The 288,358-nt window shown below is 43.8% G+C and overlaps 1 protein-coding gene across 2 annotated transcripts; it reads right to left on the reverse strand.

Annotated features, from left to right (window-relative positions):
• Window positions 1-1,742: 1,742 nt before the first annotated feature.
• On the reverse strand, window positions 1,743-123,724 carry TP53I3 (tumor protein p53 inducible protein 3). Of its 2 annotated transcripts, XM_086926269.1 has the most exons (8): window positions 123,501-123,724; window positions 123,297-123,395; window positions 99,431-99,590; window positions 44,922-45,064; window positions 43,114-43,381; window positions 29,831-30,043; window positions 6,784-6,980; window positions 1,743-2,577 (listed from the first exon to the last, which is right to left on the reverse strand). In XM_086926269.1, exons 3-8 carry the CDS (start codon window positions 99,489-99,491, stop codon window positions 2,389-2,391), a joined length of 1,071 nt encoding a protein of 356 aa, XP_086782395.1. In that variant the 5' UTR covers window positions 99,492-99,590; window positions 123,297-123,395; window positions 123,501-123,724; the 3' UTR covers window positions 1,743-2,388. The 2 variants fall into 2 exon arrangements, with proteins under 2 accessions (XP_086782395.1, XP_086782396.1); XM_086926270.1 differs by lacking the exon at window positions 99,431-99,590 and having other exon boundaries at window positions 123,501-123,653.
• Window positions 123,725-288,358: the final 164,634 nt, after the last annotated feature.

Raw genomic sequence — 288,358 nt, forward strand, 5'->3', positions numbered from 1 at the left:
AAGGCAGTATTCAGATGGCACACATCCGAGCTACAACAAGCGCGGCCGCGAAAACGACTGTGCTTTGTTTACTTAGGAACATGAGCCAAGATCACGATAAGAGAGGTGTGCAGCTAGCACAATATGCGCCACTGCTCGCTCCCGAGACCCCTAGGCCAGGGGAGTTAACTTTAAAAGAAAAGGCGAGACTTGTTGTAAATATGTTGCTGTCTTTGGCCATTTGCATGCTTTCATTAATGAGAGCCACACGCAAAGGCCAAAAGAATATGTGGGAGTTAGTTAGGAGAAGTTTAGGAACAGTGTGGATTGCCCACAAGAAGCCTCCCATAGAGCAGCTCATTTGCGCTGCGCTAGGCTCGACCTAAAAACACCGAAACCTCCGAAGGCATAGGGATGCTTCCCAACTTGTGCAGATTTACTTACGAATTCACACATTCACAAAATCCCAAGACACACTGCATTGAGAGTTATGGCTGTTATTGCCTCGTTGGAGTAATCTTGTTTTTTCAAATCTGACATTTTTCATTGGCCACTTATTCTGTGAACACCTAGGGCCAGATGTAGGTAGCCCTTTACCGATCGGAATCGGCCGAAAATACCGATTTTCGGCCGTTTCCGATCGGTAAAGGGCTATTGAGATGTAGGGGCACATTTTCGGTAATTTTACCGAATCGGTATCATTACCGAATCGGTAAATTTACCGATTCGGTAATATGTACCGAATCGGTAAAATAATTACCGATTCGGTAATATTTACCGATTCGGTAAAATTACCGAAAATGCAATGTAGGTAGGCAATGTACCTTGTGCACATGGCTTACAGAATCGGTATTTTACCATGGAATACAAATCCATGGTAAAATACCGATTCCGGTGTGCATGCACATGTGTGCATGCACACCTATGTCATGTGACAGGCAGACCTGCCCTTAGGGCAGGTCTGCCTGCCACATGGCACCTGTGCCTGTTTAGGGGGTGCCAGGGGGTGTCAAAGTGACACCCCCTGCACCCTTGTGAAATTCGGTATTTACCGATTCGGTAAATACCGAATCGGTAAAGCCTATTGATTTCTATGGGCTTTGAAGCCCATAGGAATCAATAGGCTTTACCGATTCGGTATTTACCGAATCGGTAAATACCGAATTTTACCGATTCGGTAAAAGGGAACATCTGGATTCCCTACATACCAACCCCTCACATTTACCGAATCTTAATTACCGAATCGGTAAAATTCGGTAATTTTCGGTAATTAAGATTCGGTAAATGTTACTTACCTACATCTGGCCCCTAGTTCCCTAAAACTTAGTGTACCTTACAGCTAAATAAAAATCTGCATAACGTCTAGTAATAAATTACATGTGCATGTGGAACATTATTGAAAGTCAATCAAAGAAAGTACAGACAAAAGTCCCTGGGTACATATCAGTGCAAAGAGGAGTGTGGTTGTACAGTAAACAATTCAGAATTAATTTTCCAATTTAGGAAACAGCTCCCTGACTTGCAAAAAATGAGATATGGTCATTGGAGTTAAATCATTAATATCTGTTTTGGAAAGTCAATTTCACAGATTTCAAGTAGATGTATTTTTTGAAAATGTTCAATCATCACCTGGAAAATACAAGTGCTCCTTAACACCCTCCTAAAATTATAAAAAATATAGCTGTGCAATATGCTATAAAGTGACTCCCCACTTATCAATGAGGTAAATGCGTATTTGAAAATGAACAACAGTGCAATGCAAATGTTTGTTATGCTCGCTTGCTGCTTTAATTGAACATAGTTAATTAACAGCCATAAAAGCAACCAAGTGGCTCTTGGGTGCAATGAAATGGATGACATGTAAGAATGTCTCTATTTATAATGTAGCTAAAGTATGTTTAATAATTAGGATTTGGTTTTTTTTCTGTACTTTAGGATCCCAAAAGTATTTCCCCTTTCCATTTTCAGGGATTGCAGGGTATATTGTATCAAATATCAGTTGCTTGAATCATTGAAATATCCCAGATCAGATGCACATTAAAGCTCACAATGCTCCAATCAATCTGTTAAGTTCTCCCTTTAATTTCTGCTACTTTTTGACTTGGCTAAGAAGGCAGTGTGGTACAAATACGTGCATCAAGTATAAATTATAAGTCCAACAATGTGCACACTTTTTACACTCTTTGATGGCACTGCTCAAAAGCGACTGGCTCTTTAAAGCAGGGAAGGAGAAACTTGAGATATTGGAGTCAAATGGATGGTAAATTTTTTTAGGACTTGTCCAAGATCTGTGTTTTGTCACTGTACAAGCATTCTGAATGCAACCATTATTCTAAACAGCAGGCACTGACTGAAGCACAATATTAATTTGGAGTCCTCTTGTGTATTATTATTTCTCAATCACTGGTTTCATGCTGAAGAAGGCATTTCAATGATAATTTTCCCGGTGTTTTTATTTTCTTCCATACGATTGTGCGCATCCCCAATTTCGTGTAGAGGATACATGCTGTCCACGACTGTTTGAAGCTGCAGTTGACTGTTTGGGGAGAAGTAGGGCAGGGCTTCCTTCGTAAACGCCGCCACCAGTTCCTCTTTGTACTACAGCACATAGACACAAACATGGACAAGCACAGGTAACATTAGTAAATACATGTAGGACACATCACAGAAGTTTGCAATGACAGCTCTTTCTTTTTGCTCTTAAGAACAAACAGGTGCAAAGCCATCAGTTATTTCACTGCTTTCTGCCCTGAGTGAGTACTTACAGTCTCACCTCTCCCCATTTAAAGTCTGTGAACTATTTGTATTATGACTCCCCTCCCCCTTGTCCATAAAGTAATGCATCTACCTGTTGGTTCACCATTCTACGGAGCAGCCTTTTGCACTCCTTCACAGTATCATGCCTGTCATTCTGCCAACTCTTTTCATCTAACTTTGAACTCTATACTCTTAAATCAGATCTTATTCATCCATATAATTGACATTCTCTCCAAACAACCCACGCCACACTTTTAAAATTACCATCCTCATCGTTCTTAGGCAGTATTATTACATCTGCTCGCTTCTAAAGAGCTGCTCTCTGCCTTTTCTCTTTATTCTTCAGTCTACTGCCCTTACCCCTGCACAGCTATCTTTTTCTCCCTTGTGTTTTCTCACTTCCAGTTCTGTACCTACCGCTTTTATCTTTCCCTTCAATGTATACAATTTGTTAAATGGAGCATGTACAAATGGATGCCTGCCCGCATTAAGACATATAAAGAAGAATTCTATTTGGAGGGAAGAAACATAATTGTGTACAAAAAACTACTGGAAAAACAAAGGATGGACTGTCCGTGCATTTTCTTAAAGGGCACAGGGAGCAGGGAGGGCATTTAAAGAAGTGAGCTTTCATTTTCTTTCAAAACTGGAGGAGTGAGGTGTAGTGCCTTGTGGGTTAGCAATAATGGAACCCTTTTGGCTCCTGATGAACTCCGTAGAACTGTGACGAAAGTGTTAGAGCGGAATGCAATAAAGGCTCGGTTAGATTGTTGCAGAATAAAGTTGTGTAATACTAGACTCCGTGTGTGACGTAGTCATTGACAGGTACTGAGGCTGGGGAGGACGCTAAATAAAGGAGACCGTATTTTGGCTCCTTTATTGCTGCACAACTATGTTGAAGCCCTGATTTCCAAAGATAAGTTACACATGTTAAGTTTACACTTTGTGAATACAACTCCAAGTGTAAACTTACTATAAAAGTTCATGTGACATGTCTCCACCCCAAGAGTAATGCAGTTGGCTTACTCATGTGTGGGTGGGTGACATCCCTCTTTAAACTCCTCCGTGACCCTCCATAAACTCCTCCTTAATCCCATCCCCTTTAGTAGTAGGTCTGCTCCTTTTCCTACCCTCTCATCTGTATCCCTCATACAAATGTATAATTACATGTGCAGAGACTACCCAGTTGGGGGGAAGACCTCTGCACTCATAATATAAACAAAACATACACTTTATAGTATGTTTTGTAGTATTATAAAATGCACTACAACGAGCAGTTTGTGAATCAGGCACAATGTTTTCAGGACATTTTCTGAGGTAGGAAAGGTATTCTTTGCACTCCTCGCATCATCCTGACTTTTGCCCTAGATTGTGCCTGCAGGTCAATTAGATTTCAAACATCATCTCACCTTATTGTCCCATCCCTCACATGGTATCCTGTCTACTCTTTATTCGCCTGCCAAACTGCCACCTGCCTACAGTGCCATCTTGCCTTCTACCTGCCCAGAGCCTTCATCAGCATCCCCGTTGTTGCTCATGTCTGGCTTGCCACTACCTGCTCCTATTTAACAGCCTTGTCTGTCTTGTACCCTTTACACAACTCTCATCTTTATTTATTTAAACATTTGTAAAGCGCTACAAAGGCCTTGCTCATATCCTAAAACCTTTTCTTTCCTTTCATCACCAGCTACTATATACAAAATCTGCACAGACCAACCCCTAACAAATCCTCTATCCCTACATGCTTTTGATTTAGTTGATAGCGTTCACTATCTCCCCCTTCTGCAGCTGGTTCTCAGAAGTCTGATTTGCATATGGCTGGTTCCAAACTGGGATGGCGTGGTGAGCAAACAAATGATGGATTAAACCCAGATTAGTGACTGGGGAATGGATGTTTGCATTGTTCAGCATTCCGTCCATCATCTGCTCTTTTTGCATAACAGCTACTCCACTCTCTGCCCGAAAGCCATAGCACTCACACAGCTTTTCATTCTCTCTAATAAAAGACATATCCTCCTCTCATTCTCTCTCCTCTCGACCACTAACTAATAGCAGCGTATTGAGCCTCATATCCTGTTACTCCACTCATGTCTTCCTCTCTGTTCCCCGTCTCCATACAATATCCCTCCCCTAGCTTCCACCATTCATTCTTCTCTTTTCCTGCCTACACATGATCACCTCTACATGCTTCCCATACAGTAGTATTTCTATCGCTTTTCATTGTGGTACCATATACTTTGAAAAATTCGCCTACCTTATTGATGTTACTGGTATACAAGTTGAACGGAAATTATGTGCATCCTGAAGACATTAACAAGCCCCAGGCAGGGAAAATGTGTCCCATTTAACAGCATGAGTCATAGGCATTATTGATTTCAAAATGATAATGATTCTTTCCAAGTATACTTTTCCTCAATCATCACATCTGTCAGGAGGCGGGGCTGGAGTACTGGCAACTGCTTAGTGTGGCTCATGCATTTGGAGGCGGTACTCCAAGTCCACCTCCGCTAGGTACCTTTTAGTGAACGAAAGGCCTGCTGTGCCACCCCCTTTTGTACCGCTTTTGGCTGCCATAAGTGTGGCAGGGTATGCTCAGACGTGAGTCCCTTGCTCACTTTGCCACTGGATTCAAGCAAGCCTGGCTGTGGACGGCTGGAATGCCAGAAACCGGTCCTCGGAAGCTTTTTTCCGGTCCAGGGAAGGCATGGCTTGGCAGTTCGGGCTGGACTGTTCCCATGAGGCACAGGGTCAGACTGATTTGCATATAGCCATGTCTGAACTGGGGTGGCAGAGTGGGCTAAAGAACGGGGATGGATCAAACCCAGATTTTTTGACTGGTTGTGAGTGTTTGATTGATTTAGATGCTCCGTCCATTACCACCCCCTTTTGTACCCTGCTCATAGAGTGCCAGCATTGTCTAGACTGAGGCTGCACAAGCAGAGAGAACTCACTGAACAGCAGTATGCTAGTAATGAGTCAAGATTCTCAGCAAGTAATTCACTCCTGTTTGTTCTACAGAGATGATGGCCATGTTGGATTATCAGTATACCTACCCTTGTTGTTTACAGTGTGCCTTAAGAAAAGGCAATAGTGCTACAATGATGCTGCAGAAAGGGTCTATATGGATTCTGTATTTCCTTTCGAAGACTTATTGCTTCCCAAAGGAATATTTTGTTGGTCAACTGGATTACAGAGAAGTATCCTGAAGGGCATAATGCTGATGAAAATGGATGAGAACAGACCTTGGACTATTCTCTGGATCAATTATCTCAACTATTAAGACTGTGGTTGAATATCCTGCTACATTTTCTAGTAAGCACATACCAATTTTTAAGATTAGGTAACACAAGCGTGTAAACAGTAATGTTATTCTGCAGTTCTACTGAAGCGAAGTAGAGACTAGAATTCATTTTTCTCGAATAAGTGTGCAGTTCACAAAGCGTGACACATAGTGAGAAATACTAGTGCACATATATATTTCGTACATTTATTTCTTGTATGCTTAGGTTCTAGAAATGATCAGTTCCATGTCTAAGTAGAAGAGAGTTGGTTGCACAGATATAGTGTTCAGGTACATCCATTGACAATGATAGTGACACTTTGCACTCTAAATAAGGAGTTACTTAAGATGTGCATTTGTCTTGTAGAAGTCCACAACATCCAGTAGGTCTCACTGAACCGCTTAAGTTATGGGGCAGAGAGATGGAGTCCTGTATCTCTGTCTTGTCTCCTACCCAGTCCCTTTCCCAGCTTCTGCCACTGGCCCTCATTTCCCTATTTAGATGGTCACTGTTGGGGATGGTAAGAGATGGAAAAGGGCCCAGCTCCAGATGGATCCTGCGCATAGGTTAGTGCAACCTAGCAAGATCCTATTCTATGATGATTAAGCAGAGCAGTACAGCAGCATTCAACAGTCTTGCTTCCAAATACAACAATATTTTATTTTTGAATCAATCAGCTGGTCACATATTTTTCTCTGAATTCGGCCCGATAAAGAATGATCTGCAACCACTTTGCTGATATAAGGTATTACTGTCATGAACTTACCTTGTGCGAGCGAGACCTCAACAGACTGCACAGCAGGTTTCCTCGTTTGCGAAGCATTTTCGACAATAGATCCCCCTTGATCTCACCGGTGCTCATCAGGCCATACAAAATCCAGCGCCCATCTGTATTCAAGCAGTCAACATTCTTCTCCCAGTTGGATCCTCCTACACAGTCTAATATAATATCAGCCCCGGCACCTGAAACAGACCATATCGAACCAAGATGAGCTGTAAGAAGTATCATCATTCATCCGCTTCTGAAACACTTGACATTTTAACAGGCATCCCATTTCATATTGTCTAAATTTACTTTATTTAAAAAATATATATTTTAATTGAATAATTACTCGGTAAACCGCAACTATGGTGAATTAATCAACTGTACAGTGTATACGTTAATCAGAGCTGACCATATCATGTACGTGAAGGTAACAATTGTCATGAGCAGATTCAACAAAGGCAATTTTCCTTCTCTACTCAATTCTAGCTATTTAATAGACTTGGTAAGTGTGCCAACTACCCCACGCCTTATCCCATTTCTTAGGCCAACCCCTGCTTTGGTAGAGTACTTGCTCTACTCGCTGGCACCGGTCCATTTCATTTCCAGAGTCTTCAATAAAGGGGGGTGCATCCCAACTTCCCAGACACAAGCTTTGTTGCGTTTAGTTAGCCCTGCTGCCACAACCAGCCATCAGGAGGTGCCATTTAGCAACTAGGGGAACTGCTAGCCCAGTGACTTGGAACATTATCTGCACTACTCCTGTCCAGTAGCATTGAATTTCTGGGCATTCCCATATTATGTGAAAAAAGGAGCCCACCTGCCCACAGCCCCTCAGAGATAGGGCAGAATCACTCCTCTCAATTTGATGTAGAAGCACTCTAGAGTAGTAAAATCTACGTCGTATCCGTAATTGGACTAAGCGAAGGTGGGCTCATATTGCCAGTTTTCTAGTACTCTGCACTGCCTCAACCCAGCCATGGTCTTCAATTATCTCGATATTCCATTCCCATGCTTCTCTCAAAGCCGTCAATGGGTCCGGAGAATTATTCACTAGTTTCTTGTATATCATGGAGATAGCCTTGTCCATCAAGGCGTCTAGTAGGAAATGATCCTCCAGCATTGCCGCCTCTGGCAGCTGCTCTCCCTCTAAAATATGCCATTGGAGGGCGTGTCCAAGCTGTGGGTGTCTTAAAAGTTCAGACTCTGCCAACTTATGTTCATGCTGCAGGACCTCAAAGGTCACCAAGGCCTGTCCTCTCCATACGTCACCCAAGTGCTCTACTCCAATCAGTGCCCTTCTGGAGAAGCTCTCCTGGCTTCAGACTTCCCGCAGGAGAGCGTTATCGCACAAAGGGTTTCTGTCCATTAGCTTACCCTCCCATCTCAGATATCTAGTAGCCTCGTGCCACACTCTCACCACTTTTTGAGTATGTGTTGGCAGAGCGCACTCTCGCACCCGCCTGTAGAGACCCGGCGGATACCCCTTGCTCCCCATAGCCTCCCTGTCCACTTGATATGCTGGCTCAGTTTGGTCTGCGGACACCCAGTCATGGACCGCCACTAATTGTGCAGCCAAATAGTATTTGAGTATATCAGGGACTGCCAGATCTCTATCATAGACACCTTTCTAAAATGTTCAAAGTGCTATGCACGAGCTGCCCCATCCTATAACAATAGCCGTACCTCATGGTCAACCTTTTCTGGAAAAGTATGGGGGGAATCATGCAGGAAGTGTTTTATAGAACTTAGTGCAGACAGTCATAATTTTCAGAGGGCTTCTCTACCCATCAAGGATAATGGGAGTCTCTGCCAATGCGCAACATCTCTATGGAGTAGGTCTAACTGTGTGAGCAGGTTTTTATTTAGAAATTCTCCAGGGTCTTGGGTGACATAGATGACAAGATATTTAAAACCACCCGAGCTGCGCATCTCAAGGGGAGCTTCAGGATTGCCCCGCGAGTGGAAATATTAAGAACTTGGCCCACTTGATATGGTACCCGTAATTGTCCTCCAAATTTTTTTAGAAAATTCTGTTGACCAAGAAGACGAGCTGCATGGCGTGGATAGAATATCGTCAGTGTATAGGGAAATCCGCTCTACCCAATCACCATTGGTGTGAATCCATCGATAAGGGGGTCTTATTAAAATTAGGCTGCTGAGGGTTCGAGCACCAATGCAAATATCATAGGAGATAGGGGACACCCCTGCCTCGTGCCCTTTTGCAGAGCGAAGACTTGGGACAATGCATGCGCTAGTGGGAACTGGTAAAGTTGTTTGATCCAGCCACAAAACTTGGGCCGGAAGCCCAGTTTGTCAAGTGCTGGGAAGAGATAAATCCACTTAATGCTGTCAAAGACCATTCTGGTGTCGAACGATAGGAGCACAGCCCACTCAGTATGTGGTGCTTTGATCATGTGCAACACCCCACAGAGACGCTGCAGGTTTAGCAGGGTTTCTCGATGTGGCATAAAGCCTGATTGGTCTAGATGGATCACTTTGGTGATTCCTCCCCCTCCCGCAGCCTGTTCGCCAGACCTTTGCCAAAGCTTCACCAGACCTTCGCCAAAGCTCCTCTCCTCTCTTGCAGTTTGGAATATATTTAGCATATGCTCTGCCACCTTATTGGCCATGCATTTGAATGATTCCACTGGCAGGCCGTTGGGCCCCACAGCTTTCCATGACTGCAGGTCCTGTATTGCCCTAGCTATTAACTCTACAGTAAAATCTTGCGCTAGGTTGCCCCTTTGAGCGTTGGGAGGGTTAGGTCTTTCAGAAGTTCAGTGCTGTCCTCCACAGATATGGTAGTCATGCAGGTGCATATCCCCTCATAGTATGTACGTAGGATCTCCAGGACCCAATTTTGCCCCTTATCTCTTTTTTCCAACCACGCTAACAATTTGTTAGCTTTATCACCTACACCAGTGGTTCCAAATCTGTGCGCCGCGGCACCCCGGTGCGCCATCAAAACTTGTCTGGGGCGCTGCGAATAGATGTGCACCAGTTTGGGAACCGCTGCGTCTGACGGTTTTCTGTGGTCAGTACTCATGCACCAGTTGTTTGATGTGAACGGACTGCTTGACGGCTTTCCCCTGCGGCACTAGATTGGGTTTCCTGTTTGTTGTTTGGAATACAGAGGGCATTGTTTTCACGCGGTTGTTGCAACACTTGGGGAGGTCTGGAGGTGGCAAGAACAAAGACAGATAAGTGCTGATGTTCGTCAACGTCGCAGGCCCAGACCTCTCTCAGCAGGCGCGGACAACGCTCGCCTCACGTTCTTCATGAATGTTTCGTGCATTTGCATTTGTGATTGTGTGTTTTTGGTGCCACTGGACTCTCTTGGATTCTGTTTTCCAGGTTCGGCTGCTGGACACAGATTTCTACTGTGCGCCTGGGGCTCTTGCAGTCTCCTGCAAGGGAGACGAAGCGGCAGCGAGTTGGTGTGACATCTTTTACGGGTCTCTCATGGCTGTGTCTCCACCTGGCCTCGGGCCATCGACGACCCGTGGGTGGACACCTCCACTCCGTGACATGTGCACGGAGGGGGGGGGGGGGGGGGGGGATTTGGAGAGGGGGACAGCAGCCGCAATGGTGCATGCCTCCACCTCGCGGCGTGGAGCTGGCATGCTGAGGGGGCAGGCAGAGGTGGAGAGGGCAGAGATCCTGGGAATGGACTTCCACTCCGAGGCATGGAGCTGGCACACTGGGGGGCAGTAGATTCTGGATGCCGACACACTGGAGGGGTGGCTCGTGGAAGGGGCTGAATGGGTATGAGTTGTGCACCTTTGCTCGGGGCTGCGGTGGTAGCGAAGAGCAATGGGAGGCCCGGGGTGCGAACATTCACCTCCAGTGCAGTGTTGGAATGCTGAAGAGTTGGGGTAGAGAGGGACAGCGGGCACAGAGTGGGCCACTCCTGCTGCTGCATTGAGGGAGTGCTGCCGGCACTGTGTGAGGAATGAAGTGTGCATGGGGCGGCAGTTCCAGCATAGTCACCTCCTTCCCTGGATGGACTGATGGGCCTTGAGGAGAGACAGAGTGCTGGGCAAGAGGTGGGGTCCCTCCGCACTGTGATAAAGAGGTGGGCCCATGGTGACTGCTGCTCCACGTGCCCTGCAGATGTTCTGCAGTGAGGCCAAGGGTGGATGCCTCATCTGTGAGAGGCTGTGGGAGCGCTGCTAGTACACAGTGTTCAGTGGGAACTGGAGGGAAGGGCCTGGAGCCTGCATCCATGGATGTGCACACTGCAGGCGCTTTGGGGGGTGTGGGCGGAAGGGACGCTGTATGGTTGTGATACCTTCACCAGCTTCATCCCAGCTGTTTGCGGGGAGAGGGATGGAGGTGCTCCTGGGGCCGGGCTTGCATCTCCCCACCCGTCAAGGAAAAGTGACGTAGTGGGGAGCCACAGCCTATGGCCAGTGGGTCAGGAGAGCCACGGGTAAAAAAAGTTTGGGAACCACTGACCTACACCATACAGGCGGTGCTGGGTCACCAATGCGTAAGCATTTGCCCTATCTTACTCCAGGTCCCGCAGCTCATGCTGCTTGAGGCGTAGTTGGTGGTGGAGTTAGAGGTCGACCCTCTCCCCAGCTAGGAGACAGGTCTTCAAAGAGTCAATGTCTCACTGAAGCACCTCACATTTTTTTCCATGTTCTTTCTTTTTCCCCCCAATCAGGGTCTGTACATGACTGTGGATGACAGCCTTAAAGGCTTCCCATAATATAAAAGCAGGTTTAACAGTTCCCTTGTTTTCCTGGGAGTAGTGGTTTGCCCTTTCCCTTAATTTATCTTTCAGGGATCTGTTCTTTAAGTGCAAAGGACAGATTCTAGGAGGGGCCACAGAGACCACCTCCACTGGGGAATGGTCCTAAATGACCCGCGCTTTTAGCACTGCATCCCAAAAGTTGCCACATGTATCTGCTGGGTAAAGATATGGTCTAGGCGGAAAAAACTACCTCGACCTGCTGATAAGTAAGTGAACTGTCTTATATTAGGGTTATGTTCACACCATAAATCCACCAGGCCCTTTGCTTCCTTAAAGGCCTTTAAGGCAATGGTTGTAAACTTATTTTCTCTGTCCATACTAGGATCTGCTACAGGATTCATTTCCACCCCTAACTCGAGGGTGGGGAACGTCATTGTGTGTAGTTTTAGTGGTTTATATAAAGAGCAGATGTTCAGCGTCTTAGGATCCTGAAATCAATTAGGTGCTTGCTGTGTACGGTGTTGTAGCAAACAGGGCATCTGTATTCAATCCACTGTGGGTAGATCTACTCTTTCCTGACACAAAAAAAGGCAGATTTCTTAGTTTACCTCCCTTGAAGGGGGAGCACATGGATACACAATCTGTAGAGCTCTTCCAAGGCCATCATAAACGTAGGCATGTATAGCTCTAGTCCTTGTGTATCAACCTTGATGATTTGTTGCAGGCTGCATGGCAAACAATGCCACTTCACAAAAACCTGTCTGTCATTCGAAGGAACAAGTCAAACAAGGATACATTTACGAGAAAAGCCCCCTTTTAACCCTCTTATCAGATTCAAGAGGGTGTGTGAGGATGTCACTGCTGACAGAGATATAAAATATGAAGAATTCTATGAGCAACAATCATGCTTCCACAACACCTTCACTCGGCTATTTCCACTCAAAGTGAGCCAGAGGCCCTCTGAGGAGCCCTTCCCTTTCTGTACGGTACCAGGGCCACAGTTCAACCATGCAAGAGGTGCTAGGAATGCAAAAAAAGGCACAATGCAAATAGTTAAGGGCTTAAAAAAGCTACTAAAAAGACGAAGGCAGGGCAAAAAAAACAGGAGTTTATTCATGCGAAAAATCTATTTTAAAGGCCATGTGGTATACAGAAAATGTATAAAAAACAAGTTAGCTATAGGTATGAAAAATGCATCTGCAATGGCGTAAGGGATGACCTATCCAGTGTGTGCTAAGAGGGTAAGGTAGATCACTTAACATTTTCTTGGTCTTTTTGGCACCGTCCATTTTCGCAAGAGTCTTGCTTTACACTTATAGAGCTGGCACCTGTTTGTAGGAAAGCTCTTGGAAATTATAGGGGGCTTGTATGGGTTAGGGAACAAAGCTGTCACATGAAAGTTACTCTTCGTTAGTTCGTTTAGTCACCCTGGAAAGTGTTGCTGCAGTCAATGGTGCAGGTGGTGTCCACCCACTAAGGAGCTCTAAACATTGAACATTTTAGTTTTCTTCTGCAATTCATTTAATTTGATTTCTCCATGGACTGATTCAAAACACAGCATCAGTATTATTGTAGTTGTGATCAAGAACACGTTATTTGTTACCAAAAGATAAATAGGGTCATTCAGAACCAGCTTGCTAAGTCCACCCATAATATTGTGACATGCCCACCTCTCTGATGAGGATCTCACTGCCTTCAGAGCATCTCCAGATGCGGTGGATGCACTGAAGTCACATGAGTGGCTTGTCTTTTGGCCTCACTGTGCATACTTTTTTGTTTTAGTGAAACAACTTCCCAAAGTAGAAGTGTGTTGCACTTAAACAAAAAAAATCAGTGCCCATGGCACAAAGGGAGCTTTCTTGTGGGCTGTTTGAGTTTTCACTGCTTGGGGCTGCCATGTCTCACATGAAGAACACACGCAGGAAAAACAAGTGATGGCCACCCCACTTTATATAGGATGGGGTGACAACCACTGCGATCTCGCCACCCACTGGAAAGCAGGCTGTCAAGTAAGTCAATTGTTTCTAGCCGCGGACCCAGCTGAACCTCTGCAGTCAAAAGCCCTCGAGGTACCCCCACATCTAAATCAGGCATGGAAACTATGAGTTTGGTGGGGCCCACCATATCTACGTATAAAACAAAATACTGAATTAAAGTTGCCCAGGGCTAATGCACCACGTTGCCAACTTGTTGCCCCCATTTGTTTTAACCTACAGGAATGCGGCAAAGGGCTTCCTGGCCACAACACAGCAACCAAGCACTGGTTCTCCAGGTCTATCACAGAGTTGCAAGTGGGCAACGTCATGGTAGACTTGGCTAATTCTACTCATGCTGAGCTAGTCAGGGATTATGTCGGTCCATTTATGGAAGTCATATTAGAAGCACTCTTTAGCACAGATAGCAATTGATGGTCTAGAGGATTGTTAACCAGAGAAAGACCACAGTTTGTTGCTTGGTGTTGGTAAAGTACAGAATCTGGCCATTGAATTGGTTCTCCAAATAGCCTAGAGTCAAACACAATCAGCCACTGGAAGGCTGAATTAAGTGTGGACATGGGAACTAGTTTCATAAATAATCCCCCTATATACTGTTTTTGCCCTTAATGGTTTCCTGGAGTGGAAACTGCACTTTTTCTCGGTATCTTGGCAAAGTGTAGCTGTGTTGTTCCTGTTAATGAATCCCCTTGAAAACAGGTTGTACCTCTTTATAAGTCAAATGTAATCTATTCAATTTGAGAGGCAGGCTGCAGAGTCTCAGTATTTTGAACAACTCAGTTGTACCTTTCACCATACTGCCAGGAGATTATCCTCTGGTATTCAACTAAAACACAGTGAGGCTCATTTCCACTATCAGTATGTGTGCCTTTCTTTTGACTGACCTGAGGCCAAATGAGAGGTCCCTGAAAGAGAAAAGCTTAAGGATGTACCATAACTGGCATCGCCCTACTCCTTACGAAATACTACAGACACTGCCAAATAATGAATACAGGCCTGTACATTTCACAACCTGAGCCTTCCTCCCCCGCTGGAACTCCTCACTCCCACTGGGGCCTAGACATGTTGCCTGGCCATAGGTCATGGGCCACCCTCTTTTGCCAGCTAAGGCTGTGCACAAATTACAAACGTGCATCGTCTCTAAATAACCCGGGGGCCAAAGTGGCTAATTTGTGTTTCTTAAAGCTGAAAATCCTGGCAATTAGGCTATCTTTCCTTAAGTCCCAGTGGTCAATGACCTTGATCAATGGCCTTATTTAGACTCTGCTGGGTATTGTAGCGACATATATCTTCAAGCACCAGTAAACCTTCAGCATTGTCATCAGCTGGTGTCGAGCGAACCAACTCGCTTGTATACAGAACATTTCAGACATGAGTACATTACATACGTACAGAACCTACATTGGTTTTCAATTTGCAGCACTGTCTTTTCTAAGGTCATGATTATCATGCACCAAACAATCTACTAGAACATTACTGATTTCCGGGACATGAAATTCAACCCACACATTCCAGGATAGCTTTTATGATGTACCCATCAAACCCTTTTCTCTCTGCCGAAAGCTAGAGCCATAACATATGGCCATGCGGCTTTTCCCGTCATCCCTAACAGATTTTCAAGCTATATTTCTTCCTTTTCTTCCATGGGCAATCCAATGCAGAATGGCAAAAAGTAAGGTAATATCGGAACAACTTCTCTAATAGCCCAGGTAATCCTGATTTTCCTGGCAATTGTTATTGGGTTTGCTGTTGCTACTTGAAACCCAACCTTTTCAAACCTAGCACTCGGAAAGACATCCCCTCATAAAAAGGCATAACAGGGCCCTATTCCACACATCTAGCTCATGGAAAACATTACACGAAGTTAGCCTGAATTAGGCACTCGGTGGAAAGCATAGGTGCCAATTCAGCAGTGCAAGCAGGGAAAAGACCCTAATCCAGCGAGCACTCCAAATCTCATGTATCAGATACCAAAGAATGACTTACTCATGTCTTGAAGCACTGATGCATTGCTACTCTCAATTATTAATCATCAGGGCTAATTAATTGACTATTTCTGTTCTCCTCATTAGTTTAGCTTTTCTGTTGCTACATCATTCTCAGAAGGACCATGATGCTTCTTTCCTCCACACAGGAGGGTCTTAAACGTGCCAACAGATTAGTCACTGCCATTCATTCTAATGCAGACCATGGCACACTACCATCACATTCATTCTTAGGAAGCCACATAGTTAAAGCCTTACAAATTCCTAAAGGTTCTCATCTTTTGCTTTGGTTTACCTCAGTCATTGCGGTTTTTAGAATAGGCTTAGTAGTTGCTGTTTCAATATTTGTAGATCTGTGAGTTTCAATTACTTGCCACTAACAATTTGCTTCTACTGATTTTGTTCTACAGCCAAAGGGTCAGTGTGGTGACAGATTAAATTATGCTCCAATATTCTCTCTGCTCAAGCTCAAAGAATCAGCCTATTTCACTGCCTATTTCACTGCTCTACAACGTATTGGTTCACCCTCCATATATCAACAGGCTCATCAGCTTAAAAACCAGCTGGGACTTTGCCATCAGTGTTCAGAACAGAGTAGTGTGATCCCCTTTGCCTACTAGGTGGTCCATCCGAACCATCAATGATTCAGGCGCTTCTCTGCTATTGTGGATTAGGAGGGAAACATTCTTGTAGTATTCAGGGGCGGCTCCACAGTTGGGAGCGGAGGGGAGTCGCATCACTTAAATGACCCTCAAAAATGAAAAGGAAAATGCTACTTACCAGTATGCATCTGTTCTTGGCATGTAGAGCTGCAGAGTCGTACACTTAGCAATAGATCGCCACCTGGTGTTGGGCTCGGATGATTGCAGGTTGTTGTCTTCTTGGAAGAAGTCTTTGTAGTCACGAGATAGGTAACTCCTCCCTTGGACAATACTGCGCATGGTCATCGACTCTATCCTCAGATTGTTTTCCGCCATGATGGGAAATGATGGCGTTAGTAGAAGTGAAGAGAAAGGATGTCTAAGTAAGATGAGTACTGGAACGGATGTAAGTGCCGGGGAGACGTGAGGGCGTGTACGACTCTGCAGCTCTACATGGCAAGAACAGATGCATACTGGTAAGTACCATTTTCCGTTCGAGGCATATGAGCTGCAGATCGTACACTTAGCATCGATTGTGCAGCAGTGTCTCCCCTAGCGGTGGTCGCTTGTATCCGTTGCAGCATACTGAAATAGTGTTCTAAGGACAGCTTGGCCTACTGCAGCTTGTTGCTTGGCTTGCACATCAACACAATAGTGTTTAGAGAAGGTGTGTATTGTAGACCATGTTGCTGCCTTGCATATGTCCTGTAGTGGTATATTTCCTAAGAAAGCCATAGAGGCTCCTAGTTTGCGAGTGGAGTGCGCTCTAGGAGGAACCGTTAGTGTACGTTTAGCTTTTTGATAGCATATTAGTATACACTTTACAATCCATCTGGCAATTCCTCCTTTAGAGATGGGATTGCCCTTGTGTGGGGGAGAGGAAGATACAAATAGTTGTTTTGTCTTTCTGAAGGATTTAGTCCTGTCTGTGTAGTATAACAGAGCTCTTCTAACATCTAAGGTGTGTAAAGCCCTTTCTGCAACAGAGTCCGGTTTTTGAAAAAAACACTGGTAGCTCTACTGATTGGTTAAGGTGAAAAGGAGTAATAACTTTTGGCAGGAATTTAGGATTGGGCCTAAGAACCACTTTGTTAGGATGTATCTGAAAAAATGGTTCTTGTATTGTGAATGCTTGTATTTCACTAACTCTTCTGAGAGAGGTGATGGCAACAAGGAAAGCAGTTTTCCATGTTAGGAATTGCAATTCACACTTGTGTAAAGGCTCGAAAGGGGGTCCCATAAGTCTTGTAAGGACCACGTTTAGGTTCCATACTGAAGCAGGCGGTAACCTAGGTGGGATTATTCATTTTAATCCTTCCATAAATGCTTTGATTGCAGGTACTCTAAAGAGAGGTAGATGTTGCCTATTCTGTAAATAGGCCACAATTGCTGCCAGATGCAGGCGTATGGAAGAATAAGCCAAATTGGACCTTTGTAGGTGAAGAAGGTAGCAAATAATATTTTGGATGGAAACATCAAGTGGATCAATGTGATTATTGTTACAATATATTGCAAATCTTTTCCACTTAGCGGCATAACATGCTCTGGTAGTGGGTCTCCTAGCTTCTTTATTTATGTTCATTCAGTCTGGTGGTATGTTTAAGTAACCAAACTCTAAGACTTCAGGAGCCAGATCGCCAAATTCAGTTGGCTTGGTTCTGGGTACCTTATTTCTCCATGGTTCTGTGTTAACAGGGATGGTGTGAGCCGTAATTTTTGATGTGGAACCAGTGAGAGATCTAGTAGTGTGGTGAATCACGGCTGACGTGCCCATGTGGGAGCCACTAGTATTAGTTTGAGAGACTGTTGTCTGAGCTTGCGTACTACTAGTGGAATGAGTGGGAGAGGCGGAAAAGCGTACGCAAATCTGCCTGACCAGTTCATCCATATCGCATTCCCCTCCGACCGTGAGTGTGGAAACCTGGCGGCGAAGGTTGGGCATTTTGCATTTTCGTTGGTGGTAAACAGATCTATCTGTGGATGCCCCCACATTTGGAAGAATGGTTGAAGAACTTGTGGATGTATCTCCCATTCGTGAATCTGTTGTGACTGACGACCCAACAGATCTGCTATCTGATTGTGAATTCCTGGAAGGTGTTCTACTGTCAGGTGTATGTTTTGAGGAGTGGCCCATCTCCAAATGTTCTGTGCAAGCTGGGACAGTTGCAGAGAGTGTGTCCCCCCTGTTTTTGTATATCCTGGCTTGACTGGGATACGCTAGAGCTGTAGATGTGTCTATGGTAGCTCCTAGATATTGATGAACGTGCAAAGGCTCTAGGTGCGACTTGGTGTAGTTTATTGTAAACCCTAAGTCGTGCAATGTCTGAATTGTTTGTCTTGTGTGTTGAACACACTGGTTGAACGATTTTGCTTTTATGAGCCAATTGTCGAGGTAAGGGAAGACATGTATCTGTTGTCTTCTGAGATGTGCTGCTACTACTGCTAAGCACTTTGTAAACACTTGTGGTGCTGTTGTGACCCCGATGGAAGGTCTTTGAACTGCTAGTGCTGTCCTTATATGACAAACCTTAGATACTTCCTGTGCACAGGATGTATAGGAACATGAAAATAGGCGTCCTTTAGGTCTAGTGTTGAAAGAAAGCCTCCCTGTTGTAGTAGTGGGAGTACTAGTTGTAAAGTGATCATGTGAAAATGATCTGATTGTATGTAATGGTTGAGGGGCCTGAGGTCGAGAATTGGTCTTAATGTTCCGTCCTTCTTGGGAATTAGGAAGTACAGGGAGTAAACTCCTGTTCCCGTTCCTCTAAAGGAACTACTTGAATAGCATCTTTTTGTTGAAGTGCTAGAACTTCCTGCTGAAGCAGAGTTATATGTTCTGTGGACATTGGACGCTGCCTGGGTGGTATGTTTGGGGGGGTTGCTGTGAGTTCTAGACAGTAGCCATGTTGGATAATTTGTCTTACCCATCTGTCTGTTGTGATGGAATTCCAGACAGGTAGGAACTGTGATAATCTGCCCCCCACAGGAGTGGAATACTGTAGGGGAGGCAGAGGGAAGTCACTGTTTGGAAGTGGAAGAGGAGCGGTTGTTGTTATTACCTTTACCTCTTCCCTTATTATTGTTGCCTCTGTATCCTCCTCTAAAGTAGCCTTTGTTAGAGGAGGTCTGTGTGTGCGTCTTAAAAGATGATGTTGTATCTGTGCCGGTCTGCTTGGAGCCTCCTCTATAAAAGGAGCAGCAAAAAGAACTTCTAGTCTGTGTGGCTTGTAATGCACCCATAGACTTAGCTGTGTCCGTGTCTTTCTTCATCTTTTCTAGTGTGTGGTCTACTTCCGGCCCGAACAACTGGCTCTGATTTAAGGGCTGGTTCAAGATGGTAGTCTGTACCTCTGGTTTAAAACCTGAAATGCGTAACCACGCATGACGTCTGAGTATAACACTAGTATTGACTGCTCTGGATGCTGTATCAGCTACATCTAGTGCACATTTAATTGAGGCATTGGATATTAATTTGCCTTCTTGTAAGAGCTCTGCTGCCTGATCTTTGTATTGATCTGGGAGGTGCTCCATTAGTTTTTAGGTCTCCGGCGTTAACCGCGCAAAGCGCGGTCTCGCCAGAGACCTATTGTGACCGACTCTGCTTCCCAGGAGAGGGGACAGGAGCTGGCCACGCGCAGGGAATTGAGCGGGCCACGCGTATGCGAACGCGCTCTCTGTGGCCAGCTCCTGTCTCCTCTCCTGGAAAGCTCCAAGACCCACGCATGCGCACACACAGACACACACACACAAGCGCCCATGCACGCACACACATACATACAGAGACATACACGCCCCCCACGCATACACACATGCGGCACACACACACAAGTGCAACAAGCCCCCCCCCCGGTCGCACACACACACGAGTGCACCTAAACCCCCCAGCCTTTTTCAACTTACCGGGCCAATCTCGGGGGACTCCGCTCTCCGCAGGCGGCAGGCACCGGGCATGTGGAACACTTGCGCTACCTCCTTCTGGCGGCCCCGGGGCTCTCCACCGCTCACAGGAGCCGCGAGACGCTTTCACTCCGCCTGCCTCCTCTTCCGGTCCGGACGCGGCCACACCCCCGTCACAGGCGACCTTGCCTGACTTCCGGTGAGGCTGCGCATCGTTCGCGGCACTTCAACGCTCCACCCCCCCCACCACCACAGAACAGGACCCAGGAACAATTAACAAGCTAGTGGTGCCGAGCACAGCTCCTTGTCAAGCAGTCACTGTAACGGCCTCGCTGTGTAGCCTCGGAACAAGAGCCCACGTACAGCCGCATGGGTAGTGCTGGATTTACGCACATCCAGAGGCGGCCAGGCCGTGGAGACAGGCTCCGCCGGGCCTGCAGGGGCTTTCCTGGCTCGTGGTGACGCCGAGGCTCGGGTCATGTGAAGGGTCAAAGATGCGTTTCCTTGAAATGGGAAAAAGCAGCGGCTCTGAATAGCTGCGCCTGTGAAAAGAGCTGCATCAGCGCCTTCGGGAGCATTCAAAGATAACACGGAAAGCACGCGCAGCAGCAACCAGGGGTTATGTGCAGGACTGAAGAACGGGATGATTTTCCCAAACTATGTCCGAAGTTCCCTCCTTCAGCCCAGGTCCATTGCCTCTTCAGAAAGAATGGAGCCCGGTGTAGTTCGAACGCTGCACCCACACACTAAAGGATTCGTTTCTATGAGAACCTATTTATTTATTCCAAGATGTATTGCAAGAAACACTCCGAATGGAAGTAACGGCGTGCATACCATGTGAAGCAGTATAAAACCAAGAAAGGTCCGAGGTGGGGTAGGGTGGGCCAAACCAAGTTAAAACTAGGTCGACAAAGAGAATAAAGCATGGTGGGGAGGTAGTCACGCCCAGGTGCTAGGAAGTACTGGTTAGGCATCTGATTGACTGAATAAGGACAGGAAGTTTGTCAGTGCTTTAAATGGAAATACAAAAATGGAGGTATCACTTTGTAGAGTACATGTTTGCTCCAGAGAAGTGCCAGTACTCTCCCATTAAATGTACTGAGGAGTGCTGAGAAGTGCAGGTACTCTCCCTTTCAAATTAAGAAGTGCAGGTACTGAGTACCGGCCCATTTAAAGCACTGATGTTTGCGCAGTCAAAAGAAGCACAGAATTATCTGAGAGGCATGGCCAAAAGTTGGGACTCTAGGACTCTTCTGAATTTGGAGTGATGCATTTCCAGTATGAGGTGGTTAGGCAAGGAATTACGGGGGGAAGTATAGTGCATAAGCCCACAGCAAGACTAATGTTGGGTGTATCAACTACCAACTGTCATCTTATACATATTTGTAGTTTTATGCCAGCATGCATCATTGCTACTGTGTAGAAATGCTTAGGTTCAATGGAGTAACACACTACACACACACACACACACACACGACACGCACAACACACAACCACACACACAACCACCCACACACAACCACACCACAACAAACACAACCACACACACAACCATAAATACAACCACAGAAACACAACCACACACAACAACACACACACACACACACACACAACCACACACCACCACACCATCAGTGAACACTTTCACCAGACACAAACACCATCAGTCATCAGTATACGCTTTCACCGGGCACAAACACCACCAGTGCATGCTTCCACCAGGCACACACCACCAGACGTCAGTGCACACTTTCACCAGTCATCCACATACCATCAGCCGTCAGTGCACGCTTTCACCAAGCACACATACACCACCAGCCGTCAGTGCATACTTTCACCAGTCACACACACCACCAGCCAGCAGTGCACACACCACCAGCCATCAGTGCACAATTTCTACAGGCACACACACCACTAGCTATCACTGCACACATCAATTGTTAACGCATCCACAATTAACTATTGCAGTAATCGCAGTATGGCACACTTTACTTTTAAACATATTCATCTAAAGTGCAGCATGCCACCATTGCTACAAAAATAAATACACTTTTTAGTGGCCTACAATTTATTGACTTTTGTTGCAATTAGTGTTGCAATATTTAGCAATGCCAAAAGCTCAAACTTAATTACTGGGAGACCTATTGCATTGCAAATGCTTGTTCTAAATGGTAGTAGTGAGCCCTGTCATAGCTAGAGAGTAAGGCTTGTGTGTTTGCTATGCGCCATATGTTTGTTGCCTGCGCATAAATCCGTTTCCCTGACGCATCAATAACTTTAGATTCTTTGTCAGGCGGGGGCGTGTCACCAGAGGTCTGGGAATTGGCTCTTTTACGTGCATTAGACACTACCAAAGAGTCTAGTGGCAGATGTCCCTTAACCGCATCGCTGCTGCAGTGATTTTTGCGCTGTGCGGCATTTTTAAAAATACAGCGTTACATGACGAGCTCAGCTCGTCATCAGCACACGCCACCCGTGGCTGATGACGAGCTGAGCTCGTCATCAGCAGCGAAGGGGTTAATATAGACTGGATCAGATGGTGCTGGTCTGTACTTCTTTTCTATTCTCGGATTTAACATCCAACATCGTACCGGGTCTTTAGATATGTCTGGAGCATGTTTAATGACTCCTTTGATCATGGGTAGTATTTGCGTAGACCTTTGTGACTGCTCAAATGTGTTCAGTAAAAAATCCTCATCAATGGTATCAGAGTGCATTGGAACCCCATAGTAAAGGGCAGCTCTAACCCAATACTATCTTCTGGAGGGGAAGGTTTTGATGGGTAGTACTGAGGATCAGGAATGTCTGGCACATTGTGTGGTGGAAAACCATATATATCGTCATCATTAGGATATTCTGGATTGACATCTTCATCTAAAGGGTGTGCATGTGGCTCTGGTACGTCATTCCCCCCACCTAGTTCATACTCCTCGTCAGTGTGGTGTGATGATGCAGGAGATTGAACAGGAGAAGCTATAGGTTCAATATAAGGAAGGATAGGAGAGGAAGAAGGTGAAGGAGAGGAAGGGTGCATTGGAGAAGTTGAACAGGAACCACAGGTAGAAGTGGTGTGTCTGCTGGTCTCTTCTTGTAAGGAATTGCTTCCACATGTCCAGTTTTTGGATTGATCTAGAACTTTTTCTGTTTAGGATCTGGTCTGAACAGTTCCTCCTCCTCTACAATCTTCTTCGGCGTCGATTTTTTCAGTGCTGATAGGGGTTGTTTAGTGTTTTTTGCTTTCGGAGGAGTTATCGAGTCCTGTGGCAAATTTTTCGGTGCCGAAGGTGGTTTCGGCTCAGTAGGCTTGTTAGAGGGGTTAGGTATCTCTGTATCAGGCATTGGAGTCTTTGGTACCGATGTTGGAGATTTCGGCGTGGAGACAGGTCTTGTTGGCCCTGCAGCTTCGGACTCTGGCTTTCCATCTTTATTTTTGGAACTGGAATGTTTCGGAGTCGAAGCTTTCGGATCCGGTACAGTTTTTGGCTTCGGCACCGATGTGTCTTTTGGTTTGGGTGCCGAAGGATCTTTGTCTTTGGGCATTGAAGGGCGTCTTGGCTTCGGTGTCGAAGGATGTTTCGGTGCCAATGGAGGAGGTGGAATTGGCACATATGGTTTCTTCGGTACCAAGGCACCGGAAGGGGTAGTCTTTTTCCTCGCAGCCGAGCCCGAAGGCGGGGCATCTGAGGGTAGATTTCGGTCTCGACTGGGCCCCATGGGCGGAGTGCCGACCGCTGCCTTTGGCTTGGGTAGTGTATGTTGTGCAGGGGCAGGAGTACTCACGGGCTGCCGAGATGGAATCGAGTCGTCTGAGTCCTCTGCCCCCGATATGATCTGGAGATCAGACGAGTCTTCCTCAGCGACGAGTGGAGCCTCGTCCTCGGAGATATCTTCGAGTGAATCCTCGTCCCCGGAGACGTCCTCTCCGACGATCTCCTCCTGAAAGATGGCCTCCGGTGCTGGCGCTGATCTCCTCATCTCGTGTCGACGGGCCCTCCGATCCCGAATGGTCTTCTTCGATCGGAAGGAGGCAAAGGCTGTGCAGGTCGACTCGTCGTGTTCCGGTGATAGAGGTTGCAGACCTCGTGATGGTCGCTGTGAGGGAATTTTGCTCGACATACCGGGCATCTCTTGAATGGAGTTCTGTCCATGAGGCGTAGGCCGTACGGCGCCAATAGGCCCAACGGCCCGCGTCGACGCACCGGAATGTAGCTGGTGATGTTGCAAAAAAGTGATCTGAAGTGGATAATGACGAACTTTATGAGGATGGTTGAGCAAGAGCGGGAATATGTGGAAATGAATAAACCTCTTGTTAGATCTATTTATGTTTTAAAGACTACTCCACACCTAGAACCGTACCTCAGAATTGTATCTATACCATATCATCGACATCTCTTAATTAGATTCAGATTAAATATTGTTCAGTATACCCTGGGTATTTCATATGTGTGGGGGAAACCAGACTTTATACCCCCCTGTAGTTGTGATAACGTTTTTCCCCAAACCCTTCTCCATTTCATTATGTTTTGTCAGCACTATTCTGACATCAGGAAACAACACCTAGTGCCTCTGTTAAGAGAAGCAGGATTTACCCAAGTTAAACCAGCACTGATGTTTTTACAACTGTTAAGCACCCCGAAAGTGATGTTTGGGGTTGCTAGCTTCCTGGTGGCTGCTGTGCGTAACAAGAACAAGAGAGTGGCACTTAGAGTCTTGGAGAAGAGTTAATATCCCTCTGTCAATGAATTTTGGTATTTTTAACTTTCAGATATGCCCATTAACACTATTTTGCTTTTGTGTATTTTTTTATACGTTATATGTATAATAGTGTATATTAATGATAAATATTTTAATGCTTTTTAATATTTTTGTATAATGTACTTCTGTAACTGCTTTTATGATTTTAATTAATCGAAATAAAGTGCTATTGACTTGACTTGACTTGATGTCGAAAATGTTTATATAAAGTTTCACGCTTCGAAGTTGCTGAAAAAGTCTTTTCTAGCCGGAGCGGAAAACTTTCATCCGAACCGAGTGGCGGAAAAAAACAATCTGAGGATGGAGTCGATGACCATGCGCAGTATTGTCCAAGGGAGGAGTCCCCTATCACGTGACTACAAAGACTTCTTCCAAGAAGACAACAACCTGCAATCATCCGAGCCCATCACCAGGTGGCGATCTATTGCTAAGTGTACGATCTGCAGCTCATATGCCTTGAACATGAAATGGTAATTTTATTTTTCATCCTCTTGTCCTGAACCGAGTATCAGGACTGGGGCATGGCCATGGCTGAATGACAGCAGCAGGGAGGAGGGTAGGCTGTTTGTGCTCTTTTTAAAGTGCGCATGTCTCTTTGACCGGCCATCTTGCGATGGCCAGCCAGACATAACCAATTTGAAACCTCTAACTCAACTGTCTTAAGACAGCTAAGTTAGAGTAAGTGCAGGCCTCCAGGGCTGGGAAGCGCTGAGTGAGGCTACTCGCTCCAATCAGGGCACGGCTCACAGCCTGAGAGCAGCGCCAGGAATGGTGCCAACCCAGCAGGATGCAATTCATCGGAAGATATCCGGAGCTTAATAACCGGCACAGTAGATGCCAGCCACCACTTCTCTTGGGGCAACATAGAGCAAGAAGCTTAGGCTGAAGGTTGTTTGGCACACATCCATCCTTCTTATGGAATAGCTGTGTGCCATAGAGGTAGCTTCTGCCAGCCTTGCAGCAGATACTATGGTAACCCTATGAAAAATATCCCTCTTGCTCAAACTCACCCACAACCATACACATTCTAAGAATGCATGGAATAAGGGAAATGAAATCGGAGGAAACGGATGAGATGTAAAGCCCAGCACAATCAATTATTTGTCTGCATGCCAGACGACTGAAAACCCTCTTTCACGGATATGCCGGTCATTCACCTGGCTGACAGAAGATGATGCTTGAAAAGAAATATCAAAGTTGAGCGACAAAACATGCTTAGGCAGTTCAAGCAAGCATTAGGAATACTGAGCGGAATCACCTCTTTTCATATTTGCCTTTAAATGGTGTCCTTCCTTGAAGAAAAATGTATTATATGCTCTTCCCAATATTATTGTATATGTGAATACAAGCATTGCATTTAAAGTTAGTTTGTAGTTGTCCATGCATGTGAGAGTTGCACAAATAAATTACATTCAGGAACACTGGTTATATCATCGATTTAATGCATTTCATGAAGATGATTATTTTAACCAAGTTCACATTTTTTACAACTGTGATAGGCTAACCATTGTTTTAATGTTCTAGATTACGTGATTCCCAGGCTTTCATGAAAGGGTCTTCCTTGCCTTATTGTCTTGATATAAATAGAGGGGGGCATGTTACACTGCGCACACCCAACTCCCTTGGAAGTAGAGGGTCACAAGCCTCCACCTGCATCAAATGATGGCAAGCATCCAACAGGAAAGATTTAACATTACCCTGCATAAAAAAAGTGTGTTGAAAACAATATCTAACGCAGTTCTATTTGCACCAGTTTAAAAAAAGAAAAATCACCTTTGGCATCAAGTGTACCTGTACTTTTCTGATGTTGACATTTACATGTCAGCAGCCAGTTCTCTGGAGAACATTTTTCCTATGTATGCACAGACAGGAGGCCTGTGCAATTGCAGCATTACTGCTGCCCCAGACAAAGTGCATGTCAGATTAGCTGGCTGTCTACAGCCATCCTATCTGTCATGTACACTGTAGACGCAGCAATCTAAGGGCTGTAAAACAGCCGGAAGATTGCAGGCACAGGCCTCAGCCTCAAAATGAGAGCTTGGTTAGCCTGCTCCAACCAATCCTGGAGCTGCTCTCTTGCTGAAAACAACATGAAAGCAGCTCCAGGGTTGGTTGGATTCGCATTCCACGAGCAGGAAGGAAGTCTTTCCCTTTCCTGCTTGTGGACACAAGGATCGCCGGGAAAGAAGTGCTGCACCAAGCGGGAGTCGCCACGTTTAAGATAGGCTGTTTTATTTATTTATTTATTTAATGGCATTTGTAGAGCGCGTGCAATTACCCGTAGGCGTCTCGGCGCTAGTATGCAATGCTGTCTATCCCTGATCAGAAGGTTAGTGGCTGGGTTTACTGGTTGAATAACCACGTCTTCAGTTTCTTTCTGAACTGGAGGAGTGTGGAACTTATTTTAATGTGGTTCGGTAAGGCGTTCCAGATTTTGGGGGCTGCGATAGAAAAGCGGCGGTCACCCCATGAGACTGTTCTACTTCGTTGAACCACCAGTTGGTTAAGCGAGGAGGAACGAAGTGTTCTGGACGGATTATAAGGAATTAGTAGCTTTTTGAGGAAGCGCGGTCCTTGATCCTGCAGGGTCTTATAGACTATGCATAGTGCTTTGAATTTAGCCCTATTTTGGATGGTTAGCCAGTGGTAATCTTTCAGGGTGTCCGAGATGGGAGCAAACTTGGGTTTTTTGGATAGCACGCGTGCCGCTGCATTCTGCACAGTCTGAAGCTTTTTCGTGACTCTGCTTTGTGCATTGAGCAATAGACCGTTGCAGTAATCCAACGATGTCAGGACCAGGGAGGTGACTAACGTCTTGGCTGCTGAATCTGGTAAATAAGGGATGATCTTTTTTATTATTTTGAGCTTAAAATGGGCGTTAGCTGCCACCTTATTTGCATGGGCCATGAAACTGAGCTTGTCATCAAATGTCACTCCTAGGTTTCTGACCTTAGCGGTGGGGGTAGGAGGGACACCAAGAGCCGATGGCCACCAAGCTGCCGACCAGGCTGGCAGAAGGTTGCCAAAGATGACCACCTCAGTTTTATCGGAATTGAGCTTCAGGCAATTTCTTGCCATCCACTCACCGATAGCAATCATCCCCCTTTGGAATCTTTCTGCCACCTCCTGTCCATCGCCCTTTATGGCCAAAACCAGCTGGGTGTCGTCAGCGTATGAGGTGAGGCTCATCCCGTGTGCTTTGATGACACTAGCAAGGTCCGACACATAGATATTAAATAGTGTCGGACTGAGGGATGAGCCTTGGGGAACCCCACACGGCAACGACAGATCCGCTGATTGGAAAAGACCCATGGTGACCGCCTGGGTTCTGTTGGCCAGGAAAGAGGCAAGAAGATCCTTGGCAGTAAGCTGAATACCCATCCTTTCGACACGGTCGACCAAGATCTTGTGGTCGACCGTGTCGAAGGCCGCTGAGAGATCAAGAAGGACGAGCAGTGCTGTTCCTCCCTGATCACGGATGACTCTTATGTCATCAGCTGCCTTGATGAGAGCAGTTTCTGTTCAATGGTGTTTACGGAAACCGAACTGAGTATCATCCAGCAGGTTATGACTCTCAATGAATTCCGAGAGTTGCTGGTTCATGGCCTTTTCGGTGACTTTTGCTAGAAAAGGGAGGCTCGCGATAGGGCGATAGTTTTTTAATTCACCTTTATCTAGACCAGGCTTTTTTAGCAGGGGTTTAATCAGCGTGTTTTTTAATGAATCAGGGTAAATTCCAGATGTCAGTATAGTGTTACAGACATGTGTGATAATGGGAATGACTGTGTCTGGTACGGTTGCGATCACCGAGGTTGGGCAAGGATCCAGAGCTGACCCGGCTTTGATCGATTTTACTATGCCCTTAATTTGATCCGTGGTGAGGGGTTTAAAATTGGTCATGGTGTTTTTCGGTGTGATCATTGAGGACATAGCAGGACTGCTAGCAGGGTTAGAGTTAAACGCTTGGTAGATGTCATTGACCTTCGTGAAAAAGAACTTGGATAAGGCATCACATAGTGCTTGTGATGGGGGGGGGTTAAGGTCCGGGGTGTTTCCAGAAAGGGTTTTAGCAATGTTATATAGCTGTCTGCTAGAATTTTTCGCGGTCTCTATATTGGTGGTGAAATAGTGTTTTTTTGCTGCTACTATCATAGCTTTATAAGAAGCATGTGCTTGTTTATATTTTTCCTTATTTTCGCTGTCATAAGTTCTTCGCCAGTGCCGTTCTCTGTTCCTAGTTAGTTGTTTTTGAATTTTCAGTTATTTTGTATACCACTGAGCTTTAGGCAAATTTCTGTTCTTTGACAGAGATTTGGTAGGTGCCAACTGAGTGGTGGCTTCGGCCAACCATTTCTGAAATTGGTTGGTGGCGGTATTGGGGTCAGTGGATAGATCCGGGATGGTGTTGTTTAACAGCATCGTAAGGTCATTGGAATTGATGTCCTTCCATGCTTTAAAAGTGCCACTGTTCGTGTGAGCAGCCTTTTTTCTCGGCGAGCCTTTGATAGTGAGGCTGCTAAGAATGACTGAGTGGTCAGTCCATGTCATGGGGAGAACTGAGGCTATGCACAGACCTTCTACATTTGAAAAAATTCCATCTAGCGTATGACCTGCTTGATGGGTGGAGGTCGTGACCAGTTGACTGAGGCCCATTATTTCTAGGTCGGATATGAGGGAAATAGTGTCCTTATCGCTGCTTTGCTCCAGATAGAAGTTGAAGTCGCCCATAATTGTGGTAGATTCTTCTGTAACTATAGACTCAGTGATGTTACTAAGGTTATCAAGGAATGCAGATCTGTTCCCAGGGGGTCTATAGAGGAGCACTCCCTTGAAGTTGTAAGTAGGGGACAGCTTTATATTAAAATGCCATCGCATCCCACTACATTTTCTTACTGCTAGCCGCCACTGTCAGAAGGACAGCCACAGATTAATTTGAACTTCTAAGTCCCTCACAGGGCAATCCAGTTTACTAAGCAATGTTTTTCGTAGGGTACACACCAAAATGCCATGGGAAATAATACTTGGAGCCCTTGTTCCTTTCTTACTGTAATATTGTGATATGTATTTTAATCTTACCTTTGGTGAATTCCAGAACCTTTTTACTGAAGTCCTCCTCCTTGTAGTTGAAGCCTGCAGCCGCCCCAAGCTTTGCAGTCATCCCAAGTTTTTCCTTAGCGCCTGCTGTAACAATGGGGATCGCGCCTGCCAATCGGGTCAGCTGAATTGCCGCTGTCCCTACACCACTGGCTCCAGCATGGATCAGCACAGTCTCTCCCTTTTGTACTTTGCCTGCATCAAAAGGTATGAATAATATTACAAGCAGTTATCTACTATGTGATATCAGAGTGAATCCTAATGTAGTAGAGCAGTACAGTATAACAGCTAAACACTATTTGTTGAGTTGAAGTACTCACTGTGTCTAGAGACACCCAGCAGATGCCTCTATACACTCACTAGTGGAGGGCCAGATGTATCAATTAAATAGTGAGAAATTAACAATTCACTCAGCACCACAATACTTTGTATGCTGCAATCTACTCAAGCCCATCAGGCCACTGGCCTCTCTTGATTGCATTTGACATCAAACATTCTATCCAGCCTTTGGTTTTCCCTTATGGATTTTGTAGGCACTTCTAACCTACGACATAGTACATGATGTGTACTATACACCTAAGAATTTCTGCTCTAGAAAGCTGGGGGAGATGGGTGATGCCCAATGCTCCTCAGAAAGGTATGCACATTTAGTCCTTACCATGGAAGAGAAAATCATTTGCAATTTTAAAAGACCCGAGAGAGAATAACATAGGGTAAAATGAAGGCAGCAATGAAAAGACAAAAATATTTAATAGTGGAACCACAAAAAATAGAAAATAATATCAAAGGGGTACAAGGCCAGGACACCAGCTGAGCCTGGCATGGGGCATCATATGCAGGGTACAGGGTACCACTAGAATGGATAAGAGAATGATAGCTCATACTTTGACCACAGGATAGTACTAAATTAAAAAGGTGTGAGCACAGATGAAAGGAGATCAGCTTATGGAACTCTTGTACAATTAAGGAAAAAAGCATTGTAATGGCGGGGGTATTAGGCTGTACCGGGCAGACACTCACCAGACGATCAGAGAAGGTAGGTAGTGCTGTCACTGCATTATGAGGTATTATATGGTGGTATCAAGTATGACCTACAACAAGGTTTTTTAGTATGTCCTAACAAAAGGAGGCATTTAATGTAAAAAAGTGTAGTGCTGTGATGCATGATCAGTAGTTTTCAGTAGTGAGTAAGCCCCCTTGATAATCCAAGAAGCCAAGCAGAGCTATGATTTACTTTTTGATCTTTATCGATAAACTCCAAATATATAAGCATGATTGCCTAGATTTACTTAAGTCAATGCTACAGCTGTAAATGCTTACTTGCCAGCCTCAGAACAGAAACCCCCTACTATATGGTAGTCTTCATAGCCAGAAAGAGGTCATTGGGGTCACTGTTTCCTAACCCACACTTCCAGCTGCTCGCCAGTGCTCCATAGTATGCCTTCTAAAAATATGCAATCAACTAAAGAGAGCTGCATTGGATCTAAACTCTTCCTCTGCAATATGTAAGCAGGAGAAGGCGCACTCTGTTGTGGCAGGTCATCTTTGCTTTCAAGAGGCTCCCTAGATTCCTTACTCTACATGGCTGGCTGGTGAAACCTATTCAGAACAATGTTTAGACAGCTCTGGAAAGTGTGCCGCTCTATACCCAACTTGGGGTTCACCATCTATCCCTGTAAATCCCATCTGGTTTCATGCCACACACATGGGGGCAGCAAAACAGTTCATTTGTGACAAAGTCAGTGTCAGAATGGAGAGCGCAGGCCCCATCACCTATAGTATTCATGTTGTTCCTTTGGTAAGTTTGCAAATGAGAACTCTTCAGCAGCATCAAGCTCTAAACAACTTCCGTCCAGCTGTCAAGAGGAGTAGTCAGCCTTGTGTTGGAGTCTCTCCAGTCTTGGAGACCATCCAGGTTCTGTCCTTTTCTTACTCCGGTGTGTCAATTCACGACGTCTCAATTTATCTTGGTAAAACTAAGCTGAAATGCATATTAACTGAAGCATGTGATAGACCATTCTTGATTATTCAGGAAAAGCTCTTCACATCAGCCAACTAGAACTTAATTCCATTTTCCTGGGACTCACATCCTTGATTTCTCTACTCTGGGGAAAAGTATTTTCAAGTCCTTATGGAAAACTGAGCAGCAATAGTTTAGTTGAAAAAGAAGATCTATCTATCTAGAAGATACTTTGAGCAGATTCTATCATGCATCGCAGAAACGGGTGGTAAGTCACATTGCGTTCGTTTTTAGGAACAGTAGCTTTCCTTTGTGGTCACAGCTTGCCCGAAGTTTGCCATTTGTTTTCAAACAGAAGTGGAAAAGTCGTAATGCTTTTCAACAGATTCCTCTCATGCATCTAACCAGCTCGATATTGAAGAGCAGCAATTCAAAAATGACAGTGCTTGTCCCATTTGGGCCTTGCTAATTTTGGGTCACTCTTGCTCCTATTGCAGGACAACTTTCCAGATCTGCATCAGATTCAAGATCTCCCAATTCACTAAAGGGGTCTGACATTTCACTTCTCCATTCGGTTGTCAACCTGACAGCCTGTCCATGCCATTTCTGAATTTAAGATCCTGGTTACTAGTTTTCAGACTTTTAGGAGCTACAGAAGATAATACTGACATCATATGTTCTGCTAGATAAACATCAACTGAGATGCAGTCTTGAAGCAAGTGGATTAACGTCTGCTACTGGGCTTTGGATGAGACTTGAATCCTCCGTAAACTGCACGTCTAGCAACATAATCTTAGCATATTCTTGCAACAATTATCTGTAAGCTACTGTAGCCCTCTTAAGCACCCCAGATAATACATTATAAAATAAAAATGAGACAGCAATCCATTGGTTCAAAGGATTGTTGCATCTTCATAATCTTATTAAAGAGGCTGCTTCCTAGTCATTTCCATGCATAAATTGTTTGAGCCAACAGCTTCCAGCAACGCAAAATTACTAACATCGAAGACAACTTCTCTGGAGACAATATTCTCTGCCACCGCGATCACTGATCTTCATACTCAGTGCTATAAAAGCTTTTGTTGGATAAGGAAATTGTGATTATTCAGGTGACTGCATCTTTGATTCAAATAGTGCTAACAGAATTTAATTGAAATCTCCCTTCATTCCAGTCTAGACCCGATGAATCCTCTTTTGAGGAAACTGCACACATTTAGCATTTCAAAAGCACCGAAATGTTAACTAAAGAGAACAGATTCATTTATACATCTTTCATGTGACCATTATACAATCATACAACAGCTCGGCTATCTTAGGAGGCTTCATGCGAATTTCACTAAAACAAAGGTGGGTATGCTGGTCTTTAAAAGACCGGTACCTACTCTAGACAATTATAAGACAGCAACATGCATTGCTACTCAGGCTTTCAGTAATTATTTTTTCTGGACACATCTTCCAGGAAAAAGGCACCTCTCATCCAGAAAGTTCTGCACATCCGATCGGATTCAAGTGTGGTCGGACATATGTGCTCTTCTACCCCAGAACTGTTTGGGCATTAATTAAGATTCTCAACCAGTTCGAAAGAAAGGCAACAGAGTAAGCAAAAATGTTCAAAACGAAGATCGTAGTATTTTACAAGCTTGCGAGTTTGTAAAAAGAAAGTAGAATAGGGCAGTTGGTGCACAGGTGGGAGTAGGGTTCAGGCAAACCGAAAGACACTTACACCCTCTCAAAGAATGGTGACCGTGATCTCCGGAGATTTAATTTCTTGTAGTACTTGCCTTGTAAAACTGCCAACCTACTGTGAAAGATTCAAAACAAGAATTAAGAGTATCAGAATTATAATGGCTGTAATTTTCCTCAACTGTGGGCATCAAGGGTGTGCTTAACAGCACATGTAAGATGCTTGTATTCACACAATATGTTTGAAAGGGAATGTTGGGCTACAACAAATTAAAGCAAACAAGAGAGAGACATCAGTCAAGAAAGCAAGAATGAATGGCTCATTGACCTTTGGACCACAGACAGGAAGGCTGCCAAATGTATTTGGGAATAGGGAGGGGTCTTGGCTAATTACTGACAGGTTAGAGAGGCGTGCTGAGGGTACAGCAGCTGAACATGACAGAGCATTTTGGCAGCCAACCCAAATCCTTAAAGTTCAGGGTGAGCATATGTTTTGCATTTTGTGTATTTGGGTGCTACGTCTCTAATCTAAACCACTGTGACACGTTGAAGTACACTGAGCCTAATAAATAATGCATTGAAAGTAAACTACTAACAATACTATTTCATTTTTCTGATCAGGGATTTATGATCCGGTGCACATGGAAGAGAGATAGCTAATCCTAGTTTGAATTTACTGAGCCTGCACAAGTTAATAATGTACACTTCAAAAGTAAAGCACAACATGAAAGGGACAGCAACCCCATGACCCGGACAGCATAAAATATCCAGTGTGCCATGATCCGATAGGTGCAGAAAGGATGTGAATATGCTAAGCAAGGAGAGCATTCAATTACTATTTTACAAATACAAGTACTCAGTTGCCTCTGGAGCACTATAAGAAGGCAGCTCGGTGAAGGGGAAATAATGTTAGCCTAAGAACTATACAGATAAAGTGCAGGGGAAGAGCCATGCCCAGATAAGCTGTTTTTTTTTGCTCTTTCTTAATTTATTTGGATGTTTATTCAAAATGATCATTGAAACCAATGGGGTAAACCCAATCAATCAGTAGGACCTGGGTAAATGTATATATATAAAGAAAATGGTCCTAGACACAATTTTATAAAAGACAATACAAATGATATGAGTATTACTTATTCATAGTCAACAAAAAGTCAGACTTAATCTGCACAAACGAACAACCGGAGATGTATTCTTAGCTAATTCAGATGGAAAAGCAATGAACCCAACACAACAGTATCAAGACAAATTATACTGTAGTTTATTTACATATTCATAAAAATTGTTTCAACAAGAGGAAAAAAGGAAAGTTGGTGCTCAAGTGATGAGAAGAAAAAGGTTGTAAGCAAAGGTTTATAATAATTCAGTGCAACAAAGGAAATATTTTTACATCGCACATATAAAGCCTACCCATACACAGTATATATACACTATTATACAGGGGGACAGGGAAGGGGCTGGTGTAGGCTTTGAAAAATAAAATGGGGGATCGTCGACGTTTCGACCCTGGCGCAAAAAGGGAAGTTCACGACCTCTGCTGCGGGTCTTCTTCAGGACAGTGGGGGGACGGGGGACAGGAAAGCACCTGAAAGGGTAAGAATAAATACATTTTACAATTTAATTGGAAGGGATTCCAGTATTAAAGAATTAAAAAGGGAATGTTGGGTACATTACCGCGAAAGACTTGGAAGGTGTAGCAAGGCCACTTTTGGCATCCACCGCCGCCTTGTATATAACTATGCTCCATTAATGGCGGTAATTTCAAACTTTGGACCCTTACCTGGTCGTTTGTTTTAAACACAGGTCCACGTGAACCATAACTACGTCCTCCTCGCCTACAGCAACCGGTACATTGCTCACTGCTTTACCGGACTAGGGTGAGTTTTTTGAATTTATGAGAATTGCTTGCTGGTCACCACGTAGTACCATGGGACTGATTGAATCCTCTCTCCCTCCTGTAGCATTATTGATAACGTGAACCGTAACTACGTCCTCCTCGCCTACAGCAACCGGTACATTGCTCAGTGCTTTACCGGACTAGGGTGAGTTTTTTGAATTTATGAGAATTGCTTGCTGGTCACCACGTAGTACCATGGGACTGATTGAATCCTCTCTCCCTCCTGTAGCATTATTGATAACGTGAACCGTAACTACGTCCTCCTCGCCTACAGCAACCGGTACATTGCTCAGTGCTTTACCGGACTAGGGTGAGTTTTTTGTATTTATGAGAATTGCTTGCTGGTCACCACGTAGTACCATGGGACTGATTGAATCCTCTCTCCCTCCTGTAGCATTATTGATATTGACTACTCGTTGTATACCAACCGTTCATCAACTGAACTCGGAGTCAGAGGTGAGTCTTAACCGGGCTGCACACCTCTTGGTTGGTAATTTGGTTGTGGGATGACTGTGCCTTGGAGATGGGCTAACAGTCTCCCCCCGTTTGTTCTTACCCCTCATAGGTGTACTGCCCAACTGATCTGGCCTTGCTACAGCTTCCAAGTCTTTCGTGGTAATGTACCGAACATTCCCTTTTTAATTCTTTAATACTGGAATCCCTTCCAATTAAATTGTAAAATGTATTTATACTTACCCTTTCAGGTGCTTTCCTGTCCCCCGTCCCCCCACTGTCCTGAAGAAGACCCGCAGCAGAGGTCGTGAACTTCCCTTTTTGCGCCAGGGTCGAAACGTCGACGATCCCCCATTTTATTTTTCAAAGCCTACACCAGCCCCTTCCCTGTCCCCCTGTATAATAGTGTATATATACTGTGTATGGGTAGGCTTTATATGTGCGATGTAAAAATATTTCCTTTGTTGCACTGAATTATTATAAACCTTTGCTTACAACCTTTTTCTTCTCATCACTTGAGCACCAACTTTCCTTTTTTCCTCTTGTTGAAACAATTTTTATGAATATGTAAATAAACTACAGTATAATTTGTCTTGATACTGTTGTGTTGGGTTCATTGCTTTTCCAGCTGAATTAGCTAAGAATACATCTCCGGTTGTTCGTTTGTGCAGATTAAGTCTGACTTTTTGTTGACTATGAATAAGTAATACTCATATCATTTGTATTGTCTTTTATAAAATTGTGTCTAGGACCATTTTCTTTATATATATACATTTACCCAGGTCCTATTGATTGATTGGGTTTACCCCATTGGTTTCAATGATCTCTTGAGCAGGGATTCCTGCGAGGGTTGTCTTTGTCTATAATTGTTTGCATTTTTGTATGTTTGTATATCTGTCAGGATATGTCAGAGAACGAGACACTGACCTATAGTGAAGACTATATTAAAAACATAATAGACAAACAGGGAAGTGGTAGTTTCTTGGGTCGTATAACAACCCCAATCGACTCAACACTAAATGATAAGGTTAACAAATTAGAAAGACTCGAAAAAAAGCTCATCAGAACGAGATTACATGGACACTCCCTCACCCAATATCTACAAGCAAACGTCATACCAATAGGTTTGCAGGTTCGCAATGAGCCTGCGATCTTTGTAGACAACCCTAAATTTAAGGGTAAGTTCAGCTTCATCTCAAATAACTGTTCTAGACATTGGATGGTCTTGGGGGTGGAGACTGCTTTGGAGGAGGTTGAGTGTCTGATTAAAGAAATAGGAGATCTAAGAAAGGAGATTATAGAAGACTCAGCTTTGCTTAATGCCAAAGAAGCCCTAGAGCGACTGGAAGTCACATTGAAGGAGTTTGATATCTTTACGCAATCTACTAAATTGGACAAGCTGTCTAAGGATATCAAATTCTTTGATAAGAAAACTGTCTACCCGTATCTGGCAGAGGGTTATTATAATCAGGAGTCCCAGGGGAGATACAGCACTAGGGGCAGAGGGGGATTTAGGAGATATAATACTTTCTCCAATTCCTCTGTAAGTAGTGGATCAGACTCTGAGCAACCCACTGCCAGTACTTCTGAACAACAAGACCCCCAATCTGATTTTTTAGAGCAGGACCCATGGCAAGAACAGCGTGGCAGAGGCCGCCCCTGGGGCCGCCCCAAGGGACGGGGTCGAACCAACTGGAATCAGGGCAGAGGGCAAACGAATTGGAATCAGGGACGGACACGGTCCGGGAAACAGGTCCAATTCCGACAGGAATCACATGGCGAAATTCAAACTCGCAAACAACACTACAGGTGGTAGAGCCCCACGCCGTAGTCAACCAGACCAGCCCTCTGATCAACCTTTCCAATCATGTTTTGACTAATGATGAACAAAAAATCATTGAGAAAGGTTTATCTTTTGTTCCAACAAATTTGCCAAATAGTTTCAATTTAAAATTGGAACTTCACCAGTTCTTCCGTAAAGTCCGTTTGAAACATTTCTTCAACAAAATACCACACCAGCCAGTATTTAGTAATACTGGTCTGAGACCACCCTCAACCTTTACACCGCCCTCTCAGATGATGCCACATAAGGTGTTAGCATATGAGCAAATTGTAATGAGTGATATAAACAAACTACTGAGGGACAAGAAATATGTGAAGTATAATGTTTCTAAACAGGAAAGAACTGCTCTTCAAAATCTGAAACTAAATCAGGACATAGTGATCAAGCCCGCCGACAAAGGCGGGGCAATTGTAATTCAGAATAGGGATGATTATACAAAAGAAATTTGTAACCAGCTTTCGGTGGCTGAAAACTATATGAAACTATCAGCTAACCCCACCAAGGACATTGCCGTGGCCATTAAAAAGGTCACAGATAACGCTCTACTTGAGGGTTTTATCACTAAACACAAACACGAGTACCTTAATAATACTCACCCTCGCCTACCAACGATCTATACCTTACCGAAGGTACACAAAAGGCACCATAATCCACCAGGGAGACCTATTGTGTCTGGGTGCGGCTCAATTCTTGAACCACTCTGTAAATTTATTGACATCTTCATCAAACCCATCGCAGAGAATACAGCCTGTTACCTTAGGGATACCATGCAGGTGATCAAGTTGGTGGATGAGAAAGCATTCAATCCCACCGAAGAATTATTGGTTACTATGGATATCACCTCCCTGTATACCAACATCCCACAACATGCTGCCTTGGAGGTGATAAGAACTGTGTTGGAAGACAGAATTAGGCCACACCGAGTCCCTACCAAGTTTATCGTAGATCTGTTAGAGATCGCTATGAAACGTAATTTCTTTATCTTTGATGGAGATTACTTTATGCAGATAAATGGCGTAGCCATGGGGGCTAGTTTTGCCCCAAACTTGGCAGTGATCTACATGGATCATTTTGAACACAATTGGGTCCTCTGTGACAACAACCCACATAGAGGGAATATCACTCTATGGCGTCGTTATATCGACGACGTCCTGCTCATGTGGAAGGGCTCAAAGAATGATCTACTAATTTTTCACAATTGGCTAAACGGGAGAGATGCAAACATTCAGTTTACCATGGAGTGTAGCAACCAAGCTATAAATTTTCTAGACATCACAATTAAGGAGGAACAGGGTGTCCTACATACCACCTTGTTTCGAAAACCGACAGAGAGAAATACCCTGTTAAGATATTCCAGCCACCATCCCCGCAACCTCAGGGACAATCTCCCTTATGGACAGTTCCTGAGATTGCGGAGAAATTGCAGCTGCAAAGTGGACTACTTTACTGAGTCAACCATCTTGATGACCAGACTAGTGGAGAGGGGCTACCCAAGGAGCCTGGTGAAAAAGGCTTGTAAAAGAGCATGGTTTTGTCACAGAGAGGTATTGTTAGAACCCAAAATACGAAAGGAGACTGAGGATGAGAGGTTGATATGTGTCACTACGTTTAACACCAGGAGCACAGAGATCAAAAGGATTGTCAATAACCATTGGCACATGGTGGCAGAAGAGACAGGTCTGCCGGACCCCCCTATGCATGCCTTCCGTAAGGGAAGGAGCGTGAGAGACTATGTTGTGCATTCTTTGTTACATAAAAAAACTGTGGAGAATCAGACTACATTATGGAATCTACCTACTGTAGTAGGCCATTTTAAGTGTGGATCCTGTAAGGCCTGTGCTATGGCCATGGAAATCAAGGAATGCACTTATAATGACTATACCTACACCCTAAAAAATCACACCAATTGTAACACCATGGGGGTAATATATGCCATCTTTTGCCCCTGTGGCTTTATGTACATAGGGCAGACTATTCAGAAGGTGAAGACCCGCATCCTGCAACACTGCAGTAGGGTTCGGTGCAAAGTGCAGGGAGCCCCCCCTTGTCGACCATTTTGTCAAATTTAATCACACCCCCGAAAGCTTAAGATGGTGTGTAATTGAAAAAGTCAACCCCAACCCTAGGGGAGGCAACTTGGCACAGTCCATCAACATCCGTGAATGCAGATGGATGCATTTCTTCGATACTGTTAATAGGGGTCTGAATGAGCAAGAGGAGGTAATGAGGCAAATGGCATTATTACCAATTGGCTGACCTTTGTTTACATTGTGGTTTCCTCTGAAGGGGTTTCTGAGCTATGCTGTATTAGTCTAGTCCCTCACCTATTGTGTATGCAATCTATTGGCACTAGGTCTTTTCAGACAGTAATAGCCGCTTTTGCCCCATTTATTTGCTACCGACACATATTGTGGCTTGTGATTGTTTGTATTGTTGTACTATGTAAATTACTGTATTTCCGTTATTAAAATTGTCATTCACTCTTTTTTGTAATTTATGACATGTCTATGAAATCGTTGCTAAAATGTATTAGCGTTAACCCATGATACATGATAAATCAGAATATGTTCCTTTGCACCTTTGGGTTCTTATTTTGAATCAATAGGGAATTTGGTGCGATACTTGGCTCGGCACCATTCCCCTTGCACCAACATCGTTTTTAAAACGCACCTAGTCCTTCCTTTTTTTATTTCAACTTGAAGTCCCAATGAACCTAGTCCCTTGTTTACCTCCATTACCTTGGAGTCCTTCGTCGAGCTTCATGAGCTTTTAGATATTATCAACTGTGATTGGCGGTGTCCGATCACGTGGTTTATCCTGGATGTGCGAGACGGAAGCCGTCGGACGGAGCCCTTAGTTGTCTAACTCCAAACTTAAAATTTGCGGCCGTCTATTACGATTCATGGGGACGTACGAAGGAATATAAGGTAATTTCTGTAACCTTTATCCTGACATTAGTTGGTCAGTGATTAAAGGCGGATGCTCGTTTTATACATTCGATCACTTTTGGCATCCACCGCCGCCTTGCTTATTACTATGCTTCAGTGGTAATTTCGGTAACCTTTATCCTGACACTAGTTGGTCAGTGATTGTAGGCGGATGCTCGTTTTATACAATTGATCACTTTTGGCATCCACCGCCGCCTTGTATATAACTATGCTCCATTAATGGCGGTAATTTCAAACTTTGGACCCTTACCTGGTCGTTTGTTTTAAACACAGGTCCACGTGAACCATAACTACGTCCTCCTCGCCTACAGCAACCGGTACATTGCTCACTGCTTTACCGGACTAGGGTGAGTTTTTTGAATTTATGAGAATTGCTTGCTGGTCACCACGTAGTACCATGGGACTGATTGAATCCTCTCTCCCTCCTGTAGCATTATTGATAACGTGAACCATAACTACGTCCTCCTCGCCTACAGCAACCGGTACATTGCTCAGTGCTTTACCGGACTAGGGTGAGTTTTTTGTATTTATGAGAATTGCTTGCTGGTCACCACGTAGTACCATGGGACTGATTGAATCCTCTCTCCCTCCTGTAGCATTATTGATATTGACTACTCGTTGTATACCAACCGTTCATCAACTGAACTCGGAGTCAGAGGTGAGTCTTAACCGGGCTGCACACCTCTTGGTTGGTAATTTGGTTGTGGGATGACTGTGCCTTGGAGATGGGCTAACAGTCTCCCCGTTTGTTCTTACCCCTCATAGGTGTACTGCCCAACTGATCTGGCCTTGCTACACCTTCCAAGTCTTTCGTGGTAATGTACCCAACATTCCGTTTTTAATTCTTTAATACTGGAATCCCTTCCAATTAAATTGTAAAATATATTTATACTTACCCTTTCAGGTGCTTTCCTGTCCCCCGTCCCCCCACTGTCCTGAAGAAGACCCGCAGCAGAGGTCGTGAACTTCCCTTTTTGCGCCAGGGTCGAAACGTCGACGATCCCCCATTTTATTTTTCCAAGCCTACACCAGCCCCTTCCCTGTCCCCCTGTATAATAGTGTATATATACTGTGTATGGGTAGGCTTTATATGTGCGATGTAAAAATATTTCCTTTGTTGCACTGAATGATTATAAACCTTTGCTTACAACCTTTTTCTTCTCATCACTTGAGCACCAACTTTCCTTTTTTCCTCTTGTTGAAACAATTTTTATGAATATGTAAATAAACTACAGTATAATTTGTCTTGATACTGTTGTGTTGGGTTCATTGCTTTTCCAGCTGAATTAGCTAAGAATACATCTCCGGTTGTTTGTTTGTGCAGATTAAGTCTGACTTTTTGTTGACTATGAATAAGTAATACTCATATCATTTGTATTGTCTTTTATAAAATTGTGTCTAGGACCATTTTCTTTATATATGTTTATTCAAAATGAGCATAAACAAGGCTTCTCCAACGGAGTAGCTCGTGAGCCACTGGTAGCCTTCCTGCTACCTGCAAGTAGCTCTCATGTATGGAGCCCAGCTTACTAAATCAGAAGCTTTGGCTTGGTACAATCAATATACATATAACAACATCAAGAGGGTTTATTCAAGACGAAAATGTGTTTATTTTGAGAACTCATATGCTGATATTTGAAGAAAAATTGATGAATTTCCAAAATATATTTAAAGCTGATATTTGCGGGATTACTTTAGTGGCATTGGGAGACTTTTTTCAAATGTTATTACCTTGGTACCAGAGGCATTACAGCTTTGGCCTATATGTATTACTCATGTAGAGGCGTCCCATATTGACAAAGCCTTTTGAACATTAGTGCTGGAAACCATGCCTGATGCACTGAGTTTGATTGTTGGTAGTAACCTTGCAATTGATGGCCACTAATGTAATCTTATCTGACGTGGTCACTATTACAACACTAATAACATTAGTAGTTCTCGATGAGTTTCACTGAACATAAGTAGCTCTCATTACAGAAAAGAATGGAGACCCCTGGCCTATACCAAGGGGCACCAAAGCACTTTCCATAAGGGATCTTTGACTGTTATAAATATAAAATGAGGGAGGTACATGTTTACACTGAGTTATTCAATCACTGATAATTCAACTTAGGTGGATTGTGGTTTGAAACCAGAAGGGAGACTCCGTGTTGCTTAGGGTGAAGGAGGACTGGGGACTCAATGGAGAAATATATATGAAACCCTCCTACTGAATACTTTAAGACCTAAATATATCTGGAAACCAATGACTCAGTAGCTTGTAGATCAATAGCAGACCTCTGTGGACACTGGATATGTTTAACTACAACAGTTTGACAACTGGGTGAATATGCCAATTTAACTCTCTCGGAAGTATGGTACACATAACATGGGTATGTGTTGTGCTGATAGATAGATAGATAGATAGATAGATAGATAGATAGACAGACATACATACAAACAGTAAACAGGTGCAATTTCCTGGATGGTCTTGTATCTTACCTACAAAGTGCAGCAGTTGGTAGGCAGTAAGCCATCCTTCAGGGATGGAAGCAGCCTGAGCATAAGTGAGGCCTGCTGGGATAGGCATCACATACCCCTCTTGCACTGCAGCATACTCTGCATTGCCACCTCCGGCCATCAGTGCCATGACCCTATCTCCGCTCTTCCATCGCCCCTCACAGCCAGGCCCAGATCCAGCCACAGTGCCAGCAGCTTCGAGCCCCAAGAGTTCACTGGCTCCTACTGGTGGCGGATACTTCCCCTGCCTCTGTAAAGAATGCACATGTTTGGCACACATTTAGTTTTTGTAACTTAACCTTTCATATACAGTCACTCAAACAAAACATAATACACATTAATCCACTTACAACTGCTGGCTCCCCCCACCAAGTGCCTTGAAACTCTTACGGGCGAGTAGTCGCGCTTTTTAAGACTCTGATTGATTGGTTGCTTGATTGGCATGTTTCTACAGGCACATGTCCATTCCCCTTACAAATGTTTGTGCTGTCATGTAATAAAACCTCACTTTCAAAATCGCTTCATCCTTTCAATGCATCCACTAAAATCTTTGTAAAAGTGATTCGCCATTTGCCCTCACTGTACTTTGTATATATCTGGCTAAGCTTGAAACTGCACTTGTTTTGCACAAAGCAGAACGTTTCAATGAAACTATATATTTGTTATTTAATTTTGCCGCACATTCTTTCATAAGGCGTGTGCTCAGACCACAAAACCACATTTGAGGATTAAAGTAAAACCAACCGAACTGGAATGTTGGGTACCTGTGAGGCGACGTGGGCAGTTGAGAATGAGCTGGGCAGCAGGCAGGCTGCTCCTGGTGGGGCTGCTTCACAAGAACTTATCAACTTGCTGTACTAGAACTACTCTACATGTAACTTCATAAATCTACTTAATCTACATCCTACCTGCGTGGACTTCGTTACTAGAAAGTGGCCATAAGGAAGTACTTGATCCCATAAATGTGGGCAAATTACAAGGTAATGCCATCATTTCAGTTGGAGAATGGGTTAGTTGGGATGTGAAAAAAACCTTAAGATATAGGGTAGACATGCCAAACATGCTCTTGACTGTTGCAGTAATGGATTCATGGCATTAAAATGTTATCGTATTATGCTGAGTCACTATGTTGAGCTGTTGTAATCTTGTTTTATCAAATATGGAAAACTATATATAAGTATTTAAATAAAGATATAAAATGGCGTCACAAACCGAGCATGAGGCTGTCTCCTGCTACATCTTTGACAGGCCTCACAGCTATATCACTCGGTGGGGAAGGGTGGTGTGGGGCTGTAGAATAACGTTCTCATGACTATGGTGGTAAATTCTATACATTTTCTACTGGGGCGCAATAGTGTTGTATTGTATCGTGCATTAGCAAGAACAATTTGGAATGCAAGATGCATATTTATTCACAAGACTTCGAGTTCTTGCTCTAGCAGAAGGCATTTTATAAGAAAATCAATAGAGAGAGGTTGTTTCAGAGTGAAGACAGCTTAATGTATAACTTCTGATTCTCTCAGCCACGCCAATTCTAATAAGGTATTATTCCCTTTATTTGTAGGGAAACACAGTCCAAAACAAATATCTGATATTTGAACAGTACTCTTAAATTAAGGGAACTGTTTGCTTTCTAAAGCTAATATCACTTTTATCGGCCCAAAAAGAAAACAACTGGATTTTAGTAGGAGGTGAGGGAGCAGAGTAATTTACCAGTAAAAACACACAGTAGCATTACTAATTAACAGCCATATACAGAGCACAGTGTAGCTTTAGAATAATAACTCTACCTGGAGTAGGTCTGCTCTGTTGAGGGCACTGGCATGCACCTTGATCAGGATTTCACCTTCTTTAAGTTTGGGTTTGGGGACTTCTTTGACGTACAGATTTTCTGGGCCACCTGGAGTGTCAAAGAAAGCTGCCAACATTGTCTCTGCAGAAACACAAGGATACATTTCATCTCAAATGGTGGGCCTGTGTACCAAGTTTAAAACACACAAGGCGAGTATCTCAGTTGTTACTGACTGTAGATTAAAGTGTTGAGAGGAAGACAGAATTCTCAGCAATCAGATTTGGTAAACTATTTATTTATTAGTGATATCTGACACATTTGTTTTTGGTACATATCCTTAAAATATTTGTCCATGTGACGACAGATTGTATCGATCTCAGCAATTTCTAGCTGTTCATTCACCTGCATCAGCTGTGGCTTGCCCCATCTTCAGGTGCTAAAGCTATGCTTGACCTCCCATCAGATCCCACCGCTTCTCAGTTTACGACTGGTAATGCTGGCTTTGAAATGTTATTTTTAATAACTAATACAGCATGAATGTCTTACTGTACAGGTGTATACTTATGAATGGCCAATAAGATTCCCATGGCAGTACTTACCTTCTGGGAGGGAAGGTTCAATTCCCACCGTAAGACAAATCAGCCTAAACCTGTCTACAATGACACAGTTACCACTGGTACTGAAGGAATCCAGCAGGCATCACTCTGGAGGCTTCAGGTGCGTTGCAGGTTAGTGAAGAATCAGGCCAGTGTCTCCCCACTGGTCGACTCTGGCCTTGGTAAAGGCGTGGAGGGTCCCTTGGTCAGCCCATGTAGCTGGACTATGCGGCGGCCCCAGGTGCCACTCAAGGAGGGCTGAAAACTATCGGCCACCACAGATAACTCTGTGCGCAGGTTAGAAATGACCTGAAGTCAGATAAGGACTTGCGTTATCAAGAAGAAGACATAGCAGGAGGCCTTGCGTGGCTCCTTACAGGTGGCGACATGCCAATAAAATAATCAGGGGAAACACTTCATCGGTGGAAAGGAGCTCTCTGAGGATGACATTTAGCCTATAAGACAAAGAAACCAACTTTCCAAGGGGACTGGCGGCCACGGCTCCCATGCTACCCTAGGGGTGAGCAGAGCAGTTACAGCGCTGCAGCCAGGGTCTCCCTCTCTCTCTCTCTCTCTCTCTGTGTGTGTTCATGTACAATGAGGGACAGCAGGCTGTGTACTGCAGAGATATTCCCTTCCATTTCCCACTGTGAGTGTGGAAGCCAGAAGGGTGCCCGCACCGCACTGTAACGGAATGGGGTGGTGGCCACTGCACACCTTTCATTTGGGAAACCCCAAGTCTGCCTGTATTCTCATCCAGCACATGCTTCTTTGCATACTTTTGAGTTTGCTAGAAAGGAGGGAAATAAACCTGTGCTACCGATCACACAAATTTAAACACGTAAGTGTGTTCCAGGTATTATTTATGGGGCAGCCATTTAGGGCATTAGAGATAGCCCAAAACTACAGCAGAAAGAAAATCGCTTCTGTAGGCGACTGCTAGGACTCCCGCTATCAAGCACGCACTCCTACACACATGATGAGCAGGGACATGTTGAGGATCGCATCAAACTTGCTATGGGGAATTAAGCAGGCTCATGTCAATCATGAGGCCATTGATGGCTGTCTAGCATCTGATCGGGCCTTGCAATTCCATGGCTGACATATACTAAGGATATAACAGAAGTCCTGAGTAGACCCGACCTGTCTATTTTCCTCTCGGTCAATACGGTTTAGCTTCTATCTTAACCTGTCCTTGTGACGAGGTCTGTACCCAGACTCTGACGCACTTTTTCTTTTTCAGGAAATATTATATGCTTTTTATAAGCAAATTTCTATTGCCAGTTCTTAAATCGCACAGTTTGTATCAGTACAATCCTCCCCTTTGTTTTTTGCGCATGCTGCCTAGCCCCCTGGTGTGTTATTCTGTTGGGTGTGTCTTAAAAATGCAATACACTTGCGTAGTTTATAACATTTTTGAGATCTGTTATTGTTATAGGCTCTCTTTTAATCTTTTAATGTTTATGTGTCTACTGCCTTTTTTCTATGCATTTTTGCTTGTTTTTAAAATAATCTAATAAAACTAATTTATGGATTAGTTGATGAACTATAGAGTGCGTCCATCTTCTTATTTTTAAAAGTTAATATTAGTACTCATTTATTGGTAATTCCAATGCCGCACTACGTCACCAACATTTCATGGCACATGATTTTCGAGAAACGAGTACAGAAGGGTTGTCAGGCATTGAGGTGTTGTTCCTCTGGCATCCATTTTAGAGACTTGCTGCAGGCAATTGTAGCTCTTTGCCAAGATGCCAATGTTTCCACTGCACACAACCCACAGTACACAAAATACTATACAATACACCGAAAGGAACTTTGTGGCATTCCTCTTCTGCCACTGCCTTTTACTCGTTATTTCACAGATGGTTACATTTTCCAGCAGTTGCAGTTTAAAGCAGTGATGTGTTTTTTTGTTTGTAGAATTTTTATTTTAGTATATTTATTAAAGGCGATAGTATATTTATTAAAGTTTGAAGCATAGCTTACAATTCCTCACACAGCGAAGCACAGAACAAAACAAGTGATGGCAATGCCAATAGGCAAGGCTTTAAAGTGCTAACCCGTTCAAACAAAGCAAGTGTACATTTGTGAATACTTGTGCTGCTTGAGTTCACACGTTTTAGCCAAACCTATAGAACGCACTCTACGCTGGCATAAACAAATCCCTACTCCACAAACTCCAGACAATACAGAACACCGAAAGACTCGTCCTGGGCATACTCAGGCACGAACACATCAGCCAACATTTTCGAAGGCTCCACTGGCTCCCCGTGGAGAAAAGTCTCCTTTAAAATCCTCATCCACGCCTACAAATGCCTACACAACACCGGACCCAAAGACCTCAACAACAGAATAAACTTCCACGTACCCCAAAGAAACCTCCAATCCTCCAACCTCGCATTTGCCGAAACCCCGCGCATCCACAGAGACAGGGCAGGCGGAAGATCCTTCTCTCACATTGCGGCCAAGACCTGGAACGAGCTCCCGGCGGACATCAGACACCCTCCCTAAGCACCATCAGGAAGACCCTCAAGACCTAGCTCTTCGGCTAAAACAGATCTGCTGAACCCTCCCCCTCCCTGCGCCTTGAAACCCTCATGGGTGAGTAGTGAACTTACAATCCCCCTGATTGATTGATTGATAGATGTTGCCACTGCTTGTTACAAAAGTCAAGCCTCTGGTGATAAATGTCTGCATTGCTTGAGTAACCCACTGTTTTTGGGTGTTGAGCAGTGCTTGTGAAATATGAAGTCCCGGTGCTTAAATGTTTGTCAGAGGCCACACCCATGTTCCCAGGCTCCACCTACTTATTCCACTGGCTCCACCCACATGCTCAACTTGCAAGGCTGAAAGTCAGATGTATTACCTGATCTAATTTCAGCAAGTGAGCCTGCTGACTCTGAAGCAAACAAGTGAATAACATCTGAGCCTATACAATTATCTAAAAAATGCAAAAAGTACAATTGATGGACAGAATGCAGAACATTTAGCTATGTCTGAACTGGGGTGGCAAAGTGAGCTAAAGAATGATGATCGATTCAACCCAGATCAATGACTGGGGGTGAGTGTTTGAAAAGTTTCAGCAATCCGTCCATCATCTCCTTGTGTTTGCTTTGTTCGCCCTAAGTTGGAAGGGTATGCCCAGACGTGGGTCCCTTGCTCACTTTGCCACTGGATTCAAGCTAGCCTGGCTGATGAGGGCTGTTAGCCTGAAACCGGTCCCAGGATGCTTGATTCGGGTCCAGAGAAGACATGGCTTGGTAGTTCAGTCTGGACAGTCCCCATGAGGCGTAGGGTCAAGAAGGATTTGCATATAGCTATGCTGAACTGGGGTGGCAAAATGAGCTAAAGAATGACATCTCCTTGTGTTTTTTTATGCAATTATCTAGACAATAGTGTGATATTATATGACTGGTTTAAATATAAGAACCATAAAAGGTGATTACTTGTTTTTATAGTGCTTGCTAACTGTGGAATTTGTCTCTTTAAAGCACTCTAAATACTAGGTGTTACTATTCAGTGGATCTACTTCAAAAGGTTGAGCTATCTTCTCAAGGACGCAGTGTTGGTCAAAGTTCAAGGGTGTAACTTATGCTTGACTTGTTATACACAGAATCACACCTTGACATACTTTCTGTGAATGTGATGCTGTAGGAAAGAGAGGAGGCGGACCTCCCACAAGGGCGCAGGGGCCACCTGGTGCCTCACAATAACTGTAAGACAAGAGGTGTGTGCACTGAGCGCAGGATATCATAGACATTGATAGTGATAGATACTTAGAGTAGTAGCTCAGTGGTTTGAACTCTGTCTGTAGGACCACCTTTGAACCTCTGCTGATTCAGTCTTTCATCTTTCCAAGAGAAATAACAGGAGCGTCATTGCATTGAATAAATACAACACCTACTATGCAAGTGCCAAGAGGCGATTAATAATACGGTGTGAGCTGTACAAACAGACCGCAGCTCATTCAAACTTGCTTATTCCTCTTTTCACGTTGTAAGTCCTCCATGTGTGACTGGTACCGGAAAGTACATATTGAGAGATTTGCCATTTGTTTGTGTACTACATGTAATATTAAGTAAATTATGCATTTCTACAATTTTTCTGGTATCTCAGTTATTTAAATGGCCTCTATTGTCTCAGCTAAAGCCACACAATTATAACAACACATTCAAATCAACAGCAAAACACCAAATATACCATACCATACATTACTATACTATACTATACAATGACAGCCCATACCATAGAATGACAGGCTATGCCATACCATACCATACTATACAATGGCAGTCATACCATACCCTACAACAGAGGTCTTCAAACTTTTTGATGACGAGACCCCCTTGTAAAACCTTTTTAGGTGTAAGGACCCCCTTCCGACAAAAGTTTCTAGAAACTGGTACTCCTCATCATCAACTTTTGACAACCATAAATACGCCTGTTAGACCTCATCACATCCATCCATCATTCATCCACCCACACTTTCACACATCCATCCATCCTTTCATCCTTACATCCATCCTTACATCCATCCTTCCATTCATACAACCATCCATCCTTCAACCATCCACCCTTTCATCCTTCCATCCATACATCCATCCTTTACCCATCCACCCTTCCATCCATCCACCCATCATTCATCCACCCACCTTTTCACACATCCATCCATCATTCATCCATGCAACCTTTTATCCTGCCATACATCCATCCACCCTTTCATCCTCCCATCCATCCTTCATCCGTCCACCCTTTAATCCTTCCATCCATCCACCCTTTCATCCATTCATCCACCCTTTCATCCTTACATCCATACATCTATCCTTCATCCATCCACCCTTTCATCCTTCCATCCATACATTCATCCTTCATCCTTCCACCCTGTCATCTTTCCATCCTTCCATCCATACATCTATCCTTTACCCATCCACCCTTCCATCCATTCACCCATCATTAATCCACCCACCTTTTCACACATCCATCCATCATTCATCCATGCAACCTTTTATCCATCCATACATCCATCCACCCTTTCATCCTCCCATCCATACATCTATCCTTCATCCATCCACCCTTTCATCCATCCATCCATCCACCCACCCACCCTTTCATCCATCCATCCACCCATCATTCATCCCCCCACCTTTTCACACATCCATCCATGCATCCATCCTTCATCCACCCTTTCATCCTTCCTTCCATCCATCCATCCTTTAGCCGTCCACCCTTTCATCCATTCACCCATCATTAATCCACCCACCTTTTCACACATCCATCCATCATTCATCCATGCAACCTTTTATCCATCCATACATCCATCCACCCTTTCATCCTCCCATCCATACATCTATCCTTCATCCATCCACCCTTTCATCCATCCATCCATCCACCCACCCTTTCATCCATCCATCCACCTATCATTCATCCCCCCACCTTTTCACACATCCATCCATGCATCATTCATCCATGCAACCTTTTATCCATCCATACATCCATCCTTCATCCACCCATTCATCCTTCCATCCATCCATCCATCCTTTAGCCGTCCACCCTTTCATCCATCCAACCATCATTCATCCCCCCACCTTTTCACACATCCATCCATGCATCATTCATCCATACAACTTTTTATCCATCCATACATCCACCAACCCTTCCATCCATCCTTCATCCGTCCACCCTTTCATCCTTCCATCCATCCACCCTTTCATTCATTCATCCACCCTTCATCCATCCACCCTTTCATCCTTACATTTATCCTTCATCCATCTATCCTTCACCTATTCACCCTTTTATCCATACATCCATCCACCCTTTTATTCATCCATTCACCCATCATTCATCCACCCATCTTTTTACACATCCATCCATTCATCATTCATCCATGCAACCTTTTATCCATCCATACATCCTTCATCCATCTACCCTTCCATCCTTCCATCCTTTCATCCTTCCATCCATCCATCCTTTCATCCATCCATCCATCCTTTCATCCATCCATCCACCCTTTCATCCATCCATCCACCCTTTCATCCATCCATCCATCCTTTCATCCATCCACTCATCATTCATCCACCCACCTTTTCACATATCCATCCTTCATCCTTACATCCATCCATCCACCCATCATACATCCACCCACCTTTTCTGTGACTCTCTCATGGGGGGTAGGAGGGGGGGGTCAGTATCTCTGTGTCGTCTTCCTTCTTTCCCGCTCATGGGAGGGCATCTCTGAGGTGCGCAACATCCATTATACTCAAAGGGCTACACTACAGCCTGCTCCCCCAGACCCCACTCCCCACCCACTTTCCCCCCTCCCCCAGCTCGTGTGTGTGAGCCCGGCTGAAACCGTTTCAGGGACACACACACAGCCACACCCGAGTACTTGACAGGTCTTTAAAAGACCTTTTACTTGTTAATGAGCCTTTGATGTTTTTCACACCTCGGTGTGAATTAGGCCTCCACCATGAAGATCAGCCCAACGCCAGGAATTGCATGAGCCTGACAGAATCTGCGACCCCCTTTCAAGAACGCCACGACCCCCGTGGGGGTCGCGCCCCACAGATTGAAGACCTCTGCCCTACAATGACAGGCCATACCATACCATACTATACCATACCATAACAAACCATACCATGCCATGCCATACAACAGTCCATACCATAAGGCAAGCCACACCATGCCATAACATACTATGCTATACAATGATAGACCATACAATACTGTACAATGAATGACAAGCCATATCATACCATACAAAAAATAAAACACTAACAAAGCCAATTGATCTCGCATAGGCGAGACCTGCTGCTTTGCCAATGCTTGGTTTTTCACTAGTGCTCATGAGTCTCAGTCATCAGAACAGTGGGGCGAGCATGTGACCCAACAGGCTGCCAGCGTGAGAGCCCCTCACATTCAGACATACTTGCAGGGTGGCGCGGCCTGGTGTACCAGGACCACGGACGAGCTAATCTACACCAAAGACTGTGATTCAGTGATTGGCTGATGCCAGTGTTGCGTGCTCGTTATCACTTTAAATCACGACCTTTAACTTTAAATCATTGCCCTTAAGATGTACTCTGGAAAAGATGTAAAATACACAGTTGAGAAGGCCATTAACTGCAGCAACGCTCGTTGACTGCTACAGTTACAGTACCATAATTAGCTTGATTAGTCTTGGATAAAAAGTGCTGCTTGATTTCTGCTTCAATTATAACTTCGTGCTTTCATGTATAATTAGTCCTAAATAGCAGAATCCGGTTTTAGGGGAATGCCAACGCGATCTTCATTTTGTAGCTGATTCTTATGTAAAATTGCCATATATGACTTCAGGCGTTTCTTACTAGACACTGCACAAATGGTCCGAACATCAAATTAAACAAATGTGCTATTAAGAAAGATGCATTAGAATTTTATGTTATGTTATGCTTCCAGAATGTGTTTAGCGCTTTCCCATCACATTGGTGGGTCCTAACAGCCTGATTCGTGAAGCAAAATTGCGTTCGCAATAGCTGCGAAAATGCTAATGCGGGCGCCATTTCCCAAATCGGTATTCACCACGAAAATAGCGAAATCGCAAACACAGAATAGCGAAATCGCAAAAATAATCGCAGAATCCCTGCAGTAGACCATTAGCGAATCGGAATTAGCGAGAAATCACGGAATCTGCGAAAATAATAGCGATTTCACAATACAATCGCAATCGGTATTCATGAAAAATCGCAATTAGCGAAAAAAAACAAAATCACTGTTTGCGAGGCGCAATTTAAGGACAACCCAAAGTAGGTGGTAACCATCAAAGCCATTTAAAAAAAAAAAATCGAAAAAACCGTTGGCCAATCAGTAACTGGTGCAGGCCTGACCAAACACACTTAAGGAGAAGCAGCATCAGCATAAGGAGTGTCAGAATGCCAGGACTGTACATGGTGGTCAGGCGGCGAAGGCTACAGCGAGCAGCATGGAGGAGACGCAGAATCCAGGACAGGATATTCCGCCAGCGGGTCACCCTGCTGGGCCAAACCAGAGAGCAAATATACGCAAAGTACCGCCTGAATGGGGCAATGATCATCAAGCTAATTCATGACCTTGACCCCCTGATGCAGCACCCAACAAGGCGGACCAAAGCCGTGCCAACACATGTCCAGGTATTGTGTAGCCTGCCCCTCCTGGCCTCCGGGAGCTTCCAGGGGATAGTTGCGGCTGCTGGGGGGATATCCCAGCCCACCATGTCCCGCTGCCTAGGGAGTTTCCTTGACGCAATGCTGACCCAGCTACACCACCACATCAAATTTCCCACCAGCTAACAGGATTTGGATGAGACCAAGCATCAATTCTACAATGTTGCGCAATTTCCCACATGTGATAGGATGCATTGACTGTACCCACATCCACATCTGCCCACCAGCTGCAACGGAGTACATGTACCGCAATCGCAAGTCCTACCACTCCCTCAACATCCAGATGGTCTGCAATGCTAAGACATACATCACGGACATAGTGGCACAGTACCCGGGGAGTACACATGACACATTCATATTCTGGCACTGCGGCCTCCACACACGACTGGCCAGGGGAGACTTTGGGGAAGGACAACTACTTGGTAAGTACACTTTGCCCACAATGTCACACTGCGATGAAGTAGCTGCGCTGCACAGGCACTCACCCTCTGCTCCTCTCATTCAGGTGACAGTGGCTACGCCCTCCGTGAATACCTCCTCACCCCATACCTCAACCCTGCTACACCACAACAACGGCGTTACAATGTAGCACACATACGCACAAGGAATTGCATTGAGAGGACATTTGGGCTACTGAAGAGCAGATTCCGCATACTGCACAAGACTGGTGGGGCCATGTACTACAGTCCTGATGTGTGCTGCCGCATTGTGGCTGTGTGTGCAATACTACACAACATTGCTACCAAGCGCCGGATACCTGTAGACATCTCTGGCAGTGAGTCGGAAGGGGACGACCGGCCACCTGCACATGTGCGTCATGCACGCGGGGAGAACCCAGCTGAAGGCCACAGACGCCGCAACCACATCACAATGAACAGTTTCTAGTGCTCCCACTCCCCTCAGCCAACAATTCACAATTGCACGCAAATGGAAATAATGACAGGAGGCCGATGTATGATGCAAGAATAAATATTATTGTTGAATTCACAATAATAGTGTTAAGTTTCTATCCTTTCTATGCAAGCAGTATTGCCCCATACTGCTGCAAACATAAAACAGGACAGGCTTGTAACATCAGCATGTCCCAGCAAATGTACATGAAACTCAAGTGCGCCTCCGGCGCGCAGCACCCAATCGCCTCTCCGGCTCTTCCTCTGCCACGGCACGTGACCCTGCAGTGGGCCTGGTGCTGCAGCGTAACACGGCAACATGTGAGGCAGGCAGGCTGCTGACACTGGAGGTGCCCTCGCTGGTATCATCCCCCCCCCATTGTGCCTGGCCCAGTGGGATGGAGTGCCAGTACAGTGGTGACCTGCTCCAACACTCTGGCCACATCCTCACAGCATTGGATCAACTGCTGCTGCTGCGCCAGGGACCGTCGCGAGAGCTGGGAGGTGGCATTCCCTATAACATAGTTAGAGCGGGTGTAGGCTGACAGCCGCGGCAGTAGCTGTCGGTGGCGGCGGCGGGCGGTGTTGCGCTGCGATATGAGAGCAGCAGTGTTGGCCTCCATGGCTGCCGTCATGCGGTCCATCCTGTCGGCCACATTTGCCACATTGCGGCCAATGTTATCGAGCTGCATTTGGATCACCCCTTGCCGTCGTGCCTGCAGTTGGTGTATGCGTAGCATCCGGCGCTCAATGCTCAAGCCTGGCACGCGCACATCCATCCCCCTCCTGCCGCTGCAGGCCCTGCCATGCCTGCTCTGCTGGCTGGCCACAGTTGGTGTGCGCACTGTCGCCGCAGTCGCTGCACCAGATGTAGAGGGTCCAGCTGGTGGTGGAGTTGAGGTAGTCAGAGGTGCTGCGCCTGATGGTGCTAGCGCAGATGGTCTTGCCCTGGCTGCGGGGGTAGGTGCTCCGCCTGATGGTGGTGGCGCAGATGGTGTTGCCCTAGCTGCGGGGGTAGGTGGTGCACATGTTGGTGCAGGATGTGTCGCTGTTGGCACCTCCTCGGCATCCTCTGGTTGCTTGTCAATGAGCAGCCTGTCACTGTCGCTGCTGTGGTCAGCGCCACCTGTGAGGGGAAGTGGACGTTCATTAGTTGCATGTATCTGTCACACGTGCAGTTGCTACATGCATACTGGATGACTTTCCCTGACTGGCTGTGGCATTGCGTACTTTGGGACATGTCTGGCTGCATTGGGGTACTTGTACATTGTGGGCAGACTACATGTCCCACAATGCTTTTGGGCATTACCTAATGTGCATGGATGGGATGACTTAGGAAGATTATGGGAGGCTATAGGGTCATGGCCATTGATAGGGGACAGGGTCGCAGTCGCATGCCACTTACCTTGGCTTTCTTGGGTGGGGCGGGATGAGTCCAGTCTGATGACCCCAATGCACGCCTCTGGCTCTAAGGTATCCTCCAAGCGGTCCTCCATGGGGGTGTTGGGAGGGACTGTAGGTTCTCCCCCACCAGTCGCCAGGGTCTCGCCCAGCCTCTCTGCCAGCCTCTCCTTGGCACGACCTCGGAGGTCGTACCACCTCTTCTTCAGCTCCTCCAGCGACCTGTGTGCCACGCACACAGAGTTGACTTTAGCCGCTATCCCAGGCCAGATACGGCGTTTCTCCGGCTCAGGCACCCTCCTGGAGTCTTTCCCAAAAAGTTTTGGGTGGTTATCAACCAACCCATCAATGAGGTGCTCCAACTCCTGTTCGGAGAATTTGATCCTCCTCTTGCGCCCGGTGTCGCTGGGCCCTGGTACAGCCTCCTCTGCCATTGCTGCAGTAAGATTAGTTGAGGATTTGCAAGTTTGCAGGTATCCTGGTAGGAGCTCAGTAAGTTGCAGACTCGAGATCAGCCTCACTGTTCTGAATGGGGGTGGGACCTGGCTGCTTCCTGGTTGTGATGTCATCACTGTGCTCGAAATGAGACTTCCCTTTTTTCCGATCTCGCGATTTTGCGAGATCGCATTTAGCGATCTCGCAATTAGCGATATCGCAATTAGCGATATCGCAATTCCTACACGGATGTTGACGGAAATAGCGATTATTCTGTGATTTTAGTAAATCGCTAACGCTTTTTGCGGCCGCGTGCGAATCGCTTTTTTTTCCTCGGTAATTTTGATGAATGCCGATCTGCAATTTCTAAATTCGCTGTTAATCGCAATTTAAAAATCGCAGAATTCGGATTTCATGATTCTGGCTGTAAGTTTCGCCACTGACAGGCTTTTCCTGTTACAGCGACCAGAAGCGGATCCTGCTTCCGGGTTTTCTCAAGGAGGAGTCAAGGGTCATGTGTTGCAGGAGCCTTCTAAAGACCTGACTTTTCCCTGTTGCTTAACGATCGGTACTCAGTACTTGAAGCATGAGTCCATATTAGACCCGTTTTTAGCGGCAAGATACCCCATGGAGTGATAATTGAGCTCTACAATAAAACAAAACATAAACATAGACCACGTGCCTGACTCTCTGGTATCGCTCACAGCTTCCGCTTCTTGTCCGGATCAATCATGACTATCTCTCTCTTGTGCTATGAAGCCCGACGCAAGATTGAAAAAGGAGCTTTGCGGTTTGGTCACTGGTGTCGATGGAGCCACGGGGGGTCGTGAGGGAGCGCTTAGGGTAGTCACAGTAGGATGAAGTGTGGGCAGGCCCGAGCCTCAAACCTGCAGATTGTGCGACACTTTGCAGAACTGTGAGTCCCGCGCTTCAGGGCTCGGAAAGGACCTCGGACGCAGAACAAAGGGTTTACTATGTACCCTTGTAATTCCGATGAGTCAGGGCCCGCCGCCCGCCCCCTACCCCACCACTCTCCCAAAAAAACCCGGTGTTGGTTTTTTGGGCAACTAGGACTTAGGCAAAGCCAGGGCCCGGCAGGCAATGATTATGATGGCATATTGGAAATTTGGCATCACTAGTTGCAGTGTTTAGCAGCGATGCCCTAGGTAAGTTTATGTCTTACCGTTACCTGTGGTGGGCGGCCGGCAGGGTCTCGACGACGCACACACATCGCGCAATAATCAGGCCACACTGTTGTTAAGCGTAAAAGGCCATTTATTAGGACCAGGCTGCACAACATAAACCACAACAATAATCAACAACAACTAAATCTCCCCCCCCCCCCCACGCCAAAACTCCATCCTCATACTCTCCTTTCATTCCACCTTCCGTTCTTCAACCTTACCTCCAATCTCTCTTCGAATCCTGGTACTACTCTCCTGCCACCAGTCGCCCCTTTCATCATTCACTCCCCCCCCCCCCACGAGAGGTGGGTGCGCCCGCTAGTGACTCCCCCACCCCTCCCAAATACCGCCAACCCGCAGCCTGTCCTAAACTGGCACGCTTTGCCAACCCTACCCCCAAACCCCAAAAAACTGTAGGGTGGGTGGGTGGCCACAGAAAAACTATCCCACCCAGCAATGCCAGAATGCAGGAAGAGGAAGTCGCCTTCCTCCCCCTGCATTCTTATACCCACCCCCCAACCACGCACCCAACCCCAGCCCCGCGCGAAAGACCCCGGGGAAGACTAGACTGCGTCTTCGCTTCCCCCGGGGCCCTCCATCGCGCAATAATCAGGCCACACTGTTGTTAAGTGTAAAAGGCCATTTATTAGGACCAGGCTGCACAACATAAACCACAACTAAATCCCCCCCCCCCACGCCAAAAATCATCCTCATACTCTCCTTTCATTCCACCTTCCGTTCTTCAACCTTACCTCCAATCTCTCTTCGCATCCTGGCACTACTCTCCTGCTACCAGTCGCCCCTTCCATCATTCACTCCTCCCCCCCACGAGAGGTGGGTGCACCTGCTAGTGACTCCCCCACCCCTCCCAAATACTGCCAACCAGGGAACACCCTTTAGGGCGGTTACCTGCCCCCTACCCCAGGTGTCACTGTGCATCTTTCGCCTCCCCCTAATCACACATCCCTACGGCACCAGATCGCTTCATTCCACAACTTGCTCACTACGTCACGCACTTCCATCATATAATACGCATTCCCAAGCGTCGAAAGATGCACACCGTCGTCCCTAGAGAGCAACCTTTCTTCGAGTCGTAGTCCTGGATGGGAGATAACCTTAATGTCCTTTGCCTCACAGAAAACCCTCATCGCCCTGTTCAATTTCCTCCGAGCTTTTTCAACTGCCCCATGCTTATTGGCACCCCTCCAAACTCTCCGGGGGATGAATTCAGTCCAAGCAATGCAAGCCCCAGATAACCTTAGCTTCATAACTTCCAGATCACGCTGCATCAGCTGCAAGAGCGCCAAACCCGACAGCTGTATCAAGTCATTTTCCCCCAGGTGGATGATCAACAAGTCCGGGCATCCCCTCTGTGGGACCATCTTCGCGAGCCAGGGCAAAAGTGCCCCCCATTGCATCCCCCCTTTTCCCCACCAGTGCACCTCATGTTGGAGTCCATTAAGTCCCAGGTTACGGCCGTACACCTGCTGCTCCGCATATCTCGATGCCCAGTGCATGAAGGAATGCCCCACGATCCATGGGACCGCCTTGGCCCCCGGTCCACCCACACAACCTACGAAAGAAAAAGGTATTAATACACAGCCTGGTAATATTAATGCTCCCAACATCCTATCACTCCACCCCTAAATACAGCAAACTATTTCCTGACATACCGCTCTCAACAACGTGACCTCCACCTACCAATCCGGCGGATCCGATCCCAAGACCACCCCAAACGCGCTGCCGCAGTTGCCACCCCTGTTCTAAACGAGTGTGTCCCAAACCCCACTGGATTCAGCCCCAAACTGCACACTGCCTTCCGCAAGACCGCCAACAGCTGCCCCGCCGTGACCCTGGCTCCAGACTCATGGCAAAATATCTCACCGGCCGACAACCGCACCTGTTCCACAAACGACCTCCACTCAGTCACCGGGCACACCCCGTCCCAGTCACTCTCACACAGCCAAACCCATTTTCCTCTCCCTAACTGATCCGTCTTAGACTGGCTCAGCCAAATACCCAGCTGTCCCGTATCCACACGGACTTCCTCAAACCGCCGACCACCACCAGATCTCGTCCCCAACAACTCCGAAACCCTAAAGGCCCCAAAAAACATCCACACCATGCACAATCTGAACAGTCGAACCTCAAACCCATTGTAACAACATAATGGTAACACATCAACAATGCGAACCAGCAACTTAAATGTCACCGCCTCCCTCAACACCTCTCCCCCCTTTTTCTCTCTGCCCCAACCCCGCAGCATCCTACCAATGACTACATCTTTTATGGGGTTAAAGCCAAAAAACAAACTAGCATGAAAAGACAATCCCGCCTAGTTTCCTGAAATAGTTGCAGCCGACAAACCTTTTTCAATACAGTGCAAAACAAACTGCAAGACACCCTGCTCAATCACCGAGCGAACACCCCCAGCCGCCTCCAGATGTCACCCCATAAAAGAAACAAACTCATCCCATGCCAGCCTGTACGTCCTTCTTGTTGATTCCGCCACAGAGCAGTCTGGTCTTGTGCTGGTCCGCTCCAGGCACCAACCTCCGGAAACGCTGCCACTGCGAACGAGACGAAGCATCCGCAATCTCGTTATTCGCCCAGGGACATGCTTGGCTCGGAAGATCACATTCAACTTCAAGCAACGCAGCATAAACCCCCTCAACAGCCGCAACACTCTCAAATCTCTTGCCCTCTGTCGGTTGACCAACTCAACCACCGTCATGTTGTCCACATAAAACAACACTGACCTGTTCTGAAATTCCGCTCCCCACACCTCCAGTGCCACCAACAGAGGAAAAAACTCAAAGAAAGCAATTCTCCGCCCTTGCTGTAACCAGTGTGCCAGCCACTCTTCCGCGCACCATCTGCCATCCCAGAAAAGGCCAAAACCTGCCGCTCCCGCTGCATCTGAAAAGATCTGGATCTGCCACACCGTCCGCTTCACCACAAACTCCAGAGACACCCCATTGAAGTCAGAAAGAAAAGTCCACCAAGTCCGCAGGTCAGCCCACACCACCATGGAGTTCCGGACCCTGTGATGTGGCAACACTCCTCCCGACATGGCCATGCCGAGTCTCTTGCAAAATGTCCACCCTGCCCGCCCTACACGGCTTGCAAAGTTCAAGAACCCCAAGAGCTGTTGTACGGCGCGCAGCACAATCCTCTTTTCTCTAATGGCCCATAACAGACATGCCTGGATCTCAGAGACCTTTGCCCGGGGAAGGCAGGCCCTCCACAAAATGGAGTCAAGCTCAATCCCCAAGAACGTCAAGCAAGAGCTAGGCCCAGCAGTCTTCTCGGGCGCCAAAGTGACCCCAAAGCTCTGCGCCATGTCCTGGAAATGCGACAGGACCCTGCCACAATCCCCTGACTGCTCTCTCCCAAAGAAAAGGAAATCATCCAAGTAGTGTGTCACAGCCCGGTGCCCACTAATCTGAGTAAAAGCCCACTTCAAAAATGTACTGAATACTTAAAAAAGTGCACAGGATATGGCACACCCCATGGGCAACACCTTGTCCACGTAGATGGCCCCTGCAAACTGCATGCCCAACAAAGAAAAATCCGCCGGATGAATCGGCAAAAGGCGGAAGGCTGACTTGATATCACATTTAGCCATCTCCGCCCCCGCCCGTTCATTCACACCAGGCGAATAGCATCATCCACTGACGCATATAGGACTCGGGAGTCTACTTCCGCTATGAAATCGTTAACGGGCTGGCCTTCCGGCCAGGACAAGTGATGTATCATCCTAAACTCCCCTTCCTCCTTCTTGGGCACCACACCCAATGGTGAAACAATCAGGTGCTCCAAGGGCCATTCCGCAAAAAGGGCCCGCCACTCTGCCCTCTGACACTTCTTTCTGTAGTTTAGCCGCCACTACCTCCGACAATTCTTTCGCTGACTTAAGGTTGTCTGCCCATCTACGCACTCTCGGTCCTTGGTAGCCCACTCTAAAACCCTCCGTGAACCCCCACTGCAATTTCAAAACAGGGTAACACGCAAGCCAGTGGGCCATTGCCTCCACCCTAACCGGAGTAGGCGCCCTTAGCGCCAGGCTGTCCCCTACCTTTTGCACTGGAGTTTCGACACTGTTCCGAAGGCGTGTCCAGGGTGAGGCATTGAGTGGACCGCATGACGGCCGCCACACTTGGAGCACTCATGCTTGAACTTACAGGGGTATCGGGAGCAGTAACCCTTGTAACTCCAGCAGGCACCGGTCGTGGCAGTGCCTGGTTTAGCCCCTGAGGCTGTGTGTCCTGCCATGGTAACCACCCCTCCCGCCCTAGACTGGGCGGGCCGCGCTGGAAAAGACAGATAAGGTACCGGCAGACCACTCGCCGTGTGCGTCGAGGCGGACAAGTGCGTCGAGGCGGACAAGTGCGTCAACGCCATCCACTGCATCCAAAGCTCCTGGTCAATCTCCCTCCATGGCTTGTCAGGATTCACACTATCCCGCGCCCTTAATTCTTCGTCATAGCTCAGCCTTGCGAAACCTCCAAACTGTAACTGCCCCTTCCTGATAATGTCCATATACTTGAAAAGGGGGATAGCCCTATCCACATGCTTCTCGCAATAGGTGCTGGCGTATATTAAAAACGCCGACGTCCAATTTTCCATATTGACAGGGACCCGTGGCCTCCTGGTAAATTCCCACTCCTCCTCCTTGGAGCCCTCCTTGGCCTGCACCTCCCTGTGTAACAGCTTGAAAACATTGACATATTCGTGTTTCCAAATCCTACTCTTAATCTTCTCAGATAAGTGAGACCCCAAAGGCATGGCCAAGCCCATATAGGGCAGTTTCTTCTGGTGTTTATCCCCCCCCTTTTTCTTCCTTGTCCTCCTTCCCTTCTACCGGTCCTCCAAACCCGGCTTGTTCGTCTGCACCCCTGCCGTCACTACCTGCTTACCTGTCAATGCAAGCGCCCCCACCTGAGCCCCTTTCGTCCCCCTGTCCCGCACAGACCCTTCCCCCATGCCAACTGACCTGCACGCTTTCTTTCTGCCCCCTTTCTGGCCCTCCTCCCAAACAGCCCACCAAGCACCCTCACCTGTCAGTGTGGCTTGCGACGGTCCTGGCCGACTGTCCGTGCTGCTGTGCTTCACCACAGACCCTCTCGCCTTCCCGGTCTTCTTCTTAGGGGCCTGCAAGACACTAAAACCACTGTTGCCCTGCACCCCATCCGTCGTCCTGACCGCGTCATCACGCACTTCACCTTCCTCCAGCTCCTCACTCTCGTCACCATAATTCAATTCCAACTCCCACTCATCTTCCACGTGCTTCCACTCTACCTCACGCACCACACGTTTCACACCCTTCTGAACTGGCACACCACTCCCAGACCCCTGAACAACACCATACGCCGAGGCCCGATCCCGCGACGGAGGGAAAGCCGCCGCCGACTCCCTCACTCAGCTGGGATCCCCCCCTACCCCCTGGGCCTCTCCAACCCGGGCGGGCTCTGGCATTGCTAGGCCTCGCCGCCGTCCCTAACTGCCCCTGTCTGTCCCCCCACCCCCCTTTTGAGCCCCCCTGAGCCCTACTCTTCCTCTCGGCCTCCTCCTGCTCTGCCCAGAACTCCTCCTCTGACGTAAGCGTGGGAGGGCCCTCCAATGCACCCCCCCAGGCAGCCCCCGCCCGCATGTCCTCTAATTCAACCCACCTGGCGTCTGCATCCTTCACCAACTGCATCTGCTCCCTAATCTTGGCCTCGACATCCATGGCTTCATACCTACCCAGCAACGGAGGGCAGTAGCCCCTGTGCCCCACCCCCTGCATGGACCTCCAAGGCAAAACCTCCCCAGAGCCCCCCGCCCCTCCAGGCCTCACCTCCCCATCCCCTGCCTGGCAGGCCCCCCACCAACTCCGCACAGTACCGGAGTGCTGGCCCTGGGACCCACAGACAGGTCCAGAGGCCCACACTCACCCAAACCTCCCCCCCCAGCACCTCGCACGCAGCCCCCTCACCCTCGCTACCCCCCTCCCTCTCCAGAGCCACCACCACAGGCCCCCTTTGCCCCGAGCCACCCAGGTCGCCCAACCCAGGCCCACCAGCAGGTAGCCCAGGAGCCAAGCTCACTGTATGCCCCCCGAGCCCCCCACCCGTGCCTACCACCATTCTAGGTCCCGAGGGGGCACCATGCGCCACCCCCTGGTGCCCTGCCACCCGTCCACATCAGCCGCCTCACAAGCATGATCCTGAGCCCCCGCCACCGGGCCCCTGCTCCCAGTCGATCTCTAGCGCGGAGGCAGGCTCTTACGCCGTCCTCCGCGGTGTGTTCCTCTCCCGCCCGCGCCCCACCCTGACCCGACACCATCTTGCCTGCCGGAGCCGCATCCTCCTGGCAAGCAAGCACTGCAGCACTGACCCCCGCAGCAGCTGCCCGCATAGGGTGTGTAAAGCCCACCCAGGCCTGCTCAAGCACGCCCGGCTGCAACAGGTCCGCCCTCCCGGCCCTCCCCAACACCCGCAAGGCCTCCCCCACCACCTCCACATCCCCCGCCATACCTCGCAAAGGAAAATACTGCCACCAACAAAAACCCGGACAACGACCAGATGGCCCACGACAATGCCCGGTACCTGCCCTGAACGCAAACCGCCGTTACAGGAAAACCGCTGCCGCTTACAGTCACCAGCACGCCCTAAAACCTAACTTCTCCCACAGAAAAACTATCCCACCCAGCAATGCCAGAATGCAGGAAGAGGAAGTCGCCTTCCTCCCCCTGCATTCTTATACCCACCCCCAACCACGCCCCCTACCCCAGCCTGGCCCTTCCCCGTGCGAAAGACCCCGGGGAAGACTAGACTGCGTCTTCGCTTCTCCCGGGGCCCTCCAGTCTTCAGTGCACTACCTTTCTAATAACTGATTAGGCAGTACACAGCAGACAGACAATACTACTGGTCACTGATCGATGCCCTCAACATGCCACGGCCATCGTGTGGGGTCGACTTGGCGATGACTTGTCACTCGTAGTGGTGGCAGGTGGTGTTGTCGTGCTGCGCGCTGGGGTGGTTATGCTGGGTGTGGCAAACTAGCAATGTAAAAAAAACCTGCGCACGTTGCCGCCCGCAGCCTGGCAGCCACACAGCCTCTACCCCATCATAACCAAAAATCCAGTCCACATCTCAGACCGCCCACCCACCCACAGGCAAGTTAGTGGCACTGGCAACACTGAAGGCTAAGGCAGGGCCGCGCGGCGCCTGGCACGCGCCGCCATTATTATATTTAAATGTATTTAGATACTTTAATGAAATGAATAATGCAGGAATCTCGTCCTCTGGGGCTCAGGGCAGGCTAATTGTCTAAGTCCAACCAGTGGCACAGCAAGACAGCACAGGCGCGCAACACCCATTGGACTCACCGGGCTTCAGCCCCCCCCCCCGTCGTGTGTGGCCGCCCGGGCACACACAGAGCCGCACCCGAACGTTTTACAGGTGTTTAAAAGACCATTTGAATGTTAATTAGGCCTTGCAGTTGTTTCACCCCTTCTAAGAGCCCCTGCAGCTCCACTCTGCCTACTGATTAAAGGTTCAGCCCCCTCCTGAAATTTTTTCTTAGCCCCCCCCGAAATTTGGCTCTAGTTGCGCCTCTGAGTCAGCAACACTGTTTACTTTTAACCGCCGGCGGATTACTGGCTAGTTCTATCGAATTGGGATACCATTGGTTTCTTTTGTGGAAATACTTACGGTAATATTTGCTGCGTATTCGGACATTTTTCTTTGCGTATACATATAAATCAGTGGAGATTATAGCTATACCTTCTCATGTCACTGCGCAGGTTTTGTTTTTGATTCACGTTTTCATGGAATTTTGAACAAGCCCAGCGCTGACTACTGACTCACTCGAGTTGGGAGATCAAAACACGCCGGCCTGCGTCTGCCCATGCACAAACGTAAAGAGAAAAATGTGATGTGCGTCACTGCGTGCACAGCAGATGCGTGTGGACTGTAGACCCGGCCCTGTCAATTAAGTGCCGGTGCTAAGCCCTGGTGTTGAAGTTTGATATTCCACAGGGGCGGCTCCTTCGTTAAGGCGAAGGAGCATCGCCCCACTAAAAACATTGCTCCCAGAGATAGAAAAATAAAATAGTAATAAAGTTCATTTATTACCGTTTTATTTTTCAAAACCCTGTTCCGAACGTCAGGACGGGGGTGGGTACTTTTTTGATTTCTGCCGCTGCCAGTCAGGCAGCAGCAGAAAACAGTGATGGGCAGTGCACTTCAAGTTTAAAGTGCGCATGTCTTTTTGGCCAGCTGTCTTGCAACGGCTAGCATTTTAAACTTCTCTAACCCAGCTGATTACAGCTGGGTTAGAGACAGCATAGGGCTCCAGTGTCCTCAGGAGTACAGGAGAAGGCCTCTCTCTCCAATGCTGCACAAGAGCAGCACCAGGATTGGTTACAGCAGTTTCCGGGGTCCGGCATTGGTGCCTGCCTGCATGGAGGAGGACGTCACTTCAGGAAGATAAATGCAATTACTTTCGGTTTACTTTTACTTTTTTTTTTGTCCTCCCCATCACCACCCGCCTTACATACCAGCCGCCACTGATATTCCATAGCGTATTCCAGGGTCCTTCTATTTCGTACTGCTACAAATATCAGGAGTTAAATATATTCTAGTATCATGATGCTCCGAACTCAGAAAAATGAAAAGGATTGATGGGCTTCCCATGAACCCTTTCAGTGTCATCTGCTGCTCACAAATAAGTCTCAAAAGCAAGTTCTCACAGACAAGCTAAGGCTCCTTTGGGTGTGGGTTATGTTACTGTATATAATCGCTATCAAAGGAGGCCACAGAGACAAGAGGTTCAACGCAGACACTGACCGAAAGTTTCGGTCCACTCCTCTGCCGGATTACTCCATGGTGCTAATTTGGCAACAAGCCAACTAATGCTCTAAGATGGAATCCCCCTCACACATGTAAAGCACCTTAGCGAGTGCTACACATTTTCAAAAATTACACAATCAATTAAAATTAAGTAATCTGCACCTACACACTTTGGTCCTGAGGAAAGCCAGTTTTAATCATAAAGGCCTGGCTGAAACATGTAGACCACACCTGGATGTAAAAGACCCTAATTAACACTCCCATAACATCCAACAGTCTTTTTGTAATGCTAACAGTGACCCAGTTATTAAAATATATTTTACCCTTGGGTACTGGGATCCCTGTATAGCTTTTAAAGTATCACCTTCACGTCACTACACTGCACACTCAGAAACATACCTGCTCCGCTGTATTAAGGCGTCGAAGCACACCCGGGACACATTCGGTGTCACTGGGTGGGCCCGATGATAAAGCATGCCACCAACTAGGTTAGTGGGTGAGGGCTTCATGAGCAAGCAAAAGGGTTTGAACCCTGTCTTACAGTCTTGAGTCTATGCTAATTCACAAATAGGCTAGTCCTTATTGATTTCACCTATGTTACTGTGTGTCAGAGTCGCTGCTTTTGCTTATTCCATAAGATGTTTTAAGAATTGTGGTATAGCATCAACAGACTATTGTGAACTAGAAAATCGTAAATTATGTTTGTTCTTTGCCTGACAGTAATACCTGTCTTTATCCTTTGCAGGAGAATCAGCCAGACTCATGCCATTGGCAAGCAGTGCCATTTTTTTCAGTGGGGTTTTACATGAGCTTTCATACAGAGAGTGAGGGTTTTGAGGCTTGATTGAGACAGATGGCTTATTTGTGGTAGAAACACCTGAAGAAATTCCTGAATCTAATACAGGTTCCAGACACCAAAGTAGCATCTGGAGGCTGTATTGGCGAGGGTTCCAGGCATAGAGATGGTTACCTGATTATCTGAGACCTTTATTACAGAGCATACAGCAAACAAATGATTAATTCACTTGATTTCTTAATTGTGTGGTCACCTCTACTGTGAGTGTGGATTATAGGCTGCAAAGCCTGGAGAATGCACCAACAGTGTCTTATGTCCGCATGTTGACCCGAGGGACCCCGCTGGATCATTCTTGAGGGAAACTGTGAGTTCAAATGAAGCCAGTCATTCCTGATCTCTAAAGTCTGCAATGAGACATCTATGTGAGGTAGGGCTAGCTTTCGAGGCACCTTCCTGCTGACTCGTAGACTCATTACAAGTAAAGGGCTAAATTCTGATCCGTGTGCAAACTCTTAATTATGAGCTGTTTGGTAGTTATCAAATACTCACAGTTTTCCCCTGATAGAAAATTATCAGGGAAAAAGGCCTGGATAAATGCAGAACTCAGCAAGTAAAACACTGATTCTGCAGTTTTGCCTTATTTTCTTGTAGAAAACTCAGACGTTTTCAACATGAAACTCTAGGGCAATGGTATTTACCACGTGTAATTAACTGGGGGGTTGAAGCCTGTGCCCTGTATCCTGCTTGGAAGAGAGTCTTTGGTGAAAAGTCCATCTTTCCGCTTTTCATCTTCTTTAATTGTCTAAGTGAGTGTTTCTGTATTGGTCCTCTTTTACTTAAAGGAGATTGAAGGTATGTTACAGTTATATTATCTCCTTACATCATATGCCCCTTCATGGATCTTTCTTGTGTTGCAGGTCTGACAGCTCTGTGTTTTGGCATTTGTCCATCCATGAAAAAAAAGTTAGAAATCATGCTGGAGCAGAAAGTGCAATGTGCATTAAAGTTCCATTTCACCATGAAGTGCAGTTCTATCTATAATACACCACTACCATAGCAACTGGAATACAAAAGTGGTTTTAGTTCTGCTGATTAAAACTATTAAAGCAGAGTCTCAAGCCAAGATCAACATGAATTGCAACTGTAATCACTGCTTTAGTTATCAAGCCAGTTAATATAATTATACGCAGAGTCCAAATCGTGCACTCAACCAATAATAAGTGTTGACAAAACCAATAGGTCTGGCGATGGCTGCCAGCCTTTTGGCAATTATTGTTTTGTAATGAGTTTTGCAAAACCTTTCTGTTCGGCAAGCTGCCGGGCCCTCATCAATCTAAACAAAACATTGGCTAAAAGCAAAAAAATTTGTTGGGTCTAGAAAAAGCACCCACTGGTATGGCACTCCTTGGCACTGAAGGAAACTACAGTGTGTGTCGATGTGCCACTTGAGAAGGTGCAGCAGGCAGTAACTCATGGTGAAGTCGGCCATGGATGAAGTGGGCTTACACATTGCTCCTTGATGCATGCTGGAGTGGGAGGAAGAAAAATATGAATGACAGAACCACAGACTAATGGACAATGTCTGAAGTAGGCTGGCCCAATGGGAATGACACAAGGACAGACCAATGGACAAAGAGAAATGGCTGAAGGCTTCCTTTTTTAGTTTGAATCTGTTTGAATTGATTTTCAGTTAACAACACAGACATACACAGTGTAAACCATTTTCTGTATCAGCCATTATTGGTTGGTTACTTAGTAGACGGTATTAGTACAAATGCAACCAGGACGTATCTGCGTCTCCGGTAATGACAATCACGTGCTCATACTAAACTTATATCTGCCTCACATGTTGACCTCTGGTGTTATCCGCTGTCACATAGTATCCAAGTGCACCCTATTCATTATCTAAGTAAGCGCTGACTGTGTGGTAGTCTGCTAACAGGGGAGGCGGGTAATAATGAAACGGTACGAAGTAAAAACATAACAGGTAGTTGTGTGTTTAACTGGAGTGCTTCCTGGTCCTCCATGTCAATGTATCCCCTCTGCTTTTGTTTGTCAGATTCTTTTGATGCATGCAGCCATGGACCCTCGACTACAACTGTGTCAGGGCCTATATTCCTCCCCAATTGTGCGCTTATGGGTGTTATTGTCAATTGGGTTCGACATGCCTACCTCGGTGTTATGAATGTTTTGCAGCTAACTCAGTATTGCATCCCAGTTTGTAGCAATTGGGGTCTTACGAATGACCAGTGTGTCCTCCCAATGTAGCGCAAGGCTCTCCGCTTGAGCCCACGTCAACAAGGAGCGCCTGCAAGCCAAACTGTGAGGGGGCTCAGGGGCCTTCCATTTCCTAGTGATCAGCTTCTTAGCTACTGCCAGTTCCAGATCTGGGAAATGAGAGGTCACCTTGTGTTTTTACTTCTACAGTATAGATGTAGGATATAAGTCTCCAAGGGAATAGTGTGTTCTGTCCAGCGGGAGAGGGCATCTGGTACTGCACCCTAGTATCCCCAAAGACACAGGCATCCCCATGACCTGTGCAACAAGTCTGCATCCATAAGGTGGCAGCGAGGGCAGGCAGCATCAACGTGATTGAAATATCTGTTAATTTTTGCTAGGGTGAGATATGCTCTCTGCGTGGTGTAGTTCTGTATCTGTCGGAAGCGCATATTACTGGCAATATGTACAAGGTTCTACAATACAGAAGCCCATTCGTGGTACGCAAGTGGGCCGTTCAGGTATGCCTCCCAGTGAAGTCTCAATGGTGTCAGTGTGATTGCAGCATATTGTCTAAGCGAAGCGGCAAACCACCTCGCTCCATCACATGCAAGCACTGGATTGTGAGATGCTTTGGGGGCTCGTTGGTCATGTCTCCCCTTTTAGTGGATAGGGCTGCCAAGAGTGAACAATGCAGCAGGAATCGGCCTGGGTGTAACTCACCTTCCTCGACTAGTGTGGCATACAGTATTAGGGCGCCCACCTGGGACAAGTCCCCCATATCCCAAATCACCGCCAGCCGCACAGTTCAATTGTCGTGGTTATGGCGCGTCCCCTAGGTGTGCCCTTCAGTGGCAGAGTAGGCGCGTATTGTTTCACACTCCGGGTGATATATAAGCACCTGAGATCACATCTGTATGCCACATTGAGCAGCAGAGGCTCCGGTGATTTTGACTTCGCACAAGGGTGAAACAAGTTAATCACGGTAGATAGGGACCAGGGCGTTTGAGGGGTTGCTGCGTTGCATAGTTGGCGATCAGCCAGCCATCTAGCCACCCATTGCAGTGGTGCTGCAGCTGCCCCGCAAGATAATACTATTCCATGTTTGATGCCACTAGCCTCCTTGGTCTGTAGGTAGGTAAAGTTTCTTGATAGCTACCCAGTGGCATGAGTTACTCCAGATGAAGACTCGGATTGTCCTCTTGAGGGCAAGAAAGAAGGGCGGGGATGCATAAGGGTAAATTTGCAAAAAAGAATAGGAGCCATGGTATTATGACCATTTTAGTGAGAGCCACCCGGCCTGTCACTGACAGCGGGAGCATGCCCCTGAAGGACATTTGGGAGCAGACAGCTGTGGACGCTGTGCCCAGGTAGTAGTCTAGTAAGTCTGCCTGCTGTCGATATGTCTGTATGCCCAGGTAGCGGAAGGTATCGGCCTTCCACTGTACGCACACCCCATTAAGTATATACATCGGGTCTAAACATGTGCTGTTGAAATATAAGCATGACTTTGCTGCGTTAACTCTCAGTTCTGACAAGACAGCAAGGTCTTCTAGGACTTGTGCTAGTAGTGGGGGGATTGATTGGATATTTATACACAAGTATATCATTGGCGTACAGTGAGATGGTGTGTGTGCCATCCCCGAGCGGATGGCCCCCTCCAAGGGTTCTATGGCTAAGGAGAAGAGGAGTGGAGATAATGGGCATCCTTGCCTAGTTCCACTTTCCACCATGATTGGCCCAGATATATATGGGCCTGTTCTCACCTGTACCGTTGGTTCCCTATTCAGCAGCTTAACCATGTTGATGAACATTTCGCCAAGACCGTATCGGGCTAGTGCTGCCGAACAGGAATTCCCATTCCAGGGAGTAGGAGGTCCTCTACAGGTCTAATATTAAATATCCAGAGTGCACCCAATGAAACGCTGAGTATGCAGCTACTCTAAAAGAAATGCCTCAGGTTTAAAGACGTGTTCCGAGAGGGCACAAACCCATATTGATCCGCATGGACTACAGTTGGGACTACGGGCGCCAGTCAGCCAGCTAGGACTTTTGCTAGTACCTTATAGTCCACATTCAGCAGGCCAGTGGTCTATAGGAGCCTAGGTCTGTGGGGTCCCCATCAGGTTTTAGCAGTGCCACTAGGTTAGCGCATTGACGAGGGGAGTTACGACTCTTCTACTGCCGTGGTATAAAGGGTGTACAGGTGTGGGACCAGTGTTGCTGTGTGTGCCTGAATGACTGAAACCCCCTTTATATAAGTATATTATACCTATAAATATAGTCAAATGAAAAGGTCTTGGCTAATGCCAGACCTACAAATGAAGATGAGCATTTCTATCATGGAAGATACAATAATTGACAGCTACATCAAAAGCAGTTATGCAAGCCAGAATCTACATTTAAATACTGCCTATGATTCCTGGGATGTGATTTACAAGAGCCAGGGTTTCAGTTCTGGCAAGAGGATCCGAGTTACACAGGCTAGGATCTGATGATAGCAACATTCTAAGACATGCCACCAGTAATCTTTGTCAAGCAACCCACCATCTTAATGGTGACATCCACACTTGCAGCTGTGCCAATTGTTTTTTGTTTTCTAAACCTCAGTTCCCATCACATTTCAACACCTCAAAATATTACCATTTTAAGATGTGTTTTTCGCTGTGAATTTCTAAGGATTTTTACATCAGCAAAGATCTTATTACAATGCCAAACTATAAGGTCATGCTTCCCTTTGCTTTTTCCCTGAATTCCAGGTGTTTATTACTTAGTATTCAAAGTTGAACATGTGCACAAACCCCCTGGGTAACTGTTAGACCTGGCATCATTGGCGTGAGTCTCCCTTCCATTTTGACGGATTGCCTCCTCTGTTTTGATAGGTGTATGCTGTTTTTATGCTTTGGGCACTGTGCCACTGCTGTTCAGTGCCACAGTGCAAGTGCTCCCTATGTTAAATTAATGTACTAATTGGTGATTCCATGATTGAGTTATTTGATTTACCTGTCAGCCCCTAGTACAGTGCACCATGTGTGCCCAGGGCTTGTACATCAAATGCGGCTGGTGGGCTTGCAGCACTGGTTGTGCCACCCACAGAAGCAGCGTGTAAAGTGTATCTCAGGCCTGCCATTGCAAGGCCTATGGGTAGTCTAGTACTGCCATGTCGACTTGGCAAGTGCACCCACTTGCCAGTCCCTAAACCTTCCTTTTGCTTCATATTAGACACCCCTACGGTAGGGCCAAGGTCAGGGTGCATTGTAAGTATAAGGTAGGACATGTTCTGGTGTGTGTAGCATGTCCTAATAGTGAATTACAGCCATTTTCGTTTTTCACTATTGAAGGCTACCTGTTCTCCATAGGCCAGAATGGGCAGTTAGATTATTACATTCTTATAATCCTAACTGACTCAGTGAACATGGTAGAAATTCGAATTTAGTATGCCTGAACTCAGAATAATAATATACATCTTTTAGAAAAGTTGTTTTTAATATTCTGTATTTGAAAATACCACTTTTAGAAAGTAGGTATTTTCTTGCCTAACTGTCCAGGCCTGCCTCTGCTAGGTTGTGTATTCCTCGTCTGGGTTTGTGAGTGACAGGGCTGGGGGATTCCAGGAGACAGGCTGGGGCAGCCCAGTGGTGAATAGAGATCTACATCTAGATCGGAGGGAGGAGTTGCATCTGATACCCGAATAGCGCTGGGCCTTCCCTCTATAATGCTGGCTCCACCTCCTGTGGCTTGTCTGATGTCTCTGCCTGCACTGTGAAAAGAGAGAAGGATTCTTGTCAACAAAGTGCTCCAGAGCTGTGCCTTCACTCCCCTGTGCTGGCTCCACCTCCTGTGGGGCGCCTGATGTCTCTGCCCTGCACAGTGAAAGGAAGGAGAGAGTCATGTAAACAAAGTGCTCAGGAACTGGTGTGGACTAGGCAGAGGCCTCTCTGCCTTCAGAGAACAAAGGATTTGGGGGTATAAATATTGGGACCCTGATCCCAAGAAATTAGATCACTTCTGGAGCAGGATACCTTTTGCCAAGGAAAAGAACCAATGAAGCTGCAGGAGTTTTACTTCCCCTCTGCCAATGTGCTGTTTGCTGGGTTGGCCTGCAGTGGTTGCTTCATTCCAAGGAAAGGAGAAGAACTTTTTAAGGACTTTCATCATCTTCAGAATATTCTCCAAGGGCTTGAACTGTGCTTACCTCCTGCTGAAGTCCCAGGGACAAAAGATTTCATCTCCAGCTCCCCCCTGTGAATTTCCTTGCTGGGAATTCTATCTACAGACATGTGCGTGTCGCTGGGAGCTGGAAGCGCGACGCATCGAGAAGAAGTGTGTCGCCGCCGGAGCTGAAATCATTGCATCGCCGGAGAAGCAAGCCTTCGTAGCAACTCCCTGGAAGCGTGTGTTCATCGAAGCTGCCTGCTGTCGCCTCACTGGAGAAGCGTGACACCTTCTAGAGTCGCGATCACATCACCGGAGAACCGTGTCGCAGGGCCTGTTGCGGCTCCAAAGTACAGAGTCGTCGCAAGGCTGCCAGGGCGCCTACGCATCATCATCAAAGAGTCATCGCATCGTCGCATCAAGGGTGCCATCTTCTCGCATCGCAACCGGATCATCGCATCGCATCAAGGCGCCATCTTGCGCACCGCAACCGGCCCGCAGGCCGAGAATCTACGCATCACCTCCGCACCGGTAAGGATTACGGCGCATCCCCTACTCTGCGCAAGCATTGAGGCACGACGCATCATCTCACTCGGATCACGGAACCGATGCATCTCCCCTTTTGCGAGCCTTTTGTTTACTTTGCGTTACGCATCCAGGTACTTTGTTGAGAACTTTGTTGCATTTATCATCAACTTGAACTAAGTAACTTTTATCATCTTTAAAGCAATCTTAAGTGTAGTATTGTGGTTTTTTGTCATTTGTGGTCTTGTGTTAAGTCTATGTAAAGAATACTTATTTTTATAAAACCTGTGTTGTGTCCATCTGTGGTGTTTTCACTGTATTACTGTGTATATTCACAAATGCTTAACACAATGCCTCTGAGATAAGCCTGTCTGCTCGTGCCAAGCTACCAAGGGGGTGAGCAGGGGTTATTTAGGAGTGTAATCCCCTTATCCTGACTTAGAAGTAAGGGTCCCTATTTGGACAAAGGTGAATACCATTGCCAACTAGAGATCCCCAGATCGAACAGTAACCTGCAACAAAACGGTGAAGGCTATGTGCAGAGGGGGATCGACTGCCAGCCAGACCCTGCGCCCAACCCCTTACTGTGTGCCCAACCCACCTGCAGGTGTTCAACCCCCCACGGAGCATGGCCTTCATTCGTTTGCTGCTCGGTAGGCCCAACCCCACACACATGCACACAAACCCAGTTGCGCACAGCCCTGGCAGGCATCCAACTGGGCCTTACTCCCAAGACCCTTGCGGGCACCCAACACCCTGTTGACCATGGACAGCAGGTTGGCCACAGAGTCTGGCCTTTGGTCAGGCTCTGCACTCAATCCTCACTGGCAGCCAACTGCCCCACTGCTCACAGCCTTCAGCAGTGTGAGGTGGGTTGGCCCAACACCCAACCCCCTGAAGGCGGCCAGCCACAATTGAGCATGGTCTACGGACTGCACAATGGTTGGTGGTCGCAGGGGCTGGACTTAGTCTCTAGCCATTTTTTAAATGTTTATTTGGTACCATGGTACCAGTACCTCAAAGTATCATAAGGGGGGGCTCTCTGGGTACCACCGTACAAGCACTAGTAACTCTGTATTGGCACTCCAAAATACATATACATATATATATATATATATATATATATATATATATATATATATATATATATATATATAAAAAGACTAGTTTGTGCACGGAAAGTTTCGAAGTGATCTATCAAGTGGGAAGGAGAAAAAAAAGTGGCATCAAAATGCAAAATCCCAATGCACTTTTCATAGACTTCTTTAGACAAGCCTACAGCAAAAACTACTGAACAAAATAGCACCAAATTTGTAAGGAAGCTAGATCTTGGTCTACAGATCGTGCTAGACATTAAGGTTGAAAAAGAATTGTATATCTGGACTGTTGGATCGGCGAGATCTCGTGGGATCGGCAATTTAAAAATAGAGAGTTTTGATTTGCCCAGGGAGCTTATTTCCCTTGGGCCATCTCGTCCCCTGTGCGAGTCAGACTCCAGTGGGAGCAAACGCTCTGACTGGCTGCCAGCAACATGAAAAAAATGTTGCGGGCAGCCATTACAGGACTCGGAGACTGAAGATCAAACAAGCATTGAAAATGCAATAGGTCTCGCCTTTGATGAAGTTAAAGCCATTTGCTTTGCTAATGGTTTTGTATAGCAAAGCAAATGGCTTTAACTTAATGAAAGGCGAGATCTATTGCATTTTTAATGCTTGTTTTCTAACTTTTAGCAATGCTGCTATACAACATGGCTAAAGACATTGGCAAAGCCAATAGCTTTCTAATAGGTGTGACCTATTGGCTTTGGCAAACCTTGGTAAATAGGGCTGACAGTCTGCCAAAGGACTGCTTCCCAACCACTAGAGAGCACACCTTTAAAATGGCCGCTGTAGAATGGGGGCAATCTAAGAGGTAAAAGTAGCGAATTAAGCACTGAGAAAGCGGCTGTAACCAACCCAATATTAAATTCTAATTTGTAGCTAAGCTTGAAACAACAAGGAACTACAGATGGCTGGGTACACATGCATTGTGTGGGTAGTAAAAGGCGCTCATTAAGAAGGGAATGTACAACAATATACAAAGCACATATGGTCATTGGGCGTACATATGGATGTGCTATTTCTTAGGCAGGCAAACCCAAAAACATTTCATAAAAAGCTGCCGCCTAATAAGAGCCCGGCACCTTTCCCTTCACAAATTAAGCACTGCAATGGCGGCTGTAAGCAAAGCAAGATCAAATTTAATTTGTTGCTAAGCCATATACTTCAAGGAACTGCAGCTGGCTGGGTACACATGAATTGTGTGGGAAGTTGCCTTTAATCTATACTACTATTATAAAGTAAGAACTTTGAACCTTTGAGGCGGGTAAACTCGGGAACCACAGCGCCAATCCACACACCCGATACATCATTGTAATCGTCAGGGTGTGCAGATGGACATAGGCTATATAAACTATACAAATATGCGTTATTTAAAAAATGTACATTAAAAAAAAAAGTAGTCCCTTCAAAGTAGCGCCGGCCGCAACCTGTGTGCTGACGTCAGGAGCGCGGGGAGGAGCGGCGTCCAGGAGCGCGAGGAGGAGCGGCGGACATGGCGCGGGGGAGGAGCGTTGAGGAGCGGCGGGAGGAGCGGTGATGAGCAGCGAGGAGCGGCGGAGCGGTGAACTGAGGAGCGCGGGGGAGGAGCGGCGGCTGAGATAAGGCTCCGGGGAACCCACGGACCATGTCGGGGCAGGCGGGGGTCGGGGCAGGCAGGGGTCGGGGCAGGCGGGGGACGGGGAAGGCGGGGGATGGGGTGGTCGGGGGCCCGGGCTGCTGGTCAATGTCAGGGCGGGCGGGGGCCCGAGCTGCTGGACAATATCGGGGCGGGCGGGGGTCACGTCATGGATAGAGCCAAACAGCAGCAATCGCTCCAAAAGAAAAGTACACTGTGCTCAATACCAACAGCCCCAAATAACAAAGGGCACTAATGATCGCGGCGGGGCCCGGGCTGCTGGACAATGTCGGGGCGGGCGGGGGTCGGGGAAGCCTGATTGCTCCTGGACAAGGTCGGGACGGGCTGCTAGTAGTAAAATAAATGCGAGTGCTGATTGTGTTATGTTTTAACATACATTAACTTAGAACAAGCTAGGTATGCGTAGAAGACATAAGCGTAAAAAAAAACACAGGTGTGAGTAAATGCCGTGCAATGTAACTACAATGGAGGCGATAATAAAAGCCACATATAAACTTTAAAGGGCACGCCTCAAACCCAAAAGTAAAAAATCCGAACGAGGCACGAAAAGGCTGTGCAATGTAACTACAATGTAGGAGGTAATAAAAGTGCCATATATAGTTTAAAGGGCACGCCGGAAACTTGAATAGCCGAGATGGTAAACAAATGCACAATGTGGAGAAATTGTGGCCTAACGGCTAGAGCGGCTGACCCAGGAGCTGGGGAACTGGGCGGAGTCTCGGCAGGGACGCTCCAGATTCTGTGATTTTGGGAAAATCACTTAATTTCCCCTGAGCCTAACAAAACCAAAATAATTTATATTATTTGATTTCATTTTAAAGCAAGTCAATTAAGATGGAGACAGCACATTGGGTAAGGCACCTGTTCCTGAGCTGTGAAATCAGCCTGCTGGTTAAGCTCTGACTTTTTCAAACACACGATTCTTTCATAAGTATTTGACGGTGGCCTTAGACACACACATCACGCATCTTGTGGGTGTTTCTTAAATACGCACTAAGGTCGCACCCCATTTATAGTTCCTTCCCAGGCCCGGACTGGCCGTTACTGGCACCGGGCAAACCCCCGGTGGGCCGCATGGTTGGGGGCCGTTTTTGGGCTCCTGGGGGCCGTTTTATATTACAGAAAAGGTGGTCCTAGACACAATTTTTAAGCAATACAATTGATATAAGTATTAATTATTCACAATAAACAGATAGTCAGACATAATCTGAGAAAAAAAACAAACGGAGATGTATTGTTAGCTAATTCTGCTATAAATGAAATGAACCCAACACAACAGTATCAAGACAAATTATACTGCAGTTTATTTACATATTCATAAAAATTGAACAAGAAGAAAAAAAGGGAAAGTTGGTGCTCAAGTGATGAGAAGGAAAAGCTGAAAGCAAAGGTTTAGGATAATTCAGTGCAACAAAGGAAATATTTTACATTGCACATATAAAGCCTACCCATACAAAGTATATATACACTATTATACAAGGGGACAGGGGGGGATTGGTATAAGCTTTAGGAAATTAAAAAGGGGGGGGATCGTCGACGTTTCGACCCTGGCGCAATACGGGAAAATCACGACCTCTGCTGCGGGTCTTCTTCAGGACAATTGGGGGGCGGGGGGGGGGGGAAGCACCTGTAAAGGTAAGTATAAATATATTTTACAATTTATTATGAAGGGATTCCAGTATTTCAGGAGTTAAAAAGGAGTGTTGGGTACATTACCACGAAAAAACTGTGAAGGTGTAGCTTCCGCCCCCCAATTGTCCTGAAGAAGACCCGCAGCAGAGGTCGTGATTTTCTCGTATTGCGCCAGGGTCAAAACGTCGACGATCCCCCCCTTTTTAATTTCCTAAAGCCTATATCAATCCCCCCTGTCCCCTTGTATAATAGTGTATATATACTTTGTATGGGTAGGCTTTATATGTGCAATGTAAAATATTTCCTTTGTTGCACTGAATTATCCTAAACCTTTGCTTTCAGCTTTTCCTTCTCATCACTTGAGCACCAACTTTCCCTTTTTTTCTTCTTGTTCAATTTTTATGAATATGTAAATAAACTGCAGTATAATTTGTCTTGATACTGTTGTGTTGGGTTCATTGCATTTATAGCACAATTAGCTAACAATACATCTCCGTTTGTTTGTTTTCTCAGATTATGTCTGACTATCTGTTTATTGTGAATAATTAATACTTATATACATTGTATTGCTTAAAAATTGTGTCTAGGACCACCTTTTCTATATATATACAATTACCCAGGTCCTATTGACTTATTGGGTCTACCCCATTATTTTCAATTATGTTTTATATTACAGGGCCGTTTTTGCAGCTATGCTGCAAAAACGGCCCTGTAACAAAAACGGCCGAAAACCGGCCCTGGCACAGAGCGCGGTCGCACCCCGCCCCGCCCCCCGTCCTCCAGGAGGGGGGAGGGGGGCCGGCCGAGCACTTTGCCAGGGCCGGTTAGGGTTCCCAGTCCGGCCCTGCTCCTTCCCCCTTTTTCATGCTGCTTAAAGCGCTTTACACATGCTGTCAGCGAAGCTCCTTCTGCCAACACCTGGTGTGATCTGCGGCCAAACATTTGAATACCGGGATGGGGGCAGTCTGACGTCAATACATTGAGTGCCAATAGATTATGCAATAATATTAGCTTGGCATTTCCAAGGCTTACTAACGACGTAACGAGGCGCTCTATAAACATGTATTGTTACCAAGTTCGATGACATTGGTAATGGCTGACCAGGGTTACCATTGGTGCAGCAGGTGCAATGGCACCGTCCTAGAGCCCTGAGGGGAGCACTGAACCCTGATATTTGCTTTATTTTACTGCTCCCTCAGCAGTCAAAGGGGCCATTTTCCTTTCTTGCACCAGGGCCCCCTGGCATCCTTGCTGTGCCATTGTGCCCGGCGTGGCTGTTATTCTCAATACATTTGATCTAAGGCAAACATGGTTCGCCGGAGCTGTATCGCCTAGGGCCCTTCAGCAGCTTTTATTCCAATGCGGTTTTGATTTAATTTTCTGTGCGTCTGTCCGCCTCCCTCAGACTGCTGCGCTGACAGACAGTGCGCTGCAGCCAGGGACAGAAGACCAAGGGGCGCCTTTGAAGCCCCAGTCCTCACCAGGTGCAAGAGGAAGGGGGTCGAGATGATGTCTGGCACCTGAGGAGCGGGGGGGGGCGCTTCCTGTGGTCCACAGGCCAGCGGCCGTAGGGGAAGTCACACACAGTAAGTCTGTGTTCCAGGCGCACCGCCCCCCACATTTATCCCTCCGAGGCTGGTATAAGTAAACACCGCGGACCCCTCTCTGAAAGGGAACAGATTTCTGTTTAATGTGACTGCCTTTCTGTGCTGAAGCAATTAACTTTCCCGTAGGGTGGGGGCGGGAGTTATTAGCTGGGGATGGCGGGTCCTGTGAAGAGAACCGACCAGGCGGCGGGGGCCCTGTGAAGTGAAGCGACGGACTGGAAGTTCGAGAGACAGGCCTGAAATATCAGTGAAAAAGCCCCAGCTCTATATCACAGAGCTGTGGTAAACTCAGTGGTTTCGGTGACTCCTACTGAGATTTGTGTGTTGCCACTATAAAGTTGAGCAGTTAATGTAGCCAACACCAGCTGGTGTTTCAAACTAGGGGCGCAGCGCTTGAAGGGCGGTTCAAAGGATGAGTGTCTATACCTTGAGAGTCAGTGCAAATGGCGTAACTGAGTCTCCTTAAATGAGACGGGCTGTGGAACTCTGATAGGAGCATCCCGATTGAGCAAATTCCATAACCGGAGCGCTCGTCAGCTCTGGAATTCGTGGTCAGGCAAATGGGTTAAGAGATTGTCTTTTTGCATTGTGGTGTCTTGCATAGGGATTCGCATCCGTTGTGAGGCCCCAACGTTCAGTCCAAGGCTGACCGTGAATTGTAACTCGCAATGACGTCAGCTGTCCCAAAGCAGTCAGCAAGGGGCCGCACCTCATTATCGGATCAGGAGCAGAGACCTCAGCTTCAGGTATGTGTGTACAGGGCAGGGAAGGACTAGAAGTAGATGGGGGGAAGAGAGAAAATATTCTAGGTATGTCATTTTGTAAACATCCGGATGCGGCGGCTCTGAGGTTGGTGAGGCGTGTGTGTGTGTGTTGGGGGGGTTTTGACTCCAGCTTTATTTAAATATATATTTGTTCGGATGGGGCCGCTGGAACATGGCCAGTTGGGTAGAGGGGGTGAATATTTATTCATAGAGACAGTAAGAGGAAGGGTTATGTCATGTAAAACTCCTGTACCTCTCCGCAGCTCAACAAGGGATCAGCTGAACAGAGGAAGGGGAGTTTAGGCAGAGGCCGCGTACGCAGCATACTACGTTTGTGGCGGTCAGTAATGCTGAAGTTTCCTCTCGATGCTCTAAATAACATAATTGAAAACTAGGGCTTCCCTCTAGCACTCTAATTGACGTCAATCAGATCCTCTCGATGGTACACACCCCTGTTAGGGACTGCGATCCATCTGTGAGTTCAAATGTAGAGTGTGGTTGTTGGAGTGTCCGTTTGGCATCTGAGCTAAAGGCTTTTGGTGTTGGGGATTCGGAGACCTGTGCAAAATGTGTTCACAATGAGCCTGTTGCTGTGGTTAAACACGAAGTGAATCAGAGAGGGAGGCACATTTCTGTATGCGTGATACACTTCCTTTTAAAATCAAGCGCTCGCCACGACGCCAAGTTTTCTCTTTTTCTGCCGTCCCACTTGGACGGACTTCCTGCTGGCGTAAAAGGTTTATTATCTTCTTTATGGGGCCATCTGTTTCACCCCATAAAGATAACAAACCTTTTACGCCAGCAGTAAGTCATGGCAGTCCGTCCAAGTGGGACGGCAGAAAGCGAGAAAAGAGTACGTCACACAGAGCTCTTTCCCAATGGCCGGCCACCGTTTAGCAGAAACGGTGACGCCGGCCAATGGGAAAGAGGGGCGGGGCTTAAAGCCCGCTAGTGAATCTCCCTCAAGATCATAAGATCTCGCCAGCGAGACTGCGCATGTGCGCAGTCTTACGCTAGGCTTCGACCTAAAAATAATAATATAAGAGGGAAGGGTAGGGACATCTTGACCCCCTAGGCCATAATTCAATACATTTCAACAGGAATAGACCTCTCAATGGTGCTGACGAATGGGACTAAGTGAAGTGAGTGTGTGTCCCCTAACACATGTGTGTAATAGCATAAATCAAAGAAGTCAATCTGTCATATGATTATCCTGTTCGTTTTCAGGATAATCGAGAGTTTAGTCACAAATGTGCACTTTTTTTACATCTCTCCATGATGCCTAGACAAGGCTCAATATAGACAGATAACATCTTAATCATCATCCTACTTAACAACTGTGAACGAGTGACTTAATGCATATAAAAATAATAATGATAACTATGTTAAAAACCAGAAAGCGGTTGCATTTGATTTAGCTCCTCCCCACTATTCAGGCCTTTGAGTGTTTTGCAATAGAGGTCAATAATGTATCTTGACTCCAAAACTCTTAATTGCTTTTCTCTATCTCCCCCCCTAATATGTGGTGGGATTCTATCAATGCCGAAAAATTGGAGGCCATTGTTTCTGCCTTTGTGAGTTTCAGTAAAATGTTGTGCGACAGAATCATTAAAATCTCTATTGGTTATCACACGGAGATGTTGTATAATTCACATTTTGAGCCGGAGTTTGGTGCTACCCACATGGGCACTCCAGCACTTAAATAGCAAAGTCACTGTTGCAATTGATGAATTGTTTTATTTTTTTCTCAGTTCCTTATCGAGATCGATATTTTCTACAGTGTTTTCCATTTTTATAGGCTTTGCACCCTCCACATACTGTAAAGCCTTACACTGTTTCTAGCCAATTGGTATTAGACAAACTTTGGGAGTAACAGTTTACCAGGCGATTCTTCAAAGATTTGGGACGTTTGTAGGTTATTTGTGGTTTGCCTCCTACATGCTTGCCTATTATGGGATCAGCTGCCAGAAGATTCCAACGGGCGTTCATGGCTATTCTTAATGCTCTTGCTCCCTTACTGAATGTGGTTATCATTCTTGGAACCTCATTGGATTTTGACCTTGACTTTTACTTTGTCCGTCAGCTGAATTAAACAGTAAATCCCCATGTGTTTTGTTTTTGACTTTACTGCTGGCTGCATCTAGAGTTTTTTCATGGTAGCCCCTGTTCCTGAAACATTTTATCATGGCTTGTGTTCCATGATAAAACTATCATTTGTGTTGCAATTGCGACGAGCACGCATCATTTCCCTGTAGGGAATGCTCTGGACTAGCGGCATAGGATGGTGACTTGCGGCATGCAACACCGTGTTGCCAGCAGTTTCCTTACGGAATAGCTTGGTCGTGATGCTGTTACCTTCTATGATTACTGCTATGTCTAGAAATTTGCAGTAATTGGCACTGATTTTATGGGTGAATTTTTAAATTCAAATAGTTATTTCCCAGTTCGCAGATGAATTTCTGTGCCAAACATTCTGGACCGTCCCAAATAAGAAATAAATAGTCGATATATCTGATCCTTATAGGTATATGATCAGTATATCGTTCATACCTATCTGTCTAGGCGATTTGTTCCTCCCACCAGCCTAGGAATAGGTTTGCTAGGCTGGGGGCGAAACAAGTGCCCATCTCGCTGCCCGACCGTTGTCAGTACACAGATTTCTCAAATAAGAAAATATTTTGTTTAAGGCAAAAGAGCATCATTGCTTCCAGCATTGCATTGTGTTGCCAAAGTCTAACTTGTCTGCTCTTTAGGAAATACATACATGCTGCAACCCCCATTTTCTGTTCAACACAGGTGTAAAGAGAGCAGACATCTAAGGCAATCATTCGATAGTTGTCCTCCCATTGGACATTGTGTATCCTCCTCAAAAAATCAGTGCTGTCCTTACAGTATGATCTTAAATTTAGTACATAGTTGGACAAAAATATATCTAGAAAGAATGAGGTGTTCTCCAATAGTCCACCATTCGAGGAGACTGGTGGATTTGTGGCATCTTTATGAATTTTTGGGAGGAAGTATATACATGGCATGCGTGGGTTGTCGGTCTTCAAAAAACTGTACTCATCAGTGTCAAATAATCCTCTTTGATACCAGTTCATCAGAAGTTTGTGATACTCTTTGATGGTTCGTTTATATTCATCCCAATTAATCAGTTCATAACAGGTCGCATCTGTTAGTTGTCTCATTGCTTCAGCTTTATACATTGCCACATCCATAACTACTACGTTGCCCCCCTTGTCGGAGGGCTTCATAATTATGCTTGAGTCTTTTTCCAGATCATTGATTGCTTTTCTTTGGGGATTAGATAGATTGTCCCTTTTAGTGTTATGGTTTAAATTTCTCATTTTCATTAGTTCCCTTATGCCAGCTGCACTATATGCCTCAATATTATCAAAGCCGACATTGGGATTCAAACGTCCCAAATTTTTGAAGGATCTCCTGGTACACAGTTACTCCCAAGATTTATCTAATACCAATTCGATAGAAACAGTGAAAGGCTTTACAGTATGTGGAGGGTGCAAAGCCTGTAAAAATGGAAAAAACTGTAGAAAATATCGATCTCGAGAAGGAATTGAGAAAGAAATAAAACAACTAATTAATTGCAACAGTGACTTTGCTATTTAAGTGCTGGAGTGCCCATAGTATTCCAAATCAAATGTAACCGCTTTCTAGTTTTTAACATAGTTATCATTATTATTTTGATATGTTTTTAGTCACTCTTTCACAGTTTTTAAGTAGGATAATGATTAAGATGTTATCTGTCCTTATTGAGCCATGTCTAGGCATCATGGAGAGATGTAAAATAGGTGCACATTTGTGACTAAACTCTCGATTATCCTGAAAACGAACAGGATAATCATATGACAGATTGACTTCTTAGATTTATGCTATTGCACACATGTTATGTTATAAAGAATTTCTACAGCTCAAGTACACCGGATGGTTTCATGGCGCTAGCTCTAGAGTGTGTCAAACCAGGGTGAGTTTACTCATGCGCTTGCCCAAACAGCCAGGTCTTGAGCATTTTCCTGAAGCTCCAAAGGTTGTTACAAGACCGGATCTCCAGTGGAAATGAGTTCCACAATGTGGGGGCCAAGGAGGCAAACCTGCATCCTCCCTGGCGTTTTAACTTGAAGGCAGGAGTATTTAACAGCTGAAGGTGGGCTGAGTGCAGGTTGCGGGAGGGGGTATACCTAGCTAACAGGCAGTTGATATTTAGGGCTCAGGCAGTATAGAGACTTAAAAATTAAACAGCCCGTTTTGAATGCCAAGCGTTAGGGAATGGGGAGCCAGTGGAGTTTTTGTAGTAGGGGTCTGGCAGATTGCCATCCAGGTTGCTTGTGGATCAGTCTATCAGCTTGGTTCTGGACCAACTGGAGACGTTTGATTAAGTAGAGTGGGATACCAAGGTAGACTGAATTGGCAAAGTCTAGGTGTGAAAGTACCAAGGCAATCACTACCTGTATCAGTGCGGCGTGGGTGAGCAGATGGCTGAGCGTCCTCATTTTGCGCAGCTGGTAAAAGCAGGTCGAGACCACTGCTCCTACTTGAGATTTGAGTCAAAGATCATCATTTATGGTAACCCTCAAGCTTTTGACAGAGGGGGACGGGGGGGTGGGGGGTAGGGATCCAAGCTCCTCTAGCCAGTAGTGTGGGCCCCAAAAGATCTGGCTGTTCCCGGTCAGGACTAATTCGGTCTTTCCTGGATTAGATTTGAAATGATTTAGGTCCATCCACTGCTGAATATGGAGCATGGTGGCCTGGAATTCCTGGATTGAGTTAGGGGAATTATCGATTGTAAAAATCAGCATAATTAAATGTGGTTACCCTCCTGTCCTTCAAGGACTGGATCAGGGGCAGGAGGTATAAATTAAACAGGTGGAGGGAAAGTGACGATCCCTGTGGGACCCCACACCTAGTCGCGATTTTAGGGGCGATGAATGGGGCAAGTCGTACTGCTTGGGTGCGGTCCTCGAGAAATGAGCCGATCTAGTCAAAAGCTGAGCCTCAGATGCCGGCCCTTCTGACACGGTCCATAAGGATTTTATGGTCGACCGTGTCAAACGCGGCCGACTGATCCAGGAGCACCAGGGCCTGAGGGATGCCCTTATCAGCGTTGGCACGTAAGGCGTCCAGTACTGTGAGAATCACCGTCTCTGTGGAATGGGCAGGCAGAAGCCCGCTTGGTGGGGATCTAAGTATTCAGAGTGTTCTATGAAGTTGGATAGGCACTTTGCTACGTGTGCCTCCAGAACCTTAGCCAAGTAGGGTAGCAAGGAAATAGGGAGATAATTAGATAGATTCAGGGGGTCGGCTCCCGTTTTTTTTTTAGGAGGGGGACCACTATGGCATTCTTAAATGCACTAGGGACCTTGCCCTGCGAGAGGGACTCGTTCAAAAAAGGCATTATGGTGTGCGGCAGGGCAGAGAATGTGTCTTTTAGAATGTGAGGTGGACAGCAATCCCTGGGGGAGCCTGATTTAACTCTGGACAGCAAGTCCAGGAGGGACTGAGTGCTGATAGCAGGAAAGTGATCTAAGGTGGACGGATTCGTTATCGTGGTGCCGGGGGACTCCATGGAGCTGGGTGTGGGGATGCTAGCTTTGATGTTTGAGATTTTTTCCATAAAGTATTTGTTCAAAGAATTACATAATTCTTGAGTGGGTGTCTGTTTAGGTTGTATTCTCTCTGAATGGCAAAGGTCATTAACTATAGAGAAAATTTCCTTTGACCTGTTGTGGGAATTCAGGATTCTATGTGGGCAGCTTTGGCAGCGGTAATAGTGTTCTTATATTCTTTCCGCGCCTTTTGATATAGAAGGTTCTCTTCACGGGCGTAACTTGACCTCCATCTCCTTTTCCTTTTGGCAGAGGACTAGCTTTTTGGTTTTTAGCTCCGTAGAGAACCATATCTGTGCGTCAGCTCGGTGAGTGCGGTTTAGTTTTCTGAGCGGGGCGTATGTATTAGTGGCCGCTAGTAGCCAGGCTGAGATCTTTTTTTCAGTGATATTGCTATCAGGGTTGAGGGCAGGGGCTGAGCTAGCTAAGGAGTCAAGGAATTCCAGTTTATTAAGGCCCCTCCATTTCCTGATCATACCACCCTCTGCTGTGGGGGTCTTACTATTGAAGGGGATCATTATAGTAAATGTTATTAAATAATGATCCGACCATATTCATGGCAGGATCGTGGGCTCGGATACAGTTAGATTTGTGGTCCAAACTTGGTCTAGTGTGTGCCCTTTGACATGGGTGGCTGAAGAAATGTGATGGGTAAAATTGAGATTGGTTAGTAGGTCGGACAGTTCAGCAGCATGAGGCCCACCAAGTGCTTCATTGCACCAATAGTTCAGATCGCCGATTAGCAGTATATTAGCATAGTTTGTGGCAAGGTTGGTTATTTGTTCACTCAATGATAGAGGAAATAAGGGCATGTGCTGTGGGGGCCTTTAGACAAGGACACAGATAAGAGATCCAGAGCTGGAGTCTAGTTTAATAGCCATATTCTCTGCCACGGGGAGGCTCAAGGGGGTAATAGTCGTGAAGTTATGGTCTTTATGGATAAAAGCGGCTACTCCGCCACCAGTTTTTCCTGGTGGTCGGTTCACGTGTAGGATATAGTAGTCCTGCGTTAATGTAGCTAGCATATCAGGGGTGGAGTCGAGGTTCAGCCACGTTTCCGTGACCAGGAAGATGTCTGGTTTTTCCGCCATAAGTAGCAGGAAAATATCCATCTGGTGATTTACTAGAGAGCGGGTATTAAGATAAAATATACGTAGCGCTTTATTTTTGATTTGGGCAGGGCCAGGTGCCCCAGTGTTGAGGGGGATGGGGAGGCGGTAAATCCGCAGGGGATCTCTGTACCTGAGAGATGCCAATAGAACTGAGGCGCCTGCGGATAGAAGGGTTGAGCGGGAGAGCCGGCTGCGCAAGTGTTCTGAGTTCCTCTGAGGAGTATTTGAGAATTTGGGTGTGGGTCATGGCCCCTGGACCCGTCAGGGCACGGACGGGCGCAGACGGGCTTGCCTTCGGCGCGCCACCAGCGCCCCCGTTGTGCGAACCCACTGCGTGCGTCCGCTGCGCTCCCGCGCTGCCACTGACATTTGTACCGTGACCCCACCTCTAACTCCTCCCCCTCCCGGCGTGAATAGCTGAGGCCGAGGGGTTGTGCTGAGTAGAGCGTCAGCGGTCAGAGCCACTGGTTCTAAAAGGCTGTGGAAGTTCAATTTTAAAACGTTACAAACACAGGTAATCCCAATTTTCTGATTTTTAAAAAGAGGCTAGGCGCATGCAGCAGCAGACCATGAGGCAGTAACACAGAATCCAAGTGCCCGCTCCTGCGCTGCCACTAACATTTGAACCAAGACCCCGCGTCTAACTCCTCCGCCTCCCGGCGTGATTGGCTGAGGCTGAGGGGTTGTGCTGAGTAGAGCGTCAAGGGTCAGAGCCACTGGTGTGGAAGTTCAATTTTAAAAAGGTTACACATACAGGTATTCACAATAGGGGACACATACTTTCTTCACTTAGTCCCATTCGTCAGCACCATTGAGAGGTCTATTCCTTTTGAAATGTATTGAATTATCATGACATAAAATGCATAGTCATGAAACGACAGTCGCAACAGCGAAACTTTCAAAGCTTGCCCTTAATATGGCATTTGTCATAAGGAGATATAGAAAGCTTAGGAGATATAGAAAGCGTGCCATACAGCTGATAAATACAATTATGTATAACTTGATGGAATTGTATCTAGCGTGTTGTTTTAAACGTGCATCAATGCCAAATGTAGTTGATAGTAAATCGAATATGATATTGGTAATGCAATATTGCCTAAATCCTCCGAAACACAAATAATGCATTATGGGCAAAATGGTACAGAAAAAGTGAAAACTTTATTGTCCACAAAAATTCGCAAACAGATATCGCTATAGACTATCATTTTATCCCAGTTTATTTAAACATGATCAACAATTTGTAATTTTGAAGTGAGGATTTGCATTGTGATTTATCATGTAAAAGGGATGAATTGTATTTGATCTGTATTCATACGAACGCAGAACTATCCACTGAGTCAATAAAATACTCAAAGTATGTATTTCTAATGGAATTTGCAGTACAGGAATTAACTTGACAAAGGCGAAACGCGTCGTCCTTGATTTTGGTGCACAATAAAATCATTTGTGCTGTCCCCAGATGTGCCACCTCCTGTTGTGTTCTGCTAAGATCCTGTGAGAATATATATATATATATATATATATATATATTACCTACTGGCGGTCGCCAGTAGGTATATATAGTTAGGATTTTTTCTCTATGGGATTTTTGAAAATTCTATGTCTAATAACTTTGGCGTTTGTGGACGGAATTGGCTGAAATTTTCACGAAAATGGAACATTTTGTTTCTGAGCAGCCCCTGACATTTGGGGGGGGTTTCATCAAGGGGGGGCCGAGAAAAAAGGGGGGTCCCAAAACACGTTTTTCCCATGTTAATTTCCATAGGGCGGTTGGCCTCACTTTTAGCTCGAACGGCTGAATGGATTTGCACGAAACTTGGCAAAATTGTAGGGACTGTTAGCCCGATGTGCCTTTGCTAGGTCTCAATATATGTGCTCCAGTGGATTTTGAGTAATTTAGGTTCAAAAAAAGATATATATCTGGGCGGAGCCTAACCACACATCTGATCTGATTGGCTGTCAGCACTTCATCCAAGAAGTGTTGGCAGCCATCTTGGGACCAATATACATGATAGCACCTCATTAAAAAGCATTGTAGTTAATAGAGGGTTTTAGGACTTTAGTTACATTATAAATCATTTGTTGATGGTACCATACTCGTTTTAGGAATTGTGGTGGGTTCTAAGGTGATTTTACCATGTGAAAAAACCTTCTGCTGTGATATCATGAATATTGTTTGAAAGAAAACTAATATCTCATGATTTTCCCACAGTGGTTTGGAAGGGGATCTATAAGCTAAACTGAAAGCATATTTTCTGTAAATTCACATTATCTTTCTCAGTCATGTGAAAATGAAGTCTGACATTCTCAGTAAAACATGTACATCCAACAAGGACAGAGACTGTCAGTTGATTCCTTTGTGTTCTACTGCAGCCTCCTAGAGTGTTCTAAAGAACAACTAGAGCGCTAACAGTCCTACTTATTACAAAGGGCACATTTTGAGTGACTTCTCAAATCCTTCTCTATTTCATTAAAACATTCTGACATGCAGTCTCCCAAAATGGCCACCAGAGACAAAAGAGCCCAAATGTAGCCCAAATATCACCCAGATGTAGCCCAAGTATAGCCCAATGACAGAATGTCCCAGAGTGTTCTAAAGAACAACTAGAGCGCTAACAGTCCTACTTATTACAAAGGTATGGCACACCTGAAGCCATCTTGATTGGAATAAAGTGGTAACTCTTAAAACATTTAATTTAAAAAGAAACAACATGAGGGGGTATATTTTGCCATAGAAAGTATGATTAGTGCTGCAGAATGAAAAATTAGGGCACATTTTGAGTGACTTCTCAAATCCTTTTCTATTTCATTAAAACATTCTGACATGCAGTCTCCCAAAATGGCCACCAGAGACAAAAGAGCCCAAATGTAGCCCAAATATCACCCAGATGTAGCCCAAGTATAGCCCAATGACAGAATGTCCCAGAGTGTTCTAAAGAACAACTAGAGCGCTAACAGTCCTACTTATTACAAAGGTATAGCACACCTGGAGCCATCGTGATGGGAATAAAGTGGTAACTCTTAAAACATTTAATTTAAAAAGGAACAAAATGAGGGGGTATATTATGCAATAGAAGGTATTATTAGTGCTGCAGAAAGAAAAATTAGGGCACATTTTGAGTGACTTTTCAAATCCTCTTCTATTTCATTAAAAAATTCTGACATACAGTCTCCCAAGATGGCCACCAGAGACAAAAGAGCCTAAATGTAGCCCAAATATCACCCAGATGTACCCCAAGTATAGCCCAATGACAGAATGTCCCAGAGTGTTCTAAAGAACAACTAGAGCACTAACAGTCTTACTTATGACAAAAGTATGGCACACCAGAAGCCATCTTGATTGGAATGAAGTGGTAAGTCTGAAAACACTCAATTTAAAAAGGAACAACATGAGGGGGTTAATTTTGCCATAGAAAGTATGATTAGTGCTTCAGAAAGAAAAATTAGGGATCATTTTGAGTGACTTCTCAAATCCTCTTCTATTTCATTAAAAAAATTCTGACATGCAGACTGAAACATGCACTTTGAATACCAGCAGCAGACGTCCCTGGTGAGCAGTAGCTTTACTACAGTGATCTAATGTGCAACTAGAGTGCTAACATTCAGAATTTATGGCAAATGTGTGACACATCTGAATGCCTTCTTGATGGAACCAAAGTAAACAAGCATTGAAAATGCAATAGATCTCGCCCTCGTTTAAGTTAAAGCCATTCTGTTTGTAATGAGGTGGCTTTATAGCTTTGCTTTTATTAGTGTTTTTTCAACTTTCATGTAAATAACATGCATCTGTATGCATATAAGTATATGTATGCATGCATTTATGTTTGTATTTATATAGATATACAGATGATATATGTTTATATATGTATGTATATATATATATTCACTGAAAAATCCATAGGTTATAGACCATATATAGTTAGGAATTAGCATTTACAAAACCTTGAAAATTCACTGAAAAAACCATAGGTTATAGACCATATATAGTTAGGAATTAGCATTTACAAAACCTTGAAAATTCACTGAAAAAACCATAGGTTATAGACCATATATAGTTAGGAATTCACATTTACAAAACCTTATTTTACTCACACAAAACCATTGAAATTCCATATATAGTTAGTTGCACTAACTATATATCGCGCACCCGCAATCCACTGCTGATGATGTCACATATTACATCATTCATGACATGGTCAGTGACATCACTGATGACATCACTGATAACATCTCAAATGACATCACTGATGACATCACTGATGACAACATCCAGTGACTGTATGTTTCTGTAAAGTTAAAATATGTCTTACATATTGAAGAATGAGTGGATGTATAAGTGTCTGGATGAAGGATTTAGTAGGTGCATGACTGACTGTATGAGTGAGTGATTAAATGTGTCTCACTGAGTGCATGGGTTAGTGACTAAACTGTCTTAATTTGTGCATCATTATGTCTGTTGTTCTGTAAACTGTTGCATGTGTTGATAAGTAGCTATATGAGTAACTATATGGGTTATTGATTGGTTGCCCAAGTATTTGTATGGGAGACTGAGTGTGTGTGTGGGTGGCTGGGAGGTGTATGACTCTGTGCATAGATGTGTGAGCAGTTGATTCACTAGATGTATGGTTTCAAAAGTGCATGTGGAAACAGCTGTATGGGCGGTTGACTGTGTGCATGAGTGTATTGGTGAGTGAATGGATATCTCAGTGCTACATGTCAAAGTAAGTACATATGTAAAACACAGTACATGTGAGAGTTGACATATATAAATAACTGTGCATAAGAGCCAGTGAATGTGTGAGTGGCTGTATGGATCATTGTGAACTTGTATCAGGGATTGTATAAGAGAGTAAATATGTGTTAGTATATGTTTGAATAAGTAAAGTTTGTATAACTGTATAGTTGAGGAAATGGAGGTGTGATTGATTCTTTGCATGACTGACTAGGTGTGTGAGTAACTCCATGGATGAGTGACAGTCTGTGAGTGTCTGTTTACACTGATTGTATCTAAGGTTATATTAGAGTCTGAAGAGGTTCATCGTATTATCACATGAATGATATCATCAGTGATGTGATCAGTAATGTCAAATGAGATGTCATCAGTGATGTCAACAGTGATGTCATTTGAGATGTCATCAGTGATGTAATTTGAGATGTCATCAGTGATGTCATCAGTGATGTCACTGACCATGTCATGAATGATGTAATATGTGACATCATCAGCAGTGGATTGCGGGTGCGCGATATATAGTTAGTGCAACTAACTATATATGGAATTTCAATGGTTTTGTGTGAGTAAAATAAGGTTTTGTAAATGCGAATTCCTAACTATATATGGTCTATAACCTATGGTTTTTTCAGTGAATATATATATATATCAGGGTCTGGAGGCATGTGAGCATTTTTTGAAACGTAGACCACTGAGGTATCGGGAGCATAGCCGCATGATTATCGAAATGACAGAATTCTGCCTCAAAAACAATATTTTTGCCTTCAACGGTGACCTCTACAGGCAGACTACAGGCACAGCAATGGGATCGTGTTTTGCTCCCAGTTATGCCAATCTTTTCATGCGCTACTGGAAGTAGGAAATCTTTGCCAGCCTCACCCTCAAAGAAGACCTCCAGAAAGTCATCATGTGGTTAAGTCACGTTGATGACCTTTTCATCATCTGGAGGGGCGCTAGGGATGAGGCTGAGGATTTCATCAAAAAATTGAACACAAATAAGTATAACATCCTCCTTGCTGGTAACATTGATGCCACTAAAGCAGAATATCTTGATGTTTGCCCTGAAATAAAAGAAGGGAGAATATGTACCTCTCTGTTTCGGAAGGCCAAGGCAGGTAACAGTGTCCTGCACGCCCTCAGCAGTCACCCGGAGGCACTCAAATGGAGTATACCATATGGAGAACTGCTGAGGGCAAAAAAGGAATTATAACAACGCCACAGCCTATGCTGATGAGTAAGATCATAATCAGCAGGCTTAAAAACAGAGGCTGTCCGAATTGGGTCCTGAACAAAGCTAAGGACAGGGCAGCGGGGATAGAGAACACAGAACCTACAAGTTAAACCAGCAGTGGAGGATGCACAGGGAAAGAACAGTACACGCATGATTCTCACTTATAATTCCGACTCACACAAAATCAAACACATCCGGGCTACACACTGGGATATTTTGAAAAGTGATGGGATCATAGGTATTACTATGACAGAAAGACCTAATGTGACATATAGACGTGATAGAAATATTTGCGATCTGGTGGTTAAGGATGACATCACGAATTACCCCACTACCGCTAGTCATGGCCTCATCTGGTTTTTCCCATGTGGCCAGCGTGTAAAAATAGCAAATTCCGGGAAGTATTAGAATATAAGGGTGTCACTAAGAGAATCACCAAATTCCTTACTTGCAGCACTAGTTTTGTCATTTATGCCATTGAGTGTAGTTGCAAGCTTGATTACATTGGGAGTACTACATGCACAGCGAAGAAAAGGGTCCTTGAAAATCTTAGGGCCATCACTAACAACGATCCGAAATACCCAGTGGCACGTCATTTTTATGACAAACATTTTTCTAACACAGCAGAGCTAAGCTATCTGATTCTCGAACACATTCCTAAGAATCCTAGAGTAGGAGACGAGAATCAAGATACATTATTGATTTTCATACTAAAACTCCTGGAGGGTTGATTATGGATGAGGAATTATCTATACATCTTAAGGAGAGCCATTGAGTCTTCCCGCCAACCTCCCCCCCACCCACCTCTTAAGTCTGGTCTGCTGTAATATATGAATGTATTTCTGCTCCCTATAGGTATTCTTGGCAAGAGGATTCTTGCCATTGTTTAGCCGCTACCTCCTAGTCTGGGTGTGCATCAGAAGAATGTTTTTAATGTTTCTCATAATTGTGTGTGATAATGTGTTTTCAACATTGTCACTTGATTTTAACCTATTTTCTTTTCTTTTCTTTCTGTTGCGGCCGGAAAGGAAGGGGCCCCCTCACTGGTATTTTCCCACACGGGTAACCTACCCTTTTCACCGTATGCTCCCCTGTCACTTCCCTCCTCACTTTTGTCACTTGCAGTGTAGAAGATGTTAAGGTAGTTGACTATTATCAGAGGCACAAGTTCTTTGCTACCTACTGAGGCTGGATTCATGTGCACTTGCATTACATTATTTTTAGTTACTAGAGACAACAAGGATGGTTTGCCACAACTACACGCCTGGGCACTTGCCCTTTATTTATTTCGCATGTTCATGGTTTATTTATCCATGTCCTGCATAGGCATTGTACCTGAGATGTTGTTATTATTTTCTCGACATGATTAGTTTTGCAATTTTTGCAATGTGATTTTGCTATATAACAGTGTTTCACCGATCTAGACGTGGTGGTTGGGTCCATCGTCATTTGGCTGTTTTGTACGAAGAACCACCTTATCTGATTAGACATACCGTTCGTGTAGGTTATGTTGAGGACAACTTGTGAGCGGCATAGCCCCTCCCGTCTTACCCTAACGTGCCTTGGTATTCTTCAGTGTGAAGGGAGACTGTGGAGTTGAGTTAGTGTATACATGCGCTTTTGAGCATAAGCCATTATGTTTGCCTTATGAACATTTTCGTATTTTTACTTTGTTACATCTCCCTGTTCCAAAATGGCCGCCAAATTTCTATATTAGGCCCAGTCCTCTGTTGATTTCTTTTGTTTGTACTTGTGAAAAACTTTATTAACTACCATGTTCTATGTGCTCTTTTCATATGATCAAGGCATAGAAGAAAGCAGAGCAGAAACAGATAACCAAGGGCTCTTGGCACGTGATGCCCCGTTGTTACATGACATGGAGTCCCTCAGATCTGAACAATCAGTATCACAGAGCTCACCTGCACAACCCAACACCAACTTAGGGGGCCTAACCAACTTCAAACCACGTTCCACATATACTCCTGTTATGCTCTATGATAATATAGACATTTTTCATGAGGCGGCTATCAAAGAGATCAAGGTGCTGTATACTAAAATGCTCAGAACCAAGCAACACAAATACCAAAAAAACGACCAATATCAAAAATTATGCTAGTAAGATTCAGCAAAATGACAACATCATTGTCAGGCAGTCAGATAAAGGGGGCAATATAGTATTGTGGGCGAGACAACTATATTTGGAAGAAGCCCTCTTTCAACTAAACAATTCAGACTGCTATAGACATTGTGATGTTGGGATGGTGAGAAAAGCCCAGATAGATTTCTATTCCTTGTTGATGGGATGGCGATCATATGGACTCATCAGTATGGATGAATTGAAATTTCTGAAAAATGACAATCCCATCATGCCTGTTTTATACCTGATCCCAAAAATTCATAAGAATCCAGCTAAACCCCCGGGTAGACCTATTATTGCAGCATGTGGGGGATTGCTGGAAAAATCAACCATCTATGTGGACTCATTTCTACAAGAACATGTACAAAATCTACCATCGTTTGTCCAAGATTCCAGTGATTTCCTACGTAAAATCAAGGATATCGACTGGGATCCGAGCTGGTGGTTGATAACACTAGACGTAACATCTCTGTACACCAGCATTGTCCACCAAGATGGTATTAGAGCTATTGAATTTTACTTGGGACAGAGACCTCTAATTATGGCTGAACATAATCGTATGGTTTTATCTATGATTACTTTTTGTCTGAATCACAACTTCTTCATGTTTAACAACCGGTATTACCAGCAAGTCAGGGGGGTAGCCATGGGGGCCTGTTTCTCTCCCAGTTATGCCTGTTTGCATATGGGCTATTGGGAGAGACAGGTCCTCTATGGTGAGCACTCTGACATTGCTGCAGGGTCGATTGTTCGGTGGTATCGTTATATTGACGATGAGTTTTTAATCTGGAGTGGTACAAGTACAGAAGCTGAGCAATTTATTGATACTATTAATTGCAACAATTTTAATTTGGCGTTTACACTATTGAGATTTGCCAGGGGAAGCTACAGACCAAACTTTACAGGAAGCCTACGGCAGGGAACACTGTGCTCCATGCCAGCAGCCATAATCCCGCCCATCTTATATGAAGCATCCCCTATGGGGAGATGCTCCGGATTAGGCGGCTATGCAGCACTGATTCTCAATGTAGCCAAACTCAGGAGGCCAGCAAAATTAGATTTTTGGCCAGGGGCTACAAGACGGGCGAAATTGAGAAGGCGATGCGTAAGGCAAATGCTTCACCTCGCAGTCAGACCCTGGAACGTAAGCAAAAACCCAAACCCGCAGGCATCCTAGAACAATCGGGTAGACTGATTTGGGCTTACAATAGGCAACATGGCGCTCTTAGAAAGATCATAATCAAGCATTGGGATCTGATTAAATGTGACCCCATTATAATAGTTAAAATGCCGGCCAAGCCATCAATCTCCTTCAGGAAAGCATATTCCATGCAGGACGCTCTGGTTAAGTCCAGTCCTGAGGTGATTACACACAAAAACTGGCTGGACAAAAGCAAGGGCTTTAGGAAATGTTCCAGCTGTAAGTCCTGCCTCCATGGAGTCAACAAATCAGAATACACTGTTCCCTTTTCTGCTACCCCAAGCAAGATCAATCAACAAATAACTTGCAAAAGTGAGTATGTGGTATATGTGCTGGAGTGTCCTTGTAACCTGCGGTATGTTGGTAGTACCAAGCTGCAGGTTCATATAAGGATACTCCAGCACATACGTGCCATTAACACCAATGACTCCGCGTACCCGGTAGCACGCCATTTCAAAGAGTGCCATAATAACAACAGTGCACTATTTAAATATTATGCCATTGACTCTGTGGGTCCCCTTAGAAGAGGAGGAGACAGAGAGGGTAGTTTGAGAAAGCTAGAGACCAGATACATCCTGGAGATGGACAGCAAATCCCCGGGAGGTCTTAATTCCACAGAGGATTTTTACACCTGCCTCTAAATACCTCTCTTTCTCCCGCTTTTAGACTAGTATATATAGATATACACATATATATATATATATATATATATATATATATATATATATATATATATATATATAAATACATACTCACACCGCTCTAAAGAAACACGGAGCACTCACAGGTATGTTGATATCTGCTTTAATCCTTAACAGACGCGTTTCAGCAGAAATGCCTTTATCAATGTTATTCAATCAAATAATCAAATGCAGCCAGCACGCAAATTTCATGTTGTTTTAAAATGTTCAGAACCACTTCCATTGGCCGCTTAGCACAGTAAACAATGACAAAGGAATAGATGTTTTCGATTTGGATGCCCAATTCATATCCGCCACGTTGGCATTGTGTTAATTTCTCACAATTCAATTAGCTGCCTTTGTAGCCATGCTTAATGATTTTTAATTTTCAGTTCAATACCTGTATACACCATCAGCTCTTTCATAGGTATTCAGATACTCCAGGCCTCTCAATTAAGTGGACATCCATGATGTTACATTGGCACAGTCCTGTCACTTTCCATTGCATGCATAAACACCCCCTCGCTTGCCACAATTTGAAATTCATACCTGCAGGAACCCGTTTGTATAACCAAGCATCCTTGAGTTCAATAACCCAGCCTCAGGCACAGAGATCATTTTCATGTGTTGGTTCTGGCACTTCTATTAAACATACCCTGCTCCAAAACTCACCAAAAGTGCAGAACTCACAGCGGGTGCTAGCGTGACGTGAGGGTAGGACTCAGGGAATATACACCGCTCTAAGGAATTGTGATGAGTAAAGAGCCTTTTGCCTTCTGTCCAATCCTGGATCGCTCCCCCTATCCTGACTGATCCAGTAACCAGGCCAGCAGTACCCTCTGGCTTCCCACCAGATTGTTCACCACACTCCTCTTCCCCAAGAAAGTAAGTAAAGTAACTCCACGCAGTCCATAGCGCGATAGTGATCCCATAGTGACCACCACCTTGAGCGGCCTTGCGCGGCCCAGCCACCGCCCAGTTTCCTACCTGCATGGTATTTTTAAGTATTAAGAACAGTCTGCATGCCAACTGTCTTACATGCCACTGGGAGCCCTAGTCACTAAATTAAGTTAAATACTCAGTAGGCTAAAATGTTAATATAGTTTTACTTTCAATCCAGTTTTACAATGCTGACCTTGTCCTGATGATGATCTTGACTCAATAAAGATCGAAACGTCGTCGACTCCCCCCAAAGGAAATCCCCCCATTTTATATATTCCTGTGGATTTTCCTTTTGTTGTTTGTGATATTTTGTTAATTTCACTTTCACTCAGTCACAGTAAATCCCTGTCACTTATGTGAGCTCCTGAACGTATCTTTGAAATCAACATGTTGTAAAAGTACAATGATTAAAATTACACTTTGCAATACATGCTCTGCTCCTAAAGTGATTTAGAATATATTCCAAATAAATGTTTGTATGCTTTTAGGACTAATTTAGGCCACCCTTGAACCACTGTACTCCTTATATACACAATAAACCCAGGTTCACTTTACGGGGTACCCTTGTTTCCTTATACTAAAGAAACAAGGAGCACTCACGGGGTATGTTGATTGCTGCTTTAATCCTTAATAGACGCGTTTCTGTAGAAATGCCTTTATCAATGTTATTCAATCAAGTACAGAAAGCACACAAAATTCATGTTGTTTTAAAATGTCCAAAACCACTTCCATCTGCCGCTTAGCACAGTAAACAGTGACAAAGTCCTACACGTTCTAGTTTTATATATAGCAAAATTGGCAAAGTCAGAATCCTCTAGAATATCATGCTTAGAACACCAACCAATACTAATATGATTAACAACTAAACCACCAAACTGCTTAAACTGATATATACGTACTGAATTTTGCTGTCACTGCTGGTCTCTGAATTCGAAGTACATTTAAAGATCTATACATCATTGCCGAAGTCTTGATTTGGAAGAACTCAGAAATGACTGAAACAAAATAGCTATCTTCTCTCCAAATTGGTTCATGTGCAGTTACGGATATTTATCAGACCTGATGATAAATAACAAATGGATTAGGTTTATAAAAACTAGCAGACAAGGAAGAGAAATAAGCAACTTAAAACAAGCAAAACCAAGAGTGGTAAAAAAATAACACCTAAGTTAATACCTGACAAATTCTGGGCAAGCCCAACCTTCTCAAAACCTTATAGATCACTGTGAGGTACATTTCAGTCCAACACCAAGGATGGAACTCAACCTCAATTATATTCTTGATAATCTAAACAGGGTGATCACTTGCAACATCATGTTTATACTACTACTTCTTCCTGGAACATTAGATACCTTTTGCAGAAAAACAGTGATTTACAATTTAGTAATGTATACAATCACTGTGAGTTATATAATTTACGAAAAGAGCATTATATATGTTTCAGTAAAAAGAGATGGTTTATTAGCCGCATAAATCACATAACTCTGTGGGTACCAAGAAAGAGTGGACTTGAAGTGACCTGGAGTGCAAAAAACACAACCAAAGCTCAGTGAAACAAGTGTACAAAGGTTGTAGGTACACAAGAATTAGTCCATTACATACAGGCCCACAGTCACCTGCATTTGTGTGAATTATAGGATAGCAAACAGTTTTATTACATTTAAACGACGTTTCAAACTCTTATAGAATCCAAATGTAGAGGCTATATATAGCTTTATGGCTAGAGCGGTGGATCTCCAAGCTGGGGAACCGGGTTCGAGTCTCGGCAGGGACGCTCAAAATTCTGTGATTCTGGGCAAATCACTTGGGGCCATATGTATGATGCTGTTTTGCGATTGCAAACACTGCAATTCGCAAAAGAATGGTGTTTGCGATCGCAAAACAGAGAATCCCTATGTATAAGAGCCATCCTGAGCGCAAAATTGCTAATCACAAAATTAGCGATTAGCAATGTTGCGAGGCATAGATTCTGAGAATATTTTTGCGAACTCGCAATCTGCGACGCGCCAATTGCAACAATCGCAATTAAGGAGTTCTCAAATTGCGAATAAGCAAAATAAGATGCATGAAAAAAATCGCAATTTGTGATTTCACGAAATTTGAAATTTTGCTAATCGCAAATACCATCAAGTCTGAGCAGGTGGTAACCAGGTGCAACCTATTTAAAGAGGCCCACAATGCCACAGGGGGTTTTCCTCAATGGCTGGGCTGTATCCAGGAGGCTGCGAATCAGAGCTGCTGCACAGAGGAGGAGACGCCAGGAAAGGATCTTCAGAGCGCTCATTACCCTGTTCCAGCGGACTGTGGAGGAAATCCATGTGAACTACAGGCTGGACGAAGACAGCATCCTGGACCTAATAGCGGAGCTCAAACCCATACTAGAACACCCCACATGCAGGACAAACACCATCCCCACCCATGTACAGGTCTTGTGCTCACTGCACTTACTGGCATCAGGGAGTTTTTAGGGATGATAGCCACAGCAGGAGGGGTCTCTCAGAGTGCACTGTTGCGCTACTTCCATGTGTTCCTTAAGGCAATGGTACAGAGGCTGCATCACCACATCCAATTCCCCAGCATACAACAGGCACTAGACCAGACCAAGCAGGAGTTCTACCAGATAACAAAATTCCCCCACGTAATTGGCTGCATACATGGAACCCATGTCGCTATATCCCCACCTCACAGAATGAGTATGTGTTCAGGAATCGCAAGTCCTTCCATTCCCTGAACATACAGGTAGTGTGCAATGCCCAACATATCATCACTGACATTGTTGCGAAATACAGAGGCAGCACCCACGACTCATTCATCTTTCCCCACAGTGGTATTCACCGACGACTCACAAATGGGGAGTTTGGTGAGGGCTACCTACTAGGTAAATGCATTGGTCACAAGGACACACCAGTAAAGCACAGCAGTGGCAGGACAGTGTTTAACCTGATTCTTCTCACCCTGCAGGTGACAGTGCGTATGCTGTCCATGACTTCATCATGACTCCGTACCTGAATCCAGCCACTGCTGGGGAGCGGAGGTACAACAGTGCCCACAGAGCCACCTGCGGTTCCATTGAGAGGACATTGGGAATACCCAATAGCCGTTTCCGCAGCCTACATAAGAGTGGAGGAACACTACAGTACAGCGCGAGACATGTTGCAAAATTGTGGTCGTGTGTGCCATGCTACACAACATCGCCACCAGGAAAGGCACCCCAGTGGAGGTCACAGATTCAGACTCATCAGATGAGGATGGGCCAGCTCCAGAATGCAGGCCAGCGAGTGGTGTTGGTGCTGCTGCATGCCGCCAGAGGCGAGATGAGAACACATAGAACTATTTCTAGGTGAGTAATGATGACACAATGCTACAGATTGGTGCAAAACTGTGGTTTTATTTCCTTCAGTGCAGGAATGTTTCCGTCACACAGGCTGACGTGCACACTATGTTAGTCCAAATGGTTTGCACATGTTCAACACCCATTGCAAGTCTTATTAACAAACATGAGTCAAGATGCAATGGTTGTCCCACCCATTGCCATGTGCCCCTCATGGCTCTTCACCGTCGGCGTACACGCCTTGTTGCCCCTCGCTCAGGGTGCCAACTGCCCTCCCCTGAGGCATCGGCTGATCTCCCCTGGTGCGCACTACGACATCTGTCCTGTGGGATGGGGAGAGTGTTGCTGCTCCTGCTGGATTTCCCATCATCCTCCAGTGAGCTGAGGGGTCCTGTGGCACCTATCGCTGCTGTCCGCAGCTGGTCCACAACATGTGTAACTTGCACCAGGCCCCTGGCTATATCTTGGCAGCAGCGTGCCATCTCATGCTGCTTGGTGACACAGCAACGTGCCAGCACTGATGTGGGAGTGGACAGCCAGTTTACAGCCTTTGTGTAAATGTTCAGGCAGTTGTGGAGGCGCTGTCTCTCCCTGCACCTTGCTGCACGGTCTCGCCCCATCTCTGCGCACATTGCTTCCAGAGCACCAGTCATGGCCATGAAGCCCTCCCTCATTTGGGTCATGTTGTTATTGTGCACTGAATATTGGCACTGTATTGATTTCATTGCCTTTGCTTGCAGGCGCTGTACCTGGAGCATGTTGCCTTCAAGCCCTGCAAATACTGTGCCATCGCCTAAGTCAGCAGTGCCTGTAGACGGCTGTGCCTTGCGCCTGTACGACATTCCTGTAGTAGGACAGTCAGGGGACTGTGCTGTGTGACTTGAGGCACGCTGACCATGGACTTGCTGTTCCTCTCCACTTGTGTCCAGTGGATCTACCTCCAGTGGTGGCAGTTATGGTACTTACGAGGCACTGTCTGTGTGAAACCAGGATTACTGGGCAGCCTTCCTCCTGCTCCTCTTGCCAGTACTGCTCTCCTGTGTGGGATGCATCCTCCCCTCCTGCCATGGGTTCCTGTGTTTCTGGTGGTGCTGTGAATGTAAATGCACACATTTAATTTGGTGTCCTGCCTCGCATTAGTTATGCAATAAATAATTCAGTTTGGAGTTACATGGGTCCTATCTGTCTGTTTTTTGCCTTTCCTGATACACACATTCTGATTGTACCTTGCTGGGTGCCACGGCTCCACTGTTTGGTGCATGTGACTACAACTCCCATAATGCATTCCTGGGTGTGCTGGGTAAATGCACTGGAGTTGCATTCATGTTTGGTGCCTGGGTCTTTCCTGGGTGCGTGGGTGATATATCAGGGGAGTGTTAGCATGCTTCTTACCTTGTCTGGTGTCTTGGGGGTCGGAGCTTTCCAGGTCAGCCACGCCACTGACACTCTCCAGCAGTAGGGTGCCCTCAATCAACTCCTTCAAAGGCGTAGAATCTGTAGCAGTGGACGTCCCACCACCAGTCTTCCTTGCCTCAGCCTTGTAGCCACCTTTTCTTTGGATCTCTTGTGCATATCATACCACCTTTTCCTGAGGTCTTCAATGGTGCGCTGGGTCACGCCGATGGCATTTACCTTCTCCTGTATGTCTGACCAGATTTTCCTTTGGCGTGCCTCTGGCACGCGCTGTGATTGTTTGTCGAACAGGAGCTCATGGCTCACCACCATTTCTTGGATGAGCACCTCCTGCTCCCTTTCACTGAACTTTTCTTTTCTTTTTCTGGCATTTTCCTCCTGCTACTTCTCCTGTGAGTCCAAGTCTCCACCACTCAGATGTAGTGCACAATTGTCTCAGCTCTCCTCCCAGCCTCTCACTCAGCTGCTGTCAATCAGATGCAGCATGGGCAGTCACACTTCCTGGTTGTGATGTCATCAAGCTGCATCTGAATTGCCGATTAGCAGATTCACAATTCCTTATTTGCGAATTCGCAATTAAGGCATCGCAATTTAGGTATTCGCATTTATTTTCTGTGAATTTTTGATAATCACTAAATATTAGCAAACTTTATTTACATCAGGTTTTGCGATTCTCGAATTGCGATTCACAAGAAATCGCAATTTGAGATTTGCAAAATCCAATTTTGATACATATGGCTCCTAATCTCCCCGTGCCTAACAAAAATGAATGTGTCCTCATGTAATGAAACTGGGGGTCATGTAAAGCTCTCGTATACCCTATGTCTCGGGTATAGTTCGCTCTATAAAACTTCCCTAAAAAAAAGGGTCTCGTCAGGATGTGAGGATACCTGGGGGAAACCTACAGGGAATGTAAAACAAAAATTCAAAAGGAACCGAACTGGCTAAAGGGAGAAATGCCCAGATGTTCTGATTTAGACATGATATTAGTTGCAGGTGCCCAGAGTGAGAAAGGAAATCCTTGGGCAGGTTGTGAAGTACAGGTAGTCTATATACATTTTACTGAATCTATATCTCCAATGTTTTTCTTTCTTTATTTGTTATTACTTTAAAACATATGAAGGCTATTGCTATACCCTTTTCAGAATATAGCAAAATGATTAATAAAACACCACACGAGACCTGTCTTTGCATAATACAGGTAAGAGCAAAGAACAGTTTACACAAACTGAACCATACCACATTTTTTTTAAAAGCTTACTATATTTGACAACTGATCTGATCAACGCTGCAGAGTACTTTGTCCTGGAGCTTGAGGATTTTGACTTGCACTGACACTGTGAAAATGAGCCAGCTCTCCCTATTCAAGTATATGCTGGTACCATATCTAGCATCAAGATGCCACCTTGTTATAATGCAAGCCATCTGAAGAGCAACTCCTTTGCTAGCAACAAAGAGACTGTGTGAGTTAATCTCCATTGACTGCCACTGGAATGCAGAATTGAACCTAAAACCATGTGCATTCTTAACACAGTTCAACAGAGCTAAGAGTCATTTAAGCATCCAAGCCCAGGCCAAGTAATGTATGCCACAGTTTAGGATACTTATTTAACAAAATCTTTGTTATTCCATGATTTTGCAGGGGTCAACACGATGCAGGAGCAAAGACCTAAAGTGCTCTCCTCTTTTCAATTAGAGACATGATTAATCATTTTAAGTTCCATGATGCCATGAACACCAGTTTTTATCATAGATCAAAAGAACAGAAAGCCTCTTCCTGAGTAATCATTTCAGGGTTCCAGTGACATCAAGATGTGCTGAATAATGCTACACTTTACAAATTCAAACATAAAACACACATCCCAAATCAAATACTTACAAATTAATAGGTTACACAGTCCCATAAGTCAAGAAATTAACATAACCTACCTTTGGACAATTGTCCTAAAATAACTAATTACTAAAAGCACATGATTAGATTTGACCATAACATATAAAATACATGTCCCGTCAGTGGGGAACTAGAGCAACGAGGATCAGATCAATTATCAAATTGTCTCCCTCAAACAAAAATGTTCAAAAGAGTCTTTGCTGGTTTTACCACTTGCTGGAGGAGCACATTATACTGTTATTTTGCCACACCAGATATGAGACTGACGTACATGTTTTCAAGTATTAATATATCTGATGTTGGATCCGTAAATATCTTTAACATTTTCAACATATATTATTGTTTATGACAAAAGGCTTTGTAAAAGTCACTCCCCGATTCATACTTGGAAGAGGGCTCTGGGTCTCGTTTAGAATGTGTTAGAGAAGCTCCTGGTTTACACCGGCAGAGTCTCCGCTGCTGGCATTCCAATTTAAACCTCTGACCTGGCGGCATGTCTGGTAAAGGGCTACCAGGTCTCAGTAAAAGTCATCCCACCCTATTTAGAGCAGGGCGACCATCACTCATATTCCTTCCTCATGTTCCCCATGCAAGGCATCTGACTTTCAGGACTGGGAAGGACGGCCTTTTCCAAAGAGTATCTCACATGCCACTAGAGAACACTGGTGGACAGAGAGCGGGAGGACAGCGCAAGTATCTCTGCATCAACCCTTGAACCCCCTAGCTTTATCCCATTTTTTTAACAAACTCACAGGTCTGCTAAGAGGTGGTTTTGTAGCGGTGATTCCCAAATTATTGCCTCCTAAGGATGTGCACACATCAGCAACAATAATAGGTAGCTCGCGATAACGGTTGGCTTGTGCAACCGCTGTGAGCAGCTAGCATATAGCCTGTGATACTGCTTCACCTTTAATGTTAGAGAGAATCATTACTGATACTACAGGAACATTTCCCATTAGTTTTATCCCCAGATCCAGGGCAGCAGCTGCCCTGTGTTCATTCTGTATTTGTTTTAATATGTCTGGCAAGACTGACTTCATGGGAGTGCTGTGACTAATAGTATAGACATCAGCGAACACTGTCCCCCAAGTGTTGCAGTCTCCTATAGCGGAAACCATCCCTTAGGGTAAGCACATAGTCCACATTCTGTGCATATCTTGTAGTCCAATAAGGGGAAACATAGCTTCGATCAGGTCGACTTTTTGGGCAATCCAAAAGTAATTTCTTCACGAAGAGTGGGTGTTTGCCCATAACTGAATGAACAATTACAGGACTGATTGTAGGCATTGCAGGCACCTGGGCTCGCCATGGTAGGCCAAATCTTGCTTGCTCTGCCAAGGAGCGTGAAATATATTGAGTTATGAGGCTATATAGAGCAGATAGGCCATTGTATAAGGCTTGTGTTTGTATAAAGGTCTGATTAGCCATATCAGGATAAGGTGTGTATCCAGCTAAGCCCATCATTACTGAGGGGACCAATGCGAACAGGTGTTGCTACATGAGGGAGGGCGCCTAGGAGCCAGGTATGATGTTCCTAATAAGACAAAGGTATTTCCATAAGCAGTTGGTGGAGGTGTAATGTATGTATGAAATGTGTTTGTATTATCATTCACATCTGGAAAATGAACCCAAGAATAAAAGGCTTGAAAGCGATAAGTGGAATCCACTCCACTACAAAGATAAAAGCACCACCTGCGTTAGTAAGTCCATGTTGCCTTACATGTACTTGGACATCAGGTCTGCAATTAACAGGAATAGCAACAGGCTGCAGCACAGCCATAATACAACAGTGTGGGAAACAAAGTGCAGCACTAAAATTGATGTAGTCCTTTTAAACTTTCAAGCTTGAAAAATCAACAGAATTAGGTGCATCCTAAATACTGTAGAGGATGAATCCCAAACACTACAGACGTCTCCGGTAAGAGGTATATGGGTAATGTGGACACTCACAAGCGCAACTCAGGAGACCCATGAATAAGTACCAGACCAAACGTTGGTGGTGTCCTGTTGTAGGAATTCTGCTTAGAAACAGAACTATGTCTGGGACCACAGAATGTCAGCATGTAGGGACTTAGTCACTATACCACGTCAGTACCTATGGGCACAAATCCAGACTTACTCATAGTGCTTTAACTTCCAGAGCGACAGGTAAATTAGCACCCCAGAACAAAACATTCTGAACTCTCTAAGGAGTCGTGGTAACAGGCCATCACCTTTCTTTCTCTCACTCGCACATGTCCACAATAAAAGGATAGAGACACGGAAAAGCTTACACTATTTATTGAAACTAGTGTGCTATATCATGAAGAAACTGTGCTGCAAGTAGGACACCTATGTAAGTCAATAATGTGATTAGCACAATTAATAAACGTTACCAATGCTAAGCCCTGCCATAGTGAATGACCAATCAGCCTAAGCCTACTCTTACTATAAAAGCACAGTGTTATACTAAAGATCTCTGGGATTAGTGCCGGGCCCCATACCGGACGGTCATAATCAGTTGGTCTTTATCTAATGCATGCAGCTCATTTCAGGACCTAATTCCTGTTTGTTTTTAGAACAGCAGGTCTCGGCTTATATGATAAGGCTTGTCCTATTCGGAAAACAGCAGCTGGATCTCTCTATTAAGTCTAGGTGTTAGTGTCCGACCATAGAGAAAAACAGGGAACAATTTTGTTTAGCCTTGCATGAGATGTGCAAACAGAAGCGCAGCAGAAAAGCTACAAGAAAAGGCAGTTTCTTTTCGAAAATAACAGTGTGGCACAAAAACAACTATGTTACTTTGTAACTTGTGTAAAGCAAAAGTGGCCTATTACATGTGTAGCTAGGCTAACATAAGGGAAAACTACAGTGGGCCCTATAGGGAACTCACAACAATATTGGTCTTTTAGAGCCTTTTTAATGACTTTTTCGACAAATTAATTTGTGTACCCTAGCCGATACCCTTCTCTTCCCACAGTGTGTGATGTGCAGCTATATTATGAGTGGTATAAATTAAGATCACTTGTGGTGGCAATGTTGTCCACTTTGAAGACAAATCACATGTAGCACAATATGGACTTTATCCTGTTTTGCTGGGAAGACCATTCTAGGCTCCCCATCATTGATGTTGCCCTTGGGGCCTGTGTCTAGGAAACAGTAGATGTTTCAACTGTGCCTGGTTTCTGGACTACAATGGGTGTTCAGCCCAGAGATTTGCTAAGCAATAACATCAGAATAAAATTGTCTTGACTGCATGGGCAGAGAAAGGCCATATTTTTCCTAACAAAAGGTTAGCCCTACATTTAATGTCTGGAATGTGGCTTACCAATACACAGTACAGTGGACATTTACTGCTCCCTCTCCCTCTGGAGTGGATAACCAGAGAAGCATAGCAAGACGATATCCACTCTGGTTAACTGGGGAGTGGAAATTCAAAGATGGTGCCCCAGCAGAGCCTTGCATTGCATTGCTTGTTTTCAGTGTTACTCCCCTCATGCAGGATTCTTGGGACGTTCCTGAGTATTGGCCTTGTGCCACTCAATTTAGAACCATTTTTCAATGGCTATAGTCAAGGTCACTGGAATTATAAAATTGTGTGGCTGCGCAGAATTTCGCATAGCTATGGATTTGCCACACAATCCATCCTCTGCCGCATAATCTGTGGATTTTAAAAAAAAACAAATTTTGTTTCTAGCTCAAACGGTTCAAGAGTTACCTTTCTGTAGCTTATTGCTATATTTGGCTGTAAACTAGTACTAATAAGGCGCAACTTATGCCTACACAGTGTGAACAAATTTAAAAATGACAAACTAATGAAGTAATACTATCACACAATGTGCCGCATAATGCCACATAATTTGGCTTTTCTTGTTGCATAATTTACTTAACTCTGCCGCATGATTTGGCACTCTCATGCCGCATAATTCGAGTGGCCCTGCTTATAGTTCAGGCGGTATCTTGGTGACGATCCTTAACTAATATCTAAACTGGTAAATCTCTGGGACTGGTTGCTGCTAGCACGTCCCATGGGTACCACAGGTTTCATGACTTCAACTGATTAGTTCCAAAATACAGACCTCGAATTGTATGAAAGCAGCTCTGCTCCTGGAATGTGCAAACAAACTATTTGGGCCCCAAGTAGTTCCTTGAACTGTGTGTGACCTTAAGCCTCATTTTACTGACATCAGCTCATGTAGGCCCGGTCTATGGATATCTCATTGACTAAAGAAGCTGTGCAGCAACTTAGCCAACCAGAAAGTCCCCTTTCAGTAGGTTGGGATCCTCAGATGCAGTGCTTAATTTGTAAATAAATAAGTGCCAGGGCCGTCACCAAGAAATCACTGCAGCCTGCCCACGTATTGCACCTGCCAACGTTGCCAATGACAGTACCAACACATCTACTAACCGTTACACTCCTACAAGTGTGGCAGTCCTGACAATTCTAGGCCCCAAAAGCTATAAGAATTACTTGGGTGGCAGGCATTAGTCTTTTTTTAAACAACTATTGTTATGCTGTGCTATGCTACGGGGATTTATAGAGCAGATGGAGACCGGAAGGCATCCCAGCGCTAACGTAAAAAGAGACCCACTGCACCGAGACTAGGGAAGTCACCTAAAAGGTCTGTTCTTAAAAAGCCATGTTTTCAGAAATTTTCGAAAACTCAGCTCGTTGTCCAAGGCTCAGATGGCCAGGGGGAGGGGGTTCCAAAGCTTGGCCGTATTAAAGCCAAAAGATCTTCCTCCACTTCTCGTTCTCCTGATAGTAGGGATGGTGGCTAAATGTGAATCGGTAGATCCAAGAAGTCCTTTACGGGAATAAAGAGTTACCAGTTGGCAAAAAATGGGTGGACTGCTGGCACTTAAGGCTCTGTGCACCATGCACAAGGCTTTAAATGCAAACCTTTGGGCAACCGGTAGCCAATGAAGATCAATCAAACCCTGTCTGGCTGAATCAAAACTAGGTATCCCTGACACCAATCATTCGGCAGCATCTTGCATGACTTACAAATACCTGCCTAGGGAACAACCAGGTGGAGGGAGTTGCCGTAGTCCAGGCGTGAAAGACAAACTGTGGCAAAGCACCAGAAATGGAAGGGCACGTGGGACCCGACTGTACTAAACAGGATGTAAGAGGCTCCAGCGTGGATAATCTCAGCTGCCAATAAATTATCGTTATTACTGGGACTACAGTCTGCTGACCTGCCGACTCGGAGCACTGCCCAGCCCACGCAGAACTGGGCAAGCCTAACTCAAAATAGTGAGAGGCTGAGGCACACAGGCTGTAATATTTTCAAAAGACTTGTCACAGTAGTTCAGCTGCTTAATAGCACTCTAAAATAATAAAATCAATTTTAGAGAGCTGAGCTGTCTGCCAGGGGCACGCCAATGACCCATGCACCAGTCGCAACCTGAGAGCACTCATCAGCCAGTCAGGCTGCCACAGAAGACCTACAGACTCTGAGGCCTCAGGCTCAGCTGTAACTTTACTTAGGCTTATGATGGATTGAAGAAGGTACTAGTGACACTTACTAGTAAACCTGTAAACCTGTAGACTTGTAGAGCGCGATTGCTGCCCGGAGGCGTCCAAGCGCTAGGGTAACCAGAACCTACCGAAGAGCAGATGAGGAGGAAGCTAGGGATTAGTGGGGGGAATTAAACAGGAAAGTCTTTAATTGTTTACGAAACACAGTGAGGTTGGGATTGGCTCTGAGATGTAGTGGCAGAGTGTTCCAGGTTCTGGACGCATTGTAGGCGAACGTCCTTCCGCCTGACCTGGATCTTTTTATTCTTGGCGCCACTGCTAAAAAGGTCTGGCTGGAGCGAAGGCTTCGGTTGGGGATGTAGTGAGTAACTAGGTCACGTGAAATGCTGGGGCCTGTGTCCCAGAATGCTTGGTGGGCTATGCACATAGCTTTAAAAAGGACTCTCTGCCGAATCGGTAGCCAGTGAAGGCTGACCAGACCGGCCCTCACTGATTGTCTCCGAGGGATCTTGAGCAGTAAGCGCGCTGCGCAGTTCTGCACTATCTGCAGCCTGCGCAGAGTGTAATCTGGGGCGCCTAGATAGAGCACATTGTTGAAATCAAGGCGTGAGTGTATGAGGCCTTGTATGGCCACCTGTTTGGCTTCCAGGGGGAGGAGGGGGAAGATTTTATTTAGCATCCTCATGATGTCAAAACAGGTGGCTGATAGTTTTGTGGCTTGAGCGTTGAAGGACAGAGATCTGTCTAGCCACACTCCGAGGCTCTTAATATTGTTCTTGGGGGCTGGGGGGGGCCCAGACAAGGAGGCCACAAGGAGGGGGGGGGAGGCCAAGATCTGGGGTGCCTAAGAGCATCAGCTCTGTTTTATCCCCATTCAACTTGAGGGATGATGAAGACATCCAGGTCTTCACCTCCTCTAGGCATTCTCCAAACCCACCTGACGCAGGCCGGGTAGTCTCCTGCGCCAGTGAGACCACCAGCTGCGTGTCGTCCGCATAGGAGATGATCTTAACTCCGAATGGGTGGACGACATCAGCCAATGGCCTCATATACAGGTTGAAGAGTGCGGGGCTCAGAGAGGAGCCCTGAGGAACTCCGCACTTTAGAGGTCTGCTAGAGGAGACGGACTCACCCTCAAAGACCCTGAAGGATCTGTTCTCCAGAAAGGATTTAAACCATGTCCAGGCTTTGTCCTTGATCCCGGCGCAGGACAAACGGTCCAGTAGGGTGTCATGACTGACCGTGTCAAATGCCGCGCTTAGATCAAGGAGGATCACTGCCACTGATCCTCCTTGATCCAGGATTTTTCTAGCTTCCTCAGTGACCATGAGGAGAGCGGTCTCGGTCCCGTGTTTCGGTCTGAAGCCCGTCTGGGTGGGATCTAGTATGCGATGATTTTCCAGGAAGTTCACTAGCTGTTGATTAATATATTTTTCTAAGACCGTACTCACCCATGGGAGCAGGGAGATGGGGCGATAGTTGGCCAAGTCAGACGGGTCTAAATTGGGTTTTTTAAGCAGCGACCTGACCATGGCCTGTTTCCAGACGGTCGGCACAGTGCTGGAGGTGATGGATGCGTTTAGTACCTCCCTAATAATAGGCAGGGTGATCTGAGAGGCAGCCATTATTATGTCTGGTGGAGCAGGATCATCCGGCGATCCGGACTTAACACTGCGCGCTAGTGGTTCAAGGGTGGTAAGGTCTAGTAGGGGAAAGTGGGACATGGTGTATTGAGATAGAGAGTTGGATTGTGTAGATGAGTTGATTTTTTTGGGGGGGGAAGGCTGAATAGATAGTGTTTACTTTCTGATAAAAGAATTCAGCAACATCATTGCAATGAGTGACGGATTTCTCGACCTGCAATGCAGGAGGGGGGTTCGTTAATTTTTTAACGATCTGGAAGATCTCCTTAGGTTTGGACTTGGCCTGTAGAATTTTTTCGGCGAAATAGGTGGACTGGGCTGCTTTTATTTGAACTTTGTAGTCGCCGATAGATTCTCGGTAGCGAGTTTTATTGTCTGCTGAGTCATCTAAACGCCAGCGTCTTTCCGACCTTCTACATAGGCGTTTCTTGTCCCTGAGAGCCTGTGTGTACCAAGGGGCAGTTTTTTGGGAACGCTTCAGCATAGTCTTGCTCATTGGGAGAGTAGCGTCAAGAGTTTGAGTGATCCAGTTGACATAGGCTTGATTTGCTAGGACAGGGTCTTTCTGATCACTGGGTTGAGAGCTGGTGAGTTTGGTAGACCAGTTGTCAACCTCGAGGCGCGACCAGGCTCGCCTGAGCCTTGAGGTAGGGGCAGGTGACAGTGGTTTGAACGAAGTCCAGCTGATGGGGACGAAAAGGTGGTCTGTCCAGGGCAGAGGGATTGGTGAGCCGACTAAGAGGTCGGGGCAGTTGCTGAAGACAGGGTCCAGCAAGTGGCCTTTGGCGTGAGTGGGGGAGGTAGCACGTTGGGTGAGTTGCAGGGCCGCTAGATCGTCTGTCAGGGTGGCGGCTGTGTGGTCAGAGAGGGAGTCGAAGTGGAAATTGAGATCACCTAGCAAGGTGAAGTTAGAGGTGGTACTGACTCTATCGGCCACACTGGATGGTAATATTTCATGGAACTGCTTGGGGAGACCGGGGGGGGGCGGTAGATAAGAGTACCAGAGAAGCATCTGTTGGGCGAGAGTTCGATATTAAAGCCAAGACTCTCACAGTCCGGGATGGTTTCAAAGGTGAATCGGCAGTGATATTGTTCCTTGTAGATAATAGCCAGGCCTCCTCCTCTCCCTTTAGGTCGGTCTTGCCGTGTGATTTGGAAGCCAGACGGTAGAGCATCTACTACTGCGGGATCGGAGTCGGAGGTGAGCCAGGTTTCCGTCAGGAACAGTATATCAGGAGTGTATTCCTCTAACAAAAGTGCCATTTCAGCGCTGTGCTTAGGCAGGGAGCGGCAATTTAGTAGGAACATGCGAAAGTCGTGTGTGGGCTCGAGGCTAGGTTTGTGTTTGAGGGGGAGGCGGAAAGTGGGGCAGGTTTGCGGCAGATCCTCGGCTGGATAAATATGCCGGGTGCAGACACTGGCAGAGGGCCTTAGTCCATAGAGGGTTTCTATGTTGTAGCATCTGTGCTGTAGTGGCTGAGATGCAGGGGGGGTGGCCCAGGGCCCGGACTCGGCGCAGACGAGCTTGCCTTATGCGCGCCTTCGGCGCGCAATCGTCGCGCCCGCTGCGCTCGTCCGCTGCGCTTCCGGAACATGCACATATTTGTAGGGAGGGAGCAATGTAAGAGGCGTGGCCTCAAAGTGGGCGTGTCCCAGTCAGGGAGAGGGGAATGAAGTTGGCGGGAAAACGGCGATTTTGCCCTTACCGGTGCTCGTTTTTCAGCAGGAAAGGGTGCCTGCACACTGCAGTGATGTGACAGGGAAGGTGAGTGATTTTAAAAGCAAAGTGAAATTTTTCAGTTTTAAAACAAAGTTATGCTCAGTTTTCCTTGCTACTCCCGGCTGTGCCTCAGGAGGGTTCAAAAGTTATCTAAGGCGCTTGTAGTCAGTGCTTCTTTTATAACTTTGAAGAGGGGGGGTGTGGCCTCAAAGTGGGCGTGTCCCAGTCAGGGAGAGGGGAATGAAGTTGGCGGGAAAACGGCAATTTTGCCCTTACCAGTGCTCGTTTTTCAGCAGGAAAGGGTGCCTGCACACTGCAGTCTTGTGACAGGGAAGGTGAGTGATTTTAAAAGCAAAGTGAAATTTTTCAGTTTTAAAACAAAGTTATGCTCAGTTTTCCTTGCTACTCCCGGCTGTGCCTCAGGAGGGTTCAAAAGTTATCTAAGGCGCTTGTAGTCAGTGCTTCTTTTATAACTTTGAAGAGGGGGGGTGTGGCCTCAAAGAGGGTGTGTCCCAGTCAGGGAGAGGGGAATGAAGTTGGCGGGAAAACGGCGATTTTGCCCTTACCAGTGCTCGTTTTTCAGCAGGAAAGGGTGCCTGCACACTGCAGTGATGTGACAGGGAAGGTGAGTGATTTTAAAAGCAAAGTGAAAATTTTCAGTTTTAAAACAAAGTTATGCTCAGTTTTCCTTGCTACTCCCGGCTGTGCCTCAGGAGGGTTCAAAAGTTATCTTTAACTAGTAGTCTGTAGGAAGCAGTGCAATGAGACGGTACAAGCCTGCCAGCTGCAGCGGCTGAGGTCCAGGTTGCTGGAGTGCGGTGCAGCTGAGAGCTGAGGCATCATCACTACAGCCGGGGTCTGAGTTGGGTTGTCACATCATTACAACCGCGCGGCACCACGCGAGGTGCAAACAGCGGCCAGTGGGCTATACTGTTAAACTTAACTGTCTGCCACGCGCTCATGCCGCAGACGGCCGGACCCGCTTATTGAACAAAACATCATTGTCTCGAGTTGTGATGTCAGTGAATCTGATGCCTCTTGTGAGAATTTTGTAACATTGTTTGCGCCTAAGTCAGTCCAGAGCGACCTGAGCCAGCCCCCAAGCCTGCTGCAAGCAGCACAGACCGCTCACTGCTAGCCAGCTTTCTGTCAGTGGTGCTACAAGTGCTCCGGCTTGACAGCCGAGGAGGCACTATTATGCGTGACTTTGTATTTCAGTGCCGTGAGGCAGACCACCACACTGAAATGCATTAGTCTAACATCTGATGCATGGTACTTGGCAGGGCTGCTAAATTTTCTGGTTAAAGAAACATAAGACACGATTTAACCAGAAAATCCTGCCCAGCCTCCAACTGAACCCATTCTTTGGCAGTGTCGGAGCATGTAATGCACCCCCTCTTCCTCCCTAAGTGCAAGTTTATTTTATTTCCTTTATTTTTGTGAGTTTTATGTAGCACGTACATGATCCAAGGATATCAGGTAACATTCCCCCTTCCCTCTGTAAGTGCTGCAATTTTGAAGCACTTCTGCAATACTGGCCCCCAACAACAAAAACGGCCCCCACCGGTCTAAAACAGGCCCCCCGCCCACCCTTCTAGTCCACCGGGGAAACGCCTGGTTCCTCCTACAGCCAGTAAGGCCCTGCTGAAGACAGGTGTTACCCCGAAACCTGTCCTAGGATGCTTGTTTGCTGCTAGGGAAGATCTGACTAGGCAGTTCGGGGGGACTGTTCCCGTGAGGGACAGGGTCAAGACTGATTTGCATATGGCTGGGTCTGAACTGGGGTGGCGAAGTGAGCTAAAGAATGATGATGGATTCAACCAAGATCTATGACTGGGAGTGAGTTTCTGAAAAGTTTCAGCGCTCTGTCCATCATCTCTTTGTGTTGGCTACTATTTACCAACAATACCAGATATTTTAAGTATGTGGTATTAATTTCCTGCAATTTAATCAGCAGCGTCAAAATACATTGGCCCTGATTACAAGTGCAGGGTGAAATGCTGATCCTTGTGCAAACACGTGCCTACATTAAAGTTTTCCTACTATTTACCCAATTGCTGGCTAAATAGCAGATTACGAACTATGTGGCCGGTGGCCGGATGAGTAGAGTGCCTGAGGTTTACCAATGGAGAAGGATCCGGTTCTGAGGCAAGATGGCGTCCGTAGCTTTGGACGCGTGAGCTGGCTGCTCCCAGCTGCTCAAACTCCCACACTGGCTACAGTAAACTGCCTGTCTGAGAGAGTGGAGACGAAGGAATAACTTACTGGCGCAGCATGCAGATTGTCGCAGCTGCTGCAATCTTGGCAAGGCTATGCAGCCTGCATCGCTGCTGTCTCTGGAGCTAATGCCGGAGCTAGTGCTGGTCTCCTCTGTCGACATCTACACGCTACGGTGGCCGCAGAGGGTCGGGCCAGATCGCGCTAGCAATGCCTCCCAAGGTGGGGAGAGGGAGGACTTACCCACACGCAGATATCACCGGTACTTGTCCAAAGAACTCGGCAACCACAGTAACTGGTTCTAAAACGCAGAGTAAGGAGTCGGTTGCAAAGGGAGTAAAAACATTGATGAATGCGGGTAAGCGCACCATACCGATCCTATTCTCTGCTGGCAAAGTGAAAGATAAAAGGTAAAGATTCCCAGACTCCTCAAATCTCCCAGGACATATCTCCTGATGTAGCGACGGGGTCCGAGAGAACTACAGACCTTATTTCAGAACAGCTGGGGAGAGAGAAAGATCGTAATCTCAGTGTCGTTGGCAATTCCAACATGGGTTCAACATCTATACATGGAGCCACCCTTGTTAGTGAATTGGGTGAGGTTGCAAATGGCGAAGGGAGTCTCTCTAGTAATTCATGCGGTACCCCCAACTTGGCCACTGATATGCCAACCAACCCATCCGAGGATATATCACTAGCTTTGATTTATCAGACTTTGGTCACCCATAGAGAGGAGGCGCAAATAGAGAATCAGAGAGTCCAGGGGTCGTGTCGCAAATTACAGAACTCTGTGCGCGCATTGCTTAAGCTTGTACAGAGTTCACAATAAGATTTAATGAAGCTGAAGCAAGAATCTCATGTCTTGAAGATGAACTAGTCACTCAGAAGTTACTGACTGATTCTCTACGCTCTCTAAAAGACGATATGCACTAGAAATTAGCCGACATAGAAAATCGCTCCCGTAGGAACAATCTTAGAGTCTTGCAAATTCCAGAGGGAGTGGAAGGACAAGACCTTCGTCAATTAATTATTGACTTGTTCACAGAAGCCTATCCTGAGCTGGATACATAGGATTGGGCGAGAGAAGTAGAAAGAGCACGTCGCTTTCCATTCAACCTTTGTCCTAGATCTGGTCAAGCTTTAGACAGACCCAGAGCAATTTTGATATCTTTCAACAGCTTTTTGGCTCAGGAAGATGTGTATTCCTTGGCACGTCCTGATAAAAAATGGTCAGGGAACAGACTGGAGTTCTTTGTTAGGCCTGACTTTTGCCATCTAACTGTGGCACTTACGCCAGCTTATCGCACAATTTCAGGCCAAAGGAGCTCAAGTCTTTCTACTAAACCCAGCTAATACTTAAAGTTACTGTCAAAGACCAAACCCGATTCTTCTCCTCTGAGATACTTGCGAAAGAATTCTTGCAATCTTTATAAAAGATGTCTAACTTGGTCACTATAGTTAAAATCAATGCCAGGGTTCGATTTAAGATGTAGTTGTGTGACTATTCCTGTTTCCCATTTATTCCATTCATTTTGTGCCCTAGTTTTTCTCTTCCTTTCTCTAACTCTAGTACTATCTCACCCCATACTTGATTGGGTAATCCAAATAGGTTAATTGACATTGGCAATATGTATATGGTTTCAGAATTCTGTGAATACTAACTTTCTCTTTATATTGCCATGATTGGTTTATTGGGTGAGGGGTGTGTTGTGGGGGTGAGCACCTGGGTGGTAGGAGCGTGTCCTCCCAGGGACCATGGGTCCCAAAGCCTTGTTGAAGGGTAGGAGTAGGGTTTGGGGGTTCTCGGGGGGGGGCAGGGGTTGGGGGAGGTCGGGGGTGGTTGGCCATGGTGGGGTAAAATAAGGAAAATAATCCACAGTATTGGTAAAGTCTTCCACCTAACAGATCCGACGTTATTGTTTAGATAAATGAGCATTGGTTTGTCCCCCTATTTCTCTAATGGCTAGATCAGGACTGCGAATATGCTCCCTAAATGTATGCGGCCTAAATAGCTATAATAAGAGACAAAGGGTAGCTGCGGAACTCCGTGTGATTCAAACAGACTTGATCTGTTTACAAGAAACTCATGTACCATGGGGAAAGCGGGAAATTTGATCTGAAATGGGCTTTGTGCTCTTAGCGGCGTCTTCACAATCTTCAAAGACTCGGGGGGGGGCAGTGTTAGCCAAACCTGCTATACAAACCTCATGACGTGTATCAGCTGATAAATTTAGGAGTAGGCTTATCGTGGAATGTGTGACGGGGAGAAAAAATTCACGCGTTCTACTGTCTATGGCTCCAATCTTGATGAAGCTATGGTTCTGGAACAGCTAAATGTGGAGCTCACACTTTGGCCAACCCCCCTGGTGCTATGTGGGGACTTTAACATTAATTTGATTAATAAGGAACTTCACCCGGGTCCACAAAATTCTAAGGGTAGGAAACCAAGGGTTTTTAAGGCGCTTTTTCATTTACTGACGGACCACGGGTTGGTCGATGTCTAGGATCACACGGCTCGACAAATCTAATAAAATCTTACTTGACCTGCAGATCGAGTAAGTAGACTTTTCTACTTGACCTAAAATCAATTGCACTCGACCCACAAATTGGCACCTGGCATTGCAGCGGCAGATATCACTCGCCAGGCCGGTCAAGTAGGCCTGGAAACTGGCTCGCCCTTGAAGAAATTGACTCGCATTTAAGAGCGGTCGAGTACATTTGTCGAGCCCTGGATCATCTCTGCATGGACAATCCTGGTTTCACATTCTATTCCCAACAAAATTGGTCCGCCTTGATAATTTTTTTGCTTCACCTTTATTATTTAAAGATGTCAAAATTCGAGTCTTCCCAAGAATTACATCAGATCATGCACCAGTAGTCTTGGACATTCCTGCATTAGGTTCCTGTATAAACCCACAAACTTTTACTTTCAATAGGAAACTCCTTCTTGATGACACTTTTGTAGATTATTTTAAGAGCTGAATCAAGGGTTTCTTTCAAGACAATCAACATTCAACTTCCGTTGGGGTTCTGTGGGATACTTTTAAGGCTTGCCTTTTTGGATGGAGATCTTGAGTTATGGATTGTATCAGCAAAAGAAAGGTAAATGCCTAATGCTGGAATTGTATACCAAACTTAAGACTGCAGAAGGAAATCTAGCGCAGGGGATATTGGATAAGAATAATATTGCCGAACTCCCAACCAATTTCGCTAGATATAAGGCTAACATCAACCTATCCTGGAGTAAGGATATTGCAGTAAATATTTGGTATACAAAAAGGAATGTTATGAGTATGGCGAAGCAGTAGGACCCTGCCTGGCTAACAGGTTACGCTCTAATGAAGCTGCTCATAGAATAGCTGGTATGAAAAATCTGTCTGGCGATACAGTGCATGATCCCCAAGAAATTCTTGGGATTTTCCATAAATTCTACGAAGATCTCTATCTGGGAAAAGAGCCAGAGCTGCATTTTGCTTACTCTAGGATACAACAATTAATGGATCAGGTCGGTCAGGAGGAGGTAGAGATATTGGGGGGCCCTATTACTGTGGAAGAGCTAGAGCTAGCCATAAATAGTATTGCGATTGGTAAGGCAGCGGACCCCGATAAGCTGCCCTCGGAGGTCTATAGGGCCTTCTTTCAAGACATCAAAATAGGCTTGTTGGCCATCTTCAAAGCAGCCCAGAGAGGGAGGGCACCACAATCGTGGGACGACGCCACTATTGTTATATTTAGGAAAAAAGATAAGCCACCGGACCACCCATGGTCATATCGCCCAATTTCTCATGTCAACTGCGATTGGAAGATCTACGCCAAAATGTTAACGAATCTGCTGGCAAAAGTTATTTTTCCCTTGATCTCCCCAAAACAACATGGCTTTATCCCTGATAGGGGGACCGTGAATCATATTAACAGAATCATGATGCTTTTCGATATCGCTCATGCGAAATCTAGGAACCAAGGATTGATTTTATTGGATGCCGAGAAGGCATCCAATAAAATCATGCGTAGCATAGGACTTCCTTTGGGGGGTTATGCAGCAGATGGGGCTTGGTCAGGGGTTTATCGGGGCTATAAGAGTACTTTATCGCTCACCTATAGCTAGGATCTGCTCTATGGGGCTCGTATAAGACCCTATTAAAATTTCAAGAGGCACACGGCAGGGGTGTCCATGCTCCCCCCTACTGTTTGCCCTATACATTAATCCATTTCTAAGAATGTTAGAAAGCAGCACCCAGATTAAACCCTTTTGCGCTCTGGAATATAATTTCTGCGTTTTTGCATATGCCGACGATATCGCCATTACAATACCGGATCCTGTCACTGCTATATCTGAAGATGAACAGCTAGTATATGCGTATGGCGCAGTCTCGGGGTATACGATGAATATCTGTAAGACCCAGATCCTCTGTACGAAGGATATTATGGCTAGCGATCCGAGAGTGGTCAAGGAGGTCACGTATCTTGGAGTTAAGATCCGAGAAAGTTTGAAAGATCTGGTGGACGTTAACTTGGGGGATATTACCACCATGGTAAAGCAATCATTAGAAAGATGGGAGTGTTTACATCTATCGTTGGTAGACAGAGCCAATATCCTTAAAATGAATATACTCCCTAAGGTGTTATTTTTTTTAGATCTGTACCCTTAGAGGTATCCCGTGGCCAGCTACAACATCTGCATGCACTCTGTTCCAAATTCTTATGGGCTCCAGGGAAACCTTGAAGGGCTTTGCATTTCAGGACTCTTTCTAGGGAGGGGGGGGGGGGCACTGGTCGGTTGTCGACTTCACAATTTATTATTATTTGTGTCTCTTATCAAATATGTGGATAATGTTAACTGGAGAAAGTGTAAGTAATGCTGTTGAGGCTGACTCAATTTATCAGATGCTGTTAAGTGAAGAGGTCATGAACTGCCTGTTCAAAAATCTGGATAGGAGTTACTACAAAAGAATGTGCTTTAAAGTCTTGGGGGCAGCCTTTAAGGTTTGGAGTATGGTACAAAAGAATCTACAAATTCAGGGATTAACTTTCTATACCCCTACCACCGCCGTAGGTATATTACCATCAATTTTCCAGAACCAAGTGGCCAGTAGCTGGAGACATAATGGTATCACCCAAATCGGGGATTTCTATGAGGCTGTGGAACTTTATGTATCCTTTGCAGACTTAGCTAATACATTTCTCCTCCATAAAAAACAGTTTTTAAAATGTTTACAAATACATGATTTTTTGAGTAAACAATAATAATAATTCTGAAGTTTATATAGCGCAAACAGCTACCTCAAAGACAGAGGTGTCCCGGCGCTCTAGTAGAAAGTAACGTATGCACGGTAGTTTCGAGAGCTGGGGCCAGACCTAGTTATTGCTAAAAAGCCATGTCTTCAGTGTTTTCCTGAAACAGGTTTCTATGTTTGCACAGCGGAGGTACCATCCATAACAACGGATCTCTTAAACTAGTTGAAGCTCTTAGGAGTCAGGGAAAGATAGCGCTTCTGTATAATATCCTGTTAGATTCAAGGAGGGATGATTTGGATAAACACAATTGTAAATGGGCACTCAAAGTGGGAGAGCCTGGTGTTTCTATGGTCAAGGCGATTGCTATTGCTGGGGAAATCTGCTTGTCAGCGAATCTTAAAGCCCACTTTTATAAAACCATATTTAATCTACATCACACGCCTGCTAAGATGATGAAATGGGGGAGGGAGAACGATGGCAAATGTTTCCGATGCGGTATGGACAACGCTGACAGTCTTTACATTTTTTATGTCTCTCTAAAGTCGCCCCATATATGGAACATATAGAGAAGTTTCTGACGGAGATCTCGGGGTGGTTGTCAAGATCTCGGCCTCCATGATGCTGCTAGGGGTCGGTGAGGATCTTGAGCAAGGGAAACCTACGTATACATTTCGCTACCTGCTTTTTATTGCTACGGCAGTAGCACGGCTGTGTGTAGCGTCTTCTTGGCTCCAACCTGAAGTACCATCTTTTGAAATGTGGCGAGCCCGGTTTCAGGGGCGGCTCTAGGCTCATGGTGGCCCTGGGCAGGGAGCGTAGGTAGGGGGCCCCGGAAGAGGGGCTCGGGCGGGGCGGAGCGCGGAGGCCAGTGAAGGGGGGAGGGGTCAGGGTGTTTAGAAGTGGAACAGAACTGGAGGTCGCCAAATCCCTGCCAGGGGCCGCCACGCAAATATGTATCCATCCTCAGAGGATTATTATATTAAGGATATATATTGGCGTGGTGGCCCCTGGGGTTTGGTGGCCCTGTGCAGGTGCACAGCTTGCACATGCTTAAGGCCACCACTGCCGGTTTTATCATATTTTCAATTTAGAATACAGTCTCTATGCTATCAAACGGTCAAGGGAACGCAAACTAGGTATTTATGTATGGGAGCAATGATCGATCATATGAATTGTTGAAGGGGAATATCAATGTAATTTAATGTAACGATTTTAGGTATAATTGAATTAAATGAATTGCTTTTATACCTTGTTATTAGATCTGTATGTGTATGTATTTAGAAACATTAAAAAAATTATTTAATAAAAGAGAAGGTTCCGATTCCGAGCACATAACAGGCATGCTGGGCAGATGCTTTAATTTAAAGTTGCGGAGACCAGACTCGCACAGAAGGGGCGGTACCGGGTCATAGAGCACAACACCACGAGGTCCATACTCCCCTCGCCTGGAATCCCAATGACTACATTATCTTTTTGCTTTTGTTTTTTATTCCAATATATCTTTGGCAGTTTAACAAGTATAAATCACAGTATCGCGATTAATCCAAACTAGGAAGGCAAACGGACTAAACAACGAAACAGTGTCGTTAGAACGTACTTGTGACCTAACCAAAATGTTAAAACATTAATTAGCATTAAGTGCCTTAAATTAAACTTTTGAAAATGCCACTCCTTACTAAAATATGTACAGTGAAAAAGTTCGCACACGGTCAGTAGTAAAGCCAGTGAGTGTTCACCGACGAAACAACGTGTGTTTTACAAGAACGGGGAAGTCCGTATTTGGCATGTGTTGTTGCATTCAATAGAACACCTGATATTGCATATCACCTTCTCCAAAGTAGAAAGTCTTACCTCCCATCTCGCCTTCTCGTTTTACTCAGACGTCCGTGAACGCTTCGCCTGTCAGATGTGCATCTGGAAGAAGTTTCACTTTGGGATACTATGCCCTTCCTGCATGCAAAGCAGAATAAACCATTTCAATTTTGCCAAAAAGGGGAGCCATTTTTGTAGCTATAAAAGGATGCTGCAGACTACGGAGATTAATTTGACACTTACCGTACAATAATTTATCGACAAACATTACTTGTTGGTTTGCTTCAAAGTTCAAGGCTGATATTTCTCTCGTTTCAAGCTCAGACGGTTCTTTTAGTTCACCCTCTTATGAAAAGGCTTGGTTGCTTCCTGTTCAGCTTGCCTCAGCCTCAACTCACCTCCCAGAGCAAACAGAATGGGCGTGCCCGCATCTCATATGAATAGGTTGATACATGTTCACTGATTCTGTATTATGATTTACTGACGTTTTGTTTAAAAGACATGACAGCAATTGTCCCTTGTTGCAATATGAAATGTATTTGTCAGCAGTAGTTTACTTTTTTAAAGATTCAGAGCAGATCTTCTTTTGTCATTCATTCAGAGCAGATCTTTTTTTGTCATTTATTTGTTCTGTTTCAAGTTATTACTTTTTTTCAATTTTATTTAGCGCAAACATGGCCAAGGGTATTGGAGCGCTTTACGTTAGCACCAGATTACATTACACTTTTTTTTTTAAATCATGGGGGGAGTAATTTGCTCAGAATAAAAGGATGTTGAGCTGAGGCACAATTCAAAATTTGCAAACATTCGTGACAAGAATTTTCAATTCTATTAAGGACTAGGAGGTGAGGATTATGCTTAGACTCAATTTCTTTACTGAAACACAGCAGCCAATCACAGAACAGTAAAGAAACAAAAAACTACATTACCCATAAACCCTGGGTAACTATAGAGTACACCAATGGTATATAAACAGTCATAGAGGTAACCACTTCCTCTTTCTTTGTCCAAAATCCATTAGGAAGAACAACTTGAACATCAGAAATCCAGTAAGGACATCATCCAGAAGAGCCAACATCCGGACGAGGGGGCGAAGGAACCTCCCAAAGCCACAGGAACAAAAGCAGGCCAACGAGGAGAAGAAATTTGCAGCACACCTCACACAAGGACGGAGCCGGAGGAGCGTCACTTGGGATCAGAGCCTGAAAAGAGACACAAAGCCGTAATACACATTCCGTGTAATCATGAGCAAATAAAGGGTGGGTAGAGAAAAACAAAGCAATCACCACAGTACAGTAGGAATAAGATCCATGAATCATTGCACAGTAACAATATATGATATAGCAAATGCATATACAATGGGTGGGATAATCCTCGCCTCCTAGTCCTTAATAGAATTGAAAATTCTTGTCACGAATGTTTGCAAATTTTGAATTCTATTTCAGGACAGGAGGCTCCGATTATGCTTGTTCAAAGCTCCTCCACCACAACAGAAGCAACAGTAGCAACAGGCTTAAAGTAAAAGGTCTTAAATACAGAATCCGATGACCAGTCAGCAGCTTTCATAATGTCGCATAAAGTGACACCCAAAGAAAAAGCCTTAGAGGCATTGGCCCCCCGAGCCGAATGAGCACCAAACACAGAAACATCAATGCCTGCTTCCCCCATGAGCCACCGTACCCAACGAGCCAACGTGGCCGGAGTAACGGGGCGAAAGGGCTTCTGCAATGCAATCAACAATTGACCTTGCATATCAGAGCGATGAAGAGAAGTACTTACCTCATAATCTTTAAGGCATTGGACAACACAAAGGTGAGGCCGAGCGGGAAAAGAAGGGTAAGAAATGACCTCAGTGTTAGTTTTAGTGCGCCTGGAAAGGCGAAAGGAAACTCCTTCAGGCGTGAACCTACATCCCGCAAGATCCAAAGCGCGGACATCCGATATCCGTTTGCAGGAAAGCAAACACAACAACATAGCAAGCTTGGCCGAAAGTTGTTTACGATTCAATAAAGAATTAACCGGCCAAGCTTCTAGAAAACGTAAGACAACCGAAACGTCCCATAAAGAAACATATTTAGGACGAGGAGGAGTAGCCATACGAATACCTTTTAGAATCTTAGCCACAAGTGGATGTTCACCAACAGGTTTCCCATCCACAGGAAGATGGCCCGCCGAAATGGCGGAACGGAAATTGTTGACTGTGCGGTAGGCCAAACCAGAAGAAGAAGATAGAGAAGCCAAAAAATGTACTATCAAAGAGACATCAGCCGATGTGGGATCAACTGGAAGAAGAAATGGCAAGTCGCATGCCATTTCCAGGAGAACAGGGAACCACGGCTGAGCCCTCCAGAGAGGGGCAATCAGAATTAATTCCGCCCGAAAGCGTGTCACATAAGCCAGAACCCTGGGGAGCATTATGAATGGGGGAAACGCATACCTATCTTAACTAGTCCTAACCATACTACTGCTACCAGAAAATTACTGATAGAGCGCGCAGGTCACCCGGGTCACTAGTTTACCAATTTCCACGCACTGGGCCCTGGCGTGCATATGACGACTGTGTTTGCATGAACCGGGTGAATCTTTCCACGCTACTATGAGTAATTCAGGGGGTGACTCTCTCACCACTTACTATACATGTACCTGACTTACCACAGGCACATTACTCCTGATGGATCAGGAGCTAGCAGTGGACAGGTAACAAGGTTCCTAAAAGAGTAGAGAATACCTTACACACTCAGTACATTTAATGACACTTTTGATGTATAATGACCACAGACACCTGATGGGTTTTCAAAGCTTTATGTAGGGTAAGTTTAGAATGAATATGCCATGATTATAAGGCAAATACAAATCAGAACATCAATAATCAAGATTAAAGCCAAAATGTAACTATGGATTAGGGCAAGCACCATAGAGTACTAAGGAACACTACAGGGTATGAGCATTAGGGAACATGCTATTCAGTACGAATTTAAACTAAGGCAGGGGACTTGAGAAGGACCTAATATGTGCACTAATATTCTTAAACCTAATTCCTAAACTTTACGCTATTCTTACTAAATTCACAGCAACCATACTAAAGGGAAGGGAAAATGGACCAAGCTAAATAAGCAGTCAGTTTTAATAATATCCTATAGGTAGGGTAAGAAGTGGAACATCACTAATAAACAGTTGCATAGACAGTCACTTTCAAAGGTGATAGAGATAATATCACAGCAAGAGTGCTTTATTAAGAAGAGGAAAGGTAAGAGTATAGTTAGACGGACACCCACATAGAATATTTACCTAGGACAGAATGAGGACTAACCCTGGCCACGGGTCAGCTTGGGAATAGGCGAGGACAAGGACCCTCAAGGATTCAGGAATACCAGAAGGCGAGCAGGTACAGCTCACGGACAGTCAGGACAGGTTACCCCTCAGGATTTGGGTCAGGACTGGGCTCATCAAAAGGGCACGACCAACACCTGCAGCTTCGGATGCAACGCCTGCGTTACCCCCTCTCTGCACGGAATCCGCCAGTAACCCCGCTTGGGTTTTCGAATCTCCCAGCAAAGTGCTCCGCCAGCACTTAGGACTAATTTCCACCCCTTGGAGTTTGTGGAAAGTACGGACAGAGTGCTCCGCAGCGCTCTGTATTAATCACCTATAGAGTTCGTAGGGTCAGTGACAGGTCTGCTACTCGGACAAGTCGGACAATTTCTCTAAGCTAAACTAGACTAGTTATACTGTTTTGGGACCCCTAGACCACCCACAAATGTTGCAAGTGACAAGGTCCCAGCTTATGATTGGTCAGGAGAGGTGGTTAGGTCATTGTCACCACCTATAATTCTGTGTTCCCATATTACATATTCAAATGACATTACCCACCCCCTGAATTTCTGTTCCCAGGCATACGTGTAGAAATAGACAATGGAGTACACATTGGAAAGAAACATTGTAACATTTTTAGATGTAATACAGCATCTTCTCCAGGGGCGAAGGTGAGCTTCCCAGGAGCGTCCCAGCTTCAGTAGCCAGCTGGCTTGTTTTTGCTTCTGCGCAGTGGGGTTTTTCCCTCATCACGTGTGCGGGGAGTTTACGGGCGTCAAAATGGATTCAATCGCTCGACCCAGGCCCATGGATGCGTAATACATGAAAAGTAAGCGAAAACAAATTAGGAACACAGAAAAATTGAATACACTGTATACCATGAAATGCTTCACTGCACCCCTTACTTTATAATATCTATAGCATTAAAGGTTAGTGCTGAAAAGACAGATATGCAGAAGCAGCATGAGCTAGCAGAGAGCATGGTTAAAGACAAGCAGCCATATTTAGCAGTAATGCGCATGAGCGAAAACATCCCTCCAAATTGCGAGTGCGTCACATTACGTGGGTATGACCGACGCATGCGCAGACTGGATTTCTGCGAAGCGGCCATTCAGTAGTGTGCAAGCATGGTTAGGATGAAAAGACACATAGGCAAGCCTCCTGGGGACACCCGTGTGTTGGGAAAAAGGCAAGATAAATGACAGACAGGTTGAATTAATATTATTACGAGTTAGGCGAGGTTCATGAGTGAGCAAGTCGCTTTACGTGCGAATCCTTGCTCCATCAATCCCCTCTTTGATGATATTTACTATCATCACTATAAATGGAAACAGATGCCAACTTCATTCTTGCATATCATTCATCTCAACTTCCACAAACTTGTTGTTGAGCTTTCTTTCCGCATCCTTGTTAGGGTGAAAGCTTTTAGCTCTCTTGTAAATTTCGTTTTTCAATTCTTCTAATTCTAGCTCATCAACATTTCTCTTCACTCCTCTCTTATTCACTGTATACTTCTTTTTGCATTTTTGACATTTACAGCAGATGAATATGATCAGTACAACCACACCTATTCCAGCTATTGGCATCAGTATTTTCCATAGAAGACTTTTACCTAAGTTAGAGAACCAACTACCTACAGAGGAGAGACCATCAGTCAGTCTCTTCCAGGCACTATCAACCTCTAATGGTTTGAGTTCTTTTTCCAAATTAGTTATGTTCCTTACATATTTCTTAATTTCGACACTTTTGTCAGGAATGTAGGTGCAACAATGTTGCGCCTTCAGCATCCTGCAGACTCCGCCCTCTTTTGCCAATAAGTTGTCAAGAGCAAGGCGATTTTGTAAAACCATTGATCTGATCGCAACCATTTCAGTATTGACCAGCAGGAATCCAGCAGCAGTGTCAGTTGATAACCGATCTACTACTGTAGACAATTTGCAGATTTGGTGAGTATTCAGAACTACCCCCATTCCAGGTATCAGTGCACTAAAAATATCACCTATTATTTCTCCTACACTTTCACGTTTACTACGCGCTAAGCCATTAGTATCTTCATTGCTTCCAGCAGCGTCGTTCACATGGTATATTTTCGGGAAAACAATGCCAAAGTAGCAGCTCCCATACCAGTGATCCGGCAATTTGAAATAAGCCTTGTTCCCACATATATAATAAATTCCGGGAAACACAGGTTCTGACCCATTTTTGAAACCCCAACCTCCAATTACCTTGTAATTATGTTCACACTCGCTGGAACCGATGAATACATTGTTATAATAACTAGTCTTTTCTCTATGAAGACAGAGTTTTCCTTTCCGTTCAAAATCCAGTAACAAAGCAGGAGCAGCTTCGCCCTCTGAGGTGCTTTCCATATTTTCTGCCCACCTAGGGGTTCTATCCTTTTCGTCAGTGGCCTTTTTCTGAAACTTTTCCCTCCTTCTCTCTGCCATTTTCAAAAACATCTTTTCCTGCTCCTGCAGGGAACAGGTCAGATTAGCTTGTCTAGCTTCATTTAAGTCTATGTCACCTATAGTCAGGAAATATTCTCCCATGTAACGGGTTACCTCGCTTCTGATATGTACAATGTTCAGGTTTCCTCTAACAGGAAGTTCTGAAAAGATTACGTCAGTGTTTGAGTAGTAGTACTGTAAGGTGCTTCTATAGAACAAGCTCGCTAATATACTACAGGAAATTCCGTAGGTCAAGGGTAAATGGTGATATGTCACGCCTTCAGCTACTGAAGTGGGTAGCTTCATGCAGACATAACAATCTTCTATTTCCATAGCTTCTACATAGTGCACTAAAAGGTTAGCAAAGACATTTAACTGCGTTCTATTTTTCATCTTGTGAAAATGTAGTCCACCCTCATCTGATGCTTCTAAGTCAGGTTGTGTTTGTCTCAGTACAGCTGCATTGTCACGTCTTTCTACACTTCATGGTGTTTCTTCAGTCTGTACAGTTTCTGTGTCTAGGGTCTCTGGGTTAGTGGGATACAAGTTAGGGTCTTTACTTATCATAAAAGGTATAAAAACTGTTAATCCTATCCACATCACTATTAACATGGCTATACTACATAAGCATATTTTACAGCAGGTTTTACAACAGCTAAATTTGGATCCTCCATTTACACTTGAATCAGACATTGTAGCTTACAGGTGGCTTTTTCCGTCCCCTCTTTGTTTCTTTACACCAGAGTTTCCCTCAGGTTTGTTTCAAGGAGGGTCTTCGTCCGAACTTCGATCAGCAATTGACTCTTCGTCGCTCTTGCCACTGTGGTTAGGTTCGTCAATTTCTTCCAACACCAAGTAAGTCCATTCAGGGCTCCGATACAGCTTGTTTTGTCTTTTTACACGTGAGCTTCGTCGGTTGGACTGGTCTCGGGCTTCTTTTCTTTCACTGGCAGCCCTTTTTCGATCTTCTAGCTTTTCCTCTACTGTCTTTATTCTTAGTCTCAGTCTTTTTATGTATCGGGGTTCACTCTTTTTCTTGTGGCTTTTGGTGGTCGAGGAAACTTGACCTTCCTCGTGAACTCTCTTGTTTTCAATTCGTTGAGGCACTCTGATTTCGGCAGTGTCTATTTCCCTTCCTGTCTGACTAGTCCCAGGTCTTTCATAAGTTTCTTCTGCCTGGTTTCTAAGCTGGCCTTGTTCAGGTCTAATTTGTCTTTGATCTTTATTTTCAGGTGATCTGGATTCTGCTTCCTGAACACGTTCGTCTATTTCTATCTGTTCCTGTTCATGCTCTTCGATCCCTTGATTTTCTTCCGCATGAACTTCAGCTTTAATCACTATCTGTCCCTTTCCAGTTTCTGGAGTTTCAGGAGGAGTGTCGATGACTTGGTCTGTCCCTACTTGGCCTATTTCCTGATCAGGTTTGATGTGAGTCTCGAGGACCTGACCTTCGTCTTCTAGTTCTGTCTCACCTTCACTATCCCACTCACTATCTAGGTAAGAATATTTCCTGGTTCGTATTGGATCAAGAACCTGGTCGTCGGCAGTGAACCACTCCAAGTCTTGACTTGTGCTCGGTAGTTCGATGTCAGCGAGATCCGGACCCTCTTCTGGAGTCTCCTCAGCTGTGCTACCTTCAGCTTCAGTCGCGTCTTCTCCGGTTACCCGCTTCGTGTGACTGGCATGGATCCACTTTGGTACGCCAGCACACTTCACAGCAGTTGTAGTGACAAGGATCACTTGTCTTGGCTTTCCCCACTTTGGTCCAAGGCAACTCTTCCGGGTGTGTTTCTTTAACACCACCCAATCACCTGGTCTCAGTTTATGTGCTGGAGTTGTAGGCCATTCGACAGCAGTCTCTCCAATCTGGTGAGAGATAGAACGCACTTGGTCACCCAGCTGCTTGCAGTATTCTAGCACTAAATCATCAGAAATACTATGCAGTTTGTGTCCAGGTACCCATGCCTGTCGCATCACTCTTCCCATTAGTACTTCATGTGGGCTCAGGCCTGTTTTTCGGTTTGGAATACTTCTCAAACTCATCAGCACAAGGGGTAAAGCTTCTATCCAGTTCATTTTGGTGGAATCACACACTTTCGCAAGTCTGGATTTGATGGTGCCATTCACTTGTTCAACTATTCCAGAAGCCTCTGGATGATATGCACAGTGCAACCTTTGCTCCATTTTAAATGCTTTACAGAGTTCCTTGAGGACTTCATTAGAAAAATGCCCACCTTGGTCTGTTTCAATAGTTTCTGGAATTCCAAATCTAGGTATAAGCTCTCTAAGTAATAATTTGGCTACAGTTATAGCATCATTTTTCTTTGCTGGGTAGGCCTCCACCCATCTAGAAAATAGGCAAATTATGACCAGGACGTATCTGTATCCTTTGCACATGGGCAACTGCATAAAGTCCGCCTGCATCCTAACAAAGGGGCCTTCTGCCTTTCCAATCGTACTTTGTTCCACTACTGTCCTCTTGCCTGCGTTAAACTGCTGGCACACTAAACACCTCTGGCAAAGGTTCTCCGCTGTGCTTCTGAATTTTGAGTTATGAAATACCTTTTCAAACATACGACACATGGCATCCCTCCCAATATGTGTGTCCTCATGTATGATCCTTGCAAATGGGGCTACCAGACTGTCTGGTAATACAGGCACACCATTTGGGTTAATCACAACACCATCTTCGTTCCTTATTTCACATTCATCCTTCTCCCATCTGTCCTTTTCCTCCCTGTCTGTTGCTTGTTGTAATTCTCTCAATTCCTCCCATGTAGCTACACTTTCAAACACCATAAGTTGGCAGCTGCTTCCACCTCCCCACAATTTAATTTGGAGGGACATTTTGTATCGGGCACAATATTGTGCGATTTGGTCAGCATATCTGTTTCCGGCTGTCACATCATCATTTCCAGATCTGTGAGCCGCACACTTGACCACAGCCAATTCCTTGGGCAATTGAATTGCTTCCAGTAAGTTCTGTACCACCTTCCCATTTCTGATAGGGGTACCTGAGGAAGTCATGAATTCTCTTTGTAACCATAGTTGGCCGAAGTCATGAACAACCCCATAACAGTACTGGCTGTCAGTATAAACAGTTACTCTCTTGTTTTTCCCCTGCTTACAAGCTCTCGTCAATGCGATTAGCTCTGCTACTTGTGCAGATTTTATGTCGCATAGGTAAGACGCTTCCAGGGTTGTCTCTAATGTGACTACAGCATAGGCAGCACTCAGACCTCCATCCTCATGTCTTAAACATGAGCCATCCACGAACATCTTAAGATCCTCATCAAGTATGGCTTCTTCCTTGATATCAGGACGGGGTTTAGTGCTAAATTCTGTCAAGTCTAGGCAGTTATGCTCAATTTCCCCCTCTGCTTCTACATCCAGAGGAATGGGCAACAGGGTTGCAGGGTTCAGAACATTGCACCGGGAAATAATTACATTCTCAGCACCTATTAGAATTCTCTCATACTTAGTCAGCCGACTAGGGGTGAGATACTGGGTCTTGGTTCGGGTCAGTAAGATCACAACAGAATGTGGAACATATACAGTGACAGGATGTCCCATAACAATATTTTCACTTTGTTCCAGACTAGCGCAAGTAGCAGCTACTGCTTTCAGGCATCCAGGTAATCCAGCAGCCACTGGATCTAGAGTGGCCGAAAAATAGGCCACGGGACGCCTGATCAGCCCATGCTCTTGTGTCAGGACTGAGAGCGCACAATTGTCTCTTGTGTCACAGAACAGTTCGAAGTTCTTGGAATAGTCAGGCATTTCTAATGCAGGAGCAGAGCACAGACAATTTCGCAATTTTACCCATGCGGTCATGCTTTCATCGTCCCAACTTACTGGGTCCTCCACTCCCTTTTTGGTCATTTTTATCAAAGGCTTGGCTAGAGCTGCGAATCCCACAATCCATTGTCTGCAGTACCCTACAACTCCTAGGAACATTCTTACTTCTTTCTGGGTTCTGGGTAGTTCCATAGTCTGAATTATCTTGATCCTTTCTGTAGTGACTTTCCGAATCCCTTTCTCTATTTGGTGTCCCAGATATTTCACTGAGTTCTTACAGAACTGTAATTTGTCTGGTGATACCTTATGTCCTCCCTTTCCTAGGTGATTCAGCAAGGCAATGGTATCGGTGATACAGTCAGTTTGACTTTTAGACGCCACCAGAAGGTCGTCTATGTACTGTACCAAAACAGACTCTCGGGGCAGTACTAAAGATTCAAGGCATCTTTTTAGGATCTGGTTGAAAATCGATGGACTTTCAGTGTACCCCTGGGGGACACGATTCCAGACATAGACATGGCTGTCAAATTCAAAACTAAAAAGAAATTTGCTTTCGGGATGCAATGGGATGGAAAAGAATGCATGACACAGGTCAATGACAGTGAACCATTCCGCATTCCAAGGAATCTGATACAGTATCACTGCGGGGTTGGGCACAATGGGACAGCAAGGTACAACAATTTGGTTTACCTTGCGCAGGTCCTGCACTACCCGGTACTTTCCGCTAGGCTTTTTAATTCCAATTATGGGCGAGTTACAGGGACTGCTCATTACTTCCTGTATGATGTTTGCTTCGAGCAACCGGTTTATTTCGATTGCAACTCCAGCTTTTACTTCTGCACTCATTTTGTATTGTCTGGTTCTTGGGTAAACAGCATTTGTTTTTATTCCTGTTTTAACTGGGTCTACATTTGCCATTAAGCCTACATCTCTTCCAGTGAAATCCCATACTTCAGGTACCACCTTTAGCTGCAGTTCTTCAGGTAAGTCTTCAATGGACAGGGGTCTAATCTCGGTGTCAGGTCTTACTAACATCAATTTGTACAGGCCATCTTCATCTGGGGTCTGAATCTCGACGCCATTTGGTGTGCAAAAGATGGTACAATTCATTTTGCACAACAAATCTCGTCCTAACAGGTTCACGGGACTGGAGTCACAGACCACAAATCTGTGCATTTCTTTGAAATTCCCTATAGAAACCTCCATTGGTTCAGTTACCGGAGTACTGATTATCTGATTGGAAACACCTACTACTTGGATGGCTTCTCCCGAGAGGGGTAGGTTAGGAACATCCACTGTTCTCACAGTGGAACGGGTAGCACCAGTGTCCAACAAAAAGGTGACGTCTTTTCCCTCAACCTTTCCTTCAATGTATGGTCCAGTCTGGTCTACAGGTAAGGAGGCGCCAAGTACGCACTCCTTGTCCTCCCCCCTCAGGCCCGTCAATCTTGATCATCACAGAGGAAAGAATCATTTAACAAGAACTGCGGAATTGCTGCATTTCTCTCATTCTCTCCTTCCCATACCTCGGCCTTTTCATTCTGCTGAGCCTGATTTTTATAATTTTGCCTAGGAGCGCGAGGCAACGGAGGCAGCTTTACCTGTTGTTGGTTCTTTCGTGTCCCCTCTTTCTGCACCTGTGGATTTAAACCATTTACGGGGGCATTACCACCCTGTAAATGCGGACACTCGTCTCTCCAATGCCCTATCTGACCGCACCCGTGACAGGGAAATTTTTTCATAGCCTCTTCCCGACTCATTTTTACCCGGGGTTTCCCTCCTCCCCCAGCAGTGGGATTTTGTGCATTATTATTATTGTTATTCAATTTACTTAACTGTTTTTCTTGCTGTTCAGCCAATTTCACTTGTGCCCACATGACTTTCTCCTTGAGGGCTTTCTTCTTGTTTTCTATCTCATCCTCGCAGTACTTGGCATACTTGAGGACATCATCTATGGGCTTACCTTGCCAACTGATTTTATTATCTCGAATCCACTGAGATATTTCAGGCCTTAATCCTAACACAAATCGATATCTGAAATGGGTCATATCCTTCATGTCCACATTATCGATTCCACTGTAAGTTTTGAACACCTGGAGTAACCTTTCATAAAAAGAGTGGACGGTTTCGTCGCGCTCTTGGGTAGTTCTATCTATCCGGGTCCAATCAGTTTCCTTTGCGGGCACCTTTTTCTTCAGGTATTGTATGACTTGATCATACTTCCTCATTACCTCAGGTGAGGGAGCTCCGGTTTTGGAGTCTCTCTCATATTCATCACTGGGCCAATCAATTTCAATTTTGCATTCGGTCCACAAGTCTACAGGTACCACAATGTCGAAAAACCCATCTAGGTCTTTCAGAAGACATTTCTGAACTTTTATGAAGCGTTCGACCTGCCTGTACCAGTCAACTGGTTTCTCCCGCAATTTTGGGAAGTCATTAGTAAATGACACAATATCCTGTCGGGACCAAGGGACATGGACATATTTTCCCCCAGGTACTTCTCTCATGGGATACAATTTCTCTGTGGGACCTACTTCTTTTAGTACATATTCGGAAGTCTGGGTTTTAGTCTTATTATCTTCCCTTTTCTTTGCCCACCGGGTTTTCTATTTATCTACGTCTCCCCATTTCTGTAGGATTTTCAGTAATTCTTTTATCTGTGTTTGCTTTCCTGACACATTCATATTCTCTAAGTCTTTGTCGGAAAAGTCTGCTCGGTAAGGTTTCTGAAGGACTTTAGAACGACTAACATCAATGCCCATATCTGCGGCTGTGTCCATTAATCTCTCGTGGAGCACTCTGGTGTTCCGGGTAAGGCTTTTGCTGATAAACAGCAATTCTTCCTCACTAAGGGTGTTCAATCTATCCAATCCTACATTACCGGCCATCAGTTCCTCTATTTCTATCCTTGGTCTATAGATCTCTAAGGGTTTCGGTTGGGGTGTGTCCTTTTCTAACTCTTTGGTCCATCTATCCAATTCTTCTGGAGAGACTACAGTGGCACTCCTGACCCCTGAAGTGGTTTCAATCAGTACTTCTTTCGTTCTGGCCTGACTTCTTGCCCTTGGTACACTTGTTCCAGGTTCCCTTAAAGGCAGATCCATTAGAGAGATCACAGACTCACATTCACTTTCTTGATCATCGACTATGAGCGGCTCTTTTCTTGGGGGTGGTATACTAGGGGTTGGTACAATTGGAGTTATCATAGGAGTTCTTGGACTAGCCATTCTATCCCCATAAAGAGGTATAGCAGGACCAATAGTTACTGGGATAGTCAGTGAATCTGGACTGGGATTTATCTGGGCTATGGTCTGAATTAAATCAATTCGCTGTTTGTTCAGGGCTTCCTTTTCTCGCTCCCGCAAAACCCTTTCTGAAGAATTGTCATGCATCACTTGGGGTACCAATGTAGGATAAATATTTGGGGCAGTCAGGAGGACCAAACTTGGTCGGTCTTCCCCAAAAGGTCGGTAATTTGGGACCGTGGAACTAGGTCTACAAAATCCATCGCTATCACTGGCTTTACTCTCAGTACCAGTTACATCTGTCTCACTGGCCCTCCGACATCTAGGATATTTAGAAAATGGGTTTTGGGAACCCAAAGAGTCTGATTCTGCAACATAGGGAGGCGGATTTTTCATCAATAAATCTTCTAGGTGTTCATCCTCAGAGTCTCCCATAGCCATTAAGTGGCGGGTTTTCTCCGTACATTTCCCTTTCCCTTGTTTGAGTACCCCAAACATTGGAAACAGTCCCTCAACCATCATGTTCTGTCTCCATTGCTTCATCTTTTTCTCTTTGGTTTCTTTTTGGACCTTTGGATACCATCTACTCAATCCTTTATCCATTCTAGGTCTGTCTCGTTCTAGGGCTTCAATTTCCCATTCTTCTAACGCTTCGTATTGAGTTAATCTGGGTCGGGGATGCAATTCATTCATTCGGGTCCTTAAATTAAACAGGATTCTGCCATTAAAGGAACCATTAAGGGGAAATGCTAAGATCCCATCCTCTTCCGTATACTTTACCCAATTCTCCAACCATACGCAGGTATGATACCCTTTATCAAACATCATGAAGGAGGCGGGAGTATCTGGTGGCGGAATGATCACACCCTCCCTAGTTCGTATGGGCTTGTCTTTCTTGAAATAGTTCTTAATCTTGTCAGCAAGGGACAATTTTCTCTTAACTCCGTACATTATGCGCGGTCTACCTCGTAAAATCTGTTCCTTATAGAAGCCTAAGTTCTGTGGATTAGGTATAAACTCAGGATACCACATACACCTTTCCAAACTCTTTTCAAACTCCTGTTGATCAATTTTGTTTACTTTTGTGCTTCCAATGCTAATGCGACTTTTATCTCGCAGCAACCAATCAACACAGTGACTACAAAAATCCTTGTCCAATGGGTGCGCGGCCTTTCGCGAGACGAGGTCTCACGCTCCGGCACTCACCCCTCCCTTTCAATTTCAGCTTCACTACACACCCGCTGTCTTGACCAATAACAGCGCGGCACGGAGTGACGTCAGGGCAACCCTTCGACTGACTCCCTCCTTCGCAAGGTAACGGAAACTTTGAATTTTCCTTAAAGTGCAAGTGCTAAGTTTAGTCAACAATATGAAACGTTCGCCGCTGTGTCTGAGTGTTCTAAAAAGAAAGAAGGTTTTCCTCTCACTACAAGTAAACCACTTCTGTCTACTTTTCATTCACCACGGATAGACTTCTCTGCCTAACCTCTCACACGAGCAATATAGAACCTGCTACTCCTCTGACTTATCCACTTCTTTCCGGGATATATACTAAGTCAGGCTTTCACCAGCGGACTACCTTGCTTACCATTCAAGCTTCGGAGACCCTATTACTCCTTCCGCATGTGACCCTTACTAGGTGATATCACAATGGAAGTTTTATACAAAAGGACTCGTAGCTATCAGTTATTCAAGATAAAAGATCCTAATTAGCGCTTCCGGTCCTTCCTAACCATGCACTAATAATCTCACAACAAGCGACCTCATTAGCTAACCGGATTCTGCTCACCGTTAGCTATAGACTTCCCTGGGGATTCGGACTACACAAAACGCTCACAGACAATCTTGTTAATATTACATATAATACTTATAGCAGCAAAGCAAAAATCCTTTACATATATTTAAAACTTTCTTCAAAACATTTGCGCAATATTTGAAGCAGTGTAATCAATATAGCAGCATTGAAATCTCAGCAGCACATTTTTATTTTCACGGTTTTATTTATTAACTATCTTGTCTACCTATCTTAACTAGTCCTAACCATACTACTGCTACCAGAAAATTACTGATAGAGCGCGCAGGTCACCCGGGTCACTAGTTTACCAATTTCCACGCACTGGGCCCTGGCGTGCATATGACGACTGTGTTTGCATGAACCGGGTGAATCTTTCCACGCTACTATGAGTAATTCAGGGGGTGACTCTCTCACCACTTACTATACATGTACCTGACTTACCACAGGCACATTACTCCTGATGGATCAGGAGCTAGCAGTGGACAGGTAACAAGGTTCCTAAAAGAGTAGAGAATACCTTACACACTCAGTACATTTAATGACACTTTTGATGTATAATGACCACAGACACCTGATGGGTTTTCAAAGCTTTATGTAGGGTAAGTTTAGAATGAATATGCCATGATTATAAGGCAAATACAAATCAGAACATCAATAATCAAGATTAAAGCCAAAATGTAACTATGGATTAGGGCAAGCACCATAGAGTACTAAGGAACACTACAGGGTATGAGTATTAGGGAACATGCTATTCAGTACAAATTTAAACTAAGGCAGGGGACTTGAGAAGGACCTAATATGTGCACTAATATTCTTAAACCTAATTCCTAAACTTTACGCTATTCTTACTAAATTCACAGCAACCATACTAAAGGGAAGGGAAAATGGAACAAGCTAAATAAGCAGTCAGTTTTAATAATATCCTATAGGTAGGGTAAGAAGTGGAACATCACTAATAAACAGTTGCATAGACAGTCACTTTCAAAGGTGATAGGGATAATATCACGGCAAGAGTGCTTTATTAAGAAGAGGAAAGGTAAGAGTATAGTTAGACGGACACCCACATAGAATATTTACCTAGGACAGAATGAGGACTAACCCTGGCCACGGGTCAGCCTGGGAATAGGCGAGGACAAGGACCCTCAAGGATTCAGGAATACCAGAAGGCGAGCAGGTACAGCTCACGGACAGTCAGGACAGGTTACCCCTCAGGATTTGGGTCAGGACTGGGCTCATCAAAAGGGCACGACCAACACCTGCAGCTTCGGATGCAACGCCTGCGTTACCCCCTCTCTGCACGGAATCCGCCAGTAACCCCGCTTGGGTTTTCGAATCTCCCAGCAAAGTGCTCCGCCAGCACTTAGGACTAATTTCCACCCCTTGGAGTTTGTGGAAAGTACGGACAGAGTGCTCCGCAGCTCTCTGTATCAATCACCTATAGAGTTCGTAGGGTCAGTGACAGGTCTGCTACTCGGACAAGTCGGACAATTTCTCTAAGCTAAACTAGACTAGTTATACTGTTTTGGGACCCCTAGACCACCCACAAATGTTGCAAGTGACAAGGTCCCAGCTTATGATTGGTCAGGAGAGGTGGTTAGGTCATTGTCACCACCTATAAATCTGTGTTCCCATATTACATATTCAAATGACATTGCCCACCCCCTGAATTTCTGTTCCCAGGCATACGTGTGGAAATAGACAATGGAGTACACATTGGAAAGAAACATTGTAACATTTTTAGATGTAATACAGCATCTTCTCCAGGGGCGAAGGTGAGCTTCCCAGGAGCGTCCCAGCTTCAGTAGCCAGCTGGCTTGTTTTTGCTTCTGCGCAGTGGGGTTTTTCCCTCATCACGTGTGCGGGGAGTTTACGGGCTTCAAAATGGATTCAATCCCTCGACCCAGGGTCATGGATGCGTAATACATGAAAAGTAAGCGAAAACAAATTAGGAACACAGAAAAATTGAATACACTGTATACCATGAAATGCTTCACTGCACCCCTTACTTTATAATATCTATAGCATTAAAGGTTAGTGCTGAAAAGACAGATATGCAAAAGCAGCATGAGCTAGCAGAGAGCATGGTTAAAGACAAGCGGCCATATTTAGCAGTAATGCGCATGAGCGAAAACATCCCTCCAAATTGCGAGTGCGTCACATTACGTGGGTATGCCGACGCATGCGCAGACTGGATTTCTGCGAAGCGGCCATTCAGTAGTGTGCAAGCATGGTTAGGATGAAAAGACACATAGGCAAGCCTCCTGGGGACACCCGTGTGTTGGGAAAAAGGCAAGATAAATGACAGACAGGTTGAATTAATATTATTACGAGTTAGGCGAGGTTCATGAGTGAGCAAGTCGCTTTACGTGCGAATCCTTGCTCCATCAGCCACGGCTGGAGGAAAGCATCGGTGGCCAGAGCTTCCGGATCCGGTCTCCAACTGAAAAACCGGGGGAGTTGGGTGTTGAGACGGGACGCAAAGAGGTCGATCAGACACGGGCCCCAACTGCGAAGAAGTTGGCGAAACACACGAGGATGGAGCCTCCAGTCGCTGAAGTCCTTCAGGTACCTGGAGTTCCAGTCCGCCACAAGATTGCGAGAACCGGGAAGGTACTCCACAATAACTGTGATCTTGTGCTGAAGGCAATAGTGCCAAAACTCCTTGGCAATCTCTGCCAACAACCTCGATCGAGTCCCTCCCAGCTTGTTGATGTAACATACTGCTGAGACATTGTCCATCCGGAGAAGGATGCAGCAGTGGGACCGAAGAGGCGACAGGCATATTAATCGCAAACGACCCCGCCAGCAACTCCAAACAATTTATGTGGAGTGAAAGTTCCTGCGGAGACCACCGTCCCCCCGTCGAGATTGGACCGCAACGAGCTCCCCAGCCCCAACGACTGGCATCCGATTCGATCACAATCTCCGGAGAGGAGCCGAAAAGAACCCTGCCGTTCCAGGCCTCCATATGGTCCAACCACCATTGCATTTCCGATTTGGCTTCCTCCGAGAGAGGAATCAGATCGGAATAACGAAGGCCCCGTTGACGATGTTGAATCTTCAAACGCTGTAGGGCACGATAATGCAGCGGAGCTGGAAATATCGCTTGTAGGGAAGACGCTAAGAGACCGACAACTCGTGCTAACAACCTCAATGATACAGTCGGACTCGAGATAACGGAAGTCAATTCCCGTTTGATGTACCGAATCTTCTGTTGGGGAAGCAGAAGCTGACAAGTGAGGGAGTTGACCCTGAACCCCAAGAAATCGATCACTTGAGTAGGTCGAAGCATGGACTTGGGAACATTCACCAGAAAACCAAGGGACTGAAGAAGGTCTATGGTCCAGTCCAGATGAGTCATCAGTTTGATAGGACAATCCGCCAGTAGGAGGATGTCGTCCAAATAGATGATCAAGCGAACTCCGCGGCTGCGGAGAGATTCCACCACAGGACGTAACAGTTTCGTGAAGCACCAAGGTGCTGACGAAAGGCCGAAGGGTAGAATCTGATACTGATACCAAGTCCCCAGCCACTGAAACTGCAGAAAGCGGCGATGGGGACGGAAGATCGGAACAGAGAGATAAGCATCTTTGAGGTCCAGACGAACCATCCAATCCCGTTCCCGCAGGAGATCCCGCAACAGATGGATGCCCTTCATCTTAAAGTGCCGATAAACTACTCCCGCATTGAAATCCTTCAGATTGAGGACCAACCTCGATCCCCCTCCCTTCTTCTCCACCAGGAAGACCGAACTGGCAAACCCCTGAGGATGGCGCACTGTCGGCACAATGGCCCCTTTCAATACCAGAGACTTGAGTTCCTCTGTGATGAACTCTTGACTTTGCCTTGAGAAGTGAAGGGGAAAAGGAGGACGAGACTGGTGTAAGGGATGATAGAATTCTATTTTGAATCCCTGAACCGCTTCCAGCACCCAAGCATCGCCGGAAATTGCGCGCCAATTGGCTAGAAAATGGCGAATCCTGCCCCCCAGAACAACACTGCATGCAGGAAGAAGTCTCACCTGAAGTGGCGGAATCCTGATATCAACCGGAGATGCCGCCTGATCGTCCTTTTTTGTATTGACCACGTCCTTTCCTGGAAGGGTAGAAGTTAGAACGCTGGGCATAGCCTGAATCCTGCTGGCCTCCCCTATGGGACTGATACCCACGTTGACTGGGTTGGTATTGACCACGGCCGGACGAGCGTCCCCTGTTTCGTCCGGCCCTGTTGAAAACCGGACGCATGGCCCGTTTCAAGGATGCCTGTGCCTTGTCAATACTGCTGAAAGTACTGACAAAATGCGTGAGTTCCTTTAAGAAAGGCTGGCCGAAAAGAAGACCCTGAGCCGCAGCCCCTGCCTCAGAAGAAGAAAGTTCAGACAATTTCGGGTCCAACTTAAGCAGAATAGAACGCCGACATTCACTTGAGAGAGCACAGTTGGCGTTTCCCAACAGGCAGATGGCACGCTGCGCCCATTCAATGAGCTCATCAGGATCAACCGTGGAGGAAGCCTCCTTGGCTCGGAAACCCAGATCCAACATTTTAGTGAGAGGTCCTAGGAGGTCCAAGACCTTGTCCTGGCAAGCCCGCCAGGAACGATCCAGATCCTTCTTGGGGTCCTTAGAAATTTTTTTCATATATGTCAACATGGTAGGGTCGACCTTAGGCGTGTCTGCCAGGTTATCCGCCAAATCGGGCCGCGGACACTCTGAGCGAAGACGCGCACGCACGTCCTTATCAAATGGATGGCGGATATATTGTTGAACATACTCCGCCACAGCCGGGGAGGGGAGCCAGGCAGAGGAATGAGGGTGTACAATATCTTCAGGTTCGAAAGTCAAGACAGGAGGTTGAGAAGGTGCGTCAACAAAATGTTCTTTACATTTACGCTTTTTAGGCGGAGGAGGCAGAACCTCCGAGGAGGAGGAGGAAGCATCGTGGTCGTCACTCTCAACATCTACGGGAACAGACTTCAACTTGGAGGAGGACAATGACCGTGCCAGTTTACTAAAGTCAGAAGAATGGGGATTACCAGGGGAAGCGGACTTCTTGGAAGGCACCCAACCTTGCTTTTGCGCATACTGCGTCAAATGGCTCTTCAGGGGCGTAATGGCGCGAACCAGCGCCTTGTTCATGGAATGCTGAACCCCTTTGTCCAGCCCCTCAACAAGGTCCTGCTCAAAAAATTCGGACCCCTCCTCCTCATAGTCACCCTCCTCCTCATAGTAATAGGAATCACTCATGGTACACAGGGAACGTGTAAATACAGCCCACTAGGTGACTAGAAATCTGGTATGTCAGTGACACAGTCAGAGGGAGTGAAAAAACCTCACAGCCAGCAAGTACAAGCAGAAAAAACTGCGTGGAAACAACAATTAGAGCGTGGAGGGAGGCTTGCTGACAAAAAATACAGTCACTCTTGGCAAAGCCTATGCAATTATTTGACCGGGACTTTTTTCTCAAGCTCCGGTGTCAGTAGGGGCCAGCTGAAAGGCAGTGGGCGTCTTCGTCGTTCTGACGAGTTCAGGAGCCGGCGCTGCACTGTAAACAAACGCAGCGTGAGGAGGAAATGCAGCATGACAAAAGTCGCGCATGCGCAGAGAAACCGGCTGGCCAGACAGCACCGGAACCGCTCGCGCTAGACGCGCGCGAGGCAGAACCACCCCAAAACTCCCGTCACCAAGAGAACGGGACAGAGGCAGCAAGCGCCCGACCCAGGGAGGTGGCACACGCTCCCCACCGCGAGCGCCGGTCGAGGGAATACACGCAACGAACGGCAGCAAGAGCGCGAGAGAAGCGCTTATCAAAGCGGTACACAGCGCATGCAAAGCGATAACAACAGCATCAAAAATGCACAATGTAAGCAATTTAAGCAATGTAAGAATATCAAGAATGCACTTAACTGGCTGCGGAGCAGCGAAGAAAGAGGAAGTGGTTACCTCTATGACTGTTTATATACCATTGGTGTACTCTATGGTTACCCAGGGTTTATGGGTAATGTAGTTTTTTGTTTCTTTACTGTTCTGTGATTGGCTGCTGTGTTTCAGTAAAGAAATTGAGTCTAAGCATAATCGGAGCCTCCTGTCCTGAAATAGAAATCTGGTCCCCAGTTTCAAGTTCCAAGCTCCAAGCATTCCTCCCATCTTCTTTTGTGTGTTTCATGTACTGCCTTAAGTGGGACGGGTGTACCCAGAGGTGGGTCCCGTGTTCACTCTGCCACTGGAACCAAGCTACACACAACTGAGACCAGGGAGAGTCCCAATCTTGGGTTGCTTGTGTTTCGGCTCAGGAAGGACCTGGCCTGGCAGTTCGGGCTGGACTGTTCTTACTGCTGCAGGGTGAAGACTGATTTGCATATGGCTGGGTCCACAATGAGGTAGCATGGTGAGCAAAAGAACGATGGGTTAGAATGCTACTTTCAGCAATTATAGTGCTTATACTTATTGAAACATTCCTCCCGTTACCTTTTGTGTGTCTGATGTACTGCCCTAAGTGACAAGGGTATTCCCAGACGTGGGTCTCGTGCTCACTGTGCAACAGGCACCAAGCTATTACCTGACTGAAGAGCCCCAATTAGAGTGAAACTGGTCTTGGATTATAAGTGTTCTCGTTCAGGGAGGATCTTGCCTAGCTATTCGGGCTGAACTGTTCCTATTGCATCAGGGTCAAGACTGATATTCATATGGCTGGATCCAAACTGAAGATGCATGGAGGGAAAAAGAACCGATGGGTTGGAATGCTACCCTGTGCGATTGCCTGTGGTTAGACCTATTGCAAGCTTTCCCCCCACTGGTAGCACTCCTCACTTTTGTGTTTGTTTCTAGGTCAGGAGTTCTGACTGCGCGCTTCTCTAATTTGTATTTTGAGGTCAATATAAACTCTAGATTGCACATTTTGTTAGTTTGATTAATGTTTTGTTCAGTTAGTGTGACTGGAATAATTTGGGAGGTTAATGATCAGAAGGATGTCTGAATGTTGCATAGTTTAGATATAGACAGCTCACCCCAATCTATTGCTGGATATGCATATGAGGCAGCAAACAAGAAATAGTTTGACTTAGTTGTTCCTAGCATCCTTTTCAATACTGAGGTGCACGACAGTGTTGGATCTTGTGGTGAGCCGCTCTGAAACATGTAATGGAGCATATGTATTTCACACACACCTAGAGGCAAGAGTCAGCTCAAGAGACAGATAAACAGGAGTGGGACTGCTTGTGGCCATTTCCACACTCAATTTTCATGTGTCTTTGTTCTGCGAACCAGTGCTGCACGCCAGAGATGTTTTAAGGCATGGCCAAAGTGGGCAATGGCCGACGGCCCCCACCTTCCAAGGGATGCCCTGGTAATGTGATCTTTCTATCATTCAATATAGAAAAGTTGGATCAGCTTCTTATGGTTACCCCCACTTTTTGCTTGATGTGATGCTGTTTTTGACTAGTCTGACTGGGATCCTGCTAATCAGGAACCCAGTCTATCTGCTTTTTCCCTAAACTGTCATTTACTTAGGTACACTCCAGATTGAACACCGGGAAACCCTTGTCAGTCCCTAGTATATGGTACCCAGGTACCCAGGGCATAGGTACCCCAGAGGCCTCCCATGGGCTGAAGCATAAATTATGCCACCCGTGAGAGGTCATACAAAATGGAACCACAGGCCTCCCATTTCAGCCTGTGTAAGTTGGTGCATGCACAAACTTACTAAAGAAATAGGTTTACTATATCTAAGGGTCACTGCACTTAAAACGTATAAGTCACATCACCCCTACGCCCTACAGAGTCCATTCTCCCAGGTTGCCAGTGAAGCTGCCATATACTAATATAGAGAGGGATTACGTGACCGCGCAATGACCATCTCGAAAACGGCTGCAACAAACCCTATTGTGTTTGGTGTCAAACATTTTAGAATCATACCCCCACACCTGGGAGGTATGATTCCACCCACCGAGAGAGCCCTCTGTTAGGCTCTCGGTGTTCCCGGTACCAGCCTTCTAGTCCCGGACAGCACAAAATAGTTGCTGCTGACCAGAGACACATTTCTTCCCTCCTGCTGCTGAGCCAAGCTCAAGCAGGGGAAGGCAGAATAGGCATCCTGCCACAGGGAGGTGTGACCACCTCCTAGACAGGATTAAGTATATGAGGGCTGGGTGGGTGCGCTTGCAAAGCATCTGAAAGTCTGCCTGAGGGGCACATTTGGTGTCCCTGTGCATAGTCCAGTTCAAACCAGTCCTGGGAGCCGTTGGCTCCCGCTCTGGCGCAAAACTGGACAAAGGACATGGGAGTAACCTCCCCCCTGCCCAGACCCTCCCCTGGGAGGGTCCCCTGAACCTTTCTAACCCTTTCCCTAGAGTACTTAAACACTTACCTGGGTGTAGGTCCCTAGATTCGTCGTGGACCAGATTCAAAACTGAAACCACTGCACTTCTACACTTCAACTGTCTGGGTACTCTGGACTTCGCTGTACTTTGTTTGGGCCTAACTTTGTCTCCCTCTCAGTCTACTGCCTCGTCTGTGCCTGTGCACCATACAGGTTCCATTGGTGAGGTAACAAGGTCCCCCTGAAAGGGATACATTTCCTGGGTCAGGGTTAAGCAAACATATGCAGGGGTAAAAGCCCAGGCCAAAAATACAAAGTCTGACAAAAACAGGTAAAAGGACACACCATAAGGAGAAAGGGACTCAAGGAAAAAATATTATATGATAAAGTAGAAAGTTTAATTACATTAATAAAAATTGATATGAACATATTCATTGATACACATGATTAAAACAAGAAGGATAAAAAATGATTTTTATCAAATAAACTGTTACTACAAAGAAATATATATTGGTCACGAAAATATTGTCAACATAATGATAATGCCCAGAAAATGTTGAGGATGCTGATTTCTGTCGACGCGTTTCGACACACCCTTTTGTGTCTTCCTCAGGACAATATCAGCAAAATTCTAAGGTTTAAACAAACAAAGAGTCACAACATCTCCTTATGTCAGTCACAATTAATGCCTTATTGATATATACAGTGGTATTGCCATCTGTCGTAAGACATACAAAGAAAATATACATTTATTAGTAATAAAACAGACAGGCAAAAAAGTATGGCATAGATCGTAACCATCTCTTCCCCTCTCTCTAAAAATCCCCCTTTTTCTTCCTATCCCTCCAAACCCCCCCCCACCTCCCCCCCACTGCCTCCCCCTTGTTTTCCCTCTCTCAACCCCCCCTCCCCAGTCCCCCCAACCCTCTCCCCCTTCCCCCCATTTTTCATTTTCTTCCTCTCTGTTTTTTCTTCTTCTTTCCTTTTCTCTTTCTCCTTTTTCTAGCCCTAAAACATAGTGAAAATAAGTTATTGATTTGTTTACACAAATGTTTTAGCCAATTTTTATGTAAATATATGTAGATATGTATATAGAAATATATGTATATAGAAAAAATATTTGTCTAAATGGTCTCTCTAGCGATGTATCATGTTATATATATATGTATGTATATTTTCTTTGTATGTCTGACGACAGATGGCAATATTCATACAGGATCCATGCAAGACCTTTGGAGCATCCAAGACACCTAAAGATAATCTCCCTTGGAGTGAGGGAGTCAGCCCCCTGCATTCGCAAGCACAGCAACACTGCTGACTAGTCTACTACTCGAGGACCGAGCTGCACTCTCACTCAGTTTGAGGCCAGAATCCACTGTGAGGGCTGCAATACTCGAACCCCTGTGCACTGCATACTTTTGCAAGTGCAAATGCTTGTTGGCAATTCTGCAGCAAGTGCATTAGGCTCCAAGTAGCCCCAACCTCTGGCAACTTCTCCTGCAAAGATTTTAAACAACATCTCACGGTGTGCTCCGTGGCCTGTTGTTTTGTAAAGCTGCCTGAGGTCCTCCTGCGACTCCAGTGTCTTCGACCTGTGGAGGGTCAAAAATGTCTTATTTGGGCTCCTTTAATTGCTCTGGGCTTGCCCTGACTCCCCTGCTTGTGGTGAGTCTCCAGGACCTTGCTAGTCCTCTTCCTGCAACTTCTTGACTATCTGCATGGGTTGCTAATGCCAAGGCTTGTTGGTGCTCCCGCCGGACACCGACCCCTCAGCACTCGACATCGTTTGTGGGACAGCCCGTACTCATTCCTGGTCATCCTCAATGTCGCTGGTTCCCCACAGCTGCAGAGTCAAGGTCATCAACATCTATTCTGAAGCACCAAACATCAGTGGGCATTCTTCTACCGAGCCCCTGGTCACTCTCTAGTGACACAGACTTTGTCCCTTCTGTATTCAAGTACTCGTCATCAATAATCCATGTTTAGATTTCCACGGACACTTTCTCCTCTTCTAGCAGCAGCACTTTCCTTGGGTTTGACGGCCTGTTTCCGACACCACTTCACCCCTATGCACGCGGCTTCCCTGGGATAGGTAACTTGGGTACGTTGGTATCCATGGGTGGGGTGGCGCTCCAACTTTCTGTCTTCCAAGGGGTTTCTTCAGGGACCACTGGGAAGGTCCCTAACCTTTAAAATCCCAACCACGACTTGCACATAGACTTGCACTGAGCATGCTGTTGTGTTAACCCACTGCACACGCTCTCCGTGTGGTCCCTACCTACTCACCTTGAGTGGTTCCTTGGGGTACCAGCAATTCTACGTCCTCTCGACATTGTTCTGGCTTGAGTCGTGGTTCTTATACCATTTTCTTAGTATATGATTTGGTCCCCCCTGGGGCCACTGTGTATTAGTTCTATTTACTGTGAGTTCTTATATATATATTTTTGTAACTACTGTGTCGTTCTCTTTTCATTTAATCTATACATATAAGATTGCATTCCGATAAAACAAGCTGTTTTACACTCCTTCTGGACTAAGCCTTAAGGCTGCTCTTCCTGTGCATCAGCTTTTCTGTTGCCAAAATGGTGCATGGAGACTGGGTTCTTTTATTCAAGAGGGCATTTCTCTGGTGGGCTGGTGTACTTGGAGGCCAGGTTTGAAAGCATCAGGACCACTCCTGGTGCCTCTGTCATTTTTCCCAGCTCCCTGAGGTTAATTGCAGCAGGCATGGGAGGCTTCAAGAAAGAGAGAAAGAGAGGGAGGTAGAGGGAAATTAAAGAGAAAGCAATCAGAGAGAGTGAAGAGAATGATGACAGCAGTGTTTAATTTGTGCCGGTGGTGAGCAAAGGAGAGGGAGGGAATGGAAGAATGGAAAGAGAGATTGAGCAAGAAGAAGAATAAAGTTGGGCTGGCATGAACATTTTTGCCAGGGCAACAGCACCACCTAGTGTGTGCAAGAAGCACCACACACAAGAGACTCCTAGCACTCTCTGGAAAAAGGCAGTAGCAGTTGAAGTACTACATTTAACAGACTTTGTGACTATCTTTTTGTACCTGAACAGAGGGGATCCTGACGAAAGGGCCACACAAGAGGAAGCCCCCATATCTCCGAAAATGACCAAAGCAAAAGGAGCTTTATCATCAAAATCAAAATAGCACCTGACACCACCTAGTTACAGACGAGCCAGGCCTGCTGGGCTCCAGATGCAAAGACCTTTTCCCCCAACCTCATTGTATTTCGGCCATGGCAGATGACTAACAATATTGAAACAATCATGTACTAAATCCTAATATCGAGCAAGCAGTCAGACACCCAGACACTGCACAAGGACATGACAACATTAGCATACTCATCCGTAGGGGTACTACCACCCTCTAGTGAAACGTCAAACCTGGCCACAGCCTTCTCAAGGTGGAACCAGGGCCGGACTGGGAACCAAAACCAGTCCTGGCAAAGTGCTCGGCCCTCCCCCCAGGGGGTTGGGGGTGAGGCTGAGTAGTTTACCAGGGCTGGTTTCGGACGATTTCGTTACAGCGGCCGATTTTGCAGCTATGCTGCAAAAACTGCCCCGTAACAAAATCGGTCCACCAGGGGCTAAAACCGGCCCCAGCCCTGGCGGCCCACTGGGGAAATGCCTGGTGCCCGCTGCGGCCAGTCCGGTCCTGGGTGGAACACGTGACTCAGCAGGATTATTAACTAATTTTGCACCACTTGAAAAAGGGACTTGTTTGTAAAGAGGTCCTTATTCCTCCTCTTTGCAGGCAGGCGCACAACACCCATTGGACTCAAAGGGCTTAAGCCCTCCCCCGTCATGTGTGGCAGCCCTGGATGAGTCAGCTTCCCGGGCACACACACAGCCACACCCGAGCACTTCACAGGTCTTTAAAAGATTATTTGCATATTAATAAGGCATTGTTGTTGTTTCAACCCTTCTAAGAGCCACTGCAGCACCACTCTGACTATTGCTTAAAGATTCAGCCCCCCCCACGAAAATGTTTCTTAGCCCCCCTGAAATTTGACTCTAGTTGCGCCTCTGTTTCCAGGAGAGAGGTACAACCTGTTTGAAAACCTTCCTAACAAAGGAGATGATCCAGACTACAAGGCTGCTGTGAATGCACTAAATGCTCATTTTGATCCTCAAATCAACCTGGACTACGAGAGATTTAAAATGCAACAGGTTGAGGCAGCGAGAAGGTGAATCAATAGATTGCTTGTATATAAGCCTATGCAAGCTGGCCAGCACGTGCATTAAGTACAACCCTGTAAAGGAGGTCAGAACTCAAATAATCTAGGTATTTCGCTTTTCAGTACTATGACGTTTAGTGCTACCTGAACCTGGCATGACACTAGAGAACATAGTGGTGCTGGTCTGCTCCAATGAACTATCAAATAGTTGACTGAACAAATGGAAGTTACACTGTGGCAAGTGTCTATTAAGTCTGACTCCATTGCACTTTCAAAGGTGAAAGAAGAAGCCGAAGATGTGGTGCAGAGGAGAGGAACACCCCGAACAACTACCAGCGCTGCACCGCGCCCAGACTGTGCAGCAATTCTGGACTAGAGCCTGACCCGCTAGCATGATGTCCAGCACAAGGCAAGACGTGCTCCAAATGAGGGAAGTTGAACCATTTTGCACAGGCACGCAAGGGAAGCGGAAAGCATCAAAGGAACTCTATCGGGTGATTAGCCGTGCTTTATAAATCCTGATTGATTGAATTTATTGTGAAACCTAGATTATTTCTGACTGTATATATAAGGGATAAGGGACTCCACTATCAGTGTAATATTCATATGTAAGACCCTTCTGCGCATCTTGATTGCCATTTCGTATATTTGATATATTACTGGAGAATCAGAGGCCACCCACTTCCTTCTCATTCGCTCTCACCTGGTGGGGATATTAGGGATTTGTTTTTTTAGACAGACTAGGCCTTGGAAGGTAAATTGTAAGGCGAATCTGTAGTATCTTGTTATTCTTTATGCTTTCCCTCTCTACCTCTATTGGAATGTTGATGTGATGCATCTATCAGAATGTTGGTGATCTGCCTGACAGATTACAGTTGGCTGGGCTGAGCACCATGTTGGATGCTCCTGGTGTGGTCTCTCTATTCAACTTAGAATAAAGCATCACAAAATACTACTCAACGTGTGGACTTCTCATCATTACATTCATGGCGACGATCTAAAGAAAGAACCTACACCTGTCAAGTCTGAAAGTGCTTCAAACCATCTGAAATTAAGAAAATAAACTACAAACCAAGAAAGGACCTCCTGCGACAAAAGCTACCCCAACTGCCAGCATGACCCCACCAGTGACCTACAACTGGTCGCCCACAGCAGTCTGGCAGTCGTCCTGTGTAACAGTGAGTCTACTAATTTTAAATTGGAGCTGTGCCCTGACTTTGGGTAAGACTGTTTCTTTTGACTTTGGGACTCACGCTGTATCCTCACATGAGGGTAAGCATTTTATTGGGCAATTTTGCATTTTGTCCTATTTACAAGGAGAGCCACTGTCCTATTTACAAGGAGAGCATACTTTTTGCTGTTTTGGAACTGTGCCCTCAAGAAAAAACCCTAATCTTGTTAGTTCCTGGCTCATCCTGTGCTGTTCCTTCACGTGAGAGTAAGCTGTATCTCTCTGGGAAGATGTGTGACTGTTTAACTATGGACACACTAAGCAGTTTTGACTTTTCTTTATTGGTGGCTTTTTAATTAAAGTCCTTGCCAAGAGGAGACTTTTCTCAAACTAAGCTGGTTCCATGCTTTTGACTGGGAAATGTTTGCGGTTAGGTAATTTCTGCTTGCTGTACCTGTTTATCACCATGCTTGCCAAAGCATCATTTTTGTGCAGTTTTCTTATGTACATTATTTCCATGTTTTTTTTTTTTGGGCTACATTGAGTGAATATCGAGTGAAAATCGAGCGAAAATCGAGCCAGTGAAGTCATCTACAATTTAACTGTCACTTTTCTTATTCAAAAATGCAGCGCGTCTGTGCACGCTCTTACCTGCTGCCCTCTTGACTTTCTGTGACGCCGTTGTGGAGCTTCTCTGACGCGTTCGTCATCTGTCTCATCAGCACGTGTGGTGCATGGACGCGCCGTGAGCCACTCGGCAAGATGTCAGAAAACGTGCCTCCATTTTGGGTTGTTGTGCCAACCACAGAGTTTTAGAGCTCTGACTTGCTGCGAATGATTGTGTGTCTACATCATTTTGCCAACCACGATGTTTGAGCCATTGATAATAAAGTTTTTTTTTCTTTTGTCAGCGTGAGTTTAGCTACGACAAGATGTCCTCGTTTTACTCGGCATTTAGTAATATTCTCTCAGCATTTCTCAAACCTCCGTTTCTCCGATGCTGCAAACGGAGCTCCGTCTGAAATCGAAGGTACTGTGTTTTTTTTTTCTTGATGTGAATGCTGGAAAATCGGAGGTGTGCCCGCAGTTTGTTCTTCATTCCGTTATGGATTTGTCTCGGGGGCAAGGATCAAGCTCCGGAGTTTAAAATATTAGTGAATGCTAATGTTGAACTTCAACCGACTAATTTACATTTCTAGTTTAGCTTTTGGAGCCCTGTCATGTTCTGTATACACTTTGTGGATTCCCTGCACTACACATGGTTATGACTTTTCAAAATGTAAGGTGTTTTGTGGTTGTGACAGACACACCTTTGTTGAGATGTTAACACAAGCTTTTACAATGAAGATATGTTACTTTTCACGGATTTATGAAATGTTTATGCTTTTAGTGTATTTTTACACCATAGCAATTTTACCTTAATGTGTACTTTAAGGTGTGTTGTTAACGTAGGAGTGGGTTTTAGTCTCATTTCCTGTTAAAATATGTTTTCCCTTTCTTTGTGTTGGGGGAGGGTTTTAAGTCCCGTCACCCCAGTATGCCAGTTGGCATAATATGTTCGCGACATTTGCTGTGGGTTTCAGTCCCACCTGTTTGCTCTGCTATGGGTCCCAGTCCCATTTGCTAACAGTTACTGTGGGTTTTAGTCCCATTTGTCTAATTTTCAATGTTTTCGCGATGGGTCTTAGTCCCATTTGCTTGTAGTGGGTTTTAGTCCCATCTACTTTATTTAAATGTTTTGTGTTGGGTTCCAGTCCCATTCACTTGTAGTGGGTTTTAGTCCCATTTACTTGCAGAGGGTTTTAGTCCCATCTGTTTATTTTAAATGATTTGCGATGGGTTTCAGTCCCATTTGTTTGTAGTGGGTTTTAGTCCCATCTACTTAATTTAATATTTTTTCAATGGGTTTTCTTGTCCCATTTTGCTGTTGTGGGTTTTAGTCCCACCTGGCACTTTGTCAGTTGTCCACACAGACCTTGTTTATTTTTGTTTATGCCCTGTCGGGTGTGTGTTTTTTTTAGTCTCCTTCAGTGGAGTTATGCTAGGGTTTTAGTCCTATAGCACTATTATTTTGTTTTCATTCACATTTAGGTTTTAAAAGTTTTACATCATATTTAGCTTATGCCTACAATTTATGTGCATTCATGCTTTTTATGCTAAATATGTTCAGATTTACATGTGTTCAGATCCTATGTATTTCTATTGCTACTTTTTGCACTATTATCTCTTGCATTACGTTACTGTATTTTGCTTTGTGGTAATAGTGTGTTGATGAGGTTTCTCTTCTAATTTTCCTCATCTTCTCGTAATGACAGTTTCTTTTGTTCTTTCTCTTTTCTTTTGCCTTCTTTTATTTTCTTCCTTTTAGTTCTGTAAGAAGAGAGGATGGTTTATATGGTCTAAGAAGGGTGGATGGTTTATACGTTTTTTTTCCATTCTTCCCTCTTGTTCTCTTTCTTGAGGTGTTTCCTCTTTTCTGTTCTTCTTTTTCCACTTTTACTCAATCTACTCGCCTTCATTTTCTCCTGTTCTCCATTCCTGTTTTAAGCTTTTTGTTTTCTGTTTAAGGAGAGAGGATAATGTAGTATCTTGTTATTCTCTATGCTTTCCCTCTCTACCTCTATTGGAATGTTGATGTGATGCATCTATCAGAATGTTGGTGATCTGCCTGACAGATTACAGTTGGCTGGGCTGAGCACCATGTTGGATGCTCCTGGTGTGGTCTCTCTATTCAACTTGGAATAAAGCATCACAAAATACTACTCAACGTGTGAACTTCTCATCATTACAGAATCCTCACCCACCAACCTTGGTACCATGCTACAGCATCAGAAATTATTATACTGGCGAATGGGCTCCCTGATTACAGGCAGTACTTTTCAGGTGAGTGGGATCCATGTGAAGCAGACGAAAAATCCCTGTACCTCTGCAACGAAATCATTTTATTCTTGGAAGGCTAGAGGAATGATTAAAGGTAAATTAAGATGCCGAAGAGAGTTATTACTCCTGCATCTCCTTGGCCACCATGAAAAGGCCTAATATAGGGTCCTTGGCTTTCATTAGGACTTGGATCCCTGAAGAAATTGATGGATCACCCATAATTACAATACAATACAAAATAGCATGCTGCATTCACACTAGAGGTCATTCATGCAATACATATGGTTTGCCATCGAATTCTTGGTGAGGATAGCCCTGTAAGGTATAGGCACTATTAGGTACATATATACGGGATAACATTAAAAGGAAGCTAGATGCTACAAGACATGTCACTCCATGCATGTGTCTTGTGCCACAGCAAACTTGGAGAAAAGGTACACTGCAATACACACACAAACAAGTATAACAGACATTTGGGCTGTGTAGAATATTACGTCACACTCAGAATGCAAACATTCTTACCCCGAATACGAGAGAATTAGAGCCAATGGAGTTTACACCTGAAGCAGAAATCAAAAGGCTATATCATTTATTGATTGTGGTTTTATCAGGGTGAACACGAGTAGAGCTCTGTATATTCACATCATCAAAGGGACCATCCTAATTCTATCCTACAATAATGTGTGTTGCCCTTCGATTGTTAAAGATTAGGGTGATGTGCATGTTTTGAAGAAGGTAAATATAGGCAAGTTAATGGGTGGAACCCCACCCTTACGTCAATGTATGACGCATCTCATCATGACGGCATCACCCATGTCGTGGAGTACATGGAAAGTGTAGTTTAGACAGTTGTCAGGGAATTGTTTGCTACTGTAAACCCCTCCTGCCAACAGTAATCTGAGCATCCTTGGAAGCCAAAAAAGGATGTTTCTTTGAAGAAACATTGTCTATGTACGCTACTGCCTTGCAGTCAATTCGGGAGAAAGAGCCGTCCATAAATGTGTGTGCATAATTTCAACTTGCTTGCTAGTTGTGTATGTGTGGAATCAATCTTAAATAAAAATAATGATCCTTGAAGACCAGTCACACCATTCAGCTGACCTCATCGGCTGGGAGGGTACCCCATTGGCCGATCTATCCTGTCCAATGTCTAATGATATGTGATCATTCAGGGCCGGACTGGCCGTAGCGGGCCCCAGGCATTTCCCCGGTGGGCCGCCAGGGTGGGGGGGGGGGGGCGGTTTTGGTCCCCTGGGGGGCCGGTTTTGTTACAGAGGGTCGGCAGTATCAGCCCCCTGTAACAAAATCGGACGAAACCGGCCTTCGCAAACAGCTCGGCTGCACCGCCCCTCCCTCCAGGGGGGCCAGCCGAGCAGTATGCCAGGAACGGTTTTGGTTCCCAGTCTCACCCTGTTATCATTATGAAATACTTATTTGCAAACAAAGAATGTCATTATTGAGCCCCTCTGTATGTGTCTTGAGGCAATACATTCATCTTAGTTCCTTGTTAAGGAGGGTCTGTTGGATGGTTGGCTTTTGACACTTTGACTTTTTCCAGAACAACACATTTTATGTCATCCTCAGTGTGTTTTTTCTCCAAGTAATGGGTAGTCATTTCAGCATTTACAATTTATATAACTGCGGTGTTCCCCTATACAGATGCAAACCTTCTTGGAGGTAATACCTAGGTATCTGCTAGACTTGGTCACTTACCCATAGTACAGTATTAGTCTTCTGGTGACTTTTTTCATAAACCACAATGTCAACACACTGAAATATGTTGTAGTCAAGTGCCCCCAAGAAGCTTCCACCTTCTCAGTAGGAAAAAAACAAAGTATTAAAAAACCTTCTTCCTGGACGAAGTCTTCAGAGGGTTGAAGAAAACCAGTAGTCCGGAATCCAGAAGTGGATTTACTCAGAAGCAAGGAGTCAGGATCAGCAAGTCGAAGGAGTGAGGAAAAAAGCAAGGGACCAAACCTTTTCCAACAAGACTTAAGCCTTTATATAGTAAAATAACAGGAAAAGGAAATGACAAATATAGAATTGGGAAAACCAGAAAGAAATCAAGGAGGAAGCAGACATGATGGAAAAGGTAGATGAAACAGAAACAAAAACCTGCACTGAACTAGCTATGGAACAACTTTAAAAGACAGCTGCAAAGCAGGTGATTGCCATTTTGGAACAGGAGGAGCAAGAAGCAGCACCTATGGAACTAGGAGCACAATGGAAGGAAGCCCCAGGTGAGCGAAACTCTCAGCGCCCAGCTTTGGACTTCATGTTGCATTTCCGGAGACCCAGGAACCGCAGAACCTTGCAGATGCCCAGGTTGCCTAGGCGCCACCACTGCAACAGTATCTTAGACTACAGGGACAAAAAATCATCTTGATTTTATTCTCACTATTATAATTCATGTGTGTATAGATTTCCCATGGTCTGTCAGTTTTCAATGCAACGTTCTTATTGGCACACCTGAATGGACAGACTGAACATCAACCACATGGGTAGGGTAGTTTCCAGTAACTGGAGGGAGGCCACATAAGGTGCCGGACGATACTGGGGGTGTGTATGCCCAATTGTAGCCATTTATAAAGAGCAAATAACTAAAAGTGTCCTGGCGGTAAAGGGGAAACAAAAGGCAGACAATAGACCCTACAAGGCGGCCTTCCCAAAATTGGATGCAGCAAATAATTGTAAGAATGTCCAAGGACAATGGAGATGGCAACTAGAGCTCGCACAGAGCTTCAGTTGCTAGAAATTATGGGCATACAAAAATGTCTTAAGCCATTTCCTAGGGGTGAGCAGACTTGGTTGAGCGCAAATGACTCGTGGTAGAGAATTCCACATCTTTTCCCTAGCTACAGCCAAGGAGTATTAAACAGAAACAGGTGTTTGGATCTTACTTCTCGGGAGGGTACATTCCACGAAAAAAAGCTATATCGGTGACCGTAAGTGTGTTATAAACAATTCTGTGGCACAAGCACAAGGCCTTAAAAACCATCAGGTGTATTCGCAGGCAATGTAGATTTTGTAAATGTATGTTGTCTGTTTGGTGTGTACTAGCAAGCCTATGATGTTTCATTCTAATGTGAAAGAGGAAAGGAGTGATTTCAAATGGTTACTCTTAATGGTTAGTAGTCCTCAATATTTAGTTATGATCTTTTTGACTTTCTTGGGGATGGATGAAAATGTGGTCACACAAGTTATTTTATCATTAGTGGATTTGAGATGTGTTTCTATTAGTGTATCTCCGTTGTTATTCCCTCTTTTTAGCAATGACAGATTACTCTGACTCATTGTATGGATACCTTTGAGGTACAGGTCTATCCCATTTACCTCTCTAGGTGACACATTCAAGGGCTAGAGTGACATCTCTTCTCCAAATAATAAGTACACCATCTATGTACCGGTGTCACTCCCTAAATGAGGCTGTATAAGTTTGTCTCAGAGTATATAAAGTCCAGTTCAAATTGGTGGCCATAGAATCAAGCCTCACTAAGGTCAAAAGTGCTGCCCGTGGAAGTCCCCCGAATATAGTGGTAAACACTGCCATCATATTCAAAGACAACATCCATAAGGGCTAAATTGATCAACTCTGCCACAAAGTTTATGGGGATAATGTAATTCCAGTTTGTGTTGTAAAGGATCAATTCTACAACAAAATGTGTTTGCTCTTGAGGGATGTTCGTCTAGAGAGCCGCAATATGAAGGCAAAAAAATGCCAGTTTCTGACTTGATGGTGAGATCCTATAGTAGACATAGGATATTCTCGGTATCCTTTAAGGTATGAGGGAATAGCGCTAACTAGTGGTCGGAGAAACCAATCACAACATGTAGATAAAGTTTCCAGAATGGAGTGAATCTGTGGCACAATGTTTCTACCAAAGGAGGAGAACTGTAGTTTGTGGAGTTTTAGTAAGGAATAAAAACACAGGGATTTGGGGTTTATAGCCATCAGAAAGTCTTCCTCTTGTTTCGAAATCCAACCAGATGTTTCTGCCTCTTCAACTATGCTGTATACAATGCCTTTAAGTCTAGGATCTTGTAGTTTCCTCCGTCGGATAAATGTCTAAGACATAATTACACATCTTGGTGGACAGAATCACTGTAGCCCCACCCATATCTGCTGGCCTTATATCTAAATGGTGGTTATTGTGGGAAATGAGCTCCTCCTGTTCTATTCTCAAAAGATTATGAAAGGCTTCTTCCTATTTTTCTGAAATAAACTCCATCGCTGTTATGATGGCCTGTCTGAACTTTATCATTACTGCAGGTAAAATGTGTATGGGCTATTGACACTTGCATCTGTTTCTGAGGCCTCAGTTTGTGGTCGAAGGCTCACCATCAGTGTTAGTTTGAAAGTGCTTTAACACTTTCCTTGCAGAAAAATGCAAATTTAGGAGTAGGAATTGAGCCAAGGCCTTTGTTAAGGACCCATAGTTCCATCTCAGTCAATGGAGAGGAGGTGAGATTCACTACGAGGGAGGGTTTTCAGTTGACCCTACTTAGTTGTCTTTACCTTTGCTCCGCATGGTCATTTTCACTTCTACTGTCTATTCTACTAGTGTTGTCTTTTTGTCTGCCCATTCTTCGTCCTATGTCTCTTACTGAAAAAGGAGGTCTACCTTGAGGAAATTGTAATCGCGAGGGAAGGTTTTTTATGGGTTTGGCCATTATCCAAAAGGGAACGTGTGTTGTGGTCCAGAGGGTGAACCATATGGGATGATTCCTCCCTGATTGCCCTCATCATTACTACTGATCCAGTCATCAAAAAAGGGCAATTCGGTTGAGTGGCTCTTCTCTGTGGTCCTTGTTTTTGTTTTGTCTGTTTGGGAGAAGTGCTGTAATATTTTGTCTGTCACTTAAGGAAATGTTTCATGACTGAACTTGCATATGCCTTTCAGCAGTTTCGAAATGTTGACTCTGTCAACTGTTCCTTGTGCTGTGTTGGTCGTTGTTGATCCACCGTGTGCTGTGTTGATCGTTGTTGATCCAATCTCCTCTCATTCTGAATACCAAGATGAGAACCATGGTCATTAGACTGTTCTCGCTAGCTTGAATTTTAATAAGCATAAGAAATGTGTTTTACAGCATTGATAATCAATACTAGAAAATTTCTGGTGCATACTGGACCACTCTTTTTGAAAAAATACTTTGTCCAAAAAACAAATCTTGGTTCACTGAGAACTATAAAGTCTCTAGGTGCAGTCAATGAAATGGGAATGAGTCAAGGTTAGCCCCTTCTACAATTAAAACTTCAGTCTTTACTCCAATGAAGCAGAGGAAATACTCCTTCATGCAGTGGGTTATTTGCTTTCAGCATTCTGTATTATGTCTGTGATCTCCTATATGCCTCCATATTGTAATAGTCCTACTTTCCCTTTTGTAAATCAAAGATCTTTTTTAAAAAATATTACATGGATTGAACAATTGAGCTTATTTATTTGCAGCTAAGGGTATCTGCCATCTCCTTGAGATTACTCTAGCTTCTTGCTTTGTAGCTCTTTGAGAGTTTATTGTATAGAGAGTATCTGATGCCAAAGGACACTGTACCAAGGTTTATGGGGCTGAGCAAGTGCATTCAGGAATAGATGATTTACCATGTCCACATTTGTTTTACAAATATTTCGTACCATAGTGAACATATGAACATAGGTTATCGGAATCACGCAGTAAATGCTGTATGTTAAAACATGTAGATATCGGTTTATGAAACCACCTTGTTAATCCGCAACATAAAGCGTGCAAAAGGGTGAGGAGGGGATGGATTCATTAAAATTATAGGATTTCCTATAACTCTGGACTACATGGTGAATTGAATGACAATAAGGAAACTGTGCCTAGTAGGTGAAATTGATTTAGCAATGAATTATGCATTACAAATTAATAAAGTTTTGTAGAACGTTTCTTTCAATATGGATAAGGTACAAAGTGGTTGTATCTGAAGACAATTTATGATTTTAAGTGAGCGTGCTAATGTTAAATGGGTATTTTACAAACAAAAATGGTTTTTAAAAAGGATATATTGATCCAGACACAATTCAAAATACCCATCTTGCCACAAATGAACAAATATGTTCACAGGTGCAGACAATGTATATTTTGGAAGACAAAAAAATATCCTTATTCAGCTTTTGATTCTCTTCTATTTTTTGTTGTTTTACTTAATAACGGCTTGCTTAGGATCCAATGAATAATATACAAGTTAAATGGTGTAAACTGACTTACACTGACTCATTTATTGCCATGTTCATTGATACTGCGCCACACCAACTGAGGAAAGGTTTTTGTTCATGGTGCAGGCATGTTACATTCACACCATTATTTTTACGATGTCCACACGTTCTTGGAATTAGATATTTAATTATACATTTCTGTATTCATTTATAATTACCATAGATATTGCTGAATATTTTATTGACTGAGGCATTTTGACCTATCATCCAATTTTGTTACCTTAAGGGAACAAGAACTCGCCCCTGGAAATTATGCCAAGTATGGAAGGAAGAGGATAGATTGGGTCAGTTGTCTTTATTAAATATAGGTAACACATGAAGAAATCTTGATGGTTGATGCATATAACTTATGGAGTCACAAGTGAAGGGTAATTTCTGGATTGTGTGAAGTTGTAACTTCTTCAACCAAACAATGTTGTGGTCTCTCCAAAGTCCAGTACAGCATTATCTTAAGTTTTGAGCTGGATGCCTATATGGGGCAGAAGCCTCTATCCTAGCCTTCACATTAACAATGGTCAACAGTGTAGAAAGAACAAGAATCTGAAAAATCCATCAACAGCCTCTACTACTATGGACACTAAAGGAATGTTGCTGATGATTAATGTATTAACACTGCATTGGCCTGTGACATTAAAAATGCGTTTGACTCCTCAAAAGCCTTGCTCGTCTTAAGTTGGCAAAGTATTTACACAGTGAATATAAAACCATTTCCTTTCATGTGATATGACTGACGTGGAAGAAACCAAATTAAGTCAAATGCGCTATTCCAGTTGCATTGTTAGTTTCTCATGGTAGCATATTAAGGCTGATAAGATTGCATGGCAGCGCTTTTCAATGCATTTCTTGGAATGTTTTAGGAAACAGCACGGCACTAAGTGGACTAATCCTGACTGGGTAACTTTCAAAAAGAATTGTGATTTTATTTGTCTTCAAGAAACTTGGGGGCATATTATCAGGAAACAGCGTTAACATTATCGCCGCTTTAGCGGCAGAAAACTGCAGCTAAAGTGGCGATAATGGGCTTGATACTACCCTCTTGTGGATTCCCATAGAAGCCCATGTTCTGGTGTGAACATGGGCTCCTATGGGCATTCTCTACGGCGTATTATGCCTCTCGGTCTTTAGAGCCTTTTCCTTTTATTAATGGGCATCTTACTCTGGACACTCCAGCATTTCCGTCAAGAGTCTGTAGGGCTCCATCTTACTTACAGTTATATTTGCTGAGAAGGCGTCCTGGCAATGTCTTGATTCCCCTTTTCATCAGTTGGATTGTTTGGAGGGTATTGGACTTCAGAAGACTCTAGTGGTGAATTTTTTTAAATAATTTTAATCATAAGAACTATGACGTGATTAAGGCACTTGATAATAATTTATCTACATTTAGTGCTCAGAAGAGTTCTGATTGGTCATTACTGTGGATGGGAGATTTTAATGGTTTTGTATGCTGCGTTCTAAAGCAGTATGTGGCATTGTTAGTGAGTGTGGGGTGAGCAGACTAATTTAGAGCATGACATTGTGGGGAAGCTTTAAATGGCCTTTTGTAAAAATATAATCTTTAATACATACAAGAAAATCAGCTGATGCAGCACACCCATAGACAATGTAGAAGGTCCCAAACACAACCAAATCTTCAAGGACCAATGTCGCTGATGATTAAATAAACAATTTCCAAGAGACCTTATACAATGCAGGGCATCCAGAGGTTCCAAAGGATGAGATGAATAGTCCACAAAGCTTCAGTATATGATGTTGCTTTTATTATTCTTCCAACACATATCCAATATAAAGAACAGCCAACATGTGTTTCGTCTGTACCTGGTAAGTACAATGACTTTCTCAAGTCTAATGGTTGGTTCTTAATGTTTTCAAAAATCCAATAAATACGACTGAAGAACAGTAAACTCAGTGAATAATCTCCCCAATGTAAGAGCTATAGTCAGGTTAATCCTCACTGTCAAAAAAGTGTAGGAGCAGTGAGTATGGTCCACACTAAAGTACGTGCTCCAATATATGTGCTCCAATATAAAAATCTTCCGGAACCGAGTTAATGAACAGCTGTTAGGTATATAAAGTTCCCAATGTGCGTCATTCTAAAGTCCAGAAAACACACCCAAGTAAGATGTAAGCGGCTTGCGAAGAACCTCCTGAAGCAATATCCTTTCTTTTGGCAACAAGAGGTCACACAGTAGTGGGCAAACCAACCGTAAAATGTAAGATCCGTCTGTCTAAGCAGACTCAAAGTAGATGGTCCCCGCGCATGATAACGCTAGACACAAACACTGGAAATTGTTTATTTAATCATCAGCGACATTGGTCCTTGAAGATTTGGTTGTGTTTAGGACCTACTACATTGTCTATGGGTGTGCTGCGTCAGCTGATTTTCTTGAGAATTTTACCTGCAGATTGTTTTTTCAATCTGCTTTCGGCACTTTTGGGTAGTGAGTGCTCACAACCTCCCTAGCACCCCGCTGTACTAACAGCTACAGTTTACTTATCACACCATTTACTGGATTTTTAGATATTTGTTCTCTTTTTTGATGTGCAGTCCTTTCCCAAGTTGGAAACACTACTATCTTCTTGTATAAATCTTTAATATATGTTCATTATCTTCACCTTGGATTCCAACTGTTACAGGTAGGAGTGTCTCCTCTACCATAGATGATTTCACATTTCTCTCAGAGGAACTTTGGTCTGTTTCTTTGGAATTCTCTGTGGTCTCTCACTGTGCTAATGATTATAACATTATATCAGAGTCTCGTTATCTCAAGCCTGAAGAACACATCCAGTACTGGAAGTGGTAAAGAACAAAGAGGTTTTACCCAAATGGTCCAGGGTCAAACCTATTAAGATAACTAGATTCAGTCCTCCAATGTGGAAATTATGTCATGCTTGGATGATCACTTGAACCCTACATCTACCTTAACCAAATATGATTTTGTATGTGAGGCCACTAAAAAGCAGATGCTGGGCGCAGGTTAAACCCTTACAGGGACGTTATTTGGCTGGTTTGATTCTGTAGATTCTATCACACACAGAAAAACTCAATGCAGCCTCTAAAACATGTATCCCTATTGAGGTACAGGCTTAAAGATCTTAATATAAACTGTTCTGGACTCTAGGAAGACCTCTATTAGGGAATGGGCATGGACATATTTGGCTTCTTTGCCTTTCACAATAATGTGCATTCTAGAGAGTGGTTAACGCATCTTGCTCTAGGGCGGCACCTGCACCTACCCTAATGGTAATAATACCAGAGCACAAATGAGAAGAGCACTTTAGCAACGTTTATTCTTTTACGACTATTGGGTAAGCAGAGTCCATTTCAATGCTGTAGGTTGCTGAGAATACTAGTACTTCTGTACAAGTTGATGTGGCGGTGGTTAACTTCACCATCTTTAAACGCTCTAAAGAGAAGGGCTTAGGGACTAATGGGGTTCCTATGTATATATTTATAAATACACTGTCTTTGGGCACCTCTAGTTACCAATGTCCTTATAGATGCTGCAGAGAGTAAACTGCTGTCATCTTGGTTTTGGTCTGTTAAAGTGCCAGTAGATATGAAAGGGGCAAAGCAGACCCCATTTTGGATATTGGATTCTGTAGTGCAAGTTGTGGGTAGGGTTTTGTTGGAACTATTAGCTAGTCTTTGCTGTGCACAGCCTTCACAAAGTGCACAACCATTTATGAAGAGCTCACTCCCTTCACACAATCAAGACCTATTAGAAGGTTAAGTATGTTGCAAAAGCTTAAACCCATTAGCAATAAAGAGGCTTTAGAAAACTAGGTCTAGATGTACCGTAGGTCTGGATGGTGTCATCAGTTACATTGTTAATGATGTTACTTGAGATGTAATCAGTAATGTCCTCAATTATGTCATAGAACCTCATGAGTGATGAAGTATGTTAGGTCATTAGCAGTGCATGGTGGGGCGTAAGTTCTAGTTAGCTCAGTAAAGTATACCTGACTATATCACTAACGATCACTAACTTTGATCCTTAATTTCTTAAAAACGGCTGAACAGATTTACGTAAAGTCACAAAAAACACACTTCTGAGTAAGAATCTAACTTGATATACGCAAAACTTTCCAGGAAGTATCTGAGGTGGATGAACTTTTTGGGGAAAGTTTCATGAAGATTCATCAAACTGTGCCAAAGTATTAGCAATACAAAAACGTTCTTGCTGTGGAAAGTCTGACCTAACTATAAGAACACAGTGGTGACCGGCACTTTGTAATAAAAAAAAAAAATATATATATATATATATATTTATTTTTTTCCCGCAAAAAACGCCCCACTCTGAAACCTAACGATTTTGAAGTGTATTTAACAGAGCCTAGTCTGCACATCGACGCGTTTCAGCCTTACGGCCTTGGTCACCGAGACCTTGTGGGACCCCCTGAGGAGACCTAGAGGATCAGGGTGTGTCTACCCTCCCCCTTTCACGTTTTAGACACACATTTCACACGCTTCTTCAGCCTCCCTTGTACCTACATAAAATGGCTGCCAACAGTTTCTAGTTTTGAATGTTGACAACCACTTGACAGCCAATTAGTCTTCAGGCTTGATCGGAAGGGTGTGCTTATGGTACGATGACAATAAGCGGAGTATACGTATTCCATTTTTTTATGGGGAGTGGGCCGTGTGACACCCCTCCCGTGCCCAATTCCAGGCATATATATTATTATTTTATGGTGGAGGGCTGCAAAGCCCCCCTCCTGAAGCCACTTCAAGACCACGGGGACATCCGAACTCCATCTATGTATGTACCCCGTAGGAGTTGCCTTCGCTTTTGGGCATGCATGTTTGTGGTAGCGCATGCGTGTTAATGTTACACATGCGCACAATACCTCCCACAGTCTGGCCATGTACCCCTAACGTATTTCATTTTATTTGCGCATGCTCAATTACAACATGCCCAACCACAGCTCTCACACCCAGTGACATCATGCTCAACCAATCATCCTTTTGCAAAGCATTTATAAGCTGCCAACCTTCTTGAACTTTTCCTATTCCGCAGTCACAGACATTGAGAGTGTTCGTATTCACTTCTTCGTAGGTGAGCACTTTTTTTAAGAGTAATTAAATTAATTAATCTGAACAATCTTTAAATACCGCGTAAATGCAAATTTATGTTCGATTTGGCAATTCTCTTTTTAAGCATGCTTTCCTGCTTTTTTATATAGTTAAAGTTGACTTCGTAACTTTTATTTCTGTGCAAATCACTTAATACTGGTGCGTTTGTTTAATTTGCCAAGTGCCACGTGGCCGCTCCTACAGCAGTGTACTACGTGCTGTTCAAATGAATACAATGTAGTTTTTCTCGTGTAAGTAGTGCGTCACATGCCCCATGCTTTGCAAAAGTAATGTTTTTGGCAACAGTGTATTTTAGCACGGTTTCCAGCTCTTATAACTTAAATATTTTGCCTTGGTAGGCGATGTTTCTGAGCAAATCACTTAATCCTGCTGCATATAATATGGCCGGGATGCCTGTCACCCCCTCCCAACACAATCCCCAAGGATGGGAAGACGGACGCAGTTCTGAACTTTTGGAAGGCGGGAGGGAGTTACCCTCCCGGCCGTATTTATTAAAATATGAAACAAAATTAAAAACATTAAAATAACAGTTTCATATCATGTACAATTTTATATTTATGACATTACGATGCAGACATGTTTATTGGCTAACCTTAACAAATCTCTAATACAAAGGTTCTCCTAGCCGAGTCTAAGCATCCTGCAAATGCATACTTTCTAAATAAAATTGTACATCCTAACATTACGGGTCAACGGCAAGGTCGTAACCGGTGTCAGGTCCCCACACCACAATTCCCCCCTCACGGTGTGAGGGGCGGGCGCACAGAGGACTGTACCTCTGTGCCAACTTCCAATTTCCCTTGTCTTAGCGGGGGCCCCTTATTGAACTCGACGCCATCTTAATGGTCGTCCGAGGACTCGTGTGAGGTGTCTAGAAGGTAGCGTGGACCCCCCTCCCACCCCACACTGTTTCTCACATCCGACGTCGCGGATATCCTGGCCCCAGGAAATTCGTAGGAGGGGCATCTAGCCGCCTCCTCCCCTGGGAGGGGCCTATGACCGCCTTCCCTTCGGCGACCCCATACTTAGTGGGTGCCGCCTCCCCGTGTGAGGGGCCAATGGCCGCCTCCCCCCGGGCGCTCCCATCCATAATGGGTGGCGCCCCCCTCTAGGGACCTTGAAATTACTGCTCACCGATCATGACCTTACCGCCCGACCAAAAAATAAATACAACGTTTTATCTACCTATTGAAGAAAGAAAATTAAACTTTACGTTGCAATATTTATCGTCTAACTTAAACATTCAACACATCTAGACTGTGATACTCTGCTTCACTGGGGAGGAAAATGTTTATGCAGCAAATCATTTTATTGCAGTACAGACATCGACATCTTTATTAACCACTAAATCAGGAGAAAACGATATTATCAAAGCCAAAACCAATTTTATTGCAATACTAACGTTGCCATAAGGGGCTGGTGGGTGGGTCAAAAATTGCTCCTTGTTCCGTCGAGGGCTCACGTGCAACGAGACGGTGCAGCTTCCAAGCACAGGAACAAGAGGATGCTTCTTTGGATTGTTGCTCCTTTTATTCCTCTTCGGGAGGGCGTGTACCCTCCTCTGGTACGCCTACGGGGCGTGGCCAACGGTGTAGGTGTCTAGGACAACCCTCCTTGGGCGGGAAAAAGGTGCGCCCCGGCTACGCCGCTTCGGGCATACCAGCCGAGACACGCCCCCCGCCCAAAATGGTCTCCCGGGGGGATCCGGGCCCCCTACCATACGTTCGGGGGGACCGAGTGGTCGCCCCTTTCCATTTTTTAAGTAGTGCGTCACGTGCTGCTTCCTCCCCAGACACTGCACATGTAATTAATTGGTCAATGTTGTATTTTAGCACGCTCTCCATGTTTTTTAATAACCTTAAACTTCATTTGCCCCCTTTCCTATATCATTATACAGATATCTCAACCATGAGACGTACTGGTCGCCACAAGCTGTCCTGCCCATACACTATACCACGTGGTGGTGAAAAACTCGACACACCAGATCCACTGACTGCTCTCCATATGTTATCAGCCAAAAATTGCAATGGACCCAATGGAGTTATAAGGTTTGTCTTTAACATTTCATGATCGAAAACCATTATGAGATAATCACTTGTCTATTTCATGTGTTTGCAGACGGATAACTGTGTTATTGTCATGTTTTACTGGAATTCGTAGGCATTCTGAAATCAACCAAATGTAAAAAAAGCATGTCCTCCCGATTTTATTGCCCAAGTATGTGATTTAAAATTGAACAATTTATGAGTTATAATTTTTCTTGCTTCTATAAATATTTTTATAAAATATAAATCTACATTGTGATAGTCTTAGAGACGTTTCTTTCTTAACCCATTTCTCATATTAATGCTCGTTACACGTTTTCAGCCTGTACGTCAGATACAAAATAAAAATGTTGTTTTTAATTTTAATTTTTTGTAAACTTGTCTTTTAATTTTCCTTGCTATTTATTTCTGAATTTCTAGATCATGGAAGTCCAAAAAAGGTTCTATCAGATCAAGCCCAGGAGTTTGTGAATGACCAATCTCGGCCGAACATTTGTATAATGCAATACTATTTCCTATTTTGCTGTCTAAATATAACTTCGGATGATTACTTTTCATCCCCAATCCTATTGAGAACAATTTTTTTTATGAACATATAAATTAAGCTTGGACATATGTACAACATATACATTTTTAACTCTTTTTTCTGTTACCACAATGTTACATAAGTCAGCAGCAAGTTACCAACATTGAAGAAAGTATATCCTCATGTTCCAGTTCATTTCACCGATGTCTCAAATTTAGCGTGAACTAGTTGTATGAAGCCAGAGAGATTCACAAATTTTTAACGGACAACTGTAAGGTAAATACTCACAATACGACTACTCAACGAAGTTAAAAAGTAACGGATATAAGTACGTGAGGGGTTTTCGGTGGCAGACAATCTCAAATTCACACTTGTACGGATAGGTCTGATATAGGGTAGATCGCTGTATAACTAAAGGATGATTAGGTATTAGGATGGCATACAGAGCTCTCAACCTTCTTACTTTTTTTCTTTAAGGGTTCCAAATTGGGGACGAATATTAGGGTGTGCAGTAGGGGTTGACAGTGTTGCTCCATTGGTACTTAGGCCTCCTCATGAAGCAGGAGGAACCTCTCTCAATCTCCTTAACTCTTCCCTTGCAAAGTTGACCAGATTCTTAGTCTGCAAGTGCTCCCGCATACTTGCAGTTCCACACCAGTCCTCTTTATTGGGGTCTCCTCTTGAAAGCAGTCTTGCATATGGGGCAAGTAACTTTTCTTGCATTCACCTTTTTTAAGACTTGTGAAAATTAATTTCAAAACATTCAATAAATACGGTGTCACTATGCATTGTGTCAAATGCTTTATTAAAAATATGCAGGCAATGTTCCCTGTAATTGTTGTTAACGTTGTTTTCAAGAGGATTTGAAAGGAGAAAGTAGGAGATGAATAACAGAGGTAGGACGATATATATATCAAACTGCAAACATTGATAAAAATGGTGGACCAAAGTCTGCATGTACAATGCCAGTGAAAGCGTTTCAGGCACACTGCAAACATTTAAAAAAATGTAAATATCGTCAAGTGTTACTTTGACTTGTAATGTTTGACCTCATTTAGTCACATCAATCTAATTTTAAACACTAATTTTATTTTTTGTTTTGCAGATTAACTACAATACTTCTTTTGGACTCCATATTATTTGTTGTTTATTATATTGTTTTGTTAGTTATAGTTATAGTTATTTATTGTATTGTTATCTTTTAGTTATAGTTCCAGTTATTGTTTTAATAAAAGTTAATTAAAAAAGTACAAACGTCTGTTTTTTTGTGGGGGTAGCAGTCATCAATAGAAATTATATATATAATTTGAAGTATAATTCTGAGGCTAACTCATTAGCAACATAGTGTGGTGAACTTTTAACCTCTGTGCTCACATAAGTGTTCCATGAACTGTTACTATGGTAACAGGCAGAAAGCCGTTTGATGGTAGGGTTAAAAGTTACTGGCTGTACAAAAACCGTTATATTTACCCAGGATCTTCTACATCACAGAAAGGAAAGCAAAGTAAAACAAAACACTGTGTACCAGATTTACAACCCCCTTGCACCACTTTCGCGTCTAACCCCACCTACAACATTACAAGTATGTGGGCTTCAACGACCCCCCTCGAGCCCCGGGTACCACCACCCCCTGAAATTTGTATATTATTACGGGACATAAACTGCGTAGCCTATGTTTATATTTATTCACATGCCACCTTGCGTGATGCACCACTAGGATGCAGGAGGCCTTCAGCACCAGGAGCCACAGTATGAACTTGACCGAGATCCGGGATAAAAGCTGAAAGATCAGAATCAGAGCCTAAATATCCCGAACCCGCTGTTCGGAGTGAAAAACCTGAAACTGCGCCGAGTCCAAAACCGCTCCGATGAAGCGGAGCTTCTGAGAGGGGCACAGGTGCGACTTCGGCACGTTGATGGACAACCCCAGCAGGTGCAAGAGTTTGACCGTAGTCTGGAGGTGGGAGATGACTGTCTAGGGCGAGCCTGCCTTCAACAACCAGTCCTCGAGATAGGGGAAGGCTGGAACACCTGATCTGCGCAGATAAGTGAATAAACATAAGAATAAATGTTTCTACTTTTATTCGAGACTATAGAATATTGTCCATATACCACAACAATCTGCGTTTCAATATGCATGGCATCTATTAAAGAGATAGTGTACATTTTACAGATGAAGGAAATCGAGTCTTCCTCATGAACTTTAGACTCTGCATCTGTACTTACTTGTAATTACTAAAATCTCTCAATAAACACAAGGGCTCTTTGTAGAACCACCCAACATCTATACACATAAGTTTGATATATATCTCAAAAATACATGCTTTGGTTTTTTCAGTGACCAAATGCGCTGATTCTACGCGCATCTCGCAACTTTTTTTGTAAAAAAATATTCTGACTTTTTTTGCTCTACGGGTCCCTATGTCACCCTGTGAGCAGGCCTAGGGGGTCAGGGTGTGTCTAACCTGCCCCTGTTCATGTTGCCAACATATTTCACAGACTTCTTCACTCTCGCTTCTACCAAGGCACAAAATGGCTTCCAACAGTTCCTGGTTTTGAATGTTTACAACTGCTTGACAGCCAATTAGAATTGAGCGCGTGATCGGAATGGTGCGCTTATCCTACGAGACCAATCCTCGCACAATCCGCGGATCCTCCGCGCCCATAGATATATAAATGACTTTAACCTCAATTTTCAAAGAAACTACTGAACAGATTGACACCAGATATGCCAAAGGCACAAGTCGGAACTGAGGACTACCCCTCTGCCAAATTTGATGTAATTCCGTTCAGCCGTTCGAGCTGTAGCCGTGGCTAAAGCTCCTATAAGAAATTGCATGGGGAAAACGCATTTTGGGACCCCCCTTTTATCTCGGCCCCGCTTCACCAATCACCCACAAACTTTCATGGAAGGAGCGGAACTGAGCTGGTCAAAAGTTTGGAAAATGTCAAGAAGATTCATCGATCGGCGCCAAAGCTATTACCAAGAGAATGTTGCAGTTTTCCTATGGATAATAGGTCCTAACTATAACTATCTACTGGCAAACGCCAGTAGGTAATAAACGAAGATGCCTCAAGCTCAGACAACGGAGAAACAAAAAGAAAGCCAGTGGGAGCCAGGCGTGGAAGCTATGACAAAATAAAATAACAATGGATATGGCTATGGTAAATAGAACCATAATTAATTTGTCCTCAAGAACTTTAACGGACACTGAGAAAAAAACACTATATCTTGGCTTGACATTTTGCCCAACTGAATTGTTTAATTTCACAAATACAAGAATAGATATATTTAAATTCATTCTTAAGTTGAAGCTCAAGAAATGGCATACTCTCTTCAGCACAAACAGGGCGTATGTGACAACAGAGGACACTCAACAACCGCCCTCTTAGTCTCAGGGAGAGTTATCACTCTTACAAACTGTGTATGAACTAGGAGAAATATCCCCAGACACACCAGATATGGATAGACATTGTATTAATGAAGAACTCAATACTGGCCGAGCAGCATGTACACTGTTTAAATCCCAGTCTATTTTTTATCCAACAATGCCATATGACTCTTTAGACACCTTCCAAGAAGTAGTTGTCAAAGAACTTAGGAAACACAAAAATAGAATTGACGTGAGTAACAAAGTAAATTTCGACCTCACAAAGACCCAGAGGAATTTTATCATCTCCCTAGCGGAGGATAAAGATGTGATCATCAGACCTTCCGATAAGGAGGGCAATGTCGTTCTGTGGGGAAAAAGTCTGTATATCAGTGAGGCATTAAAACAGTTGAATAATAACAACTTTTACTGTAAAAGCAACACGACTGAATACAATAACAGCGTAGTTAACACATGGGAAAAGCTGGCATTTGGCAGGACGAGGGGCTCCTCACCCGGCCGGAATTTTGTTTCCTAAAGAAAGATTACCCGAAATTGGCGATCTTTTATCTTCTACCGAAGATACATAAAGATCCCATGAACCCACCAGGCAGACCCATAGTGTCGTCAATGGGTAGTGTTAATGAGAACATGTCAAAATACATAGATCATTTTCTTAAAGACTATGTAACAGTATTGCCATCCTATATCAAGGATACAAAAGATTTCCTCCCAAAAGTTAACAATATACAATGGACGGAAGAATGCATCCTAATAACACTTGATGTAAGTTCGTTGTATACTATAATTGATCAAAACCAGGGAATTCAAGCACGTTCACATTACCTAGAATCACGAGTCTTGTGTTACTTACAACATTCTAGCATGATCGTAGGGATGATCAAAATTTGCCTTACAAATAACATCTTCATGTTCGACGGGGATTTATTCAGACAGGTGCGGGGGACTGCAATGGGTTCTTCTTGTTAGGACACGAAGACCGTAGATCCCCTTTCTTCCTTCATGAGAACACGTACAGGCAGGAATATGCTGTTGCGCGCTGCTTGTACTACGTCTCCCAGAATACCCTGGGGGAGACACACGTGAACAGAAATGCACTGGAGAGTATAGACCAATCACGGACACTGAGGTGGCATATATACCTCCCCTTCCAAGATGGCGGTGCTTGGTCCTAGCTCCAGTCCTGCGGCGTGTTTGCAAGTTTGGATCGTGACCCTGTCCTGTTCCCCTACTGCGAGTGGCTGCTCATCTTTTCCCTGCCTTCCCCGTGAACAACCCTGACCTTTTACCAAGTTCCTGTTGGTGATTCTCTGTGTTACACCGTTCAGCGAGGAGTGTCTGGACATCGCGACTCCTCCCCTTCATTGCCTCCTCCTTTCCCGTCACCTCCGTGACCCTTGACCGGGAGTCGTTTCGCGCTCGGAAGCGCTTCCAAGAAACAGACTGTGTGCGTGAATTTAAGGCAGTGTGAGAAAGCGGCTGCCTTTTCTATATTTTTGGTTCCTCTTTTTTCCTGTAAACGCGAGGTAGCGTTTTCTCCCAGAGACTATTGGACTTGGAACTCGAAAACGCGAGGTAGCGTTTTCTTCCAGAGACTATTGTACTTGGAACACGGAAGAGCGTGAGATCGCGTTTTCTTCTGGTAAAACGTTCATCTTTATTTTGTGGAACATTCTTTCTTTACCTGGAGATATCAGAGTAAAGAAAAGCTTTTGGGAACGCTGTTTCCGGATCGTTCATTTCTGTTGGGGAGAGACCTGCAGACTCTTACTTGAGCAGTATCCTTTTTGTTGTTTGAATGCTCCAGTGTGCTCATTAACTTCTTTTGGGTTTGTTTTCCTTTAAGGTCAGGTAAGTGCGTGACAGCATATTTCTTATATAGTAATGTGTTAGATAGGGACAATAGTACATGAGTGCATATTATTGAATACTCTCTTTTGTTCTTGTCTTTTCTATTTTCTGCAGGACACTGTGCCCCATAGACGTTGGGTCTCTGCCAGACCTTCCATTTCTTCTTTAGACCCTGGTTTTGGTCTCTCTCTTTTCTTAGGATAGTGACATCCCCTTGTGTTGTGTATCACGGAGGAGGGTCTATCTTGGGGAAGGAGATTGACAATGTCTACGCTTCTGAGGAGTCTAGTTTCTGCCTGGACATTAGTCTACGCCCGACAGAAAACCAAGCCACGTTGCTTATCTCCTCCCGAGTGTAGACAGTCATGGATGTCAATGTCCTAATGGAGGACGCTGATGAAAGCACCTTGAGAGATTTAGCTACCACCGTAGTGAACTTACAAACAGAATTAAAACTCATAAGAAACGAGAATCAGAGGTTAATGTCCGAGAAAACTCCGTTGAGAACAGAGAGCAAGACCACTGAGACACAACCTAAATTTAAAAGAAGTTACATACAGCCTGCACATTTTCAGGTGCCTACTACTACCGAACCCGATCCTAGTTCCCCTCAGGTCGCGTCCAATCCTGTCCAAGTCACGTTAGTTACCCCCCCTCAAACCCCACTTGCCATGCCTGAAAGATTTAATGGTGATAGCCATAAATATTGTGTTTTTATGAACCAATGCCATCTGACCTTCTTATGTAAAGCTACCTCCTTTCCTGACGATGCGGCTAAGATCGCTTTCATTATTTCCTATTTAAGTGGTAATGCTGCTTCTTGGGCCGTAACACTTGTTGAAAACGATGACCCTGTTTTGTATAATTTAAATTTATTCAAAGACAGAATGCGAAGTTTGTTCGCGCGTCATACTTATATGCAGGCCAGCGACAACGAACTGTTGAATCTGAAACAGGGATCTAAGGATTTGCTCTCCTATATTACGACTTTCAATAGGCTAGTAACGGAAACCCACTGGCCTGAAGAAAAACGCACTTCCCTTTTCTATAGAGGGCTAAAAGATGAGTTAAAAGACATCTTATCCCAGATAGTGGACCCCCCTGAGGAGTGTTCCGCTTTCATGGATCTTGTAGTAAAACTGGATCACCGACTTACAGAACGCAAGGGCGAAAAGACAAAAGGGGACTATCCGAAACTGTTGTTAACACGACCGGAAAAGAAAGAACCCATAGATACAAGGGAACCCATGCAGATAGGGGGTATTCGGGGTCCGCTGACTCCTGAAGAAAAGGAAAAACGTAGGAAATTAAGTTTGTGTCTCTACTGTGGTAAAGCCGGACATTTTGCTAGAGAATGTCCAATAAAACCAAAAACCTCTGTCAAGGATGTACAGAATAAAATCCCCAAAACTGTGCCTTCGGGAAAATGAGTGACTTGGAGAGTAATGAGGTCGCTCTTCCAAGTCCTTTTGTCTTTCAGACGTGTCATAGCTTGGCAAACACGTGGACACCCATCCCCAAACCTTTTACCATTAACATAGTATTGGTCTTGCCTTCCCAATGCCGACATACAATGGCAATTCTCCTGATTCAGGGGCAACGGGCAACTTCTTAGATATCACCCTAGCTAAATCCTTAGGGCTGGAATTTATTAAAAAGGACAATCCAGAGAAAGTCAGAGCAGTTGATGGAACTGAATTATCGTCGGGTATGTTGTTGTTTCATACTTCTGACATAATAGTTCTATGCGACAACGGGCACAGTGAGAGTGTGTCTTTTGATCTCATTGATGCACCTTCTTTTTGAGCCATCTTAGGAGTTCCATGGTTGCAAAAGCACAACCCCCAAATAGATTGGACCGCTAGAACAGTCACTCTTCGTTCTGCTCATTGTTTAAACCATTGTTATCAGGACATTACTCATTGGCATACCCCTGTCTATTGTGCACCAACCACAATTGATGGTGCTTCACTACCCAGAGAATACCTTCAATTTGCCGATGTATTTGATGAAGAAAAAGCAGTTGCTTTACCTCCTCACAGAACCTACGATTGTAGGATTGACCTAGTGCCTGGAGCGGATTTACCTGAAAGTCGGATATATGCCATTACCGAGACAGAGACTAAGTATCTATATGATTATCTGCAAGACATGCTGAAAAAAGGGTTAATCAGTCACTCCACCTCCCCTGTTTCTTCCCCCATTTTTTTTATTCCAAAACGGGAAGGTGGACTCAGAGCATGTCTGGACTACCGTTCGTTAAACAAGGTAACGGTAAAAAACAAATACCCTCTCCCCCTTATTTCTACCCTACTGGATCAGGTGCGAAAAGCTACCATCTTTACCAAGCTTGATCTGCGTGGGGCGTACCATCTGATCCGTATTAGGAAGGGGAATGAGTGGAAGACTGCCTTCTAGACCAAGTTTGGTTTATATGAGTACAACGTCATGCCCTTTGGCTTGTGCAATGCTCCCGCGGCGTTTCAATTTTTCATCAATGAGATACTGCGGGAGTACTTGGACATCTTCGTCATAGTCTATATTGATGATATACTTATCTATTCTTCCAATGAGACAGATCATGTATCACATGTGCAAACCATTTTGAGTAAATTGCAGAAACCTCATTTATTCGCTAAACTGGATAAGTGCATATTGCACACTAAAAGCGTGGCTTTTCTAGGGTTTATCATTTCTCCTTCAGGGATACATATGGATCCCGCCAAAGTGTCTGCCTTGGTTCAGTGGTCTAGTCCAACTACAGTAAAAGAAATTCAATCCTTTCTGGGTTTTGCTAACTTTTACAGAAGATTTGTTTCTTATTTTTCTGATCTTGTGTCTCCCATAACCAGACTACTAAAAAAGGAAGTTGAATTTCACTGGGATAACGAGGCGGAGAAAGCTTTTCAAGCCTTAAAGGCTAGTTTTATCTCTGCCCCGGTTATCAAACATGCCGACGAAACACAACCCTACTTTCTTGAAGTGGATGCATCTCAGTATGCTGTAGGAGGTGTTTTATCCCAACGCGATAGCTCCAAAGGAACCCTCCATCCTGTCGCCTACTTCTCCAAGACGTTAACCCAATCAGAACAGAACTATACGATTGGAGAAAGGGAGCTCCTTGCAATTAAAAGAGCGTTTCAAGAATGGCGCCATTATTTATTGGGTTCTCCTCACGTGATCACTGTATATTCAGATCACCAAAACCTCCAATATTTCCGTACAGCCAAAGCCCTGACACCTAGGCAATTAAGGTGGGTTTCATTCTTCAGTGAATACGATTTCCAGATACATTTCCGTCCTGGAATACGACAAGGCAAAGCAGACGCTCTATCCAGGTTGGGAAAAGAGAACAAATGTACAGTAGAGAAACCGTTACCTATCATATCGGAGAATAGACTCATTGCTGTAGGAGATAGAGAAGTGGATTCACATACATTTCTTGTACACCTTGAAAATGCTTACACTCATCTAGATCAAGAAAAATGGAAAGAAGATAAAAGCAATGTCATTCTAGATAAATTATGGTTTCATGATCATAAACTCTTTCTACCCTCCAAAGAAACACAAAAACTCATACTGCACTGGTGTCACAATTTGCCATTGATGGGACATCCCGGAGAAACCAAAACTCGACAAATGTGTCAACGCTGGTTTTGGTGGCCCAAAATGGCGCAGGATATTAGTGACTATGTCAAAGCTTGTCCCACCTGTGCACGACAAAAGTCTTCACATTCCGCTCCTGTTGGATTATTACAACCACTTCCTGTGCCAAATAGTCCATGGACGTCCATTAGCATGGACTTTATCACTCACTTGCCTGTAACTCGTGGCTATACCGCTATCCTGGTGGTGGTAGATCTCCTATCAAAAATGGCCCATTTTGTACCACTTAAGAAATCACCCACTGCTTTGGAACTCACTGAAGTCTTTATACGTGACATAGTAAGACTGCATGGACTGCCTTCTGTAATTATCTCAGACCGAGGGCCCTAATTTATTTCTAGGTTCTGGCAAGAATTATGCAAAGCTCTACACATCGATCACAGATTGTCCTCCGCATATCATCCGCAGACGGATGGACAAACTGAAAGAACAAACCAAACATTGGAACAATATCTACGATGTTTGATAACTACCTCTTGTCATGATTGGGTACAGGCCTTACCTCTTGCCGAGTTCGCATACAACAACTCCACTCACTCTGCTTCTAAGATTTCTCCATTCTTCTTCACAACTGGTTACCACCCAAAGTGTTTGCCCTTAGAACACCTACCCTCTGACACATCTGTTCCTGCAGTTAGAGAACAACATGATAATCTGTTACACATTTGGAACCTAGCTAGAGAAGAATTAACACAGGCCAAGGCAGCGATGAAGACTCAAGCTGATAGACACAGACGTCCAGCTCCTGACTATAAAGCAGGGGATAAAGTGTGGCTTTCGTCTAAAAACTTAAGACTTGAAGGTCCCCGTAAACTCCAACCGAGATTCCTTGGGCCTTTTGAAGTATTAAAAGTTCTGTCCCCTGTAGCACTTAAGTTAAGTCTTCCCCCCGAACTGCCCGTTCATCCTGTTTTTCATACCTCCTTACTAAAACCCTATGTAGTACCAACACATCCTGAACCCCCTCCACCACCTGTCACTGTTGAAGGAGAACTGGAGTATGAAGTCAAAAGAGTCTTAGATTCTCGAAGACTTAGAGGGAAATTGCAATATTTGATTGATTGGGTGGGTTACCCTCCTGAAGATAGAACCTGGGAACCCGCGGAAAACATTCATGCTCCTAGATTAGTGCGAAGGTTCCATGCTCTGAACCCCTCCAAACCCAGACCTGTTAGAAGACCATTAGGGGGGGTACTGTTAGGACACGAAGACCGTAGATCCCCTTTCTTCCTTCATGAGAACAAGTACAGGCAGGAATATATCTCCCAGAATGCCCTGGGGGAGACACACGTGAACAGAAATGCACTGGAGAGTATAGACCAATCACGGACACTGAGGTGGCATATATACCTCCCCTTTCAAGATGGCGGTGCTTGGTTTTCCTAGCTCCAGTCCTGCGGCGTGTTTTCAGGTTTGGATCGGGACCCTGTCCTGTTCCCCTACTGCGAGTGGCTGCTCATCTTTTCCCTGCCTTCCCCGTGAACAACCCTGACCTTCTACCAAGTTCCTGTTGGTGATTCTCTGTGTTACACCGTTCAGCGAGGAGTATCTGAACATCGCGACTCCTCCCCTTCATTGCCTCCTCCTTTCCCGTCACCTCCGTGACCCTTGACCGGGAGTCGTTTCGAGCTCGGAAGCGCTTCCAAAAAACAGACTGTGTGCGTGAATTTAAGGCAGTGCGAGAAAGCGGCTGCCTTTTCTATATTTTTGGTTCCTCTTTTTTCCTGTAAACACGAGGTAGCGTTTTTTTCCAGAGACTATTGGACTTGGAACTCGAAAACGCGAGGTAGCATTTTCTCCCAGAGACTATTGTACTTGGAACACGAAAGAGCGTGAGATCGCGTTTTCTTCTGGTAAAACGTTCATCTTTATTTTGTGGAACATTCTTTCTTTACCTGGAGATATCAGAGTAAAGGAAAGCTTTTGGGAACGCTGTTTCCGGATCGTTCATTTCCGTTGGAGAGAGACCTGCAGACTCTTACTTGAGCAGTATCCTTTTTGTTGTTTGAGTGCTCCAGTGTGCTCATTGACTTCTTTTGGGTTTGTTTTCCTTTAAGGTCAGGTAAGCACGTGACAGCATATTTCTTTATAGTAATGTGTTAGATAGGGACAATAGTACATGAGTGCATATTATTGAATACTCTCTTTTGTTCTTGTCTTTTCTATTTTCTGCAGGACACTGTGCCCCATAGACGTTGGGTCTCTGCCAGACCTTCCATTTCTTCTTTAGACCTTGGTTTTGGTCTCTCTCTTTTCTTAGGATAGTGCCATCCCCTTGTGTTGTGTATCACGGAGGAGGGTCTATCTTGGGGAAGGAGATTGACACTGTCTACGCTTCTGAGGAGTCTGGTTTCTGCCTGGACATTAGTCTACGCCCGACACTTCTTTTGCACCAAGTCTAGCTAATCTTTTCTTGGGCAAGTGGGAGGAGGAAATAAGGAACAATGCTAACCTTGGCCTAGACTTTGACCACGTTAGGGTCTGGCTAAGTTACATTGACGATCTATTCATTATATGGAGTGGATCAGAGCAAGAAGTATTTCGATTCATAGAGAAATTGAATATTAACACATATAACATCCAACTCACCTCTACCATGAGCAAAACCCAAGTTGAATTTCTGGATACAGTTGTGATGGTACAGAATGGGGGATTAGTGACTCGTCTCCATAGAAAAGATACTGCGGGGAACAGTCTTCTACATGCCCTCCGTGCTCACCCAGATGTGTTAAAATGGAGCATTCCATATGGGGAGTTACTGAGGGCAAAAAGAAACTGCAGCACTGAGGCACTCTATGTAGCAGAACAAGCTCTGATGTTGGACAGATTCAGGGAGCGAGGATACCCGAAATGGGTTCTAAAAAAAGCAACCAGCAAGATTGCTGAGACATTGTAAGTACTACATTGGAAGAAAAGAATAAGGAGAATGGAAAAGCTAATGTAACAAGACTTATCACCACATTTATCCATGACTCTGGAAAGGTATAGCGAATCCTCAATAAAAATTGGGGAATTTTACAAACTGACACTGTCATAGGACAAATAATAGGCGCCAACCATCTGTAACATACCACAGGGGTAGGAGCCTCTGGGATCTCTTGGTTAGAGGGGATATTTCAGACAATAGGAGCATTAATGTACATAATTTGCAAGGATTTTATCCGTGTGGTCACTGCAGAGCCTGTAAATCGAGTAGAATGGTCAAAGAATTCATAACACCAGGGTCCAACAGAAATAGAACCATCAATCAATTTTTGACCTGCAGTACGACTTTTGCAGCATACTTTCTTGAGAGTCCATGCAAAATGAGATATATAGGGAGCACGACGTGTATGGTTAAAAAACGTGACAGGAACACCTGAGAGCCATCACGAATCATGATCCACATTATCCTATTGCCAGACATTTCCAAGACAAACACAGCTCAGATAACTCCTTACTCAGTTTTTTTGCAATAGAACACATTCCTGGGAACAAAAGAGGGGGCAATAGAGTGCTCACCCTTAGAAAAAGGGAATCTAAGTGAATTATTGAGTTAGAGACAAAATTCCCGGGAGGACACAACCTCAATGAGGAGCTAGCAACCCATTTACATGCAGATTAAGGTTAGATCTATACTTGATTCTCAGCCAAGTTGTAAAGTATTCCGTATGTAGTAATCAGTCATACATTATTGATCCTTGAATTTAGGAAAGATCTAACAGCCTGATTCATGTAGCTAAATTGCACTCGCAAAGGGCCAGATTCTCAGAATCTGGCCCTTTGCGAGCGCAATTTTTGCATTTGGTATTCATGATACCAAATGCAAAAATCGCTATTTAAGAATTCGCATATTTGCGTGGAATGGCATTTAAGGAATCTCTAATAGAGATTCCTTAAATGCTATTCATGACACACAACAAAATAGCGATTTTGGACTTTTGGGGCCGCTATTTACCGACAGGTCAGACCTGTCGGTAAATAGCAAAAACTCCGAAAAATGCTTTTAAAAGCATTTTTCAAAGTTGCATGTAGCACACACACATGTCCTTTGGACATGTGTGTGCGCAACACCTGTCCAAAAGTGCATTTTAGGGGTGCTACAGGGCGTCCTTTGGACACCCCTGTCACCCTTAAAATCGCTATCTCAGTTGCGAGTAGCAAATTGCTACTCGCAAATCCCCATTCATTCCAATGGGCCTCTTGGCCCATAGGAATGAATGGGGAGTATTTGCGAGTAGCAAATTGCTACTCGCAAATAAAGAACATGTAGGAATCGCTATTTAAGTAGCAATTCCTACATGAATGCCGTTTTGCGAGTCTCAAATAGCGATTCCTTATGATTCGCTATTTGAGCCTCGCAAAACGGCCCGTACATGAATCAGGCTGAATGTAACTGTAATTCATGTAAATATGATTGGAATGTTTTAACAGTACGTTTTTACTGATATTATTTTGTTGTTTTTTGCTTTTACAGGAGTTAAGGAAGAGACCCTTCACCTTCACTTTTGGTCAACACATGGGTCTGCATTTTCTTCCTTCTTTTCCCCGGCTATGACCATCTGCACTCCTTTTTCATCACTTGAGCACTTTTTTCGTTTAGAAACCGTTAGTGTAAATAATGCACTTTTTAATAGACTGCAGCAAACTAAAGGGATATGATAACATAAAACCACTTGGCATTGAAATCTAATTTCACTCCTCTCCATTTTGCACCCTTTTTTTCTGGTCCACCCGAGACTGAATTTTGCCACTAGTCCGAAAGCATAGAACTGTGGTTCACTGACATATGGTTGAGTAGTTCATCAACATATGTGGTTGGATTCCTGGCACTAGTACGAAAGAATCAAGTCATTATTACAACCACTTGGTCGAGAATGAATCGCCAATGTTTTTTTCAAACCTGAATAAAGAATAGAAATTCCGTTTTAGCAGCGTATAAACAGACACAAGGTTTTGGGAAGGTAACACATTGAATTGTTTCCTCAAAACGTTATTATTCGAACCAGTTGTTTTCTATTGGTTTGAACTACGACTCGTATTGACTATGAAAAGCAATACTTTATTTACCCGCTGCCACGCTATGCAGGAATTAACTGTGTTATAAATTGATTCTAAGTGTCAAAAGAAAACAATGTATTTGTGATGTAAATTGTACCATTTGAAAATGGCGGACACAGAATCACACGATGTTAGGAGGCAATGTAACAAAACCTTCTAACCCCTTTTCTATGTTTACTGTGGAGTTGAATTCAAGTATTTAGCACGTTTTGCGGAATATTGCGTGATCAAGACACCACGGCGTCGAAACGCGTAGTAGTGTTGCGGTAAATAAATCTTGGTGAGTTGTACTTGGCCTCTGAGTGTGCAATTTATATACTCAAAGTAAACGGGATATATATATATATATATTCACTGAAAAAACCATAGGTTTCACACCAGTTATAGTTAGGAATTAGCATTAAAAAAACCTATTAAATTCACTGAAAAAACCATAGGTTTCACACCAGTTATAGTTACCTGGAAATTTTACTGACATAAAACCATTGAAATTACACGTTATAGTTAGTTGGACTCACTATAACTTGCGCGTGCAATGCACTGCTGATGACGTCACATATTACATCACTCATGACATGGTCAGTGACATCACTCATGACATCACTGATGAGACCATCCACTGAATGTGTGTATTTTTAAAAAATAAATATGTGTTATATATGTATATGTAAAAGTTGCCTGAAGAATAAATGTTTTAATAAGAGTTTACATGGATGTTTTTTAAAAAAAATTGATTGGTTAACTGGCTTATTAAGTGTATCTTAGTGAATACATCTATTAACAAGTAATGTTTAAATATTTAAATATATGTATTTGTGTTTCACTTTGTGTATGAGTGGCTGCATGGGTTGGTGATTAGCTACATGTGTGTGTACATGGGTTATTAGATGTTTGTTTTAATATCATTATGAGTGTCTATATGGTTTGGTGGGGGTATTCCTTAGCACATAGATGCATGAGTGACTGACTCTCTGCTTGTATGTGTTTTGAAGACAGCATATGTGCAGGACTGTATGGGTGGATGAGTGTGTATATGTGTGTGTTAGTGAGTGAATGACTGTCTCACTAGAGTCTTTATCAGTAACTACATATGACTTAATCTACTATATGTGAATATTGATGTATATAAGTGAGTATATGTGAGAGTGAGGGATTGTAAGAGTTCCTGTTTAAATAAGTATGTTTTTCTATAAATGATTGTTTAAGAGAGTAAGTATGTGTAAGTTTCCTTAGAAGTAAGGTGGTAGTGTGTGTATAGCTGTATATGCAAATAAATGGATGTTCAATAGTTTATTTGTATGTGTGAGAGTATCTTTTGGATGACTGTCGGTGTGTAACAGGATGTATAGGTGTATCACTACATATGATGAGTGAGTATATGTATGAGTGACTATATAGAACTGTTGGTCAATGAGTGGATGTGTATACAGATGGTGGAATTATTGAATTGGTTGTTGTAACTGGTATGGGTATCTCCATTTTAAAAAAAATTTTTTCTATTTTGGAATATGTGTTTCCAGGGTTACATTACAGTGAAAGGAGGTCTGTCACTCTGTCACAAGGATGGTCTCATCAGTGATGTCATGAGTGATGTCACTGACCATGTCATGAGTGATGTAATATGTGACGTCATCAGCAGTGCATTGCACGCGCAAGTTATAGTGAGTCCAACTAACTATAACGTGTAATTTCAATAGTTTTATGTCAGTAAAATTTCCAGGTAACTATAACTGGTGTGAAACCTATGGTTTTTTCAGTGAATTTAATAGTTTTTTTTAATGCTAATTCCTAACTATAACTGGTGTGAAACCTATGGTTTTTTCAGTGAATTTCAATGGTTTTTTATTTGCAAATATTTATAGGTATAAAAAGTGTAACATTTTTAAACGAATTTTATATGGTATAGATATGTTATTTTTTTTCTTTTTTCTTTTTTTAATTTTAGACCCCAAGGCGCTCCCGGGGCGCGTACCGGTGAACGCACCGGTAAGCGCAATGTTACGGCGCGCCCCGGGGCGCGTACCGGTGAGCGTCCCAATAGCGCTATTGCCGTGAACGAAAACCACATCGTGACGTATCGAGTAGCCGCCACGCCTTGCGTCATAAGACACGTATCACGTAGCCGCGAGATGCGTCTTATGACGCACAGCGTAAGCGCCCGAGCGTATACGATCGTGCAACGTAAGCGCCCCAACGCGCTTACGCTACGCGCCCCGGGACGCGCCCAAGGGTGCGTAGCGTAAGCGCGTCAAGCCATGTGACTTTAAAATAACACTTTTCATTGGTTCAGAATTTTTTTTTTCAAAATTTTGAGAAACCCACCCATTTCTCTCACTATTGATTTGCACTTGGAGAGAGCAAGAGGTGTTCTGTGTATTTTGTCATAATTTTCCTGATCTACAGCAATGGCTGCAAGGGAGTCATCCAGCAGTGATTCAGATGCTTTTTTGCCTGAAGACCCTCCTCTCCAGAAAACAAAGAACCACTTCATCTGGAAATTTTATGACATCCCTGAAGGACAAAAAAAAGTTTATGCTGGTAAGGTAACCTGCAAAATATGTGGCAGTATTTTATCCAGAGGCAATCCTCTAAAAAAATATAGCTTTGGAAATGCCAATTTAATTAGGCATGTCAAAAGAAGACATCCAAATTATTATTCCAGGGAGAGTGTCAGGGAGCTGGCACGGAATTTACAAAGAGATGGCGGCAGCACCTCCACTGGTGGAGCAACACCTTCAGGAACAACACGTGAAGGAATGGCCCCTAACGTACAGCCGGTCTTTGCAGTCATTAAATTTCTATGCGTGGACTGTGACGAACTGCTCTGTTATGGGGAGCAGAGCGTTGAACTCATTGCTATAAAGAGACAGGAACACTGCTGCTCTCCCAGACCCTAAATTTTCAATTTTTTTTGCTCCTGTTGAGCAGTTTTTGAATCCCTGTTTTTGTTATTCCCCTGAAGAAAATCCAAAAAAAATATAAAATCGTTTAAAAAAGTATAAAAAAATATAAAACAACAAAAACAAAAAAAAGTTCTTTTCAGAACTACCTCCAATTTAAAAAAAATGCTATTTTTGTTTTAAAAAAGTGTCATTCTTTTTTCTCCATGGTACGCTCCCCGGTACGCATACCGGGCGCTCCCCCCGCGAAAATCGAAAATGTTTATTTGTCCTACGAGACCCTTTTTTTGCCCCCACATCAAACCTAGAAGGTCAGGGGGGTGTACCCTGCCCCCTTTTGCTCATTTCCCCCTTTGATTTTTGCCACCTCTTGTGTCTCGATCCTACCGAGACACAAGATGGCGGCCTCTCCGGACTGTTTCGAATGTTTACAGACACCAGTGAGCCAATCAGCTTTCTGTGCGCAAGTCGCGTGGCGCGCCCGGTGCGCTCCCCGGTGCGCGTCCCGGGGCGCGCCTATAGATAAATATATTTTTTTGAACCTAAATTACTCAAAATCCACTGGAGCACATATCTTGAGACATAGCAAAGGCACATTGGGCTACCAGTCCCTACAATTTTGAGAAGTTTGATGGAAATCCATTGAGCCGTTCGGGCTAAAAGTGAAATCGACTGCCCTATGGAAATTAACATTGGGAAAACGCATTTTGGGACCCCCCTTTTTTCTCGGCCCCCGCTTGACGCATCCCCCCCAAACTTTCAGGGAAGGACCGGAACTCGACGAGGCCATTTTGAGGAAATTTTCAGGCAGATTCCTCAACCGGCGCCAAAGTTATTCCAAATAGAATTTTGAGATTTAACATTGAAAAAAATCCTAACTATCACTACCTACTGGCGACCGCCAGTAGGTAATATATATATATATATATATATATATATATATATATATATATATATATATATATATATATATATATATATATATATATATATATATATATATATATATATATATATATATATATATATATATATATATATATATATATATATATATATATATATATATTACCTACTGGCGGTCGCCAGTAGGTATATATAGTTAGGATTTTTTCTCTATGGGATTTTTGAAAATTCTATGTCTAATAACTTTGGCGTTTGTGGACGGAATTGGCTGAAATGTTCAGGAAAATGGAACATTTTGTTTCTGAGCAGCCCCTGACAATTTGGGGGGGTTTCATCAAGGGGGGGCCGAGAAAAAAGGGGGGTCCCAAAACGCGTTTTTCCTATGTTAATTTCCATAGGGCGGTTGGCCTCACTTTTAGCTCGAACGGCTGAATGGATTTTCACGAAACTTGGCAAAATTGTAGGGACTGTTAGCCCGATGTGCCTTTGCTAGGTCTCAATATATGTGCTCCAGTGGATTTTGAGTAATTTAGGTTCAAAAAAAGATATATATCTGGGCGGAGCCTAACCACACATCTGATCTGATTGGCTGTCAGCACTTCATCCAAGAAGTGTTGGCAGCCATCTTGGGACCAATATACATGATAGCACCTCATTAAAAAGCATTGTAGTTAATAGAGGGTTTTAGGACTTTAGTTACATTATAAATCATTTGTTGATGGTACCATACTCGTTTTAGGAATTGTGGTGGGTTCTAAGGTGATTTTACCATGTGAAAAAACCTTCTGCTGTGATATCATGAATATTGTTTGAAAGAAAACTAATATCTCATGATTTTCCCACAGTGGTTTGGAAGGGGATCTATAAGCTAAACTGAAAGCATATTTTCTGTAAATTCACATTATCTTTCTCAGTCATGTGAAAATGAAGTCTGACATTCTCAGTAAAACATGTACATCCAACGAGGACAGAGACTGTCAGTTGATTCCTTTGTGTTCTACTACTGCCTCCTTGAGTGTTATAAAGAACAACTAGAGAGCTAACAGTCCTACTTATTACAAAGGTATGGCACACCTGAAGCCATCTTGATTGGAATAAAGTGGTAACTCTTAAAACATTTAATTTAAAAAGAAACAACATGAGGGGGTATATTTTGCCATAGAAAGTATGATTAGTGCTGCAGAATGAAAAATTAGGGCACATTTTGAGTGACTTCTCAAATCCTTTTCTATTTCATTAAAACATTCTGACATGCAGTCTCCCAAAATGGCCACCAGAGACAAAAGAGCCCAAATGTAGCCCAAATATCACCCAGATGTAGCCCAAGTATAGCCCAATGACAGAATGTCCCAGAGTGTTCTAAAGAACAACTAGAGCGCTAACAGTCCTACTTATTACAAAGGTATGGCACACCTGAAGCCATCTTGATTGGAATAAAGTGGTAACTCTTAAAACATTTAATTTAAAAAGAAACAACATGAGGGGGTATATTTTGCCATAGAAAGTATGATTAGTGCTGCAGAATGAAAAATTAGGGCACATTTTGAGTGACTTCTCAAATCCTTTTCTATTTCATTAAAACATTCTGACATGCAGTCTCCCAAAATGGCCACCAGAGACAAAAGAGCCCAAATGTAGCCCAAATATCACCCAGATGTAGCCCAAGTATAGCCCAATGACAGAATGTCCCAGAGTGTTCTAAAGAACAACTAGAGCGCTAACAGTCCTACTTATTACAAAGGTATAGCACACCTGGAGCCATCGTGATGAGAATAAAGTGGTAACTCTTAAAACATTTAATTTAAAAAGGAACAAAATGAGGGGGTATATTATGCAATAGAAGGTATTATTAGTGCTGCAGAAAGAAAAATTAGGGCACATTTTGAGTGACTTTTCAAATCCTCTTCTATTTCATTAAAAAATTCTGACATGCAGTCTCCCAAAATGGCCGCCAGAGACAAAAGAGCCCAAATGTAGCCCAAATATCACCCAGATGTAGCCCAAGTATAGCCCAATGACAGAATGTCCCAGAGTGTTCTAAAGAACAACTAGAGCGCTAACAGTCCTACTTATTACAAAGGTATGGCACACCTGAAGCCATCTTGATTGGAATAAAGTGGTAACTCTTAAAACATTTAATTTAAAAAGGAACAGAATGAGGGGGTATATTTTGCCATATGAATTATGATTAGTGCTGCAGAAAGAAAAATTAGGGCACATTTTGAGTGACTTCTCAAACCCTCTTCAATTTCATTAAAAAAATTCTGACATGCAGACTGAAACATGCACTTTGAATACCAGCAGCAGACGTCCCTGGTGAGCAGTAGCTTTACTACAGTGATCTAATGTGCAACTAGAGTGCTAACTTTCAGAATTTATGGCAAATGTGTGACACATCTAAATGCCTTCTTGATGGAACCAAAGTAAACAAGCATTGAAAATGCAATAGATCTCGCCCTCGTTTAAGTTAAAGCCATTCTGTTTGTAATGAGGTGGCTTTTTAGCTTTGCTTTTATTAGTGTTTTTTCAACTTTCATGTAAATAACATGCATCTGTATGCATATAAGTATATGTATGCATGCATTTATGTTTGTATTTATATAGATATACAGATGATATATGTTTATATATGTATGTATATATATATATTCACTGAAAAAACCATAGGTTATAGACCATATATAGTTAGGAATTAGCATTTACAAAACCTTGAAAATTCACTGAAAAAACCATAGGTTATAGACCATATATAGTTAGGAATTAGCATTTACAAAACCTTGAAAATTCACTGAAAAAACCATAGGTTATAGACCATATATAGTTAGGAATTCGCATTTACAAAACCTTATTTTACTCACACAAAACCATTGAAATTCCATATATAGTTAGTTGCACTAACTATATATCGCGCACCCGCAATCCACTGCTGATGATGTCACATATTACATCATTCATGACATGGTCAGTGACATCACTGATGACATCACTGATGACATCTCAAATGACATCACTGATGACACCACTGATGACAACATCCAGTGACTGTATGTTTCTGTAAAGTTAAAATATGTCTTACATATTGAAGAATGAGTGGATGTATAAGTGTCTGGATGAAGGATTTAGTAGGTGCATGACTGACTGTATGAGTGAGTGATTAAATGTGTCTCACTGAGTGCATGGGTTAGTGACTAAACTGTCTTAATTTGTGCATCATTATGTCTGTTGTTCTGTAAACTGTTGCATGTGTTGATAAGTAGCTATATGAGTAACTATATGGGTTATTGATTGGTTGCCCAAGTATTTGTATGGGAGACTGAGTGTGTGTGTGGGTGGCTGGGAGGTGTATGACTCTGTGCATAGATGTGTGAGCAGTTGATTCACTAGATGTATGGTTTCAAAAGTGCATGTGGAAACAGCTGTATGGGCGGTTGACTGTGAGCATGAGTGTATTGGTGAGTGAATGGATATCTCAGTGCTACATGTCAAAGTAAGTACATATGTAAAACACAGTACATGTGAGAGTTGACATATATAAATAACTGTGCATAAGAGCCAGTGAATGTGTGAGTGGCTGTATGGATCATTGTGAACTTGTATCAGGGATTGTATAAGAGAGTAAATATGTGTTAGTATATGTTTGAATAAGTAAAGTTTGTATAACTGTATAGTTGAGGAAATGGAGGTGTGATTGATTCTTTGCATGACTGACTAGGTGTGTGAGTAACTCCATGGATGAGTGACAGTCTGTGAGTGTCTGTTTACACTGATTGTATCTAAGGTTATATTAGAGTCTGAAGAGGTTCATCGTATTATCACATGAATGATATCATCAGTGATGTGATCAGTAATGTCAAATGAGATGTCATCAGTGATGTCATCAGTGATGTCATTTGAGATGTCATCAGTGATGTCATCAGTGATGTCACTGACCATGTCATGAATGATGTAATATGTGACATTATCAGCAGTGGATTGCGGGTGCGCGATATATAGTTAGTGCAACTAACTATATATGGAATTTCAATGGTTTTGTGTGAGTAAAATAAGGTTTTGTAAATGCGAATTCCTAACTATATATGGTCTATAACCTATGGTTTTTTCAGTGAATTTATATATATATTCAGCTTCAAGATGTGTCCATCAGTTGAGTCGCACTCGCCAGCAGCAGCAAGAGAACTCTCTTTCCATGGTATGGACGGATACCGCTTACAGCCATCAACAGCCTCCGTGTAGGTTTGCCTGACGTGTTTCGAAAGCTTCTCAGCTTTCTCTTCGAAGGCTTTCACAGGAAGGATTCGTGCATATGATGTTCCCATTTAAATAGTGCACTCCCTCCAAAGGGATGTTCATATGGAACTGTGCATTATAGGAACTATAGTTTGTAATCGATCAACCCCCACATGGATGCACGCGGTAAGTACAAAAATATAGAAAAAAAATACCAATGTCAAAAATATCGTTATTGAAAAAACAAAGTTTTTTTTACATTACAAAAGATATGTAATATAAATAAAAGAATACTTATACATGTAATGAACATAGTTAAAAATATATTATAATATTTAAAATTAATAAATAATACATAATTCAATAACAAAAATTAATAATATAAATATAATACATAGTATATACTTCCTTGATACTAACTTTTAAAAATAATTTTAATAATTTCTAAATCAATAAAAATATTATAAATTACAAATAAATGTACACATAAAATAATGATACAAATGAAAATTAATAAAAATGTAAAACAAATTAAAAAAGAGTAAGGAAATGTTGGATAGCGTAGGGGTAAAACTTACTATTCCCACTCCAGAGAGTGCAACAGTAGGGAAAGTGTTGGATAGCATAGGGGTAAAAAATACTATTCCAACTTCAGAGAGTGCAACAGTTGCGAAAGTGTTGGATAGCGTAGGTGTAAAAATTACTATTCCCACTCCAGAGAGTGCAACAGTAGGGAAAGTGTTGGATAGTGTAGGAGTAAAAATTACTATTCCCACTCCAGAGAGTGCAACAGTAGGGAAAGTGTTGGACAGCATAGGGTTAAAAATTACTATACCCACTCCAGAGAGTGCAACAGTAGGGAAAGTGTTGGATAGCGTAGGAGTAAAAATTACAATTCCCACTCCATAGAGTGCAACAGTAGGGAAAGTGTTGGATAGCGTAGGGGTAAAAATTACTATTCCCACTCCAGAGAGTGCAACAGTAGGGAAAGTGTTGGATAGCGTAAGGGTAAAAATTACTATTCCCACTCCAGAGAGTGCAACAGTAGGGAAAGTGTTGGATGGCATACGGGTAAAAATTACTATTCCCACTCCGGAGAGTGCAACAGTAGGGAAAATGTTGGATAGCGTTGGGCTAAAAATTACTAATACCACTCCAGAGAGTGCAACAGTAGGGAAAGTATTGGATAGCGTAGAAGGTAAAAATAACATACTTATAAATAAATTAATAATTTAAAATAATACATAAATTAATTATTAAATAAATAGAAACTATTTACAAATACTAATACATAATTATTAAAACCATGATTAGCAATAAATAATTAAGTAAACCTAAATTAATAATAAATACCTATTCATAATAATAAATTACAAAATTATAATTAACAATAATATAATTAACAAAGCAATGAATTAAAATAAATGATTACTTAATTACATTTAAATTACTTCCCACCCTATTCCCTTATAAACCCATAACCCGCTAAAGAACATAATTATCAATTAATCAATTAAAAAAATGAATTACCAATTAATAAAAATTAAATACCAATTAATTAAAATTAATTTATATTTCCTAAAAATGTATAATTAATTTAGTATAATTAAATTACTTCCCACCCTATTCCCCTATAAACCCATAATCCACTACAGACATAATGATCAGTTAATAAATTAATTAAAATGAATTACCAATTAATAAAAAGTAATTACCAATTTATTAAAATTAATTTATAATTCCTAAAAATTAATAATTAATTTAGTATATTTAAATTACTTCCCCCCATTCCCCTATAAACCCATAACCCACTACAGAACATAATTATCAATTAATCAATTAATAAAAATTAATTACCAATTAATAAAAAGTAACTACCAATTAATTAAAATTAGTTTGTAATTCCTAATAATTAATAATTAATTTACTATAATTAAATTACTTCCCACCCTATTCCCCTATAAACCCAATCAATCAATCAATCAATCTTAACACTTGTATAGCGTACTACTCACCTGGAAGGGTCTCAAGGCGCTTGGGGGAAGGGGTACGCTACTGCTCGAACAGCCAGGTCTTGAGTTGTCTCCTGAAGGCGAGGTGGTCCTGGGTCAGCCGAAGGTGGATGGGGAGGGAGTTCCATGTCTTGGCTGCCAGGTAGGAGAAGGATCTGCCTCCGGCGGTGGCTCTTCGGATGCGTGGTACGGCGGCGAGGGCAAGGCTAGTAGACCGTAGCTGGCGAGTGGGCGTGTAGAAGGTCAGGCGGTCGTTGAGGTACTTGGGGCCCAGGTCGTGGAGAGACTTGTGTGCGTGGGTGAGGAGCCTGAATGTGATCCTCTTGTTGATGGGGAGCCAGTGCAGGTCCCTCAGGTGGCCGGAGATGTGGCTGCGTCGGGGGATGTCCAAGATGAGTCGGGCGGAGGCGTTCTGGATGCGTTGGAGTCTTTTCTGTAGCTTGGCTGTGGTTCCGGCGTAGAGGGTGTTTCCGTAGTCCAGTCGGCTGGTGACGAGGGCCTGGGTGACCGTCTTCCTGGTTTCGGTCGGGATCCATCGGAAGATCTTGCGAAGGGTGTGGAATCATGATGAGGAGACGGCATTGACTTGTCTGGTCATCGAGAGGGAGGAGTCCAGGATGAAGCCCAGGTTGCGTGCGTGGTCTGTTGGCTTGGGGGCGGTGCCCAGGGCTGGGGGCCACCAGGAGTCGTCCCAGGTGGAGGGTGATGGTCCCAGGATGAGGACTTCCGTCTTGTCTGAGTTCAGTTTCAGGCGGCTGTTCTTCATCCATTCGGCGATGTCTTTCATCCCTTCCTGTAGGCTGGTTCTGGCGGTGTCGGGGTCTTTGGTGAGGGAGAGGATCAGCTGGGTGTCGTCGGTGTAGGAGATGATGTTGAGGTTGTGTTGGTGTGCGATGGCAACAAGAGCTCTCATGTACACGTTGAAGAGGGTGGGGCTGAGTGATGATCCTTGCGGGACGCCGCAGATGACTTCGGTGGCCTCGGATTGAAACGGGGGGAGGCGGACTCTCTGTGTTCTTCCGGCGAGGAACGAGATAATCCACTCCAGTGCCTTCTCTTGGATGCCGGTGTTGCTGAGGCGCTGGACTAGGGTGCGGTGGCAGACAGTGTCGAACGCTGCAGAGAGGTCCAGAACCCGAAAAGGTGCTAAAATACAAAATGTACTTAAATTACATAAATAAAAATTAAATACATAATAAATACATAATAATATACATAACAATCATACAAAAATCGATATTAGTAACATCGATATTACTAACATCGATATTAGTAACATCGATATTAGTAACATAGATATTACTAACATCGATGTAACTTACCTTCTATATTATGCCCCTTCGATATTTAAACATCAACATTATTGTATGTCGATATTTAAAACTCGATATTTTGTCTGCCTACCTCTGTTAATAATAGGTCACATGGACCCCGCACGCTGGCAAGTCCTAAATCCGCTGCTGTTGGCCCTCATAATCGATTTGGGGAAAACCTTGTCGAGTGGCCCCCTAGTATCACAGGTGGTGCAGACTCCATGGCAGGACGGTCACAAATTTATTCAGCTCCAAGATGTGTCCATCAGTTGAGTCACACTCGGCCAGCAGCAGCAAGAGAACTCTCTTTCCATGGTATGGACGGATACAGCTTACAGCCATCAACAGCCTCCGTGTAGGTTTGCCTGACGCGTTTCGAAAGCTCCTCAGCTTTCTCTTCAGAGGCTTTCACAGGAAGGATGCGTGCATATGACGTCCCCATTTAAATACTGCACCCCCTCCAATGGGATGGTCATATGGAACTGTGCATTATGGGAACTATAGTTCGTAATCGATCATCCCCCAAATGGATGCACGCATTATATTCTGTTATTAATAGGTCAAATGGACCCCACAAGCTGGCCCTACCTAAATCCTCTGCTTTTGCCCCACATAATCGATTTGGTGAATACCTTGTCGAGTGGCCCCCTATTATCTCGGGGTGGTGCAGACTCTGCGGCAGGACGGCCGCAAATTAATTCAGCTCCAAGATGTGTCCATCAGTTGGTACATATATATATCAAAACGAAAATCCCAGAAATGTCCCAGCCACAGCAGCGGTGGTGGCACAACGCACAGACTCCAAAAGCAAGGATGTAGGTTTGATGGTTTTATTCACACATCATTGTCCAAATGTCATGTTTCGGCCGCCAGACATGTGGAATTGATCACTCAATGCGCTGCTTGTGAATAGGTGCATTATATACAAGTGATAGTAGTAGTCTAGCACATTAGAGATGTAGTGTAGTTCCTATTTTCCCAATAGGCCCTGCGCATTGGAATAACATAAACAGTAGTATGGACGTAGAAGTGCGGATCTTCCAGGTCTCCACTGACTATGCTAAACTTAATTGGGTGTGTTACCAACTAGCTCAGAGGTCACTGGAAACTTTCTTCTCTGAATAGGAAGTGATCAGCTTCCCTGGTACAGACAAGAAGGGATTCAGTTTTCCAACAACCGCATAAACATGACAACTTTGCTCCTTAGAATAAGAGTCAATCTCTAGAGTCGTGTGAAACAATAGACAGGTATTTTACTCAGTCAGTTTTGTGCAGATTACTTTCACAAATATGCAGAGAATAGAGAGACGGGCGTTTTCAATAAAGAGGTATTATTTATTGAACAGTCTTTCTTCTCGTGCAAGAGAAATGAATTGCCACAATTGCAAGACTAGTTATTATAAAAAGTGCGTACAGTAAAATGAGGATTGCGAAATAATACTGTAAAAGCATTGATATGGTTTCTTAGCCATACAATGGTTTAAAATGAATAAAACATATATACATTCATATATACATTAGGCTAACGTGCTCAACTGGTGCTTCTAACTACGCCTACCCCAGTGTACCTGACCTAAGCCTAATACTTGGGAGGGGAGTAAGTAAGTAGCTTTAGTTAAGTTGGTTTTGCTAAGGTTTGCTTCAAGAATTCTCTCTAAGGGTTTAGTCAACACCATACTTCTGAAATAGAATGTTGGTGTCTGGTATCTCCTTCCAGGGACTCGATATCCCAGTCACTTGCAAGAGTAGGCTGGAAACGCCGGAGCTGGATTTCTCGCAGGAGAAAAGACAGCGTCTCTCTCAGCGCGTCGAGGAAGAGGAGGAGGGGCAGCGTCCGCGGGCAGCTTGCATCTGCTGGGCTCTTGCAGGGGGACAGCTGTTCAGCTCCTGTGTTCACCACACCATCGTTCGCTCGTTAGCAGCGATAGCAGTAGCGATAGTAGCAGCCGTGTTAGGATCAGCTGCATCAGTGTTTGCTTAAGGCAACATTGGTAATATTTATACCTGAAAGGTGCCTAGTTTGACGTAAGTTTTTGGACATAAGACGTCAATAAAGATGTCACTAGGAAGTGATCGTCTCTTAGTGCTCATTAGAGTTCTATTACTAATCAAAACATAGCAAGCGGGGCTTTCCCAGGTTGCTGAGTTTTTATCTTGTTGAAGAACTCGGAGTGTAATCTAGGAATCTTAGATAGTGGCTTCTGCTGTGTCATTTGCACTAATGAGCTGCAAAGGAAGTTGCAGAGGAAGAGATTCTGAAATGTGGCTCTGATCGTGTGAGGCCAGAGACGAGTTTCTGAATATTGCATTTGATCGGTTATGCCAATATAGGGGTACAAAGGGATTATAGCCATATAGGGGCATAAGGTCACAGTATCGATCAGGGTCCTAGATTAGAACGTGACACCCACTCCACGAATTTATGTCCATCAATTTACTAAAGCTATAGCTAAAGGATGCATGTGTAACATTACCCACCCCAAAATACATATATGCATTTGAAATGGCGTATTTGTAATATGTGGCAATGTTTGTACTGTACGTCTTTAAGCATAGAAATCATTCAAAATTATAGCATATGTAATCAATGAACGATTTTGTGAAAAATTTACACATGAAATATCTCTGAATACAGAAAAGAAGGGCGAGATAATTTCATCACAAATAAATGTTAAATGTTAAATGTTGTATACTTGTAAAGCGCACAGCTGCCCCAGCAAAGGGGCGTCCCGGCGCTGTATACCGCTGGGGAACCCATCCTGGCTTTCCCTGTGAGATGGTCCCTCCTGGGCATCTCCAAGGTGAAGACAAGCATCCCCGGCGCTGATGGGGCCGTTAGTAGAGATTAAGCAAGCTATTGCCCAGAGTTGCTGAGTGGGACCCATGGTTGGAGTAGGCACCGAGGCGAGAATTATTGAGTCCGCTGACCATGGCCCAAGACCCTGCCGCGTCGGGAATCGAACCCTGGTGCCTGGCCGACCTCTGCTTCTGGGTCTGCCACCTCTAACCAGTGAGCCACACCACTCCAAATGCATTGCAGTAAAATGTGCTAGAGGCTGATGTAAAGTTATTATGTCTCTAGATTTACCTAAAAATAGAAGTAGAAGCTTCTGTTCTTTATGAATAGGTCTACTTTAAGCAAAGAATTTTCGTGCCAGAAAAAGGTAAATATTTTTAAAAAGTGTTCAATTCAAAAAAATTCTTGTTGAACGGGGGAATAGGGTTCCAACGCTTTTTAGCAGTTTCTGTTGTTCAAAACTGAAGGCCGAATTCAGAGTTCATGGGAACGCTGTGTGTTGGAATGCTTTTCTAAATTATTGTTTCTGTTCGGGTGAGAACATCATATCAGACAGGCTCTCAAAGAATTGGTCTACAAAATCAGGTGACAGTTCGACCAAGTTCGATAACGCTGTAACTTGGCAGGTGTGAGAATGATTGTTGTCATCAAAGTCTGGATCGGCAATGCTCACAGAAGGTCATACCTGGGTGATGTTGCTTTTATTTCTCGCTCCACTGTCACCACCTAGTCGTAGCACAGGAGTCTCAACGAATGCCGTCATCAGGATTGGTAGCCGCTGGGGACAACACAATGCGTGAGCCGTTATCGGACTTAGCAAAGTATCGATATCCATTGGTACTGCTGATGGAAGTGCAAGACAAATGTCCAACACACACTCATCTCCGCATAGCATACATCGAAGCACAGGTAAGATGCAGGATTGCCATATCGGTCTGAATGAAAGAAACCAGGTCATGTTTAGATCTCTCAGCCTGGCCAATCCAAGGACTCTAGTTATTCTGTCCCGGTAGCGTATTGCTAGGATTGTTTCTTCCATCCTAGTGGGAGTCATGTCTGAGCTTTGGCTTGCCATATCGGAGCAGGAGGGTCAAAAATAAAATGCCTGCTACAAGTCCCAAAAATAGGGGTATGCCGCCAAAGACTGAATGGACAAAATTAGGAATGATTCCCAGAATTGCTTTGAATGGTGTTAGCAGTCCCGTAAAAATCGTCTTAAATATGCCTGGGATGCCTATGGCACTAGACATGTTAAGAATTTGGCTCAGCATTTCTGTGAAATGCACGGGGCAATTTGTTGATAAAAGGTCATGAATCTCTGTAGCTGTCCTTGCAACTAGGAGATCATACGTCTCTTTTGATGACGTGATGGGCACTGTTGTCTGTAAAAGCACAGACTTCATTCTGCTTAAAGTATCAATTCGTATAGGAGAGAAATTCAAACGAGACCAAATCCGAGTCTCAGTGTCTCCAGGGCCGTTTGGAAACAATGCTTGCATACAGCATTTGACCATGGATGTTACGCTTACAAGATAGGCTTTTCCTGGCAAAAGGCCCCAACATCTGTGATCCGTTCTAAGAATGTAACTCCCATTTGCGAGTTGCATAAAGAAAGGCTCTATCTGCGTTGCAGGTGTGACATGCTGGTGGCATGAAAGGTTGTTTGAATTACCTTCACAGGCTCCGTGTAAATAAATACCTTGGCACAAAAGTATACCGCTTAGTGAATGTTTACAGTTTTCACCACTAAGAAATACATTTTTGTTGCTGTCACTATAGCATGTGTGTGTGTATGGTAATTTCCATGTTGACTTAATGTATCCTTTACCCAATCGTTCATACTGGCCAGTAGGTATGTATTCAAGGCAATTTTTAAATTGGAAAGTTGTTATCGGAATTGTGATAATCCTGTGTATTATCCATTCAATGACAGGACTTTCTGACATTGTCAATGGTAATCTCTCAAGTTTTTCAATGCTCAGGATTGTATAGTCTGCTCCTTTCTGTGCCAAGCTGATTTGTTTATCAGTAAGGTTAAAGATGGAAAACAATGACGTTGTGTTGATTAAACGCCAAGGCACTTAGCCTGAACGAAGATTTTGCAGCGTCCAGCCTAACTGTACAATAGAACGCAATTGCGACTGGCCATGCTGTAACATTAGCAAGTCTTTGTCTATTATATCTATGGCAGATGATACAATATTGTCCAACGAATATATTCTGGAAGACAGAGTCATTAACCCATTGTCCACAACAGAAAGTGATTTTTCCAAATAATACGATCAATTTCTCGTATTGTTTCAGTTGTTTCAATTTGTGTGACTTTCCAAGCCTCGTTGTATGCAGCATAGATACTGGTCGCTATGAAACGCTTTTGACGCTGTTTGAGTGGTCCCATAATAAAATCGCGCAAATCAGCACCCTCTTTAAGTAAAGATAAGTGTTGCTTAATTTCAGCCAGTGTGGATGATTCTAGCCATTCAAGGCACAGCTTCCCTACACTGTATGTTGTTACTATCCCGGGATGATGTCTCTGGGAGTATCTAGGGTCTTGTCTGGTCATTGTTAACCCCTGTGTTTTATTCAGGAATCTATCTTGACAGTTGTTTGTGTCAGTAGGCCAGATTAACCACTTTTTCCAATCAGGATGTGTTCTGTTTAGATGTAAAATTTTAGATACGTCTATCTCAATATCTGTTGTTGCATTTTCAGGTATTGGCTTTGGAATAGACGGTTTGTTAAGGTCCTTGATCTTAACTAGGCCAAGACAGGTTGTTTGTTGAATTGTTTCATTTAAAAACATTATTTGCTCTGGGATCATGCAGGCTCGAAATAGTGCTTCTAGGCCTTGTACCTGCCAATCTATTGTACCCCAGATGGTTTTTGGTTCAATGTTATTTTTCCAATAATCAAAACCAAATGTCATCATTTTTTCATAAAATGCTTCTGAATATATCAATTTAGTATTTGTCAGCATTGTTTTCAATCCTGTTTTATCTAACAGTTTATAATAAAACGTTTCTGCATCACTGGTGTTAAACCCTGAGAAGTACTGAAATTTCTCATAGAATGTTTTAGAACTGCTTTTAGGTGGTGTAGCACAATGTTCCCATTGGTTATACTTAAAAACATTTCTAGGCTGTGCAGATTTATGCAAGTAATGATTACCATAGTGTGTGTAACAGAACATCTGTTCATAACTAGACGAACCTTGCAAATAATCATGATCTGTGAATCTAGCTGACATTACTAAATCAGACATCATATTATTAATACTTTCAAAGTCCCAATCATCAGAGAATGTACTAGGTTTTACAAAGTCACTTAAGGAAACCTTGAATTTATGAGGATACTTCAGGATCTCGACCGGACCATAGATTTCGTAGTCAGTTTTTTCCCATACTACCCCACCGGGTATTGGAATGGCTGTGACATTTACTGTTGACAGTTCTCTTTTCTGCACGTGGGATGATCTGTGTGGTTTGAGGACTAAGTTGATGTTCTGACTTGCTGTGTCCATTGTACTATATTTTCCCTCAATGAATTTTCCCAAACAAAGTACCATGATGAGCCAAAGCAGGAGGAAAAATACACCTAGTCCAAACCAGAACTCTAACCATGGAAAGATAAGGTAAATTTCCTTGAGTTGATGAAAGAGTTCTGTTGCTTTTTCTTTAAAAGTCTTTTTTGTTTCTGGCATCACTTCGGGGTTGCTTTGATCCTTTGAAAAGTTGTTGAAGTTGATGAAGTAGCCAGAGGCAGTTCTGTCAATTGTTGGGATTGTTCTTTCAATTTGTCTTTCGGTAGCACATTCTGATGCCACATCATTGTAGACTGGTGTTTCTTGACGAACTGTTTCAATCTGTGTCTCAAGAGGCACGAGTTCCATGGCATTATTGTGTAGTCCCTCTTCGTGCACTGCAGGCTGATCAAATGTGATTAGTCTTTCAGTTTGAACCTCTTGGATTGTTGCAAGTTTGGGTATTCTGTTGTTTCTCGGGAGTCCACTGGGCCTACTGTTGATTATAGGCCACATGCTTGTGGTTTTACCAGGTCGATTGATACAACTCTGTTCTCCTTTTTACCAGCAAGGGGCGGTAGTACAACTGATCTTGTTCCGTTGATTGCTAAGACAGGTACTGCTTTTCTGTAAGAAGGCCCAAATTCCTTCTTCACCGCTATTTTTTTCTCTGACTAGATCCCCAGTCTTTGGAATCCAGACAGGCCTTGCTGGGGCTGCTGGTGCCTCGTCAGTGGTAGCTGGCTGTTGCTTTAACTTTATGTGGCTTAAGGATTTTCTTGTTTCATTCAAGTCCTGTAAAACAGCCAAACGATCTTTGATGTCAAAGTCTGTTTTCTTATCTTGTACCACTGATACCTGACTATCTAAGTCCTGAATTCGCATTCTAGTTCCGAACAATAGTTCGTATAGACTGAAACCTTTTAGAGAATTTCTTGGCAAGTTGTTTAGGCTTAACTGGACACTTATTAAATGTTTGACCCATCCAGCACCCGAACCTAATACCTTCGCTGTTATAGATTGCTTTATGTCCCGTTTTTTTCTTTCTACCACACTGTTCCCTTCGGGGTGTGACGGACAAGAATACCGCAACCCAACGCCCATGCTGGCCATGGCCTCCTTATAAGCTCGAGAGCTGAAAGCAGGACCCTGGTCAGAATGGAACATGGCAATTGCGTATGTGCCGATAAAGACTCGCAGACCTTTTATAACCGTTCTGGCGTCAGCCGAGCGCTGGGGCCACATTTTTTAAGTGGATTTAGCCTTAATGATTAATAGGACGCTGGATGGCATGTAGACAGCATTATGCCTACCATGGCATTAATGCGCTTGACTCATTGCTGCGATCCCTGTCGCAGTCCAGGCAGTTCTTTACATATCTGTAGTGGTGTAGGCTCATTCCTGGCCACCAGTACACTGATTGTAATTCTTTCAGAGATTCCCTCATCTGTATGTGCCTAGGACCTTCAGCCATGTGTGCGTCTGCTATTAATAACTTTCTCCGGTTCATGTTTGGAATTACCCTATCCCCCACTCCAGGGATTCGAGCAAAAGGAACGGAGTTTGCATCAATTACGTATGCATAATTGAGTGGATAGTTCACGGGTAGCGCTGCACAGTCGCCTTTTAAGGACGTTTTGACTGCCAGCATGGTTTCCCCGTCTATGTATTTTTCTGAACGCTTTTTTGTGGCTACGGAAGCCGGTTTAGTTGCTTCCGCTGTGGCTGTATTAGCCAATGAATTCCCTGCAACGTGAACGCCATCACGTTGAAGACTCTGTGCGTGTATCACGTGAGTCTTTTGTAGTTCTTTCTGTAAAAGAGCCACCTGTTTCCAGAGCATTTTATGCTTTATTGTGGCACCTGTGTCATCTTTGTAATCGTTTTCAATCCAGCTCTGCAACTTATTATTGTAAGAGTTGACGCATAAATGAGAATCGCACACGATTAGTGTCGGGAATTCACGTTCTGCATTTTCAAGCGCCATCTTTAAAGATCTGATTTCAGCTCTCTGAGCCGAACAGTATCTAACTGATTCAGTTTTTTGTTATTTTCGGTCTGAATTTACCGCTCAGCCAGCGACCTTTAACAATCGCATAGGCTGCATCGTAGGATTTGCTCTCTACGTTGAAATGCTGTACGAATCTATCTGTATAGATTATACAGGCGTACTGTGGGAGAGGCAGAAGTTCGATTGGCAGAGGATATTCTTCTTCATTTTCTAAATCATTCAGTTTTTTTAATTGCGGGGCGAAATAGTATTTCACATCTTCCGCTCCAAGAGAATCTACACACTGTATCCATTTCGGATCCAGTGACACTGAAGGCAGGTTTACTGGGCTGAATAGCGCCTCGAAGGCGGATTCGGCTGTGAGGATATTAATCCTTTTATCATGTGCTAGTTCTCGTTCATTCGCTAATGCAGTTTCTACTGCTTTCACAGTTCTTTCTGTGGGACTGAATGTTTTTTCTGCTTGTGTGTACAAGTGAGATTTAATTGAAATTGGTACCTTTTCTCTCTCATTAGAGGTCAGGTACGTGAATCCGCATCTTCCTGGGATGACTCGGATTACAAGATTGCGTGTGTTGTCACATGTATCTAATTTTGTTTTTGCTAACATGTCTGTTTGCAGTGATCTCAAAATTTCTGTGTGTTTTTGAGTCCAGGTGATTTGTTTAAAATCAGGTTTAATTAGTTCATAGAGCGGTTTAACCCTCTCTGCGTAATTTAGAATGTAAGTTCTACTGAAATTCAGGAAGCCTAGAATCGATTGTAAGTTCTTCAGCGTTTTTGGTGCTTGGAGTACAGCGCACTTCTCTAAGAAGTTGTCCGCTAGGCTTTTTCCTTCACTTGATAATTCGTATCCTAAAAATAATACTGTCAGATGGGCAATTCGAGACTTTTTAAAGTTGAATTTGTAACCCTCTGCTGCGAACCCAAGTATAATGGTGTCACTCTTTTCAAGTGAGTCTCCAAGTCGTCGTCTGTGAGATAGATATCATCTACGTAAGATAATGCCTCATCATCATATATTTGTAGTAACTCTGTTACTCTGGCTGAGAATAGTCCTGGGCTGTTCTTGAATCCCTGTGGGAGCCTACAGAAATTTTTCTGTGACCCCATTCCTGAGAAAGCGGTTAAGTATCTGCTTTCTGGTGCAATGTTTTGACAAAAGAAACCATTAGATATGTCTAAGGTTGTTTTATATTTTTTCCTAACTATGTTGTTCATTAGTGCAGCACTATGCAAATTTTGTACTGCAAATGTTTTGCAACATGCATTAGGGTGTCTGTAGTCCAAAACTAGACGATATGAATTGTCTGGTTTGGAGACAGGAAACAAAGGATTGTTCATTTGAGAGGTGCATGTTTCAATCACCCCCTGGTATTCAAGTTGATCTAAAATCTCCCTGACTTGTTTTTTAGCCTTTTGCTTAATGGGATACTGCCTATGGGCAGTCGGTTGACTTTTTAACTGGATTTTGTGAGGAAGCGGGATCCTCATCCCATCCTACATGATTTTTATATAATGCCGGTGCCTGGGCTACTGCCTATTTCCTTGCATAAGTATATTTTTTGTGAATCGGAATGTGATTCGAGAAGGCAGGCATAATCATTTCTTCGCCACGAGGGCACTCCCTGACAAACTCTAGGGGCCAATCTTTTTCAGCTAACAGAATAACATAGCCTTTTGAGAGTTTATCCCAAAATAGACCCCTTATTTTCCTAGTCTTATCACCCTCTATACGCAATGTTATTTCGTATATCTTATGGGGCTCGCTAAGTCTGGTGTCGGCAGTTTCAACCTGAATGTATTCATTCGTGTCCACTCTCTCCAGATGACTCATCAGGATCTTGCGGGCTATACTGATTTCTGCTGCACTGTCTAACATTGTCTGTGCCCACTCCCCGTTTTTCAACTGTGTCCTCAGTATTCTCGGCATGTTCGATTACTATAATACTGGCTACCTTCTTTTTTGGAAATTGTAACTTTTTTCTTTGAGCAGGTTCCTTGTCTTTGGACTTGGTGTGCTCTCCTGGGTCTGACCGTCCTCTTCTTTCCGATTTCTGCGAAAAAGATCGAGAGGGACGTGTATCAATACTTTGATATCTATCAGGCTTTTTCAAATTATCCCTATTTCTAAGGTTATATCTTTTCTCAGAGGGCTCCCTCTGGGGAGACTGGTGTTCTCGAGTCGGAGTTCTTTCCCTCCGTCGAGGAGACCTTCCTCAGGACTGGAAAACTTTTTCCTTGGGAGTGGATTGTTTATTTCCATCCCAGCTCTTTTTAGGAGTTTTTGAATTATTTTTAATAAATAATTTTTCTGGATTTTCGAGCAGTGTGGGCTTTACTGGTTTTCCACCCAAGCTGTCTCTACCTAATTCTTCATAGCATTTCTCTATGATTCTGGCAAGCTCAATTGGTTGATCTGTTATATCTGTTTCCTTCAACTTCTGGCGGATCGCCACAGATGCTGCTTCTCCTTTTATATTGGCTAATAATATAGCTGAGACCTGCTTGAAGTCTTTCAGTAATTTCATACCAAGAGTTAAAGCAGGTTCTGAGCCGTATTCATTCTGAATCTGTTTTAGCACTTCTGGTATTACCGCCATTGACGGAACACCATGTGTTTTTGTGTAAATGGAAGCAAAGACTATGCCCCAAGTGTCACAGTCCTCCACATGTGGTGCGACCCCCATAGGAAGGCAGATGGTCAAGATTCTGTGTTTCTCAATAGGGGTAGTATTCGGAAATACTGCCTCTATTTGAGTGATTTTCTGCGCTAACCAGAAAGGAATTTGTTCCCGTTTTATGGGTGTTTTACCAAGACATGACTGTATGTTCTGTGGTGTAATTTTATTAGTGTTCCCCTGATGAGGGGTCAGCTGTGGTGTATTAACAGCTGTTTGGACTGTAGCAGTCCGCATTACATATTGGACTAATTGCCTATGTATTTTAATTAATATTTTTAGCTGTACTAACAGCTCTTCTTTTGCCATTTTTGCAATGTCCGGATGTGGTGTGTAGCTGGCTAGAACCGGTTACCAACTAGCTCAGAGGTCACTGGAAACTTTCTTCTCTGAATAGGAAGTGATCAGCTTCCCTGGTACAGACAAGAAGGGATTCAGTTTTCCAACAACCGCATAAACATGACAACTTTGCTCCTTAGAATAAGAGTCAATCTCTAGAGTTGTGTGAAACAATAGACAGTTATTTTACTCAGTCAGTTTTGTGCAGATTACTTTCACCAATATGTAGAGAATAGAGAGACGGGCGTTTTCAATAAAAAGGTATTATTTATTGAACAGTCTTTCTTCTCGTGCAAGAGAAATGAATTGCCACAATTGCAAGACTAGTTATTATAAAAAGTGCGTACAGTAAAATGAGGATTGCGAAATAATACTGTAAAAGCATTGATATGGTTTCTTAGCCATACAATGGTTTAAAATGAATAAAACATATATACATTCATATATACATTAGGCTAACGTGCTCAACTGGTGCTTCTAACTACGCCTACCCCAGTGTACCTGACCTAAGCCTAATACTTGGGAGGGGAGTAAGTAAGTAGCTTTAGTTAAGTTGGTTTTGCTAAGGTTTGCTTCAAGAATTCTCTCTAAGGGTTTAGTCAACACCATACTTCTGAAATAGAATGTTGGTGTCTGGTATCTCCTTCCAGGGACTCGATATCCCAGTCACTTGCAAGAGTAGGCTGGAAACGCCGGAGCTGGATTTCTCGCAGGAGAAAAGACAGCGTCTCTCTCAGCGCGTCGAGGAAGAGGAGGAGGGGCAGCGTCCGCGGGCAGCTTGCATCTGCTGGGCTCTTGCAGGGGGACAGCTGTTCAGCTCCTGTGTTCACCACACCATCGTTCGCTCGTTAGCAGCGATAGCAGTAGCGATAGTAGCAGCCGTGTTAGGATCAGCTGCATCAGTGTTTGCTTAAGGCAACATTGGTAATATTTATACCTGAAAGGTGCCTAGTTTGACGTAAGTTTTTGGACATAAGACGTCAATAAAGATGTCACTAGGAAGTGATCGTCTCTTAGTGCTCATTAGAGTTCTATTACTAATCAAAACATAGCAAGCGGGGCTTTCCCAGGTTGCTGAGTTTTTATCTTGTTGAAGAACTCGGAGTGTAATCTAGGAATCTTAGATAGTGGCTTCTGCTGTGTCATTTGCACTAATGAGCTGCAAAGGAAGTTGCAGAGGAAGAGATTCTGAAATGTGGCTCTGATCGTGTGAGGCCAGAGACGAGTTTCTGAATATTGCATTTGATCGGTTATGCCAATATAGGGGTACAAAGGGATTATAGCCATATAGGGGCATAAGGTCACAGTATCGATCAGGGTCCTAGATTAGAACGTGACACCCACTCCACGAATTTATGTCCATCAATTTACTAAAGCTATAGCTAAAGGATGCATGTGTAACATTACCCACCCCAAAATACATATATGCATTTGAAATGGCGTATTTGTAATATGTGGCAATGTTTGTACTGTACGTCTTTAAGCATAGAAATCATTCAAAATTATAGCATATGTAATCAATGAACGATTTTGTGAAAAATTTACACATGAAATATCTCTGAATACAGAAAAGAAGGGCGAGATAATTTCATCACAAATAAATGTTAAATGTTAAATGTTGTATACTTGTAAAGCGCACAGCTGCCCCAGCAAAGGGGCGTCCCGGCGCTGTATACCGCTGGGGAACCCATCCTGGCTTTCCCTGTGAGATGGTCCCTCCTGGGCATCTCCAAGGTGAAGACAAGCATCCCCGGCGCTGATGGGGCCGTTAGTAGAGATTAAGCAAGCTATTGCCCAGAGTTGCTGAGTGGGACCCATGGTTGGAGTAGGCACCGAGGCGAGAATTATTGAGTCAGCTGACCATGGCCCAAGACCCTGCCGCGTCGGGAATCGAACCCTGGTGCCTGGCCGACCTCTGCTTCTGGGTCTGCCACCTCTAACCAGTGAGCCACACCACTCCAAATGCATTGCAGTAAAATGTGCTAGAGGCTGATGTAAAGTTATTATGTCTCTAGATTTACCTAAAAATAGAAGTAGAAGCTTCTGTTCTTTATGAATAGGTCTACTTTAAGCAAAGAATTTTCGTGCCAGAAAAAGGTAAATATTTTTAAAAAGTGTTCAATTCAAAAAAATTCTTGTTGAACGGGGGAATAGGGTTCCAACGCTTTTTAGCAGTTTCTGTTGTTCAAAACTGAAGGCCGAATTCAGAGTTCATGGGAACGCTGTGTGTTGGAATGCTTTTCTAAATTATTGTTTCTGTTCGGGTGAGAACATCATATCAGACAGGCTCTCAAAGAATTGGTCTACAAAATCAGGTGACAGTTCGACCAAGTTCGATAACGCTGTAACTTGGCAGGTGTGAGAATGATTGTTGTCATCAAAGTCTGGATCGGCAATGCTCACAGAAGGTCATACCTGGGTGATGTTGCTTTTATTTCTCGCTCCACTGTCACCACCTAGTCGTAGCACAGGAGTCTCAACGAATGCCGTCATCAGGATTGGTAGCCGCTGGGGACAACACAATGCGTGAGCCGTTATCGGACTTAGCAAAGTATCGATATCCATTGGTACTGCTGATGGAAGTGCAAGACAAATGTCCAACACACACTCATCTCCGCATAGCATACATCGAAGCACAGGTAAGATGCAGGATTGCCATATCGGTCTGAATGAAAGAAACCAGGTCATGTTTAGATCTCTCAGCCTGGCCAATCCAAGGACTCTAGTTATTCTGTCCCGGTAGCGTATTGCTAGGATTGTTTCTTCCATCCTAGTGGGAGTCATGTCTGAGCTTTGGCTTGCCATATCGGAGCAGGAGGGTCAAAAATAAAATGCCTGCTACAAGTCCCAAAAATAGGGGTATGCCGCCAAAGACTGAATGGACAAAATTAGGAATGATTCCCAGAATTGCTTTGAATGGTGTTAGCAGTCCCGTAAAAATCGTCTTAAATATGCCTGGGATGCCTATGGCACTAGACATGTTAAGAATTTGGCTCAGCATTTCTGTGAAATGCACGGGGCAATTTGTTGATAAAAGGTCATGAATCTCTGTAGCTGTCCTTGCAACTAGGAGATCATACGTCTCTTTTGATGACGTGATGGGCACTGTTGTCTGTAAAAGCACAGACTTCATTCTGCTTAAAGTATCAATTCGTATAGGAGAGAAATTCAAACGAGACCAAATCCGAGTCTCAGTGTCTCCAGGGCCGTTTGGAAACAATGCTTGCATACAGCATTTGACCATGGATGTTACGCTTACAAGATAGGCTTTTCCTGGCAAAAGGCCCCAACATCTGTGATCCGTTCTAAGAATGTAACTCCCATTTGCGAGTTGCATAAAGAAAGGCTCTATCTGCGTTGCAGGTGTGACATGCTGGTGGCATGAAAGGTTGTTTGAATTACCTTCACAGGCTCCGTGTAAATAAATACCTTGGCACAAAAGTATACCGCTTAGTGAATGTTTACAGTTTTCACCACTAAGAAATACATTTTTGTTGCTGTCACTATAGCATGTGTGTGTGTATGGTAATTTCCATGTTGACTTAATGTATCCTTTACCCAATCGTTCATACTGGCCAGTAGGTATGTATTCAAGGCAATTTTTAAATTGGAAAGTTGTTATCGGAATTGTGATAATCCTGTGTATTATCCATTCAATGACAGGACTTTCTGACATTGTCAATGGTAATCTCTCAAGTTTTTCAATGCTCAGGATTGTATAGTCTGCTCCTTTCTGTGCCAAGCTGATTTGTTTATCAGTAAGGTTAAAGATGGAAAACAATGACGTTGTGTTGATTAAACGCCAAGGCACTTAGCCTGAACGAAGATTTTGCAGCGTCCAGCCTAACTGTACAATAGAACGCAATTGCGACTGGCCATGCTGTAACATTAGCAAGTCTTTGTCTATTATATCTATGGCAGATGATACAATATTGTCCAACGAATATATTCTGGAAGACAGAGTCATTAACCCATTGTCCACAACAGAAAGTGATTTTTCCAAATAATACGATCAATTTCTCGTATTGTTTCAGTTGTTTCAATTTGTGTGACTTTCCAAGCCTCGTTGTATGCAGCATAGATACTGGTCGCTATGAAACGCTTTTGACGCTGTTTGAGTGGTCCCATAATAAAATCGCGCAAATCAGCACCCTCTTTAAGTAAAGATAAGTGTTGCTTAATTTCAGCCAGTGTGGATGATTCTAGCCATTCAAGGCACAGCTTCCCTACACTGTATGTTGTTACTATCCCGGGATGATGTCTCTGGGAGTATCTAGGGTCTTGTCTGGTCATTGTTAACCCCTGTGTTTTATTCAGGAATCTATCTTGACAGTTGTTTGTGTCAGTAGGCCAGATTAACCACTTTTTCCAATCAGGATGTGTTCTGTTTAGATGTAAAATTTTAGATACGTCTATCTCAATATCTGTTGTTGCATTTTCAGGTATTGGCTTTGGAATAGACGGTTTGTTAAGGTCCTTGATCTTAACTAGGCCAAGACAGGTTGTTTGTTGAATTGTTTCATTTAAAAACATTATTTGCTCTGGGATCATGCAGGCTCGAAATAGTGCTTCTAGGCCTTGTACCTGCCAATCTATTGTACCCCAGATGGTTTTTGGTTCAATGTTATTTTTCCAATAATCAAAACCAAATGTCATCATTTTTTCATAAAATGCTTCTGAATATATCAATTTAGTATTTGTCAGCATTGTTTTCAATCCTGTTTTATCTAACAGTTTATAATAAAACGTTTCTGCATCACTGGTGTTAAACCCTGAGAAGTACTGAAATTTCTCATAGAATGTTTTAGAACTGCTTTTAGGTGGTGTAGCACAATGTTCCCATTGGTTATACTTAAAAACATTTCTAGGCTGTGCAGATTTATGCAAGTAATGATTACCATAGTGTGTGTAACAGAACATCTGTTCATAACTAGACGAACCTTGCAAATAATCATGATCTGTGAATCTAGCTGACATTACTAAATCAGACATCATATTATTAATACTTTCAAAGTCCCAATCATCAGAGAATGTACTAGGTTTTACAAAGTCACTTAAGGAAACCTTGAATTTATGAGGATACTTCAGGATCTCGACCGGACCATAGATTTCGTAGTCAGTTTTTTCCCATACTACCCCACCGGGTATTGGAATGGCTGTGACATTTACTGTTGACAGTTCTCTTTTCTGCACGTGGGATGATCTGTGTGGTTTGAGGACTAAGTTGATGTTCTGACTTGCTGTGTCCATTGTACTATATTTTCCCTCAATGAATTTTCCCAAACAAAGTACCATGATGAGCCAAAGCAGGAGGAAAAATACACCTAGTCCAAACCAGAACTCTAACCATGGAAAGATAAGGTAAATTTCCTTGAGTTGATGAAAGAGTTCTGTTGCTTTTTCTTTAAAAGTCTTTTTTGTTTCTGGCATCACTTCGGGGTTGCTTTGATCCTTTGAAAAGTTGTTGAAGTTGATGAAGTAGCCAGAGGCAGTTCTGTCAATTGTTGGGATTGTTCTTTCAATTTGTCTTTCGGTAGCACATTCTGATGCCACATCATTGTAGACTGGTGTTTCTTGACGAACTGTTTCAATCTGTGTCTCAAGAGGCACGAGTTCCATGGCATTATTGTGTAGTCCCTCTTCGTGCACTGCAGGCTGATCAAATGTGATTAGTCTTTCAGTTTGAACCTCTTGGATTGTTGCAAGTTTGGGTATTCTGTTGTTTCTCGGGAGTCCACTGGGCCTACTGTTGATTATAGGCCACATGCTTGTGGTTTTACCAGGTCGATTGATACAACTCTGTTCTCCTTTTTACCAGCAAGGGGCGGTAGTACAACTGATCTTGTTCCGTTGATTGCTAAGACAGGTACTGCTTTTCTGTAAGAAGGCCCAAATTCCTTCTTCACCGCTATTTTTTTCTCTGACTAGATCCCCAGTCTTTGGAATCCAGACAGGCCTTGCTGGGGCTGCTGGTGCCTCGTCAGTGGTAGCTGGCTGTTGCTTTAACTTTATGTGGCTTAAGGATTTTCTTGTTTCATTCAAGTCCTGTAAAACAGCCAAACGATCTTTGATGTCAAAGTCTGTTTTCTTATCTTGTACCACTGATACCTGACTATCTAAGTCCTGAATTCGCATTCTAGTTCCGAACAATAGTTCGTATAGACTGAAACCTTTTAGAGAATTTCTTGGCAAGTTGTTTAGGCTTAACTGGACACTTATTAAATGTTTGACCCATCCAGCACCCGAACCTAATACCTTCGCTGTTATAGATTGCTTTATGTCCCGTTTTTTTCTTTCTACCACACTGTTCCCTTCGGGGTGTGACGGACAAGAATACCGCAACCCAACGCCCATGCTGGCCATGGCCTCCTTATAAGCTCGAGAGCTGAAAGCAGGACCCTGGTCAGAATGGAACATGGCAATTGCGTATGTGCCGATAAAGACTCGCAGACCTTTTATAACCGTTCTGGCGTCAGCCGAGCGCTGGGGCCACATTTTTTAAGTGGATTTAGCCTTAATGATTAATAGGACGCTGGATGGCATGTAGACAGCATTATGCCTACCATGGCATTAATGCGCTTGACTCATTGCTGCGATCCCTGTCGCAGTCCAGGCAGTTCTTTACATATCTGTAGTGGTGTAGGCTCATTCCTGGCCACCAGTACACTGATTGTAATTCTTTCAGAGATTCCCTCATCTGTATGTGCCTAGGACCTTCAGCCATGTGTGCGTCTGCTATTAATAACTTTCTCCGGTTCATGTTTGGAATTACCCTATCCCCCACTCCAGGGATTCGAGCAAAAGGAACGGAGTTTGCATCAATTACGTATGCATAATTGAGTGGATAGTTCACGGGTAGCGCTGCACAGTCGCCTTTTAAGGACGTTTTGACTGCCAGCATGGTTTCCCCGTCTATGTATTTTTCTGAACGCTTTTTTGTGGCTACGGAAGCCGGTTTAGTTGCTTCCGCTGTGGCTGTATTAGCCAATGAATTCCCTGCAACGTGAACGCCATCACGTTGAAGACTCTGTGCGTGTATCACGTGAGTCTTTTGTAGTTCTTTCTGTAAAAGAGCCACCTGTTTCCAGAGCATTTTATGCTTTATTGTGGCACCTGTGTCATCTTTGTAATCGTTTTCAATCCAGCTCTGCAACTTATTATTGTAAGAGTTGACGCATAAATGAGAATCGCACACGATTAGTGTCGGGAATTCACGTTCTGCATTTTCAAGCGCCATCTTTAAAGATCTGATTTCAGCTCTCTGAGCCGAACAGTATCTAACTGATTCAGTTTTTTGTTATTTTCGGTCTGAATTTACCGCTCAGCCAGCGACCTTTAACAATCGCATAGGCTGCATCGTAGGATTTGCTCTCTACGTTGAAATGCTGTACGAATCTATCTGTATAGATTATACAGGCGTACTGTGGGAGAGGCAGAAGTTCGATTGGCAGAGGATATTCTTCTTCATTTTCTAAATCATTCAGTTTTTTTAATTGCGGGGCGAAATAGTATTTCACATCTTCCGCTCCAAGAGAATCTACACACTGTATCCATTTCGGATCCAGTGACACTGAAGGCAGGTTTACTGGGCTGAATAGCGCCTCGAAGGCGGATTCGGCTGTGAGGATATTAATCCTTTTATCATGTGCTAGTTCTCGTTCATTCGCTAATGCAGTTTCTACTGCTTTCACAGTTCTTTCTGTGGGACTGAATGTTTTTTCTGCTTGTGTGTACAAGTGAGATTTAATTGAAATTGGTACCTTTTCTCTCTCATTAGAGGTCAGGTACGTGAATCCGCATCTTCCTGGGATGACTCGGATTACAAGATTGCGTGTGTTGTCACATGTATCTAATTTTGTTTTTGCTAACATGTCTGTTTGCAGTGATCTCAAAATTTCTGTGTGTTTTTGAGTCCAGGTGATTTGTTTAAAATCAGGTTTAATTAGTTCATAGAGCGGTTTAACCCTCTCTGCGTAATTTAGAATGTAAGTTCTACTGAAATTCAGGAAGCCTAGAATCGATTGTAAGTTCTTCAGCGTTTTTGGTGCTTGGAGTACAGCGCACTTCTCTAAGAAGTTGTCCGCTAGGCTTTTTCCTTCACTTGATAATTCGTATCCTAAAAATAATACTGTCAGATGGGCAATTCGAGACTTTTTAAAGTTGAATTTGTAACCCTCTGCTGCGAACCCAAGTATAATGGTGTCACTCTTTTCAAGTGAGTCTCCAAGTCGTCGTCTGTGAGATAGATATCATCTACGTAAGATAATGCCTCATCATCATATATTTGTAGTAACTCTGTTACTCTGGCTGAGAATAGTCCTGGGCTGTTCTTGAATCCCTGTGGGAGCCTACAGAAATTTTTCTGTGACCCCATTCCTGAGAAAGCGGTTAAGTATCTGCTTTCTGGTGCAATGTTTTGACAAAAGAAACCATTAGATATGTCTAAGGTTGTTTTATATTTTTTCCTAACTATGTTGTTCATTAGTGCAGCACTATGCAAATTTTGTACTGCAAATGTTTTGCAACATGCATTAGGGTGTCTGTAGTCCAAAACTAGACGATATGAATTGTCTGGTTTGGAGACAGGAAACAAAGGATTGTTCATTTGAGAGGTGCATGTTTCAATCACCCCCTGGTATTCAAGTTGATCTAAAATCTCCCTGACTTGTTTTTTAGCCTTTTGCTTAATGGGATACTGCCTATGGGCAGTCGGTTGACTTTTTAACTGGATTTTGTGAGGAAGCGGGATCCTCATCCCATCCTACATGATTTTTATATAATGCCGGTGCCTGGGCTACTGCCTATTTCCTTGCATAAGTATATTTTTTGTGAATCGGAATGTGATTCGAGAAGGCAGGCATAATCATTTCTTCGCCACGAGGGCACTCCCTGACAAACTCTAGGGGCCAATCTTTTTCAGCTAACAGAATAACATAGCCTTTTGAGAGTTTATCCCAAAATAGACCCCTTATTTTCCTAGTCTTATCACCCTCTATACGCAATGTTATTTCGTATATCTTATGGGGCTCGCTAAGTCTGGTGTCGGCAGTTTCAACCTGAATGTATTCATTCGTGTCCACTCTCTCCAGATGACTCATCAGGATCTTGCGGGCTATACTGATTTCTGCTGCACTGTCTAACATTGTCTGTGCCCACTCCCCGTTTTTCAACTGTGTCCTCAGTATTCTCGGCATGTTCGATTACTATAATACTGGCTACCTTCTTTTTTGGAAATTGTAACTTTTTTCTTTGAGCAGGTTCCTTGTCTTTGGACTTGGTGTGCTCTCCTGGGTCTGACCGTCCTCTTCTTTCCGATTTCTGCGAAAAAGATCGAGAGGGACGTGTATCAATACTTTGATATCTATCAGGCTTTTTCAAATTATCCCTATTTCTAAGGTTATATCTTTTCTCAGAGGGCTCCCTCTGGGGAGACTGGTGTTCTCGAGTCGGAGTTCTTTCCCTCCGTCGAGGAGACCTTCCTCAGGACTGGAAAACTTTTTCCTTGGGAGTGGATTGTTTATTTCCATCCCAGCTCTTTTTAGGAGTTTTTGAATTATTTTTAATAAATAATTTTTCTGGATTTTCGAGCAGTGTGGGCTTTACTGGTTTTCCACCCAAGCTGTCTCTACCTAATTCTTCATAGCATTTCTCTATGATTCTGGCAAGCTCAATTGGTTGATCTGTTATATCTGTTTCCTTCAACTTCTGGCGGATCGCCACAGATGCTGCTTCTCCTTTTATATTGGCTAATAATATAGCTGAGACCTGCTTGAAGTCTTTCAGTAATTTCATACCAAGAGTTAAAGCAGGTTCTGAGCCGTATTCATTCTGAATCTGTTTTAGCACTTCTGGTATTACCGCCATTGACGGAACACCATGTGTTTTTGTGTAAATGGAAGCAAAGACTATGCCCCAAGTGTCACAGTCCTCCACATGTGGTGCGACCCCCATAGGAAGGCAGATGGTCAAGATTCTGTGTTTCTCAATAGGGGTAGTATTCGGAAATACTGCCTCTATTTGAGTGATTTTCTGCGCTAACCAGAAAGGAATTTGTTCCCGTTTTATGGGTGTTTTACCAAGACATGACTGTATGTTCTGTGGTGTAATTTTATTAGTGTTCCCCTGATGAGGGGTCAGCTGTGGTGTATTAACAGCTGTTTGGACTGTAGCAGTCCGCATTACATATTGGACTAATTGCCTATGTATTTTAATTAATATTTTTAGCTGTACTAACAGCTCTTCTTTTGCCATTTTTGCAATGTCCGGATGTGGTGTGTAGCTGGCTAGAACCGGTTACCAACTAGCTCAGAGGTCACTGGAAACTTTCTTCTCTGAATAGGAAGTGATCAGCTTCCCTGGTACAGACAAGAAGGGATTCAGTTTTCCAACAACCGCATAAACATGACAACTTTGCTCCTTAGAATAAGAGTCAATCTCTAGAGTTGTGTGAAACAATAGACAGTTATTTTACTCAGTCAGTTTTGTGCAGATTACTTTCACCAATATGTAGAGAATAGAGAGACGGGCGTTTTCAATAAAAAGGTATTATTTATTGAACAGTCTTTCTTCTCGTGCAAGAGAAATGAATTGCCACAATTGCAAGACTAGTTATTATAAAAAGTGCGTACAGTAAAATGAGGATTGCGAAATAATACTGTAAAAGCATTGATATGGTTTCTTAGCCATACAATGGTTTAAAATGAATAAAACATATATACATTCATATATACATTAGGCTAACGTGCTCAACTGGTGCTTCTAACTACGCCTACCCCAGTGTACCTGACCAAAGCCTAATACTTGGGAGGGGAGTAAGTAAGTAGCTTTAGTTAAGTTGGTTTTGCGAAGGTTTGCTTCAAGAATTCTCTCTAAGGGTTTAGTCAACACCATACCTCTGAAATAGAATGTTGGAGGTCTGGTATCTCCTTCCAGGGACTAGATATCCCAGTCACTCGCAAGAGTAGGCTGGAAACGCCGGAGCTGGATTTCTCGGCAGGAGAAAAGACAGCGTCTCTCTCAGCGCGTCGAGGAAGAGGAGGAGGGGCAGCGTCCGCGGGCAGCTTGCATCTGCTGGGCTCTTGCAGGGGGACAGCTGTTCAGCTCCTGTGTTCACCACACCATCGTTCGCTCGTTAGCAGCGATAGCAGTAGCGATAGTGGCAGCCGTGTTAGGATCAGCTGCATCAGCGTTTGCTTAAGGCAACGTTGGTAATATTTATACCTGAAAGGTGCCTGGTTTGACGTAAGTTTTTGGAAATAAGACGTCAATAAAGATGTCACTAGGAAGTGATCGTCTCTTAGTGCTCATTAGAGTTCTATTACTAATCAAAACATAGCAAGCGGGGCTTTCCCAGGTTGCTGAGTTTTTATCTTGTTGAAGAACTCGGAGTGTAATCTAGGAATCTTAGATAGTGGCTTCTGCTGTGTCATTTGCACTAATGAGCTGCAAAGGAAGTTGCAGAGGAAGAGATTCTGAAATGTGGCTCTGCTTGTGTGAGGCCAGAGACGAGTTTCTGAATATTGCATTTGATCGGTTATGCCAATATAGGGGTACAAAGGGATTATAGCCGTATAGGGGCATAAGGTCACAGTATCGATCAGGGTCCTAGATTAGAATGCGACAGAGACATTGGCTTGTCTTCAAACATTAAATGGCTTCAGCAGATCAAGGGCAGACTATTTGATATGGGGCTTAGCCACTTGTGGGAAGACCGAACAGGGAACTTGTTTCCAAATAAAAACAAATGTAAAGCACTCTACAGGGACAAGATTAGTAATATGTTTATGTCTCTGGTGAGTAGTAGTTCCCTAACAGGTATCTTCTTGGAGCACAAGAATGAATTGAGATTTGAAACCTATTGGGATTTTATTATGAGACCCAACAATAGGAAACTATATCACCAATTCAGTCTTCCGTTAAAATTTCTAACCTCGAAGTGGCACAACATTCAATATATTAATTGTCCCACGTGTCCGACTATGGAAGAGTCTATAGCCCACATATTGTTTGTGTGCCCAGCATACAGGGGTCCGCGACACATGCGTCTCAAGCCGATATGTAGCAATCTTGGCACAAGATTGTGTAAAATAGCTTTGCGCATTCTGAAAACAGATACACGTCAAGATGTGGCAATAGCCATGGCAAAATTCCTGGGCTGGATGTTGGCTCTTAGAAGAACGAATTTAGAGACAATCGCAGAAACTTTACCTAATAATTAATCGGTCCATAAAATTAGTTGGTCTATCCTGTATGTATTGCATCTCCAGGGGAATTGCTTAATATCTGATGTTTTTCATTTTTAACTATCTTTTAATATAATGGATATTAATTCTGCTCAATTTCTTTTATTATTATTATTATAGGTGATACTAAATTTCCATAAGAACATATGTTTTTTAACGGCCACAAGAAGCCTTATGTGACATTTTTTAGGAATTTTAAAGTGATTCAATTATTGTTCTTAACATATCTTATATAGTATTTTACAACATTGTATGTTTGTATTTGTGTCTTTTATGATTGCAAAACATCGAATAAAGACTATTTTGATGATGATGATGATGATGATAGTAGTAGTCTGTTTTCCATGTTAACCACATGAGTAGGCGTTTTACCACAGTTAGGACATTTTTTGCATTTTAAACAGAGCTCAGCTTTTCTGCTGGAAGTAAGCCAACAAGTGCTTTACACAATACTAGCCAAATGCCACAGACATAATGAACAGACTTCCAGTATGAAGACAGACAGCGCTAAGGCTTCATGTACCAACATTGTGTGGTTCCTGGACACAAATTTAAATTCTAAAAGCGGTATACCGATGTCACAGCGAAATACTCTCATATTGAAGTAGAGGTGATTTACATGCAATTGCAGACAGGGTCACTGTTACATGACGCCAGCAGCAATACGGGTTGTGTGTATATATATATATATACATATATATATATATTTATATATATATATATATATTCACTGAAAAAACATATGTTTTAGGGGTGTTATAGTTAGCTGGACATTGCACTTGTACGAAACCATTGAAATTCCTCCGTTATAGTTAGTTGTACTAACTATAACTCACGCGCCTGCAATCCACTGCTGATGATGTCACATATTACATCAATCATGACATGGTTAGTGATTTCACTGATGACATCTCAAATGACGTCACTGATGACATCACTCAGTAAATGTAGTTTGTTTCTATATTGAAAAAAGTATTGTATATATAGGAATCTGTATTGAAGACTAAGTGGATGTATAAGTGTCTGGGTGAAGGATTTAGCAGCACTGTGATTGACTGTCTAAGTAACTAATTTAAAGTGTCTCACTAAATATATGGGATAGTGATTAAACTGTGTGAATATCTGTATCACTTTATCTCTTGGTGTGTAAACTACTACATAAGTTGGTTACTAGCTATGTGAAAATCTATATTAGTTATTGATTAGTTTAGAGAGTATTTGTATGGGATAGTGAATGTGTGTGTGGTTGGGCGGGAGGTGTGTAACTGTCCAAAGATGTGTAAATAGTTGAATTAGTAGGTATATGAGGTTAAGACTATGCGGAACCAGTTGTTTGAGTGAATGAATCTCTTTATGTGTGTGGGGATGAGTAAATATATTTCTCAATGGTACATGTCCAACAGAACTAGAAAAGGCAGTGTATGTGACAGTTGCATATAAATAAGTATACATAAAACTCAGTGATTGTATGAGTGACTGTATTGAAAACTGTATACTTGTAAAAGTCATTTTATAACACACTAAGTATGAGTTACGATCTATATGAATAAATAAAGTGGTGTTTGTATAAGTGTGTAGCATAGTAAATGTAAGTATGATTAATTGTTTGCATAAGTGAGTAGGATGACTGCATAAGTGAATAGGATGTGTGCTGGTGTGTAATGTCGATGTAGGTGTATAAGTATATTTAATAGTATTCTATTATCTTTGTTAGCATGTATGAGTGAATCTATAAGTAAGTGTTTAGATGTGTGTGAAGGAGTAGGAATCACTGAGTGGGTTTTTAGAAACTTGTATTGGTGTATCAATGGTGTCAAACATGGTACTCTATATTTTATAATGAGTGTTGAAAGGTTATGCTACTGTATTATGAGGTGTATCAGAATGTCATGTGGATGATGTCATCAGTGATGTCATTTGAGATGTCATCAGTAATTTCATCAGTGATGTCACTGACTATGTCATGAATGATGTAATATGTGACATCATCAGCAGTGATTGTGGGCGCGCGAGTTAAAGTTAGTACAACTAACCATAACGGAGGAATTTCAATGGTTTTGTACCAGTGAAATGTCCAGCTAACTATAACACCCCTAAAACCTATGTTTTTTTCCAGTGAATTTTTAAGGTTTTTAAATGCTAATTCCTAACTATAACATGTCTGAAACCTATGGTTTTTTCAGTGAATTTCAAAGGTTTTTTAAATGTTAATTCCTAACTATAACATATCTGAAACCTATGTTTTTTTTGTGAATTTCAAAGGTTTTGTAAATGACAATTTTTAAATGTATTAATTATTATATTTATGTTCTTGATACTGATTTACTAAATTGTTTTAAGTTATTTATTTTTAGATATTTTATTTTTTAAATTACATTATAATTACATTATACATTACATTACAAAATATACTTTCTCAGAATGAATTACTTTAGTTTAAATACTTTGCAAATAGGCAATAGACTTTTAAGTACAGTAGTTATAGTTGTGGCAATGGGCAACTCAATTTCAAACACAATGCAACATTGAGCTCAATGTGAATTTCTAGTTAAATGTAATTAGTTAATTTATAGATTACTTTTCTAACCACAGGACTGGATCCTAGATTCAGTCCTGGGACATCTCCTGTAAACAGTTGAGTAAAAGCATTTTGATTACAGTAGTGATTTTTAAGGAATATTATTGTATTTTAAAAGTTGATACTTAGATAGAAATCTTTTCACATAGAATCACCAATGTTATCCTACGGTAGGAAATTCACTTAGCAGGTAAGTAGTGTTATCGTTACTTTTTCTTACTCAGTGGTGGATCCTGGATCCAGCACGGGTGCATCTCCTGTAAACAGTTGAAAGAATGTGTTTAAGTCATACAGGCAATTTTTAAGGAATATTTTTTGTTTGTGAAAATAGACACTTAGAAACTTTTCTGGTGAAAACCAGACAATGGATTCCTATGGAAGAAAATACAAGTTACTGGTAAGTAAGGTTAGAATTACTTTTCAGGGTCAGTGCTGGGCTAAAAGATGCAACACTGAGTTCTCTCCTGATAATGGTGAGTAAATTGGAATTTGTTGTTCGGGTGATTTTAGGTGAATATTTCAAAGTTCCAAAACGCCACACTTAGAAGAATTTCCAAGTGAAACCAGTCAATGTTAGCCTACGGAAGGAAATTCAAGTTACTGGTAAGTATGGTTAGAATTACTTTTCAGGATCAGTATTGGGCTCAAAGATGCAGCACTTAGGTTTCTCCTGATAACAGGTGAGTAAATCGGAATTCATAGTTCTGCTGATTTTATAGGAATATTTTAAAGTTCCAAAATTCCACACTTAGAAGAATTTACAAGTGAAACCAGTCAATGTTACCCTATGGAAGGAAATTCACTTAGCAGGTAAGTAGTGTTGCAGAGAGGTGTTTAGAGGCCATGCCCCTTTTTACAACACTCTGCAATGCATCTCCGTGGTGCTTAATGGAGGTACCTGGTGGGCTAGTTGGCCCCAGGGACCCTCAGGATTGACAAGGAATTAATTCCCCAACTTAAACCACGCCATAAGTGTGTTTGCACACATGTGAACTCAGGCCCCACCCCCTCCCTTCACCACTGTGCAAACACGCCTCATGGCGCGTTTTAAGTTGGGGAATTAATTCCCCTTGAATGCTGAGGATCCCTGGTTAGCAACTAGACCACCAGCTACCTCCAGTAAGCGCCACAGAGCTGCGTTGCAGAGAGGTGTAAAAAGGGGCATGGCCTCAGAACACCTCTCTGCAAAGCAGCCCCTTGGTGCATCCTGGAGGTTCCTGGTGGTCTAGTTGGCCCCCAGGGACCCCCAGTACTCAAGGGGAATTCTTTCCTACTCTGCAAATGCGCAAGGGGGCGCGTTTGCAGAATGCAGAAAGGAGGGGGCGTGGCCTGCGGCGCAATGCCGGTATTGCTTTTATTTTTTTAAGAAGGGGGCTGTGTAGCCCCCCTTCTTTTTATCATTATTGGGCCCTGGGGGCCCCATCCCCCAGGACCTGCCCCTAATTTTTTTTCAAAAAATAAAAAAATTGGAAAGGGGGCCGAGTGGCCCCCTCCTGAGGCCTTAATCAGCCCCGGGGACCCCATCCCCCGGGGCATGGCCCTTTTTTTATATATCATATTTTAGGAGGGGGTCTGCCTTGCCCCCCTCCTTTTGGCCTGGGGACCCCATCCCCCCGGGGCCAGCCTTTGTTTTTAAATTTTTGTTTTATATATATTTAATTTAAGGAGGGGGCCGTGTGGTCCCCCTCCCGGGCCACTAATATCCCCGGAGACCCAATTCCCTGGGGTTGGCCTACTCCGTTGGGGACCGTGGGGGGTCCCCAATCCCCCAACGGTCCCGCCGGCTCCCATACTCCTGCAGGAGCCGGCATTGCTTTTCCACACGGGGAGCAGCTAACAAGCTGCTCCCCATGTGGAAAAGCAATCTGCTTTGCTATTTGGAAGAGAGAGCAGGTTTGACTGCTCTCTCTTCCAAAAAGCAAGGCAGTTTGCTATGGCAGGGTGAGAGCCGCGAGGCTCCCACCCTGCCATAGCAAACTACGGTGTCCCCGGGGGTGGGCACCCCGGGACACTGTAGGAGCTGGCCCTGGGGGGTGGTGGTCCCCAGGGCCCTCAAGGGCTCCAGAAGGGGGGCCGCGCTGCCCTCTCCCACCTTCTTCAAAGCCCCGGGGGGTGGTGGTCCCCGGGGCGTCCATCACAGACCCCCAATTTACATATATAGAGCCCGGGGAGGTGGCAGTCCCTGGGGCGTGCGGGCGGGCTCAAGCCTCCCCACACAGGGTTTTTAAAAAAATTACTAAAAAAAAGCTACAGGGGTTGGCAGTCCCCGGGGCTCAGGGGGACTTAGAGGTCCCCCAAAAAATATCCTATTAAGCCCCGGGGGTGGCGGCCCTCGTGGCTGCGGGGGGCCGTGTGCCCCTGCATATATTATGTTAAAGCCCCAGGGTGGCGGTCCCCGGGGCAGTGTGGGGGGGATTTGGCCCCCGCACTTTTTAGATCATGCCCTCGGGATTATTTATTTTGATCGGCAGGATCTGCGCATCCGGCGTGGATTTTGCTGATTTAAAAAAATCATAATTTTGGCCTAGGGGGTCCTTGTGGGACCCCCTGAGCAGGCCTAGGGGGTCAGGGTGTTTCTACTCTGCCCCCTTTTTGCGATTTGTGAGTTTTTTGGGGGGTTTCTTGTGCCTCGGTTCTACAAGATGGCTGCCAACACTTCCTGATTTGGAGTGTTGACAGCCAATTAGAATACAGCTCGTGCACGGTAGGGTGCGTATATATATATATATGTGAGCAAGGCTCCGTTGAGCCGAAACGTCTGTGACACTTTCTGCTTGAATAAAGTTTGAAGTACCTCGAGGTCTGTGTCCGGTGTCCTGTTTTGCCGGCTGGAAAAGCAGCGTGTGCTGGAGTGATACGGAGTTCACGATGTATATATATATATATATATACTTTTAAATGTCATTTTCTCAGGAACTACTGAACGGATTTACACCATTTAAGCAAATGGCACAAGTCTGAACTAATGACTACCTCTTTGTCAAATTTGGTGTAATTCCATTCAGCAGTTCAGGTTGTAGCTGCGGCTAAAGGTCCTATAGGAAATTGCATGGGGAAAACGCGTTTTGGGACCCCCCCTTTTTTCTCGGCCCCCGCTAAACAAATCATCCCGAGACTTTCAGGATAGGAGCAGACCGTAGCTGACCGTAAGTTTGGAAAATTTCCCGAAGGTTCGTCAACCGGCGCCAAAGTTATTCCAAATAGAATGTTGTGGATTTCCTATGGAAAATAGGTCCTAACTATAACTATCTACTGGCAACCGCCAGTAGATAATATACATATATATATATATATATATATATATATATATATATATATATTTTCCCAATGTTAGTCCCGAATTCCTGCTAACTGCGATCATTTTGCGGTGCGTTTTCCAACGGCTGGACCACGCCGTTAATTATTGCCAAGAATTTTGGATTACCAAGAAATAAGGGTCGCACTCACCAAAGGTACTCGTTTTCGTAACTTTGCCTTTTTATTTCATTTGTCGTTGCATTGAATACTCCAAAGTAAGGCAAACAAAAGCCGACGCGTTTCGCAGCAGCGGCTGCTGCGAAACGCGTCGGCTTTTGTTTGTTCGGCTACTCTAGCTTTCCACTGGACCATAGAGTCCCAGGGGTCTAGACCTTATCTTATAGTGCAAAAGTGAAAGTACCCTTTTCCATATCTATTAAAAATCTAGACCAGCAACCTTGCTCATTACATATGGCTTATCTTAAAACACCATTTTTGCTCTACATTACTGTGAAGTACACATTATATAAACAACAACAAATTTGGGCTGATGTAAGGACTCAACATTCCTGTAAAGTACACTTTTTAGAAACAAAAGTCAGGGCTTATGTACAGAGCTGTACATATATCTACATATTTACACATATGGCATACAATATCCCAAGCAGGCCTAATATTCCTCATATCTCCTTAGTGGAGTTCAACATTATTCTTAACCATGATGAAAATTAACCAAATTTTGAGCCAGATATTTCATATAATGTTCATTTAAATTTTCATCATGAATTTTGTTTATGATTCTGAGGATTAAACATAGATCCGTTCTTTATATATATATATATATATATATATATATATATATAATATATATATATATATATATATATATATATATATATATATATTACCTACTGGCAGTCGCCAGTTGGTAGTTATAGTTAGGACCTATTATCCATAGGAAAACTGCAACATTCCCATAGGACCTTTAGCCACGGCTACTGCCCGAACGGCTGAACAGAATTACACCAAATTTGGCAGGGAGGTAGTCCTCAGTTCCGACTTGTGCATTTTGCTCATATGTTGTCAATCTGTTCAGTAATCTCTGAGAAAATTATGGTTAAATTAATTTATATATCTATGGGCGCGGTGGATCCGCGGATTGTGCGAGAATTTTCATCGTAGCATAAGAGCACCGTCCTGATCACGCGCTCAATGCTAATTGGCTGTCAAGCGGTTGTAAACATTCAAAACCAGGATATGTTGGCAGCCCTTTTGTGCCTCGGTAGAAGCAAGGGTGAAGAAGTCTGTGAATTATGTGTGCAAACCGCGAAAAGGGGGCAGGGTAGACACACCCTGGCCCCCTAGGCCTGCTCAGGGGGTCGCACAAGGACCTCTAGGGCAAAAAAATATATTTGATTTTTTTTTAAATCGCGGGATTTGTGTAGGATCCGCGCATTTCGCCGCCGAAAAAAAAATAATGAGGCGCGGGCTCCCACGGTTTAAAGGTTATTAGTCCCCGGGGCGGCCAAATTCCGGGGGCCTTTAAAAAAAAAATAGTGTGGGGGTCTCAATCCCCCACACACTGCCCCGGGGACCGCCACGCCTCGGGGCTCTAAGTTAATATATGCGGGGGGCTCACTGGCCCCCCCCTGCAGCCCCGGGGACCGCTAGTACCTGGAGCTTGTAAAAATTTGGCAGAGAGGTAGTCCTCAGTTCAGACTTGTGCCTTTTGCTTATATGGTGTCAATCTGTTCAGTAGTTCCTGAGAAAATTAGGGTTAAAGTCATTTATATATGTATGGGCGTGGTGAGTCAGCATCATAGCATAAGCGCACCCTCCCGATCACGCGCTAAATGCTAAATGGGTGTCAAGCGGTTGTAAACATTCAAAACCAGGAAATGTTGGCAGCCATTTTGTGCCTTGGTAGAAGCGAGGGTAAAGAAGTCTGTGAAATATGTGTGCAAACAGAGAAAAGTGGGCAGGGTAGACACACCCTGGCCCCCTAGGCCTGCTCAGGGGATCGCACAAGGACCTCTAGGGCAAAAGCAAAATAATGTTTTTTTTTTTTTTTAATTGCTTGATGCGGGTAGGATCCGCACTTTTCGCTGCTGAAAAAAAAATACAAAGCGCGGGCTACCGCGGTTAAAATGTTATTTGTCCCCGGGCGGCCAAATTCCGGGGGCATTAAAAAAAATAGTGTGGGGGGTCCCAATCCCCCACAAACTGCCCAGGGGGCTCGCTGGCCCCGCAGCTCCTGGGACCGCCACTCCCTGGGGCTTGTTAAAAATGGTGGGGGGTCTTAGGACCCTCCCAGCCCTGGGGACCACCACCCCCCCAGGGCTTCTTTAATGTGTGGTAGGGGGGTCGCCTGGCTCCCTCCTGGAGCCCATAATGGCCCTGGGGACCACCACCCTCCAGGGCCGGCTCCTGCAGTGTCCCGGGGTGCCCACCCCCGGGACACCGTAGTTTGCTATGGCAGGGTGGGAGCCTCGGGGCTCTCACCCTGCCATAGCAAACTGCCTTGACCCACCCCCAGGACACTGCCGTTTGCATTGGCAGGGCGGGAGCCTCCCGGCTCCCACCTTGTCATTGCAAACTGCTTTCCTATTTGGAAGAGAGAGCAGGTAGACTCTGTTCCCCTCATCTGTAAAATGTACACCATCTCGGGGGCGCTAGAGGGCGCGCTTGCGGAATGGCTGCCTAGCTCTGCAGCTCCCGCTCCTTGGTCACTAATCCTGCATTGATCCTGCGCCACGGGGTGCCGTGTTGCCACCAAAAGACCGGATCCTGCATCTAGAGACTGATCCCCACACTCGTGCAAAGTTTGAGGCGGCTGTGATCCTCAGGGCCGGAGATACGGGCTCTTGAAATCTACCCGACGCCTGCCCTGGAGCTAACTGAGGAGGGCGCCCGGCCGCTGCAGCTACGCGACCCCGGGGCTTGCCACGAGGTGCCCAGGCCGCACTGCGGCCTTGCCTGCTTTGCCTGCTTTACCTCTCCGGACCGGAGTGCGGTGGAAGCGGGGAGGGTGAGCGGTCGCGGCGACCCAGCATTAGTTCACCACCCGGGCGAAGCCTTGCCGGTGCAGAGTGAGAACTGCTCCTGCCGGGGCATCTGCTGCCGTGCCTGTTCCTGGTGGCGCCGCGGGCCCGGACCTGCGCGGCGCTGCCCGCCGGCTTCATCGACCGGGGGACGGAGCGACCACATCTTGGCAGGCTCCCCTTGTCGCTTCCCGCACTACCTGCCTGCACGGCGCTGCGAGGCCTTCAAGCGCTGGAGGCGCCGGAGGCTACAACCGGGTTACCGGACTGCCATACAACAAAAATACTACCCGGTGAGTCGCATCGCGCCTGGTGGTGTCTGGTGGGGCGCGCTTCCCTGGATCTGGCCCTGTGGCGCAACAGAGGGACCGGTGCCTCGACATTCCCGCTGCCTGGCAGGTGCCTGAGACCACTGCTGGGGGCCCAGGACAAGGCGGGCGGTTGCTGCCTCTGTACATTCATTGGACACATGGCGCTGCTGGTGGCACATGCTGCGTGACACTACAGAGCTTCGAACCTGTGGCCCTCCTGACGGGCAGCTGGCTGTTTATCGCCCACTTGGCTCTCTCTACCTTCCCTATTCTGCCTGGACCCTCGCCTACCTCGAGGCACCGCCATGGGGCGACCTGACACTCGCCAGCCAAAACTGAGCTTCGATAACTCCCGCAAGGGCAATACATCGACGCAGATGCGCCCGGGGCCCAGTGAGTCGCCCCAGCAGCCTGCCCCACCTGCTGCCCCTGCTACGGACATTACCAACCTGCTACAGGAAATGCGGCAAGGATTTGCTACCGTGGTGGAGAAGGTGGACGGCGTCACGGCCCGACTGGATGCCTTGGTCCACAAAGTGGACCGCCATGAGGAACGCCTCACGACTGCGGAACAAAGAATTTCCGACAACACTGACGCCGCCGCGTCCCACACGACTCAGTTGGCAAGAATGGATAACCTCCTCCGCATAATTGCGGCAAAGAACGAGGACTTGGAAGCACGAAGCCGCCGGAACAACATTCGCATTACTAACGTGCCGGAATCCACTGCCACAGGCAGAATGGAGCTCTATGTGGAGAAATTGCTTAAGGGCTCAATCGGGGAGGAAGCTTTCTCATCCCAGTTCATAGTGGAGAGGGCCCATCGTTCGCTGGCACCTATGCCCCAACCTGGCCTACCACTGAGGCCCATAATTGCTCGACTACTGAATTATCGAGATCGCGACACGGCCCTCCGAGCAGCCCGGACACAAAGGTCGCTGAGGTTTGAAGGCATCACATTTTCCATCTACCCTGACTTCACGCCGATGGTTCAGGATGAACGGCGCAAATTCCTTCCAGTGAAAAAGAAACTACGGGAGGCCCAAATAGACTATGCACTCTTATACCCGGCGAAGCTGAGAATTACTCATCAGGGCAAGCAACGCTTCTTCACCAACCCGCAGAAGGCCGAGGATTACCTAAAATCGATCCGGAGAGCACGCAGAGATGACCAGGCACCTGAGGACGAACTAGAGAATGATGAACTACCTCCAGAACGCCAAGGAGACTAATGGCCTTCATGAACTTTGATCTATGATAACATTGTACCTATCTGCTGGTTGGCGCTGAAACACCATTTGGGCGCTGGAGAGGTACACGAGTGAGGACACTTACTGGACATCGCACCCCAGTGGTAACGTATACCAAGGACCGCTCTCTCGGCCCTAGTCTCCACCGAGGGCGGTACAGATTGGAGCTATGGGCCGGATAGTGGCAGCGCGCACCTTCAGATGTTCCCCTATCGGGTATTCCCCATTGACTTATTGCTTGTTTGGCTGATTGCCACCCAGGAGTTGGGGGGGAGGGGAGTGAGGGGGGGTTGTTTTTGGGGATCTTATGGCTGCTGGCATGATTGGGATGCTGGGGTGGGTGGGGGGGGATTGGACTTCGTAAGGTTACCATTACTTGAATTGTGCATATATATACTGGCTTGGTGTTGGACTTGGCTCTCTGGGCGCAGGTGTGGCTTCATGGTTTGGCCTAATTGGGCCCCTTCTTCTTTACTGTCACTATTCCCATGGCTGCTGTGAACTCGACTGCGCGATTGACTTGTCTTTCTTGGAATGTTCGGGGGTTGAACGATGCTCGGAAATGCAGGAATGTTATTGCATATTTGAATAGACATCATATACAAGTAGCTATGCTGCAAGAGACACACATGCCCATACGCAAGAGCACCCCGTTTGGACTGAAATGGGCAGGGGCCCGCGCATTCTCCTCCTATTCGTCCTATGCAAGAGGTGTGGCAATACTTGTGGCCCGTGGCGTACCTTTCCACCACATTGGGGAGGAGGCGGACAGGGAGGGGAGGTATGTTTTGCTATGGGGGAGGGTGGGACATGACATTTATTTATTTGTCTCAATGTATGCACCGAATGTAGACTCACCTGCCTTTTTTTCTACACTGTGGGGTAGAATTGTCTCGATTGGGGCGCGACATGTCATCTGGGGTGGAGATTTTAATCTGGCGCTGGCGCCCTCCCTGGATAGGGCAGATGGGGTTGGCTCCTACAAGCCCCGAGCTAGGGAGTTTTTGGAGGGGGTGGTAGAGGAGGGTGGTCTGTTTGATGCCTGGCGACAGCTGCATCCCCACGGACGGGAGGGCACACACTTTACATCTCACACCGGGACTTGGGCGCGCTTGGATTACTTTTTGGTAACCCGGAGCATCACTAAGGAACTGTTGGGAGTCGACCATTTGCCCAGAACCTACTCAGATCATAGCCCTGTTAAACTGCAGTTCCGGACTCCTGGGTGGGACAATCCGAGGCCGCAGTGGAGGCTAAGCCCAGATACACTTCTTGATGAGCTTTTCCGCACAGAGCTAGGCGAGGAGATTAGGGATTTCTTCCCTAGGAACAGGGGCTCAGTGGAATCAGTGGAACACATATGGGAAGCTTTCAAGGTCACCATAAGGGGTTTCTGCATATCTAAAAGCCATGGGGTTCTGCGGGATATTCTACGTACCATCACCACATTAGAGGGAGAGCTGCGAGCACTAGAGCTTCAAATGGCGGCAGGGGACGACCCACACCTTCAGATAGCCTTTAGGGACACACTATCCAAATTTGAGGAGGAGGCTGCCAGGGAGGCGAAATACCGGGGCAAACATTGGGTGGCCCGGAAGTACTGTGAAGGGGATAGGCCTGGTAAAGTACTGGCTTCACTCACGCGTCCACCGCGAGCACACAACATCATATTAGAGCTCTCTGATGAAACTGGCGCTGTCACTAGAGAATCGGATGAGATACTTGCTGCATTCACGACGCACTATTCAATACTATACACTTCCAAGGCGGAGGCGGATGCTCCTTACGCTGACTATATGAACAACGTGGCGCTATGCTGGCTCAGCGATGGCGATAGAGAGTTCCTTGCGGCACCTTTCGAGCTCGAGGAGGTGCGCGAAGCCATTATGTCCCTCCAAAACGGGAAGGCCCCGGGACTCGATGGCATCCCAGCCGAATTCTACAAAGCTTATATTGATATTATGGCACCCGTGCTGAGCGAAGTCTTCACCGAATCGTTAGCTGATGGTGTGTTGCCCCGCTCTATGCGCGAGGTGGTTATCACCTCTCTCCTGAAGCCTGGTAAGGACCCCGCCTCTTGTGACTCTTACCGTCCACTCTCCCTTCTAAACTGTGATGTGAAGATCCTTGCCAAAGTTCTCGCCACGAGACTCTCCCTGCTCATGACTAGAATTGTCCTGCCCGACCAATCTGGCTTCGTGGCGGGTAGATCCACTTCCCATAATCTCCGTACCCTTTTCTCCCTGCTTCGTTCGGTCCATCCTGATGTGCCAGTGGCGGCTGTTTTCTTAGATGCTACCAAAGCATTCGACTCTGTCCAATGGCCCTACCTCTTCTCGGTCCTGGCCCGCATGGGTTTCCCTAAACTGTTCTTAGGTTGGGTGCGCCTCCTCTACACAGACCCCACGGCGAGGGTGCTGATCAATGGGAAGTTGTCGTCGCCCATCAGCCTCACGAGAGGTACCCGCCAGGGATGCCCGCTCTCGCCCCTATTGTTTGCTATTGCGGTCGAACCACTGGCATGCCGCATGCGCCAATTGCACTGAGAGGGAGCGATACAATGCTTGCAGCGGCAAATCGATGTGTCCCTCTATGCGGATGACATCACACTATATGTCAAGTTCCCGGATCTGCACCTTAACCCCCTGCTTCGTGAGTTCGTCCTTTTCGGAGGTCTGTCAGGTGTTCACATCAACTGGGCAAAATCACAATTTTTTCCCATAACGGATGCGGTCCGTGACTTCCCACTGGATTACCCGTTAGTGTGGTGCCGAGATGATCTTCGCTACTTGGGGATCCGTGTGGCGCGAGATAAAGGTGAGACACTCCGCTCCAACTATGGAGTAGCCATAACCAAATTGGCTGCCTCCGTCGACAGGTGGATCACGTTGCCACTCTCCATGGCTGGCAGGGCCTCCCTCATAAAAATGGTTATATTGCCCCGTTTCCTGTATTTCTTCCTCAATATCCCCTACTATCCTGGTGCTTTTTTCTTCAAGACACTCCGTGCTGAACTGCGCAGACTTTTTTGGGGTGGCAAATCTCCCCGACTAAAATGGTCCACATTGATCCTTCCCTATGACCAGGGCGGTTTCGACATCCCTGATTTTGAAGCATACTACCTGTGCGCACAAGCGCATTTTGCCTACCACTGGATGGCTCCTACCCCCTTCATGCCGCACATAGCAGTGGAAGACTGGATAGCACACCCACTTCCATTGAACGGCCTGATACACTGTCCCGAGACTTCCATCTCTACATCGAATACCTCGGTGTCATGCACGCTAGATGCGTGGCGGCGCATCGCTCGGCGGCTGCTCTGCACGCTGCCCTACTCCCCTAAACTACCTCTTGCCTATCACCCAAAGCTTGCCTTGTTATCGGAACTGGGGTTCCGGCAGCTCTGTGATAAACTTCATGTCACCTGCTGGGGAGATCTGTTTCACAACGGACTTTTCAAATCGGCGGATCTTTTCTTCAAAATGCAGGCACACTCGCCCCTTGAACTTTTTTACTATATTCGTCTACGAGCTGGGATGCGGGACATCCTTCCCGATTACCCTGCTGAACCTGCGACCTTGCCACCGCTGCATTACCTTTTGGAGTCACAGGATGGGGCCCACTTGGTCTCTGGGCTCTACCGCCAATATCGCGGAGCTGCTCCTTTGCCAGTCTCAGCCGCCCGATTGCGCTGGTCAGCGGAACTTGATACTGAGGTCTCAGACGACCAATGGAAGTACTGCTGTACATTGACTTCCCGCATTTCTGCCAGCTGCAGGTTGAAGATTATACATTATAAATACCTGCAGAGGGTTTACTACACACCGGTCCGGAAATATAAATTCGGACTGGCCGATAGCGACCGCTGTGAACGATGTCGAGCTGAGCATGCTGACTTTCTCCACTTGGCATGGTCCTGCCCCCAGATTGCTGATTACTGGCGACAGGTCATTGAGGCTGTTGCACAGATGGTGGATGAGGAGATTCCTGAGGACCCTCTGGTAGCCATCCTTGGGTATACAAAGCACTTATCTAAGGGATGCAGAAAATTCGTCGACATAGCATTCCTCCTGGCCAAGCGTCGCGTCGCTTGCCGTTGGAGCAGAGGCAGAGCGCCCAAGTTCAAAGATTGGCTAACTGATCTAACATATTGCCAGGATCAACATACCATTTTTTCTGAATTATTGCCTCTCACGAGTAGACCTAGAGACATTTGGGGCCCGCTGGTACACTACCTGCTTAAACGCTCAGACGATGATGCGCGATCGGGCGATGAGCCCACCATTTCTCAATCACAATAAAACTTTCCACTACATTCTGACTCTTGGCTGTGTAGACCGCGTGCGGATTTCCTCCACTTAAAGATCCTCTGTGCCCCTGCTATCTCCTTGTGAGGCATGCGGCCCCAGTCTCCATGGTGCTTCCCCCACGCCCCTTCCTATGCCCACATTCCCTCCCAACCATGTAGGCGAGGGCCCCTTCCCCCCCCCCCTCCGGGAAACATTATCCTGCATATCCCCCCTGGATTTGCGCTATCACCCCGCGAACTGCCGATCATCTAGAAAGTTGGGCCTGGGACATTCATCACCCACACAAAGGCACCTGGCAGAGCCGCCACAATACACCACCACCGTACATTAATGTCGCACAGTAATGCACCACCGCCTTAAAGTAACCTCGTTGGGATGTTTGTTTTTTCTATTTCTTTTCTCTTTCTTGGATCTTGTTTCTCCAAGTTAAAAAAAAAAAGAGTGGGGATCTCCCCTCACTCACAAAAAACCTGTTCGACTGTGGCACATCCTTCCTTGACCTGCCCCACCGGACAATGCTGAGACGCTATTTATTTCTGTAATGCGCCGCCGGGCCCCCGGGATGCCGGCTACAAGGCTGTGTAAAGTTACTTCTCTATTTGCTGCCGGCCTCCGGGTTGTGGGCACCTCAGGCTGTGTATCCTACTGTGCTTGTATCAATAAAGCAGATTTGAACACCAGATTGTTGTGGTAAATGGACCTCATTCTCGGAGAAAAGTAGAAACAGCTTTAAACAGATTTATTCACATGTTTCCTAGCTTTCTCAATCTGTGGACAAAATTAATTGGACCAGTTCCATCTCTGCCTTTGGCATATGTTAGAATAGACAAAAGCAGTTTGGGGGAAAAGTGACATAAATTCTCCAAAGGTGTTCTTCATAAGCATTTTTGTTTTAATTTGACCAAGGGGGGGGCCAAATCCAGAGGACATTATTAAAAGTGTTGGACAACAGTGTTACCCCAGCGTCTTTGTCATCACGTCTGATATCTTTTTGAACTTTTCTTTATTTGAACTCTATTTTTTTACAGTATCTTTCTACCTCTTATCGCAATCTATTCCACAGCGTCCGTTCGTTCCAGTGTTCTTAGTCTTGTTCACTTGTTGTTCTTTTGCTCACTTACCTGTTTGTGTACAAGATCCGCCTTCCTTTTTGTGCAGCCTTCCTTTGTGTAACTTTTTCTTTTATATTTGACCTTTGTTCTTCAGTGCTTGATGTAGTGTTTTGAACATATCAGTACACTTGTATACATGTAGTTTACTCCTTTCCATTCCCTCCGTCCACCCTAATTGACAAAATAATGGCGAGACACAAAGTAAGGGGCTCTGGTTGTTACTCTGTCTTAAGCTTGCAACACAGTAGGTAGGACACAGATTTACAAACCCAGCCTCCACCACCCATGGACCTTCCTCCCCGTTGTTGCCACCTCCTTTGCTAGGCCTTATCAATAAAATCGCTTCACTTGACCTGGTCCTCCTCCAGTGTATTCTCCTCCTAGTCCAAGCCCATACAATCCATCAATTCATGTGCCCTTGCCCACTCAGTGCGTGGTGGTACCGCCACCAGATATTGCACATTATACACCACCTTGGGCGTACCCGCTCTCAAAACGCTTCCATTGGCCATTGTACATGCAGACTTTGGTCCACCCTTTTTATCCATTTTTGCACTTTGAGATTTACCCCTAGATGCATCAACGTTGTCATTTGCGATTCCTTAATTGCGAAAAATAAGGAATCGCAATTAAGGATTCGCAAATGGCAATGCATCATTAAATTCGCTATTTTATTGGAATTCGGTAAAAATCGCAATTTTTACCGAATTCCAATAAAATTGCGAGTTCCAAATAGCGAATCCGATATTCCCATTCATTCCTATGGGCTGAAATGCCCATAGGAATGAATGGGAATTGCGAATTCGCAATTTCAATTCGGAATGCATCAAAGCCTTTCAAGGGTGGAGAGGGGGGTCCAAAGGACCCCCCCCCTGCACTCATGAAATGCACTTTTACATGTGAGTTACATACACACATGTCCTAAGGACATGTGTGCCTGTAACGTACACGTTTAAAAAATGCATTTTCATGCGTTTTTAAACATTTTTGCAAATTACCACGAAGTTCAACTTCGTGGTAATTTGCATTTGCAATTTTGGAAATCGCAAATGTTTTGGGGATGATGCATTGCTGTTAAGGAATCGCAAATGTGCGATTCCTTAACAGCAATCGCATTTTTTTGGAACTCGCAAAAAAAGCGATTTCCAAAAAATGCTTGATGCATCCCAGTAACCAATTTAGGAAGTGCAAAAGGCCGATTTATGCGAATCGCACCGTTTGCACTTCCTAAAAAGGTTGATGCATCTGGGCAATAACCTCCTACCTCTGTTCTTCATCTCCTACTTTCTCCTTTTAAATTCTCTTGGAAAGACTTTATCAACCCTTCAAGAGAAAAAGTAAGAAGGCAGGGAAACCACTTTATATGTGAGCTCTGTATGCCATCCTAATTCCCAATCATCAAATTACATGCTTGCTACCTTTCTGTAATGCACTTCAGTTGCACTGTCCATTCTTGGCTGGCTGTGTGCGTCACGATAAATAAAGGGACCATTTTTCTGCATATTTTTAATAAAGCACTTGACACAATGTATAGTGACACCGTATTTATTTATTGAATTTTTTCAAATAAATTTCCACAAGTACAAACTTTGGGGGTCATTAGGATTGCGGTTTTTCCGCATCCTCTGGATGCGGAAAAACCGCTGCGGAGCCTTCAAAGACCCCCTGCCAGATTAGGATGGCTGGGGGGGTCAGGAAGACCGTCCGCCGCTTTTCCGCCGCGGTCGCCTTACGACTGCGGTGGAAAAGCTCCAATATGGAGGCGGTGTCTAACAGACACCGCCAGCCATATTAGGATGGGGCAAAACGAATGCCTTTCTGCGGCGGCTTCTCTGCCGTGGAAAGGCATATGGTGTTTTCTTTGGGGGCCCGTTGCGGGCCCCCAGGGTGACGGGGTGGGGGGTGCACATGGGGGGTACCTATGGTACCCCCCTGCATTTGCATGCACAAAGTGGCAGGTACCGCGCTGTGCCTGCCGCTTTGTGCATGCAAATGCGAAGCATGCATATTTATCTTTGCGGCGGGTGCTGCTTCAAGCAGCACCCGCCGCAATGTTAAATATTGAGGATGTGACCGCCAGGTTGGCGATCACATCCTAATTACACTGGAGGGAACGCCGCAACCCCTGCGGACGTTCCCTCCACCTCGGGGGTCGCGGACGGACGCGGGTCCGTCCGCGATCCTAATCGGCCCCCAGGTTTCTTCATTTACAAAATAAATATTAAATACATTTTATAGTAAGCACCACACGCTGATATTACAGTAAATAAGTTGTAAAAATATTTTCAATGTATCTTAATTTTTTTTTCTGATCACGTCATACTCTGATATTACAGTAAAGAAGTTTTTAAAATACTTTCAATGTATCACAAAATAGTGAATGTTTTCAAAATAATGTCACAAGTACAAACTTTGTTCCTTGATTTCCCAAATAAATATTAAATACATTTTATAGTAAGCACCACAAGCGCCGATATTATAGTAAAGAGGTTGTAAAAATATTTTCAATGTATCTTAATTTTTTTCCTAAACATCTGATATTACAGTAAAGAAGTTTTTTAAAATAGTTTCAATGTATCACAAAATATTTTATGTGAGTACCACAAATGTCCATATTACAGTAAAGAAGTTGTAAAACTATTTTCAGCGTAGCTCAAAATATTAAACGTGAGGACCACAAACACTGATAGAACAGTAAATAAGTTGTGAAAATATTCAATGTATCAGAATAACTCATTTCACTTCACTGAGAACATATTTATTTACTTCTGACAGATCTTACATCTTACAGGAAAATGTCAGTTACTCAGTAATCATTTGTTCTTGGCATGTAGTGCTGTAGATTTAAATACAGCAGATTTAAGCGCCGGGACACCCCTCGGGGTAGCCGTGCGCTATAAAAGAGACACTACATAACATAACATAAATGATTTCCATAGTCCTGTCATCTTGTGTTGTGTTGGGATGTTTGCATGTTGTTTTTCTTTGAAGAAGTCTATCTAGTCACGTGGTTAGGCTGTCTCCTCCTTTCAATGATATTGTGCTTGGAAATCGACTCTATTGTTAGTATATTTGGACACATATGGTGAGAATGAAGTTATTAAGAGTATAATATAGTTGTTCCTATGTGTGTATATATATATGTTTGTAAATTATACAGGGGAACTTGCTTACTATACAGTGCAGGCTTTGTGCATGGGTGAGTTGGGCTGAGCAAGGGCTACAATATTGCGAGGGGCGCAGCAGGGAGATGCATGACTGATTGTCATACAAACAGCATCTCACCCATCCCACTTGTTCTCAATGGGGTTCCATTATAGACTTTGTATTCGTCCTTTAATGTATCTCAGCGTAATTGTTACCACCCGATCAACTTCCTGCCCTCCTCCCATCTTCCTCACAACTCCTTCTGTCACACCATAATGACCCTTCCGCCCCCTCAACAGATGCAATAAGACTGCCATGAGAGCAACCCCTCAAGTACTTACAAACTTTTAAAGAAGAATTAGCACTACTTTTAAATGGTAGCATTAGTTCGCTCATCTCAACCATGTCTGTGGATGATAAGCTGCACTTACATAACGTTTTATTTGTAAGAGCGTTGATAAGTCTGAATTAAACAGAAAAAACAAATATATATATATATATACTTGGAAGTTGGGAGGGTTCCTAGGGGATTGAGAATCCTATTGGTCCCCTCTTATGAGAAACCCAACAATGAACTTTTAAAAGAGTGGTCTGAATTTATGAATGATGTCATGCAAGGGATGCTCAAACTGCTAGTGAAACACGCATGGAGTGACAGAAATAAGCTGCAGGAAGAAATCAAGGCAATTGAAGGTAAGATTGGCGAAGAAAAAGACACAAAAAAATGCGAGGAGTTACGAGATCAAATGAAGAAAAGGCTGATTGATTATGAAAACACCATAAAATTGAGGAAGCAATCCAAGTTCATTCGCGATGAAAAGGATTATGCAAATGGGAGAATACTGACATTTGCACGAAAATACGACGCCCCCAGAAGGAAGTTACAACAAGATAAACTCAAGAATAGAACCCCAGCCAGTACTGACGAGTCTGAAATCTCAGAAGACGAGTCAGTCAGGGCGAGAAGCACCGTGGAATCTAGAGGTGCAGAGGGCGGTGAAGCAAGAGAAGACCTAACTGAAGACGATCCTTTTTTCGAAGAGTACGAGGTCATCAGAGGACTCAGAGAGCGACCCGCAGCAACTACACACCCTCCAAAAACACCAAAAGGAAAACGAGGAGGGGGAGGCGGGGCCGCCCAAGGAAGATCAACTCCGGTAGTAACAAGGAGCACCAGAGGGAAGACCTGGAAAGGACCACAATGAATCCGACAGAAAATACAATAATTAATCTTTCGGACCGGATACTGACCCCAAAAGAGGAAGAGCTGTTGAAACTTGGACTTACCTTCTGTCCGACTCCTGCATTCAATTATACGCAATTCAGAAAAGGGGGTGGTGATGAACAGAGTGTCTGAATTAAGCAGACCACTCTTACCCAGTCCAAAGATCAGGGCTTGATCCATCACCGTTTTTTAGCTCACTGCACCATCCCAGCTCAGAACCTGGCTATATGCAAATTAGTCTGTCCCTGGCCCAGTGCATCATGGGAACAGGGCAGACCAAACTACCAAGCCAATTCTTATACTGGGAAGGAAACAAGCCTCCGGGGACCGGTTTCTGGCATTTCAGCCGTCTTCGGCCCGGCTTGCTTGAATCCTGATGGTGCAATGAGCAAGGGACTCACATCTGAGTATACCCTTCCACGCTTATGGTGGACAAAAACGATTCAGAAAAGGGGGTGGTGATGAACAGAGTGTCTGAATTAAGCAGACCACTCTTACCCAGTCCAAAGATCAGGGCTTGATCCACCACCGTTTTTTAGCTCACTGCACCATCCCAGCTCAGAACCTGGCTATATGCAAATTAGTCTGTCCCTGGCCCAGTGCATCATGGGAACAGGGCAGACCAAACTACCAAGCCAATTCTTATACTGGGAAGGAAACAAGCCTCCGGGGACCGGTTTCTGGCATTTCAGCCGTCTTCGGCCCGGCTTGCTTGAATCCTGATGGTGCAATGAGCAAGGGACTCACATCTGAGTATACCCTTCCACGCTTATGGTGGACAAAAACGATTCAGAAAAGGGGGTGGTGATGAACAGAGTGTCTGAATTAAGCATGGGGCAGTGAGATAAATAACGGTGATGGATCAAGCCCTGATCTTTTGACTGGGTAAGAGTGGTCTGCTCAATTCAGACACTCTGTTCATCACCACCCCCTTTTCTGAATCGTTTTTGGCCACTATAGGTGTGGCAGGGTATACTCAGACATGAGTCCCTTTCTCACTGCTCCATCAGGATTCAAGCAAGCCGGGCCGAAGACGGCTGAAATGCCAGAAACCGGTCCCCGGTAGCTTGTCTCCTTTCTGGTGAAGAATTGGCTTGGTAGTTTAGTCTGCCCTGTTCCCATGATGCACTGGGCCAGGGACAGACTGATTTGCATATAGCCAGGTTCTGAGCTGGGATGGGGCAGTGAGATAAATAACGGTGATGGATCAAGCCCTGATCTTTTGACTGGGTAAGAGTGGTCTGCTCAATTCAGACACTCTGTTCATCACCACCCCCTTTTCTGAATCGTTTTTGGCCACTATAGGTGTGGCAGGGTATACTCAGACATGAGTCCCTTTCTCACTGCTCCATCAGGATTCAAGCAAGCCGGGCCGAAGACGGCTGAAATGCCAGAAACCGGTCCCCGGTAGCTTGTCTCCTTTCTGGTGAAGAATTGGCTTGGTAGTTTAGTCTGCCCTGTTCCCATGATGCACTGGGCCAGGGACAGACTGATTTGCATATAGCCAGGTTCTGAGCTGGGATGGGGCAGTGAGATAAATAACGGTGATGGATCAAGCCCTGATCTTTTGACTGGGTAAGAGTGGTCTGCTCAATTCAGACACTCTGTTCATCACCACCCCCTTTTCTGAATCGTTTTTGGCCACTATAGGTGTGGCAGGGTATACTCAGACATGAGTCCCTTTCTCACTGCTCCATCAGGATTCAAGCAAGCCGGGCCGAAGACGGCTGAAATGCCAGAAACCGGTCCCCGGTAGCTTGTCTCCTTTCTGGTGAAGAATTGGCTTGGTAGTTTAGTCTGCCCTGTTCCCATGATGCACTGGGCCAGGGACAGACTGATTTGCATATAGCCAGGTTCTGAGCTGGGATGGGGCAGTGAGATAAATAACGGTGATGGATCAAGCCCTGATCTTTTGACTGGGTAAGAGTGGTCTGCTCAATTCAGACACTCTGTTCATCACCACCCCCTTTTCTGAATCGTTTTTGGCCACTATAGGTGTGGCAGGGTATACTCAGACATGAGTCCCTTTCTCACTGCTCCATCAGGATTCAAGCAAGCCGGGCCGAAGACGGCTGAAATGCCAGAAACCGGTCCCCGGTAGCTTGTCTCCTTTCTGGTGAAGAATTGGCTTGGTAGTTTAGTCTGCCCTGTTCCCATGATGCACTGGGCCAGGGACAGACTGATTTGCATATAGCCAGGTTCTGAGCTGGGATGGGGCAGTGAGATAAATAACGGTGATGGATCAAGCCCTGATCTTTTGACTGGGTAAGAGTGGTCTGCTCAATTCAGACACTCTGTTCATCACCACCCCCTTTTCTGAATCGTTTTTGGCCACTATAGGTGTGGCAGGGTATACTCAGACATGAGTCCCTTTCTCACTGCTCCATCAGGATTCAAGCAAGCCGGGCCGAAGACGGCTGAAATGCCAGAAACCGGTCCCCGGTAGCTTGTCTCCTTTCTGGTGAAGAATTGGCTTGGTAGTTTAGTCTGCCCTGTTCCCATGATGCACTGGGCCAGGGACAGACTGATTTGCATATAGCCAGGTTCTGAGCTGGGATGGGGCAGTGAGATAAATAACGGTGATGGATCAAGCCCTGATCTTTTGACTGGGTAAGAGTGGTCTGCTCAATTCAGACACTCTGTTCATCACCACCCCCTTTTCTGAATCGTTTTTGGCCACTATAGGTGTGGCAGGGTATACTCAGACATGAGTCCCTTTCTCACTGCTCCATCAGGATTCAAGCAAGCCGGGCCGAAGACGGCTGAAATGCCAGAAACCGGTCCCCGGTAGCTTGTCTCCTTTCTGGTGAAGAATTGGCTTGGTAGTTTAGTCTGCCCTGTTCCCATGATGCACTGGGCCAGGGACAGACTGATTTGCATATAGCCAGGTTCTGAGCTGGGATGGGGCAGTGAGATAAATAACGGTGATGGATCAAGCCCTGATCTTTTGACTGGGTAAGAGTGGTCTGCTCAATTCAGACACTCTGTTCATCACCACCCCCTTTTCTGAATCGTTTTTGGCCACTATAGGTGTGGCAGGGTATACTCAGACATGAGTCCCTTTCTCACTGCTCCATCAGGATTCAAGCAAGCCGGGCCGAAGACGGCTGAAATGCCAGAAACCGGTCCCCGGTAGCTTGTCTCCTTTCTGGTGAAGAATTGGCTTGGTAGTTTAGTCTGCCCTGTTCCCATGATGCACTGGGCCAGGGACAGACTGATTTGCATATAGCCAGGTTCTGAGCTGGGATGGGGCAGTGAGATAAATAACGGTGATGGATCAAGCCCTGATCTTTTGACTGGGTAAGAGTGGTCTGCTCAATTCAGACACTCTGTTCATCACCACCCCCTTTTCTGAATCGTTTTTGGCCACTATAGGTGTGGCAGGGTATACTCAGACATGAGTCCCTTTCTCACTGCTCCATCAGGATTCAAGCAAGCCGGGCCGAAGACGGCTGAAATGCCAGAAACCGGTCCCCGGTAGCTTGTCTCCTTTCTGGTGAAGAATTGGCTTGGTAGTTTAGTCTGCCCTGTTCCCATGATGCACTGGGCCAGGGACAGACTGATTTGCATATAGCCAGGTTCTGAGCTGGGATGGGGCAGTGAGATAAATAACGGTGATGGATCAAGCCCTGATCTTTTGACTGGGTAAGAGTGGTCTGCTCAATTCAGACACTCTGTTCATCACCACCCCCTTTTCTGAATCGTTTTTGGCCACTATAGGTGTGGCAGGGTATACTCAGACATGAGTCCCTTTCTCACTGCTCCATCAGGATTCAAGCAAGCCGGGCCGAAGACGGCTGAAATGCCAGAAACCGGTCCCCGGTAGCTTGTCTCCTTTCTGGTGAAGAATTGGCTTGGTAGTTTAGTCTGCCCTGTTCCCATGATGCACTGGGCCAGGGACAGACTGATTTGCATATAGCCAGGTTCTGAGCTGGGATGGGGCAGTGAGATAAATAACGGTGATGGATCAAGCCCTGATCTTTTGACTGGGTAAGAGTGGTCTGCTCAATTCAGACACTCTGTTCATCACCACCCCCTTTTCTGAATCGTTTTTGGCCACTATAGGTGTGGCAGGGTATACTCAGACATGAGTCCCTTTCTCACTGCTCCATCAGGATTCAAGCAAGCCGGGCCGAAGACGGCTGAAATGCCAGAAACCGGTCCCCGGTAGCTTGTCTCCTTTCTGGTGAAGAATTGGCTTGGTAGTTTAGTCTGCCCTGTTCCCATGATGCACTGGGCCAGGGACAGACTGATTTGCATATAGCCAGGTTCTGAGCTGGGATGGGGCAGTGAGATAAATAACGGTGATGGATCAAGCCCTGATCTTTTGACTGGGTAAGAGTGGTCTGCTCAATTCAGACACTCTGTTCATCACCACCCCCTTTTCTGAATCGTTTTTGGCCACTATAGGTGTGGCAGGGTATACTCAGACATGAGTCCCTTTCTCACTGCTCCATCAGAATTCAAGCAAGCCGGGCCGAAGACGGCTGAAATGCCAGAAACCGGTCCCCGGTAGCTTGTCTCCTTTCTGGTGAAGAATTGGCTTGGTAGTTTAGTCTGCCCTGTTCCCATGATGCACTGGGCCAGGGACAGACTGATTTGCATATAGCCAGGTTCTGAGCTGGGATGGGGCAGTGAGATAAATAACGGTGATGGATCAAGCCCTGATCTTTTGACTGGGTAAGAGTGGTCTGCTCAATTCAGACACTCTGTTCATCACCACCCCCTTTTCTGAATCGTTTTTGGCCACTATAGGTGTGGCAGGGTATACTCAGACATGAGTCCCTTTCTCACTGCTCCATCAGGATTCAAGCAAGCCGGGCCGAAGACGGCTGAAATGCCAGAAACCGGTCCCCGGTAGCTTGTCTCCTTTCTGGTGAAGAATTGGCTTGGTAGTTTAGTCTGCCCTGTTCCCATGATGCACTGGGCCAGGGACAGACTGATTTGCATATAGCCAGGTTCTGAGCTGGGATGGGGCAGTGAGATAAATAACGGTGATGGATCAAGCCCTGATCTTTTGACTGGGTAAGAGTGGTCTGCTCAATTCAGACACTCTGTTCATCACCACCCCCTTTTCTGAATCGTTTTTGGCCACTATAGGTGTGGCAGGGTATACTCAGACATGAGTCCCTTTCTCACTGCTCCATCAGGATTCAAGCAAGCCGGGCCGAAGACGGCTGAAATGCCAGAAACCGGTCCCCGGTAGCTTGTCTCCTTTCTGGTGAAGAATTGGCTTGGTAGTTTAGTCTGCCCTGTTCCCATGATGCACTGGGCCAGGGACAGACTGATTTGCATATAGCCAGGTTCTGAGCTGGGATGGGGCAGTGAGATAAATAACGGTGATGGATCAAGCCCTGATCTTTTGACTGGGTAAGAGTGGTCTGCTCAATTCAGACACTCTGTTCATCACCACCCCCTTTTCTGAATCGTTTTTGGCCACTATAGGTGTGGCAGGGTATACTCAGACATGAGTCCCTTTCTCACTGCTCCATCAGGATTCAAGCAAGCCGGGCCGAAGACGGCTGAAATGCCAGAAACCGGTCCCCGGTAGCTTGTCTCCTTTCTGGTGAAGAATTGGCTTGGTAGTTTAGTCTGCCCTGTTCCCATGATGCACTGGGCCAGGGACAGACTGATTTGCATATAGCCAGGTTCTGAGCTGGGATGGGGCAGTGAGATAAATAACGGTGATGGATCAAGCCCTGATCTTTTGACTGGGTAAGAGTGGTCTGCTCAATTCAGACACTCTGTTCATCACCACCCCCTTTTCTGAATCGTTTTTGGCCACTATAGGTGTGGCAGGGTATACTCAGACATGAGTCCCTTTCTCACTGCTCCATCAGGATTCAAGCAAGCCGGGCCGAAGACGGCTGAAATGCCAGAAACCGGTCCCCGGTAGCTTGTCTCCTTTCTGGTGAAGAATTGGCTTGGTAGTTTAGTCTGCCCTGTTCCCATGATGCACTGGGCCAGGGACAGACTGATTTGCATATAGCCAGGTTCTGAGCTGGGATGGGGCAGTGAGATAAATAACGGTGATGGATCAAGCCCTGATCTTTTGACTGGGTAAGAGTGGTCTGCTCAATTCAGACACTCTGTTCATCACCACCCCCTTTTCTGAATCGTTTTTGGCCACTATAGGTGTGGCAGGGTATACTCAGACATGAGTCCCTTTCTCACTGCTCCATCAGGATTCAAGCAAGCCGGGCCGAAGACGGCTGAAATGCCAGAAACCGGTCCCCGGTAGCTTGTCTCCTTTCTGGTGAAGAATTGGCTTGGTAGTTTAGTCTGCCCTGTTCCCATGATGCACTGGGCCAGGGACAGACTGATTTGCATATAGCCAGGTTCTTATCTGGGATGGGGCAGTGAGATAAATAACGGTGATGGATCAAGCCCTGATCTTTTGACTGGGTAAGAGTGGTCTGCTCAATTCAGACACTCTGTTCATCACCACCCCCTTTTCTGAATCGTTTTTGGCCACTATAGGTGTGGCAGGGTATACTCAGACATGAGTCCCTTTCTCACTGCTCCATCAGGATTCAAGCAAGCCGGGCCGAAGACGGCTGAAATGCCAGAAACCGGTCCCCGGTAGCTTGTCTCCTTTCTGGTGAAGAATTGGCTTGGTAGTTTAGTCTGCCCTGTTCCCATGATGCACTGGGCCAGGGACAGACTGATTTGCATATAGCCAGGTTCTGAGCTGGGATGGGGCAGTGAGATAAATAACGGTGATGGATCAAGCCCTGATCTTTTGACTGGGTTAGAGTGGTCTGCTCAATTCAGACACTCTGTTCATCACCACCCCCTTTTCTGAATCGTTTTTGGCCACTATAGGTGCGGCAGGGTATACTCAGACATGAGTCCCTTTCTCACTGCTCCATCAGGATTCAAGCAAGCCGGGCCGAAGACGGCTGAAATGCCAGAAACCGGTCCCCGGTAGCTTGTCTCCTTTCTGGTGAAGAATTGGCTTGGTAGTTTAGTCTGCCCTGTTCCCATGATGCACTGGGCCAGGGACAGACTGATTTGCATATAGCCAGGTTCTGAGCTGGGATGGGGCAGTGAGATAAATAACGGTGATGGATCAAGCCCTGATCTTTTGACTGGGTAAGAGTGGTCTGCTCAATTCAGACACTCTGTTCATCACCACCCCCTTTTCTGAATCGTTTTTGGCCACTATAGGTGTGGCAGGGTATACTCAGACATGAGTCCCTTTCTCACTGCTCCATCAGGATTCAAGCAAGCCGGGCCGAAGACGGCTGAAATGCCAGAAACCGGTCCCCGGTAGCTTGTCTCCTTTCTGGTGAAGAATTGGCTTGGTAGTTTAGTCTGCCCTGTTCCCATGATGCACTGGGCCAGGGACAGACTGATTTGCATATAGCCAGGTTCTGAGCTGGGATGGGGCAGTGAGATAAATAACGGTGATGGATCAAGCCCTGATCTTTTGACTGGGTAAGAGTGGTCTGCTCAATTCAGACACTCTGTTCATCACCACCCCCTTTTCTGAATCGTTTTTGGCCACTATAGGTGTGGCAGGGTATACTCAGACATGAGTCCCTTTCTCACTGCTCCATCAGGATTCAAGCAAGCCGGGCCGAAGACGGCTGAAATGCCAGAAACCGGTCCCCGGTAGCTTGTCTCCTTTCTGGTGAAGAATTGGCTTGGTAGTTTAGTCTGCCCTGTTCCCATGATGCACTGGGCCAGGGACAGACTGATTTGCATATAGCCAGGTTCTGAGCTGGGATGGGGCAGTGAGATAAATAACGGTGATGGATCAAGCCCTGATCTTTTGACTGGGTAAGAGTGGTCTGCTCAATTCAGACACTCTGTTCATCACCACCCCCTTTTCTGAATCGTTTTTGGCCACTATAGGTGTGGCAGGGTATACTCAGACATGAGTCCCTTTCTCACTGCTCCATCAGGATTCAAGCAAGCCGGGCCGAAGACGGCTGAAATGCCAGAAACCGGTCCCCGGTAGCTTGTCTCCTTTCTGGTGAAGAATTGGCTTGGTAGTTTAGTCTGCCCTGTTCCCATGATGCACTGGGCCAGGGACAGACTGATTTGCATATAGCCAGGTTCTGAGCTGGGATGGGGCAGTGAGATAAATAACGGTGATGGATCAAGCCCTGATCTTTTGACTGGGTAAGAGTGGTCTGCTCAATTCAGACACTCTGTTCATCACCACCCCCTTTTCTGAATCGTTCAATTATACGCAGACAAGGATAGATCTCTTTAGATTTATCAGAAAACTAAAACTTCATAAATTACATACTCTTAACCCGAAAACAGCTGATGGAACCAATATTGAAGGGGAAGATCCCTTAACAATAATAACAGGCAAAGATCTTGAGGCTATTGCGGTAGCACAAACACTCGTTGGAACAAGTCATTCCCAAGACTGGGAGATTCAACCTACACAGGCTTTGGAGGACTGTGGTATTATTCAACAAGGTTGCAAAAGTGGAATGACCATTAAATCAAAGACAAATCCGAGAACACCACATGACGGAATAGACACTTTCCAGGAAATTGTCATTGAGGAATTAAAGCATCTCCAAATGGAAGGTTTCAACTCCAACAAGAAAAATTTGAGTAAGGAGGATTGGGCAGTGATTCAGAATCTTAAAGATGATGACAACATAATCATCAAACCCAGTGATAAAGGGGGAAATATTGTCATTTTGAAACGAGGACAATATGAGGACGAGGCCCTATCCCAACTAAATAACAAGGAACACTACGTGGAGATAAAACGAACAAAATACACTGAAAGTATCAAAGCATTCAATGACCTAATAGACAATTGGAAGGATAAAGGTATCCTTGATTTCAAAGACTGGAAAAACCTCAAGTGCGATTACCCACAAATTGCGACATTCTATCACCTGCCAAAGGTGCACAAGAGTAAAATTTGGCCTCCAGGCAGACCTATCGTGTCCGCTAAAGACAGCTTACTTGAAAAAACATCGAGCTATATCGATAGCTTCATTGCCCCTTTCGTGAAGGATCTCAGCTCGTATCTCAAAGATACGAAGGACTTCTTGAGAATTATACAGGATGTGGTTTGGGAAGAGGACATGATCCTTATAACTTTGGACATTGCCAGCTTATACACATCCATCAATCACGAAGATGGCCTCATGGCAATGAAAAGCTTCCTTGAATTAAGACCTATCAAGTATCGAAGCCATAACAAGATGTTATTGGAACTCACAGATTTCTGTCTTCGAAATAAAAATTTTCTATTTGCAGGCAAACTGTATTTACAACTGCAAGGGACCGCGATGGGCACGTGCTTCGCCCCCAGCTACGCGAATTTATTCGTGGGCTGGTGGGAGAAGCAGTGGCCTGGGCGGGGGACAACGAACGGTGGATGGACAACATTGTCCTGTGGACCCGCTACATCGATGACTTGTTTTTGGTGTGGCGGGGCTCACAGAACGAGGCTGAGAAATATATCTTAGATCTGAACAGGAACAACTTAAATCTCAGCTTTACCAGCAATATGAGTCAGAGTGAGGTTTTCTACTTAGATCTACGGGTCTTTGTGGAAGACAATAAAATACAAACCGCTGTCTACAGAAAACCCACGGCGGGTAATACTATACTACACTCACGCAGTTACCATCCCCGCAGCGTCATCAATAACATCCCTTTGGGAGAGTTTTTGCGAATGAAACGCAACTGCTCGACCACTAAGGAATTTGTGAGCTCCAGGGAACAGTCTAAAACCAGATTCTCTCAAAGAGGCTATGGAAAAGGGATTCTCACACAAGCAGAAGTGAGAAGCAATTTGGTAGAAAGACATGACCTATTGACTGATAGAATAAGGCCCCGAGATAATAAGATCAGACTAATTACTGACTTTTCTGAAAAATCTCCAGAGATCTTCAACATAATGCGCAAGAATTGGAAGATTCTAAAATCAGATTCTGCAATCGGAAAGTCATTGTCTGACTATCCTCTGATCACTTACAGAAAGGGGAAATCTTTCAAAGACCATCTTGTAAATAGCCACTATGAAAAAAGAAAAAAGAGAAAATCAACTGTTTCAGGCGTCTTTCCTTGTATGAAGTGCAAGGCCTGTAAGAATTCTCAGAAAGTTAAGGAATACTATATTCCTGGTAGAAAGAGGAAAGGCAGAATAACTAAACTGGTGAACTGTAATTCTGACTACACAGTCTATTGTCTAACATGTCCCTGTGGGAAGAGGTATATAGGGAGTACGGTGAAACAAACCAAACTCAGGGTCCTAGAACATATGAGGGCCATCTCGTCAAAGGATCCAAACTACCCAGTAGCCCGCCATTTTGAGCAGAAACATGATAGCAATAGCAATTTATTGACCTATTTCATCTTGGATCAATTGGTCAGAACAGAAAGAGGGGGCAACTGGATAAGTAAACTGAGAAAATTAGAATCAAGATTCATTATCCAGTTGCAGACCAAGACCCCGGGAGGGATGAATAATGAAGAAGAGATGTGGACTCACATCTGAGCATTCCTCTTACTTTTCCTTGCCTCTTTTCTACAGTTTCAGGAATATAGCCATGTACATAGTCTTTCCTTATACAGAGTAGTGTGACCAGTTACTATGAATGTTTTTTGTATTATTTGATTATTTTGGTAAATGTAGAATGCAGTTAAGAATTGGGTCAAACATGTTCAGTCTTTTATGAATAGAGCCCATCCAGGGCTAGACTGTCGACAATGCCAATGCCCATTCAGGGCTAAATTGTCAATAATTCAACTGCAACACCATTTTGGTAACCTATAATCATGTGAACTGGTGTGATTTTCACTAAAAATTATAAGTGAAACTCGCATACTTAGGTACTTGCGGCATATTTACCATTTAGACTTATGGTCAACAAGTGAGAACAAGTATTGGAGAAAATGTCATTTCATGTTTCAATTTTACTGACAATGAATTGGTTAATTGATTTTTTCTCACTTTTTTGTATATATGTATAATAGTAAATTATCCGTTCAAAGATGGCCGCCGCAATAATAATGAATGAATTGCTTTATGTACCGTCTTTTATGTTTACTTCCATGAAGGTAGACCACGTGATTGATGACGATCACAGTGTTTGATTTAAATGTAATGTGCAAATAATGTCAGTTTACACTGACGAAGGCGGCAACGCCGAAACGCGTTTGTAAACTGACTACCGAGGAGGTCTTTGAATAATAAAAGACTTGGCGAACCTACGCCGTATTGGCTTTGAGTGCTCTCATTTCCTTAACCCAAAAATCTGGGGTTTTTGCGTTTTGTAAATATATATATATATATATATATATATATATATATATATATATATGTAGCACAATCCTCGAACCTCCACGCCAACAGCGCAGCGCGGCGAAAGAAGAGGGCAGACCCCACGTTTGCAGGCAGGATGATTTTTTATTCGAGACCCTTCAAATGACGCGTTTCGAGTACCACGTACTCTTGTTCACACACAATATATATATATATATATATATATGTATATTACCTACTGGCGATAGCCAGTAGGTATATATAGTTAGGATTTTTTCTCTATGGAACTTTTGAAAATTCTATGTCTAATACCTTTGGCGTTTGTGGACGGAATCGGCTGAAATTTTTAGGAAAATGGCACATTTTGTTTCTGAGCAGCCCCTGAAAATTTGGGGGGGTTCCATCAAGGGGGGGCCAAGAAAAAAGGGGGGTCCCAAAACGCGTTTTTCCCATTCATTTTTCCATAGGGCGTTTGGCCTCACTTTTAGCTCAAACGGCTGAATGGATTTGCACGAAACATGACAAAATTGTAGGGACTGTTAGCCCGATGTGCCTTTGCTGGGTCTCAACATATGTGCTCCAGTGGATTTAGAGAAATTAACGTTTAAAAAAACAGATATATCTGTGACAGCGTACCGGATAGCGCACCAGTTCGCGTACTTTTCGCGTAACGGAGCTTTGCGAAGCGAAGCTGATTGGCTCTCCGGTGTCTGTCAACATTCTAAACAGTCCGGAGCGGCCGCCATCTTGTCTCTTGGTAGGATCGAGAGACAAGAGGAGGCCAAAATGAAGGGGGAAATGAAGGAAAGGGGGCATGGTAGACCTCTTCTGACCCCCTAGGATTGATGAGGGGGATATTAAAGTGCCCCGCGGGGCCCAAAAAAAAAAATTGCGATTTTTTGTCGTAGAGGCGCAAATCGGTACGTGAACCGGGCAGCTAACCAGGCAGCTAACCGGCAGCGTAACGGGAGTATGAGGAGAAGCTGATTGGCTGTCAACATTGCAAACAGTCTGGAGCGGCCGCCATCTTGTCTCTTGGTAGGATCGAGAGACAAGAGGTGGTGAAAAATGAAGGGGGAAATGAAGGAAAGGGGGCAAGGTAGACCCCTCCTGACCCCCTAGGATTGATGAGGGGAATATTAAAGTGGCCCGCGGGGCAAAACAAAAAAAAATTGTGATTTTTCGCCGTAGAGGCGCGTCCCGGTACGCGAACCGGGCAGCTAACCGGCAGCGTAACGGGAGTCTGAGGAGAAGCTGATTGGCTGTCAACATTGTAAACAGTCCGGAGCGGCTGCCATCTTGTCTCTCGGTAGGATCGAGAGACAAGAGGTGGTGAAAAACGAAGGGGGAAATGAAGGAAAGGGGGCAAGGTAGACCCCTCCTGACCCCCTAGGATTGATGAGGGGGATATTAAAGTGCCCCACGGGGCAAAAGAAAAAAAAATAAAATTGTGATTTTTCGCTGTAGAGGCGCTTCCCGGTACGCCAACCGGGCAGCTAACCGGCAGCGTAACGGGAGTCCGACATCTTGTGTTTTTGGAGCGTCCGGTTTGCGTACCGGGTAGCGTTCCGGTAAGCGAACAAGGGGAAAACCAAGAGAAACAGTAAAATAAAATTTAAAGGAATAGATTTCCACCAAACTTGGCAAAATTGTAGGGACTGTTTGTTTGATGTGCCTTTGCAAGGCCTCAAGATATGTGCACGTGTGGATTTTGTCTAATTAAGGTTAAAAAAATATATATATATCTGTAAGCGTGCTCTGGCGCGTTTACGTTACGGGTTTTGTTTGCGCTGCAGAGACGATACGTCACGTTTATGCGACGTGTCATGAGGCGTCTCACGTGGCTACGTGATACGTCACGTAGTAAAGAATATATTTTACAGCTATAGATATTAGCTTTTAAAAAACCAATGAAATTCACTGAAAAAACCATAGGTTATAGACCATATATAATTAGGAATTTGCATTTACAAAACCATGAAAATTCACTGAAAAAACCATTGGTTATAGACCATATATAGTTAGAGATTAGCATTTACAAAACCTTAATTTACTCGCACAAAACCATAGAAATTCGCATATATAGTTAGTTGCAATAACTATATATCGCGCACCCGCAATCCACTGCTGATGATGTCACATATTACATCATTCATGACATGGTCAGTGACATCACTGATGACATCTCAAATGACATCACTGATGACATCTCAAATGACATCACTGATGACATCACTGATGACATCTCAAATGACATCACTGATGAAATCACTGATAACATCTCATTTGACATTACTGATCACATCACTGATGATATCATTCATGTGATAATAAGATGAACCTCTTCAGACTCTAATATAACCTTAGATACAATCAGTGTAAACAGACACTCACAGACTGTCACTCATCCATGGAGTTACTCACACACCTAGTCAGTCATGCAAAGAATCAATCACACCTCCATTTCCTCAACTATACAGTTATACACACCTTACTTAATCAAACATATACTAACACATATTTACTCTCTTATACAATTACTGATACAAGTTCACAATGATCCATACAGCCACTCACACATTCACTGGCTCTTATGCACAGTTATTTATATATGTCAACTCTTACATGTACTGTGTTTTACATATGTACTTACTTTGACATGTAGCACTGAGAAATCCAATCACTCACCAATACACTCATGCAGACAGTCAACCACCCATACAGCTGTTTCCACATGCACTTTTGAACCCATACATCTACTGAATCAACTGCTCACACATCTATGCACAGAGTCACATACCTCCCAGCCACCCCCACACACACACTCACTCTCCCATACAAATATTTGGGCAACCAATCAATAACCCATATAGTTACTCATATAGCTACTGATCAACACATGCAGCAGTTTACAGAACTACAGAAATAATGATGCACAAATTAAGACAGTTTAGTCACTAACCCATGCACTCAGTGAGACACATTTAATCACTCACTCATACAGTCAGTCATGCACCTACTAAATCCTTCATCCAAACACTTATACATCCACTCATTCTTCAATATGTAAGACATATTTTAACTTTACAGAAACATACAGTCACTGGATGTTGTCATCAGTGATGTCATCAGTGATGTCATTTGAGATGTCATCAGTGATGTCATCAGTGATGTCACTGACCATGTCATGAATGATGTAATATGTGACATCATCAGCAGTGGATTGCGGGTGCGCGATATATAGTTATTGCAACTAACTATATATGCGAATTTCTATGGTTTTGTGCGAGTAAATTAAGGTTTTGTAAATGCTAATCCCTAACTATATATGGTCTATAACCAATGGTTTTTTCAGTGAATATATATATATATATATTTGGCAAGGAAAATAGAAAATATCTTTGCATTATCAAAATGTTAGGCCAAGATTGGTCACTCACTTCTTTCACAAACTGCTGGCCTTGATCTGATAAAACTATTTTCGGACTTCTATGGCATAAGTACAGTTGCAACAGTGTTGAAGCAACTACGGCTGCAGTCTTGGATTTTAGAGGGAATGCCTCAACCCATTTTGAAAAATAATCTGTTGCAGAGTAGAGCAGGAAATAGGTATTTCGGTGCTAGGCTAAGTCGAAAAGCTGGTGGTGACTTGCTTTCTGGCAGGAACATTGATTTTATGAGGTGGACCAAAGTCAACAAAAACTTGATATATTTAAAAGTGAAGACTGTCCCACTTGAGCACGTTGTGTAAGTACGTGAATGAGCATCAGAACGACTGTGATTTATAGTTGGGCCATGCATTGTTCGCTTTACGATTGAAGCCACATGATTGAGTTTTAAGTTTCCTTTACAATGGCGTCGATGCACAAGCGAACTAACTACAAAAGGAGAAGTCTCCTTACCTCGCGACTTTAGTAAATAGTAGCCGAAGGGGGAGTCCTCACCCAGAATGGACAGTTGAATGTTGTTTTCTGAGAATATTTCCTTTATTAGCCTGAGTTTGTACTACCTACAGAAAGCGAATATGCTGGTATTATCTATCGCGGAAGAGAAAATTAGAAAAGCACAGTTGCAGAAGCAGACAAAGCCGAATATTGAGGCTGCCCAGTAAAGAAATAAAGAAAAATATGAAAAGAGAGTTTCTAAGAAATATAAGCCGTACACCTTCAGAGAAGGAGAGGTAGTTCTTCTGAAAAATTGTAGGCGAACAACGAGAAAAGTAGACATTTTGGAGAATAACTTTACTGGATCGTACCGTATTTCCGAAATGCAAGGAAAGCTTGTAAAATTAGAGAATAATGCTAGCAAGATGCCTTTACGTAGAAGTGATAAGTCAGCACTTGTGAGGTAAAAAGGAAATGTAAACTGTGCTGATTTTTTAAATAATGTTAGATCGTTTTAAATGTACTAGGAAGAAGAATTAAAGTATCCTCTTCTGTATGTACGTATGTACGTATTTATGTATGAGACTGTAATGAGACACAACTTTGTTTCTGGCATTTACTCGTCCTGAAATGTCATTTGTAACTTAAACAAACTAGGACTTGGTAATGACTGAATGAATGTGACAGTGTGCATTATGGACAGGTCAGTACTTGTGAGGTAAAAAAGGTAAAAAGGAAAGGTAAACTGTGCTGCCTTTTTTATTAATGTTAGATTGTTTTAAATGTACTAGGAAGAAGAATTAAAGTATCATCTCCTGTATGTATGTATTTATGTATGAGACTGTAATGAGACACAACTTTGTCTCTGGCATTTACTCATCCTGAAATGTCATTTGTAACTTAAACAAACCAGGACTTGTAGTTGTCGGTACTCCCCTACAGGAGACTACCTTCCAGGGCGGACCTACTGATGAAGATGGGCGGGAAGATTCTCCATCGCAGCCTTTCCTCACTGAACTTGGCAGCATGGCTCCTGAGGTCCTACAATAGGAACACTTAAATCTACCACAGGACTGCATGCACATTCTGAAAGAGACTAAGAGGCCTTCCACAAGAGTGTCATACATGTTTAAGTGGAAGAGATTCTACCTATGGTGTGTTGCAAATCACTTTGACCCTACAAAAGGGGCAGGAGGTAGAGATTCTTCCTTATCTCCTTTATTTAGCTAGGGCAGGTCTTAAATATGCCTCAATCAGAGTTCATTTGTTGGCTATTACTGCATATAGAAAATCGCCCAACAAGCCTTTTTTTTACAGTTGCAGATTAAGGATTTCCTACAGGGGTTGAAGAAAGTATATCTCTCCTTCCCAGTTCATTACACAGATGTCTCAACTATGAAATGTACTAGTCATCACAAACAGATACGGGAGCAGCAGCAGACAGACAGAACATGTCTGTATCAGCTCCCTCGTGACTTAGGGGGTATACATATACATAGGGGTCCACAGATGGATAGAACTCCAGCCCTGGGGGGAGACGGTCCCCAGGGCCATTGAGGGCTTCTGGAAGGGGGCCGCGTGGCCCCCCTCCCACATTTTTGAGAAGCCCCGGGGTGGAGGTCCCTGGAACTGGAGGGCCTGAGAGCCCCTCCACACATTTGTTTGAAGCCCCGGGTTGTGGCGGTCCCTGGTTCTGCGGGGGGCCCTGTGAGCCTCCCCGCATACATTAAAATCGAGCTCTGGGGAGTGGTGGTTACCGGGGCTGGAGAGGCCTGAAAGCCCCCCCGTTAACATTTTAAACCCGGGGGGTGGCGGTCCCTGGGGCTGGGGGGCCTGAAACCTCCCCCACCCTTTTTAACAAGCCCCAGGGAGTGGCGGTCCCCGTGACTGCGGGGGCAATGAGCCCCCCGCATATCTTAACTTAAAGCCCCAGGGGGTGGCAGTCCCCCACCCATTTTGAAAAAGCCCCTGGGGTGGCGGTGCCCAGGGCTGCGGGGGGGCCCATGAGCCCCCTGCATATATTAACTTAGAATCCCGGGGGTGGCGGTTCAACACCCATTTGAAAGAAGCCCCAGGGGGTAGCGGTCCCTCTCCTGTATGTATTTATGTATGAGACTGTAATGAGATACAACTTTGTCTCTGTCATTTGCTCGTCCTGAAATGTCATTTTTAACTTAAACAAACCAGGACTTGGTAATGACTGAATGAATGTGACTGTGTGGGTTATGTGCAGGTCAGTTCTTGTGAGGTAAAAAAGATAAAAAGGAAATGTAAACTGTGCTACCTTTTTCATTAATGTTAGATCGTTTTAAATGTACTAGGAAGAAGAATTAAAGTATTGTCTTCTGTATGTATGTATGTATTTATGTATGAGACTGTAATGAGACAGAACTTTGCCTCCGTCATTTACTCGTCCGGAAATGTCATTTGTAACTTAAACAAACCAGGACTTGGTAATGACTGAATGAATGTGACAGTGTGGGTTATGGGCAGGTCAGTATTTGTGAGGTAAAAAAGGTAAAAAGGAAATGTAAACTGTGCTACCTTTTTCATTAATGTTAGATCGTTTTAAATGTACTAGGAAGAAGAATTAAAGTATCGTCTCCTGTATGTATGTATTTATGTATGAGACTGTAATGAGACACAACTTTGTCTCTGGCATTTACTCGTCCTGAAATGCCATTTTGTAACTTAAAGAAACCAGGACTTGAAGTTATTGGTACTCTCCCAAACTTCCTTGCATATGCGACAAGTAACTTTTGTTGCATTCACCTTTTTTAAGCCTGGTGGAAAGATCCACTGACTGCTCTCCATATGCTACCAGCCGTCCGCATTTTATACAGGTAATTTTAAGTTTTCTAAATTGGGGATGAATATTAGGCTGTGCGGTAGAGGTTAACGATGGTGCTCCACTGGTACTAGGGCCTTCTGATGAAGCAGGAAGAGCCTCTCTCAATCTCCTTATCTCTTCCCTTCCAAAGTTGACCGGATGCTTGGTCTGCAAGTGCTTCCGTATACTTGCAGTTCCACACGAGTACTTTTTAAGGGGTGTGGCGACGCGGCTAGGGCAACTGACTCCGGAATATGGGGATCACGGTTCGATTCCCGGCACCGGCTGCAGATTAGCCCAGCACCATGTGACTCTGGGCAATAGCTTGCTTAATCTTCCCGACGGCCCCCAGCGCCTAGAGACCCTCACAGGTGATTGTGCGCTTTACAAATATGGATTTTTGGGGTCTCCTCTTGAAAGCACAGTTTTGCATATGCGGCAAGTAACTTTTGTTGCATTCACCTTTTTTAAGCTAGGTGGAAATGTAAAAAAATTCCAGACAATGCTGGTATATCTTTCCTTTGGTGGAGGTTCAGGAACAAATTCTTGCCCTGATAGCAGCCATGGTATCTTTAAGTAAATCTGTTATCCAAAAAAGAAAGAGCAGCAGATCTTCTCACTCAGGAGGTGTTTCCCTAAGAAAAGTTCTAAGAAGAGTGATTGAAATGGGTGGGGTCCTTCAATAGTTTCAATAGGAAGTGTAATGAACCAATTAAATATCTTTTTTCTAGGTCACATGAGGTGCACGTAGGATGCACCCATTGCGACTTTGCGAATTTGCATTAAAAAGTGATGTACTTTTTAATAAAGTTAAACAATATTCAGATAATCTCTTGTCTTAATATTTATATTAAATATATATAAATACCTTTTTCAACATTAAAAAAAATTGCGGGAGTTGCGCACCCACCGCATCCGATATGAATATGAAATCACACTTATGGTTATACAGACGTGGAAGATTATGCATCTAAATCCATGGGGAAAGTTCTGGCTGTACGGAAGAAACTACTGAAAGGGCGTTTGGAAGCAATAGTGTCGAACATAAAATTTGCACGATTCTTGTTTTTGTTCACTCAAAACGCACCAATTGAGCTGATGTCTGAATTTTTGGGTTGTAGACAACGCAGAACTCTTCCAGAGAATGTAAATGTAAAAGAGATGTACATTAGCACATCTTAACTGCTATTGTAAAAAGTGTAAACTTAATTTGGGCAATTTGGTACATGTCTCATGTTTGACCATGTAGCCATTCTAAAGTTCGTATTAACGGCAGTTATGGTTTGCTTGCATCACAGAACAGCCTTAAAGTAGGGATTCTGAAACACTTATTTAGCTTTGTTGTTTTTGTTATTAAAAAACATGGAGAGCGTGCTAAAATACAGCATTGGCTAATCAAGCATTGTCTAGCATTGGCTGTTGACTTATGTAAGAATCTGCAAACAGGGTCAATATCTAGGGCATTATCAGAGTCAGCTTCTATTCTTGGAATGTTAAATATTGATTCACATGTGCCCTCCTACCTACTCACTAACACCTGTGGTTGTTTCATGTTAATATTTATTTTACATACGCATTAACAACTCTATATTACACTTACTTACTCCATTATCAACCTCATTTGTGAATAGAATGTAACAATGGAGTCGATGCCCAAGCAGACTAATTAAAAAAGGAGGAGTGACTTTACTCCCAACTTGAAAGACTTCTTCAAAGAAATACTACTTATGATAATCTGGATAGCAGGAGTATGCAGAGTATGTAAATCTACAACTAGCATGCGAACACATCTTTACCATGTAAATAAACTTTTATTAATACATACATTTCGTACATATGTAATCTGAATAAGGTAACTAGGATGTTGCATTTGTTTCTATGCATTTAGGTGCACCCATCGGCTGCATTCTTGACTTAGTGCCTGTTGGGAAGAAAGTGAAAATTGATTTGTTATCTGTTCGGATTGTATACAGGTCAATAGTTTTTTGTTTTGCTAACTTCAATTTATTTACATGCTAAACATAGTGCACTGTCCCCAGTCAGTGGCAAAGTGGTAATGAGTCCATTACTAGAAAGGGTGTATAGCCATGTGAATCAACGTGACGGATACAACTCAGAAAAGACCCTTGCAAATCCATTAGTTATACTGAGATTCACCCTGTATCAGACCCATCCGCACAAGTGTGAATTGAAGATTATCTGCCACCAAAAACCCCTCAAGTACTTATATCCGTTACTTTTTAACTTCGTTAGCTAGTCATATTGAGAGTATTTACCTTAATGTTATCCGTAAAAATTTCTTTCTCTTTTTGGCTGCATACTGTAGAGAAAGACTCTAAATGTAAAAAAGATGTACATTAGCGCATCATAACAGCAATGGTAAAAATTGTAGTACCTAATTTGTAATATTTTCTACATGTTTTCAGGTGTTCACCAATCGAGTACATAGGACAGTCACAACTGTTCAAGACTATTTGTAATGGCAGGATAACAAACAAATTTTAAATTCACAAACATAATGGAAATATCCTACTATACTATGTTCAAAATTTAAGCTGTGCCTTTTTATAAAAAAAATTCAAAGACAAAACAAAGTACCAAGTAATCCGAAGTTTATGACACCACTAGGCTATTATACATTTTCTATAATGAAATGTTAAAGTCAAACCTGATGACTCCATTAGGTCCATTGCAATTTTCATTTAGCTTGTGGCGACCAGTTCATCCCATGGTTGAGACATCTGTATAATGAACTAGAACAGGGGGATATATTTTCTTCAATCTCTGCAATTGGCTGCTGACTTATGTAACATTCTGCAAACTGAAAAAAAAAATTAAATGTATATGTTGTACAAATGTCCAAGCTGAATTTTAATGTACATAAAAACAATTGTTCTCAATAGGATTGGGGTTGAAAAGCAATCATCAGGTTTCAAACCAACCGCGTTAGGACCATACTAGTGGTTAAAGAAAATCATATGCGAATACCAATATGCTTCCGATGGGCACCATGGACGCGCTCGGTAGGCGTTCACAAGTGTCATCCCTAAAAGCCCTCTTTCTTATTTACAACTATTCTAACGGAAACAGTTATTAACATAAAAAAACATAAAGTAATGTATCTTCAACAAATTAATGTTTAAAAAAACCATAATGGAAGTATTATTACCAGCATGCAAAAAACACCACAATTGTAGCCGTCCTGTTACTTTTGGTTAGATTCTATCACTAACTGCCATTGGGCATATTCGGGACGCTTCAATATCTGTAGGAAAACCTTTAGAGACATACGAATGGTTATGTTAAATATTTCGCTTTGATTCAACATGTCAAGATTATAAGTTGTACGTAAAAGCACCTTGCTAGCATTATTGACTAATTTTACAAGCTTTTCTTGCATATCGGCAATACAGTACGGTGCAGTAAACCTATGCTCAAAAATGCCTCCTTTTCTTGTTGTTCGCTTGCAATTTGTCAGAAGCCCTAACTCTCCTTCCCTGAAGGTGTACAGCTTATATATTAGTATGCTCATCTAAACCATTTGTCTGTGGGTGATAGGTTGCACTTACAGAACGTTCTATTTGTAAAAGCTTAGATAACTCTGAATTAACATAAACAAAATAGGTATTATCATATTTGGCAAGCAAAATAGGAAATAGCATTGCATTATACAAATGTTAGACCTAGATTGGTCACTCACTTCATTCACAAACTCCTGGCCTTGATCTGATAGAACCCTTTTTGGACTTCCATGATCTAGAAATTGAGAAATAAACATCAAGGAAAATTGATAGACATGTCTTCAAATAAAAAAATTAAAAACAACATTTTAACTTTGTATCTCAAGTGCAGGTGGAAAACGTGTAACGAGCATTTAAATGAGAAATATATGGGTTTCAGAAACAAACGTCTATAAGACTATCACAATGGAGATTTACATTTGAAAAAAATATTTATAGAAGCAAGAAAAATTATAACTCACACATTGTTCAATTTCAATTGACATATTTGGCCAATAAAATCAGGAGGACATGCTTTTTTACCGTTTTGTTGATACCAGAATGCCCACTAATAAGAGACGAATGGAATTCAGAAAAAATAATTGGGGCTGCTTCAGCACCAATGACAATTTTAGTGTTCTTTTCTTTACCAGTGTAGAACAAGCTACCATCTATTGAAAAAAGAGAAAAGAAAAATGTTACAGTAACTATGCATGTGAAAGAGAATTACATGAAATAAGACCAAGCCTTTTCTTAACCAGCCTTAAAACATTACAATGAAAAAACATTAATTAAAAAATTATAGTACCATCAATGGTGAATTTGTTAGACAGTCTATGCAATCCATGCTTCTGGACTTTAGTGAAACCTTCAGGATACACATTATGCATCACATAATGAAAAAGCTCTTGGTACTTAGTGGCATCCATTTCTATTTAAAATGAGGATAAACATAAAAACAAGGTTAGGAGAATATCATCACATGCTCACAGTACAATACCATAAATAACTAAATATGTGAGTAAATACACCAATAATATAATAACTGCTTCCCCACCCCTGTCCCCTCACTCTGCTCACGAACTTTAAAGAAGGGACGGCCACGTGGTGCAGCACTTCACAATCATGTCACCTCACATTCAGGGCCGGGGAGAATAAGTGGTTGCTGTAAATACGCAGAAACAGAGGCCACAAGGAAGCCCCAAAGGAAAGGCCACTTTGATGAAGATGTCAAGTTTTAACTTAGTGAAAACAAGCTGCTTCAGCAACAAGGCCTGTGCGTGGCATGGCCTTGTGGTGCAGTGCTTCACAATCAGCGTGGGAGAGATTAAGTGCCACAGAGAGATGAGGTGATTTGCAAACACACAGAGGTTGGACTCTGTTTGTAAAATGGTCGGCCCTACGCACTGTGGTTATCTCAAGTTGGTGGTACCAGAAAGTGCTGACTAACTTGTCAATTGTATATCAATGATTACCACTAGTACAATAAGCCTCAAATTAAACCTGCCCTACAAATGGGGACCACAAAACCTTGTCACTCTGGCGCAGCACTTACCAATAAGCCACAGGGAACAGGAGCAGCGCCTCTCACCCCTCTTGTCGAAGTTTCAGAACATACGACTACTTACCAAGCTTTAGTTCCTAGGAAAGATGTTTCTACAGAAATACTGCACCACCTTTCTAACTTCAAAATATGAAATACTTTTCAAGCTACCTTTCTTCCCAAATGCAGCACAGAACATAGACCCTTCAAATACTCAATAACGTTCCATATATTAAAGATGAAGGCAGCACCGGTTATCTTGAGATTCTGAACCAAGACAAGTTAAAGAAGCAGGAAACCGTGCTAAAATACACTGCTTCGAGAACGGCCATGTGGCGCTTGGCAAATTAAAGAAACACAGCAGGATTAAGTGATTTGCACAGAAAAAAGGATAGTAAATCAAGTTTAACGTTATTAAAAAACATGGAGAGCGTGCTAAAATACAACATTGGCCAATCGATTACATGTGCAGTGCATGGGGAGGAAGCAGCACGTGGCGCACTACTTAAATAATGAAAGGCGGCAGGATTACGTGATTTGCCCACAAACAGTGTCTACTAAGGCAAGTTATTCGACGTACAAGAGCTGGAAATCGTGCTAAAATACACTATTGCCGAAAACATTACTTTTGCAATGCATGGGGCACATGACGCACTGCTTACACAAAAAAACGACATCGTATTAACTTGACCAGCACGTGGCACACTGTTGCGGGAACGGCCATGTGGCGCTTGGCAAATTAAAGGAACGCGGCAGGATTAAGTGATTTGCACAGAAACAAAGAATAGCAAATTAAGTTTAACGTTATTAAAAAACATGGAGAGCATGATAAAGTACAACATTAGCCAATCGATTACATTTGCAGTGCATGGGGAGGAAGCAGCATGTGGAGCACTACTTAAATAATGAAAGGTGGCAGGATTAAGTGATTTGCCCAGAAACAGCGGCTACCAAGGCAAGTTATTAGACATACAAAAGCTGGAAACAGTGCTAAAATACACTATTGCTGAAAACATTACTTTTGCAATGAATGGGGCACGTGAGACACTACTTACACGAGAAAAACTACATAGCATTAACTTAAACAGCACGCGGCACACTGCTGCAGGAACGGCCACGTGGCGGTTGGCAAATTAAAGAAACGGGGCAGGATTACGTGATTTGCACATAAACAAAGAATAGCAAATCAAGGTTAACGTTATTAAAAAACATGGAGATCGTGCTGAAATACAACATTGGCCAATTGATTACATGTGCAGTGCATGGGGAGGAAGCAGCATGTGGCGCACTACTTAAATAATGAAAGTCAGCAGGGTTAAGTGATTTGCCCAGAAACAGCGGCTACCAAGGCAGTTATTCGACATACAAAAGCTAGAAACCGTGCTAAAATACACTATTGCCGAAAACATTACTTTTGCAATGCATGGGGCACGTGACGCATAACTTACACAAGAAAAACTACATCACAGTAACTTGAACAGCACGTTACACACAGATGCGGGAACGGTCATGTGGCGTTTGGCAAATTAAATAAACGCAGCAGGATTAAGTGATTTGCACAGAAACAAAGGTTACGAAGTCAACTTTAACGATATAAAAAAGCAGGAAAGCGTGCTTAGAAACAGCATTGCCAAATCGAACAAAAATTTGCATTTACACGGTACTTAAAGATCGTTCAGATTAATTAACTTAAATTACCATAAAAAAAGTACTCACCTACGAAGAAGTAGATACGAACACTATCAATGGCTGTATCTGCAGAATAGGAAAAGTTTGAGTTCAGCGACGCGATGCAAGGAGTGAACACTATCGGCAGGGCTGTGACTGCGGAATAGGAAAAGTTCGAGAAGGTTGGAAGGTTATAAATGATTTGCAGAACGATGATTGGTTGAGCATGATGTCACTGGGTGTGAGAGCTGTGATTGGGAATGTTGTAATTGAGCATGCGCAAATAAAATGAAATATGTTAGGGGTACACGGCCAGATGGTGGGACGTATTGTGCTCATGCACAACATTAACACGCATGCGCTACCACAAACATGCATGCGCAAAGTGAAGGCAACTCCTAGGGGGTACACACACAGATGGGGTTAGGATATCGATAGAACACCAGCTCCCTCAGGAGGCGGGGAGCCGGCGGGACCTTGGGGGATTGGAAACCCCCCACGGTCCCCAGCGGTGAGGGCCAGCCCCGGGGATGGGCTCCCAGCGGCTACCAGCGGCGCGGGAGGGGGGCCACATGGCCCCCTCCCCATTAACAAAAATAAACTTTAAAAAAGGCTGGCCCCGGGGAATGGGGTTCCCGGGGCCTTGAAGTGGCCTCAGGAGGGGGGCTATGCAGCCCTCCTCCATAAAAAACTAAAAAATAACTGCCCATGCCCCGGGGGATGGAGTCCCAGGTGCCCGGAATTGGCCACGGGAGGGGGGCCACGCGGCCCCTTCCCATAAAAAAAATGAATACGGATACTACGAACATTGTCATCGTACCATAAGCGCACCCTTCCGATCACACGCTCAATTCTAATTGGCTGTCAAGTGGTTGTCAACATTCGAAACTAGAAACTGTTGGCAGCCATTTTATGCCTCGGTAGAAGGTAGGCTGAAGAAGCCTGTGAAATGTGTGTTTAAAACATGAAAAGGGGGAGTGTAGACACACCCTGAACCTCTAGGTCTGCTCAGGGGGTCCCACAAGGACCCCCAGGGCTCCCTCCCAAAATTGGGGGGGGGGGGAATTGCGGGGTGCGCGTATGACCTGCGCATTCTAGCAATATAAAAAAAAAAGAAACGTGGGCTTCCGCGCGTGTTTGATAATTTGCATTCTTTCAACTGTTTAGAGGAGATGCAGCAGTGCTGGATCCACCACTGAGTAAGAAAAGGTAACGATAACACTACTTACCTGCTAAGTGAATTTCCTTCCATAGGCTAACATTCACTGGTTTCACTTGGAAATTCTTCCAAGTGTGGAGTTTTGGTCCTTTAAAATATTCACCTAAAATCATCCAAACAACGAATTCCAATTTACTCACCTGTTATCAGGATAGAACCCAGTGCTGCATCTTTAAGCCCATCACTAACCCTGAAAAGTAATTCTAAGTATACTTACAAGTAACTTGTATTTCCTTCCATAGGAATCCCCTTCCTATGAAAAAAATGAATAAAATTAGATTTGCAAGTCAGGCCCTGGGGGATAGGGTCCCCTGGGCCCAGAAAAAGTAAATGGCAGGGTGCCACACAATGTAATGTAATTTAAAAATAAAATATCTAAAAATAAATAGTTTGAAAAAATTATATTAAATCAGTATCAAAAAAAGAAATAGAAGGATAAATACATTTAAAAATTGTCATTTACAAAACCTGTGAAATTCACTGAAGAAAACATGTTTCAGACATGTTATAGTTAGGAATTAGCATTTAAAAAACCTTTGAAATTCACTGAAAAAACCATAGGTTTCAGACATGTTATAGTTAGGAAAGCGCATTTAAAAACCTTAGCAATGCACTGAAAAAACCATAGGTTTTAGGGGTGTTATAGTTAGTTGGACATGTCACTCATTCAAAACCATTGAAATTCCCCCCGTTATAGTTAGTTGTACTAACTATAACTCGCGCGCCCACAATCCACTGCTGATGATGTCACATATTACATCATTCACGACATGGTCAGTGGCATCACTGATGACATCACTGATGACAACGTCCAGTGAATGTGGTTTGGTTAGACATTTTAAATAAGTATTATATCAGCTCCAAAAATTCCCCAAACAAGAAAGAAGTGGCCGCACTCTCGTGGTAAATTTCAGCAATATCGATTTATTTGCACACGAACAGGACGCGTTTCGGCATATGTGCCTTATTCTACTGTGTCAACATAAACAAAAAGCTCCCGCCATTTAAAGCATTCAAAACACATGTTTTTTTTCATTATTTTCCCCTTCCATTCGGAAGGCTATAGTTCATAAACATAGAAAGCGGACAGAACAATCATTGTCACTGTGGGGCCCATCTTAGAGTTTGTCTATATACACTATTTACATCAATGCATATGTATATACCGTCTCATTAAATCAAGTGAATAGGAATTCATTCCTTTATAATTTCAAAATAATATGCAAACTCTGGGTCCTATGTACATTAATGTAATTATGTGCAAAAAAACTTCTTTGTTTATGTACATGCTAGTGACAGTTCATACCACTATATTTTGAATGCAAACAACATAATTGAGCCCTGGATGGGCAATTCATACCACTTGGAGTGTTATATCTTTGACATAATCATATGTTCAAATAACAAATCGATTAATTCATTAGGAAAACGGGTGTGTCTCTCAAAAAATGAAAATTCATGTTCTTCATTCGCAGTATCTTATTTGATCCCAAAAATAGACCCAAATATTTCCACAATCCAAGAGCATCTATCATATATACAGGGGCATCACTATATTTCATCTTCAGTTTCGTCAGAGCCAACTTATCCCAAGTGTATTGCTAATTCTTATTCAGAATTAAGGCCAAAGAGAATAATGGTATGCAAGTTGATTATGTATCTCGATTCGAGTCTACGTAATCTTTGTACCCTGTTGCCACCTCGTTCACTCACTCAATACAAAAGAATTTGAGAAGTGTACAGTCACTGTTGTGGCTTTCAGAAAAGTTCCTTGCCACTGGGAATGTTGGGTCCCTGTTTTCAATTGCACGAGCCTGCCCTAAGATTCTCCGCTTCGCAGGGTGTTTAGTGCTGCCTACATAGGGTTTCATGCATGGGCATACCAGGCAGTATACACAAAAGGGTGTGGTGCATGTTAAGAATTTGTTAATCTTCTTCATATCTTTCCTGACTGGAACCTGATAAGCTAAGACTTTCGAACTGCTTTTGCAAGCCTTACATTTGGAGCATGGGAAGAATCCTGTCATAGCGCTCATTTTTGGGACAAAGGGAACTGATTCGTAATGGCTCTTTACTAAGTGATCTTTGAGTGATCTACTACGTCTGAAGGTAACGTGGGGATGCTCTGGTAATTCTTTACCAACTACCAAATCAGCCTTTAAAATATGCCAATTACGGTATAATATTTGTCTCAGTGCCCCAGCTTTACCAGAGAATGTTGTGATAGATCTGCAAGAATCAGTTTCACATTCAGTGGGTTGTCGCCTTTCTTTCAATAAGCTACTACGTTGGATGTTATCCACCTTCTCAAAGGTTTTGGTTAGTAAATCAATCTTGTATCCTCTAGCCTGAAACCTATCGATGGCATCTTTTGCTGCATGTTCAAAATCATCGTTATTTGAACAGTTTCTCTTGAGGCGTAGTAGTTCTCCATATGGTATGCTATTCTTTAAGCTTTTTTGGTGACTGCTACTAGCCTCAAGAGTCGCCTTACCTGCTGTCGATTTTCTAAACAGCTTTGTGCAGATCTTGCCATCTTGAATGAACATTTGTAGGTCTAAGAAGGATACTCAATTTTGGCTCATCAGTCCACTGAAGTGGAGATTCAGGGAGTTCCTATTTAGTTCTTCAATGTATGCCTCTGCTTGTGATTTAGGACCTTTCCTTAGGATGAACAGGTCGTCTATATATCTGTGCCAGGATATAGTGCAGTTCACCCATGCGCTGTACTGTTCCCCCTAGGCCACCAGCTTCTCCCAACAGCCTACGAATAGATTCGCGTAGCTGGGGGTGAAGCAGGTGCCCATCGCGGTCCCCCTTATTTGGCAGTAGTGTTTTTTATCGAAAAGGAAGATATTGTTGTTAAGAACAAATTCTGCAAACTCCAGTAGCATCACATTATGCTTTGAGAATTCAAGTGACCTCCCTTTTAGAAAATAATGTACTGCTTGTAATCCCTTTTCATGTTCAATTACTGTATACAGACTAGTTATATCAAGTACAATCATCCACATATCCTGCTCCCATGGTATGTCCATAATGCTCTTAATGAAATGTGTGGAATATTGTATTTATGAGAATGAAAACCCTGAGACCGCGGAACGAGCAAAATCAGGTCGGAAAAGGCGGGACACAATCAGACGAGCAAACAAGAGGAAACGCAAGCGGGAAGCCCAAAAAGAAGAAAAACATCTGGCGCAAGAAGTAAAGGCTGATGCACATACAGTGGTAAATTTAACAACTATGACGCTCACAAAAGCGGAGGAACAGTTGCTAGCGTTGGGCCTCAATTATTGCCCGAACACTGACTTTAATTATGCCACAAGAATTGACATTTTTAAATTTATAAGGAAATTGAAGCTAAGAAAGTTTTTTGCCATGTAAAATGCATGGGATGAGAAAAAATCTAGAACTTCCACTGCAATAGAATCTAATCTGCAGGTCTCAGAAGTACCTACTCTGTGGGCTTTACATGAATTGAATAACGAAGAAGAAAATGACTCACAATTACTAACACAAATAAGTTACGAGAAATGAATTTACTTCAAAAAGGTGCAGTAGAAAGCCCTTTCAAGCCGAAATCAACATTTATCCCTCTCATGCCGAAGGACGCAATAGATGTGTTCCATGACTGTGTTACAGAAGAAATGAAAAAACTAAATTGCCAAATAAATCATAACAAACGCAGACCCAATCAACAACAGATACAGTTCACCAACTTGATGGAAAAGATCAATAAGAACCCTGAGGTAGTGGTGAAAAAATCCGATAAAGGGGGCAATATTGTTCTTTGTCGCAAAATGGACTATGATGTGGAAGCAAGGCGGCAGTTGGACAATATAGACTGCTATGAAAGAACATCAATGAAAGTATATAATAAAGCCAAAGACAATATTAAAAAAGAATTGCAAAAATGGAAGAATGAAGGGCTAATAACTAGCGAAGAGTTCAAATTAATGTATAACACCCATCCAGTAATGCCCTTTCTATATTTGCTGCCCAAACTGCACAAAGGACAAATTCCCATACCAGGCCGTCCAATAATATCAGCCATCAATGGCATGACGGAACAAGTGGGACAATATATAGACTTTTATCTACAAGATCTGGTCAAAGGTATGCCTTCATACATAAAAGACACTGGCAATTTCTTAAAACGGATTGAGAAAATAGTGTGGACTGATGATTTAATGCTTTTAACTCTTGACATCGAGTCGCTGTACACTAGCATTAATTATTAACAAGGTCTGCAGGGTGTAAAATATTTTTGGGATACTCAACCAGCAGAGTATGTGCTTCACAATAAGATGCTCATGTCATTAATACTTGGTGCTTGAACAATAATTTCTTTGCTTTTGGCAAGGAGGTGTTTAGACAGAAGCGAGGAGTGGCCATGGGGGCCTGTTTCTCCCCGAGCTACGCGTGCCTGCACATTGGGTTCTGAGAGAGACAGGTCCTCATGGGACACTACCGCCAAGAAATGGAGCAAAGAATCTGTCTATGGGTGCGATTTATAGACGATGTTTTTATTGTTTGGAGGGGCAACAGCCAAAGTGCAAAAGAATTTGTTGAAAAACTGAATATAAATGACTATAACCTGTACTTTACATCTCACTGTAGCGGGAGCTCAATTGAATTTATAGATGTTCAAATACAGGTAGCAGGCAACAAATTAACCCCCACTGCATATAGAAAGCCAACTGCAGGAAATGCGACCCTCCACGCGTCAAGCACACACCCAAAACATCTAATTGCCAGCATACCCTACGGGGAAGTACTGCATTTAAAGCGCATATGCAGTACCCCCGAAGAATATGAAAGGTGCAAAAATGAAAGTTTAGAGAAGTTGCGAGCCAGGTGGTATACAAAAGATATGCTTACTAGAGCTATAATTAAAGTAGGTGAAAGACCTCAAACAGAATTACTACCACCAGATATCGAGGCAGAAAATGAAATTGTAAGCAGCCAGGAGACACCAAGATTAATTACCACGTTCAGTAGACAGGAACGTAAAATGAGAGCAATACTAAATAGGAATTGGCCAATTGTCTTAACCGATAGCATTTTAAAAGAAGACCTTTCAGATAAACCTCCGGTAACTTTTAGAAAATGCAAAAACATGGCCGCCTATGTCTCACAACCACTGACTGCAGGGGCTCCTGCGTCTATGTGGTTGCCAAGTAAACAGGGCTTCTATAAATGCACAACCTGCCGGGCATGCAATATTGGCATGAACACCACTAAATATGACAGCCCTTTTAGTGAGTATGAATATAAAATCAAAGGCAACTATGACTGTCGTACAGAATTCGCTGTATATATACTCACATGTACGTGCGGGCTCAGATACGTGGGCAGAACTATTAAACCATTGCATGTAAGAATATTACAACATATACGAGCGATTATCAACAGCGATCCCACCTATTCGGTAGCAAGGCATTTTAAGGCAATTCATGATAAAAAACATCAATTGTTTAACCTATTATGTCATTGATTCAGTACCATTACCTAAAAGAGGTGGGGACAGAGAAAAGCTTTTGAGACAGTTGGAGACGAAATATATATTAAATCTCAATAGTAAGTCTCCATACGGATTAAATAACACGGAAGATATGCACACGTTCTTATAAATACAACTGTAAAATATGAAGCAAAATACGGTAAAAGATGAATTAGATTCTTATGCAAATGCGCAAGCCAATCTCTTATTCCTAAAATTTTAAATACACTTATATTTTTTTATTTTTTATATGCACTGAGCACTTTTTCAGACAATGCAGATACCATATTTGGTTTTATGCCCGGGCTCGGACTATTAACCATAGAAATTTGTAAAGGACTTAGTATGCAAATGTAATATAAAATGTCAAATTATCGGGTTTTTTTGGACAGTCATTACTAGGCATTGTTTTGCACATATAAAAGGAGGAATTTCCTTTATGTACTGTGACTGCGTAATTTTGCACATAACTGGGTTTACAGGCATTTATGCCGATATCTGGTTTAAATTCTAAAGTTTTATTTCTTTAAGAGTTTTAACATGAACCAATGCGTAATATTGTACAACAGTGGATCGATTTTTAAGCATTTATGCTGCTATATTTAAATTCTGAAATGCGATTAATTTGAGAGTTTTTTAAATATTGTAAAATGTCATGAAATTGTATTGCACATATTTATTATCTATTTAATATGTATGGCATGATTTTTGCACATTTATAAAATGATGCATATCTAAACAGTGACTACAAAAAATGGAACCGTTAAGACTATATAAATAATGTGAATGTTATATGGCATACATAAGGAGAAAAGTGCATTGTCTTAGTAGTATGTCTTCACTTTTTAGCACCACGTGGTGAGAATGGTTGAAAAAACAAGTATTTAATGTGGAAGGTTACTGCATGGTCTCCATGTGATCAAGGTTACTTTTTAACCGAAACGCGTCATGCCAGAGAAGAACCGTGACAAGAGAGAATAAATCTTCCTGAAATATTTACCTGCTGCGTGGTGGTCCGTTATTCTGTGGTACGAAGTACGCTGAATGCAGAGTCTACAAGGATATATATATATATATATATATATATATATATATATATATATATATATATATATATATATATATATATATTCACTGAAAAAACCATAGGTTTCACACAAGTTATAGTTAGGAATTAGCATTTATAAAACCTATTAAATTCACTGAAAAAACCATAGGTTTCACACCAGTTATAGTTAGCTGGAAATTTTACTGACATAAAACGATTGAAATTCCCACGTTATAGTTAGTTGGACTCACTATAACTTGCGCGCCTGCAATGCACTGCTGATGACGTCACATATTACATCACTCATGACATGGTCAGTGACATCACTCATGACATCACTCATGACACCATCCAGTGAATGTGTGTCTTTCTGAAAAATAAATATGTTTTATATATATATTTGTAAAGGTCGATGGAAGAATAAATGTTTAAATAAGTGTGTAAATGGATGTTTTTAAATTGATTGGTTAACTGGCTTATTAAGTGTATCTTAGTGAATACATATATTAGCAAGTAATTTTTAAATATTTAAATATATGTATCAGTGTTTCACTTTGTGTATAATTTGCTGCATGGGTTGGTGACTGAATCACTGTTTGTATGTGTTTTGAAGACAGCATATGTGCAGGACTGTATGGGTGGATGAGTGTGTATATATGTGTGTTAGTGAGTGAATGCCTGCCTCACTAGTGTCTTTATGAGTAACTACATATGTTTTAATCTAGTATATGTGAGTATTGATTTATATAAATAAGTATATGTGAGAGTGAGAGATTGAAAGAGTTCCTGTTTAAATAAGTATGTGTTTCTATAAGTGATTGTTTAAGAGAGTAAGTATGTGTAAGTTTCCTTAGAAGTAAGGTGGTAGTGTGTGTATAGCTGTATATGCAAATAAATGGATGTTCAATAGTTTATTTGCATGTGTGAGTATGTGTGTGAGTAACTTTTGGAAGACTATCGGTGTGTAACAGGATGTATATGTGTATCACTACATATGATGAGTCAGTATATGTATGAGTGACTATATAGAACTGTTACTGAATGAGTGGATGTGTATATAGATGTTGGAATTACTGAATTGGTGGTTGTAACTGGTATGGGTATTTCCATTTTTTTGAAAATGTTAGTTTCTATTTTAGAATATGTGTTTCAAGAGTTACATTACACTGAAAGGAGGTCTGTCAGTGTGTCACAAGGATGGTGTTATCAGTGATGTCACTGACCATGTCATGAGTGATGTAATATGTGACGTCATCAGCAGTGCATTGCAGGTTCCGCAAGTTATAGTGAGTCCAACTAACTATAACGTGGGAATTTCAATGGTTTTATGTCAGTAAAATTTCCAGCTAACTATAACTGGTGTGAAACCTATGGATTTTTCTGTGAATGTAATAGGTTTTTTAAATGCTAATTCCTAAATATAACTGGTGTGAAACCTATGGTTTTTTCAGTGAATTTCAAAGGCTTTTTAAATGCTAATTCCTAACTATAACTGGTGTGAAACCTATGGTTTTTTCAGTGAATTTCATAGGTTTTTTAAATGCTAATTCCTAACTATAACTGATGTGAAACCTTTGTTTTTTTCAGTGAATTTCAAAGGTTTTTTATTAGCAAATTTCTATAGCTATGAAATGTAATATTTTTTATAATGAATCCCATAATGTATATTTATGAAATACTATATTTTTTATGCATATTGTTCATGGGTTTTCTTTTTTGCCCTGGAGCGCTCCCGGTGCGCGTCCCGGTGAGCGCACCGGAAAGCGCAGTCTTGCGGTGCGCCCTAGGGAGCATACCGGTGAGCGTCCCGTTAGCGCTTTTGCCGCAAATGAAAACATCATAGTGACGTATCGCGTAGCCGCGTCCGCGTGATACGCACGGCGTAAACGCACCCAGAAGCACTCGAGCGCATACGATCGCGCAACATAAGCATCCGACACGCTCACGCGACGCGGCCCGGGGCACGTCCGGGGGCGCGTAGCGTAAGCGCGTCGGGTCATGTGACCTAAAAATAACACTTTTTATTGGTGCAGGACAGTTTTGGTTTCCAAATGATGAAAGCCCTGGTCATGTGACCTGAAATTAACACTTTTCATTGGTTCAGGACAGTTTTTTTTCCTAATGATGAAAGCCCCCACCTTTTTTCCTCAGTCTCACGTTGTACTTTGAGTGAAGAAGACCTGTTGAAAGACCTCTCTGTACTTTTTTGGACTTAAAAATGGCTTCAGTGGCAGCAGCAGCAGGAGCATCTCAGCCACCACCACCACCAAGAGGACCACCACAATCCAGCACAGCATCAAGAATACAGGAGGTAGAGGCAAAAAGATAAGGGAAAACCACGCCAAAGATGCCATGTCTAACAACATCACTTAATTGTCTCATACCTTCAGACAACTATTTGATTTTATCCAAAACCACAACATTTCCGCCTTTATCTGATTGGCTAATCACAATGGAGCTATCAAATCTCAACCTCTCCGTTGCTTGCAACTGGGAGATTGTTAAATTCTTCCTATACGTAGGTAAATTTCTATACCTGATTTTCTTAAGGTCTTTCAACACACCCTTTTTGAAGATTTTAATTGCATTACATTGTATATTAGGCAAAAATATTGATTTTGGTTTAAAAGTGCTACCTGGATTAACATCCAATTCTAAATTACAGCTGTCTAAATTCAAAACAGCATCGTCCTGATGATCACAAAATTCATCTAATGTTGTTAACGTATGTAGCACTTCAGAACATCAATGTTCAGGTTGCTAAGCTCAGTTCTATTTAGAGACTTTGTCTTTCCAGCCTGAGTGGCAACCCATTTCTTGAGTTTTAATTTCCTAGAAAAATAAAATAATTCAATTTTAGTTTGTGCACAGTTAAGGTTGGCAGTTGGACAAAAAGGCACACCTAATGATAGTAGGTCATTTTCTTCCAGCGAAAGAATCCACTGTGACAAATTTACCAGGTTCATTGTTTCGCTTTTTTGCCCCCTTGTCAGCATTTCCACGGGCTTTGGTTTTTCGGTCCTTTCTTCTTCCTTTGCCTGTTTATTCCTCTGATTCTTCCTCTGCCTCTATGTCCTCTGCCCCTACATCCTCTGCCCCTCTGTGCATTTTATTCCTGTAATTGCTCTGTCCTTCCTCGATGTAGCATTTGGAATTGACATAAAAAATTATTTTTCGGACTCTCCTGAGTTGTACCCAGACTCAAAGCTTACACTGAGACATCAGATATGCTTCCATCTGAGGCATCACTTTCGCTGATTTCTTTTGTGGTTTTTGGTGCTATTTTGGTTTCTACTCGATCACCCTCCTTCTTTTCAAACATGTGGTTGTATCTTCTGTGGAAAGTTAAAGTCTCGCAAGCATATTGGAGTGTCCGGTGTTTTCTACTTATCGGCAGGAAGATATATTATATATATATATATATATATATTCACTGAAAAAACCATAGGTTTCACACCAGTTATAGTTAGCGGGAAATTTTATTGACATAAAACCAATGAAATTCCACGTTATAGTTAGTTGGACTCACTATAACTTGCGCGCCTGCAATGCACTGCTGATGACGTCACATATTACATCACTCATGACATGGTCAGTGACATCACTCATGACATCACTGATGACACCAGCTAGTGAATGTGTGTCTTTCTGAAAAATAACTATGTTTTATATATGTATTTGTAAAGGACGATGGAAGAATAAATGGTTAAATAAGTGTGTAAATGGATGTTTGTTTTTAAAAGAATTGATTGGTTAACTGCCTTATTAAGTGTATCTTAGTGAATACATATATTAGCAAGTAACTTTTAAATATTGAAATGTATGTATCAGTGTTTCACTTTGTGTATAACTGGCTGTATGGGTTGGTGACTGACTCACTGTTTGTATGTGTTTTGAAGACAGCATATGTACAGGACTGTATGAATGGATGCGTGTGTATATGTGTGTGTTAGTGAGTAAACGACTGTCTCACTATTGTCTTTTTCAGTAACGACATATGTTTTAATCTAGTATATGTGAGTAGTGATATATATAAGTGAGTATATGTGAGAGTGAGAGATTGTAAATAAGTATGTGTTTCTATAAGTGATTGTTTAAGAGAGTAAGTATGTGTAAGTTTCCTTAGAAGTAAAGTGGTAGTGTGTGTATAGCTGTATATGCAAATAAATGGAAGTTCAATAGTTTTTTCGCATGTATGAATATGTGTGTGAGTAACTTTTGGATGACTGTCGGTGTGTAACAGGATGTATAGGTCTATCACTACATATGATGAGTGAATATATATATGAATGACTATATAGAACTGTTGGTGAATGAGTGGATGTGTTATAGATGTTGGAATTACCTAATAAGTTGTTGTAATTGGTGTTGGTTTCTCCTTTTTTAATAAAATGTTAGTTTCTATTTTTGAATGTGTGTGTCAAAGGTTATTTTATGCTGATAGGAGGTCTGCCACTTTGTCACAAGGATGGTGTCATCAGTGATGTCATGAGTGATGTCACTGACCATGTCATGAGTGATGTAATATGTGATGTCATCAGCAGTGCATTGCAGGCGCGCAAGTTATAGTGAGTCCAACTAACTATAGCGTGGAATTTCATTTGTTTTATGTCAGTAAAATTTCCCGCTAACTATAACTGGTGTGAAACCTATGGTTTTTTCAGTGAATTTCAAAGGTTTTTTTAATACTAATTCCTAACTAAAAGTCTCACTTTATAAGTAAGACTGTTAGCGCTCTAGTTGTTCTTTAGAACACTCTGGTACATACTATCATTGGGCTATAGTTGCGCTACATCTGGCTGATATTTGGGCTACATTTGTATTTTTTTGTCTCTGGTGGCCATCTTTGGGCTACATTGGGCTACATTGGGCTACATTTGGGCTACATTTGGGCTCTAACATATATATAGCCCAATGTAGCCCAATATATATTTTTTAAAAGTTAATTTTCTTAAAAACAACTGGAGCATATATCTTGAGACATAGCAAACGCAGATCGGGCTACCAGTCCTTACAATTTTTCAATTTTTTTTTTTTGTATTTTTTTTTTTTTTGCCCAGGAGCGCTCCCGGTGCGCGCCCCGGTAAGCGACCCGGAAAGCGTAGTATTTTGAAGCGCCCCGATGCGCGAACCAGGAAGCGTCCCGTTAGCGCCAATGTCGCGATCGAAAACAACATCGTGACGCATCGCGTAAGCGTGATGTATCGCGTAGCCACGCGATGTGTCTTATGACGCGCTGCGTAAACGCACCCGGAAGCGCTCCACGGCGCGGCCCGGAGCACGTAACGTAAGAGCGCCGGAGCGCGTAACGTAAGCGCATCAGGTCATGTGACTTGAAAATAACACTTTTCATTGGTTCTCATCATTTTTTTTCTCCAAATAATGAAAGCCCCCTCCTTTTTTCCTCAGTCTTACTTTCTTCATTGAGAGAGCAAGAGCTATTTTTCAGCAAACAATGGCATCACTTGTTGCTGCAGCTGGTGCACCCCCACCACCACCCCCACCACAAAGAAAAGAAGGTCCACCACCACAGTTTCTTGGAGGACAAGAAGTAGAGGAGGAAGAAGAGGAGGAGGATCAATAACCAAGGCGCTTCCTCCCTGAAGAACCAAGACAAAGGCACGTTAAAGTGCACTTCATTTGGCAATTCTTCTCTTTTCCTGATGACAAAAAAAAGGGGAACGCCCCCAAAGTCACCTGTCTTATTTGTGACAAAGTTCTCTCCAGGGGCAATCCCACAAAGAAATATTCTTTTGGTAATTTTACCATGATCCGCCACATGGAGAGGTGGCATCCCAATAATTTAGCCCAGGCTGAAGTCCAGGAACTTCGAAACAACCCACCACCTGTGGCCAGCACTTCCTCTTCTGTACCCTCACTTTCTGGTCCTGAAGAACGCCAAATGGTGCCAAATATTCAGCAAAAATTTGGCAACCTCAAATTTGTTTGCATTTTCTGTGGCAAAACATTATGCTATGGTGAACTTAGCGTCACCTTAATAAATAATGCTGTAGACAACCAACAATGCAGTAAGAAAAGAAAACAGTAATTCTTTTCTTTTTTTTTGCTCCTGTTGAGCCATTTCCAATTCCCTGTTTTTTGTTTGTTCCCTTAAAAAACCCAAACATTTTTTTAAATTGTTCAAAAATACAAAAAAATAAAAAAATGTTCAGAAAAATAATAAAAAAAATATAAAACAACAAAAAGAATAAAAAAAGTTCTTTTCAGATCTACCTCCCATTTATAAAATATTCCCTAAAATTTTAAACTCTGGCATTCTTTTTTCTCTTTTGTGCGCTTCCCGGTGCGCTCCCCCCGCGAGGCCCTTTTATAGCCCCCACATCAAACCTAGGGGGTCAGGGTGAGTCTACCCTGCCCCCTTATGGTCATTTCCCCCTTTGTTTTGGCCACCTCTTGTGTCTCGATCCTACTGAGACACAAGATGGCGGCCGCTCCGGACTATTTCGAATGTTTACAGACACCCAAGAACCAATCAGCTTTCTGCGCGCAAGTCGCGTGGCGCGCCCGGAGCGCTCCCCGGTGCGCGTACCAGGGCGCTGTCACAGATATATATATTTTTTTGAACCTAAATTACTCAAAATCCACTGGAGCACATATCTTGAGACATAGCAAAGGCACATCGGGCTACCAGTCCCTTCAATTTTGCCAAGTTTGGTGGAAATCCATTCAGCCGTTCGGGCTAAAAGTGAGGTCGACCGCCCTATGGAAATTAACATGGGGAAAACACGTTTTGGGAGCCCCCTTTTATCTCGGCCCCCGCTTGACAAATCCCCCCCAAACTTTCAGGGAAGGACCGGGGCGCCGCGAGGCCATTTTGAGGAAATTTTCAGGCAGATTTGTCAACAGGTGCCAAAGTTATTCCAAATAGAATTTTGAGATTTAACATTGAAAAAAATTCTAACTATAACTACCTACTGGCGACCGCCAGTAGGTAATATATATATACATATGAGACATAGAGGATACACTGAAGACATCCTTAACAAAGCCATACTTAAAACCAATGAGAGACCTAGGTCTGCCTTATTACCCAACACCATTGAACATGATGCAAACAGAATTGAAGATAATGACTCACCCAGATTAATCACCACGTACAGCAGACAAGAACGTAAAATACGGAGCATTTTAAGCAAAAATTGGCCCATAGTACTAACTGATCCAATCTTGAAAACCACCTTACCAGAAAACCTCAGTGTGACATTTAGAAAAGCCAGAAATATGGCCACTCTATTGTCTCAGAAAACTCCCACTGAGACTCCCAATATTCAAACATGGCTACCGACTATAAATGGTTTTCGTAAATGCGCGACATGTTGGGCATGTAACTTTGGAGCCAACACTACAAAGTATAGAACCCCTTTTAAAATCAAAGAACAAACTATTAGGGGCAAATTTGACTGCCTTACAGAATATGCTGTATACGTTCTCACCTGTACCTGCGGTTTGAGATACGTAGGCAGCAATAAGAATCCAGTATATATGCGAATTTTACAACACATTCGTGCCATTATCAATTGTGACCCGGCCTACGCGGTAGCCAGACATTTTAAGCTCAGTCACAACAAAGATGTCAACTGTCTATCTTATTTTGTGATCGACATGGCACCGGCACAAAAAAGAGGCGGAGACAGAGACAAAGCATTAAGACAATTTGAGACTAGATATATACTTAATCTCAATAGTAAACATCCCAATGGCCTTAATGACAGAGAGGATATGCACACCTTTCTGTAACACACTCCTTCTGTCTCATCATCATGTCCAACATTTGTATCACATGAAAATGATAGCATCTAAATCTAGACACTAACAATTGAAACTTTCTTGTAAATTGTCTTGTCATGGACAATATCAGTATCTTTATCTTTTCTGCATTCAATTTTAAAACTTTCTAATCACTTTTCTTTAACACTAAATGAATTTGCACTACTATCACTCAGCACTTTATATACTAATGGGTATTTGCAAGACATGGATAATTGTTGAAATAGTTGGCCTTTCCCGGGAGCGGGATCGATCCTTAATCTATAAAAATTATCCAAGCACTAGCACTTTGTTTGTTTGTGACCGCAACAGCACATATAATATTGTAGTAACACCTAACATAGATCTTGGCGAGGCAGCTCCATTTTGCACTATGGAATAAGCATTCATGCAAGAAAACCATTCATTGCATTACTAAATAGCGTTTTTTGCACATTCATTTTAGCATAATTTTTGCACATGTAATATAGAATCATTTTATGGTTTTTACATAAGATTTTTTAACATAGTAATTTTAACATATTTATATTAATATGTTATTTATGTTTAACATTATGTGTACATAACATGCTATTTTTGTATAATCTGATCTAATGCTGCTAGCCTATTTTGCACAGTTTCACGCATTTAAGAGGAAATACTTTCTAAATGTTACTGAAATACACAATTAAGAATGTAATATAAATGTGCTTTTAATTAGCTTTCATGTCACTGAAAAGGAGTGCTAAAAACCCAGTGAACATTCAGCACTTTATTATCATAGTATGTTTTCACTGTTTATCACCAGGTCACGTGGTGAAACCAGGAATGAGAAAAAAAGAGTGTGGGCTTTATTTAAAAGTGACCATTACTGCATGTCCACTATGTGATCAAGGGCAGTTCCTGCCCGAAACGCGTCGTGCCTAACTTAACCTGAAATGGATAATAAACTCCTTCTGTGACACTCGATGAGCTGCATGGTGGTTCGTGATTTTCTGTGGTCAAAACCATTTCAAGCAGAATCTGACCAATATGTATATATATATATATATATATATATATATATATATATATATATATATATATATATATGTATATATCATCTCCCATCTGATCCAAGATACAGGCTTCCAGGTGCTCTGAGGCGGTGCACGCGAAGCGCGGCAGGACCCAGCCGCGTTTTAAATTCGTTCCGTTTTCCCCTTCGGGGAGTTATTTCTTCATGCACTCTCAGGTTTCTCAAAATACACCACACGTATTTCGCAGATTTATCGTCTATTTCATCATATCGCAGCAAGCCAGCAACACCTTACGCGTTTCGGTCTCTACGGAGACCTTGCTCACAGGAAAAACCAAATCAACATTTTTTTACATTGTTTAAATAAGTGCATCCTCATTACTATTACATCACTTCCTGTTAGTTTCACAGGGCTTCTGGGACATGCAGTTTTTGTTTGAAAAGCATTTCATTTCGATATACTGCAAAATCAATTATATATACAAATAATCACACAAGTTGTAATCCTGTCCTCCAGTGGGTAAGTTTTTTTAAAAATCACATATTTATAGTCATATTTTCTGACCTATATCAATTGTTCATTTTGAAACTTATTCAAAAGTCCCCGTTTATTTAAGACTTAGTCACTGTATTTGTGCCCTCTAGTGGGCTTGTAATCAATTACACTATAGTAATAGTATCACCTGGCAGTTTCCTCCTTGTGTTATATCATACTTTTGAATTCTATCATTGCATATATAATGTTCAAATTGCATGCCCTGCGCTGTCATGGGAAGAGAACAAAAACAAAAAACAAAAGCAAAATTGTGAAACAAAATCGTGCAAGAAATGTTTCATGTGATTGTGAAAATTTAAAATATCTTGAGAGAGGCACAGTTCGTGCTCGGTGTTCATTCAGTTACTCAATTCTTTGTTTGAGTGTCTAAAGATGGCAATGTAGTTCTTCGTCCTAGTTATGCCCATGAGGGCTCAGAGTTCGAAAGCTCATTATGTGCTTCGATTCCTTCTGTCTCATTATCTTTTCACAATCACCTCCTCTTTGATTTGGCCCAATACTCTCAATTCCAAAAAAATTGAGATCTTTCCAGTTACCATTGTGTTCCTTTTCCATGTGCTTGGCCATTGCTTTGCTTCTATCTGTATTAATTGTGGCCCGGACATGCTCCAAAATGCGCACCTTTTAGTTCTTTTTTGGTGCTGCCAATGTATTTCAAAGAACACGGGCACTCCAAAACATAAATAACAAATTGTGTTTTACAGTTGATCAGTTGTTCAATTTTCCATGCCTTTTTATTTGCCAGGTCAAGTTCTTTGATGTTTTTGGCAATGCAACAAACTTTACAACCAGAACATTTATAAAAAATCCCTTTGGTTTGTACCAGGCTTCTGGTTTTTTCTGGTCTTGAAAATTACTGTAAATTAGTTTGTCCTTTAAGTTTTTGGCCCTTCGATAGGTAATGTTAGGATGATCTCCCACAATTTCTGCTATTTTGGGATCCATGTGGAGAATGTGCCAATTTTTTCTTAGAATTTTGATTATGGATTGATTGGCCATTGAATGAGTTGTTACGAATCGAATCTTTTGATCATCTATATTTGTTTTTTGTTTTTCTTTCAGCAGATCAATTCTTTTTACATTAGAGGAGCGATTCAAGGCAGTTTGGATACTCGTAGGATTGTATTAGCATTTTTCAAATCTTTTGCTGGCCAGTTTTTTGTTGATGTTCCAATCCTCTTCTTTCGAACAAATTCTCTTTATTCTCAAAAATTCTCCATATGGAATATTTTGAATTAAGCTGGATTGATGAAAACTTTGAGCATGTAAAACCGCATTTGTCGCAGTACTTTTACGGTGCAATGTTGTCTGTATTGCATTGTTTTCAATGAAAATTTCAGTGTCAAGAAAAATCACTCTTGACTCGCTAATTGTATATGTGAATTTCAGACCAAAATTTGAATTGTTGAGTATTTTAAAATAAGCCTCAAATTCTTCATTTGTTCCATCCCATATCAACAGTAAGTTATCTATATATCTTAACCATGCTATGGTTTTTGATACTGCCTCATCATTTTCAAATTTCCACGCCCATGTTTTTTCCCATTGTCCCATTGTAAGGCATGCATATGATGGACTAAAGGAAAAGCCCATCGCTGTGCCTTTAGATTGGCGATAGATTTATTTCCCAAACATAAATACATTTTGCTCCAAACACATTGAGATAATTTCTAGAAGCATATCATTGTGATCTGCAAATTGGATATTTCTGTCCATTAGGAAGGATTTACACGCTTCCAAACCAATTTTGTTTTGAATATTCGAATACAAGGATATGACATCCATGGTGATTAACTTGTAGGAAGATTGCCATGGAGTGTCTTGCAATCTTCTCAACAGGTCTCTAGTGTCTTTGATGTACGATGTTAATCCTTTTACATACGGTAGCAAAAAAATATCAAGATAGTTCGCCATAGGTTCCAATAAGGCTCCTTTAGCCGAAATTATCGGCCTCCCTGGTGGTTTCGTGGGGTGTTTATGGATTTTGGGCAGGAAGTATATAGTAGCCATTTTTGGATGCGATGTCTGAAGATATTTATATTCATCACTGTCAATTAGATTTTGTTTGAACCAATTATCAAGTTTTTGGTCTAGTTCTTCTTTTAGCTTTGGCAAGGGATTCATTTTCAATTTTTCATAATATTCCTTATTCCAAAGTTAAGAATGTGCTTCTCGCATGTATGATTCTTTATCCAGGACGATTACATTTCCACCTTTGTCCGCCATTTTGATTTCAATGGTGTCGTCTTTGTGTAATTTGTTCAAAGCTTGTCGTTCTTCCCTTGTTAGATTGTCTTTTTTGTATGGGACTTTGAGTTGATAAAGATCTTTTACTACGCATTCCTGAAAAAAGTCTATTTTATTTCCTGGGGGGAGTGGCGGATAGAATGTGGTTTCATGTTAGAGATTCCTGCTCCCAATTGTAGCTGGCTTGCTGCGATATGATGAAATAAACCATAAATCTGCGAAATACGTGTGGTGTATTTTGAGAAACCTGAGAGTGCATGAAGAAATAACTCCCCGAAGGGGAAAACGGAACGAATAAAATATATATATATATATATATATATATATATATATATATATATATATATATATATATATATATATATACATACATACCAGAAAGAGTTCCCCGCACAGTGAAGCCACAGGAAAACACAAACGACTCGCACTTCAGGGTCCGTGTTCAAAATTCGTTTATTGGCGTCGCGGTTCCACCAGACGGTCTTTTTCGTTAGCCATATTTTGCAGAGCAGAGATCCAGTGAAAAAAGGAGATCAAGCGAGCCCACAAGATAGATGCAGCAGGTGAGGTTTTATTCCTGGCAGCAAAGACGACGCGTTTCGACCACGTCCGTGGACTTGGTCACATGACCCACGTCTCCACAGTGCAACCATTTTAAAGGTACATTTACAAATTGTCTGACCTAGACATAGAAGAAAAATAAAGTTTCCTAAAACATGTTAACATCACATTTACAACTAAATTAAAATACAAAAAGACACAATTGTGCATAGATAAAAAATAATAAGGTACTGCAATTTTTGTACAGTGTTGTAGCCGAGGTATAAAATGTTTAGAGTACATTAGTATTAGATACCAGCATGGCTGAAATGTTCAAAGTACATTAGTATTATATACCAACGTGGCTACATAGGTGACAAGTAATAATCATGATTATTCACAGGGATGATTACAGTATACATAGAATTGATAATGCATTATGTTAGAGTTCCCTTGGTGAATCTATCCACTGCAAAATTGCAAGTTTGTTTTATTTAAGTCCTCAAAGTGCAGGTCTAGTACCTGAGTGTGCTCATATATCCAAAGTGACTTGGAGTTCAGGCTAACGCCGTGTGTTCCAGTGCTCATATCTCTATCGTGGGCGTGAATTGGGAAGTAAACTGCGCGACACTCTCCTGTAAGAGGAAAATAAGACAGTTAATGCATCAAACCAGTCTATGTAAACATAGTACGTAGAGTGAAAACGTAGTATGGGGTGTTGTACATGTGATAATATCTGTCACCTAAGCGATTTGTTGAGTAGCATCTTAATGTGCAGTACTATGATATTTAAAAGAAGGGGATCAGGAAGTGAGTGCGTGGTGGAATAGGAGGAGAGTGGGGGGGTGAGGAGGTTAAAGGAGGAGAGGAAGGTGAGTTTGTCAGCGAGGCAAGGCAAGTTTGGAAGATATAACACATTTTCTAATTTACAAGTGACTGTACAGTTCCTCATCTTGGTTCATGCCATACGGAAACATGCTACCAGCTAGGAGGATAAATCGTGACGCTCGTTTGCGGAGTGCCGCAATGCGGTTGCCTCCTCTGGGGTTGGGGTTAACGGAATCTCGCTTTGGTCCAGTCTGCTTCGTGTTCCTTAGCAAAATGTCAGGCTGTGCAATAGCTATTGTCTTTGTTTGTAATAGCCCACCAGTGTTCTAGGATGCGCTTTTTCACTGCAAAAGTAGTGGACCCTATGTACCAGAGGCCACAGGGGCAGATGATGGCATAAACAACAAATTCAGTGTTACAATTGATTAATTGTGGTATTTTCAATTTGCTTTTTGTTCTCTCTAGGATGGTGTCAGTGACACTGTTACTATGTTTACAGGCCTTACAGTTTCCGCACTTGCGAAACCCTTTAGTCTGTTGTACCCAGCGACTCTTTTTAGTCTGAAAGTGGCTTTGTACCAATATGTCTCTGAGGGATTCATTTCTCTCATACGTGATAGATGGTGTGATACCTATCGTGTTACGTAAGATTGGGTCTTGTCTGAGGATATCCCATCTGTTCTTAAGGATATTGCGGATCTGATTTGAGTGACTGCAGAATTTAGTTATAAACTTAATCGGTTGTGTATCATTGTTCTGTCCCTTCCTGTCATTGGTTCCATCCTCTTTCAATATTTCCTCTCTGCATGGGGTTTCTACTCTAGTTTCAGCCTGGTATATGGCTTTCTTGGAGTAGCTTCTTTCTTTGAATCTGAGCTTCATGTCTTGTTTGGTTTTGTGTGTATTACTATTCAGTGCTACAGTTGCGTTTAGCTCTGAAAAATTCACTGTAGGGAATACCCCATCTGAAGCTGGGTGGGTGTGCGCTGGTGGAGTGTAGGATGGAATTCCCTGCTGTTGCTTTGCAGAAAAGATTGGTGCTTATTTTCCCTCTGTCTGCAGTGAGTCTCAGATCTAGGAAATCAATTGATGTTTGGCTGTAGTGTCTGGTGAATCTCAGGTTAAAATCATTACAGTTGAGACAGTCAATAAACATATTCAACTCAGTTTCAGATCCTTTCCATACAAAAAAGATGTTGTCTATGTATCTAAGCCACTTTGCAACATTCAATGCCCACTTTTCTGTTTGTTCATTCCAGAGCACTTGCTTCTCCCACCAGCCCACCATCAGATTGGCGTAGCTGGGGGCAAAGCAAGTGCCCATGGAAGTGCCCTGCAATTGTTTATGCTCATTTTCAAACATAAAAACATTTTCTTTAAGGCACATAGAAATCATTTCTAGCAGCATGTTGGTATGTTGTAAGTATTCCACTCTGCGATTCTTGAAGAAAAACTGACAGGCTTTTATGCCATCGACATGCCGTATGCTCGTGTAGAGTGCCTCTACGTCTAGACATACCAGCCAATCCCCCATCCCCATTCTGATGTCTTTGGTTTTATGTAGGAAAGCGGTTGTGTCACGTATGTATGGTTTTAATTCCTTGACATAAGAGAAGAGAAAGTGGTCTACAAATGTGCTGGTATTTACCATGAGACTATTTTTGGAGGAGACTATGGGTCGACCTGGTAGGTTGGTTTCGCTCTTATGAACCTTCGGTAGAAGGTATAGAGTCGGTGTGGTGGGTGTTGCATTGGTTAAGAATTGTATCTCGTCCCAGCTAAGGAGACCTTGTTCATGCAAGTTCTTAAGTTTCCCATGGTATGTGTTTTTAAGGGTGACTAGATATTTTCTGTCTAATTTGGCATAGCATGTCTTGTCATCTAGTTGGCGGTATGCCTCTTTAGGGTACTTTTCCCGGGTCAACAGAACAATGTTACCGCCCTTGTCAGAGGATTTGATAACTATGTTGTGATCTTTTTGGAGATTGTTGATTGCTCCCCACTATGCCTTCGTGAGATTGTTTGTGGTATCGGGTTTCCCTGTAAGAGAAAGGAGATCATGTGCAACAAGTTCGCTGAACATGACCCGGATCCAGGAAAGCAGCAGAGGAGGCGCCGAGCCACAGTGAAGGGCCACGCTCCCAGTGACTCCTTGATACCCGAGGAAGCGCGTACTAACACGTGCAAAGGCACAATTTGACCTTAAAGAAACCAAAGGACTAATACTCTCCTTTAATCACCCACCACATGGTCCTGAAGAAAGCCCACTGACCTTGAGAGGCGAACAGGGCTGAAACATGTCGACCTTTTAAACCACGAAGATGGGAAGCGTGAGAATCCTAATAAGTCTTGCCACGCTCTTCCTGCAATATTTTCACCACTAACTCGAATCCAGATAAATAAACATAGCGAACTGGCTGTCCGAGTTACTTTTAAGTCACCACTATCACTTTTTCACTGGAAACTACTGCTTTTACCTTGGGTTTCTTCCTCCGGGTGGAGGCTACATACCTACTAAACCCTGTGATTATGCAGACACGAGAGTAATAACAGCGGAGAGCCAAGATATACCGCTACCAGACGACACCAACTCACGTGCATGAGGGTTTTTACCAAGGGACATCCCACTTACCTGTAAATCCAGGTTAGCAGGACAAGTGATCCTTCCTCCCCCCAATTGATTTGAGAATATATATTTCAAGGAAACTGGATGGATTACATATCTTTTCCTTCTCCCTCTTTTTGATAAGGAGTAGTGTTACAGTTCATCAGACTTTTGATTTTCCTGGGTTCCCTCATTCCCGGCACTGCATACTCCAGCACTTTTTTGCTGTTTCTGCATGCCCTGCACTTGAGACATGGGTAAAACCCCGCCAATTTCCCAAACGGTGGTGCTGTACTCTCATTCCCAAAGTGACTCTGGACTAAGCTGCTGCGTAGGGATCTTGCTCTCCTTAAAGTCAATAGGGGCGCTTTCGGTAAGTCTTTTCCTATTACTGGGTCTGACCTCAGGATATGCCAATTTTTGGCAAAAACTCTTCAAATATCCGAGGCATCACCAGAGTAGTCTGTGATCATCCTCAGACTGTTAGCTTTGGCATCTTTTTCTTTTACTTTCTGTGCACTAGATGCGCAGCCAGCTATCAAGTCCTTTCTGGTCTTCCTTTCTGCTTTGGACTTGGCCTCCTGTAGAGTCTCTTTGCGGTAGCCTCAGGCCTCAAACCTATTCATGCTCTCCTTAGCTGCTGCCTGAAAATCACAAGGGCCCGTGCAGTTCCTTCTTATTCTTAATCATTCAACATATGGGATGCTAGTTATTGTTTTCCCAGGATGGCAACTGCTCGCATGCAGCACAGAATTTCCTGCGTTTGGTTTTCTGTGCAATGCTGTGCACAATTTTCCGTCTGCAGGAAAAACCTTCAGGTCCAAAAAGTTAACCACCTCCGTGCTAACTTCACCTGTAAACTTGAGGTTGAGGTTATTCATGTTAAGAACATCCATTTATTCTTTAGCTGATTGCTCTGTGCCTCTATAGACGATACATAAATTGTCTATGTACCTGTTCCAGCTTAGAACCCTATGGGTCCAGTGTGCGTTCCCCTCTACCCAGGCCACCTGCTTCTCCCACCAGCCCACCAAAAGATTTGCGTAGCTGTGGGCGAAGCAGGTGCCCATCGCAGTGCCACGTATCTGCTTGAATAGTTGGTCCTGGAAAAGAAAGATATTGTTCCCTAGGCAAAATTCCACAAATTCCAATATCATTTTGTTATGCTCAGCTAGATTCATCGATTTAGTTCCTAAAAACCATCTCACAGCTTCTATTCCCTGCAGATGATCAATGCTGGATTAGAGGCTTGAAATGTCAAGTGTTATCATTACCAAGTCTTCATCTCAAAACAAACTCTCAATTCTTGTCAGAAAGTCTTTAGTGTCTCTTATGTATGAAACCAGTTCTTTAACAAAATCAAAAAGGAAATAGTCCATGAACCTTGACATACGCTCTGTCAGGCTCCCTAGGGACAACACGATTGGGCGACCCAGTGGACAGGTTGCGTGTTTGTGCAGCTTCGGAAGATGGTAAAAAGTCGGTATGTGGGGATATTTGCATTTCAAAAAGGCATACTCCTCCTTACACAGCATCCTTTTGATACTTTCCTGAAATGCTTTCCTTGTCACTCATGTGTAACTTGTCAAATCATTCAGCTTCACTAGGGCCTCTTTTATGTAGTAGTCATTTGTCATCAGGACTACATTCCCGCCCTTGTTGGACGGCTTGCACACAATAGTATTGTCCTCTTTCAAATCTGCAATTGCTTTTCTCTGCAGTTCCGTAATGTTACCTCCGCCTTTCTTTTTGTTACTTGAATTGCGAAGTTTTAGAAGATCCTTGGTCACTATGTCTGTGAAGACGTCTATGGAGTCAGCTGGCATTAAAGGACAAAACATCAACTTAGGCTTGAATGGGCTACCAGGATTGATCTGTGTACCCCCTGTCCGGTTCACGTTAAACACCGATGATGGAATTAGTGATGTGGGATTCCCTTCATCTGCCAGATCCTCCAATACTGCTAGAGTCTCAACATCGCTAGCTGTAAGGTTGTTGCTTCTGCTTGCGTCAATGGTGACTCGAGTTGGAGCAGGACATTCCTTGCCTTTGAAATATTTCAGTAACTTCATTTTCCTACAAAACTTAAATAGGCCGATTTTAGTCTGTGTGAATTCAGATGCTTTTGTTGGGCTGGAGCTCAAACCCAGTTGTAACACCTCCTCTTCTGCCCTCTTCAGTTTTCTTGATGTTAGGTGTACAACCGGGAGCATTTCAACATTCATCTTTTGCTCCACTGTTTCTTGCTACGGGTCACTCTTGGCGAGGCGCTGCTGGCGATTGCGCCACCCACCTCTCCTCGTCCGACGTTTGCTTTCTTTTTTCTTAGTTGTGGATTCTCTGTGGCTTTCCTCTACCTCTTTACCCCACATCTCCCTGATGACATGAAACTCCTCCAAAAATGGGGCCGATATGGGAGCTGCAGCTTGCGCAGATCCGGAAGCTCCACCTTCTCTTTCGTCTTCGCTTTGATCAATGTCAGTGACCTCTGACTCAGAGGTTTCTCTATGTTCCACTGCAGTCTTACTCTTATTGCTTAGAAGCTGCTTCCTTGGTTGGTCATACCTCTTCGCAAATGTTAAAATGCGGCCCTGTAGGTAATCACTCTCGTCCCTTTCGAACTTGTCCTGTTTACGCTATGTTATTTTTTGTTCATACGCTTTGAGGCGTTTTTTCATGGCCTCGCGTAATTCATCCTGCTTTTTCTTGTCACTGTCTTTGGCAATCTGCTTCTCCAAATCCTCAATATCACGTAGTGCTTGATCCCTATCGCACCATGCAAATTTGATGAGAATAACTAGCATTCCTTTAGATGATGCCGCCGTATGCTCCGCCCACTCCTCGAGCAATAACGGGTTCGGATTCCCATACGCGGTAACCATATATATATTCTTAGTCCCCACGGCACCCTCTTAACCTCAATGTAGTTTTGGA

This window comes from Lissotriton vulgaris, chromosome 6 (assembly GCF_964263255.1).
Source record: "Lissotriton vulgaris chromosome 6, aLisVul1.2, whole genome shotgun sequence".
NCBI classification, from domain to species: Eukaryota; Metazoa; Chordata; class Amphibia; order Caudata; family Salamandridae; genus Lissotriton; species Lissotriton vulgaris.

Excerpts from the sequence above, each read along its gene's own strand:
- TP53I3 (XM_086926269.1), bottom strand. The coding sequence starts at position 99,491 with ATGATGTATAGATCTTTAAATGTACTTCGAATTCAGAGACCAGCAGTG. Across the intron at positions 6,981-29,830 it reads GGTTCTGGAATTCACCAAAG|GTGCCGGGGCTGATATTATA; the intron begins GTAAGATTAAAA and ends GGTCTGTTTCAG. Across the intron at positions 2,578-6,783 it reads TGAGGTCTCGCTCGCACAAG|TACAAAGAGGAACTGGTGGC; the intron begins GTAAGTTCATGA and ends TATGTGCTGTAG.